Source organism: Zosterops lateralis (genome assembly GCF_965231275.1).
Source record: "Zosterops lateralis genome assembly, chromosome: 3".
Classification (NCBI taxonomy): Eukaryota; Metazoa; Chordata; class Aves; order Passeriformes; family Zosteropidae; genus Zosterops; species Zosterops lateralis.
In genome coordinates this window covers 19,944,530-20,207,433 of record NC_139764.1, presented here as the reverse complement: position 1 = coordinate 20,207,433, position 262,904 = coordinate 19,944,530, and the positions used below count along the sequence as shown (strand labels likewise).

General features: G+C 42.0%; 11 protein-coding genes across 13 annotated transcripts; 4 read left to right on the top strand and 7 right to left on the bottom strand.

Moving 5' to 3' along the window:
* Positions 1-43,371: 43,371 nt before the first annotated feature.
* Positions 43,372-52,434, bottom strand: LOC310906750 (acrosin-like; the record flags this gene model as incomplete). The annotated part of the gene is made up of 6 exons (XM_083856206.1): positions 43,372-43,383; positions 44,112-44,128; positions 50,568-50,778; positions 51,245-51,390; positions 51,664-51,929; positions 52,241-52,434. The coding sequence occupies 6 exons, from the start codon at positions 52,432-52,434 to the stop codon at positions 43,372-43,374; spliced, it is 846 nt and encodes a 281-aa protein (XP_083712332.1).
* A 5,277-nt stretch (positions 52,435-57,711) lies between these two features.
* LOC310906749 (acrosin-like) lies at positions 57,712-59,941 on the bottom strand (the record flags this gene model as incomplete). The annotated part of the gene is made up of 4 exons (XM_083856205.1): positions 57,712-57,741; positions 58,779-58,924; positions 59,198-59,463; positions 59,748-59,941. The coding sequence occupies 4 exons, from the start codon at positions 59,939-59,941 to the stop codon at positions 57,712-57,714; spliced, it is 636 nt and encodes a 211-aa protein (XP_083712331.1).
* A 4,981-nt stretch (positions 59,942-64,922) lies between these two features.
* LOC310906748 (acrosin-like) lies at positions 64,923-67,049 on the bottom strand (the record flags this gene model as incomplete). The annotated part of the gene is made up of 5 exons (XM_083856204.1): positions 64,923-65,111; positions 65,492-65,637; positions 65,896-66,161; positions 66,476-66,718; positions 66,979-67,049. The coding sequence occupies 5 exons, from the start codon at positions 67,047-67,049 to the stop codon at positions 64,923-64,925; spliced, it is 915 nt and encodes a 304-aa protein (XP_083712330.1).
* A 2,447-nt stretch (positions 67,050-69,496) lies between these two features.
* On the bottom strand, positions 69,497-71,612 carry LOC310906747 (acrosin-like; the record flags this gene model as incomplete). Its single annotated transcript, XM_083856203.1, has 5 exons — positions 69,497-69,670; positions 70,105-70,250; positions 70,522-70,793; positions 71,108-71,323; positions 71,584-71,612. 5 exons carry the CDS (start codon positions 71,610-71,612, stop codon positions 69,497-69,499), a joined length of 837 nt encoding a protein of 278 aa, XP_083712329.1.
* Positions 71,613-74,529: 2,917 nt separating this feature from the next.
* On the bottom strand, positions 74,530-76,365 carry LOC310906746 (acrosin-like; the record flags this gene model as incomplete). Its single annotated transcript, XM_083856202.1, has 4 exons — positions 74,530-74,715; positions 75,177-75,322; positions 75,589-75,854; positions 76,166-76,365. The coding sequence occupies 4 exons, from the start codon at positions 76,363-76,365 to the stop codon at positions 74,530-74,532; spliced, it is 798 nt and encodes a 265-aa protein (XP_083712328.1).
* Positions 76,366-79,013: 2,648 nt separating this feature from the next.
* On the bottom strand, positions 79,014-81,165 carry LOC310906744 (acrosin-like; the record flags this gene model as incomplete). Its single annotated transcript, XM_083856200.1, has 5 exons — positions 79,014-79,199; positions 79,670-79,815; positions 80,091-80,356; positions 80,671-80,886; positions 81,095-81,165. The coding sequence occupies 5 exons, from the start codon at positions 81,163-81,165 to the stop codon at positions 79,014-79,016; spliced, it is 885 nt and encodes a 294-aa protein (XP_083712326.1).
* Positions 81,166-84,473: 3,308 nt separating this feature from the next.
* RAB3GAP2 (RAB3 GTPase activating non-catalytic protein subunit 2) lies at positions 84,474-128,331 on the top strand. Of its 2 annotated transcripts, none has more exons than XM_083858388.1 (35): positions 84,474-84,597; positions 93,388-93,452; positions 96,698-96,821; positions 98,374-98,455; positions 100,346-100,393; positions 100,490-100,565; positions 100,710-100,811; positions 101,883-101,982; positions 103,595-103,693; positions 104,515-104,663; positions 105,595-105,674; positions 105,787-105,876; positions 106,351-106,490; positions 107,125-107,341; positions 107,642-107,785; positions 108,039-108,121; positions 108,429-108,493; positions 108,928-109,018; positions 111,074-111,201; positions 111,910-112,123; positions 114,397-114,494; positions 115,048-115,153; positions 116,061-116,221; positions 117,987-118,203; positions 118,566-118,739; positions 118,858-118,964; positions 119,955-120,021; positions 120,656-120,726; positions 122,051-122,086; positions 122,656-122,730; positions 122,961-123,179; positions 125,038-125,127; positions 125,212-125,430; positions 126,054-126,212; positions 126,475-128,331. In XM_083858388.1, the coding sequence occupies exons 1-35, from the start codon at positions 84,489-84,491 to the stop codon at positions 126,619-126,621; spliced, it is 4,152 nt and encodes a 1,383-aa protein (XP_083714514.1). In that variant the 5' UTR covers positions 84,474-84,488; the 3' UTR covers positions 126,622-128,331. The 2 variants fall into 2 exon arrangements, with proteins under 2 accessions (XP_083714514.1, XP_083714513.1); XM_083858387.1 differs by having other exon boundaries at positions 93,385-93,452.
* A 237-nt stretch (positions 128,332-128,568) lies between these two features.
* On the bottom strand, positions 128,569-155,083 carry IARS2 (isoleucyl-tRNA synthetase 2, mitochondrial; the record flags this gene model as incomplete). The annotated part of the gene is made up of 23 exons (XM_083856696.1): positions 128,569-128,915; positions 129,027-129,171; positions 129,646-129,836; positions 129,987-130,132; positions 130,945-131,051; positions 131,639-131,770; positions 132,142-132,267; positions 133,217-133,319; positions 134,133-134,241; positions 139,517-139,610; positions 140,222-140,324; positions 147,600-147,760; positions 148,676-148,827; positions 149,030-149,120; positions 149,937-150,106; positions 151,171-151,286; positions 151,677-151,767; positions 151,853-151,962; positions 152,062-152,111; positions 152,201-152,349; positions 153,328-153,484; positions 154,312-154,434; positions 154,880-155,083. The coding sequence occupies 23 exons, from the start codon at positions 155,081-155,083 to the stop codon at positions 128,761-128,763; spliced, it is 2,985 nt and encodes a 994-aa protein (XP_083712822.1). The 3' UTR covers positions 128,569-128,760.
* Positions 155,084-155,269: 186 nt separating this feature from the next.
* BPNT1 (3'(2'), 5'-bisphosphate nucleotidase 1) lies at positions 155,270-166,645 on the top strand. Its single transcript, XM_083856104.1, has 9 exons — positions 155,270-155,338; positions 158,478-158,602; positions 160,646-160,750; positions 161,009-161,116; positions 161,655-161,703; positions 162,690-162,781; positions 163,756-163,953; positions 164,802-164,907; positions 166,073-166,645. The coding sequence occupies exons 2-9, from the start codon at positions 158,486-158,488 to the stop codon at positions 166,219-166,221; spliced, it is 924 nt and encodes a 307-aa protein (XP_083712230.1). The 5' UTR covers positions 155,270-155,338; positions 158,478-158,485; the 3' UTR covers positions 166,222-166,645.
* A 3,146-nt stretch (positions 166,646-169,791) lies between these two features.
* On the top strand, positions 169,792-207,782 carry EPRS1 (glutamyl-prolyl-tRNA synthetase 1). Of its 2 annotated transcripts, XM_083856359.1 has the most exons (34): positions 169,792-169,861; positions 172,063-172,147; positions 176,594-176,693; positions 178,498-178,654; positions 179,774-179,913; positions 180,557-180,657; positions 181,910-182,036; positions 182,236-182,428; positions 182,824-182,995; positions 183,509-183,742; positions 184,766-184,850; positions 185,191-185,250; positions 187,657-187,767; positions 189,308-189,444; positions 190,171-190,378; positions 190,821-190,933; positions 191,563-191,680; positions 191,789-192,160; positions 193,043-193,273; positions 193,943-194,191; positions 194,761-194,991; positions 195,333-195,598; positions 196,611-196,662; positions 197,524-197,733; positions 197,876-197,948; positions 198,717-198,796; positions 199,123-199,224; positions 199,894-200,049; positions 200,170-200,367; positions 200,725-200,898; positions 203,102-203,262; positions 204,708-204,786; positions 207,067-207,131; positions 207,409-207,782. In XM_083856359.1, exons 1-34 carry the CDS (start codon positions 169,816-169,818, stop codon positions 207,557-207,559), a joined length of 5,037 nt encoding a protein of 1,678 aa, XP_083712485.1. In that variant the 5' UTR covers positions 169,792-169,815; the 3' UTR covers positions 207,560-207,782. The 2 variants fall into 2 exon arrangements, with proteins under 2 accessions (XP_083712485.1, XP_083712484.1); XM_083856358.1 differs by lacking the exons at positions 193,043-193,273; positions 193,943-194,191.
* Positions 207,783-225,330: 17,548 nt separating this feature from the next.
* On the top strand, positions 225,331-235,659 carry SLC30A10 (solute carrier family 30 member 10). The gene is made up of 4 exons (XM_083858083.1): positions 225,331-225,934; positions 226,358-226,441; positions 229,825-230,061; positions 230,801-235,659. The coding sequence occupies exons 1-4, from the start codon at positions 225,427-225,429 to the stop codon at positions 231,274-231,276; spliced, it is 1,305 nt and encodes a 434-aa protein (XP_083714209.1). The 5' UTR covers positions 225,331-225,426; the 3' UTR covers positions 231,277-235,659.
* Positions 235,660-262,904: the final 27,245 nt, after the last annotated feature.

The window sequence follows — 262,904 nt, the reverse complement described above, 5'->3', positions numbered from 1 at the left end:
ATTCATTACTTCCACAAGAGAAAGTAAATTTTATCCCTCCCAGAATCTGCATGCAGAACAAAATGGCCAACAGCTGCTGACTGCCATGAGTCGTCCTGACCATGTCTTACAGTGGACTGAAAGCTAAGCTGAAATCCATCCCACCTTCTCCGAGGTTATCAGGAGCAAAGGAAGGCCATCTGGGCCTCCTGTAACAGCTGCTAAGCCAGAGCAGGCAGTAACCTTGACTGCAATCGCTTCAGCCATGGATTTAAAAGAGAACAGATTCTACAAGTCTCCTCTCAAAATCCCAAGAGGGTGTAAAACAACCAGATGAGAGTGACAGGCAGCAGGGTTCACTTTGAATTGGCTAAATCTCTGCACAAAACCAGCACCCCACGGTGCACCCTGGTCAGGTGCAGGGAGAGGGAAGGTAACCTTACTCTGAATTCCCAGGCCACTCCTGAGATGGGATAACTGACTGTACAGGGCCTTAGTCTGCCACTAGAACCATCCCCTTGCAAAACCACATCATCTTGCTTTCCCAGCTGGGAAAGGAGGGTGCCTGGAAACAGCAGGGAGAACACAGCAAACAAGAAAAGAAGCATGTTGTCAGATTCTACTTTTTAAGTTAGCCAGAGAAGTAAGAAACAATGTGAACCTGATTTCCAAAATGATATAAAAATAAACCAGAGGGGTTATTTTTAGATGTACCAAGCTATCCAATAACAATTCAGCTTTACGGCATATAAAATAGGATCCAGATTCTGATTTTGGTCATATTGCTGGAAGTTTTCCATCAGTTTCAAAGATAATTAGTAGTTTCACCAAAGTAATTTGATCAGAATTTGGCCATAGATCTGTTGTTCCTTGATGTGATGCACTTACTCAATAAGTTTTAGAGGAAAAATAATGATTAAAAAAATAAAAAGAAGCAACACACTGCTCTACCTCACAGTTTTATTGAGGTTTAAATGATTGTAAGTGTTTTGAGAATGAACAGTGCTCTATGTCTGCTAAGCATTATTATGCATTATATAAATGCATAGTATCAGGAGTGCTATTTTCATCTTTGCCCACAGCATGATAATGACGTCTCTGCAGTGGGATGAAACGCAACACTATATTTAATAAAGGTTATGGATTTTGTTTCTGTTTCATGTTGTTAGGTGCTGTGATGCTTCTGGTATCTAGGTCACTGTTCAAATCTGTCAGGGGTTAACCGTGGCCAGTCATTCCTATCTGGCCCTCTGCTGCTACAGGGAAAGTTGTTCCCCTCTGTAACTCATCGGCTTCGTTTAAAGTTAGCAAAAGTGCTCTGTGATGGGGCCAGCGCTTTCAGGGATGGGAGAAAATGCCAGACTTTATTCTGGGATATTCATAATTCAGCTATGCAGTGTTGTTGATAGTGATGTGAAAAAAATTAAGAACATTTAGCTGAAACACTGAAGTCCAGCATCTTTTAGGAGTACTAAAAATCTAAGTAAAATATCCAAGAACAAGTTTAGTAAGCTAATGGTTTTCTTAAGAGAACAATTTCATTTTTTAACATGGATCTGACACGGTTGCAATGAAGTATAGGACAGAAGATCTCACTGGGGTCCCAGAACACTTTCCAGTATGGTTTGCAAGTCCATCTTTGATAACAACAAAGTTTATTTCCATTGCAAAACTAAATATACATATATATAAATTCTTTAGTTTAGATTTGTGTCTCAAGCCTCACTTTTGACACTGCTCCTGTATTGCCACTATTTACCCTGAAGAAGTGTATAGACATCCACAGGAACAAATCTTAAGGTCTTCTGGTCAGTTTTTATTGAGCTTTTACTAGAAAAGAACTCGCAGTAGTTCAAATCCTGATGGATAAAAAACAGCTGAGCCCACACCCTTCCCTCTGATTTCCATAGCAGTTGTTGCTGAGTAAGAACTGGATGCATCTCTTGCTCCTGCGTCAGGACTGCTGACATGAACAAGTGGGAGGAAGATCAAGCTCCGGCAAGGACGGACTTCAGGAGCTGCTTCGTTCTTCTTTCACACGGATGGGAGTGTCACAGCACGCTTTCCTGTCTAATCAGCCTCAACACAGCCTTGCACAACTCAGCCTGCTTTAAGCTTTTAACCAGGGTGTAGGAGTTCAGAAAAAAAAAAAAAAAAAAAAAAAAAACAACCAAACAAAACCTCCCTTCCCCCAAGAAAAATGTAATTGTAAAGATTTGTTTTGATGTAGCATGTACAGTAAACTTGAATCACTGAAAGGGAACCACACATTTGTGCGAGTGTTTTTTCTTTCCCTCATTTTCATTCCTAGTTAGTTATTCATTTTATCTACCTCCTAGAGAAAATGCACTAGAGACTGAGTCTGACTTCCAGTGAGGCTCGTGGTGGAGCTGCCAGGGCCATAATCCCCGGGGCTCTAAGACAGCTCCTCTCTGGTGACCCCGCTGGGGCTCTCCCAGCATATACCAGCAGACAAGCTGGTCCCCACCATCATTAATGCAGACAGTGACTCATCTTGTGGGCCAAAGCAATGTTAGCTCTCAGTAATTATATCAAAATAGGGCATGGGGATAGATTCCACTCTCATTGTAATTGTGTTACTAATTACAAGTGCTACTTACTCTTTGTAAGACTCATTTGTTTTAGTACTCTGAGAGAAATCATGAGGTTAGTGAATTTAAGTCTTCATACAAAAGCCTTGATGTTACAACATGATCTGCACCAAAAGCAATGCATATATGTGCAATTTTAGTGTAAAGATCATGGTGCTTGCAAGCTGTCTAGACCTCTGGTGAAGCCTACACAGAAGTTTCAAATTTATTCTTTCATTAATAAGCTCAGAATATGAATCTTGGTTATTATTATTACCAGTATGTAGCATGCTGAGATGTGGAGGACAAATGGCAGAGCAGACTAAAATTCAAATTAAGCAATAAATGAGCATAGTAAATAGCAGGGTAAGAATGGAATATCAAGGGACAAAGCCAATAAAATATTGTTCTGTTTAGGGAAGATGATCCCACAAAATGAACTAATATTTAACAATCACTGTAGAGTAATTTACTGTGACAGCAATAAGAAAACCACTAATGAATGGGTACAGAAATGTACAGATTGGGACACTGAATATAGATCTAAACCAATGCCATCAATGAAATTGGGAATTCCCTGAAAAGACAAAAAGACAGGCTGGGAATTGAGGCTGTTCAGCCTGGAGAAGAGAAGGCTCTGAGGACACCTTCCAGTACCTAAAGGAGGCCTGCAGGAAAGTTGAAGAGGGGCTTTTCACAAGGGTGTGTAGTGATTGGACAAGGGGGAATGGCTTCAAACTGACAGAGGGTAGGTTTAGATGAGATATTAGGAAGAAATTCTTGACTGTGAGGGCCATGGGGAATTGACAAGGTCAGGTTTGATGGAGCTCTGAGCAACCTGGTCTAGAGGAAGGTGTGTCCCTGCCCATGATAGGGGGGTTGGAATGACATGATTTTTAAGGTCCCTTCCAACCCAAACTATTCTATGATTCTGTGATATTTCCACTTCTGTTACGTATAAAATTTGTTTTACCATGGCATCTGAGCATCCTTCTCATTACAATCCCTATATCCCCTGCAACTGTGAAGCTTTGGAGCAGGCCCTCAGCAGCTGGCAGCCCTGGGAGGTTGGCAGGCTTCCAGGGATGGCACAGCCTGCATGGATTGTCCCAGCCTGGGTACCTGAGCCCTACCTCCTGATGGCACAGCTGCTGGCACCACCACCTAGCAATAGCTCTCCAAGCCTTCCCTATCCCATCCTTCTCTTCACCCTTGCTCTTGGTTCCCCTGCACCATTACTGTGCCACTATGTCAATCTTTTCCCCCTCTGTTCCCAGCAACCTGTGAGAACACAGGAGAGAAGGTTGGGGCTGCTGCTTCTCAGAAAAGGAGAGAGCTGTTGCTTTTGGGAGAGGGAAAAATAGTAAATTATTACTCTTCCTCTCTCCATCTATATTTCATGGATCTTACCAGTCTTCCTCCCTTCAGACTTATTCAGTGTAACTACAAAATCCACTTTTACCCATCTATCCTGAGATTCTTGGGGAATCTTATGCCCTCCATGCTAATGGGAACAGAAGCAGGGGAAGAATAAATTAGTCTATCCAGAAAGTCTACAGCAGGGAGAAAATTAATTTCACATGCAGTCTGTTACCCTGGCTAGTTTCTTTATGTGGAACCATATTTTTTACCTGTTAATCCACGCTTCTCTTCTTTTTCTCACATTTTTGGTCCTTCTGAATTCAATAAAAATGCAGTTTTGCTTCCTCTGACAATGCTGATAAACAAAATTTTCCTTGCAATCATATCTAGGTAGCAAGAAATTCTTGCAAATATTTGTGAAAGTGTTCACCTAATTCATAAACTGCATGAATTAACCATGCTGAAATCTTCCTGTGGGTTGGAGAGCTGCACAGGCAGGGGTCAGAAATCGTGCCATCAAGCAAACCAGGCCAAGCTTTAGGCAGCTGGTCTAAGCAGTTGTCCTACTGCATAGTTCATGAACGAGCCATTGGCTGCAATATGTTGGTGTTGGTCATGTATCAAATAAAAATGAGCTCTGAAGAGTAGATTCTGCAAATGAATGGATGGGGCTGACTCCCTTACCTTAGTATGAGGAATGTGTCTTGAGGCCTGTGTTTATGGAGCTACAAATTTGGTCTTTGATCTCTTCCCAATAATAAGGCTAAAGGAATGCAATTTTTGTTGTTAATATTTTGCTTAACGTTAGTCTAGGGAAAGGTCGTTAATATTCTGTAGCTATCTCGTCAGTCTCAAGGGATGTGTCATATACATTAAAGGAAACATATCAATAATTAACATAAACTCCTTCTAATCCAAAAGTCAAATATTAACATCCTCCCTTACTTCTATTTTTTTTTCAATTTTTTTTTTTGGCTTCTGGCAAATTCCTAAAGAACCCAAGGCTAAGAATGGTAGAATTTTGCCCAGAGATGATAAAAATAATGAGACAGCCATGTGCCTGCCTGTCTGTGGCAGATTTCAGGCATGTAAGTCTGCAGTAATCTCAAAAGTTAAGTATGCATAGAAGTGTTTTATAATGTGTCATAATCTTGCAGTTAGCTCTAATCAAGAGAAGCTTCAGTACCTATAAAACAATAAATTTGGGGGACAAAAGGTATTCTTCTCTGGATTGCAGCTGCTTCTTTCTAAAAGTCTATTAAAAACTAATTGCTATAAAACAATACTTTTAAATATGCACATTTAGTTATTTTCAAAACTAAATATAGTTAGATGTTTCTAAAACTGACTTATGAGCCTGTACATAAATCCTTGTATTACGAGCTCCGTCTTCATCCTGTAGCATTAGCATTTAGGGCATTTAAAAAGGTGTAATAGTGCCACATGTTTAAAGCAATTGCAAATTCCAGTTGAAGAGTGACATCATGCTAAACAACTATAAAGTTAAACATATGTGAATAATTTATTAGGTATAGGCATAAAGATTTTTTTCAAATGTCTATGTACATCCAAAAATGGTGTCTATCCCTACATATATTTATACCTGTATGCATAATAAATATTGCAGACCCATAGAATCATTAGGTAGAGGGACATAGATAGTTCAAATACATTCCCAAGGCATCTTAAATCACTAACTTTTTTGTCAGTGGAAAGCAACATGATCTTTCATAACAATGAAGTAATTGTTTGTTTTCTCCTTGCCATTTTCTTCCAAGAATTAAACATTTTGGGTTACTTATTACCATGAGATAATTCCTGCCGTTCTGCTGAAGGCTCAAGCATGGCAAAGTGTTTCCTAATTCCCAGAAGGCATGTGTTATCTCGTGGCAACACACACACACATTGCAGTGTGACATTTCTCCTTGATACAGGTAAATGGACCGTACTGTATCCAGGATACAGCTTTTTGCTTCCATTAAAATCTCACTTGTATTTTCCTGCTTCTGAAATACTTTGTCAAGATGTATAATACAGAATATAAATTTCACTGAGCTTTTTCACCACCATGATTTTTTAATAAAACACAGAGAAAGGCTAAACAGAAACATCCAGCTGCTAAAAACCTACAGGACTGGCATTTAGGTGGAAGTTGCTGTCTCTGCTCTTGTACATGTGGGAAAGGATATTCATATTCTCATGCTCCCAATGGCCAACAGTGTGTGGATAGATGTCTTAGAATATTTTGTGAATATAATGGGGATATTATTGTTCAGTGTTTTCAGGATGTTGCTGTTGAGGTCTGACAAGATTTCCTAACTTCAGTCAGCAAACCAGGTGATGAGCCTTCTGCCAGTCTTCCCCTCTCTGGCTGCCTGCATTTCTTAACATTTTCAGTCAGGAATGCGTCCAGGATACATTCCAGATTCCAGACTGTTCCTTGTGCTGTCAGTTCTGCAGTTAGTCACTTAGAAAGATGGACAAGTCTGTGCAGTGGGCAGCCACCTCACGTCACCTCAACCACCCTCAGGGCCAGCTCTGGCTTATTTTTCCACACATCAGATGCCCTGAGGCAGATACTCTCCATGCTGGTAATGTCAGCTCAGGGGAGACATAAAAACTCCCTTGTACAGGAGGGAGGGGAAGGAAATAGAGCAAGGCAAGCCCCCAAATCCAATATTAGTTTCTGATTGCAGCATGTTTTTCTCCTTTCCCCATGGCAGAGTGTCATCATGCCACTCTCAGTTCTTTGAGTTTGAAGTCCACTGAGATCAATATCCAATGAATGTGGCCATGAGAGGACACAGTCATGGTAGGACAGGGAGAGGACAGTGAAAACAGCCTATTAACTGTTGCACTTGGGGATTTGCCTCCAGAAACTAAGGGCCTTCCAGATTCTAGAAAGGAATTTGCAGCCACTGGGCACATACTCTTTCTGTCAGTAATTTATTGCATATTGCCAATGAGGCATTGCAGCCCTTTCTTCATGTACAATGGGCTACTACCCTGGCAGATAAAGCCACACATGGCATATTGTAAATGGGATCTTTAAACCCCAAGTTCTTCTGTGTTACAGGATCACCAACAGAGGAATCTTTCTTCTCTTGAAGGGGGACTTGGATATGGGAAAATTACTTATGGGGAACTCCCATATGCCATAAATAACTACCATATGCCGTAAAATGATAATGAACCTGGTTATCTTCTAAATAGATCATAAATAATATTTTCTGTTTTGTTAGTAATAATCCACCTGTTTCGTTTGGGACATTAACAGGTAAAATTTTCCAATAGCTTTTCATGCTTCAAGAGAAAGGGCAAAAAAATCCTGGGCTTGAAAGGCACATTGACTGAACACAGCTGCAGTAGCTAGACCAACATGAAAACCAGATTTTTTGGGGTTTGGTTTTCTTTTTTCACAAAATTGTCTGTGGGGCTAGCTCCTCTGCAGATGCATTTCTGAAGACAACAGCTTCTGCTTTGCATCTGTTACACACAGAGCTGAACATGGGCTCTGCAGTTTGAAACTGGATTTCCAGTTCATCAGAGTTCAAGGAACGCTTGGGATTCTGTTGGCTTGGTTTCATAGCTCATTACATGGGGCAAAATCCTAGCTGTCTTGGAGTCAATGGCACAAATCCCGCTGGTTTCAGTGGGGCAAGAATGTCACCCCTTGTATTTTAGAGGTCAACTACAGGAAAAACACCCCACAACAGCTCCAATTCTGACCATACAGTGATTTTATCATCTTTATTTATGTGCATGTTTGTCATGCTTTTAGTCTACTGGATCTATCTATTTCCCCTCACTACATATTTATAAATGTTTCCCTGCTTGCCTTTCTGCAGTTCTCTGATCTTGCCAAGGGGTGTGATCTTCAAACCTAAGAGACAGAAAGACCCCTAGGAAGTTCATAAGCATAAAATGCTGATAGCTTTCTGGCACTTAAATTCCAGTTCCCAATGGGGTCACAAAACAGATTCCATTTATTTTAATTGTCTCTACATCAGTTCTTTTTAGTGCCTGAGAAGTACTGGACACCATCAGATGAGACATGCCAAAACTGTTTGTCAGAACAAATTGGCAATAATCTTCTGTTTAGCTATAATTATTTTTTTTAATAATTAGGATATCTTTCTCAAATATTCCTAGCCATATATGGTATGAATTTCTTGCCTTTATTCAGGAATTTCCTTTTCAATTTCTCTCTCCCCCTTTTTTTTTTTTTTTTTTTTTTTAGGCTGCTTATACTGGGAAAACATGAAAAATTTCTGGAGTGTGATCCAGTCTCTTGCATTCATATCTGACAAGCTGATGGCTCTCTGAGCCTCAGGCACTGGGAGGACATCATCACGTTTATAGGGTTTTAATAATAGCTCCTATAGTTACTCCAAACATAGTATGTTACACCGATATTTTGCTCTGAGTCCTGCCAAGGCTCCTGGGTGTGCTTTCTCCCAGCTGTGCTGCTGTCAGCCCGAAGACAATGCCTGCAGTGAGGAGCCCAGCATTCCCGCAGATTCTCAGCTGACTCCGGGCTGGACCTCAGCCAAAAGGCTCCTGAGCCATTTCCATGGGCTATGTTCTAATGTATGTTGCCTGTGCGTTCACACAGTTCTTCCTAATGGGAGGATGATTTGTAGGAGAGCTGCTGGGCTGGCTCACAGTCTCCTCTGGAAGCACATAAGGCAGAGAGATCCCCTCTGCAGGACTAACATTGTATTATTTTCTGTGACAGCTGTGAGTTCACACATAGACATTGTCTTTTGTTACTTTGTTTGCCAAAACATCATCAGCTATGTGGCATTTAAATACACCAAGCCATGCTGGTTTCTAGTACCCTCCTTGTTGACTGCTGTGTTGATGTAACTATGACCTTGTGTGATGGGATGGTGTGGTGTTTTGGGAAGACAGCCCCTCTTGAGATGCTGTGCCCCTTTGTTCTGCACCTGGTGGTTTCTGTGGGAGTACACCTTGGGATGGCCACCACGACATAAAGGGGGCTTGGAAATCAGTGTCCCTGCTTCTTCTTGGGCTGTTGATGATGATGATGAGGAAACTGAGTGAGTACTTCAGCAGGACCTTTACCTGTCACAGCTCTGCTCAGTGCAGCAGCACATTGAGTGCAGTGGTGGGTGCAGCAGGGAACAGATGTCATCCTGGGGCCACCAACCTCTGTTGCCAGAGGTTCCACTCCTGTCTGCATCAGCAACAGGGTCATACACAGAGCTTCTCTCCAGATCCAGTTTTGCAATGACTGTTCAGCTGTGGAGGTTGCTGTGCCACAGGCATTTGTGATTTTTGTGATGCTGCTGTATCACTTAATATGACACAGCAATGCAAAGGGATTTATTAGTTGTATTTCAAACAGTTTAGAAAAGGTCCCTTCTGACAATTGGACTTTTTCAGGTATCTGCACCAGCTGATACATGAATGCTTTGATTACTTACAATAACATAAAAAATAAGATGACCACACAAAGTCAAATCACGTGCCCCACGTCACAGGTTCCTGCTTTGGTGCAGAGGTAATTTATGCAAACCTAAATTCCTTTCATGCCCTTCATGCAAGGACATCACTAATGAGAACCAGGCTACTCTGAGTGGATTTTGACATACGTCAGTTCAGTGCTTCATACTATGAAGCAAACACCTTCCTGATGCCTCTCTGCTTTCTAAAACCTTTCATCATGTTGGTTTTACAGAGGAAAACTGCGGTCTAATTCTGAACTACGGATTTGCAGAGTGCTAAGAATATTATCCAGAATAGCTGAACACAGTAGCAATGGCTGTGTAAAAGCTGATGGTTCTTAGCATCATGGGTTTTTCATGCCAAGTGTCTGATGGCTTTTGCACATTTGTGAGTGCACGAGAAAGATGCTGAAGGACTGTGGAGATCAGGAGGTCAAGAGATCCTCTGGACACGTGTAAGCCAAAGAGGATACACTGGCAGGCTGCCTTGTGTGCTCAGGGATACAGGATCAGGGAGGCATTATGCTCCCATTTAGAGACCACAATATAGTTGGAGAGAAGGAATGTCGTGTAACCAAGAATATGTGTTTGCATTTACTCACACTAGGAGTTAACAGCATGGAAGGATATTGTGCTTTCAATAGGTGGTACTCCAATGAAATTTACCAGCTGAGTGGCATCAGAATTAGTTTATTTTGTGATAAGCAATAACAGAAAACAGAAAACAGAGATATCACATTGTTTCTTGACTAGCAAGACCCTGGTGAACTGGCCTTTCAGTAATGAGGTAGGTAAGTAACAAAGCAAGCAGTCTGGAAGTTAATTGGGTACAAATCAGGACTTCCACTGGAAAAGTGCTAGGGATCTCCAGAGCCACACCATAGCTTAAGAGTGACCAGTGCAAGTAATGCCTTTGTTCTCACCCATCCTCAGGTGATGGGATTGCACACTGTGTGCTGTGGGGTGGCCCTCCCATCACCCCTGAATGTGTATCTTCTCCAGAGGGCAGCGCTCCACGTGCAGTCATTAGAGCCAATCACAAAGGAAGTTAATCCATGACATTTCTCCCTGCAATGCCTGTGTCAGGGCTCTTTCCAGGGCAATGAGCTCCGTTTCAATCCTCTGAGGATTCTCCAGGAAATGCTTTAGGGCCTTCTCTTGGATTGGGTCCAGTGGTTGCTGGAACAGATCCCTCTCTTGCTCCTTTTTCTTTTTGAACTACATGTTGGTCATTCTATCTGCATCCACCACTTACTGCTTCAGGGGAGTTGTGGAACCAGAAAGTCTAAAACAGATTTAAGAAAAGAGGAAAGGGTTTAAAGTTATACTTTCTTAAAATCAGTCCTCATGCTCAATGAAACAAAACTGTTCCCTTAACACTGCCCCATTTCAGTTCATGCTCTGGAGTCTAGGTGAGGCAGCAGAGTGTAATCCAAATTGCTTTTGTTTGCTGTCAGTCTTCATGCAGCACTTGTGAGATGCTCTGGAGCATGGCAAGGCAGGGGGAAATTAGCTGGAGGAGGTGGGGGGGCTGTGGTGGCACATGTAAATAGAGCATATCAGTTAGGAGGTTGGCAATCCCCCTGTTCCCCAGTTCTGTTTGCACAGGAGGGTATTACAGCCTCAGGGATCAGAAAGAGCTTTGTAAGAGTCCTGTGCAAGAGAAAGGACTTTGTCACAACAGTGGCCCAGTGGGTTCTTCCGTATTCCTCTCTGTGCTGGGTTCTTGTGCAATTTTCAGCCCTGCTGGTTTGTGCAGCACTGGCTGCTCTCATAAATCTCCTGACTGAATCCTAATTCATACACAAGATCAAAGGAGCTTGCAGAGGGGTTTGTGCTGTTTGTTTGGTTGTCTTCAGTGCCTGCCTGTGCTGCAGCCTTGGGCGCTTTGCAAACACACAACCACCCTGGAACATTCTGAGCCTCTGTCTGCAATTCCTGCAATAAGGTGGTCCAGCTGCTCCTTTGCTAATTAATTCACCTGGAGCTCTCCAGCTTTGCCTTGGTAGGGAGACCAGTGTGGTTGCGCTTGTTATTCCCCATTTGTCTTGAAAGTGTTCTCTAAAGTTGTCTGCATTCTGGTGCTTCTTCTGGGAGAGACTGCATGAGTGCCAGTGAAACTTTCTCTCTCAGAAAAAGCACACAGTGCAGGTAGCTACTCTTCTTTAAAATTTTGAGTAGGAGCAAGTTCATGCATAATGTTCCAGCCTGGGGTCTTCATAGACCCCAAAACTCGCCTCATATGAAGTGCTGACCCCAGACTTTCTGGCTCCTAATCTACACCTGCTTGCTACTCTACTGGTTTTCATTTTACTTCTGAAAATTGATTTCAAACTCAAAGACATCATGACACAGTTCAGCTTTGCTCCTTAGCTCCATTGCAGGACTGCAACCTAAGAAATGAAGACAAATATAAGCAGCTACTGATAGAGGTGAGCAACATATCAGTCTTTTAAATATACCACTGGCTGACTTCACATTCCAGAGAGTCCACACAGATCATTCCCTGGATAGTGTGGTGAATCATTTGCCCATCCCAATGTTTTGTTAGAACAACAACTCTACCAGTCATCTGATTTGTCAGACAACTGGATGATGTCAGATTTCTCCTCTGTGTCTCACTTTGTGCCCCCAAGGCTGAGAAAATGGATTGATTTTAAATGGGACCTATCGTGCCAAATTTCCTAAGAACTTCAAATGAATGCTCTCATTCAGTCATGACAAATGCCTTCTCAGATTCCAAGAACACGTCCATGGTCTGCGTGCTCCTCTTTGGGTTGAATAACAAAGAACCTCCACTCATAAAGGGATCTTTCAAGAAACTTCTTGTAAATCAATCACTGACAACTGCACAGTCGGTCTTCTTGGTCTTGTCAGTTTTTAATTAAAAAGTTGCGCCAACAAGTGATGACAGACACCAGCAGCACAGCCTTCTTCAGAAAGTCCAAATATGCCTAAAGGTGAGTGTGCAATAACAGCTGAAAATGACCTGCCACATAGAAACAAAAAACAAACTTTAGAAGATAGGTTTTTGATTTGTGTATGCCCAAAATGTGCTCTTTAGCGTTTTGCCCTAATCCAGGCCTGGATGTAGCCCCAGAATAAAGAAGGTGACTGGGTTTACCCTGGCATCCTTTGATGGCATGACATCATTCACTCACCAGTGATAGCTTACAAGGAGTCAGGAAATGATAGCTCTGTGTTTCCATCCATATATTCTCCTAAAAAAGCACTCGGCTGTTTGGATTTTAAATTAATTAATGTGCTGGAAGAAGGAAAACTCTGTTCCAAAGCTGTCCAGCACTAAGTGTCTTTCCCTTCACTTCACCACCTCCTGGTGATTTTAACCAGTGCCTGAGACATATTGACACATCTTTACAGGATGCCAGCAGATGTTCATGCAAAAACAGTGAAGACCCAGAACTGGCAATCCAGATGATGTGAGGTGAAAAGAAAGCAAGGCAATATTTTTTAGAGTTTTTTTTCTACTCAGGATGACTTTCAACATCATAGGGAGGGCAAGAGAAAGAACAACCCAGTTTAAAAGTATTTCTTTCAAGACAAATAACCTTAAAAATACAGAGAAGAAGCCTGCTGGTTTGGGCTTGCGAAATCTTCTGTTCACAGATTTGTATGTAACCTTTGTAGTTTTCTTCTTGGTCAGGAAGCAGAGATTAAGAAAATTGGACCTGATTCACAAGAAAACTTGAGGCTCATTTAGAGACTTCTTTATCTTTGACCCCAAATATGAAAGTTTGCATTTTTATCATTCAATCAGTCAACTGTGGATTGCCTAAGATACAGGAACTTACTCAGGATTTGTAGAAGTTTTTTCAAAAGACTTTTGTTTCTACACTATCAAGTAATTCTGGCAGCAACTTCAGATTTCCCCACTGGTTTTGTTTTTGTTTTATGTAGCATGGTCTGGGAATAAAGTAACAGAAAGAGTGTAGAACAACAACAAAAAAAGGATTGTTTCTCTTACCTTTGTCTCAGCACATTACATAGCTTTTTGTTTCTCACTTTTTATGGTACTTCACCATTTCTACTTAGGGCTCATTTCTGCCTATGGGTCCAGCAGTATTGACTACTGCAGTTATGTGGCATTTTATTCTCTGAGCCCTGTTTTCCTCACATTCTGAGTAAACAAGGCAGATCATGGGTAAAACATTGTCCCCTCCTCCCAATGAAATATTTCTCCCCTCTTTAAAGAGCCAGTACCTTCCCATACATTCTTTTCCTGAGGCTTGCATTACTGCTTAAAAAACCCAAAAGAAACACTTCAGCTTGACTGTAACTTCTAGACTTTTCTGTAACTTCTATAATTAAGAGTAAAGGATAGTACTGTGGTTAAGGTATTGCATTTGTACTCAAAATGGAAGGAGAAAATCCCCTAAAAGTTATTCCAGTTCTCCTTTGGCAGAGAGCTGTGGGGCTTCTTTTCAAAACTGGCTTCTGATTTTTGTTGTGTTGGGTTTTGCTTGTCCAGTTGGAGGCCTGGTCTTTAATGCCTCCAGCTCAATGAGAAGTCAGTGGGACCTGCAGTTTTTGCCATGTGTTAATCAAGGTCAAGGTGCTCCCAGAACAACCAGGAGTGCTATATTCCCAAATTAGAAGCCATGCTTGAAAGTGAGGTTTTTAATCTCTTGTGATAATTCAGAATTCCTAATTTAGGTGACAAAGGACTTATCTGACTCTATAAGGAGCCTAAGGCTCCTGTGTGCCAAGCCAGAAGCTTAAAGGTTGGCAGAGTGAATATGTAATGCCCTGTGAATTGGGATACTGTCCTATCACCCCAGGGAAGTGTTCAGAGAGTCTCAGGAGTCCATCAAAGACAATGTATGGAAAAAGCAGAGTAGGTCACTGATGAGCCTTCAGTAATACTGACTGCAGGCACAGAGCTATCAATTTCCCCCTCAGACAGCCCTTCAGTAGGGTCCTGAAATATATCCAGAAATCACACCAGCATCCATGTCTTTACAGCAGGGATAAGAAATGATGGTGGGTAGCCAAGCAGAAGGTTAATATATTAATATTAGGAGCCTGATTCTCCTCTTTTTTTAAATACTCATTCAAACTAAGAGCATCTTTTCTAAAACTGATGGATTTGCCTCTGTGAAATTCCTTCAGTGGAAATGAAAAACGGGCTCTGACTGACAGAGACTCCTCAGTTTCAGGTGCCTTTAGGTAGGCAATACATATTGACTGCAAGAAAGAGCTTAAGCTCTTTTTAATCCTCTTAATCACTTATTGTATGTTCTAGTGAGTTTGATGTCACTTTGGGATATAATCCAAGACTAATAATAATTATGGCACTATCACATGAAGGCTGGCTTTTACTCTTACCCAGCATAGCAGCATGGAGGAAAGAGAAGATAGAGGAGACAAACACCCGTAGCTTTTCCATGTCCATGCTTTGCACAGGCACTCCAGAAAGAACTCACTGTCTTCTGCAACAAAAACATGCTTTGGATGATGGACAAAGAAAAGAATAGTGGCAACACCAGCAGCTATAACTCTGCCAAATCCCTTCCTGATGTGGGATTTACAAAGGCTATCGTGGACTGGGGAATAATTTCAAAGGACTTCTTTATTGCTATGGCCTGGGGCCAGGGGAATAAACCTTCTGAAGCAGAGGAGGATTCCCTTTACCTCAGGCTATTTGTTCTAACTGTGAACACAGTGCAGAATTGGACTTACCAGTCTGTCCCCTCCAGAGGATCCCCAAAGTCTCTTCTTACAGCACCTAAAGAAAATCAGCTGCTTCTGGAGAAGAAAAGATTAGAGATGAATTTGCCACTACCCAAAGCACATTGTGTAACACTGTGAAGGGAAAAGGAGGGGCCAGTGTGTGGGGAAATTTGTGCTCCTATAGAAGCTGCACCAGGAGGGAGAAGCCAGAAACTGATTTCCAAAGCTTCATGTGAAACTCTGAGACAAGATTAGAGTTTTTCAAAACTTAACAGATAAACTGAGCAGTTAAAAAGGGGGATTTTTTTTTTTGTTTCTCTGAAGTCTCTGGTCTGAGGCAAGCACCCCATCTGTTCTTTTGAAAGTCCCAGCCTTCCTTTTTAAAATGATTTATATTTCTTTGTAGATGGTTATTACTTTCTCTAACTCAGACATCACCTCAAGATCAGGCAGGGGAGTTAAACACCAAACTTTCCTCTTCCTAAAATGAAGGTATGGGTGCTCCAGGGTACATGAAGTTGTATTGAGGCAAAAAATGGGAAATTCTTCAAGATGGTGTTCTATGTGGGGACACTACCATTGCCATCAGAACCTCTTCAAGGGGTCCAGCCTCAATAGAGCATCTCTATTGCTTTTTTATCTCTGGTCCCTCATTTCCTTGAATGCTGGAGGCTGCTGGATCCCCAAGGCTGGTAGAACTCAGTGCATGCCTTTTTTTGCTTTCTAATGAAGATGCTTTGAGCTTGTACAATCTCTGTGTCCCAGGCAGGTTGACACAGTTGTGGTTTGCAAATGAAAGAAGGATAGAAACTTTCATTCTTTGCTGTTGGTAGTCATGAGTCTACAGCAGAGTCACCCTGTTTTGATTGTGCCCTGTAGTGTGACAGAGGTGCTCAGACACTGATTGCTGGTTTACTGTGGAATATTTACTGTGGAATGTACTGAAGCTCATTTTTTTTTTCTCCTCCTTTATTCATTTTCCCAGCCTCTTCTTTCTACAACAATCAGAGCTGCCATTACTCTTTGCCTAAAGAGAAATCCCCAGCCAGTCATGAAGCAGACTGAAATTCTGGGAGTGTCTGTATGCTCCTGTCAGCTTTAGTGCACATCCCTTCCATTGGCATTAAAGCTTGGGATCATGTGGAGCTGATCATAACTGACTAAAGGCAGGGTATGAATGTGGATGTGCAATCATAGGACTTACCCCTCAGTCAGTGGGAGCACAAAGCCCATCCCCAGGCCATTATTCATTCAACGTCCTGCCTTTGGATCAGTTAATTAGGACCTAGTTTTGGATGATTCTGAGTACATCTAAACTCCAGGTAACTTCAAGGAGGCTAAGAGCGAGGTTTCCAAGCACTGAGCATAAATGAATAACAGGAAGACTTACCCCTGACCAGGTCTCATTGCTGGGTGGGTTTCTTGTTCAGAAGTGAGCCTCAGAGCTAGTTGTCTTCTTGTCTTACATGGTAAGGCCAATGCTGAAGAAGGTTTTTGCTGCAGATTCCACCCTGAGCAGCTCCTTCCTGGAATCACTCCTGAAAATGAATTTACAGCTTCAAGACTACACCTGCACAGGAGATGCCTGTGGCAGTCAGTGGGGAATGTGCCTAATTAAATACGAACAGATTTTCAAAGATTGCTTCATCCAAGAAGCAAAAGCTAAATAATTATATGGAACAAGATGATTACCTGTAACAAGATGATAAAACTCCTAATGTTCCTGTTTATGATGTGACTGTGAAGCTTCTCTGTTCAAGCTGGGATGCAATGTATTATAGCTTATTGCTTAATAATGCAAGAAATAATGCTGCCAGTATTCTGTGAGAATTGTGCTTTTCTTCCAATAAAATTCCACCTGGAACCAACCCGTCCAAATAACTCCCACAATTTCCCCTGGTTTATCCTCACCTGGGAGGAAGGAAGGCTTAGGAAGGGTGAATTATGGTTTTGCATCATATATCAGATACATCTGTGAACTTTGGTAGATGTTGAAGGAGTGGTCGCATCTTTACAGGAAGGAAAAAACCCCCAAAGCACAGAGATGGTAAATTGCAGTGAGAGGGTAGATCTGTGACCCTGTGCCACTTCTTTTGTGTGATGAAAATGTGCTGATGCCATGGCCCCGGCCACCCCTCTCTCCTGGATTTTGTTATAAAAAGGAGAGCTTTGCCACTGTGTGTGCCTGGTCAAAAGCTACTGGAGATCTTTTGTTCCCTGTCAGCTGGCGGTGTGATTGCAGGGTGTGCCCAGTCCATTCAGCCAGCCACTACACAAGCAAACCCAGCAGTTCAAATGTTGATATTCGTGATGATTTAACTTCTCTGACCTCTCTGTGGCTGAGTTCCAAGCTCTGTGCAGGCTCCACTCTGCTCTCCACCCTGCCTCTACACATTTTTATTTATACCCACTTTTTTCCCACCTTTTTTATTTCTTTTAAAGAAACTTGGAATTCTGGAGAATAAAATAGCAGCTCATGAGAGGCGCCAATGTGTTATGCCATGAACATGGCTCAGTACAAGTGCTGTCTAAACTCAGCCTCAGTACTCACTGTATTTCACCAATGACCCTCTACAAGACATTAAATTACTGCTCGTCTCAAAAGCAACACTTCCTCCTTTTTTACTGTCTCTCACATCTCCCCTAAACACATTTATAATGACCTCTGCCTCTTGGCTTCAAAAATTTCAAAGTATTTTGGCATCTGCTGCTGTAAGTGGTCTTCATGCTGTAGCTCCACACCCCTGTGAAATCCTCCCTGAAATGAATCTTGACAATGGAGACCAGCTCCACTGGGGTTTTAATGCACCACTTAATTCTTTGAAAAATTTAAATTTCTATTAGACTGTTCACCTCTTTACAGCTAAGTATGAGTTGAAAAGTCTTCTTGGGTCAGGACTTCTGGTTTCACCTGGGATGGTATCTCAGAATTGGGACCTACATTTCTACATGGCCTTTCATGTGTCTACCTAAAATTTCCTACAGACAGAGATCCTGAGTCTCTGTGTTATAGGGCTGAGCAACCCATTTCAAGTTAAAAAAACCCCTTTGATTAACAACATCTCTGTTTTTGTTGCTGTTTGTTTTTAACCATTTCTGCAATACCTCAAGCCAATTGGCAGGATTAATTGGTTTACAATACTATATTAATTAATACCATAAAATCATTTTGAAGGAAGGAAGAACTAATTAACTACAAAGCATTAATACTCCAACTGGGAGAGAACCCAAGGGAAAAAGTCTACAGTGTAATTAATACAGAATACATTTTTTCTTCTTGCCCTACAATCTCCCCATAGTCTCAGGCACTAATGACTTTCACTTGGATTTCTGAAAGGTTTTCTGCTCTCCATCAACCTATTCCATGCTCAAAAATATCCAGAGGTAATTTGTATTTTTTTTTTCTTTCTTGACCTTTTCTTTCTGGCAATTCCCTCAATGCAAGGTATGAACTCAACTCTTGCCCTTGCTCCTGTGAAGTGCTTGTGAGGCAGGTTCTTTCTGATATGGAACAAGATTCAACCTCCAGCAGTCAGTAACACAGGCACGGCAGGAGAACAGGGCATGCCACAGCAACCCTTTCCATTCTATACTTTCCCTTCCTACTGCACATCCCACATTTTTCCTGTGAATGTCAGATGAGTCACTGATTTTTTACAGCCTTTTTTAAAAACCTAGTTGGCACTCAACCTGCTTCAAACCATACTACATTTTATTTGTTTGGTGTTCTCTAGTAACAATCTTAAAAAAAAAAAGCTAAACAAAATTACAAATTATAGACAATTAAGGGGGGAAAAAATAACAAATATGTGCTTGTTTCTGTAAAATTCTGACTGAAAGCATACTGCCCTGCTTTTTGTGCCTGGGCTTCATCCACTTGCACAGAAATGCTTGTGAAGGTGCCCCCAAGTGAGGAGTTGGGCAAGGGCACATGGAGAATTGTCAGAATAAACACATATAGTGAAAATACCTACCTTCTCCCTATAAAAATATCTCCCTGCTAGACCTTGGGCTGAGTTAACTGATGGCATCCAGGAAATAAATGTTTACAAATGTCAAACCCAGAATTTATAAACATGCGATAGCAGCTTCAGTGAACCAGCCATCAACTCCTAAAACCTCTGTCCATATGAAAATGCTTCAACTATTTTGGTAAAACTGAAAGAGTAGCACAAACAAAGCAATAAAAAAAACAACTGTAATACTGAAGAATTTCCACAGCATATTGCTTATTCCCTGGTAAGAAGCATCTGCAGCAGTGATTATGCCTAATTATTCAGTTTAAAGAAAAAAAAACCCAGAAAAACAAAACCCTAAAAAAAAGCCCAGGACTCCAATTTACAGAGTTCTTAGGAGTTATGACACAGTTAGCACAACCCATACACCCCAGTCAGGTCTAAGTCCAACATGAAAAATACATCTGTGTGGTATTGCCAGGAAAGCGCTGTGTCGTTAAGGAGCCTGCTCCTTCAAAGGAAAGGTTAAATCAAGCACCCTAATCTCTGGATGAATAATCTCATTATTTTCCTGAGAAAACATCTCACCTAGCAAATACAGTGGAGTCTTGCCCAGACATGTTTTCTATAGGTGGGAATTGGTAATACGTGGATGAGGGCGTGGAATGGCCCTTCTTGGTGAAGTCTCTCTCCATTAATCATTGCATGTCTCATACCCGACAAAAAGTGTTGATGGAACGGCTTTAGACACACTTTTGAGTTAGAACAAAACCCATGTCATACCAGCTCAGCTAACATTGGGTATTGTGTTTGTAGCTGCCTGGTGTGATGCAATGGAAAATTGCAAATAAAATTCTGATGCGCTGTCAGCTCCCGTGAGCTTTATCTGTAGGCAAGAGGGTGTCACAGAAACAGAGCAGCTCCCCAGGTCTTGCCACACACACCTCCCTGGGACAGCAGGAGGAGGCTGAGATTACTTGAGATCATTTGGGTGATTTTTCTCACAAAAGGGAGTTTGATTTTGAGAGATTTGCATCTTTATTTTGTTTATCCAGGGTTGAATTTCCTTTATCACCTTCTGTAAATCTGTTTAATCCACACGGGCTGAATTCACCTGCCAGTTTATAGAGCTAGACAATGCACTGTAAAGCCTTTCACTGGCACTTCACATAGTGAAACGTTCCTGCCACCTCTTTTGAGAAGTTCTAACACCTTTATTAATTGTTTCATGTTTATTAATTGTTTCATGGTTGTTAATTATTTCACCCTCATTCTTTTGGTAATTGTTTTCATGCTGAGAATAAAAATCTGGCAGCTCTGAAATCTGGCAGGAAGCAAGTGATCAGCACACAAAGTACCTCATTTTTCTTCTGTGAATTTCTCTTCAGGTGTTGCCATAATAGAAATGATTGAAAATTTACCATTTCCCCACTCCTGGAGGGATTGCTGAAAGAAAAAGTATTGGCAGCACATCACATTGTAGCTGATTGCAAATATTCTTAAGAGAGGGATTCATGTACCACCAGGGCAGCTGTGAAAACCAGTGTGGCCCTGGCAGTGCTTGGAAACTGCTGGAGCAGATGGAGCAGCAGGTCTGGGAAGCAGGAGCAAGTCCAAGCTTCTCTGGCCATCAGCTGGTGGTGTTCCCTGTCTGAACAGGGACAGACACACAGGATCCTCCCCATCCTCTCCCCACATTATTCCTTCCCACATTCCTTGGTTGACCTGGAATAGGGTTTTCCTGGGTATGCCCTACAAGCTGAAAAATCTCCTGCCTGATAACACGTCCTTATTCCTTTTCACAGGTTCTAGCCTATTCTGTGATTAAAAAAAAAAGCAACAAAAACCCCAACCACCTCCAGCCCAGCCTGAAGCTTCTCACCCGTTTTACTCAGGGTTGACTAGTTGTTGCCTGAGGGAAAAGCATTGCAATCTGGCACTTACCACTTCTCCTGGCTGTCAGCCCAACCAGCAGGTCACCCACAGCAGCCTGGGGAGAGAGCTAGGATAAGTTTGGGACTGGTGCCAGCTCTCCCAGATAGGGCCAGGGAGGTGGAAATGTTTGTTGAAGTAGCCGAAGGTGGAGCTGAGGGTCCCCTCCACTGGTCTGAACAAGTGTCTGTGCAAGATAAGGGGTGTCCACAGCTCCCTGGGTTGTTTGCATCTCCCATCTCAAGCTGCCTTCACACAAAGCTCACGAGGTGCTGTTCTGCTCTCAGGCAGGAAGAGAGTAGCTCTTGGAAATGCCTTTGCAATGTACACCCTCAGGGGAGCAGCTTCAAAAACCAAACATTGGACAAATCCTTACAATACCATTATTGCCACACGCCATCACCAGTAAACTATTTTACTGGAGTCCTGTAAGTGGAAATACAAAATGGGTATAAACACATTCAAAGCAAAGTGAACAAGTTGGGTAACTGGGTTCATCTGGACCTTTGGTGGTGGAAATAGAGGAGAGCCCATGCTCAGGTAGGAGTGGTACAAAAGCCACTGCTCACTTTTCCTTCACAACTCACCTCCTGGGCTTCTCCAGCTTGTCAGGTTTAGTGCAGGTGCATGCTCAGCAGCTGTGCCTGGAGCATGTTCAGTTAAACATTCAAACTGGGAAATATTTATGCAAAAACTTCCAGGGCTGTTTTTCTATATTTATTACTGGGGAACAAAACCAGGTAGAAACCCCTGTTGTGTATAATGTTCAATATAGTTTTTAAAACGTGGGGTTTGAACCTAATGGAGCAAGTGACATCTTCTGCTTCTCTTGCATTTTTGTAGGGTCTGTATGAGTCAAGTTTGAATGTACAGCCAAAAAAATAATGCAGATCCATGAGCCAAAGGTAATCCCTGACTTACTGGCACAAAGCACCTTTTCCCTGTAGATAGTCTACACTGCTTCAGTCATTTGGCTCTTTCTTTTTTAGCAGCTTCCAAGAGTGATAAAATGTGTATTGCTACAATATACATTTTGGATGTACATTTTCAAGGCCTTAAGACCATGAAGTCATGGCTGTGTGTGTCATTCTTTCCATTAGTGATGAGCCTGAGGTGCTGAGTTTATTCCTGAAACCAGATGGATATTTGGGGCCTGTTTTTTCATCTGAATATATGATCAGATGCCTTTCCTGACTAAACACATCTCTATATATCTATTGTTTGAGTATTCAGAGAAAAATATAGTCAGCTTTGTGTTATTGCTGAATGTGACAATCAGTGTTTCTTCTCACGCTGAGGATAAAATAAGGTGGAACTGTAGTGACTGAACAATGGGTGGAATCCTCACGATCTTCTGAAAATTTTAGTCTGTTATACATCTGTCTGGATTCAGAATCTTTTCACAGTTTTTTTTATTTTTAGCTTGGGAAAGAAAGAGAAAGTGTTGTCTAGACTCATCCCTATAGATGATTAACTGTTCAAGGGGAAATACACAGCAGGCTCGGATACAAAGGTTTGGATGGGAACATTGCTGTATGTTTGCACACTGTATCCTGCTGGATAATCCTTTGCTTTGGGGATATGCCTATACAGACTGCTGTTTGTGCTACAAAGTCACAATGAAGTTGATATTTAGGTGTGTTGAGACTGCCCAGGCTCTGCAAGAGTCTGGGCAGTCTCTTGGGGTTTGCCCTTGAGGAAAAAGTTGCTGTTCCTGAAGGCAAGAAAATGAATCCATGAGGTATTTTCTCTGTTTGCTGTATACAGGCCAGCTAAGCTTCCTTTGCCTTGAGCCTCAAGGTTTGTTCCTTGTGCAGAGTGCTAGTTTTGATGGCTATCAGTTTCAGTGTCATGGTAAAGAGCAAATTGGGTGCCCAGAATGGACACAGTGGGTTTTACATGCACCCCTGGCAGGCAGCACACAGACCTTCCAGGGAACATGGCAACAACGTCTGTCAAATGGGCATAATAATCCTTAATTGTCTCCAGTGTAGGAAGCTTAATTAGGAATTTCAAATCATCTTGAGCTCCTCAGAGGGATGGCGCATATGCTGATACAGTGAGTAATTTGGCACAAATGTATTATCACACCTACAGCTTTATTACCATGTGGATATGCCAGGGCAAATAGAGCAGTGAATGTCCCAAATGCTGTGGAGACAAACAGCTCTGGAACTGCCTGAAGACCTCTTGCAGAAGAGAAGGATACACCTTCTGTGCAGAGGCTTTATTATAACCTGTACTGATGTATCAGCAGCCCACAACTTTTCATCCCTATAGACAAAGACATCCACAACCACATTCTTTCTGGCAGCACAGAGATACACCTACGGTTCAAAACCCTTCTGGGACCCCTTAGGGACAGAGTCACAGCCACAACTTACTGGCAGTGCACAAAAGATCTGTGTGTAGTGAGCAGACTTTCTGGCAACACAGCTGCATCCCCAGAGCCTGGCTCCCTAAGAGCAGTGATACACCAATCAGACCACATCCCTTAGGGCAGAGAGATGATACAGAAACACCTCATATTGCAAAGGGAGACGCCTTTGAAAAACACTTAAAAAACCCAAAAGAAACCCCACTAGATAATGGGCGTTATTGTTACTTAAGTGCCAACAATGTCAGAGCTATCTGTGCGTGAAGTGGATGCTCAATGTTAATAAAATATGTTCCAACTGAACAGTCTGTATGTTCTGCTGAGCTGTACAAACCACGAGAGCTCTCTGCTCTCGTGGTTTGTGTTTCCACCATGAACCCCTAATAATGAAAGCACTGACCCAGCAATCAGCTTTTTGAGTGCAGACCCTGAGATTACTCAGCTGGGTGTAGTTTCTCCCTCTAGAAGAGAGCATGTAATGCAATTAATCCAGCTAGTGGTACAGTGTGTTAGGGGCTGGCCACTCTGCTGTATGAACAGAACAGCTGGCATTCTAGTATTTCCTTATTTCTGAGCACTTGACTGTCAAAGCTTATGATGTTCTTTGACACAGGGAACACAAAAAGTAAGGGGGGAGTTATTTAATATTATACAGCAGACCCAGATTTGTTGTTATTTAGGATTATAGCTAGAATGAAATACTGTGGGATTTACTTTAATCTCCACAAGGGACTAGGCCTGTTTGGAAATGTCAGTGTGTATGCTCTAGCTGATCTACTGGGAACCACTTAGACCCAGAGCTGCTTTTGTGGTGGTTGTGCTCATGTTATGCTCAGGATCTACTCAAAATGGGGTCTCAGTTTCCATTTGTTTGCTGGCTGCAGCTGAGCAAGATGTTGGGAACATAGAGGAGTTTTCTGTTACCTTGTGGCTTCTGCTTTCAGCTGGGAGGGCAGCCAGGAGAGCTGGAGGCAAGTGGCTGCCAGACTGCTTTTTATCATCTTGCTCTCAGTCCAGGGCAGCCATGCCACTCCCCCAGCACCACGTCCTTCAAGGACTCCGGGGATGGACAGAGCAGGACATCTCTGCCACTTTCACACTGCCAGAGGAGGAGGAGACTAGAGCCAGCACTCTCAGTGCAAAGGAGAAAATTATCAGAACTAATTTTTAACAGCCTGATAAGTAATAAATCAATGTCACTTGTATTTTGTCTCTCATGCAGCAATAAAAGGTGCCCATTACCCTGTCGGATGTGATACGGGAGGGTCCTGGAGAAACCCAGGTTAGTATTTGGAGTTGCCTGCTCAGAGTTGTCTCCAGCAGACATAAGTCCCCCCGAGTGACTCTGCCCTTGCTCCAGCTCATGGCTATAGCCCAGTGGTCGGCAGGCTGCACTGCACGGGTTAGTGAGGAGCCACTCTGGCTGGAATCTGCCTTCGGGTGTGGGGCCGTGTGTAAGGATGCTGGGCACATCCAGTTGATGCTCATTCATTTTCCCCTGTGGATTGAAAGGCAGGAAAAAAGCCCAATCCATAGGCATTGAGTAGACGTAGTGGCAGAAGGATTGTCCCATGGAGCCCCCAGCATTGGAGACCAAGAATTATGAAGACCTCTGTGGGTCAGACTCAAAGCTGTTGCTTCCCTCAAGAGCCTGAGTCAACATACAAGGCTGGAAACATGAGATAAAGTCCTTCTGAGAATATCTGACAGGTCTGCAGGAGGGGACTTGGCAGAGCAGCTTGCAGCATTGTAAGCTTATAAGAGAGGTGCTACACAAAGGTGGAAATAGGGATGGATGAAAGGAGATGAACATTCTGATTCATTTACATCCCACCACCTTCTCTTGGGCCTTTACTCAGCTGTTTGCTGCACCATGGTTTGGTGGGGGAGCATTCTCCATGTGTAGAGGAGCTGGTAAACTGCACTCTTCTGCTGTATGATAAAGAACTATCAAAAGTGTTTACAAATAGAAAATATAGCCCATTTGTGCATGGAAAACTTGCAAAAGAAGTTGCCAGCACAGCTTGTACTTGATGGCAGTGAAAACCAAAATGGACAATAAAAATAATAATTTTAAAAAAACCCGACATTAAGGTTTATATCTTGGACAGGAAATTGAAAATGAAATAATTCCAGTTTGTTGGGTTATGCCTAAGTACAGTATGTCTTGCTAAGCTATGTCAGGCTCCATTCCTACTTCAAAGTTTACTTTGATCTTCCTTTATTTACATTAGCCTTTGCCACAGTATTCACAAAGAGTTTTCAATGACTGCTCCAAGTCATATATTGCACTCTGCTAAGACAAGTTTTAAGTCTTGTGATGGTGCACATTATCTGGTGTAACAAAAATACCCCCAGCACTATGAAGTATCACCTTTATTCCTTTACACACCACACACATCCCCCAGAATTTAAACAACCTCAGTGGTGGTTGCACATGTTTAGGAACAGGGTCTAATAAACCCTCCCCAAAGCCCTGTGAATGTTCCCTTATAGACCCAAACCCTGTTCTCAGCATGCTTTTTCACACAGTGTGCTCCCTGAGAATGGGACATTATGGTACATAATGGTTCCTGAGCAAACTCGCAAGGACACAAACAATTGCATGAGGACAACCAGCCCAGGAAAGATCAATCCAGGCAACAGGTGTGGTGGTAGGGGTTACTCTACATCTCTCCCATATGTAGCGGGTTTTTACCTGTTTTGCTTAGGTATAAGCAATTTGCATGTTTGAATACAACAGAAAATCCAGCCTAAAACATGGAGTCTCTTCTGCATCTCTTAGCACTCCCCTGCCTGATGTGACAGACCTGGGCAGGCAGGATGGTGGCTGGCTTGGTCATTCCCATGGAAATCACAAGGAGACATGGCTTCTCCATATTTCTAAGCATCCCAAGGATGAGGCAGGAAGGGTCACAGCATTAGTTCCTGATTATTTCATCATTTATAGTCAGGTCTGTTTAGGAAGTATTGTAACAGCTTTGAACAAGTGTCATGATCAATTCATTGGCTTGCTAAATCCTAGGTTTTCCCCCTTCCATTGGCTTTGGTTAGATAATTGGAGGGATGATGTAGGGGAGAGACTGGTGAGATGATCAAAGCATCAGGCCAAGAGTTTGATTTTCATTAAGGCCACCTAAGGCTCCTGTAGAGCCAGGGAATCCTAAACCAAGCAGATATTCCAGCAGTGACAGACAGTGTGAGAGCGCTGTGAATGACTTTGAATGCAGATTTTATTCTGTAATTTACACTAGTCAGAAGGCTACAATAACTATATCACTCACAGAGGGTGGGGAGCATGAATATTCCACCACGTTTTCCAGAAGCCAGACAGTTGGTACAGAAGACATTATGCAAACACCAAACTTCTCACTCCCATTAAGAATCTGTTACAATCCAAGTAATGTTCCAAACTTGAATGTGCTTAGGAAAACACATAATGCTCAAGATTAGAAATTTAGTTTTATTTATGTAGCAATCTACCATGTTTCCATCAGCTTTTAGAATAACAATAGGAAACCAAGTAATGCATTCTGCCATCCACACTGAGGGGTAAAGGGAGGAAAAAACAACCTCACACCCTGCAACACATGCACAGCAGAATGCCTGGGAAAAGATACTATTTATTTACCATAATGCCATTTTAGGAACATTTGTATTCTTACCAGTATTTCTGGTTGCAGTAAGTCTAACTGATACTGCATTTACATAATAGATCTTTTAAAACAACAAAAAAAAGTTGCATTAATTAGTGAAAAATTACCAAGTAGTCATAAGTCAGTAATAAGTAGCTCTGGCAAAATATTTCAATGATTGTATTTGAAAATAGATCTGGAATTTCTAGTTTGGGAGCTGCTGATTTTTCTGTTGACCGGTTGTTTAAAATGGAATGTTAAATACTAAGTAATTCTCATTTGACACCATGCAGTGTGTGGAAATTGTGAAAGGAATGGACAGACAATTAAAAGTCCAGGAATTCAGGTGTGACAGTGGACTCAGTTCTATTTTTTATGATTTTCTTGAATTTTCTATGTCCTAATTTCTCTCTCTTTCAGTCTGAGAAAAGAATGTGTTCTTATCTTAATGAAACATTCTGAGGCTGTCATATACAATTTTATTCACAAATATAGACCATTGTAACTTTGCATATAGAAAATACAGTCAGTGTTTGCATTGAATACTGACCACTGGGTTTTAATCTTCCCTCTGTAACATCACTAGCACTGTCCTGGGAACACTGGTGACCATAAACAAAAGGTCACACCCCTTCTGCTTTCATCATACACCTTAGTGGATGGCACGGAGTTTGGGGAAAGGCCATATGACAGTGAAGGGGTGTAAAACTGAAGTAGAGGAAGAGATGTTCCATATTCCAAAGTGGAGGTGAAAGTGGAACCGGACCACTTACTCTTTTTGCCACTGAAACCACTCATCTCCACCATTAAAGGAAAAAACCAAACAAATAAACAAAACAAGGGGAGATGTTGGGTATTAAAAGTCCATGTCTGCTGTTTTGTCCTGGGTCAACTGGTTATAAAATCAGCAGAGCAGCTGGAAATAGAGCCTGTAGGAGGTATTGTCTGTGGGAAAGAAGACTGCAAATTCTGTGGAGCACAGAGGCACCACAGATTAAAGATAGTCTGTGCTCCTCCAACTCAGATAGGAACATAAACACTCTGGACATCAAGACTCCAGATTTGGATGATTTCCATTATAAAATACAGAGTATTTTTTCAGAATACAAATCCAAACTCCATCAAGTTCATAAGTGTATGAATGAAATGGGTTTTGTACTTCAGGGTGTAATCTGCAGTCATGTTAAATCTTTGTAGACCCATTAATCTCACCAAGAATCTGACCTAAAAGTTGTAACATTCTCTCTATTTTTTCACTAAACATTTGTTTAGGAAATATTAACAGCACTCTCAGTCATGGACTAGAAACATCAGAAATGGTTCATTAAACCTCCCAATGCCAAAGATTTCATTTTAGAAATGCATTAGTGGAAAAAAATAATGACCATATTGCTCCATTCATGAGTGCATTATAACCATAACAGGCAGGTAATCTTTTTTCCAAGATGCCTGTTTTCCAGAGTTTTTATAAAATTATAAGAAATTCTATAGCTCCTGCTTGTATAATTTTTTTCTCTTTCAAAACAAAAAAGCATCATAATTGACATGAAAATTGCATTGTGCTGTCAGGTCATCATCCTGGGCTGCTGTGACCAACAGGGGGTTTTGGTAAACACTATTAATCTGGAAGGCTTTTCCACAGAAGGACAAAAGCTTTGCTGACCTGCCATGAAAACATCTTGGGATGCACGACTGCAAAGCAACAGCAGCAATATTTTTAGAAAAGTATAAAACAGGAATTATATAAAACACACATGCCTGTTATTCAGCATGTGTCAGATGCCAGCCTGTTTGTGTACCCCCATGCCACCAGCCAGTGCTGATTTTCAGAGTAAACTTCCAGCTGGGGAAAGGTTTAGTCAAGGAACGTACAAGGCAATAAATGAAAAACTTCAAGGACCTGTGTCAGTGAAATGTCCAGCACCATCTTGTGGCATTACCATTAATTCAACCAATTGGTCTTTTCTACTGTGGAAACTCCGTAACTCTTTTGCTTTTCTCACCTGAAGAGACTGATGACTATAAAACAAGAGTGAAGACACAACTTGGCTGACAAGAAGAGACGAGGACATGGACCTGTTGAAGTGGTTCCAGAGGAAACTACAAAAATGCACAGTGGGCTGAAGCACCTCTCCTATGAAGACAGGCCAAGAGAGTTGAGGTTGTTCAGCCTGGGGAAGAGAAGGCCCAGGGGAGACCCGAGGCTGCAAGAAAGTCGGGGACAAACTTTTAGTGGGGCCTGTTGTGATAGCACAGAAAGTAACAGTTTTAAATTGAAGGAGGGGTGATTAAGGTTACCTATAAGGAAGAAATTTTTTTTTATAATGAGAGTGCTAAAACATTGGAACAAGTTGCCCAGAGAGGTGGTAGATGCCCTGGACACATTCAAGCCCAGGCTGGACAGGGCTCTGGGCAACTTGTTCTATTTGAACATGTCCCTGCTCATTTCAGGATGACTTTTAAAGGTCCCATCCAACCCAAACCATTCCATGATTCTGTGACTAGAAACAGACTGGGGAATAATTCTCCCTCTGATGGCCTGGCCAACATTCCTTTCTTCGTAAGCTGAGATGAGCTTGGTGCCAGTTCTTGCTGAAATAGAGCTGCTGCCACATTTGCTTACATAGCTGGTGCATGATCAGGATCTAAGTCATTGTTTGTAGAGTGCTATGCAAGATGTTCTGCATAATTGTGTGTAGAAACCCACACCATGCTCTCAGATAAGTTTCTAAAATACTCCCATACAGCTTCACAGCTTCGGCCCTGAGTTAAATTGGGCCAAAAAATGGAGAGTCATTTCCAGGAAGTCTTCAATTTTTTGGACTGACCCTTCTTTGTCTTTGCTCAAACAACAAAATGACACAGCTGAATTGCTTCATGTTCTCCACATCTGTGTGTGAATTAAATTCCACTGTGAGGTGCTTGGATCATAGATGAGATTTTATCCAATTGAGAGGAATCTCTGGAAAATCATCTGATAATTTCTTGCAAGCTGAAGTTTCTCTGACTCTTCTAGTGCTTCTTAGCCTGGAATTTACAAGCCTGTACTTAGGAATAAGGTTTTAGTTCACTCATTCTTTGGCCTCTGCTGAGACTGATAAAAGATTCTAACATTAAACAGCACCTGGCAGGGGAGCTGTTTGTTTATTTTTAATATGGTTGCAGTATCATTACCAGATTAATTTCAGAAATCATTGGATTCTTTGGTCTCCATCCAAAAGCAATGTACACGGGTGTAGCTCCACAGACATAAAACCTCTTGAGGATCTGGCCAGAAATTTTTAGTAGTGGTCATAGTTCTGCTGTAAATATGCTAATGCATAAGGCACATGTGTGTAAGTATTTTTTGTAAATACTCACGTATTTTTTAAAGCTTAAGCTTTAAATTTTAAATCTCATACAATTCATTTTTATGAAACTTCAAGTGGAAAACCAAAAAAAAGAAACAACTAAGAACCAACAAAAAAATCTGCAAACAAATAAAAAAACCCAAACCAACAAGAACAACAAGAAGAAAAAAACAAACAAAAAAAGAATCCCCAAGACCCATAAACCACCAAGGCAAAAGGATATAGTGCATTCTTCAATTCTGTAATTACTAATTAATTAGAATGTCATGATCATGCCTTGAATTAAAATGATAGAGATCAAGTTTTTCTTATAATAATTCCCTGCTCACATTAACCCCTGACCACAGGAACTGTCCCTGCAGCTGGTCATACCCCTGCAGCCAGGTGCTGCACTCCTTGGTGTGCTCTCCCTCCAAAAACCAGGGATGCAATTTCCAAGGGAATTTAAACAGCTCATAGTCAGCTATTTCTGACAGTGTCCTTCTCCCCTTTAGACCACATCCAGAGGTGCAGAGGATGCTGTCCCCAGAGCCTGGGGACATGGAAATCAGGCAGCCTGCTTAAGAACTCAGTGTGACTTGCTTCTGTTCCCATCATGGCACTGGTAGATACTGGTTAGATACCTAAAAACTGCCTGTAAGTTTTATAATTATCTAGGATAATGTTTTATTGTAACAGCCCTTTCAAGCAGGGACCAAACACAGGTTCTCAAGGTTCACCTCAGCAGTGTTGGCACTTGTCTTCTGCAGCTGATTCTTAAAAAAAAAAAAAATAAATTAAAAATTGAGAAAAGCCCAACTGTTGATCAAAGGTAAATGTACACTTTATTTTTTTTTTAACAAAACAAAGTTATAGCTATTGAATATCAGATATAGCTGATATTTAGTTCAGCTCTCAGTTTACTAGCTATTTCAGTGAGACAAGGCTGTACTTTATTCAAGCCCATAGCTACAGTAATTCCTTCCTTGCCTTTCACAATAAATCAGGTAAAACAGAGCTCTGAAATAAGACACGTGTGATGCATGATTTGTAGTCAGTGACCACTGCAAGGTATTTTAAGTCACAGAGCAAGTGGGTAAATTACTTTACCAGAGAAATGGAAATTTAGTTGGGAATATATTTTAACCACATGGGTGCCAGGGAGACTTCACCATGCTTCTGTAAAAAATTGCTTAACAAACAGATGTCTGATCTCCAGCTGAAGGGATTACAGAATAAATAGCAGATTTGTCCTTCTAACCGCAGCTTAGTGAATCATAGGTAATATGTCAAACTTGATGCACATCAATAAATTGACCTAATGTGTAAGTTGATGGGCGAGTTGTTTAGGTTTGGTATTTGTCAAATGGAATTTCAATCTGTCAGTAATAAAGTACTGAAAACTACAGCAATTGATTTATGTGCATGGAAAAATAAGGAGAAATTATCAAAATTCAGCATGGACAAAAACAATGAACTACTTTGGGCTAAGAGAGCAGACTGTGGCACTATTAATTTATACAGGATAACTAAATGAATTCATACTCAGAAAAAATACTAAAACTATAAATTAAAATGTAATAGCGATAGATAACCTAAGTAAAGAAAAAAAGTAATCATTTTATTTGCAAGGAGGATCATTATTCAGTAGTCAATCATTGAGGAAATACCTCTGAATGCTTTGAATATGTTTTTAAAGAGAAAATTTCTCCCACTGTTGCCTGTCTGGAAATCTGACGAATGAAGACTTGACTTTTTAATGCAGGATATTTTTTTTTTGGTATAGTGCTACAGAGCAGCTACATTTGCCTTTATAAATGACAGTGAAGACATAGTATTGGCTTTGACAACAAATTTCTGTAATGCTGTTTCATATCCATCATCTGCCTGAGCCTGCAATTGTGCACTAAGGGAAGAGGATGTTTTCTTTGAGAGTAGAAATGCACTTTTTCTGTGGGGCAGTGATGTCTCGTGGCTCTTCCTGGGATCAACACTTGTCCCAGGATACTTTGGAAAGCGGGAATTATGTATAATTTTAAAAGGGACAGACCCACACAACCTTACAACCAGTCTTAATAGAAAATAGATATGTTTGCTTCCTGTGACATTGAAAGGATTAAGAGCTGAGATTGAATCCTACCCCATCCTATTAATCCACTGGGCAAGCAAAACATCTGTATGAGCACTGGTGGCTCACTCCAAAAATTATTCTGTCGCTGCCCTCTGTGCCTTAAATAATTTTCAGCATCAGTAACCATGGTATGTGGCATGTCCACACTTCTGCAGGACATCTCACTATGGGATGGGGCAGCTCCTGCCTTCACTGGGTGCAGAATTGGCATGGCTCACAGGGCTGGCCATGGCAGGCTGCAGCCAGCTTCATTTCCTTAGCCTGGGAAATAACAACTGTTTTAAAATGCTTTTCTTTTGGTTTTCACAGCCCTTATCTACCAGGGGGCAGCTTGAGGTGATGTAATGAAGGTGAGAGTTACTTTCTCCTCATCAGTGAGGGGACTTGAGCTCTCCAAACTCTGTTCCCTGGGAGCAGGAGAGGACCCTCAGCACCTCCTGGCAGTCTGGGCAGTGTGGCTCTCTTGTACTTGGGACGCTACAGAATCATTTCTTGATAGCATCTCATGGAAATCTTAGTGGTAACATAAATGTTCTCATGTAGGACCTTGCTGATGGTGGTGTGTTCTTGTGGAAATCTTCAAGTGGAAATTTGCTGATGGGGTAATTCTGTTGTTGCATTTTTCTTGTAGGAGTTTGTTGGTGGTGGAGGGCTTCTGTGGGAGTTTTCATGCAGGAATTTGCTGATGGTGGAGCACCACTGTAGAAGGACTTCTGGATTTATTTTGATGTGCAACGTTGGAGAGCACAACAGGGGTTTGGCATGAGTTAGTGGAAACAAGAATCCTGTGGATATGGTGCAGAGGGCACACCTGAGGTTTCCTGTGCAGTGCAGTGGAGGGGAGAGTGTTCTGGGTTGCAGTGTAGGATGTACACAAAGTATTTATTCTATCACCATCTTCATGAGCTGTTGAAACCAGGTGGGACAGTGTTTTCCCAAGCCCTCTTGCTTTGGGGTGTCTTCTGCTAATGGCCCATCAACACCTTGCCCATGAGTCACAGGTAACTCCCTCCAGGGGTTATCTCTGTTTAATGGGCCATCAAGGACCCACTTCACACTCCTCATTCCATTGTGAGATGCTCTGCCCAGGGGGAGGAGCCAAGCATTCTCACCTGGATATAAGCTGGGATTTGGGACAGTACAAGCAGCCCTTACCCACTGGATTCCCAGAGGACCAGAGCTACCAGACCTTTCTACAGGATCACTGCTTCAGGAAGAGCACCTCACCTGGACTGCTTCCACCATCCTGCTCAGGTTGTATTTTGACTCTGTCAGTGATCCTTTGTGTTATTGCATTTATTTTATTTTACTTTTTTACCTTTCTTCTTATTAAATTGTATCTCTGACTTGAAGCCTCTCGCTCATTTTGCTTTCAAACCCAGACAGAGAGCTAACAAAGGTTCTTCTCCAAAAGTGAGGAGAGGTGAAGCAAAGCTGTCTGCTTCAGTCCTTTCTGCCAGGGCTGGGAAAGGCCCCATGGAGCAGAAGCATTTCCCAAGTTTGAGGAAAAATCTGTTTCCAAGATATAACTTCTATTAACAGGCAATGAACTTCCCTCTGTATGGAGTAGACTTGGATAGAAGTGGCACTGTTTAACTTTATTTTTAAAAAAAATTCAAAACATATTGAAGTTTATTTCAAGAGAGGTCACTCTAAATTATCAAAAAAGATCACTTCCTATAGTGCTGTTATGATATAATTAAATAAAGTTCAGGAAGACTCTGGACTTAATTAAAGAAGAGGAAAGGCAACACAACTGTCAGCTTTGTAGTGAAAATTAAATAAAACCTACTTTTCATGGAGGAGGGTTTTTTATAGCAGTGCCTTGCCTACTAATTTACTTTGAATAATAGAGACTCAAAGTTCAAAGAAAATCTCACCTAAACCCAAAGAAATCAAACAAAGCTGGTGTTAAACCTAAGTTACACCCACCTGAGAGAAAGGTGGAGGCTTGAAACTGGGAGTGGAGAATGTTACAGTCAAGAGGTGAATTCTCTTTGGAAGAGGGAATTTTTTGGGAGGGATGAGGATGTGGTTTAAGTAATAAAAGAGCAACACTCAAGGCTTGCCTCCTCTTTAGGAGTGGAGGGCAGTGCAGTTGTAGAGGTGGTAAGAAAGAAGGAGGATAAGGGCTATCTCCTCTTTAGGAGAGGTAACATTTGTGGTTCAGAACAAGTCCAGGTGGATTGAAAATTATTGTTTAGAAAAAAGTAGAGGCATGTTTGTCAGTCCAGGGTCTGCTGAGCCAGCTGCCCACTCCCTTTGCACAGTGACCTGGTCTGGAACCAGGACAGAGTAAAACACTCTAACCATGCTGAGGAGTTTGCCTCATGAAGAGCAGAGGCCAATAAAATGAAAAAGATCTCATGCTTTTAGAAGCTGTTTGAGCAGGGACTTTCTTCCATGTGGCAGAAACAGTAAAACATCTCCAAAGCTAAAGGGGTTGCACAGTTATATTCCAGGTTCTCTTGTAGTTGAAGTGCCTGTTGACAACAGCTCGATTGTTAAGAGGCATGGGAGGCATTGAGGGCTCTAGAAAACTCCTATGTTTGCAGTCTTTGCAGGTAGCTGGGACATGGGCTACATGACTGTGTGGAGAACATGCAGGACTAGACATTTGGAGCAATTAAAAACCCCAAATCATAGGAAAAGTGCAGTTAGTTCAAAAGACATGTTCTGGATTCCAAAGGAAGACATTGCTCTCAACTGGAATACTGGTGCAAGTTTACTTCCCCGCTTGGCCAGGACACCTCTGATTTCCCTAAGTTAGTCTATTTGCACTGGGTTTCTTTTCCTCCCTTTTATTCATCCACCAAAAGAAACAGAGAAAGGAAATCTCCTCTGTAGGAGCTGGCAGTGGGTCGTGTTGGGGAAGCTCCTGTCTCGCTGGGAAGGGGAATAAGTGCAGCTGTATGATCTTAGTACACCTGCATTGAATCTTTTAATCTTCCCCTTGTGAAAATAGAAGTCCAGCCTGCCACCTCTAAGGATCATAAGTAAAACTGTCCTTGATTTCTGGAGGGATTATGGGGTAATACCTGGAACAGCCTTGTACTGAGGCAAAAGAGCCTTGCTGTTTCTGTTCCTTTTCTGACTCCAGATGAAAAGTGTTTTCCAGCCTTTGCTTGCAGGGGTTCAGCCTGCTCCCTGGGTTGAGGGAATGTGCTTCATCTATTGGTTTACATTTGTGTGGTGCAGGCTTTTATTCTGCTGGTGGTCTGTAAAACTCAGTGTTTCATTGTAATCTGGTGCAATGACTTGATATTTGAGTCACATTCCTCCCATCTGCAGTGGTGGAAGGCTCTTCCTGGCAGGCCAGGGTTAGCAGCAAAGTGCAAACAGGTTCATTCCCTTGGCTCCAAACTGTAGTCACCTAGGACAAAGTAGTTACAAAATGAAACAGTAAACTTTTAGAGGTCTCCTGTAACTAATTATTTCCAGCTACAGCCTGCTCCTAGGGTGACACTGGAGGAAGTTAAAGTTAATTAGTGGGTATTTTGGCTGTCCGCTCAAATTATATTTCTACATTCAGCTAGGCCAGGGTATCCAAACAATAAAAATACCTTCTAAAAGTCATGATGAACTGCTCTTTTATCCTCATTGCATCCATTTTTCAGAAATTACTTGAGCACATTTTGTGGTGAGAGGTGTAGGTGGACAACTCTGGAGAGGGCAGCCAGGCCAGGGAGCAGCCCGGGTCAGGACCCACTCCTGCTCCTGAATCCATGTGCTCCTGCATACCCCAAGAGCCATTGGATGTTCCAGGCCTTCGTATCTGTGATGCACAACCAAGCCTAAAGCACCTCACAGAAAGTTTTGCCTGGGGAAGAATCATCCCTATGTCTGCTGCAGCTCCCCCATGCTTGCAACAGCTTAGATTGCATGGAGTAAGGGGTCCTCTGGAGGAAGATCAACCACAGAGCAATGGAGGTTTCTCTCTTTTCTGTTTATTTAATATTTTTCTTTATTTACTATTATTCTTTTATTCCTATCATTCTGAAAATGAAGTGCCCATGCTGTTTTGCATGATTCTGCTTCCTGAAGGTCTGCTGCATTATACAAATGCCCACAGGCACCTGCACATCTCCAAAGCTTTTGTTTGTGTGTTCACTGTCTAAAAAGCATTAAAGCAAATTGTTTCTATCTACTCTATTCAGATTTAAGCTTCATTTCCACAGGAGGTAAGTACCAGCAGTGATACTCACATCTGGGTGCAGCTCTGTACACTATGAAAATCCAAGGGTATTTGTATCTGTATTGCAAGTCAAAGCTTTTATTTGAGAAAGCATCACTGTTAATTCCCCATCTGCAGGCTGGTCTCAGTGAACCTTCTATAGAATTATTCCAAGACAGGCTCAGACTCTATAGAGAAACTGGTCCAAAGAAGCCTCTTTTTTCCTTTTCCTTTCCTTTCCAGTTCTTTCAGTTTAAAAAAAGCCAAAATAAACCAACCAACCAAAGAAGGCCCCAAAAACACCAAACCAGTCAGCACATTGACATTTTCTTTTCTGCTTGCAGATGAAACAAATTACTCCTGCTATTAATTGTTTCTGCAGTCATGAACTAACTTCTTTAATAACACTATATGTGTACCAAAAATACAGCTCAGCTGTTGCTGTCACTGACCTTGGTGTAATACCTGTGCATCAGGAAAAAAAGAAGTGGATTAGGAAAGGACTTGAAAAATAGGAGGCTGGGAAAAAGGAATGAGTTCTTAAATTACCAGGTCAGGCAGAAATGCTTAAGAAAAAAGTAACATACTTAGTGAAGTAATAAATAATTCCTTTAACTGGTTAGAATAAAACTGATACAGGGGCCTGGCTCTTCAGATGTTTGCATATTTAACTATATCATATTCAGTTTAAATAGGCTGTCCTATTAACCATGTGCAAAAATGTCAGGAAATGAATGAGGACAGCACTAAATTACAATTCACAGAGCCTGAGCATTACCTTCATTCCACAGGAGAGCAGATAATTTCACTGTCCTGGCCAATGTTCACCCCATATTACTTTTCCCACTAGAAAACTTCTCATGGCCCATTCTCTTTACAGATCATGCTTTCCTTTGGCAGCCCCTTTGCAGACTCACTCCAACTGCAGCTCTAGGCTTACACTCAACCCAAACCTGAATCCTACCCCTAAAAATAACCATAATCTGAGGATTATCCTTCCACACATGGCAATGGTAATGGCAACTAGTCATTACCCAGGAAAAAGGCTTTTACAACCCAGGTGTCTCCATGGCCCACACTTCCCTTTGGGTGCTCATTTCTAGCCCCACTGGAGCTGCAACTCTCCAGGCTCTCTCTTTCTCTCAACCCCAAACCTAACCTTTATTTAGGCTGAGCCTGTAAGAAAGGCCCCCAGTTATGGTACTGATGAAAAATTTCTCAAGGCACAATCCTCTCTGCTGACTACACTTCAGTAACATCCTTTGTGACAGGATTTTATTAAATATTGGCTTTGTGAGTTGGGTGATGCACCTCTTCTTTCTTAATTTTCTTTCTTTATAAGGAAACATTTATATTCAGTATGTATAATCAGGCTGATATGTTTGTGCAGGATTTCCAAGAGAAGCAGTCCAAAACGAGGTAACTGTAGGTTTCTTTTTTTAGGCAGATCACAAATTATTTGTATAGCAGAAAGCTTCTGAATAATTCCTCCAAAGCAATAACAATCCATGAAGTGCAAAATGACAGGAAGAAACAATACCTGTTTCAAAATAGATTCACCAGGAAAGAGAAGAAAGAAGAAATGACTCTTGAACACACACATTTCTATTGAATGTTTAATGATGATGCCGAACTTCTGGGCAGTGCTTGCATTAGTAAAACAAACAAAAATACCCCAAAATCAGATGAGGTAAGATTCTGAACTTAAAGGGCTAAACATGGAATAATGAAGGCATTCATTACCTTATCTTAGTTCTTTTACGTTGGCCTGGCTGTGCAGATCAGCAGAAACTCTCTCCTTTGTGTGAAAGCCCATGAGTTGGAATAACCTGTGGAGCACAGCAAAATCAGCTGAGGTGCTGGAACTACTCCCCATGGCCTCGAGTTGCAAGTGCCCACATGAGGTTATCAAATACCCACATGAGGTTATCAGATACCCACCTGTATTACAATGGATTACTCCTTTGCCATAGTTGCTTTGCTTAACTAATGGTGCTGGGCACAGATTTTCAAAGGGTTTGCATCTGCTTTCTCCAAATTAAAAGCATGGCCTGCATAAAGCAAAGTATTCTATCAATTCATTGCTGAATTTTCTTCCTCTTCCACAAAAACAAGGAAAAATAGTCCAACAGCATTCCTTTTATATAAATTTTCCATCAGCAAGATGCCCAATATCTCACAAGAGGTACTAATTTATTTATTTAAATAAATTCAGCAATGAGTTATGGGGGTGGGGGGGGGTAGGTGAAGTCCTTCTGAAGGGAAATGTTCTTTAGCTGAAAACTGGAATTTCTATAGAAACTACACTGAAGCAAGACATCTTATTTCATCAGTCAACTTAATTAGATTTATTTATGCACATGTCTTTCAAAATTTTAATGAGACCTAAACTTTTAAACCTCTGCACTGCTAAAAGGGCTTTTATCTTCACTGTCTGGAATAATTAAAAAAATAATTTATTAAAATAGCGAGTTAGAGCTTGTCTTTTCTGCTATTTTATGTTGAGTGTTTACCACTAGGAAATTATTGTGCAATAACAAATCCCTTGAGTTTTTAATACAACTCAGACTTATTTAAACTCTCACTGTAAGCTGTTCAGTGAGACTTTCTAGAGGACAAGAAGCCAAAAGGAATAAAACTTCTGTGGTTTTTATATGCATGATTTTGGCTGCGATACCAGTGACTCCTTCCATTTTTTAAGAGACAGGGTAGATGCTGCTGCCCTTGCCATCAAAGTACTGCTGTGGCCAGAGGAGAATCTATGAGGGCTGTGACTTCCCCACCAGCTTTGAGAAGCAGGCCAAGGCACTCTGTTATTTTCATGCAGGCTTGGTCCTGCTTCTCCTAAAATCAGTGGGAATTTCTGAAGTCTATTGAAAAGGAATCAGGACCTGTGAGGTTTTGGGTCAATGCAGGTTCAACAAGGTGATGTGTTTTTTAAAACAATGTGAAATTCGAGCAGTTTAAAATTTAAACAGCTGGATTCAGAAATGTCAAAATTAAAGTTCTGTACACAGCTTCCATTCTCCTTTACACGTGTGCATTGCAATATGGCCTATACAATGATGTTCTGCTTTCTCCAAAGATGTACAGGACAGATGGAGAATACGGCAGGAATGTACTTGGGATGACTTGATTTCTGTAGAATCTTTCTTATCTCACACATAAAAGTTGGTTGGCAGAGGATCAGTTGTGAGATATGGGGAGAAATGTGCTTGCAGTTCTTGGCTATGATCTTAATTGTGGCACTTCCAGGTATCTTATGTTTGCTGATTTAGGTAAAGTAATAACAAATAAACACAGATTGATCTTGATGCTGGTGCCTGCATAATTTTTGAAAGCACCTTTGCCCCATGATGCTGGTGTGGAATGACAGCAGTGACTACTGGATTCATTTATTAGATTTCTTGGGTTGCTGAGTTCAAGCAGTCAGTAAACAATTAAGCTGTTCCCTTTTTTCTGCATGCCATCTTTAAAGGGAGAGCTTACACTTTCCCAGACAGTTTCTATTTTGACAACTTGGGTCTGAACTTTCTGCTGCTTATACTAAAAATCCAGAGGAACCAATTAAATGCCTTTTTTCTAGAGTGATATTTATAGGTATCGGAGTTAAGCATACAGACAATTTTCCTTTGGAAATCGCTGTAGTTAAATGGAAAAAAAAAAGAAAAAAAAAAAAAAAAAAAAGAAAAAAAAAAAAAAAAGAAAAAAAAAATTTCCCATACTGTAGAACTGAATCTGCAGGACTTAGCTGCCACAGGATCCTAGGTCAGGATATCAGGATATCTAGGTTTGATTAATATTTTAATTAGCTGTTCTATTTCCACCATTGAAAGAGTTGAAAATTTAAAAGGCTTCCAGAAACTTAAGCCAATTTTTTGATTGTTTTCTTGCTTTCCCCCCACTCCTAAGGTAACAGATGTATGACGAGAGCTGAAGGAGGAGAAGGTCATGGAGGTATCCTGGTAAAGAGAGTAAAAACACAGTATTGATGGAATACCTGCAAGTTTTAAAAGCACATATTCAGTAAGCTTAAGTAGTTTTATCAGAATTTTATCACAGAATTCAGTGGCAACAGGACAAGGAGCAGTGGCCATAAACAAAAGCACAAAAAGTTCTACCTAAGCATGAGGAAGAACTTCTTTACATTGATAGTGGCAGAGCACTGGAACAGGCTGCCTGAGGGGATTGTGGAGTGTCCCTCTCTGGGGACATTCAGACCCCACCTGGACACATTCCTTTGTTACCTGCTCCAGATGCATTGCCCCTCTGCCTTGACAGGGGGGTTGGACTGGATGATCTCCAGAAGTCCCTTCCAACTCTAGGGATTCTGTGATTCTATGATTATTCGGTATGTTTCCAAAACTTAAAACAGGTCTAGAGTCCAGCACTATATTTTTCTAAATATGTCACTTCCAAATGTTAGAAACATCATGTGATTTGAGGACATGTTTGTAGGACTATTGCTGATATTTCATAGAGTGATCAATTTTAGATTAATTGCCATCCCGAGGATGGTTGAAAAACTGTTCAAATTCTGACAAAAGCCTGAGCTGAGAAAGACAGGACATGGAAAATATTAACCTGAAACATGAAAACTTTGAACATTCCGAGCTGGCCAGACCCAGAGATTGAAAGGAGTGTTGGCAACATCTCTTGGCCATGGCAGATGCCACAGAGCCCTGGCAGAACTAGGTCATACTGTCCACAGATCTAACTTCGGATATCTGCTGCCCTCTAACAGCAAAATATAGGAATCACAAACTGGTTTTGCTAGTGAACTGGAAAATACAGGAACTGGAAAACACTGGAATTCACAGCTCCTGCTCCAAGCTGCACCCCGTCCTGTCTCCTGTACTCGCAGAAGTGTGTGCTGCTTCTGTTTTGCTACAGCTTTAGTGACAACCTGTACATGGCTTTCCCCTGCCACACACACTCCTCTGGTTTTAATCAGCCCTCAGGAACATATAAGGACTATCTGTAGATGCACGGCTTGGAGTCTTCTCCCCAACACCATGTTTTAAACCAAAACCAGCCATGCCAGGGAACAAAAGGCCTTTTGAGTTGGTTTTTTGTATCCCCTCCCTCAGTAGTTCTGCCTCCTGCACACAAAGTCTGACTGCTACTGAGTGAGTTGCAAATGCACTTGATACAAAAAAACCCCAAAACCTCCAAACTGAAATTCAAAGGCATATTATCTTCCTGAACTTGTGAAAAACAGTGTAGAGGCTAAGGTAGTAAGGCTAATGTCTGTGCTACAGAACTCAGGATATCTTCTCCCTAGAATGGTGTGGATGATGTATAAAAAGAACTTACACCATTTCTGAGATGAGCTTATGAAGAGGTGGCTGTATTAGCTACTAAATTTGCTTCCACTTTATGATTGTAATACTCTGATTGACTCTTGAAAGGGTGAGAGCATAAAGAGAAACACAGGAAACCAAATTTTCTTCCTGAAACCTATACAAGTACAGTACCATAAAAAGGGGGTTAATATTTTTTTATGGTTTGAAATTAGTATAATAGGTGTATTCAAGCAGGATCCTCTTGAAATATTTGTTTAAAATGCCAATTTAGAAAGCCATTTATGTAAGTACTGTAATTGCACTCTCGTTCTGCATGGTAAACACACTGTTCTGTGCGGGCAGTTTCAACGGGTGAAGAGAAACTCTTTCCCTGCCAACCTAATTTCTTTTGAGAATCTATTTTCATGCTGTGTAGTTTTTCAGATCTGAAGGAGAAGTCTAGCTAAAATAATGAAGCTGAGCAAGACTGTCATCCAGTATTTGGGTTCCAGTTTTAGAAAGTAAGCAGCTAATGCTAATGGGATTAACTGTTAGCCCACTGGCACACTTGGTGACTGTGACACTGGCCAACCTAATGAGCCCATGGCACTCTGAAGGTAAATAAATTACATAGAGCTTAAAGCTAGCAGCTGCTCTGTCCTCCTCCTTTATCTAGACATTGTTTATTCCTCTCAGGAGATACAAGTCATACCATTTTCATAGTGATAGCTGAGATCTGGACCCCTAACCATGTCATCTAGCTCAGCATTATACAGCTGCTTGCTTTGTGCATGCAGTGCATTGTGTCTAAGGCATTTATGGATGTTCCCTTTCCTTGTGTCTTCTAACAATGAGAGAACGACTCTGGTCTCTCTGCTTCTCTGGAGTTACACATAGAAATAAGAAAAGTTAGTAAAATCATGCAGAAATTAACAGATGAGTAATATCTTAACTGATATATTATAATTGGGGATTTAGAAGACAAATTACTATTTGCTTTGAATTTGAGAAAAAACATATTCCCAAATCTTTAGGTACACCTTAATAAATGGCACTCTGATTTTGGTAAGATTCATTACTTTGGTTAGGTGGGAAGGTGATAGAGAAAGCACTTCAGCAGAAATACTATGCCTGAAGGTTTAATCCAATTTGCAAGTCCGGTCACACTGACCACCTCCACAGTATTTAAAATAATAGGTAGTGCCAATTGCATTTCTGCTCTGGCCATGAACAATCACTGCTGTGGGTTAAAGAGCCAAGAGGACTAGGAAAACCTTTTCCTTTCTAAAATATCTATCATTTCATGAAAGGAAATGAAATCTCAATATTTCATCTAATTATTAATCCTTCCCTTTCATTTCATTTTTTGATATTTCATTTCCTTCCATGAAATCCTTTCATGATTTTCCAGGAGCTTCAGATTTCTAACTTTCTCTGCATGTGTGGATAAGCCTCTTGCTACCTGAATAACTGTTAGAAAAACAAAAACAAAAACAAAAACAAAAAACAAAAAAAAAAAAAAAAAAAAAAAAAAAAAAAAAACAAAACAAAACAAAACAAAACAAAAAAAAAAAACAAAAAAAAAAAAAAAAAACAACAAAACAAAACAAAAAAACCAACCTTCTGAGCGGGAGAAAATCAGTTGTTTCCTTCTTTGGGGTTTTTCCTCATATGAAAAAAAGGAAATAATTTAGAGATTGATGCAGAAACATGAAAGACGAATCACAGACAACCTTGTGTATCTGTGTATATCTCTAGGATTTACTTCTCTTAGTTTTACTTGTGATCTCCTCCCTTTTCCTACCCCTGAATGTGTGAAATAATAAATTGAATCTGCCAAGGAAAGAATAGTAGTTCATAAGCTGCAGTTTTGTACAAAGGTTTCAGGTAATACCACTTTCCTCCGCTGGAAAGGGCAGCGTGGTTTGTGAACAAATTTTGTGGTTCTCAAAAAATCACTGAGGTGCCCTGCTGAGGTGCTGTGCTGAGGTCGTCTGTTCTTAAGCTATGGACAAAAACAAAACATAGTGCCTGGCTGTGCAATTTTCTCTGGCACAGATGAAATGGGGATTTCTCTGTGTGTGTAAAAAAAAATTGTCTAATGATTGTTAAACATTTATTTCAGACAAGAATATGAAAAGGCACTATATAAAAGGATTTGTACAGGATCTGCTTCTTACTCTGTCACCTCTACTTACCTCTGTGTAGAGTGGATCTGCAATCACAAGTATTTTCATGTACTGTTCAGTTCACGTGAAAGTTACTGCAGAAATTAACTATATTCAGCTCTTCCAGGTCTTTAACTAGAGTCACCTTTTAGGCTGATAGTTGATGGGGAATTCCATTTTTATCATGATCACAGAAAACTGGCCATGTCAAGCTGTCTTGCACACCCCTGTGGTTTGGCAGCTCTGTCCCCCTTGCTGCTTTGCACTCCAGCATAGATTTCCCTACAAGCCTTTGTGGGTGGCAATTCTCTCTCTAGCCAGCTGTTACATTAGAGGTTTTTTGCTACATTGTTCATAAAACTGTTGCACAAAGCCAATAATGTACACACAAACTTTAGGGAAGCATTTCCCTGACTTCTTATGAATGCCTGGGTAGAGATTGGGTAGAGACTGGTCCTCTTTTTTTCTGGTGACCATCATGGACAGGTGATATGACCTATATGACCATATTAACTATGATATCCACTCTTTACCATTCAGCATACTTTACTTTCATCTTTAAAAAGAAACCAAGGGAAAAAAAAAAAACCACCCAATCAAAGTTGAGCAAAAACTCTCATGTCAAGTCAGAAACATATTGAAGAGACGTTAGAGAAAAAATTCTACATCAAAAATTATTCATACAAACAGTCCTGCAAGTATCAGAAATTAGGCCAGGTTTGCAAATAATTTGTGAACTGAACAACTAAGTAAAAATGTAACTGGATAAGATTTTTGCAGGGGATGTTCTGACTACTGGAAGGTATCCCATTAAATCCATTACACATGCTGAATTTCTCATCCCTAATCCCCCAGATGGCAGTCTGAACTCATTCTCTGAGATGGCAGATTTGCTCTGCTGACATTCAGGTTTTCTCTCATTAAGGATCATGAAGATCAGGCATCCTTTCTTTTCTATAACTCTCCCTGATATTTCACTCAGATCAGTGACATCAAAGTCTTACTGAAATGAATAAAGAATTTGAAAAGATGAACTTCAAATACAGAAAATAAGTATTGTTTTGCTTGATCGATAGCATGGTAGCAAAGCAGGAATGATACCAGATCCATGGATATGTCAGCTGCATTTCTAACCAAAACCAAAACAGAGGTCTCTAAATTTTAAACATCTCTCTAGAGAGATCTAGCTTACATGCTGAAAATCTGTATTTATTGAAACAACCACTTATTTTTTCAGGAATTATTTCAGAGATATGAATTATGTAAGAAATCCACCCAGTTGGACTCTGTCACTGAATAAGCCTATGAGATTTATATATATTTCATTACTTAAATATGCAAAATATATAAACACTCTAGGTAGTATTTGAGAGTTGTCTGAAGATATATTTATGAAATAAGATTTCTAGAACTCTATTGTAGACCTCTAAAAGCAGGGAAGAAACAGAACAAATGATTGACTGATACCCACTATAAGCAAAGCTGCACTGGTGCAAAGCAATCACACTTACTTATTTCTCTCAGCTTTTGTTTCAGTGCTCTGAACACCAGGAGACAGTGATAAGTTTGTTCAAATTCACTTGTGTTTTAATTGCAACAAACAGTTCTTGGCCTGTAAATTTTCCAGTCTAAATATACAATATTTGAATTCTCATCTCTATTGATTTTTCATAACTAGCCCAAAAGTTCAGTGGGGTACACATATGCTGCATGACTGGTGGGGCTGTAACCAGTAGAATCACATTTATAGTACAGGGGGTTTTTCAACAATGTTCTTCAATATTTGCATGCTTTCATTTCCTGAGGCTACTTCAGCATGTGAAACATGTTTCTGAAATATTCATGGAAAGTGAACTTAGGTGGGAATAAATACTATTGCAATGAATTAAGGGCAAAACATTAATATGGTCAGAAAAACTTGTATAGTTTTTGCTAGGCCTTCATATCTCTAGAATAATAATGGAAGATATCAAGCCAAAGAGCCAACATGCTTTTTCATGGAATGCTAGGACTCAGATTCTCAGGCCTGGGAATTCAGGCAATACAAAAGAATGAGATTTGGCCATGCTTAATTAGTCTTATTGGAAGAAAAATTCTCTATGAGCTATGCATGAATGCTGAGTGACATTGTTAAGGTAACAAAAAATGTATGCTGAGTCCTCAGTCACTACACAGTCACCTGAAGTGGCTGCAACCTTGATGTCACTCAAACCAACATGGCTAAAAGAGTCAATGGAGGTAAAAATTTCCCAGCACAAAAAATCGAACTATTAATTTCCAGCCCTTTTGCTTTTATGTTCTTTATCTCCCACTAAAGGTGATTGTGAGGCTGTGTTTAAGTCAGGACCAGTGAGAGATTGAGGTGACAGGTTTGTGGCAGCACTTTTTGTTCCTTTGGTTCTATTATGTTATTGTCCTTGAAGACCCCTGAATTGGTGCTTTGCAGTGTTAGGTGACATATAAGCATAGAGACAGCACTTGCCCTGAAGAACACCTCATTCTCTACGTATTTCTTTCATTTAGGCCACATACATCATTGCCTCTTTGTTTCCAAAATTCCCTCTTCTGTTTGGACACCCTCTGTTCTCTAGTGCAAATCAGAGGTGCTTCTTATTTTACTTTTTTTTTTTTTTCCTTTCTCCTGCCTGTTCTTCAGCTGTACTTTGTCTTCATCAAAACTAATCTAGTTAATTCTTCATTTTCAAACCAGGCTGTAGTGCATGGTCCACAGCTGCTTAGCAACAGCTCCCCTCTGTCTGCAGGGATAAAGGCAGGGAGGGATGCCAGCCTAGAACTCTGATCCACCAAAGTGAGAAAAAACAGGAGCAAGACAGGTTGTCTCCCTCTGGGCTTTAGTGCTGCACGTCCTTCTGCTACACACTGGCAGAAATGTCAGAAGGGCAGTGTTTGCTTTCATTACCAGAAATGGCTTTTCAAATAAAAAAATCCTGTCTCAGCACGTGATAGGAACCAAGTATGCACAGCTCTGGTATGTTCTGGATGCGTGTATGGGTGATCTAAACCATTCCTTTATTAAGCATTAGGCACAGTTTACAATTACTCAAATCCCAACACTCACGACTTCACACAGGCCTGAAATGTACCATGGAGGAATGTGGGTAGCTTTATTACACAGAATTTAGGGGACTAAGTGTTGCAATCTCAAACTGGGAGGTCTGGCACTTTCAAGATGTATATGCGTGATTTATGGAACAGATCTTTCTCCAGACAGACTTCAAAAAATGCAGAGGACACTGTAGAAAACAAAATGTTGTGGGCTTTTACTATCCTCTAAAAGTATGTGTATGTGGGAATGTACCTTGTCTCTCTGTTAAAACTCTGTTTACATCACATCCTTGGGTGAAAATCATGAAATGCAAATGATAGGGCTCTTTGGGAACAGCATTAACAGCAAATATTCAATAATTTTAAAAGATCCAGGTTATCTTAAAAATCTTATTACTTCAAAAACATAAACCTCTAAGATCACTTTAGGATTCAGGTTATCTAGGGATTGGGTTAAAATAACCCTCTTGTAACTGAAGGCCAGGATAGTAGACACTCCAGAGGGCTTTGTGAAAATCTCAAGAATAGTCAGATTGAGACACTAGTCTTCATGCCTTCCACATTACCTCAAGTTGCAAAGAATGAATTTGGAGCAAGGCACAGCCAGAATTTTGTTAAGCCTTACAGGCTGTTGCAGATTAATTTCAGCTGGAGATGCCTGCAGTGGCCCTACGTATGTAGAGAGGAGGAAAGGTTGCTTAAATCCAGACTTAATTCAACCCAGAATGACCAGATGAGACATGCTGTCTGGCCCATCCCATCTTCACCCCTATCCTGCTTTTGCTGTGAGTCAGAACACCCAGTCTAGGTACAAAATGGAAGGAATTTCTGCAGTATGTTGTTTTTTCTCCAAAATAAAGGCTTAGAATTATTTTTTTTCTCTATGCAAGAACTGCAATATATGGGAAAAGATAACTACCAGGTGCACTTTTCCATCCCCTGTTCTTCAAATACAACCTTTACTAAATCTCATGAACTGTCTGTGACAGCAGTAAGGAATCCTCATGCTCCTGGTCCTGCCCCTACTCTGCCCCCTCCTCATGTAGGAGCTCACTATAAAGAATTCAGTGCCTTGCCAGCTAAGTCTGTCACAGATACACCTAGAGAGAATTCTTTGTGACAGCTATTTTTATATTTTTAGATATATATTTATATTTTGTATACAATACTTGCTCTCTCCCCATGAGTACTAGCCACATTACTCAGAAGGCACTAATGCATGCATTTGATAAGGTGATTGTTGTATCAATTTGGCATTATGGTGTAGATGTATCTGATGTGACTACTACTAAATTGCTGGTTTAATTTTCACTTATTACCAAAGACCAAATGTGAAACTCTGCACATGACAGCATATTCACACTCATTTATGCTAATTAACATGAAAGAATGACAGATGGAGATCATCAGTGCTGCTGAAGAAGGCAGAGTTTTGCTCAATGTACTCCACAGATCTTAGAATCATAGGGTAGTTTGGATTGGAAGGGAAGTTAAGGATCATCTTGTTCCTATAGACAGGAACCTTGCACTAGACCCAGTTACTCAGAGCCTGGTTCAAAACCTGTCATTGAACTCTTCAAGGAATGGGGCATCCACAGCTGCTCTAGGCAACCCATGCCAGTGCCTCAGCACTGGAATCAAGAATTCCTTCCCAATATTTCATCTAAAGCTACCCTCTGTCAATGTAAAGCCATTAGCCCTTGTACTATCAGTATCTGCTCTCATAAGAAGGCTCCCTACAGCTTTCTTTAGGCCTCTCTTCTTGCAGGATGAGATTGTGCAGGCCCTGGGGAATTTCACTGGTACCCTGCTCTCTGCAGCCTTTTTTCCCACAAGATTCTTCCCAAAACAGAATCTCTCTGGAACAGGGCTCATGTAGGAAGCATGTATGTATTGGGTCAGGAGCCAATCCAGTCACACCTGGAATAGGTGAGCACTGAAGTACTCAACCTGCATCAATCCTCCTACAGAAGGAGCAGTGAAACACAGGTACAGCTCAGTCCTGTACACATCAGCTATAGAAATGCCCTCTGGCAGACTCCAGGCCCTTACTGCATGTGAGTTTTATTGCTGTTCCGGGCTCAAATTAATGAGGACTCTTGTGGAACCCTCATGCCAGGGAGGCCAGTGGCATAGGGCAATTGAATTTTGTAGACAAAGTAGGATGCTCCTTTAAACCACAAACCATTGTCCATGCCATCTGCTGTGGGAAATTAAAGCCAAAACAGTTTCTTTCCCATCTTGTGGTGATTATGGGCAGCACTCAGACAGCACAGCAACCTGCAGTTTCTGTCCGTGCAGCTGGATCTTTGGCTGCTCCTTCTCTCCACTAGCCAGACTTGTACAGACCACTCATCTTCCTCCCATCTTTCGCTGTCTCTGCCCTTGTTTCCTCCCAAATATGGAGCCAAGACAATATGGAGCCAAATAAGAAGCTTTTCCCCATGGCTCCCAGGTTGGCCCTGCCTGTGAACAGCCTTGGCGTAGCAGCTGCTGTTGGCCCACTCACCTTGGCCTTCCATGGTATTCCTGGTGTGCTCTCCTACTGTTCCAGCCAGGTTCCTCTCCCCACAACTCCCCCAGCTCTTCCTTTGACTTTCTGTGAAGTGTGACCACCTGGCACATCAATCCCCCTTTTCCTGGCTGTGAACTCTGGCTCTGCCTTAGGGCACTGCCACTCCAGTCAGGAGCCAGGAGTTTCCCTTGCCATGACTGGGACTTTCCCGGATCTGTTCCCTTAGGCCAGGCTGACACCAGGCCCTAAATCATCAGCCCATGGGTATTTGAGCACTGCCCCCAAGGTGTCTGCTTTTGTCCTATCCCCTTCCTAGGCTTGGTGTACCAGGTTCCTCCAGCCCATGGTGGCTCAGAGCACTCTCCTCTCTGACCAGGCACTTTGGAGCCTTTTGGAGCCACTCTGTTTGTGCCTGCCAGATCTGCCCTCAGGCTCATTCTGCAGGTGCTGAGCATGGCAGTCTTTGCCTTGCCAAGGAATTGAAATTGGACCAAAATGATGGTTCCCTGTGACCACAAGCAACTTTACTTCAAGTATGTCAACTTCAGTGTCTGCCTGCACACAGGAGAGGAGTGTGGTCAGGACAGAGCAGGGTTTTGACACTGAGGCTGCCTTTGGATTAGCAGGCACTGCCCCAGCAGGAAACACTTGCTGTGCACTGCAGTGTGCCCTGGACTGTGGCTGTCCTGCTCCTCAAGATGTGTTTTGCCCAGAGATCAGCTGGAGAAGTTCCTTCACTCGAGTAAAGAATTCCACAAGAATCTTGATGGGAAATGGGCAGGAGTTAACTTCACCCAAAGTTGTTGCTTTCAGAGAGGGGATTGGTCCCGGCCATAGCTTCTGAGGGGGTTGTGAGATGGAAATAAAATGACTCCAGAGGTGTGAAGTGGTCAGAAAATGACTACATGCCCGCGATGTTGGAGGAACTTCCATTGGGGAATTTTCATCAGTGCTCAGGTTCATCAGGAAAAGGATCCAGTCATAGAAGTACTGAGTGGAGATGTAGACGCCAGGCCGCCTTGCTCTGGCACAGCCTCTTCCCCAGCTGGTTATTCCGACAACCCACCACTGGCCACTGTTTTTCTCTTGGCACATGAGAGGACCACCACTGTCACCCTGAAATAGAGCAGAGAGGATTATGGTTGGTGGCCCCTGCCAGCACTGAGGCTGTCTCCTCCTCTCTCACAGCCCCTGCCAGAGCTGCATTCCAGGCAGAGGAAGGCTCTGCTCAGGGGCTGGAGCCTCCAGAGGCTTGGCTGTGAATGTCTTGGGGTCCTGTAGGGTAGGGCTCTCTCTCTCCTCTCTGCACAAGGCTCCTGGATATGCAGAGGATGGACATTTGGCACCAGGATCTCTGCACTGCCAAGAGCACTAGCTGGGCTTTCTGGGCTTTCTGGCACAAGGGGGACACTGGGCAAGCAGGAGTGGATGGGGAGTGTGTGGGAAGCCCCACCCAGCAGTTGGAGGGAGCTGGGGCTGGGAGGGCAACTGAGTGGCCGGGCAAAGCAGGGCCCTGGGCTGTGTTGGGGTGGTGCTGCCAGGGCTGCTGGTGCTGCTGGGGCTGAGAGGCGCATGCTCCTACCTGGCAGGTATCAATGTTACCCTGTGGATAACCAGCACACACGTTGTGGGTGTGGATTTTCCCTGAGTACCAGAAGCTGCTGTTGCAGAGCTGGAGATCGATGAGGTAGACCTTGGCCTCCTGCAGGTGATCACTTGAATCTTGAGCTGTGAGCAGAGAAAGGAATGAGTGCCCAGCAGCTCCTTCCCAGTTCTCACCCAGAGGCTGTCTTGTTGAGGATCCCCTTCGCTAGGGTTTGGCTTTTCCTCTGCAGAGGCACTGGGGCACTGTGTCCCTGTTGCCTGCCTTTAGGGAGCAGGCCAGGCCCATCTCTGCACAGGGGTGCATCCTGCAGCCTTACTTTGGCCTCTGCCCTGAAGAAGCCCAAACCCTCTCCCCAGTGTGCTGAGATGGCTCAGGAGTCGTTCTTGGGAACTCACATCTTGCAGTGGTGGCACCCCAGCCAGCCACCCAGCAGTTCTGCAGCTCTGACAAGCTCAGTGTGGCATTGGGAACACAGGCCAGCTGGATGTAGGGACCGCACTGGACAGGATGGTCCAATTCCATCAGGGCAATATCATAGCTCAAGTCATCAGGATTGTAGTGCTGGTGCCTCAGCACCTGCTTGATATGACGCACTTGTGCCCCAGGGCCTGGCTGACTCAAGTGGGTGGCCCCAATCACCACGTACACCATACTGATTTTCCTAGAAGACATGGGGAGAGTGCTGAGAGGTACAGAGCCATGTGCCACAGCAGCCCAGCAGTTGCCACACCTCTGCTTGGCAAGGCAGAGAGGGAGCAGTGTTCTAGCAGGTGCCAGTGCCCTCACACACATTAGGCTGGGGGAATGTCAAGCTGGAGGCTGCTAGGAAGCCTTGGCACAATCCCAGGCTTCTCATGAGCAGTGTGGCAGCTGGGCTGCCTGAGAGGAAAGGAGATTGGAATAGTAGGTGGTGGTGGTGGCAAGGCACCTGCTGGTGTGTCAGGGATGTCCCCATTCTATGCTTCTCCTTACTTGATGTAGTCAAAGCAGTGGGCTGCTGTGAGGACCCAGTTAGTGCTGATGAGAGACCCTCCACACATATGCCTCAGGTATGGTATCCAGGGGTGCTGGATGCTGACGATCCAGGGCCAGGACCCTGGCTCGGCACCTGTGCCACCAACCACGCGTGTCATGCCATAAACCACGCTGCTGTAGGAATTAGTCATGGGGCGGTAGACAGATGGCACAGCTTGGAGGCCACACGTCCCTCTGCAAGCAGAAAGTCATTTCCATGCTGCTGCATGGCCTGCTGTGGCTCAGCCTGAAGTTCAGCCCTCTGCCCTCCCCACAAGGGCATGCACGCACAGCAGGCCAGGGAAGCCCATGGGGTTTATCTCTGTCCAAGGAACTGTGAGGGTTCCCCATGGTGGGTGGGAAGCTGTGGCCCAGCCATGGGGGACAGGTGGGCCCCCTCCAGGGAAGGCCCCAACTGTTGCTGTGTCTCCCTCCCAGGGCCTGGGACCACCCACCCACAATTCTCCCATATCCCGAGTGCCATCCCGGCCACGGTCAGCAGGATGAGGAGGCCGAGCCAATTCATGGCTGCCAGAGGCACGTGTCAGCTGCCAGCACTGAGGGCTCCGTGCAGCAGCACAGCCACAGCCGCAGTGCCCACAGCAGCAGCCCTGGGGCTGATGTCACTGAAGGGCAGATTCCGTGTTTGGGGCACTGTGGCCCGTGTCAAGGGGGCCCATGGCAGGAAGAGCTGCATTGAATCAAGGAGGCATAGAATGGTTTGGGTTGGAAGGGACCTTGAAGATCTCATAGCTCCAACCCCCTACCATAGGCAGGGAAGGATGTCTTGCACTTGACACAGCTGTCCACAGGGTGCACAGCTGGGCTCAGAAGCTGTCCTTGAACACTTTGAGGGATGGGGCAGTGAAGGACTAAGTCCTGATTAACAGGCCCTGACTGAGGCAGGAACAAGAGCTCTTGACCAAAAGTTGGCCTCTGCATGAAACTTCCAACCAAATGTTATCGATATCCACTCACTGGCAAAACATGGACTTGCCTTTCCCTATTTAGAGATGGGACAAGGCCACATCGGGCTTTCTTTTGGGGTGTAGGATCATGGACAACTCCCTTGGTTCCTCCTGGAGCCCTCCAAGGCCCTGGGAGCATCCCAAGAGAAGAACAAAACCAGATGATCATGCACTAGAAGTTCTGGTAGCTTGTTTATCCAACAGTATAAAGATGGGGCCCTCTCACAGTGCAGTCAGAAACCTCATTGCCTGTTGGGGAAGGCACCTGCAGGATTTCTCAGTTACTGGGAGTGGTTCTCCAGTCCACTTAATTTACAGACCTGAATGATGGTCAAGGATTAGGGTAACTTGTGATGTGTCTTTCTCCATCACTGTAGGCAGTCTTTTATAGTAATGATTAGATGCATTGCTTAGCTTATCCTTTTCCCATTCTTTGCAGTTTTGAATTACAGTAAATTACATTTATTCCTGAAGTTGGTGTCTGTATCTTTTGTGCTGACTCTGCCTACATGAAAGGCAGGCATCCACAGCTGCTCTAGGAAACCCATACCAGTATCTCTGTAAGCTCACAGTCAAGAATTCCTTCCTTCAATCTTACCTAAACTACCCTCTGTCATTGTAAAGCCATTGCCCCTTGTCCTTCAGGACCTGCCCTTGTAAGAAGGCTCTCTGCTGCTGTCTTTAGGCCCCTCTTCTTGCAGGATGAGGCTGTGCAGTCTCTGGGACAGGCCGTGGCTGAGGAATCCATTTAGGAAGGGAGCTGGGTGTGCAGCTGCAGTGCCAGCTGCAGACTGAGCTCTGGCTGGTGGGAGCCTGGGACCAGAGACTGCGCACCCTTTGCATGACAGAGGGCACAGGGAGCTGTGGCACAGGACAGGGGAATGGACACTTAATGGAGTTTGGGATTTCCATGCCACACTCCCACTTTTTTTTTCTCTCAGGGAATTTCCTCCTATTTGTTGCCCAAGAGATGAGAACAACAGATACTTCAGAGTGACAAAAGATGTAGTCAAGGAGGGAGAAGGGTGCAGTTTGCTTCTGTCTCTGTGCAGGCAGCTTCTCTTGGGAAGTGTAGAGATACTGTGAGTTTTTGGCTGGGGGGTGAGGGGCTGGACTCAGCTCCTCACTCTCTCACTCCTGGGGCTGGAGGGGAATTATTGGGTTTGCTGCTGCTGCTGTGAGATGAATCCTCTGCCACCCTGGAATTCTGTCCTGCACTGCTTTTCTCCTGTCTGTGGGGGAGCTGCTGCTCGCAAGAGCAGCTGTTGAACTGGGACCTTTCCAACACCCAACCTCACTGCCAAGGGGACCCTGATCCAACGGGTTTCGCTTGCCTTGAGGTGTTTGATGTGATGGGAAAAATCCCTGGTTTAGGTGAGGACATGTCCATGGCCAAGGTTGTACAGAACTGGGAGAAATTCTTGTGGGCAGCAGAATTTTGCCAAGATAGCACAATAAGGTTGTGCCAAGATGACTGGGCAGCTCTAAGCTGGTTTCCCACTGGGCAGGGTAGTGACCATCCCCAACCCGAGTGTCATTCTTGGACTCAGTGTCTTTAGTGAGGAGGCAGCCCCTGAAATTTACTTCAGCAAATATTTGAAGAAGCTTATGCCAGGGTGGCAGGGGCCAGTACAGATGTGGGGTGGTTGTTCTTAGCCCAGTCCATCTTGATTAATACAAAGGGAAGAGTGCCATGTGCCATGAGACAGGACTCCATTTGCCTGGTGATGCCAGATTGATTTCTGCCTTTTTTCTTTTATATATTCTCTGTATTCTTTACACATATATTTGTAGCTCTGTAGCCTGTTCTTGTATCTGTGGCTAGTTTTCCCAGTACTTTTCCCTAAGCAGAAAGAAAAAACAAATTTCAAGCTCCAAGCCATGGAGGGTGAAAGGTCCCAAATCCTACCTTGGTTCTTCTTGGGAACCAAGGCTGGCAACAGCTCTTTGAGATACATTTTCATAAACAAAGTTTAGTTTCCATTTGGGGACAGGGTGAGGGGGTAGGATTTAGAGACTATTGAACCAAGGGAGGAATTACTTCCCTGAAAAAAATGAAAATTAGAAGGCTCCTAAGTACATATATGTTGAAAATTTAGAGTGTTAAAACCCTTGGTTATTGTATAATAAGTGTATTAATATTTTAAATGTTTATAATTTTTAATTGTAATATAACAGTGGAGAGCCACCTCCGTGGTCCCCCTGGAAAGGTGGGAGGGGGGGCTGTTTGGTCACTAGAAGGTGTCCGCAGCCCCCCAGCCAATGTCAGAGCGGGCTCACCCACCGTGAGTGCCGGGGAGCCGGGGGGGGCAGGTGCTCGCCACCGCCGCAGCCACGCCGTGTGCCCCCGTGGGTGCTGCCTGTCCCCCCTCCTGAGGTGTCAGCCCGAAAGCCGGCCCAAACCATCGCCACTCCCTGTGCCCCACCACTGAGGCCACAAAAAAAGCCGCCGCTCCTCCACAGCAAGCGCCCCCGCGCCTGCCAGCGTGCAGCAACCCCCCTCAATGCCAGAGTAAACCCACGCGGCCGCCGCCGCTCCGGCGTGGCTCTGCCGACGAGGTGGCCCGCCACTGCTCCCAAAGCCTGTGTGGCCACTGCCCGCTGCTCCCAAAGCCTGTGTGGCCACTGCCCGCTGCTCCCAAAGCCTATGTGGCCGCTGCCCACCGCTCCCCCGCGTGCAGCCGCTCCTGCTCCCCCGCAGCACCGCCGCCACTGCAAGGCTGTCCCGCTGCTGCCGGACCCCGGCCCGACTCCCACCATGAAACTCCACCGGTGCCGGTGCCATCGAAAGCCCGCCCCACAGCTCCTGGAGCAGGCCACGCCAGACCCCAGCCCGACTCCCGCCATAAGGCTGCCCCCGCGCCGATTACGAAATAACCCCCCCCCAAGGGCGACCCCATGCCACCAACATGTAAATTAAAAACCCCAAGGTGACTTGGGACTCTTTTTAAAACCAAAAAAACCCTATAAAAACAAATCAATGTAAAATTTAAACCCACAAAAGACAGTACTAAACCATGTATACCTTAAAGTATTAAAGAACAATTTTTTTGCAACTCGCTGTAAGCTAAAATGTACCCAAGAAAAAGCAGGACCCCAAAGCAACCCAACAAAAACTAGAACTCCTCAGACCCCCGACGAGGAACGAGTTCCCAGCTCTGCAGGAACTTCAAACTGCAAAGCTGACCAAGATCCTCCTCCTCAGGGTGAAACCGGAAGAGCTCCTGGTCTCTCGAGCCACCCTTGTAAGAGCTGATTAATAAAGGCATTTTAAGGAGAAAAATATTATCTTCGCCCATTTTTAACATTCACCACTTGTGGTTCTAATTGGTGATTTCTCTCAAATCAGCTAATTCACTAAGCTCATAAAAATGTATTCACCCCATGTGAGTGAGGAATTCTGTGGACATTTTCCATATCTGCCCCTGGAAGCCTCTAATAAAGATCAGCTGTTTTATTATCTCCTATACTAATATTATGTCCAAAGTGTGTTGTTTAATTTCTAGGTTCATTAAGGCATCACTTGAAGCCAAGAAGAGTACCCAGAAGCACATGGAGTGACATCTTCATTGAAAAGAGTATAAATATTTGGGCAATTCTGTACAGTTTGTAGCTGCTTTGTTAATTAGTAAGTCAAGATAAGAAGGTTCTTCCCCATCCTGTGGTGATTATGGGCAGCACTCAGACAAAGAAGCACAGCAACCTGCAGTTTATGTCTGTGCAGCTGGATCTTTGGCTGCTCCTTCTCTCCACTAGCCAGACTTAGAAAGATCTCTCATCTTCCTCCCATTTTTCTCTGTCTAAGCCCTTGCCTCCTCCTAAATATAGAGCCAAGACAATATGGAGCCAAATAAGGAGCTTTTCCCTGTGGCTCCCAGGTTGGCCCTGCCTGTGAACGGCCTTGGTGTAGTAGCTGCAGTTGGCCCACTCACCTTGGCCTTCCATGGCATTCCTGGTGTGCTCTCCTACTGTTCCTGCCAGGTTCCTCTCCCCACAATGCCCCCAGCTCTTCCTTTGACCTTCTGTGAAGTGTGACCACCTGGCACATCAATCCCTCTTCACTACCTGTGAACTCTGGCTCTGCCTCAGGGCACTGCCACTCCAGTCAGGAGCCAGGAGTTTCCCTTGCCATGACTGGGGCTTTCCTGGATCTGTTCCCTTACGCCAGGCTGACACCAGGCCCTAAATCATCAGCCCATGGGCATTTGAGCACTGCCCCCAAGGTGTCTGCTTTTGTCCTATCCCCTTCCTAGGCTTGGTGTACCAGGTTCCTCCAGCCCATGGTGGCTCAGAGCACTCTCCTCTCTGACCAGGCACTTTGGAGCCCTTTGGAGCCACTCTATTTGTGCCTGCCAGATCTGCCCTCAGGCTCATTCTGCAGCTGCTGAGCATGGCAGTCTTTGCCTTGCCAAGGAATTGAAATTGGACCAAAATGATGGTTCCCTGTGACCACAAGCAACTTTACTTCAAGTATGTCACTTCAGTGTCTGCCTGCACACAGGAGAGGAGTGTGGTCAGGACAGAGCAGGGTTTTGACACTGAGGCTGCCTTTGGATTAGCAGGCACTGCCCCAGCAGGAAACACTTGCTGTGCACTGCAGTGTGCCCTGGACTGTGGCTGTCCTGCTCCTCAAGATGTGTTTTGCCCAGAGATCAGCTGGAGAAGTTCCTTCACTCGAGTAAAGAATTCCACAAGAATCTTGATGGGAAATGGGCAGGAGTTAACTTCACCCAAAGTTGTTGCTTTCAGAGAGGGGATTGGTCCCGGCCATAGCTTCTGAGGGGGTTGTGAGATGGAAATAAAATGACTCCAGAGGTGTGAAGTGGTCAGAAAATGACTACATGCCCGCGATGTTGGAGGAACTTCCATTGGGGAATTTTCATCAGTGCTCAGGTTCATCAGGAAAAGGATCCAGTCATAAAAGTACTGAGTGGAGATGTAGACTGCAGGCAGCCTTGCTCTGGCACAGCCTTTTCCCCAGCTGGTTATTCCGATAACCCACCACTGGCCACTGTTTTTCTCTTGGCACATGAGAGGACCACCACTGTCACCCTGAAATAGAGCAGAGAGGATTATGGTGGTGTTGGTGGCCCCTGCCAGCACTGAGGCTGTCTCCTCCTCTCTCACAGCCCCTGCCAGAGGTGCATTCCAGGCAGAGGAAGGCTCTGCTCAGGGGCTGGAGCCTCCAGAGACTTGGCTGTGAATGGCTTGGGGTCCTGTAGGGTAGGGCTCTCTCTGTCATCTCTGCATGAGGCTTCTGGATGTGCAGAGGATGGATGTTTATCACCAGGATCTCTACACTGCCAAGAACATTAGCTGGGCTTTCTGGGCTTTCTGGCAAAAGGGGGGACACTGGGCAAGCAGGAGTGGATGGAGAGTGTGTGGGAAGCCCATCCAGCAGTTGGAGGGAGCTGGGGCTGGGAGGATGACTGAGTGTCTGGGCAAAGCAGGTCCCTGGGCTGTGTTGGGGTGGTGCTGCCAGGGCTGCTGGTGCTGCTGGGGCTGAGAGGGTCGTGGCATGCTCCTACCTGGCACGAGCCAATGTTGCCTTCTGGATAACCAGCACACAAGTTGTGGGTGCGAATTTTCCCTGCATGCCAGTGGCTGCTGTTGCAGAGCTGGAGATCGATGAGGTGGACTTTGGCCTCCTGGAGGTGATCACTTGCACCTAGAGCTGTGAGCAGAGAAAGGAATGAGTGCCCAGCAGCTCCTTCCCAGTTATCCTCCAGAGGCTGTCTTGTGGGGGATCCCCTTCCCTAGGGTTTGGCTTTTCCTCTGCAGAGGCACTGGGGCACTGTGTCCCTGTTGCCTGCCTTTGGGGAGCAGGCCAGGCCCATCTCTGCACAGGGGTACATCCTGCAGCCTGGCTTTGCCCTCTACTGTGAGGAAGCCCAAACCCTCCCCCCAGTACAGTTAGCCAGTTTAGCAGTCGCTCTTTGGAACTCACATCTTGCAGTGGTGACACCCCAGCCAGCAATCCAGCAGTTGTTGAACTTTGAGACTTTTACAGTGCGGTCAGCCACACAGGCCAGCTGGATGTAGGGACCGCACTGGACAGGATGGTCCAATTCCATCAGGGCAATATCATTGCTTAAGTCATCAGAATTGTAGTACTGGTGAATCAGCACCTGCTTGATATGGCGCACTTGTGTCCTGGGGCTTGACTGAGTCAAGTGAGTGGCCCCAATCACCACGTACACCATGCTGATTTCCCTAGAAGGCATGGGGAGAGGGGTGAGAGGCAGCAGAGCCATGTACCAAGCAGCCTAGCAGTTGCCAGACCTCTACTTCGCTGGTGCCAGTGCCCTCACACACATTAGGCTGAGGGAATGTCAAGATGGAAGCTGCTACGAAGCCTTGGCACAATCCCAGGCTTCTCATGAGCAGTGTGGCAGCTGGGCTGCCTGAGAGGAAAGGGGATGGGAGTAGCAGGTGGTGCTGCTGACAGGGCACCTGCTGGTGTTGTGGGGATTTCCCCATTCCCTGCTCCTCCTTACTTGATCTGGTCAAAGCAGTGGGCTGCTGTGAGGACCCACTGCGTGCTGATGAGAGACCCTCCACATATATGCTTCAGGCCTGGCACCCAGGGGTGCTGGATGCTGACGAGCCAGGGCCAGGACCCTGGCCTGGAACCTGTGCCACCCACGATCCGTGTCATGCCATAAACCACGTTGCCGTAGGAATTCGTCATGGGGCGGTAGACAGATGGCACAGCTCGGAGGCCGCACGTCTCTCTGCAAGCAGAAAGTAATTTCCATGCTGCTGCTGTGGCTCAGCCTGAAGCTCAGCCCTCTACCCTCTCTACAAGGAGTTGCACACACAGCAGGCCAGAGAAGCCCATGGGGTGTTCATATGCCCTGCCAGCACCTGGCTTCTGGCAAGGAAATATGAGGGCTCCCCAGGTAGATGGGAAGCTGTGGCCCAGCAATGGGGGACAGGTGGGCCCCCTTCAGAGAAGGTCCCAGGTGTTGCTGTGTCTCCCTCCCAGGGCCTGGGACCACTTACCCACAGGTATCCTCTAGGCTGTGGGCCAGTCTGGCCATGGTCAGCAGGACGAGGAGGCCGAGCCAATTCATGGCTGCCAGAGGCACGTGTCAGCTGCCAGCACTGAGGGCTCCGTGCAGCAGCACAGCCACAGCCGCAGTGCCCGCAGCAGCAGCCCTGGGGCTGATGTCACTGAAGGGCAGATTCCATGTTTGGGGCACTGTGGCCCATGTCAAGGGGGCCCATGGCAGAAAGAGCTGCATTGAATCAAGGAGGCATAGAATGGTTTGGGTTGGAAGGCACCTTGAAGATCTCATAGCTCCGACCCCCTACCATAGGCAGGGAAGGCAGCTTGCACTTGACACAGCTGTCCACAGCTGGGCACAGCCTGGTTCAGAAGCTGTCCTTGAACACTTTGAGGGATGGGGCAGTGAAGGACTAAATCCTGATTAACAGGCCCTGACTGAGGCAGGAACAAGAGCTCTTGACCAAAAGTTGGCCTCTGCATGAAACTTCCAACCAAATGTCATTGATATCCGCTCACTGGCAAAACATGGACTTGCCTTTCCCTATTTAGAAATGGGACAAGGCCACATTGGGCCTTCTTTTGGGGTGTAGGGTCACGGACAACTCCCTTGGTTCCTCCTGGAGCCCTCCAAGGCCCTGGGAGCATCCCAAGAGGAGAATAAAACCAGATGATCCTGCACTAGAAATTCTGGTAGCTTGTTTATCCAACAGTATAAAGATGGGGCCCTCTCACAGGGCAGTCAGAAACCTCGTTGCCTGTTGGGGAAGGCACCTGCAGGATTTCCCAGTTACTGGGAGTGGTTCTCCGGTCCACTTAATTTACAGACCTGAATGATGGTCAAGGATTAGGGTAACTTCTGATGTGTTTTTCTTCATCACTGTAGGTAGTCTTTTATAGTAATGATTAGATGCATTGCTTAGCTTATCCTTTTCCCATTCTTTGCAGTTTTGAATTACAGTAAATTACATTTATTCCTGAAGTTGGTGTCTGTATCTTTTGTGCTGACCCTGCCTACATGAAAGGCAGGCATCCACAGCTGCTCTAGGAAACCCATGCCAGTATCTCTGCAGCCTCACAGTCAAGAGTTCCTGCCTTCAATCTTACCTAAACTACCCTCTGTCAGTGTAAAGCCATTGCCCCTTGTCCTTTAGGACCTGCCCTTGTAAGAAGGCTCTCTGCTGCTGTCTTTAGGCCCCTCTTCTTGCAGGATGAGGCTGTTTGCTGCTGCTGTGGGGTAAATCCTCTGCCACCCTGGAATTCTGCCCTGCACTGCTTTTCTCCTGTCTGTGGGGGAGCTGCTGCGCCCAAGAGCAGCTGTTGAACTGGGACCTTTCCAACACCCAACCCCACTGCCAAGGGGACCCTGAGTCCTTCCCCATTCCTGGAGGGTGTGTTTCCCAGCTGCTTGTGGCTGCTGTTTGCAGTAGCCTGGCAGCCACTGCCCAGCTCTGCTGTTTTCTGCTGCTGATTTGGGCTTTTTTGCTGCACATTAACCCGACGCTCTGCGCCTGCCCAAACACTCTGCGGCTTCTGGCACGGCTCCGGAATCTTTGCTACACTTTGTCTGTCACTCCGGGATGGCCCTGCCTCTGCTGTTCCAGCCTGTCGCTGCAAGATTCTTACTGCAGTCCATTCAGTTTTCCCAGTGGCACCGAGACCGGCTGCTTCCCGTGAGTTTCCAAAGGAAGCCCCTTCTCCATCTCCTCCTCCATTCCCGTGTGGGGAGCTCGCGCCACAGCGCCCCCTGCCGGTGCGGGGGAACCATCGCACCTGCCCTGCCCGGCCGGGAGCCACCAGCGCCCCTGGCGGCCGTGACCGGAACTGCACCGGGAGAAGGCTCCGCTCCTGCCGGGTTCCTGCTGCTCTTTGTTGGTGCTGCTCTTGTTGGTTTGCCTTCTTATACATACTAGTAAAGAACTGTTACTCTTGTTCTCACATCTGCCTGAAAACCTTGTAATTTCAAAGTTACAATAATTTGGGGAGAAGGGAGTCATATTTTCCATTCCAAGGGAGCTTCCCGCCTTCCTCGGCAGACACTTTTCAACCAGGACAACACCGAGAGCCACAGCAGGAGCCGGTGGCTCTTTATGGAATGTGGCATCTGTGAGACTGTTGATGGAACCCCAAGAATGGGTACAGAAACCTGCTCTGACTGGGTGAGAGTGGCACGGGTAGGGAATCAAAGAGGGCACCTGTCAGCTCACTGGAGGCACCTGTGCCTCTGGAATGGTCACACAGAGGAGATTCCTCAGCAATACAGCAGCCCAGATGGGACTGTAGAGAGGTACCTCTGGAGCCTCCCTCCTCCAGATATCCAACTGCTGGGATTTTCAGGGGAGGAAGGAACCAGAGGAGGAGTGTTACCATTCCATGTGCAGAGTCTGTGTAAATTATAAGCCTGGAATTGAGCCCCTCTATTGTTGTGACATTTACTGCGGATTTGGTGAAGTCATGGGTAGTGGGTGAAGAAGGTGTGCGCAACATGATCAGTGTAAGGTGGCCACAGAGGACTTGTGGAGGCCCCCATAAGTTGTGAGGTGGAGGGGCTCTAGTCTCTGCTTGTAGGCTTTTGCAGACAGGTAGAGGGAGAGCCTTGTGTCCCTCATGCCACACAATGGGTGCTACACACAGAAGGGGGTGGAAGTCCCTTCTTGGCATGCAAGAAGGGGTTTCACATGCCTCGAGGTGTTTGATGTGATGGGAAAAATCCCTGGTTTAGGTGAGGACATGTCCATGGCCAAGGTTGTACAGAAGTGGGAGAAATTCTTGTGGGCCTGTACAGATGTGGGGTGGTTGTTCTTAGCCCAGTCCATCTTGATTAATACAAAGGGAAGAGTGCCATGTGCCATGAGACAGGACTCCATTTGCCTGGTGATGCCAGATTGATTTCTGCCTTTTTTCTTTTATATATTCTCTGTATTCTTTACACATATATTTGTAGCTCTGTAGCCTATTGTTGTATCTGTGGCTAGTTTTCCCAGTACTTTTCCCTAAGCAGAAAGACAAAACAAATTTCAGAGCTCCAAGCCCTGGAGGGTGAAAGGTCTGAAATCCTATCTTGGTTCTTCTTGGGAACCAAGGCTGGAAACAGCTCTTTGAGACACATTTTCATAAACAAAGTTTAGTTTCCATCTGGGGGCAGGGTAGAGGGGTAGGGTTTAGAGACTGTTGAACCAAGGGAGGATTTACTTCACCACTTGTGGTTCTAATTGGTGATTTCTCTCAAATCAGCTAATTCACTAAGCTCATAAAACTGTATTCACCCCATGTGGGTGAGGAATTCTGTGGACATTTTCCATATCTGCCCCTGGAGGCCTCTAATAAAGATCAGCTGTTTTATTATCTCCTATACTAATATTATGTCCAAAGTGTGTTGTTTAATTTCTAGGTTCATTAAGGCATCACTTGAAGCCAAGAAGAGTATCCAGAAGTAGGTGGAGAGACACCTAGCCCATGGCACTTTGAAGCATTCTGTTAGATGAAGAAATCCAATATTCACTTGCCTTCACCTGGAAAGGCAGCAACTGCTTTCAACAAGTCTTCCTCATGGCATTCCAGAATCCTCTATCATTGTCTGCCCCTCCCCTACCCCCCAGCATCAAAGTTTGATGGAAAAGAGTATAAATTTTGGGGCAATTCTGTACAGTTTGTAGCTGCTTTGTTAATTAGTAAGTCAAGATAAGGTTCTTCCCCATCCTGTGGTGATTATGGGAAGCATTCAGACAAAGAAGCACAGCAACCTGCAGTTTGTGTCTGTGCAGCTGGATCTTTGACTGCTCCTTCTCTCCATTGGCCAGACTTGTACAGCCTTCTCATCTTCCTCCCATCTTTCCCTGTCTCTGCCCTTGTTTCCTCCCAAATATGGAGCCAAGGCTATATGGAGCCAAATAAGAAGCTTTTCCCTGTGGCTCCCAGGTTGGCCCTGCCTGTGAACAGCCTTGGCGTAGCAGCTGCTGTTGGCCCACTCACCTTGGCCTTCCATGGTATTCCTGGTGTGCTCTCCTACTGTTCCTGCCAGGTTCCTCTCCCCACAATGCCCCCAGCTCTTGCTTTGAGTATCTGTGAAGTGTGACCACCTGGCACATCAATCCCCCTTTACTACCTGTGAACTCTGGCTCTGCCTCAGGGCACTGCCACTCCAGTCAGGAGCCAGGAGTTTCCCTTGTCATGCCTGGGACTTTCCCGGATCTATTCCCTTAGGCCAGGCTGACACCAGGCCCTAAATCATCAGCCCATGGGCATTTGAGCACTGTCCCCAAGGTGTCTGTTTTTGTCCTATCCCCTTCCTAGGCTTGGTGTACCAGGTTCCTCCAGCCCATGGTGGCTCAGAGCACTCTCCTCTCTGACCAGGCACTTTGGAGCCCTTTGGAGCCATTCTGTCCCTTTGTGCCTCAGGCTCATTCTGCATATGCTGAATGTGGCACTTGTTGCCTTGCCCAGGAGTTGGAATTACACTGAAAAGATGGTTCCTTGTGAACAAAGACAACTTTATTTCAACAACTAAAACAACTCAAGTGTTTGTGTGCACACAGGAGAGGAGTGTGATCAGGACAGGGCAGGGTTTTGACACTGAGGCTGCCTTTGGTTCACTAGGCATTGCCCCAGCAGGAAATGGTTGTGGTGCACTGCAGTGTGCCCTGGATCCTGCCTGTCCTGCTGCTCAGGAAGCACTTTCAGCTGCGTGGTGTGCACGCATGTTGTAGTCAATCCAGTCATAAAAGTCCTGAGTGGAGATGTAGACTCCAGGCTGCTTTGGTCTGGCACACCCTTCTCCCCAGCTGGTTATTCCAACAACCCACCAGTAGTCAGCGTTGTTGTCCTGGCACATGAGAGGACCACCACTGTCACCCTGAAATAGAGCAGAGAGGATTTAAGGTGGTGTTGGTGGCCCCTGCCAGCGCTGAGGCTGTCTCCTCCTCTCTCACAGCCCCTGCCAGAGCTGCATTCCAGGCAGAGGAAGGCTCTGCTCAGGGGCTGGAGCCTCCAGAGACTTGGCTGTGAATGGCTTGGGGTCCTGTAGGGTAGGGCTCTCTCTGTCCTCTCTGCACAAGGCAGGAGTCCTTTCTGGCACAAGGGGGGCACTGGGCAAGCAGGAGTGGATGGGGAGTGGGAGGGAGCTGGGGCTGGGAGGGTGACTGAGTGTCTGGGCAAAGCAGGGCCCTGGGCTGTGTTGGGGTGGTGCTGCCAGGGCTGCTGGTGCTGCTGGGGCTGAGAGGCTCATGCTCCTACCTGGCAGGCATCAATGTTGCCCTGTGGGTAACCAGCACACAAGTTGTAGGGATGGACTTTCCCTGCATACCAGTCACTGCCGTTGCAGAGCGGGCCATTGATGAGCTGGACCTTGGCCTCCTGCAGGCGATCAGTTGGAGCTTGAGCTGTGAGCAGAGAAAGCAATAAGCCCCTGGCAGCACCATGTCAGTTGTTCCCTGTCTGGGGAGAATCTCTTTCCCTTGGGCATCCCTCTGCAGAGGCACTGGGGCACTGTGTCCCTGTTGCCTGCCTTTGGGGAGCAGGCCAGGCCCATCTCTGCACAGGGGTAGGTCCTGCAGCCTGGCTTTGGCCTCTGCCCTGAAGAAGCCCAAACCCTCTCCCCAGGGCACTTGGGTGACTCAGGTTTCACTCTTGGAACTCACCTCTTGCAGTGGTGGCACCCCAGCCAGCGATCCAGCAGTTGCTGAGCTTTGAGACTTTTAGGGTGGGGTCAGCCACACAGGCCAGCTGGATGTAGGTACTGCACTGGACAGGATTGTCTAATTGCAGCAGGGCAATATCATAGCGAAAGTCGACACGCTTGTAGTACGGGTGAGTCACCACCTGCTTCACATTGCGAACTACGGCCCCGGGGCCCGGCTGAGTGAACTGTGTGGCCCCAAGCACCACGTACAGCATGCTGATGTTACTGCAAAGGAGATGGAGAGAGGGCTGAGAGGGAGCAGAGCCGTGTGCCACAGCAGCCCAGCAGTTGCCAGACCTCTGCTTGGCAAGGCAGAGAGGGAGCAGTGTTCCGGCAGGTGCCAGTGCCCTCACACACATTAGGCTGGGGGAATGTCAAGCTGGAGGCTGCTAGAAAGCCTTGGCACAATCCCAGGCTTCTCATGAGCAGTGTGGCAGCTGGGCTGCCTGAGAGGAAAGGGGATGGGAGTAGCAGGTGGTGGTGCTGACAGGGCACCTGCTGGTTTGGCGAGGATATTCCTATTCCCTGCTCCTCCTTACTCAATTTTGTCGAAGCAGTGGGCTGCTGTGAGGACCCAATCTGCAGTGATGAGAGACCCTCCACACCAATGGCCCAGGTTTGGTGAAAGGGGATGCTGGATGCTGACGAGCCAGGGCCAGGATGCATGTGCTGCACCTACACCACCCACGATGCGTGTACTGCCGTAATCATAAGCCACATTGCCGTAGGAATAAGTCACGGAGCTGTAATCAGGTTGTGGAGCCCGGAGGCCGCAGGAACCTCTGCAAGCAGAAAGTCATTTCCATGCTGCTGCATGGCCTGCTGTGGCTCAGCCTGAAGCTCAGCCCTCTGCCCTCCCCACAGGGGCTTGCACACACAGCAGGCCAGGGAAGCCCATGGGGTTTATCTCTGTCCAAGGAACTGTGAGGCTTCCCCATGGTGGGTGGGAAGCTGTGGCCCAGCCATGGGGGACAGGTGGGCCCCCTCCAGGGAAGGCCCCAACTGTTGCCGTGGCTCCCTCCCAGGGCCTGGGGCCACTTACCCACAGGGGTACTGAAGGCTGTGGGCCAGTCTGGCCACGGTCAGCAGGACGAGGAGGCCGAGCCAATTCATGGCTGCCAGAGGCACGTGTCAGCTGCCAGCACTGAGGGCTCCGTGCAGCAGCACAGCCACAGCCGCAGTGCCCGCAGCAGCCGCGCTGCCCGTGGTGCCCTCGGCCCTGGGGCTGATGTCACAGAGGGGGGGGTTCCGTGTCCGGGGCACTCTGGGGGCCTGTGCAACCGGGGCCACTGCGGGAGGGCCAGCATTGAATCCATGGGCCAGAGAATGGTTTGGGGTGGAAGGCAGCTTGGAAATCACAGAGCTCTGACTTTCTGCCATTGGCAGGGATGTGTAGTTTGTACTGGAGAAGGTTGTTCAGAGCCCAGCTCAGAAGCTCTCCTTGAACACTTTGAGGGATGGGGCAGTGAAGGACTAAGTCCTGATTAACAGGCCCTGACTGAGGCAGGAACAAGAGCTCTTGACCAAAAGTTGGCCTCTGCATGAAACTTCCAACCAAATGTCATTGATATCCGCTCACTGGCAAAACATGGACTTGCCTTTCCCTATTTAGAAATGGGACAAGGCCACATTGGGCCTTCTTTTGGGAGTATAGGGTCACGGACAACTCCCTTGGTTCCTCCTGGAGCCCTCCAAGGCCCTGGGAGCATCCCAGTAAGAGGCTGAGACCATGTTACTGCACTAGAAGTTCTGGTAGCTTGTTTATCCAACAGTATAAAGATGGGGCCCTCTCACAGTGCAGTCAGAAATCTCGTTGCCTGTAGGGGAGGGCACCTGCAGGATTTCCAAGTTACTGGGGTGGTTCTCCAGTCCTTCACTGGAGAAGAAGGACAAGTGGCTTCCTCCCCTTGATAGGTAGACCTGCATGATGGTCAAGGGTTAGAGTAACTTGTAATATGTCTTTCTACATCACTGTAGGCAGTCTTTTATAGTAATGATTAGATGCACTGTTTACTTAGCCTTTTTCCATTCTTTGCTAATGATTTGATGTCCTGCTTACTTATCCTTTTGCAATTCTTCACAGTTTTCAATATAGGAAATTACATGTATTCCCGAAGTTGGTGTCTGTGTCTTCTGTGCCACCCCTGACTGTGGGAAAAGCAGGGTTCCACACTGCTCTGGGCAACCTGTGCCTGTGCCTCAGAGCCTTGGAGTTATTTATTATGACAGTGTATTCGGATATCCTGTGCTCACTTTCCAGAAATTGTTATTGTATCTTTAAGATCCTGCTACCCCAGGAGCTGGTGTGTGTGAGGTCGCGGGGAAAAGAGTATTTCCTTTTGTGTGGGTGTTTTTTAAAAACTCCCCACCCAGATTTCTCAGGGCATTGTGCAGTGTGATTTTATCTCAACTGGCTTGGTTTTTTTGTGAAGTGTGACCACCTGCCACATCAATCCCCCTTTCCTACCTGTGAACTCTGGCTCTGTCTCAGGGCACTGCCACTGCAATCAGGAGCCAGGAGTTTCCCTTGTCGTGCCTGGGACTTTCCCAGGCCTGTTCCTGAAACTTCCTGAGGTCTGGCCCAGACTATCAGACCCCTTTGAGTTTCCTTGAGACTCAACCCCTTGGCGATTTGAATGGAGAGAGGCAGCTTCGATCCAGTTGTCTGAAAAGTACTTTTAATAATACAAAATTTACAAACAATAAGGTGTCCACTGTGTTGGACCAAACCAGACAAAGGAGTACAAGGGGCAAAAGGCACGAGGCCAAAGGTGGAGTCCAGGGGCACAGAGGGGTAGTTAAACACCCCGGTGTGGGTAGGGAATTAAGGCGTGATCTGAGGGAAGGGTCCAATAGGTGACAATGATTAGGAATATTACAATTCTTGCACTAAAAATCAGCGTATATTAACACAGAGAGCTGAAGAGAACTTTCTAGTAACAATTTGCTCTCTCAGCAATTGACAGCATGTCAATCAGCCTTCTGCTTATGGCACTAACAATGGGGTTTCTCAAGGCATTTTTCCAGGGTTTTATTTTTTCCTGGGGAAACTGCTCTCTACATGTTCCCTTAGCCCAAGCTGACACCAGGCCCTAAATCATCAGTCCATGCACATTTGAATACTGCCCCCAAGGTGTCTGCTTTTCTCCTATATCGTTCCTAGGCTTGATGTACCAGGTTCCTCCAGCCCATGGTGGCTCAGAGCACTCTCCTCTGTGACCAGGCACTTTGGAGCCCTTTGGAGCCACTTTATTTGTGCTTGGGAGGTCTGCCCTCAGGCTCATTTTGCAGGGGCTATCTGTGGTAGTCCTTGCTTTGCCCAGGAGTCGGAATTGCGCTGAAAAGATGGCTCCCCTGTGATGACAGGCAACTTTATTTCAATTACTAAATCAACTCAAGTGTTTGTGTGCACAGAGGAGCAAAATGTGGTCAGGACAGAGCAGGCTTTTGACCCTGAGGCTACCTTTGGATCATCAGGCATTCCCCCAGCAGGAAACACTTGCTGTGCACTGCATCACACCATTGATGCTGCCCATCCTGGAGCTCAAGAATAAGCCACTTTAAATATTCTTTCTGCCCATGTGGACCAGGATCCAGTCATAGAAGTACTGAGTAGAGGTGTAGATTCCAGGCCGCCTTGCTTTGCCACAGCTTTTTCCCCAGCTGGTCACTCCAACAACCCACCAGGAGTCACTATGGTTGTCCTGGCACATGAGAGGACCACCACTGTCACCCTGAAATAGAGCAGAGATAATTAAGGTGGTGTTGCCAGCAATGGGGTTGTTTCCTCTCTCACAGCCAGAGTTGCATTCAGGTGCTTGAGTCTCCAGAGGCTTGGCTGTGAATGGCTTGGGGTCCTGTAGGGTAGGGCTCTCTCTGCCCTCTCTGCACAAGGCTCCTGGATGTGCAGAGGATGGATGTTTGGCACCTGGACCTCGGCACTGCCAAGAGCATCAGCTGGGCTTTCTGGGCTTTCTGGCACAAGGGGGGCACTGGGCAAGCAGGAGTGGATGGGGAGTGTGTGGGAAGCCCCCCCAGCAGTTGGAGGGAGCTGGGGCTGGGAGGGTGACTGAGTGGCCGGGCAAAGCAGGGCCCTGGGCTGTGTTGGGGTGGTGCTGCCAGGGCTGCTGGTGCTGCTGGGGCTGAGAGGCTCCTGACATGCTCTTACCTGGCAGGTGTCGATGCTGCCCTCTGGGTAACCAGCACACAAGTTGTAGGGGTGGACTTTCCCTGAGTACCAGAAGCTGCTGTTGCAGAGCTGGAGATTAATGATGCGCACCTTAGCCTCCTGCAGGCGATCACTCGGGCTTTTATCTACGAGCAGAGAGAGAAAAAGCCCCCAGCAGCTCTTCCCAGTTCTCCTTCCTTTTCTGGGGGAAATCCCTTTCCCTGCAATTTGGCTTTCCCTTTGCAGAGGCACTGGGGCACTGTGTCCCTGTTGCCTGCCTTTGGGGAGCAGGCCAGGCCCATCTCTGCACAGGGGTGCATCCTGCAGCCTGGCTTTGACTTCTGCTGTGGGGAAGCCCAAACCCTCTCCCCAGTGCACATAGCTGACTCCCAAAAGGAGTCCTGCTTGGGAACTCACTTTTTGCAGAGGTGGCACCCCAGCCAGCCACCCAGCAGGTGTGCTTCTCTGACACTGACACTCCTAGGATAGGGTCAGCCACACAGGCCAGCTGGATGTAGGGGCTGCACTCGACAGGCTTGCTCAGTTGCAGCAAGGCAATGTCATAGCTCATGTCACGTCTCTCATAGTTTTTGTGACGCAGTAACTTCTTAATCCGGCGCACTTGTGCCCCAGGGCCCGGCTGAGTCAATTGTGTGGCCCCAATCACTACGTACAGCATGCTGGTGTTACTGGAAGTCAAATGGAGAGAGGGCTGAGAGGTACAGAGCCATGTGCCACAGCAGCCCAGCAGTTGCCACACCTCTGCTTGGCAAGGCAGAGAGGGAGCAGTGCTCTGGCAGGTGCCAGTGCCCTCACACACATTAGGCTGAGGGAATGTCAAGCTGGAAGCTGCTAGAAAGCCTTGGCACAATCCCAGGCTTCTCATGAGCAGTGTGGCAGTTGGGGCTGCCTGAGAGGAAAGGGGATGGGAGTAGCAGGTGGTGGTGCTGACAGGGCACTTGCTGGTGTGGCAAGGATGTCCCTATTTCCTGCCCCCTCTTACAAAAGGACGTCGAAGCAGTGGGCTGCTGTGAGGACCCAGTCTGCCCTGATGAGAGACCCTCCGCAGAAATGATTTGTGCCTGGTATCCTGGGATGCTGGATGCTGACCATCCATGGCCAGGCCCCTGGCTTGGCATCTGTACCACCAACAATGCGTGTCATGCTGTAGTCAGGAGTTATGGAGTCAGACACCATGGGTCGGAGGCCGCAAGTCCATCTGCAAGCAGAAAGTCATTTTCATGCTGCTGCATGGCCTGCTGTGGCTCAGCCTGAAGTTCAGCCCTCTGCCCTCCCCACAAGGGCTTGCATGCACAGCAGGCCAGGGAAGCCCATGGGGTTTATCTCTGTCCAAGGAACTGTGAGGCTTCCCCATGGTGGGTAGGAAGCTGTGGCCCAGCCATGGGGGACAGGTGGGCCCCCTCCAGGGAAGGCCCCAACTGTTGCCGTGGCTCCCTCCCAGGGCCTGGGGCCACTTACCCACAGTTGTCCCATATCCCAAGTGCCATCCCGGCCACAGTCAACAGGACAAGGAGGCTGAGCCAATTCATGGCTGCCAGAGGCACGTGTCAGCTGCCAGCACTGAGGGCTCCGTGCAGCAGCACAGCCACAGCCGCAGTGCCCGCAGCAGCCGTGCTGCCCTCGGCCCCAGGGCTGATGTCATGGAGGGGTGGGTTCTGTGTTCTGGGCACTGTAGCCTGTGTCAAGGGGGCCCACTTGGGCAAGGGCAAGTCAAGGAGGCATAGAATGGTTTGGGTTGGAAGGCAGCTTGGAGATCATCTAGCTCCATCCCCCTGCCATTGGCAGGGAGGGTTAGCACTAGGGATGCCAGGGAGGTATAGGGAGGGTCTTGTATTAGATCCAGTTTTCCAGAGTGTCCTGAGCATGGCTTGAGAGAAATTCTTGCATGAAGCCAGGCCAGTTCCTCAAGACCACCACAGTCCAGAATTCCTTCCAATAATCTCATCTAAAGCTACCCTCTGTCAATCTAAAGCCATTGCTCTTGTCCTTTAGGACCTGCCCTTGTAAGAAAGCTCTCTGCTGCTGTCTTTAGGCCCCTCTTCTTGCAGGATGAGGCTGTGCAGTCTCTGGGACAGGCAGTGGCTGAGGAATCCATTTGGGGCAGGGAGCTGGGTGTGCAGCTGCAGTGCCAGCTGCAGCTTGAGCTCTGGCTGGTGGGAGCCTGGGACCAGAGACTGCACACCCTTTGCATAACAGAGGGCACAGGGAGCTGTGGCACAGGCCAGGGATTTGCATGGACAGTGAGTGCTGCAGCAGGGGCCAGTGGCTTATTATGGAATGAGACATCTGCAATTCTGCTGGGGAAACCATGGGGGCTGAACAGGTATGGAAACCTGCTCCAACTGGGTGAGAGTGGCATAGGTAGGGAATCAAACAGGGCACCTCTCAGCTTGCTGGAGTCACCCTTACCTCTGGAATGGTCACACAGGGGAGTTTCCTCAGCACTATGGCAGCCCAGATACCATAGAGCAGTATCCTTGGAGCCTCCTTCCTCCAAACATGCAACAATTGGCAGCAGGTGAGTTCACCTGGAATCTTTACAGTAGGAAGAAGCCAAAGGATGACTGTTACAATTCCATGTGCAGAGTCTGTGTAAATTATAAGCCTGGAATTGAGCCTCTCTATTGTTGTGACATTTGCTGCAGGTTTGGTGAAGTCATGGGTAGTGGGTGGAGAAGGTGTGTGCAGCATGATCAGTGTAAGGTGGCCACAGAGGACTTGTGGAGGCCCCCATAAGGCAGAAGGTGGGGGCCTTGCTAGGATGCTCGAGTCTCTGCTCAAAGGGCTTTGGAGACAGGCACAGGTAGAACCCTGTGTCCCTCATGCAACACAACGGGTGTGAGAGGACACACAGAAGGGGGTGGAAGTCCCTCCCTGGCATGCAAGAAGGGGTTTCACATCCCTTATGGTTTTTGATATGATGGGAAATATCCTTATCATAGTTCAGAGGATGCCTGTGTTTGAGGTTGTGCAACACTGACAGAAATTCTTAAGGGTAGCAGAATTTTGCAAAGATAGAGCAATAAGATTGTGCCAGAGTGATTGGGTGACACTAAGCTGGTCTGCTCACTAGCCAGGGTAATGGCTATTCCCAGCCCTGAGTGACACTTTTGGTCTCAGTGTCCTTAGTGAGCAAGCAGCCCCTGACTTAAGCCAGGGTGGCAGGGGCCAGTACAGATGACAGATGTGGAGTGGTTGTTCTCAGCACAGCCCATCTTGATTAACACAAAGGGAAGAGTGCCATGTGCCATGAGACAGGACTCCATTGGCCCGGAACACAAGAGAATGTTCTTGGCACATGGCTTCCCCAAGGCAATCCAGGGTCCTATACAATTTCCCTCTGCTCCCAGTATCAAAGTTTGATTGAAAGGGTATAAAATTAGGGAGAGTATTTGTACAGTTTGTATATAATTTGTAAATTAGTGAGTTGAGAAAAGAAGTTTCTTACTATCCTGTGGTGATTATGTGCAGCACTCAGACAAAGAAGCACAGCAACCTGTAATTTGTGTCTGTGCAGCTGGATTTTTGACTGCTCCTTCTCTCCACTAGCCAGACTTATACAGCCCTCTTATCTTCCTTTGCTCCTCCCTGTCTCTGCCCTTGTCTACTTCCAAATATGGACCCAAGCCCAGGGATCTTTTCCCTGTGGCTCCCAGGTTGGCCCTGCCTGTGAACAGCCTTGGTGTAGCAGCTGCAGTTGGCCCACTCACCTTGGCCTTCCATGGCATTCCTGGTGTGCTCTCCTACTGTTCCTGCCAGGTTCCTCTCCCCACAATGCCCCCAGCTCTTGCTTTGAGTTTCTATGAAGTGTGACCACTTGGCACATTAATCCCCCTTTTCCTGGCTGTGAACTCTGGCTCTGCCTCAGGGCACTGCCACTCCAGTCAGGAGCCAAGAGTTTCCCTTGTCATGACTGGGACTTTCCCGGATCTGTTCCCTTAGGCCAGGCTGACACCAGGCCCTAAAATCATCAGCCCATGGGCATTTGAGCACTGCCCCCAAGGTGTCTGCTTTTGTCGTATCCCCTTCCAAGGCTTGGTGTACCAGGTTCCTCCAGCCCATGGTGGCTCAGAGCACTCTCCTCTCTGACCAGGCACTTTGCAGCCCTTTGGAGCCACTCTGTCCCTTTGTGCCTCAGGCTCATTCTGCATGTGCTGAATGTGGCACTTGTTGCCTTTCCTGAAAGTTGGAACTACACTGAAAAGATGGTTCCCTGTGAACAAAGACAACTTTATTTCAACAACTAAATCAATTTGAGTGTCTCCCTGCACACAGGAGAGAAGTGTGGTCAGGACAGAGCAGGGTTTTGACACTGAGGCTGCCTCTGGATCAGCAGGCATTGCCCTAGCAGAAAAACACTTGCTGTGCACTGCAGTGTGCCCTTGATGCTCCTCATGCTGGTGCTCAAGAAGCACTTTCAATTGTCTTCAGGCCAATGTGGACCCCAATCCAGTCATAGAAGTATTGAGTGGAGGTGTAGACTCCAGGCAGCCTTGCTCTGGCACAGCCTCTTCCCCAGCTGGTCACTCCAACAATCCAGAAGTAGTCACTGTCTTTCTCTTGGCACATGAGAGGACCACCACTGTCACCCTGAAATAGAGCAGAGAGGATTTAAGGTGGTGTTGGTGGCCCCTGCCAGCACTGAGGCTGTCTCCTCCTCTCTCACAGCCCCTGCCAGAGGTGCATTCCAGGCAGAGGAAGGCTCTGCTCAGGGGCTGGAGCCTCCAGAGACTTGGCTGTGAATGGCTTGGGGTCCTACAGGGTAGGGCTCTCTCTGTCCTCCCTGCACAAGACTCCTGGATGTGCAGAGATGGACATTTGTCACCAGGATCTCTGCACTGCCAAGAACATTAGCTGGGCTTTCTGGCACAAGGGGGGCACTGGGCAAGCAGGAGTGGATGGGGAGTGTGTGGGAAGCCCCCCCAGCAGTTGGAGGGAGCTGGGGCTGGGAGGGTGACTGAGTGGCCGGGCAAAGCAGGGCCCTGGGCTGTGTTGGGGTGGTGCTGCCAGGGCTGCTGGTGCTGCTGGGGCTGAGAGGCTCATGCTCCTACCTGGCAGGTGTCGATGTTGCCCTGTGGGTAACCAGCACACACGTTGTGGGTGTGGATTTTCCCTGCATACCAGTGGCTGCTGTTGCAGAGCTTGAGATCGATGAGCTGGACCTTGGCCTCCTGGAGGACATCACTTGAGTTTTGAGCTGTGAGTAGAGAAAGGAATGAGCCCCCTTAGCTTCTTGCCAATTATGCTCCACTGCTTGGTGGGATCCCCTTCCCTAGGATTTGGCTTTCCCTCTGCAGAGGCACTGGGGCACTGTGTCCCTGCTGCCTGCATTTGGGGAGCAGGCCAGGCCCATCTCTGCACAGGGGTACATCCTGCAGCCTGGCTTTGGCCTCTGCTCTGAAAAAGCCCAAACCCTCTCCCCAGGGTGCTGAGATGGCTCAGGAGTCACCCTTGGGAACTCACCTCTTGCAGTGGTGGCACCCCAGCCAGCCACCCAGCAATTCTCCAACTCTGACAAGCTTATTGTGGGGTCAGCCACACAGGCCAGCTGTGTGTAGGGGCTACAGTCAACAGGCTTGCTCAGTTGCAGCAAGGCAATATCATTACTTTTGTCTGTCTTATTATAGTGTTCATGACGCACTAACTTCTTAATCCTGCGCAGTTGTGCTCCAGGTCCCGGCTTAGTCAACTGAGTGGCCCCAATCACCAGATACACCATGCTAGTTTTCCTGGAAGGCAGATGGAGAGAGGGCTGAGAGGGAGCACAGCCATGTGCCACAGCAGCCCAGCAGTTGCCAGACCTCTGTTTGGCAAGGCAGAGAGGGAGCAGTGCTCTGGCAGGTGCCAGTACCCTCACACACATTAGGCTGGGGGAATGTTAAGCTGGAGGCTGCTGGAAAGCCTTGGCACAAGCTCAGGCTTCTCATGAGCAGTGTGGCAGTGGGGCTGCCTGAGAGGAAAGGGGATGGGAGTAGCAGGTGGTGCTGCTGACAGGGCACCTGCTGGTGTTGTGGGGATGTCCCCATTTCCATCATCTTACTTGACAGGGTCGAAGCAGTGGGCTGCTGTGAGAACCCAATCAGCAGTGATGAGAGAACCTCCACACAGATGTCTTGTGCCTGGTATCCCAGGATGCTTAAGGCTGACGATCCAGGGCCAGGCCCCTGGCTTGGCATCTGCACCACCCACAACACGTGTTATGTTTTCATCATCATCCAGGAATTCATACTCATACACCATGGGTCGGAGCCCACATATCTCTCTGCAAGCAGAAAGTCATTTCCATGCTGCTGCATGGCCTGCTGTGGCTCAGCCTGAAGCTCAGCCCTCTGCCCTCCCCACAGGGGCTTGCACACACAGCAGGCCAGGGGAGCCCATGGGATGGGCCAGCACCTGGCTGCTGACAAGGTGGGAAGCTGTGGCCGGGCCACGGGGGACAGGGAAGGCTCCAAATGTTGCCGTGTCTCCCTCCCAGGGCCTGGGGCCACTTACCCGCAGTTTTCCCCTATGACATGTGCCATCCCGGCCACGGTCAGCAGGACGAGGAGGCCGAGCCAATTCATGGCTGCCAGAGGCACGTGTCAGCTGCCAGCACTGAGGGCTCCGTGCAGCAGCACAGCCACAGCCGCAGTGCCCGCAGCAGCCGCGCTGCCCGTGGTGCCCTCGGCCCCGGGGCTGATGTCACAGAGGGGGGCGTTCCGTGTCCGGGGCACTCTGGGGGCCTGTGCAACCGGGGCCACTGCGGGAGGGCCAGCATTGAATCCATGGGCCAGAGAATGGTTTGGGGTGGAAGGCAGCTTGGAGATCATCTAGCACTGACCCCCTTGCCTTGGGCATGGAGAGATGGCTTGCACTAGACCCACTTGTCCAGAGCCTGGCTCAGAAACTGTCCTTGAACACTCTGAGGAATGAGGCATCCACAGCTTCTCTGGACAACCCATGCCTTTGCCTCAGTACCATCACAGTCAAGAATTCCTTCCAATCATCTCATCTAAAGCTACTGTTATAAATGCAATGGCAAATATCGGGTTAATAAATGACAATTTATTAACAACAGAATATCGAACACCAGAAAAATGAGAAAACCACAAAATAGGACAATATCAGCACCGCGCTGGGTGGATAGGGGTCCACACACCAGGGTGCAAGACGCCCAAATCCATGCCGGTGCAGCTTTCAGTCCACCGTTTTATCGGATTTTTCTGCCCTTAGGCAGTCCAGGTGTCCAGGGTGGGCTGAATAGTCCAAATTTCTTTTCAATGGCCTTCCCGGATCTTGTCGAGTCCCGTTGTTCCATTCCGGGAAAGTTCTTTTCTTATGTCAATTTCACAGGTCAGTCTTATGTTGATTTCAGTTTGCATGTTGTGCCAGGGAGTTGATGAAATCTGCATCGTCGTCAAGAAGGAATTTCTCCTTGCATTGGCGAGGAAGTGATTCTTATCAAGGTTGGCCAGAGTCTTTGTCTAGTCTGATGATTCTTATCCTGTTTCACAACTGAAGCCGTGCAGGCTGAGGGGGGGAACGCTTTGCTTTACACTTTATTAACATTGCTCTTATTATACATCGGATTATTATTTCATACACGAATTTTTACCCCAAATTTATTACACTACCCTCTGTCAATCTAAAGCCATTGCTCTTGTCCTTTAGGACCTGCCCTTGTAAGAAAGCTCTCTGCTGCTGTCTTTAGGCCCCTCTTCTTGCAGGATGAGGCTGTGCAGTCTCTGGGGCAGGCAATGCTGAGTAATCCATTTGGGGCAGGGAGCTGGGTGTGCAGCTGCAGTGCCAGCTGCAGCTTGAGCTCTGGCTGGTGGGAGCCTGGGACCAGAGACTGCACACCCTTTGCATGACAGAGGGCACAGGGAGCTGTGGCACAGGCCAGGGATTTGCATGGACAGTGAGTGCTGCAGTAGGAGCCGGTGGCTTATTATGGAATGTGACATCTGCGAGTCTGCTGGGGGAATCCTGAGGTTGAATGGGTATGGATACCTGCTCTGACTGGGTGAGAGAGGTGTGGGTAGCCAATCAAACAGGGCACCCATCAGCTTCCTGGCACCACCATCTGTGCCTACTGAATGGTCACAGAGGGGTTTCCCCAGCATTTTGGCAGTCCAGATGGGACCTTAGGGCACCACTGCTGGAGCATTTGAACAACCTTGGTGTTGCAGCTGCTGTTGGCCCACTCACCTTGGCCTTCCATGGTATTCCTGGTGTGCTCTCCTACTGTTCCTGCCAGGTTCCTCTCCCCACAATGCCCCCAGCTCTTGATTTGAGTGTCTGTGAAGTGTGACCACCTGGCACATCAATCCCTCTTCACTACCTGTGAACTCTGGCTCTGCCTCAGGGCACTGCCACTCCAGTCAGGAGCCAGGAGTTTCCCTTGTCATGACTGGGACTTTCCCAGATCTGTTCCCTTAGGCCAGGCTGACACCAGGCCCTAAATCATCAGCCCATGGGCATTTGAGCACTGCCCCCAAGGTGTCTGCTTTTGTCCTATCCCCTTCCTAGGCTTGGTGTACCAGGTTCCTCCAGCCCATGGTGGCTCAGAGCACTCTCCTCTCTGACCAGGCACACTGGTGCTCTTTGGAGCCACTCTGTCCCTTTGTGCCTGGCAGGTCTGCCCTCAGGCTCATTCTGCAGCTGCCAATTCTGGTAGTCGTTGCTTTGCCCAGGAGTTGGAACTACACTGAAAAGATGGTTCTCTGTGACCACAGGAAGCTTTACTTCAAACACTAAGTCATCTCCAGTGCCTGCCTGCACACGGGAGAGGATTATGGGCAGGGCAAAGCAGGGTTTTGACACTGAGGCTTTGGATCAGCAGGCATTGCCCCATCAGGAAACACTTGCTGTGCACTGCAGTGTGCCCTGGATCCTGTCCACCTTGGAGCTCAAGAAGCACTTCCAAATGGGCTCAGCCCCATCTGTGTCAGCATCCAGTCATAGAAGTATTGAGTGGAGGTGTAGACTCCAGGCAGCCTTGCTCTGGCACAGCCTCTTCCCCAGCTGGTCACTCCAATAACCCACCAGGAGTCAGAATTGTTGTCCTGGCACATGAGAGGACCACCACTGTCACCCTGAAATAGAGCAGGGAGGATTTAAGGTGGTGTTGGTGGCCCCTGCCAGCACTGAGGCTGTCTCCTCTTCTCTCACAGCCCCTGCCAGAGGTGCATTCCAGGCAGAGGAAGGCTCTGCTCAGGGGCTGGAGCCTCCAGATGCTTGGCTGTGAATGGCTTGGGGTCCTGTAGGGTAGGGCTCTCTCTGTCCTCCCTGCACAAGTCTCCTGGATGTGCAGAGGATGGACATTTGTCACCAGGATCTCTGCACTGCCAAGAACATTAGCTGGGCTTTCTGGGCTTTCTGGCACAAGGGGGACACTGGACAAGCAGGAGTGGATGGGGAGTGTGTGGTAAGCCCCCCAGCAGTTGGAGGGAGCTGGGGCTGGGAGGGTGACTGAGTGGCCGGGCAAAGCAGGACCCTGGGCTGTGTTGGGGTGGTGCTGCCAGGGCTGCTGGTGCTGCTGGGGCTGAGAGGCTCATGCTCCTACCTGGCAGGTGTCGATGTTGCCCTCTGGGTAACCAGCACACAAGTTGTGGGTGCGAATTTTCCCTGCATACCAGTGGCTGCTGTTGCAGAGCTTGAGATCGATGAGCTGGACCTTGGCCTCCTGGAGGTGATCACTTGTGTCTTCACCTGTGAGCAGAGAAAGGAACGAATCCCTCACCAGCTCCTTGCCAGTTCTCCCCCTGCCCAGTCTGAAGGGGATATCCTACCCTAGGTGGCATTCCCTCTGCAGAGGCACTGGGGCACTGTGTCCCTGCTGCCTGCCTTTGGGGAGCATGCCAGGCCCATCTCTTCAGAGGGTACATCCTGCAGTCTGACTTTGGCCTCTGATGTAACGAAGTTCAAGCCATCTCTCCAGTGCACTGAGCTTGCTCTGCAGGCAGGAGTCCCTCTTGGAAACTCACCTCCTTCTGTGATTGCTCCCCAGCCAGCAATCCAGCAGTTTTGCAGCTCCGAGGTTCTTATAGTGGGGTCAGCCACACAGGCCAGCTGGATGTAGGGGCTGCAGTCGACAGGCTCGTTCAGCTCCAGTAGGGCAATATCATTAATTATAGCACTTCTCTCATAGTTTTCGTGAAGAAATAGGTTCTTAATCTTACGCACTTGTGCCTCAGGGCCCGGCTGAGTCAACTGAGTGGCCCCAATCACCACCTTCAGTATGCCGATTTTCCTTGAAGGCAGATGGAGAGAGGGCTGAGAGGGAGCAGAGCTGTGTGCCACAGCAGCCCAGCAGCTGCCAGACCTCTGTTTGGCAAGGCAGAGAGGGAGCAGTGCTCTGGCAGGTGCCGGTGCCCTCACACACATTAGTCTGAGGGAATGTCAAGCTGGAGGCTGCTAGAAAGCCTTGGCACAATCTCAGGCTTCTCATGAGCAGTGTGGCAGCTGGGCTGCCTGAGAGGAAAGGGGATGGGAGTAGCAGGTGGTGCTGCTGACAGGGCACCTGCTGGTGTTGTGGGGATTTCCCCATTCCCTGCTCCTCCTTACTTGATCTGGTCAAAGCAGTGGGCTGCTGTGAGGACCCACTGCGTGCTGATGAGAGACCCTCCACACCAATGCCCCGTCTCTGCTACCCAGGGGTGCTGGATGCTGACAATCCAAGGCCAGGCCCCTGGCTTGGCACCTGTGCCACCAACAATGCGTGTCATGCCATAGTCTGGAGTTATGGAGTCAGACACCATGGGTCGGAGGCCACAAGTCCATCTGGAAGCAGAAAGTCATTTCCATGCTGCTGCATGGCCTGCTGTGGCTCAGCCTGAAGCTCAGCCCTCTGCCCACACACAGCAGACCAGGGAAGCCCATGGGGTGTGTGTCTGTCCAAGGAACTGTGAGGGTTCCCCATGGTGGATGGGAAGCTGTGGCCCAGCCATGGGGGACAGGTGTCTCCCTCCCAGGGCCTGGGGCCACTTACCCACAGGTGTTCTGTATGCTGTGGGCCAGGCTGGCCACGGTCAGCAGGACGAGGAGGCCGAGCCAATTCATGGCTGCCAGAGGCACGTGTCAGCTGCCAGCACTGAGGGCTCTGTGCAGCTGCTCAGCCACAGCCCCAGTGCCCAGGGCCAAGGGCAGCAGGGCTGATGTCACAGAGGGGTGGGTTCCATGTTCTGGGCTTTGTGGAGATATGTGGCATGGGAGCCCATGGAGGGAGGAACAACCCTGAATCAAGAAACCATAGAATGGTTTGCGGTGCAAGGGACCTTGGAGGTCCTTGGACACCCCTGCTGTTGGGAGAGAGGGAGAGCTGGCAGTAGACCTCGTTGCTCAGAGCCTGGCTCAGAAACTTGTTCCTCAAACACTTTAAGGATTGGGCACCCACAGCTGCTCTGGGCAACCTATGTTGGTGCCTCAGCAACCTCACAGTTCAAGAATTTCTCCCTAATATCTAATATAAACCTCCTCTCTCTCATTTGAAGCCTTTCCCTCAATATCTAATATAAACCTCCTCTCTCTCATTTGAAGCCTTTCTCTCTTGTCATTTCTTTGTTGACCCCAAACAAATCATTACCTGCATTTCATAAAGTGGAAATCTGTATGTAGCCTGACTATGCAATTTTGTAAACTGCAGTAAGCCCTTTTTTTTTGGCAGGATGTATGCCAATGCAAATTATTGTTCTTACTGGAAATGTATTGTTAATTTTGGCTATTAAGTGTTTATCTGAATGTCTTTAGGAACTTTGCTTAAAATTAAGGCAGATGGTTTTCAAAGTAGTTTTTTTTTTTCTGTAGCCATCCACATATGTATAATGAATCATTAAAATTAGGAACTATTGAAGTTATAACAAACACATGAAGGTTTTTTCTGTGCCCAAAGTGTTAATATGAGTTTATCTGTACTCAAGACTGTCTTGAAATATCAGATTATTTGTTGAGTATTCATTGCCTTATTTTATGCTTTCATTGGTATCTTGGTAGTTCTTAACTTGATTTCTTCACGTACAGCAAACCAGGCTGGGATGTGACAGTCTAACACTGTTCACTGTTCTTTAATAAGGAAAATCTTCATAATGTGCTGAAAGCTTCATTAAAGAATGACAAACCGTATTGCTAATTTCATTTCTTGCATACTCTTTATTAATTCAGTTGACATTACTAATGACTGTGCATGTTATAATTCTAAAGTGTCACTAAAAAGTTTTCTTTACAGGCTTTACAAGTTTAGTTAGAGGATCTGCAAATCCAGCAGCTTCTTGTCTCAGCTTTTCCCACACCGGGGGGAAAACACTGTGACCTTGTTTTTGAAGAGTATCCTTCCTATTGCTCCACATCATGTAATTCTACACTGTTCATAAAAACAGGATTGAACAACTCCGTATTGAATAATCACAGGATTATTCATCTGCTAAAATTCAAGTCTAAGCTGTGTACTACCTGAGGAGCCACGGATTTGAAATGTAAACACAAATTGTTCCTGTAGTCACCAAGGGCAAAATTTCTGCACCCTGATTACTTGTTCTGGGTACAGAGGAAAAGAGATGGACTTTCTAGCGCTCTTTAATTCAATACCACCTACCTCATTGTGGGGCTGTGGTTTCAGCAGGAAATCTGCAGTGCTGGAAGAAAGCTCCTCATCTTTTTGCCAGGCTTGTGGAAGAGGTTGGGACTGTGTGGCTGCTCAGCACCCAGATAAAGCTGCCATGGCAACTGTAGAGCCCCATGGCTGCCACCTCAGGTGTATTTATATAGAATGAATTATTCACCATGACACATTATTAGAGGAAATATCTTAACTAGTATAAAAGTTAAAACTACCAGTAGTGTATGGTACAGGATAGCATAGTGCACTATATCAAAGCAATTATATTAAAGCTAGCAAAAAGAAACAATGCCAGGCTCTCTTTCTTTGGGGAGTGTTTGTTCCATGCTGAATACCCTCTTGTGGGTATTGCCTCTTTTGTCCCCTTTTTTATTGGTACTGTGTTTCTTACAAGTTTTTCAGTAAAATTGTAATTTCTGCCTGTGGTCTGGCCAAGTGTTTTGTCACTTGTTGGAAGAGAGTGGAGGAGGAGGTGCCGTTCAGTGGGGTTAACTTTCCTGCTGGGTTTTGAACTGGTACATCACTACAACAAAAAGAACAGCTGAAGACATTAAAAAGTTGTCAGAGTAAATTAAAGCCAGTTTCTCTGCAAATCTCACAGGGGAATTTCTGGAGTTTATAACCTGTTACAGCCTGTGCCTTTAGGACAATCCAACTGGAGCCCACTTTGGCATGAACCTTCTCTTAGTAAAAACTTGTTTAATCTTAGAAGGTATTTAAAGACCATGTAGAAGACTTAGACCACCAACTAAACTTGCAGAATAACTTGGACTTTCTCACTTATTTCTGTCTTTAGCTACATAAGACACACATTGTTATCTATCACATAAAAGAGCCTGTGAGAAAACAAGAAACAGAAATCTTATATACATATATATATGTGTGTGTGTGTGTGTACATATAAAGGCTAGTCAAGTAAGATCCATTAAAAGATTCATCAGGTCTAATGCGCAGGGGAATTTGTGTTTCCTGGGGGCCCAGAAAACATCCCTTGGTGTTCTTCCCACACATTCTTGTCTCTCCTTACCCAAAAAGGAGGTTTTGGGGGCGGCAGGTCAGCTGTCAGCATTGTACCAATGTCACTACACAGCAAATCTCAATCATCAAAATCGCTGCTGTCACTCACATGCCGCCACTGTGTCCAGAGGAGGAATAGAAACGGGTTGACATGAAATCTAAATAAAAGCTTTGTATTTACAAGAGCAATAAAAGAACAATTGCAAGAGCAATAAAGACTGAATGAAACCCTATTCTCACTAACCGTGAAGGGTGTTTTCTATTCATCAAAGTAACATGGGGCGTGCTGGTTCATCTTTATGCCTGGATGGTGAAATCGAGCTGAGGGAGTTGGGGTTGTTTAGCCTAGAAAAAAGGAGGTTTAGGGGTGACCTCACAGCTCTTACATCTACCTGAGAGGAGCCTGTGGGAAGGTGGGCTATGACCTCTTTTCCCAGGCAGCCAGCGACAGGGCAAGAGTAAATGACCTCAAGGTGCAGCAGGGAAGGATACGTCGGGAAGAATTCTGCACAGAATGTGTGATTGAACATAGTGAACATTGGAATGGGCCGCTCGGGATGACGGCACGTCCAACATTCCCTATTCCCTCCTCCCTCCCTCCTTCCCTCCTCCCTCAGCGCCGCCCCCGGCCCCGCCCGGCCCCGCCCTCCCCGGTGGCGCGGGAGCGGCGCATGCGCGGTGCGCGGGGCCGCGCCGGGCCTGGGGGAAGTGCCCGAGCGTTTCCGGGTTGGGCGGCGGCGGCGGCACCGGGAGCATGTCCTGCGCCCTCGTCCCCTTCGCCCACTTCCAGGACCTGGACTTGGCCCGCGACTTCCTGAGCCCGCACCGCCGCCAGAGCAGCGCCGCGGCCGGCAAGGAGAGCGGTGAGTGCGGGGCGCGGGGCCCGCCCGGCTCGGGGGTGTCGGTGCGGCCCCGCCAGCCCCGGGATGGGGCCGCTCTTGTGGCCGCGGCTGCCACATATTCAGCCGCCAAGTCGGGCTTTGCCGGTGCCCAGCTGTTCGCTGATGTCGCTCCTTAGCCCGTACTGTGGAGGTGAAGTTCTTCGGCCGCTGACCCTGCCTGCCCCAAACTTTACAAGTTTGTAGGTTTCTTGCTGGGGGTGCGGCCGTGTGAGGACGCTCGCATAGAGACAGAACACGTTGTGCATGCAGGGTTAGGTAGGAATGCAGAGCGTGCGCTAAAGGTTTAGCTTGGCAGCTTAAATTAAAAGACAGCGAATCTTAAAGCAGTGACTGTATGGAGTTGTGGAGCAGGTCTCTGCTGTGTGAGGCAGCGCACAGTGCAGGCGGAGCTGCCTAACACACAGGCTGCCTTCTCAACAGATCCGTGCCCGGGATAGAAACCACAGGGAATTGAAACACTATTTAGTGTATTGGTTACTGCATACTGTGTTAACTGTGCACTCTGTGTGTGGGTGAATATAAAAATATAACCCCCCCAATATATACAAATTATGTCTGGCCGATGTGTTTTGGTTTCTGGCAACAATAGGGAAGGAAAGTGTTTGAGGAGGTTAATGAGGATGCTTGTAAAAATCCTCACAGCTGTGGACAGAGCTTTAAGAGAAATCATCGAGGTGCTTATTTTAAAAGCTTAAAATGCCTGTGGGGGAATTAGAAGAGGGGAGATCATAGGATGGTTTGTGTTTGAAGTGACCTTTGAAGTTAAACTACTCCAACCCCCTGCCATGAGCAGGGACACTTCTCACCAGACCAGGCTGGTCAAAGCCCCATCCAGCCTGTCTTAGAACACTCCCTGAGATTGGCATTCACAGCTTCTCTGAGCAACCTGTTCTAGTGCCTCATCTTCTTTGTTATAAAAATATTTTCTTCCTAATATACGATATAAACCCATTCCCCATTTAAAACCATTAGTCCTTATCTTGTAGCTACAAGTCCTGTTAAAAGATGACACAACAATGGTTAAAAACTTTTAAAAGTACATTATATGTTCAGCTAGTTAATTTTGCCACTAAAACTCTGCAAAACTTCTGGTAAAAAAGTTTTCTGCTGCTGCTTGTTCTGTAACTTTAATAGATTTTGAAAAATGCATAATGAGTTCCATATGGCTTTTCTTTGGTATCATCTGTGTCTAAAAGAGGGATTCTCTTAGTAGCTCTAGGATAGTTAATAAGTGTAATAGTTAGATGTTAGTATCTCTGTAATTCTGAAGATAAAAACAAAGGATTGGAATGTGTTTGTGTTTCTAAAAGTAGGTGTTGAAAGAAGTTAAAATATTTTTCTCTTATTTGATGGTACATGAAAGGCGTCCATGTAAAATAACTTAGATTTTTTTATTGGGCTGGATTTATCAAATGGCAGCCATGAAGGGAAAGTGTTTAGTATGTTGTAAAACTACCAAAATAATAGAAGCAAAGAAGATGAATGTTCCAAAATGTGCTGCTGTTCCATTTTAATGAGTGGGTTGTCTTCTGGACTATTTTTATATTTGCTTATTCAGTCATTGAGGCAGAAGTGAGTGTTTTTCAAAATAATGCTCATTTAGATTCATTGAGATCTTTTGGAGTTGTGCCTGTAATTTTTTGCTCCACAGCTGTTTTCATGGATCAGGGTACATAAATATAAATGTCAGCAAGTGAGAGTTCCCAAATTGGTTTAGACATAAGATTGTAACTTAGTGATTTTGAAGCAGAATTTCTTGGTGCATTTTTGTTTGACAAGGGAGAAGTGCTGCTACGACTTGAGGAAGTGTCTTAAATTAGAAGTGAGTGAATTGTGCTTTTTATCAGGGATTGCTTTGCTAAAAACTCTTCTGTTGACAGAATGTACTGCTTTAAAACAGTAGTTTAATAAGGTTGCATGTTTAAAAACATGGATTTTAGTCTCGTTTTGTATTTTTACTCTGTAGGGAAAAAATAAAGTCTAGGGTTTCTTGGCTAATAAGTTTAATAGGGAAGATGTTAATTTGCTCTCAAATCAAACTTTAGTTCTAAACTTAAACTGTGTTCATTTTTATGCAAACATAGAGCAGGAAACGTGTCAAAATTCTTAAGTATTTTTTTTTACCTGGGGGTGAGAACCTTCCATTTACTTTCTCTTTTTTTAAAGCTATGCTTCAATTGTGTAAAAACTCTTATTAGTATTTAAAGGTTGTAGTTAAAAATAATGGCTGCCTTAGGGAAATATATATAATAAATATTTTCATTTAACAAAGCACGTTTGAATTAACGAATTATTTTAGTAATGACCTACTGTTTCAAGTGTTTAGTAGAATTTTCAAGAATTCCTTGAAACCTGTCAGGTTTTGGATAACAAATGTATTTTAAAAGGTGCCTCTGGCATCTTCAATGTGTGGGGTTTAGGGTTTTTAGTGGAGGTTGTAGGCCTTGTCTTTTTTTGTTTCTTGGTTATAGAGCAAAGAAGTTTTTAATGCTGTTTTAACTTTGGCCATATTTTAATTCTAACAGAACTAACCAAAATATTTTCTGAGTTTATTTGCTGCAGTAAAATGTAGGGTTATTATTGTAGAAGCATTTTAGCAGTAACATTTTAAATGAAGAGAATTTGCTTGCTTCAGAAAATGCAAGCAGTGTGCATTTTAAAATCATGACGTGATGCTGTGACTTTAATCCAGTTTTGAAGTTAGATGTCTTTAAGTATAAAACCTGTAACTTGTCACGTTGTATTTAAAATAGTATATTTCATTTATATAAAAGTTAATCTAGGTTGTCAATTTCAAATTTAACTTGAAAAGACTTAGCAAAGTGTTGCATAGATTAAAAATACAGGTGTAGGTAAACTAAAAAAAAAAAAAAAAAAAAAAAGAATCTGGATTTTTATTCCAGTCCTTACCCATTATTGTGCTTATACCTCCAGAATCCTCACTTGCCTGATTGCTTCCTTTTTGTCTACACAGACTTGATTTTTTTCCCCTTTCTTTGTCCAGGTAAGCATTTAAACACATTCAACAGCAGAACAAGATCAAGGAAAGCCTCCTATCAACTACAACTTCATTTAAGTTTTTGCTGTAGCCCAACAGATTGTCTAGTTTGTGCACAGGATACACTGGTCTGGCAAAGTGGGGAGGAAGAGAAAGCTCCTCCTCCTCCTCTGAGCCTTGTGTGGAGTCACTTGTGCAGGTGCCTGTTTCCTGCTGGCTCAGTAAACACTGGAAGGAAGGGCTCCTGTGCTTCGTGCTCCTGTTATGCAATCATCTGTTAAAATTGCCACTGATGCCATGCTGGAATCATTTAAGAAATGTTCTCAGACTGAGCTGACCATTGATCTGCCATGAAGCAAAATAGGGCTGTTTTTTATTGTCCATGTTGGGATAGAATAGCAGGCGTTGGGCTGGATCTTGGCTCATGTGCTTTAAGTAAATAAACCTGGTGTTACAGAATGAGCTGCTTAAAGATGCTTCATATGGAGTTCCTATATCTTTATTCTTTAGGGAAAAAAAAAAGGTTTGAGTGCTTTTTCATATTTTCATGAGGAGGACTTAAACAAGCATGAGAATTTAAGAATCTTGGGAAAAGTAATGCTGCTAATGAGGCACAAATCCTCTGTGGTGCCTGAGCCTAGTGGTGTCTGTCTAAGTGGCTCTGAAAACTGCTGTTCTAACTGTGCAAATACTGGGAATAGGAAGTGTTTGCATCACATTTAATTTGACATCTCGCTGTGTTGAAGAGGTTTTGGGCTGCTGTTGGCTGGATCAGGAAACAGCTGTAACAGTCAACAGTTCTCTTACAAAGCTGTCTGAAATAAAGGCATGCACATGAGGGAAAAATCCATCTCATTTGCAATACATGATAAAGCTTTGCAGGCATGATAGCATTTTAGCATTCAGAAATTAATTAATGGATGTTTTCCTGAACAGAGTAGAAAGTAGAGCAAGACAGATAACATTTTCTATAATCTTTATAAATGGAAGAATTTAACTGCAATTTATTTAGAGGACTTATTTGTGTCTCTGTTCTTCTAGCACACTCACAGCTTGAAGTGTGTTTTAAAACATTTTATAGGCTTGATGACAGCAATTCAGCCAGGTAGGACTGCTGCTAGATAAACTGTGGGGGTGTTAAGGTGAAGATGTGCAGATATTTTTAATTCCCAGGTGTGTTTATCTCCCCTTACCTAATGAAATTAATAAGGAAAAAAGGCAGCAACCCCAAACTTGACCTGGAGAGTTCCCAGGCAGTGATATCTCCATTTATGATTGTGGGTTTGTTCTTATTCAAGAGAAGAAAAAAATTGATCCCCTGACCTGAGGGCTTCTTTGGAGCTACGAGGTGTCACTTTGCTGCGTCTTCTTGCATTACAAGTGATGGCTTAAGCCCGTCAGAGAAACTCCTTTCCTAAATCCTGCCTCGTTACATTAACAGCAGCCTGAAAAGTGCTCTTCAGCCCAGTTCCTCCAAACAACATCTTTGGACTTGTACATTTTGCTTTATCTGGATCAGCTGATTTAGTTCAGAAATACAGAAGGCCAGGCTTTTTATTTCAGAGTTGCCAACAAGGTTACAAAGAAAAAAATCCATTATAAAATTAAATTCTAGATAGCATTTAGCATTGGGGTTGTTGTTAACTGCTTCTCTATCAATCTTATTGAATCAGTTATATTGTTATTGAATACTCTTCTGACAAGCTCTTTTTCATTGCCTCTTTAATCAGATCCTCCCTTCCCACATTGTAGTATTTACATTTAGTATTCCTTGCTTTCAGTTTTTCTCTAAAGTGCCATTAAAATACGTGCTCTGCCTGAACTGGGTTACACCTGTACCAGTTAATACATCTCGGATATGGGGAGCAGTAAATGACAGGCTCTCAGCATGTGACAGAATGCTGTCACAGTACTTCATCCAAGTTATCTTCTCACCTGAGGTTCTTGCTGCTTTAACAGCTCCTTTACAGCATAGCCTTCATTCTTTCTTGCTCTAACTTAAGGCATCACTTGAATCTTAGAAAAACTTGGAATACTATGTTGTGTATGTAATCTGTTTCATTTGTTTCCTATGGGCTTTGGTTTTTTTTCCCTGTGGTATTTCAAATTTTGGTTTTGGAGTTAAGTTATAACTGTAACTTTGCACTATTACTTTAAAAAAAAAAATCTATGTAGTACCTGGATTATTTTCAAATTAGTAATTTTTTACTTTGTTGACAGCTATTGTGACCTCTATAAGGAAGAAAAAATGCTCAAGTGGTTGATTTTGTGATTAGGAGGCTAACTTAGTTGTGCTTTTAGGGCTTTTTTCCCCACTTAAGGATGCCTGAAGTGAGAAGAGAGAACAAATATAAAACTAGTCTCAGGAGAGGCTTCCTAGTAATGTTTGTAAAATAGGCTTATGTATTTGTCAGTCCTCTTGTAGAGGAGCTTTGGGAATAAATGCCCTTTGATTCCTGAATAGCAAGAAGATTCTAAGCTGTTTCTAAAATTCCTTGGCCTGAAGAGAAAAGAAACTGCTTCTATTTCTTTTGTAATTATGCAATCCAGTGGTGTCAGAACTGCAGTAAACATGCATGGAAGAAAATCTGCAACTCTCACACTTAAGCAATCATTTCTGGCACTGTTACCTAGTAATGTTTTATATTCATAAAGCCTGGATGGGACTTCATTGTTTGTGTCCAAGTGCCTCTTCCAAAAACCTCCTGCACAGATTTGGAACGTAAATGTGAGGGCAGGAAGGAAAGGCTTCAGCTGCCTGCCCCAGGTCATGGCACTGGCAGTTCTTTGTGCTCAGATGTCTATTCTGTAATTTGGGAAGTGACTAAAAACATCCTTTATATTGAATTTGACCTTTTAAATGCCAGTTAGACCTCAGTGGTCTAGATCTGTTGCTGTTTTTTCTCTCTCCTCTGTTCTTGTCTTTTAAACAAAACATGCTTATAGGTAGAAATTGTTCTTGTGGATATTATGTTTAATGATAAATGTGCTTAAATGAATTTTCTTATGCATTAACACCAGTGTTGCACATGTGCAGCATTTAAACCAGCTCTAAAGTTTCAAATGTGCTGATGCTATATGCTTGAAATTTAAGAATTAAGTGGTTTGTGTAAATCCAGTAGATGAACTTTTATTTTTGCAGTCTGCATAGTAAAGCAAAATCTGGAATGTTACTGCTGCTTTTTCCAAGTAAGGAGGACTGTTTATAAGACATCTGCTACTAGTCATAGATAGAGTTGAATGGAAATAGAGATTTGTGCAGGAAACTTTGATTTTTTTTTTTTTTTTTTTTTTTTTTTTTTCCTGAAGAAGAACTGGAAAAAATTATCATGTTGTAACTGTTTAGGGCTTTCTTAGGCATTGGTTACTAGGTAGTGTGTTATGTTCCACAGTTGCTAGTTTTGATCTGTAATGTTACTGAAGGAAATGGTGGGGGATTTCTTAAACTCTTCATTGGACCCTGTGGACTTGGACTCTCACTTGACCAATCTTATCAAGTGCTGGTGGGTGGGAAAGGCTGTGCAAGCTGGCAGCCTCCATGGAATACTTCATAATTCTTTGGTGAATAACTGGTGCTTTGAGTTACTTTATGACAGTGTCTCCTCTGTCCAGTGTCCCAGGGGTTGCTGTCTATTGTTGAATGTCTTGCTTCACTCTTCATTGCACAGGTGAAATGTCTGAATAATGAGAATGATGTGAATAAGAAAACAATTTAAATTTCATTTCTTCTTAAAAAAAGAACAATGTGTGGAAGAAAGGCAAGATGGATGCAGCCCTTGATAAATAGATATGATGGCACATCCTGGGATGATCTATCCAATGTGGAGGATGGATATGAAGGAGCAGGCTTTGTAAACCCTTGTAAGTGGAAAAGGTTCTGGCTTTGCAGAGCAGGCCACAGTTCCAAAAAATCTCTGCATTTTCGTCAGTGGAATGGTGACTCACCATTACATCATGTACCCATCTTTTTTCATTTGTCTAGTATCATCTCAGCATGATGACAAGTACCATGAAATTGTGGCTATTCACAGAGGCAGCAAGCAGCCTCACAGCTGCAGTTTTATGTTGTGGGTGTTCAGTCTCAGAACTGAAGTGGCTGAGGTTTCTTGGGGAGGTTGGTCTGCTCTGTGCTGCAGGGAAGGCATTGGCCCCACCTGTATTTCTTACAGTTCTGTTTCTCTCTGGGCCGGGGCACATGGAGAGATTTCTTTCCTCCATGAATTTTATAGGAAGGAGAGGTTTTTTTATCTTTTGAGATAATAAAATGCAAGCAGAAGTAGAGTTTTATAAGCTATCTTAATCTAAAAATAATATATCGTGATGTATAACAATAATAAACCTTAATTTAAATATTGAAGTTAGCCACTGTTTTATTCTTGTGGTTACTGTATTCAGCAGTATTTGCTGTAATTTTCCTTGATATGTTTGTGCACTGCAAAAATTTTCCACCTCAAATACAAGATGAGACTGTGGCCCTTGGAAACTTGTTGCTTGTATAGTGATGTCTGAAATGACTGTGCAGTTGTATCTGCATTGATGATGATGCAGTAAAACTGCTTGACTTGCCCATTTTGCAGATGGTGTAGACCTTTTCATTTTACAGAGGTAAAGTGGAGTGGGCATTTTGTTTTCTCATTCTCCTAAAATACCTTTTCGACAGCATTGGGGAAAAGTTTGTCTTAAATGAAAAAAAAAAAAAAATAATTAAGGTTTTTGTCTTTATTAGCCATACAGAAGATTTTAAATCTAACTAAACAGTGATTAGGGATTTCTGGATTTTTGTTCAGCCTTTCCTTGCTTGTTGGTAAAAGAACTACGAGTTTTCAGACCAAATGATATTGTTCTTGATATAAAACTTCTTGTCTGTACTATTTGACCATCCAAAATGACAGAATCTTACTTGCTTAAAACTAAATTTAAACTCATTTGAGACATTATGTTTAAACTTCTTAAGGTCAAATTTGACATGACAGCAGTTAATGGAAAAAACTTGAAAGAAATCCTTGGAAAACTCTTCAGGTCTTACTGATGTTACTACTTCAGATTTCACTCCAGTGCATGCTTGGATGGAAGTCAGTCCTTGGCTTTTCTACTGAACTGCAATGATGTTTATTGATTTACTGAGAGTGCCAATGGTGGTAGTGCCTGAGAACTGTACATCTGCTACTACTAAATACCTGTGACTTTTCAGTTTCTATCTAGTTATGTATTTTTAGGTGAAAAAAAGAACTTGCACATTCACTCTTACAACTAAAGAACTAGGCCTGTCTCTGTGAATCTCTGTTTTCTCAGGTGTTTGAGGTATTTTGGGAGCTTGTGGTTGCTCTGAGGTTTCTAAATGACATAATTGAAACCGATCAGTGTCTCATTAATTTTCCTCTCTGTTGTCTTGCAAAGATGTGAATGACCAAGGTCCTTGTGCTCATTTTCTCCTCAGAGGCCAAACCTTCAGCTTTTGCTTTGCTGGTGGGATCGGCATTATTCTGGGCTCAGATGTTTTGTGGTCACAGATGAATTTCCATGTACCATTGTTACCTTTTGTGTGTAGGTACATCTTATGTTAATACCCTTCTGTAGTGTCAGAAATGGAAGTAAATAAAATGCAGAAAAATAAGACACTTCAGGCTTCTTTCAGTAGAACTCCTTTAGTATCTGTCATAGAAAAAGCTGTAACACGTTAGTGGGGAAAGGAGAATGCTTATTTTGCTGTCTGTGATGTATTCCTGTGACAAGTCTTTTTTCACTTAAAGCAGGCAAATCAACAAGCTGGGAAGATGGTGGCTGGGGAGCCTGGGATGAAGCAGAGTTACAAGAACCTGTAAGTTCATATATGTCTGTCTGTCTGTCTGTTTATCTATCTATCTATCTATCTATCTATCTATCTATCTATCTCTAACTTACCTATTACAGAAGACATTTCCACTAGTTTGTGTGTGTGGTGTTTTGGTTTTTTCCCTCCTGTATAACTGTCACCTGGGCAAGAAAGGTCTTGACCTGTGTTTTAAATGTGACTGCTTATTTGTCCCTTGCTCCTGTAGTTTTCTCTAAATATAACTTGGATGTTACCTATTGTGATAATTGTTCATATTCTTGTGTTCTGTAAGGGTTTTCTCAACAAAATATACACACATCTTCCTGTGTGCACCTGGAGGCATCCTTTTTGTCCTGTAGCTACTCAGAAACAGCAGGGCATGGCAGTGAAGTTATAATTATCATGAATTAATATAAATCAAAAAATCCTGAATAATGAATTACTGGCATAGACATCTTCCTAAGGATCACTAGTGCTCCTTTTATGTTGTGATGTGTGGATGGTGTTACAGGAGGGTTTAAACTGCCTGTGTGGGATGGAACAGCACAGTTGCTCTTTAGAGGGGGAAAAACATTCCTGAGAGTAGCAGGGCTGCTCTGTTAATTGTTTGAAAGGCTGAGCTTGCCAGCTGACTTGATGAGATGTCAGTGAGGCTGCTTGTGGAAATCCTTTGCACTTGGATGAATCATTTCAATAGAATTACTTGATTACTTTCCTTTAAGAGCTCTGAGGAATCCAGACCTCACCTGGCTAACAAACCCCTTATCTGCCATCTTTTTCTCAGTGTGTAGGAAGGATGCCCAAGTTGTTGGACAGTATCCTTGTGACTGTTCAGCAGAGAAACAGCTTTTTCAGCTGAGGTGACAGACAAATTGAAATGAGCTTGGTGTCTCCCAGGGATGAATCATTGATGCTGTCAGGAGTGATGACGGGGTATAAAACCCTTTAAATAGGATGGTTATGCTCAGCTCCACTATAATTGTCATGAAATGAGTCTCTGTCTCAGGCCATAGCTGTGTTAGATGTGCTGTAATGTTTATGACTTCCTGAATGAGTGGAACACATACTTGGTTTTCTACTTTTGTTGTAATTTGATAGAACCAGCAGGCATTTCTAAATTGAAATATTTTCACTCCCTTCCTTAAAATGTCACCCTTTTCCGCCTGGTGGTTCACATCCTTCTTGGATCCTCTACTTGCGTATTTTCCTCTAAAGTTACCAGTGATTCCAGGCCAAACCTCAGAAAGGCTTTGCTGTCATACACAGCAAAGAGGTTCTGTGTAGGAGCATATAAGTACAGGAGTCTGCGTGTCTGAATACAGCAAAATGAGTGTGTGAGCCTAGGACAGAGATGAGAATTATTAGCAAAACTCAACAATCAATTCCCTTGTTAAAGCTTTTAACTCTTGATTTGCATTATAGTTGGTGAAAAATTAATTGCTTCTTGGAATTATTTGTGCCCTGGACAAGTGTCTATTTCATGGAACATAGTAATTTCTGAGAAGGCATTGAAAATGAAAGAGAAGTTCTGCGTTTTTTATTAGGTGTTCCTTTCATGGATATGATTAGAGTTGTTTTGTAGGAACCATGATGCCTCTTCTTAAATGCAGATTTTAATGATTCTGTCTTTCACCTTTAAGGTTGTTTTGACAGGTTCAGTGCTTTTCCTGGTTTAACCCTTAGCTTACTTTTGTAGCTAATATGAGATGATCATGTTTTATGTCTTCATATTTTGAGTTCTTTTTTCATGTTTACAGATAATTTTAAATTTTCTGTCTGAAATACTGTTGTAATTCCTTTTAATCTTTTGACAAGCCTTTAATTTCTCTTTCTTTTTCCTCAGTCTGAAAATCATGACATTAAAAATTAGTACAAGGCTTTTCTTTGGCTTCTGCTAATGTGTTTTTGTACATGACACATTTATCTCTGTCATGAGGAGTTAAAATTGTCACAAGCATGTCACAACTTCATTGCCTTTTGTGAAGTCTTGAAAAATGCCAGTAAATAGGGGAAAACTGTTGCTAAAGAATTTGGCATCCATCAATAGACATGAAAATCACATGAAAATAGGTTCTCTTACACAAATTGGGGGGTTGTGTGGACCACAGTACTTAACAATGTTTGTAGTGTGCTAATGTAGACTTTATCATGGATAAACAGCATATTTCTATGTGCACAGCGACCATTTTTTTCTGGTACAAGCTTATGCAAAGAAATAAATACAATGGATTGCTGATTAAGAACATGATATGCAAAATCTTCCTACAGTTTGGTAGGAATTTATTTTTCTGTTGGGAGCAAATGGGCAGATTTTCAAGTGCATGCAACTTTACTGTCACAGAATAAATAGAATGGATCAGAAAATGATCACACTGAAGTTGTTGGGTTATTTGTGCATAGCTGCTTTGAGATATTAGAGGAGGGAGTAGTATTCTGGAGAGCTAAGAGGAGGTAGGCTTGGATATGGAAGTGGAAATGGAGTCCGTGGACAAGGGAAAGTGTGTCACTGTGATTGGATAAGAGCATGGATTTAACTAAGCTGGAATATCAACTCTGAGACTTTGCAGCTCTTCACTCCAAGGCTGTTACTTCCTGACTTTGAACTACGATTAGCAGGAGCTACTTTGTGTCACAATAAAATATTTGGCTTGTTGCCCCAAGGGAAAAAGATGTAGTTTCTTTGCTCTTATACATGAGGATGGTATCTAAGTTTTTACTTACCCTTCTTTTATACCCTTAAAACTTGGCACCGTTTAGTTTGAAATTGTTTCATTGTGAAGTTACTTTGTGGAAAGGCACCTGATACTGTTGCCATGTGAATACCAGCTTAGTTGCCTTCTTCATATGTGCATGTGTTTGTTTAATGTTGGTCAATGTATGAGCTTGGGTAAATTCTTCATTTTGGATATGGATTGTAATGAGAATAACTAAAGAGATTCTCTCCACTCTCTAATCAGTGTTTTTAAAACTTTAAATCTCATTCTCCTAGTCAGTCTTTAAAAGGAGATGATTTTGAGTCAAGCTAGTGATGAGTACTTCTTTGTTTTCTGTTTTGTAAACACACAGAATTAGTGCAAGGCTGATGCATTTCTCAGGGCTTTTCATGCAAGTTGGAGCTGAAGTGATGTGGTCAGTAATAAAAAGCCCATTCAGTGCTGCTGTGGAGGGCAAGCAACATTGTTCTCATCAGTCTTTCAAGTTCTGCCGTGTCTAAAAATCGTTGCACACATTGACTAAAGCTTTACCTGTAGGAAGAAGAGGAATCTAATTCCAAGAACCAGCGAAATTACTGGCTTCAGGAGTGTGTGTTGTCCTTGTCACCAACCAATGACCTGATGGTGATAGCTAATGAGCAGAAAGCAGTTTTCTTAGTGCGTGAGTATCCATTCACTGGCTGTTGGTGCCAGGACACTTTACAGTAACCAAAACAAGACTTGTTTGCCCCACTCCCTTCTATTTATCCCCCAAGTCATACCTTCAAGAATTTTGAAGTGTTTTAGAGTACACATCATGCATTTTCTAGGTGCTGCTTGTCAAGTAAGTTGGTTTGTCTTTACTTCTCAGCTGTGTTTTGACCTGTGGAAACTATTTTGTCACATAAAATGCATACACTTGTTTTAAAATGCTCAGAGATATTGACATTAATTTTTCTCAGTAAGAAAATTAGAAGTTTTTTATTGGTTTTAGCCATTAAGAAATGCTTGATCTTAGTTTTCTTTTCCTTTAAAAATTACCTGAGCCTGTATCACTCTGGGAAAGGAGTAGTAGTGTGAATTTTTCTGGGAATTCCACCTTTGATAGAAAATTCTTGAATAATGGGTGAATACCATCTTGAACAATGAGTGGCTTTGTATTTTACTCTAAAGTAGGGCTCTGAGAACTTTTAAAGGTATCACTAGTAACATATGAGCACTGATCAGCCAGTTGATGTTTATGGATGTGCTGTTGTTTGGGGTTCTGGTCTTTTGATGGCTACAGTGGGCAACATGTGAGGAAGATGAAGGGAAACATCCTGATATGGGATTTTAAACCAAAAAATCAGTGTTGAAACTCAGATTTTCATGACTGGGCAGATTGTATTGAGTTCTTGTACTGCTTTGTCATTCCCTGTAAAGCTGTGTGTTCCAAACCAGCTCTAGACCAGACTCTTGCTAATTTGCCATCAAAACTGGAAAACCAGCAGTATTCCTCATAAAGTTCTTATTGGATCGAGCATAAAGAAGTGATTTAAATCACTTGCTGGAGAACTGCCTCTGATGAACTGCACAGTGACAACTGTCCCACACTAGGCAGAAGTGTCCCTCTGCCTCAGGTTTTAGGTGCCAGACAAATGGCACACAACATTAACTTAGTTTTGGTTATCCATTGACACCTGGGAGATGATTCAACAATCAAATGCTGGCTGTAACAGCACCCTGTGAATAACAAGATATGGTGCCTTCTAACCTTGAATTATGATGAAATGATTAAAGATTGTCAGACTTAATGTGGGGTACTTAGGTTCTCCTTGGCAGTTAAAATTAAAATTTTTTATTCATTATAGCTCCTGTTCAGTGGTGTTCCCAGAAGTTTTTCCTTGCTTAGTACTTGCTTTCCTTGCTTACTGCTTCTTTCCTAAGGATCCCTGTTTCCTGAATTGAACCTTTTAAAATTCAATGGATTACTGTATAAATATTTTTAAACAAAACTAGGTATTTAAAAATTTTAGTGTTTTATTCCATGTAAATTTCTAGGAAAAGGTATGAGTCCTTTAGAAAAGCCACTAACAATATCTTTTTATTTTTATGATCTTCAAGGTTTGTAATTGGCACTTAATCTAAGTGTGGTAGGATTTATTGTACCAAAGAGAAAAATGAAAACTAGAACTACATTTGTGAGATGCAAAACACTGGAGTTTTATAGATGATGTCTTTATTGTTCATGGCAGCTAAATGGAAGCACAGTGACAAGGGAAAGGAGGAAATGCAGTATGCTGTTGGCTGGAGTGGCTCTCTGAATGTTGAAGAAGGGTAGGTGTTGAAATGCAGCTGTGATTTAAGATGTTGTTTTCATGCTTAGCAATTAATAATTACCTGCTTTTTACTTGTGCTTTTTCCTTTCATCTGAATGTATTTGTGGTTTTATGTATATTATTGTTGGAAACAAATAGAGTAATGTGGATGATGAGAAACAGTATCTGCAAAGCTCAGTCCTGTGCATTGTGTGGTATCACAGAACAAGTTCTTACAAATTAAAAGAATAGTTCTCTGCAAATCAGTGTATTTGGGTGTAATTTAGACATGCTCTTTATAAGTTCTGGTTCTAGAAGGGAAAAAAAAAAGTACTCTTTTGAAAAATCTTTTAGAGTAGAGATGAGATTTTCTTAGGGAATGTTGTAATTGGAAATATATGAAGTTGTTCTAGAAATACTCTTCATTTTCAAAACCTCATTCAAATAAGCATAAACTCATCTCTCTGATCAAAATACGGTTTTGGGCTCTAAGTCACTTGGGGACTTGGAAAAATTGCTTTGGTCATACATTTGGTATTTATACAATATTTTTTGCTTCATCTGTCTTCAAATAACCAGACAGATGCTTTTTTGAATCTCCCATATGGAATAAAATTTTGCACTTTGCTGTTACATTTGCAGCCTTGAGTCGCTGTCTGCCTTTGAACATGCTCCCTGTTGCCTTCAACCTTCTGTTTGCTGCAGGAGATGTTGGCTTCATCAGCTTCTCTGCAATCTGTAGAAGTCATAATCCTTTTATAAAACTGCTGTTGCCATGCATTTGAAATTACCCTGACATCTTTTTTGTTAAAAAAAAGAGGGAATTCTGTTTGAGGGTTTATTTCTTGCTAGTGTTACAGCCCAGAGGGATGCTATCCTATGAAACAGGTAGCTCTGTTTAGATAGGGGCACTTTTGATATTTTGCTTTATTTTGATTTATTATTCTGTGGAGGTGTTAATAAGTTAATTACTGTTAGGTTGTCAAAAGACTTGACTGTTTTTGGTTGGTTTTTGTTTTATTTTTTTTTTTCTTTCCCCAAAATTGCCTTCAACTGAGAATGTTCTGTGGTGGCTAAGCTTTGCTATTGGAAGATGAGATATTACTGAGATATTTAATGTTGCTTTAAGGATCTAATGAAGCTGTAACTCATCTCAACCTTGCATTTAGAAAGCTTTCCTTCTCTAATTGTCTACCCTGGGAAATGGAGGTGACCTGAAATGTAAATAATAAACAGTACAGCTGGCATTTATGCTTTCAGTGCTGTTTGGGATGTCATCTTGGATTCTGTGCTGTTTCATGAAACCTTTGCACTGCGTCTGTTTCCCCAGACAGTGTAAAACTTCGTATCATGGTAACAGTTAAATAACTTCTGATTTGAGATATTGAGGCCGGTTCATCTGCTTGCCTTCTGTATGCTTTGCCTGTCACTGAGCATGCTCAGTTATTGCATTAATTGGGAAGACCATATTCAAATGCTCTCAAATTATAAGGCACTGAAAGGCAGTGGATATAAAGTCTACCTAATTGCATATTTCAGAAATTTATTTTGATATGTATGGTTCAAAAAAAAAGTGGTTGTTCATGGCATATCATTATAGATCAGAAGAAGTAATTTACCTTTAGGCACAGGAAATTTAACTGCTGAACAGTACTGACAGAATAATCAGTCTGTGATTTATGAAAGAATTAACAAGGTACAAAAAGTCAGTTTGGGCACTCTTGAACTTGTAATGGAAAATGTCTTTAAAATGAAGGGACTTTCTTTGATTCTTACTGTGAATTTGATATATGGTGTACTGCATTAATAAATAATTAAAACTTTCGAAGTGCTGACATGGCAAAGTCTCTTGCATGGAGTAGAATTTCACAGCTGGGGAAACCCACTAATTCTGTGTTTCTGTTTCTAGTGAATGTGTGAGCAGCGTATTGTGTATTCCACTGGCAAGTCAGAAGAGGTAAGGATGTGTATGATCACGGATGTCCTTCCATGACACTTGTCTCTGTCTTGGAATGGGATTTGTTTTTAACTTGAGTGTATCTTTGTGGAACAGGAGCTCCACAGGCCGCCCTGACTGGACGTGCATCGTGGTTGGCTTCACGTCTGGCTACGTTCGGTTTTACACCGAGGTGCGTTTCTCAGCAGGGCAGGACAAGGGAGCTCTTGCCATGAACATCTGGGTGCTTTAAACTTTGCTCTCTGCAGATGGTGCTTTTTGCCTTCCCTAAGAAAAGGGGCAGAAATGGTCATGCTTCTTATCTTTTCTCTTCTAGAGTGGAGTACTGCTTCTTGCACAGCTTTTGAATGAAGATCCTGTCCTCCAGCTAAAGTGCAGAACCTATGAAATTCCCAGGCATCCTGGTGTCACAGAACAGGTTTTGTCAGATTATTTCAAAAGCGAAGTGCCAGTGTTATGGGGTATGGAAGGGAGTCTTCTCTGTGAATCCTCTGTGTCCTTTACCAGTTTTTGATGGGATGGACAATTCCTTAGAACAAGAGACCCTTGATTTCTTGTTCTAGATGTATTCATGCCTGTATAGCTTGAGGATTCAGAATGTCTTTTGGAATATTAGCTCTATAGATTTGTTCTGTTTTCCTCTGTTTGCTAATGAATACTTCATTCATTTTCTGTTTATTCATTTACGTGGAAAAACCATAATGCATTGATGAAGGGAGAAAATGTAACTTGGCACATGCCAAGAGCTATTCATACTCATGCATAAGAACTTATCTTAATTATTTCACAGAGAAGGTAGCTGGAAATTAAAAGAATATTTACAAGGCTAGGAACCTGCATGTCATTATGAGTATTTCCTGCAGAACTCAGGGCTCTGCAGAACTCGGACTATTTAGTAAAGAAGACAGCTTCCCTTGCTTTTGGCTGAGTTGGCAAGCTTTATCTGAAAAACAAACAAAATCACAGAAATTTCCAAGTTTTCTTTGTACAAATACTCGTGATTTAGTATGACATTTTTGGGATCAGTTTTGAAATACAGAAGCATTAAGGAATTTGAGTCTTGAATTTGTATCACCAGATTAGCATTTATGTGCCCAAGTGGTAATTCAGGCAGGCATTAATCCAGTTTCAGAATTTGGCTTCCTAAAGCCGTGACATTTACATTCTAGATAAACCTGTTTTTCTGTCACCTTCAAAAGCTGCTGTAACTTATGTATTTTCTTCCTAAGCCATAAGATATATTAAGCAAACAAAGAAGTAATTTAAAGAAGATAAAAATATAAAACTATGTGTCTAAAATAATTTTTAGGACAGCTTAGTACTGATTTTTTGTAAGTTTGCCTTAATCTGTTGCCTGTGGCATGTTTGATATTAACTCTCTGGATGTAATCCTCATCTTTGTGTAGTTAATAGTATAAAAGCTAGAAAATAAACTGTTCTAACAGTAGCAGTGATCTATTTTTTGTCTTCTTTTCATTTTTTTCCCCAGAATGAGGAACTAAGTATCTTGTACCCAGCAGCAATTGTGACAATTGATGGCTTCAGCCTCTTCCAGTCCCTTCGTGCGTGTCGCAATCAGGTAGCAAGAGGTATGTGTGAGGGGGAATGTTTATTTTTCAATCTGTTAATAGTTCTTTATTTTTTAGGACATTTACTTAGATTAAGGTGGGATTTAGATCTTCCTTGCTTGTTCATCAGTACATTGACACCTACTTCCTTCAGGGACGTTTCTTTCTTTACAGAAAATGTTCTCAGAGCCCAAATTGTCCCAGTAGTATTGACTGTCTTCTATATGCTCACCCTAATATTGTACACGGGTTTTGGTTTTTTTTCTAGTAGCTAGTATGGGTTTGTGTTTTGGATTTGTGATGAAAACAGCACTGATAGCATGCTGATGTTTTAGCTGCTGTGGAACAGTGCTTACTCAGTTTGTTTTTCACATTGCCCTGACAGTGAGCAGGCTGGGGGTTCCCAGAAGTTGGGAGGGACACAGCTGAGGCAGCTGACCCCAACTGACCAAAGAGATATCCTGTGCCATATGATGATACTCCTGGAAATAAAAGCTGGGAAGAGAAAAGGAGGAAGGGGGGGATCTTCGGAGTTATGGCATTTGACTTCTCAAGTAACTGTTACATGTGATAAAGCCCTGCATTCCTGGAAGTAGCTAAATATCTGCCTGCTGATGTGAAGTAGTGAAGAGAATTCATTATTTTGCTTTGTTTGCATGCTGTCTTTACCTCAGCCCACAAGTGTTCTCAGTTTTACTCTTCTGACTCTCTTCCCCATCCCACTAGGAGTGAGTAAGTGAGTTGGTGTGTGGTGGTCAGCTGCCCACTGGCATTAAGCCACTGCATACTGCTGAGGTGCTTCTTAGCATGTCACTGTCAGTGGAATGTTCTTCTTCCCAATAAAGACTTTATGGGAAGTGATAATGCTGTGATGATGGCAGTGGTGGTCACTGCTCTTTGTGTTCATGTCTAAGAGCTTTTCATACCTTGTTTGATTGTGCAGACTTTGATCCTGTTCCTTTAGTACAGTGCCTGTTCATACTCTAATTTGGAAACAAGCTCAGTTTCCAGTTTGGAAACAAGTTTCAGTTTCCAGGGGGTAGAGGAGAATTATGTGACAGTACTGTGTGATAGATGGGCACAAGGATGGTGCTAAGAAGGACTCAAAGCCTATTGCAGTATCAGCAGCTGGAGTTCTGTATCTTCCTTCGTTTTTAATCATCTATATTTGGGGTAATAGATATTTTGAAAGTGTCATTCACTGGTTTAGTGTTACCACAGTTCTTACCTCCCAGTGTTACATATCTAGTGAGGGTACTGACTTAGCAAGTACTTGGGTGCAGAAGTTTCCACTTAAACATACCCAAACAAAGAAATCAATTGCTGTAGCTTTTTAAATTGTACAGAATATTATACCACAATAGCTAGTGAATACACTGTCTGCAAGTACAAAATATATTTATGATGGAATATCATGTACAGTTCTAGTCAGTTAATTTTTTAAAGTGTTTTAATTTGATGATGTTAAGTATTTCAAAAGGTGATTTTAACATATATTTCAATCCATGTTACTTAAAACTAGGTTATTTTGTGGCTTCAGATTGCATCAGGTGTTTTTTTTTTTTCCCTCTCTGTTATGCTATTCCTTTGTCTTTGACTCAGAATTTTTTTGTGCTTTGTTGACTTTTGTCAGCTGCAGCATCTGGCAATGAGAATGTTCAGCCTCCACCATTAGCTTATAAGAAATGGGGTTTGCAAGATGTGGATACGATTGTTGACCATGCTAGTATTGGTAAGTATTTCTGTTTAATTTCAAGGTTTTTTTTAAAATGAAATTAATGTTTTTGTGCAGTTAATTTCAGGTTGAGAGCACTTAGTGATACTGGCTGGATAGAAATACATAGTGAAAGAAGGCTCTTATAGTGAATGATCTCATTAACCACTATCAAAAATATATTTTACTTTCTTCTCTAGTCTGACTGAGTCTTCCCTCTTACAGCTGTAACTGCCTTGTTCTTTGTTGTTTGGTAAGAAACAGCTGAGAGAGGCCAGATCAGATGCAGTTATTTCCATTTCTGTCAGGTGAAAGAACTGTCTGGCAGGCAGCTTAAGGCTAGTGTGGGCCTTTCCTGAGTCTAGCACATAAGGAGAATTAAATTTGAGATGGTCCCTTTCCAAAAAGGACAAATTGACTCATAGGCTGTCAAAGACTTTTACCCTTCAGGAATTTGCAGAAACCTCAGTTCTTGTCAGAGAGGCGTATCTGAGGGACAGTAAGCTTAGTTGCTCTTCTACTCTTTCTACAAAAGCAGCTGAGAGGTCAGAAGGCTGCTCTCAAGGCAGGTGAAGTGAGTTTGGTATGTGCATTTTTGCTGGGTTTTGCTGCTGATTATTTTTCTTCTGCACAAACCAGATGTGCTTTATAATTAACCCAACTCCATTAGGTTATTTCTACCATGTTGTTTGGCATTTCTGTGGTTAAAGCTGTTCCTCTTCCCTTCCCCCTGAGTGCTGGCTGGTCAGTCAAGAAGGCAGGAATATATTTATGTTTTTAGAGCAATTGCATGCCTCTGTTCTGAATGTGTAAGACATTCACTTTAATGTTTTTGTTAGGCATCATGACACTGTGTCCTTTTGATCAAATGAAGACTGCCTCCAATATAGGAGGATATAACGCAGCTATAAAAAACAGTCCACCTGCCATGTCCCAGTATGTTACTGTTGGAGCCAATCCTTTCACTGGGTTCTTTTTTGCCCTGGAGGTATGTACTACAAAGATGAAATTTTGAATAATTAATCTTTTTTTTTTCTGCATGAATATTCCTGAAGTGTTCTTGTCGTTTTATGTTGATATTTCCCCTTCTTGATCTTCTGGAACTGGAATGATTCGGAGTGCATAGTAATAGTGATAGTAATGTCTGGCATGGGTTCCTGCTAATGAGAAATTTTATTTTCTTTCTTAAATTGAATGTCATAAGTAATTTTTTTCCAATATGTTAATTTTTTGCCAACTAATGTTTTTGAAAAATTACATTGGTATTGTGTAAACATGCTTTTTTAGGGATTTTTTGGAAGTCTTTGGCCTTTCATTGTGTACACATGACCTGAGTACATTATAGTGATTTCTTGTAGGAGAAAACTGCAATTTATGCTTAACTGTAGCATATTTACATCATTATTTCTGTTGTATGGGAGGAAAAATATGTGTCTGTACATTCAGACCCTACGTGTATGCTGTCCTTACCAGGATCAAAGGTTAATTGAAAATGCTAGAATTGGAATTTTGGTTTTTGCACTTGCTTTCCAATAGGTTTGTGAAAAAACTGCTTATGTTGCTATTTGCAAGGATGCCAACACCACACAGCAGCCAGCTCTCTGTGATAGATCATACACAGGGTTTTTGTAACTTCTGTTGCAGACAAACATACTGAGCTACCAGTGACTTACAGGAGGATTTTGAAATGGTAAAGAGATGTCAGAATGGCTTTTCTGGGGGCAGTGAATTAAAATTTTGCAGTCTTAAAGCTATGCTTTCTGAACTGGAAGTCCATAGGAGGCCTGAAAAACTATTCTGCAGTTGAGTTCAGTGTAAGAACTATTTCTTGGCTTTCTAAAGGCTTTGTTCCTTCATTTCATGGTGTTACACAGCTGACTATTTCTAGACTTTCTAAATACTTTATTCCTGTATTTTAGGGTAGCTCACAGCCACTATTGTCTCATGTTGCCTTAGCAGTTGCAAGCAAACTGACTTCAGCATTATTTAATGCTGCCAGGTAATACATTTTTTTAAAAATTATTTTTTTTTTTTTTTAGTAGTAGCTGCATAATATTTTGAATATTTTTAGGACCATTAGTGTAATTCTTGTTATGTTCTTGTGTTGCAAGTGGCTGGCTTGGCTGGAAGAGTAAACATGAAGAAGAACCTGTCCAAAAACAGAAACCAAAAGTGGAACCTGCAACCCCATTGGCAGTGAGGTAAGTTGTTTTTTTTTCCACTGTCAGTTGCTTTGGATGTCTTGTGTTTTTAATTATTTAAATTATTTTGAAAAGTGTATAATTGATGAACATGTAGCTTTAAGCAATAATGGTAGTTTGTAGGTAATTTGTTTTAAGCTTTGTTTCATTTCAGTTTATCATTCTGGACAAATAATTATTCGTCTTTCCCTTCCAGTGTGTGGGTTCATTGTTAGTGTACAGTCATTGCCTGACAGTGCATGACAAGGCAATCACTTACCCTGCTTTCTGAATTCTGCTTTTTCAGTAAGACTTAGGCAGAGCTATGATATATCTTGGTAGACAGAACAAGAACTTTTTTCATGATTTGCTCTTAATTTTACCCATTACCTTCTGTTACCTTAAAAAAAGAAATCTTAATCCTTAGAAGAAAACCTCACTATTTCGGAAGAAAAGGATGTGTCTGATGGCTTTGCTTCATTATTATTTTTTTAGGTTTGGACTTCCCGACTCCCGGCGCCATGGCGAAAGGATTTGTCTTTCTCCATGTAACACCTTGGCAGCAGTGACAGATGAATTTGGAAGGGTCATTTTGCTGGATGTTACAAGAGGACTCGCAGTTCGCATGTGGAAAGGTGTGGTAGTGATATTAGTATAGCAAATAATATTCTTCAAAACACTGGGGCCTCTTATGTTCAGATTTAAAATTCCAGGAATTTTAGTACATTGCTTCATTACAAACCAATAATATAAAGTCCCTAAGGGTATTGTTGTAAATCCCTGGAATATTTATATGGCCTACAGTTATAATTTGGTCTATTTGGTATGCATTTTTTTGGAAGAGCTTTAGCTCTATTCTCCAAGATTCTTTCTCTTGATAAGCTCTAGTAGCCTCTTTAATTCTGTTGAGAAGATAAACTTTGAAAAATCAGTTAGAAGACATACAGCTTGTTAGATTCTCATTGCATGATGATGGCTGCTCAACAAGGGAGTCCTCAATTTCTTGCTTTGGTGTAATGTCCAGAGTACTGACCTGATGGGTTTGGGGGTTTTTGTATATCTTCTTCAGAAGAATTTGTTCCTCCCCAGAGCTTTGCCAAAGGCTGCATTTAGCCACTCTCTGATGGGCCCTGTTCAAGTCAATGGACCAGAGTTCTTTACAGCAGTCAGGAGTTGCACAATTTGAAACAAAGCTTAAGATTACAGCTTGATGCATTAATCCTGTATTAATTTCTGCACACTAATGACCTTCTGTCTTCTCTTACAAAGGATACCGTGACGCAGAAGTTGGCTGGATACAGACTGTAGAGGACCTTCAGGAGAGGGAAACTGAGAAGATGGATTCTTCTCCTTTTGGAAATGCACAGGGTCCAAGCAGGGTAGCTCAGTTCCTTGTGATCTATGCTCCAAGAAGAGGCATTCTGGAAGTGTGGAGCACACAGCAAGGACCTCGGGTTGGAGCTTTCAATGTGGGGAAATACTGCAGGTAAGAAACAGGTGGCAGGTAGGCGTGATGGCTGTGCTGCTGCAGGAAAGTGGTATGTGGCTGTGCCAGGGCTACAAGTGCCAGTGGTGCTGGCAAGCACTTCCTCTGCTGCCCAGTGTTTCCACTGAATGCAGCTTGTTTTTCTAGAGATGGGGCTTTGTCATATTTCATCACTCTACAGTCTTCTCTCATAAAGGTGTTTAGCAGTTCTTAAACCTTAGCTTCATAAAGCTTGTTGCCTCTTTGTTTTGTTTGTGGACAAGGAAGGTTGCTAATTTTGGCAATTGTTTTAAATTTCAGGTTGTTGTATCCCGGTTATAAAATAATGGGTCTAAACAATGTGACCAGTCAGGGATGGCAGCCCCAGACTTACCAGATCTGCCTTGTCGATCCAGTCTCTGGAAGTGTAAAAACTGTCCACGTACCTTTCCATTTATCACTGAGGTAAGGACTTTTAATGCTCTATATAAGTAAATAAATTTCATTACTGTTTTTGGAAACAGTTAGAGACAGCAATTCTGGTGTTCCCTTTGAAGCTAGACAGTACTAATAGTCTCATTGGTTTGTGTGGATAAACATGATATTTATTATTGGGATGTTACCTTAAAGTAGCATAAATAATTTTAAAAATACAGTGTTATTGAATCATTACTTCTGGTTCTCTTCATTCATACAATTAAAAATTCTTTTCCTTCAGTGATAAAAAGAGTGAACGAGCCAAGGATATGCATCTTGTGAAGAAGTTAAATGCTTTACTCAAAGCTAAAACCTCAGATCCAGGTAGGTTCTCTTGTATCATTTCCAAAGACTGTGGTATCAAAGAGTTCTTGGATTATCTATGTTTTAAATGTGCATCCATAAGTATGATTGTGGTGCATTCTGACAGCTGTGTGTGCTATGAGCTATGATCTTTTAAGTAGCTCGGGGTTTCTGTTATTTTGTTTCATTTTTCTCAAGCTTATTTTGGCAGCTTCTGCAACATCTTTGTCATGAACTCATATGCACCTTAACTGTGGTGCAGGTTGACTTGCTCTTCAGAAGGTATTTGAGAAATACGAATTGAAATTGTGATTGTCTTTATTTGCAGATTTAATTGAAGCTGAAGCAAAGGAATTAATACTTGATATCAAATACCCTGCTACAAAAAAACAGGTGAACATTTACAGTATATTCAGTATTAGAAAAAAAGTACTGCATTATCTGAGTGCTAAATCTTTCAAAATAAGTGGTTTTTTGTTGGTTTTTTTGTTTTGTTTTGTTTTGGTTTTGGTTTTTTTTTTTTTTCCTAGAATTACTTGAAGCAAGTAGTTTAGCTATTTAGGGTTTCTGTGTGGTTTTTTCTGGGTAGTTTTTTTACAACATATTGACTAGAATTAACTTTGGCTTGTGACTTCCCCAAGGCATTGTCTATGAATAATAAAAAGAGAGAGAACCTTTCTGTAGGAACAAATTGTGCCACAAGTATATGTGAAGGTGAAATACAGATGAAAAATCATGGTCAAAGTTGTGCTATTGTTGGCTAAAGTTGCATGATTTTACAATGAGATTAAGTGAATGTTTAATTCTCTTAAATATCTGCTCAACAGGCTTTGGAAAGTATATTGACATGTGAACGTGTGCCACTTGCATCTCTCACAAACATCACTCAGACATTAATGGATAATTTAAAAAAACAGGGTAAGTGGATATTTATTTTCCAAATATGGAGAGGCATTTACACTTTGCAGTGCTATAAGACTGTTGTAGAAATGTTCTGTTCCACAGGAAGACCACACTTGGTCTGCTTAGCTTTGGTGCTAGATATCACAGGATATTGCTTTTCTGTGTCTTTCTTTATTGCAGACTGCAAATAGCTTGCTAGTATGCTTTGCTATGCCTGCTGTGTGCCTAGTAACTTGTCATTTTATTTTTTAAAAAAAACCCAACAAACCAAACCACAACTGGTCTGGGTACTTGTGTGCTGAAAAGCTTCCTTTGGAAAGAAGGTTCATAGGCTTTTGCCTGTAGATGTTTTATTTCATTCTTTCTCCAAAGAAGGCAATGAGGATGTGGTATGATCCGTGAAATTTAATGTTCTTGAAGCATAAAATCTTTATCACTGAGAATCTGAGTTGTGACCACATCTAGTTTCTCTTTTTTTTTTTTTTTTTTTTTTTAAACTTTGCTGGAGTTTAGCAAATACTTTATGTTTTGGTAGAGATTTCAGAGCTTATGTCAGGAAATGTCATTGCCAATTCAAAATCTTGTCGATGAAAGTGTGCAAGATTGTTTCTTTGAAGTTACACATTTGTATCTTTCTAAATTGTGCAAAATTTGCTTGTGCTTGACCCATTTTAGAGACCCAGTTGGGTGTTGAGAATTAGAGTGAAGTATGTGCCTGCCACTTCCTTTGCATGTGCTGGAATTTCTCAGCAATAGAAGTCTGCTACTGTTTTTTTTGTTGTTGTTGCTCTCACTGGATTCATACTGCCCTGTTAGAAGATGAGGCTTTAGCAGCTGAGAAGTCAGTACTGCTGTTTGCAAGTGCTGAATAAACCATTTGTCCAGTGGAAAGGCTGTGGTCCTTCTGCCTCAGTGAGAATGTGACAAGACATGAGACCTTCACACATGCAGTTCTCTACCTTATTTTGACTTGGTATTCTAAATCGGTAGTATTATCCATTTCTGTTAAAACTCTTAAAACATCCAAAAGAAAGCAGAAACATGACTTTTAATTCTGAAGAGAAATTAGCAGAGCAGCATATTTCCTAAGGTCTGTTTGTTGTGCATTTTTCATCATTAATCTCTTGTCAAACATAGCATTATTTCCCCACAGTCACAATATATAGCAAACTTGACTGATGTTCCAGCCTTCTAGTTTCACAGGAGGAGTGTTATATTCCTCCACTTCTGTCTAGTAGGTATAAGATAATATGAAGCAGACCCTGGGCTCTGTGAATGCTGTGGTTGAGAGTTCAAGATCAGGTGGTTCTGTGACATGCTGTGTTTTTCCCTTTTTTAGGTAGGATTTTAGTGGCAATGTATCAAAAGTATTTAAGGATTTGTAAGTGAAAATCATGTTTAGGAGCAGCTTCAGGTGAAAATGATGCATTTGTAGGAATCTTTTGTATAGAAAGGTTGTTTTAGGATCTCTCAAGAAAGCTTTCTTTAAAGACTAATAAGTTGGAATAAAAGTATATTTTTGGACATGTTGGTGTTAGTTTCCTATATTGTTTGCCTTAATTGTTACTGGAATTTAAATGTCAATAGATACATGAAATTTATGAGACCAAGTTTGCAAAATTCCAGAAGGCAATGTCTTGCTCAGGTGAAGTTTAATTCATGTCAATAGTTATCAAATGTTCTTCAGGTGAGAAGAATATGCTTAAAGTGTTGTCAGAATGAATAAAATATTATAGTTTGTTATTCTTGATGAAAGAAAATAGGAACTGTATTTCCATTTTTGACAGTCTCTGGTTTGGCCTTAAACCAGGAGAACACAATAGATTTGTCTTTGTTCAATTCCACACTGTCAACCTCCAGTTTTAAAACAAGCTTGATACCTTTCTTTAATATCTCTTGTAAAAATAATTCTTATTTTATGCTGCTCTGAATTGAATGTAATCATTGCAAACAGCAGTGCATCAAAAAATTACAGTGAGTTTCAGAAATCCTCCAGTTCTGTGTGTGTGTGTGTGTTTCACTATTCCAGACTACATATTCAAATTCAAATGCAGTTTTATTTTTCCTCAGAGCTGGAGTGTGTGGATGAAGGACTGCTGCAGTTCTGTGCAAACAAGTTAAAGCTGTTACATCTTTATGAACTGGTTAGCAAACTAAATTCCCAAAGCATACAGAAAGAGACTTCACCTTCAGATACTGTGAGTAAATCCAAAATTCAGCTGTCTTCTAAATTCAAGTGATGATTTAAGCATAAAAATATGTTTTCAAAGCTTCAGATAAAGTAAGTAGGTAAGCAAGTTACCCATTTTTGTGGCCTTCAGCTTTTAATGAATTAATTGTTTAAAATACCTTCCCTCCAGCCACATACAAATGTCTGGTAATTCATCTACCTAATATTCTTTAGGAGACACATAAATTTGAGATACAGGTGAAAAAAACCCCACAATCTCCTGTTTTCAGTCCTTTATTCAAAGTACCTAGCATGTTCTTAACTTTGGTTTTGGAGGGATATTTTGGGACCTGTAAAAGTTAAAAATCTTGATGCTTGCACAGCAGCATAATTTGCCTTGCTTTTGCTATAATTTGTAAAGCTGCTTATATTTTTACAAAACCATACTGGCATTTTATAGGCTTGTTTACTTGATGGACAATTGTTATGTCATGGGCAGAAGCTAAAAATGGGAAATGCACCTGTTCTGGTCCTTAAAAAGAAAGCTAGACAAGCTCTTCATGTGAGCAATGTGAATAACTGATTTGGAGATTATTTTGGCCCTTCTTAAAGACATTTTTAATGTTCAAAATGGAATATTTTGAATCTTCTGACTTTTTTTCATTTTTACAAAGCTTTGAAAACCATCTGCTTGTATAAGTCTTGTGAGATGAGATTTTTTTTTTTTGCTTTTAAGGACTTGGCTAAACTGCTTCGTCTTGAAGAAAAAGATTTTCATAGACTTGAAACTTTACTGGAGAATTACAAGAAAGAAAATACTGAAACTACCACTCAGTTGACTGATGAGAAGGATGACGTGTTGTCTGTGAAAATGTTCTTAGAATATCTGGAATATGAAAAGGATGTGATTACTGTAAAAAATATGGAAGATGAAGAATATGTGGCTTTAGGTAAGAGCTGTTGAGCTCGGTCACATTACTCAGACTAATTTTAATCTAAGATGGTATAAATATTTTAGCCTTAATTTGAGGGCCTTTGCAACAAGTCTTGCCTTGAAGTAGTGTGTAGCTGCTCCTTTTAGACTCTTACCTTTAGCTGGAAAACAAGTCTTCACACCTGAATGAATATTAGTACAAGTTAACTGCATCTGTGGATACAATTACCCTGAAGCCATGTGACCACTGCTCATTCATTTTATTAACACCAGTAAATTGGGCAGTGGTAACTGGACAACAGAGCAGCTGTACCCTGGTGTTTCTTTCATGGTCACAGCACCTTAAGAGTCGAGGTAATGGCAGGACTGACTTTAACCTCAGAAATGGGGGAGCTGACCACAGGCAGCACAAGGCCATTAGGTGAGGCAACAAGGATTTGTGGAGCTGAGATTTTCAACAAGGTCCCTCTAAAATGTCCATTGACTTCATTTAGTCCATGGTTGTGGGCTCCATCTGACATAGCAGTCCTCTAGGGCAGAAGTGGTGTGTGGTGTTGGGTTGTTGCATGCTGAAACCAGTTCTGGTTCCATCACTGCTGTACTTGTCACGTTACAGCATCGCTGCAGTTTGCCAGATTCATCAAAATTAAATTGTCAATGATCTGGGTAATTTTTATTGTAATACCATTGATATGGCACATAGCATCCGTAGTAGTGATGCCATACAATATTAAATAGCAGTTAATATACAATTCAAATCATTGGCTATTCTCACCCAAAATCAAATCCCCTTGACTTCCCCAAGGGCATCCAGGTCCCTTAGCAAAAGCAGTTCCACAAATGGGTTTGCTTTTTCCTCAGGCAGGAATAAAAACTCTATTCCCCAGCATATTTTTATCACTTTCTATTGTACAGTAGAGTTTTTGGGCAGGGGTAGTTGGATTGGCAAATCCCATAGTGCTGACCAAGTGACCTTAGCTGCCTCTGTATCCCAATGTTTGAATGTCCCAGCACCCACTGCATTCATTCCGTGTAGCCTTTGAAAGCCCATTGCATCTTTCAGTCTTTCCAAAGGCTGGCTTCACCCTATTCTCTTCAGTCTGGATCAGTCCACTTGCCTGGGTGACGTGTAATGTATTCCTTAAAGGGATTCCTTCCCTTCACACCTGGGAGGAGCTGTCTCTAGAGCCTGGGGATTTGTGCCCCTTTTCCAATTCTGTTGGCAATGCCCTCTTCCCTAGGAAAAGGGATCCCAGCTCTTTGGCTTCCTTACCCTCTCATTTCAGGCTACTGGCCCTGTTATCCCAGCATGTAAACAGCTGAATGACAGCCTCCTCACCTGGATTTTGGCTGAAATCTTCACGCATATCTCACAGCTCCCTCAGGGATAGGGATTTTGTGGTTACTGCCTTGTTTACAAATTCTTCCTCTTCTACCACCTCATTCTACTGCTCTCATGCTGGCTCTGCTTTGGAGTAGCCTGCCTCATCCACCTCCTTCTCCTGTTCCTCCTACTGAGTGAGCTGACTTTCACTTCCAGTAGTTCTGTGTAGAGTTGTCAGTGATGCAGTGTCAGGTTGGTTTTCTAGCTGAGCCACAGTGCCAGTTGCTGGGCTTGGGATATCCATAGTGCCTGTCACTTTGCCTTTAGGTCCAGAGGCCTTCTCTTTCCTTTGTCTGTACCGAGCAGTGTTGAGCAGAATGATTGTAATTCGGCTGGAGAAGCGGGAGGTGCAGGAAGGCATTTCCCTCTGGATGGGCCCTTGGAGGAGCAAAGGTGTAATAGCGAATCGTTCCCACTGCACGGCGCCCGAGGGCCGAGGCCAAACTCGGATCATGTCACGACAGACATCTGATCGTGCCATGGGCCAGCCTTACACAGCACAGGATACCCCGAAATAGACCCCCGGGGTGATAGAGCACAATAGGGAATGTTTGCAGCAATTTACACCTCACTTTACACAGCTCTGGCAGCAAATCCATCAGCACTGTGGCCACCGACTATTAAAGTAATCTAATGAATGCTTATGACAAATGACAAATTTGTTTTAACGTACTCTGGTCAGATCTGTCATTATCTCAACCCTCTGTGCCCCTTGTTGGGCATCAGAAAAGTCTCTTGTGGTGTAACCTGGCAGGCAGGTGAACACCAGGTGATCCTGAATGTAACTTGTTCTTTTTGTATTGCACTCACTGGGACCTGATCAATAGATTGCCTTTTGTCTAAGTGTAAGGAGAGGGATTGTGGTTTTAGATACCATTCATAATGTCTACTAATTCTTGTTTCAGGCAGCTTTTTCTTCTGGAAGTGTTTGTGTGGGGAGAGTTCCACAGAGGAAATGTGCCATGCATTGGAATCAGCAGGTTTTAGCCCACAAACCTTGTTGGTAAGATGTTTATTACAGACTTCAAAACTTTGATTTTGTATTTTGAAAACAAAACATTGAAAGGAAAATTTCTGGATCTTGACTTTTGGATTACTGCTGTTTTCAGGCTGTGTTCAAATACCCCCATAATCAGTTCTTTAGTTGCTCATATTTGCATTTCCCATGTAAGAGATATCAAAGAAAAAAAAAGAAGAAAAAAATCTAGTAGAAAATGGGGGTATTCTAGTGGGAATGTCTAGAATATTCATTAAGGACTACAAGTATTGTAGAATTTTCAACTATAATATTAACTCCTAATGTTTGCCCAGTTGAGCCTTCAAAAGGGAGTTTTCTAGAATATCTTCCTAATTAAGTGTACTGATTGTATTACTTAATTTCAATATCTGTCATTGAATGCATTGTGTGTATATTTTTAAGTTGTTATGTTAGCATAATGGTTCATGGATATTACATTTTTACTTTGTGACACAAAACTTGTTTGAGGAACTGTTTGCTTTAGGTGTGTTGCAGTATTAGACTTCCGTTTTCAATTCCATATTCTCTTTTTTTACAGTCACTCCTTCTCAATTTATGGCTTTCCAAGGAAAAAGATATTCTAGACAAACCAGATTCTGTCAGTTGCCTTCACACTATGCTGTCACTTTTGAGCAAAATGAAAGGTGAGAGGTGCATTTAAAATACTTGAAGACAACTGTTGTTTTTATTAGAAATTTGCTACTCTGACTAGCCTCTATTATCACTTTGGGTTTTCCCCCTTCACAAATTATGCAGCAAAACTTAATGCTGCATGTTCATGGACTAACTAATCGTGCCATGTTTTCACTCTCACTCTACACTAAGTTGACAGCTCCCATTTGGCACCAGCACGTGGCTGTCCAGCTTACTTTTCTCACATTTTTTGAATGTATAGTCTCATCTCTTTAATTTGTGCTGACTGTCTCTCAGACATGCTTTACTTTACTGTTGCTTTAGCAGCATTTGTAACTTGAGTACTCTATAAAGTCAGTTTGCCATGGTTTGGGGTAGGTTGTATGTATGAATAAATGCTGACTCTCCTACCTCACATACAGCTGCTGTGGATAAATCTGTGCCAGGTTCCTTTATTGTCTGCTTCACCACAGAGCAGCATTATCAGCTTGAAACAGGAAGCATGAATAAGCTACTGCTGCTGTCTGAGTAAATTAATGCTGCTGAGCACTAGGTAGCCTGAAGGGACACAGCTTGAGTGCATTGAATACGTGTGGCATCTTGAAATCACAAATGAATCTGTCTGCATTGTGAAGTGTAACATCCCTTAGATCTTTTAAGTGTGCAGCAGATTTGCTACCCAGTGATTCAGAGCTATTGTCTGTTTGCTACAAATGAGTTTTGAGAATGAGTAATTCCCGTTCTGTTTGAAACTTGAGTTACAATCCAGAACCTGTGTGCTAAATTTGGAAAATGATCCTGTAGAGTGGTCAGGAATTGCTCTTCACAGACAAGCCGTGTTCACAAGTGCTGGTTGCGGGGTTGGTCGGTCCCGCTCGGTGACCCAGGCTGAGTGTCCCTCTGTCCCTGTGCCCTCAGTGGCTATAGACGAGTCATGGGACACGCAGTCCGTGTCCCCCTGGTGGCAGCAGATGCGCTCGGCCTGTGTCCAGTCGGAGAACAACGCGGCCGCCCTGCTGTCGGCCCACGTGGGGCACTCCGTGACCGCGCACATCATCGACAGCGTCACCCAGAAAAAGGTAACTCACCTCGCACCTCTCCCCTTCTCTCCTGGTCACTGACTGTATCACTTCCCTGCAGCTCTCCTGGTGACAGTAACATCCTCAGCGTTTGTCCTCATTCCAGCCTGGGCACAAGCAGGACGTCCTGCAGGCCTGAACATTTGCACTCAGATTTGAAGAACATTATGCTGAGATGAATTAATGATATGTCAGCATTATTTACTGAACATGGAATGAATTTAAATGTGGATACATTGATAGCAAATGATGTTGACAGACTTAAAGCCTACACATTTTCCACATAAATTTGATAAATCCACTAAACTTTGGATGGTAAACCTGTTTTAACACAGTTGCAATAATTTTTTTTTAAGTATACCATTTAATTTTTGTAGTACCTATGTTACTATCCCCTCTTAACATGATGGATGCTTGGTTTTCTTGGCAATAAATACCATTACCAAGTTGTGATTATGGCTGTGAAGCTGCATACAGCATTGCAATTCAACATGGAAAACATCATTCCACCTCCAAATAGCCCCAGACGGATGTGTCTGAACAGATTAGATGGGATATAGGTGATGTTCAGTCTTGTGAATAGAACCAGAACATGGTTTGGCTTGGAAGGCACTTTAGAGATGGTCCGATTTCAGCCCCTGTTGCCATGAGCAGGGACACCTACCACCAGACCAGGTTGTTCAAGAGCATCATTATCCTGGCCTTGAAGACTTCCCGGGAAGGGGCATCCACAACTTCCCTGGGCAACCTGTGCCAACCACCCTCACAGTAAAGAATTTCTTCCTAATAGCCAATCTAAAGCTCATTATTTATCTTTGAAGCCATTCCCCCTTGTCCTATCACTACCTGCCCTTGTGAAAAGTCTCTTTCCCATAGACCCCTTTTAGGTACTGGAAGACTGCAGTAAGGGCACCTGGAGCCTTTTCTCCTTCTGGCTGAGCAATCCCAACTCTATCAGCCTGTCTTCATAGGAGAGGTGATCCAGCCCCCTAATCATGTCTGCCTTATAAATTTTAACTAGAGCACCAGGAAGTGTTTTAGTATTTTTGCACACTCAACTATTGCAATTCTGTTTATCAAAATTGTCAGTGTTGCAAAATAGAGATGTTGATATGTTGCAACATGCTCTCCTTTACCTACATTGCCCTCTTTGTCCTTTTTTTTTTCTATTCTGCTTTAAAAAAAAAGAACAGATTTATTTCCTTCAGAATTCCCCTTCCATAAATCCATGTATCTTCCCCCCAGTTTTTTTCCCCTACCAATCTGGACAGGTTCTTGGGCTTCCTGGCAAAGCATTTGCTGATAGACATGGGAATTATCAAAATAATGCACAAAACTACAGTGTGGTGTGATCCAGTATTTCTGAGTACATGATATATATATTTTTAATATGATAAGAAACGAAAATGTAGGTGGATTAATGATATATTTGGGAAAGATGTGGAGGATTTAAAATTAAATATTTTTAAGGGATTCTAACCCACTTTTTAGCTAAATATGAACTTTAAAATGGGACTGTAAGATGATCCTTCAGGTCCTTTTATTTCCTTTAGGTTTTTATTTAAAGGTCTGTGAGACTTGTGAGCAGTGTGGGATATTAATTGATCTTTGCATAATAGTTAATGCATACTTTGAAGTAAATTATTCTTTAAAATGCAGTAGCTCTTGGGATGTAGCTTTGAATTTTAATGCTATGCATTTTTTATGAACTAAATTGTGGTGCTTTAAAATGAACAGACTTAAACCAGTTCATATTTTCTGTTAGTTTTCCCAAATAAGTGTAGGTTCAGACACAGAATCCTGGGAGGCACTTTCCCTTGATACTGAATATTGGAAACTTCTGCTAAAACAGTTAGAGGATTGCTTGATACTTCAAACACTACTGCACAGCAAAGTGACCAAAAGGACAAAAAGAGTTTCATCACTCCAGACTGAGCCTTTGGGCAGACTGTCTGTTAAGAAATTGCTTGAAGCTGGAAAAGGTACTTTTTTTTTTTCTTGGAGGGGTTGTTGATTTTCTTTCTAATAGACTTCTGAGCCATCATTACCTATTTAATGATGTACTCTGCACTGGAAATTGTTTTGCTGGACACCATGCTTAATTTAAAAACCAATGCAAATCATGTAGAAGAGTGCTTTAAAATTGTTAAAAGCTATTACTGTAAAGACTGCATTGTAAGCTTCTGATCAGTTGATTAGGAAGTTTTTTAATTGGTAGGGTTACCCATATATAATTAAAGGTAGTCATTAAAACCCCGGTATTGTCTCTTGTCCTTAGATTGTGAACCATAAATAATCTGCAGTACATTGACTCTACCTCATACTTTTCTTTTCTTCATCCTAGGAGGTATTGCTGACACTGTGGCAAAGTGGGTTTTTAGGCAAGGCTTCAGTCCAATTATACTGAATGTGGCCCAGTACAAAAACAATACAGACAGTATGGAAGAATCTGTAGAAATGCATAATAATCTCTTTCTTGAGGAAACAGAAGCAGCTACAGGCTTGGAAAGAATCTTAGGTAAGAAACTGATGGGAATTTTTAAGATTATAAAAGTCTGCAGAGACTGTTGTTGTGAAGTAATAGAAATTTTAGTGGGATGAGATCTGTCTTCTAATTTCAGATTTTTGTTTTCTAGAGCTGCTGCAAGTAACATATCAGCAATTTCCATGTAGTCTTGAAGTGGATGTACTCCATGCACATTGCTCTTGGGAATGTGTAGTGCAGTGGAATAAGGACACAGAGGTAAGAAAATTTCTTTTGCAGGGAATAATGGTTAAGACCAACTTGATGGAAGCAGCTTCACAAGTTTCTGGTAGTTCATCAAAACCTCAATTAATAAGACTGACTTTGAAAGCAGTTAATAGGTACAATTTTTCTGTGATAAGTGGCAAGTGGAAATTGAATTGAGAAAATGAAATTATGTCCTGAGGCTGAATGGCACCTCACAAGGCCAGGACATTTCAAAGCTATCAGGTTGTCAATACCAGCAGTGTGGAAACTGGGTTCAGTTTGGAAAAGGTTTTTGGCTGTTTGTACTGCAGATACAAAACAATTTCAGTACTCCAAAATAGAGACGTGTTTTTCTCTGGTGTAAATATGCTTAAACAAATCACAGAATACTAATTTTTTTAGATTGGAACCACTTCTGTTGTGGGAGGAAAGATTCTTAAATGTTCTCAGATTCCTTGGCCACTGCTGGGAGTTGTCATGAGAAGGAAAAAAGAAATTATTTTTTTCTCTCTCCTGTCCTATAGTTTCTCTAATGGAAAATATTGTCCTAAATTCAGATGATGCTGAAAGTTAAATTAGCACTCCTTAGAGCTGTGCCACATAACTTGATGTAGAATAGAGGGTTCTTCTGTTAAAAGCTTACTCTATCATAGCAAAATGGAGTTAAAATTACTCTTTCTATTAGAAATGGATTTTGTATTTGAAAAATGACTGTAGTCAGTGGAGGTGCCTTTCAGCAAAGAGCATGTTAGCCGTGCTTACACTAAAAAACCTCTGAAACTACAGTTGGTTTCATGATGGCTGAAACAAAGTTTGCTATGCACCTATGTGTTTGTCAGATACTGGTAGAGAAGATTGCAACAGCAGAATAACTTAAAAGTTTTATAACTGTCAAAGTAGAAGCTCCAGGATAATCTACCTGGGCCCTTTAAGAATTAGTAATTTACATTTAAAGCAAGTTTTGAATAATGTATTAACTTTCATTTCTTTTTTTTTCATAAGGAAGCATGTTTTCTCAATAGGTCTATAGATCATCTAAGATGCATCATTAATGCTCACATTCAGCATGGTAAGTACAAAGCTTTTAGTAAAAATTATCTTCATTGAAACTGGTAAAACAGAATGGATGTTCATTGACTAAAAGAAATGAGTGCTGTTCATAACAGTGATGGCCATTTTGTCTTAAAACCACCAAACCACCCCAAAACTTTCTGCTGCTATCCATGCTTCTCTCTTCTATGGTGAAATTGAGTTTCCATCACAACTGTGGTAATAAGTTAGATAAAGTTGATGAGTTTAACTAAAAGCATTTTAAAACAAAATTGTTCTGAAATGATTTTTACTTGTATTTAAATAGTGGAACATCAATTGCAGTCTCTTACTTTTCATGCATTTCTTGACACCCTGTTTCAGTGGAGGTGATGATGACCATTTTATTTTTTGTAGACTATTTATGTCTGCAAATAAAGTGCTCTCTTGATGTGTACTTAAAATGTTTAACCCAGTCTGCATAATATAATATTTTAACAAGTTTTAATTGCACTTATGACTGTATTTGATCACCAGTGTAGTCTTCTCCTGATAAATCTAAACTCCAAGTATAAAGCGGTGAGGATAACTCATAATTCCTTCTTGTTTCATTCATCATCTTGTAAGATCCCTTTTCTATTCACCTGGTGTTCACAAGTCTGTGATTGTTCTAGGTATTGCTCTGATGATGTGGAATACATTCATAGTAAAGAGGCTTTCTTCTGCCACATATCTTATGGACAAGGTGAGTGCAGTGTCTTGAGGCTGCTTTTGTTACTAACTGAAAAGTGAAACCAGTATTTATAAACAATTTCATTTTGGTGTTTTGTTTTAAAAAGTATGTGAGATATCTTTGATTTAACTATGCAAATCATCACTGTTTATTTGGCTTGTTATGTAGCTAACTTTTGGAAGTGATGATATTATAAAATATCAAATCTATTGAGTGATTAACTAGAGACAGCTGGTCAACACTGGGTGATGTGTTCTGAAGACTTAAGTGCAGTTTTAGCTTGTAATTGCTAGATAAGAGATATTTTTGAAATAGTTTGAAACTATCTATGTGTGCATATATAAAATTTTGTTAGAAAATGATGAATATCTTAAAGTGCCTGTGCTGTTTCCTGGTAAATTATTGCCAAGGATCTACCACAAGTCCAGATTTCATATACATGAACTTACTCTGCAAAACAGAGAAGATTTTGTGGATGATGTTGAGCACTTTTAACTGTTGCTACTATTGTAAATTAGCTTTTATTCTAGTAGGTAGCCTGTCTGTTTGAGTTTGAGCAGTCTTTTGTCCCTGCTAAGCTTCAGTTTTTTTCATGCTTAAAACTGTGCAGTGGGGCTGTTTACTGGAAGACAGTTTAGGAAGAATGCTCCTAGTAAGTGGATAGTGACTTAAAGAATAAAACTCCAACATAAAACCTGCAAGAACTTGCTTTTCTGTCTTCTCTTCCTTCTCCTTTGCTCCTCTCATTTTCTTGTTTAGCTCTCTAAGATCTATAGAGTATCCTCTGCCCCATTCCTTTCAGCAAATAGGCTCAGTGATGTACAGTTGTAGCAGGTGTTGCTTCTGCAAAAACCCTTTTCCAGTTTTCCTGCATGCATTTATGCAAATCCTTCACCCCAACTCTTCTACCTGACTTAACACTTGCAGGAGAAGAGAGTAAGGTTTTTATTAACTACCTGGTTTCTTCCTAATATCATGCTTGGTGTTGCAGCTTTAGTTCTGCATTCTAGAAGTACTGGGAATTTCTTATCTGCCTCTGAGATTTGAATGAGGACCTTGGGGCCTTATTTCTAATCCTAGGCTTTGCCAAGAAGGATGAACTTAAATATGGACATCATTGATGTTCATTCCTTTTACAACCTGTATCAAGTCTTTTGTTGAAAGCAAGATACGCAATGTGCTGCATCATGTAGCTGTAATTGAGCTGTTTTCTCATTTTATATTGCGAAAATAGTAATAAAATGTTAAAATGTGGGTAACAGATATCATAATGAAAATTACTTAGTTGTAACACATTTTACCTTTTTTTTTTTTTTTTTTTTTTTTGTAAAAACAGGTTGGAAAAGCTCCAAAGGACAGATTATGCAGAAGGGCAAGTAGTACTACTTTTGTCTGAGTGAGAAGAAATAATTAGAAATGCCTTAAATTTAATACTGGTTTGTGATTTATTTTTGCAAGTTTTTAAAAAAATTGAAAATGTAGCCCTACAGAAAATGTTACAAATTTTAAAATGTATAAATTAATTTCTGTCTGAAAAAGCAGATTAGAACAGTAGTATAGCTTCAAATATTATAGAAGATAGGCTTGAGACTATAAGATGACAAATTACTATTATTTTTCATGCATAATGTCATTAGTTAAAACGTTTTTGGAAGACAACTGATATGATCAGAAAATTAAATTTACTAGGTAGAATTACTTGATTCAGTCTTCATTGGAGATACTGTATTGTAAATGGCCACATTTACTTTATTCCAAATTTTCCTGTTAATTCTTTTTTGTACTTCTGTAAGTATTTGTTTATATTTAAATATAACAGGTTAAGAAGCTGAGCTGAACTGTGTATTTTATGTCAACAACTGTCTTCTCAAACATAAAGAGCTAATAAAAGCCTGTTTCAATTCCAGCTGAAACAATTTAAATCTTACTGTTTGTTACCAGGACGTGGGGATGAGTGACACAGCAATGACAGCTTTTCTTGGCTGCTGTTCAGAACTTCTGCAAACTTTGCTAGAGGTAAATTTCTATTTTTCCCATCGGAAGTAAGGAACTGCTGGGTTAAAACCTATTTTTGAAGACTGCGATTTGTACTAATTTCTGTACTATTCAGTTCAGACAAACATTAACCATATTCGGAACAACATGAAGTTTTGTTTTTAATTTCAGCTGTGTCTGAAGGCTCTGCAGAGCAGAGCAGGGCAGTGCAGGAGGTGCTCAGTGTGTGACTGCTGTGTGTTGCTTGGCAGGCAGACGTGAGCAGTGACGAGATGCAGGCCCCTGTGCTGGACACTGAGGACGCCTGGATGTCGGTGGAGGGCCCGGTGTCCATCGTGGAGCTGGCCTTGGAGCAGAAGCGCATCCACTACCCGCTGGTGGAGCACCAGTTCGTGCTCTGCACCCTCCTCTACACCATCATGAGGCTCTCCCTTAAGGGGGTCAAGCCACTGTCACTGTTTGACAGCAAGGTAGAGCTGTGAAAGCAGATCATGAAATTCTGCTTTAATTAATTGGCTTGGTTTGGGGATACGGGTGTCTGCCGGGGAAAACTGGAGTTTTCCTTGGAATGGAGAATGTAAACTCCTTCCCTCCAAATTATTATAATTTTGCAATTAAGGGCTTTCAGGCAAAGATGTGGGAATAGGAATAACAGTTCTTTACTAGGAATATTAAGAATACATATGTAGTAGTACAAAAAAACCTCAAAAACCAACCAACCAAACAGAAAAATCCTAGGAACCCTGACAGAGTCAGAAATATGACCTTGAGGCCCTGTTGGTCTGGGTGTTGGAAGTAGTCCAAAGTAAATCCTCCTGGAGTGGCAGATGTGGTTTTGTTGGAGTAGAGATGATCCTGTAAAAAAATGGGTCCAGTGATGGTGAGATGGGTCCAGTCTTCCTCCTGGAATCCAGTGGAAAACCAGGATACCTGGTGTTCCTGGGCCCCAGTTTTTATCTAGGTAGGAATGGCTGGCTCCCCCCGCTGGGGGGAGCATCTCATAATGGGATGATGTAATGTTATCAGTCATGTGGTGAGCCTTAATGGCCCATTACCAGCAGATATCCCCCTGGAGGGTGGACTTTCTGTGGAAGAGATAAGGAACATGGCCCCACCTGGTTTAACAGCTGGCCCATTAGCAGAAGGCATCCATCCCCTCCCCCTTGGAGTTATGAGGAATGGGTTATACAAGAGATAAAAAACCATCTCCATAACTGGTTTCAACAGATGGAAAAATAGAATAAACAATTTTTGGTTACATAACCCAAGACATTAATACTCCCTCCCTTCCTTTTGGTATCTGGGATATTTGCTGGCTTTCGCACTTTAAACTGTTCCTGCATGATTTTATGAAAGCCTTTAGTCCACTGTGGTGCATTAATGAAATTGTCACCAGAATTCAGGCAGAGACCCAAACTTGGTAAATTCCCTTATTAATAAAAGATTTATAATGACCTCATGCATGAATATCAGTTCTTTAATTATTAGCTGGCCTGAAAATACTGCATGGTCAGGACACTGGATGACAGGTTTTTCTGCTTGCTTTGAGAAGTGCCAGACCAGTGAAAAGATAAATATTTAAAGGTCAAAAATGTTGTGGCACTGTTGTATCCATTATTGCTGATGATTATTCCAGAATTCCCAGCATCTCAAAAAGAATAAACAATTTTTCATTTAATTAATATAAATCACTTTAAAAAGTCACTGTATTTAAAATGCAGTATGTTACAGAGCTTAATCCTGATATCAGAAATTGAGCTTTCCTCCTCCTCTCATAACCACACTTTGATTCTAAGAGAATTTAAACACCAAGTACTGGTGTAAAGTGTGGTTTAATTCCTGCTGTGGAGAAAACAATGCAGTGCTGTAATACTGTTCAGAGTTTTTCTAAATGGTTTACTGGAATTTTATAAATGCAGAATATTACTTTCCTTTTGATGTAGGCGCTTGTCTGCAAACTCTCATCAAGCATTTGAGTCTGATTTTAGCATTTTACCAGAGGTCAAATTCTATTGGTTTTGTATTTTTTTGTTTACCTGTTAGCAGAAAGCATTATACTACCTTTTGTCATTTAAGAGTGCATATGATGTCTTGAGTAAAATCAGATCCTATTCCTGTGCCTCCATTCTTTTACATACAACTCTTATTATTTATTAGACATTCTCTTTTTGCTTTCACTTACTCAAGGTCTCTATTTGCTCTGTGAGCAAAATAGAAGCTGCAGTATAAAATAATATAAAAAATAAGTGGGCTGCTTAGTATTGGATCAGAGGGGATTTGTTGTATTGCCCTGTTTCCCTGAGGCCTGTCTTTGGTTCACAATTTTAGGGCAAAAATGCATTTTTCAAAGACCTTACATCAATTCAGCTGCTCCCCAGCGGGGATATGGATCCAGAGGTGTTATCCATACGACAGCAGGTAGGCAGAAGTTTCGTACTCTAAGTTCTTGGACTTCTGAAGTTATAGATAATCCTAAGGTAACCTGTGATTTTTGCTTCAAAGTTCTTGCTCAAAGTTGTGAGTGCAGCGGTTCAAACACTGTGTTCATCACAGAAGGACAGAGAAGTCTCAGAAGAGGAATATTTCCCTTTTGAAAAGGGGAAGAATTGGCCAACTTTGGCTGCGGACTTGGCTCAGTATCTTCAGATCTCTGAGGATCTGGTCAGAAGGCATTATGTCTGTGAACTGTACAGTTATGGGATGGATCATCTTGGTGAAGAGGTAAGAATAGCGTTTAACATTTTACAACACTGTCATGTGTTCTGCTGAAAATACTTTTCACTTACTTAAGATGCTTGGAAGGGTTAGACAAGATTTATCAAGCTCAAAAAATCCCCAGGCTGAAAAGTCAGAGACTATAAAAGTGCCTTTTCAGGACTAATAATTACCTTCATTTTTCTATTTTCCCATTAAGAATCTGTCTATTGCAACTAGTGGAAACATGACAGGGAGTTACACTGCTGGTATAAGAAGCAAGGCCTTTTAAATTTAATTATATTTGATAATTCATGACTTGGCTTCTTTTGCCTGTAATGTCATTTAGGAAAAAAAGATACAGGACAAAAAAAACCCTTCCCTTCCTTGAGGGGGGATTATGTTGCTGGCCTGTAAGACAAATCTTGTGCTCTTCCTAATCACTGTCAAGTACAGAGTAATTCTTTGCCTTGTGGTGCTCTGAAGCTGCTAATACCGTGCATTGTTACAGTAACACAAGAAACAGTCCCAAAGACTATTTGTCCTTTTAGTATCAAGAACTTCCTTTTGTTACAGCTGTTCAGGCCTCTAGCCAAGTGAGCTGTGTCGCACTGAAGCTGTTTCTATCCCTTCTGTTTCTCTGCTTTCAGGCCTTCCTGCAGGTGGCTGACAAAGAAGTGCTGGCGTCCCAGCTGCTCATGCTGGCTGGGCAGAGGCTGGCCTTCGCCCTGCTCCACGGACAGATCAAGGATGGCATGGAATTCCTCACCAGGCTTCCTCCAACACTCAGCACTTGGCTCAAAGCTATAGTAAGTTAAGCTCCAGTTTGGAAAACAGGTTGATTTTCTGAGGCTTCTGTTCAGCAAGCCAGAGATTACATCTCAGTGGCCCTTTCTTACTCATGAAAATAGGATTTTTTTCCCCCCACATGGTTTCATGTAGGGTAAAGCAGTTTCATGGGTCAAGGCATCAGCTTGACTGTGTTTATACACATCAGCAATCTGTCTTATAAAGGTTCTGGAGGGCTCACCTGTGCAGTGGCTGAGATGCTGGGCTTATTGTTTCCCACAGGACCCCAAGGAAGTGCAGAACGTGGAAGTGCCGATCGCGACGACGGCCAGGCTGGTGAGCAAAGTGATCGAGCACCTGCCCGAGAACCACGGGCAGTACAGCCTGGCCCTCAACCTTATCGAGGCCGTCGAGGCCATCCCGGCCTGAGCACTGCACAGCAGGGCAGGCTCTGCTCTGGCACAGGGCCTCAGCTCAATGGGAATACAATGCCATGGGGCTCTGGTTAAGATACAGAAAGAACAATGCTTCCCATCTCAGAATTTCAGAAGGCAATTTTAAATTGGAGGATATTTTAAATTCTGCACTAGTAAGAATATGTTTAGTTTCTAGTACACTTGTCAGTATCTGAACTGCTTTGTTATTTATTTCTGAAATGAGTGCTTTATGCAGTTGTTTAAATTGGGTATATTTGACAGCAGTTTTAGTCTCTAAACACAATCACATCTTGTGAAATTCTGTATTTCATGCTGGCATTAACTGCTGCACTTTCAATGTTCCATGTATGATTTGTTTTCCAAAAGCAACTTTAGAATTAGACCCAAGAAGAACTTCAGTCTCTGAAGTTACCATGTAAAGCCAATCCTGCTTTTTCTGAAGCTCAAGCTGGTGTTGGGCTCATGCCTTGTTAACTGCATTTTGTGACAATGACAATGGCACTCGATGTAGGATGAAATGTGCTGGGGTCTTATGCAGTGGGAGAACAGCCTGGGAAGGAGAACCAAGCTCTCCCAACCTGAGTATGGACTTTAGTCCAGCTCTCCCCATGCTGGGCTTCAGCTACAACTGGATTTACATCCCTCTCCATTATTATTAAGCTCTGCTGAGTTTAAGTAGGTCAAGGAATGTCTTACTGTAAGATTGTTCCTCCATCTTATCACTGTAGAAGATATAGTATGCTGTGAATCTCTGCACATGTTAACTTGTAGTCAAAAATGCTCAAAAAGTTGATCCAACTTCTCTGAAGATTGATAGTACTGAGTACTTTAGCCTTAAAACCCCCACTTCATTGATGGTACCTACAGGGAATTCCTATAGTGAGTATCTTCACTATTGGAATGGTGTTGAATATGTTTATCTGGCATTGGTGACTCCTGTTCACTCCTTGTCTGAAGGAAGCCAGCAGAGAAAAATTAAATTGGTGTAAACTTGTTGTCTTTGTCAGCTGAAATTACCAGCTCCATCCTGTAACCTGCTCCTCCTGCATTATATGTAAGAAACATTTGTAATATTCTGCTTTGCTGGAGACAGAATTTAGAATTGAGTCTTATCTTTCTGAAGTATGTGCTGCTGTCATTGAAGGGTTTGACTTCCCCCAAAAAAGGCAATGCAGTGACTTGCTCCACACAGCCTCCTTCATCTGTTCTGCAGCCCCAGTTCCTGGCCACTGCATTCCAAGGCAGCTGGTAAAGATTCTTGCTTTGATACTGAATGTTTGACTTCCTACAGATGGAGCAAAGAATAGTCAGAATTCCTGTACAATTCCCTGGTTTATGTTCTGTGGTACTTCTCTACTGACTTCCATAACCAAGGCTAAAACAGCTGTAAAGGAGAAATGGAAGAGGCAATATTGTACAGGTGCCATGACCACCTTGCCAGACAGCACCTCACACTTCTGCAGAAATGAGTGAGCTTGAGATTTGGTCATCATGGAACCCGAGGAAAGCTGAGTGTTCCTTAGCTGCATTACATTCCTCTATCATGGTACAGCTGTGTAAAGGAATTTACTGTAACTGAGTATCATGTCAGAGCTGACACACTACACCAATCAAACCTGTAATGTATTGTAAGTAATACTCTGTATATAGTGCTATTTTGTGTTTAATTTGCTGTGGATTTGTGTAAATTGATTAAATAAAATTTGAAGTTTCATTGTGCCTTTTCCTTCCTTTTAGGGAATGGTGGTGGTGGTCACTCTTTCTCTTCTGTTTTGTAGAGAGGATTGGTTCTCTGGGGTTATGCTGAACTACCAGCTGCCAGTATAAAAATTAAACAAGAGCTGCTTCACTGGGGATTTTCTCTTAAATGGAAGTGAACTTCCACAGAACACAGGTTGCTAAGAACAAGGACATCAGTCAGTTATTTTTAACTACTCTTTTTATTAAGCTGAAAAGTGATATAGACAAGTAGTGTATATATATATATATATATACACACACACACATGGTTCCCCCAAATGCATGATACTCCTGCTCAGGCTGGGGCTTAAGCATCTGCTTCTACAGGTTCCAGTATGCAGACCTGCTGCTTCAGCCACTTTGGAGCAGCTTTTGCATAGGCATTTTGTGTTCACGTGCTCCCCTTTCCAGCAGCAAGGACTTGGAGGCACCGTGGGCAGGGAGTGCTTGAGGACTCGGCTGTGTATCTCCTGCAGCGAGGGCACTTTGCTTTGGCAATGGGTCGGGCTATAACTTTGTATGAAGACTGTTCACAGATGTCACCACCTGTCAAAGAAAATGTCATTGCTGAGAGAGAGGCTGGAGCTGTTAGAAAGACTCAAGCCATGAACAACCCTGTGTTGTAGTGCAGGAGCCTGTCTGGAATGGTTCTCTTACCTTCCAAGTTAATCAGAAAGGTCCCTTTTATGATGTTTGCATCTGAAGGTGTTTCCTTGGGGAGCTCGCTCAGCAGGGTTGTCTGGGAAGCCATCATTATCTCATTTAGCTGGGAAACACTGGAAGTTTCTTCAGCCTGCAGTGCCTGGGGGACAGAGAACTTTCAGACTTGGAACTTGCTTTTGTTTCTCAGCACCATCCATTCTATAAAACACATATTGAGTTCCTAATCAGAGTGGATGCTTTGAACCAAGAGTCTGATTTGCTCCTGCCAGGAGCACAGACTCAAACTGCAGTGTCCAAGAGAAAGGGGCCTGATGGTCAAGCAGCTGCCCATGTGCCGGCATTCTGCTCTCCCAAGGGACACCTTAGGATGCTGGATTAGAGCACTGGCACAGGGAGCCCGGAGAGCTGGTAGGGTCTCCATCCTCAGAAGCACCCAAAAACCAACTGGACAGAGGCCTGGGCACCCTGTTCTAACTCTGCCTGCCTGAGCAAGGGGCTGTGCTGCACAGGCTCCAGCAGTGCCTTCCACCCACAACCTCTTTGTCATTCTGGTGAGTACAAAGCAGAAGGAAGTTTTCACCCAGACAGCACTACTCTTAGTTGCATTTTTTACCTCCATTAATTCAAACAGCAATCCAGGCTCAATGACAATGATGACTTCATATTCCAAAGAATTCTTGCCAGAGATTGACCCAAGGAAGGAGTCTCTCATTGCACATGCACCTTCTATTGCTTCTTCCATGCCAGGCTTCTTCCATGCTGAGCTTGCATTAATCCAGCCAGTACGAAACACACCCTCTGAGTCTTGAAAGCAAAACAAAAGCAATTCTTATTTTAGTCTATTTGAATGTTTATGAATAATGAAGAATGGCACATTTCTGTAATTGCATTCCTTGTAACTGTGCAATTAAATAGTGCACTAAAGGAATTGCTCAGCAGTGCTATGTGCTTTACCTTTCTTGTAAGGGATGTACTGGAAAACCTCCTCTGCCAAGTGGGGCAGGATGGGTGCAAAGGAGCGGACGACAATGTCCAGAGCCTCTGCCAACACGGTTTGACACGAACGACGCTTGGGATCCTTTGCTTCTTCGCAGTAGAGCCTGCAAGGCAGCAGGGAGAGCTGGGAACTATTCCTGGGTTCAGGTTTCTGCTCAGGAGCCACACTTTTGGGACTGCCACTGGACATACAGAAGTCTGACCCAGCCAGCCTTTCTAAGGAAAGCTTTTCTGGAGTGCCCTGCCCTAGGCAAGCACAGTGGGCTACAAACAGGACCATCTGCATCTGCAGTCACAGGAAAGGAGTTTGGCACAGGAAAGGAGATTCTCTACATGTTAATTTGGGGAGAGAGAATCTGTCCTCAGGGAGCTGAGCCTGCAGCTGTCAGCCCTTTGCTCTGGTTCATCTGTAAATCTCAGCATTAGGGCTTCCTTCTCTTCCCCCCACTCCTCCTTTACTCACATTCTGGCTACTGAAGATCAGTATAACTACCCCCCCACCACCCCATGAAACAGCCCTTGCACATTTACACAGGGATCTGTCACAGCCTTAGGATTCTTTTACTGATCTAAAAAAGCAGATAAATACATTCCGTTGTACAGCTAACTGCTCAAAGCCCTTCCTCCTGTCTTCCCAAATTCAGATGCGCAACCTTTCTGGATAGAAATATATATCCAAGACTCTGTCTTTAAGTACGTATTTGGTTTTAAATGTGCTCTTTGATGACCTTTTAAAGTGTTCAGTGCCACCAGTGGACAGAAGAGAGCACAACAATGACAACTACTCAGCTGAATACACCGAGAGGTCCTCTGAGATACCTGTGTTCACTCAGCATTCACCTGGAACCTTATTACCTCCATCTCAGACCCATTCCTTTCTTTTTTTCCCCTTTAAAGGCAGCAGGAAGGAACTCACCTGTCCTTGATCATGCTGAAATAGAAGTTAGACAAGCTTTTGGAACAGAATGCTTGCAGCAGTCGAACAACTTTGCTATAATCATACTGTTTGTAGGCTTCTGTAACCTGGGAGAGGGAGGTAAGAGCAGTGCATCACACAGCATGTAGTGACAGCCCCTGATAAACTAAACTTACAGAAAATGGAACGAGTGGCATAAAGTCTGGAAGAAACTTTAAAAGGTTGTTGGAGGGGAAAAAAGTTAAGTCAGTTAATAGTTGAGCCAAATAAATAATTTCTATTCAAGTTTGAGTGGAAAGAAAAGGGGAAAGCCCAGAAACTATGCCCATAGTTTCAGCAGAATGGTTCTGAGTGACAGAAGTGACAAAGTTCTGTACAACAGCAAATTTCCAAAGCTCTAGTCTTTGGGTTTGTTTTTTTTTAAATATCTATCTTTAAGTATTTTTACACACTTATAATTTGAGGCCTTGGGCAGTGAGTGAGAAAATCTGGTTGATGTCCCAACCAAGTTAAGAATGTTAAAGTCCTCCTCAAAAATTGAGAGGGGCTTAAGGGAGTGCACATTGCATTGAAAGATCCTTTGTGGTTGTAATATGCCTGCTTGACACATGCACACTTTACTCACACACCTAAAGAAAACATAACCAGTGGAAAACATTACACACGTGTTCACCTAAACACAATTCCCCCCTACCTTGCTGCCATAGTCTTGCAGTAAGTGCAGCATGTATTGATCCACTATGTACATCTCTGCAGGGGGGATGGAATCTGTCTCTGGATTGAAGCCCTCCACATTTCCCAGCATGAAGCGTAGCGTGTTCCGGAGCTACAACAACCCAGAGCAATTAAACATGATTAGCCTTGGTAGATGAAACACAAAATGCTCATATTCCATCATTAACTAAAATTGATTGCTTTTCAAAATGACTGTTTGAACAGTTACAAAGGCATCATGAAGAACATGTGGCAAAAGGACCTACAGAAATATAAAGATTGGCTGCTACCAAAGCACAAAGCTGCAAAATGAGTCTTTTTCTCAGCACACTTTGCTATTTGACCCACAGCTGTAAAAAGCAGTAGTACCTCCCTAAATAAGCTTGGAAAAACTTTCTTTAGTCTGAAGTCTGGAAAGCTTTGCAGGCAATACAGAGAGGACCTGTTATTGGGATGAACAGTGCTGGCACTGGTGGCTCTTACCTTGTTGATGTCATCCCTGGCAGCATTGAGCACCACGGGCCCAATCAGCACCTCCGTGAAAACGTTGGATTCCGCCACCCACCAGCGGAGAACGTCAGCACCGTATGGAGGGTCCTTGGTGTGATCCTGGGACAGACAGGAGAGCACAGAGCCATAGAATATCTCCAGCTGGAAGGGATTTAGAGGGATCATCCAGCCCAACTCCCTGCTCCTCACAGGCCTACCTACAACTCCGTCCATGTGCCCAGAGGCTGCTGCGGTTGGAGGCTTCCCCATTTTTAGCAGGAGTTACTGTTGAGCAGGGCTACAACCCACACCTGCAGCACTCTGTACAGGCAGTGCTAGAACCCAGGTAAGCTGAGAGAAACTCATCTGCAGCCTTAAGCCCTTTGAATGCTTATCATTAAAACAGCAATGTTAATATCTAAGACTACATAGGCTTTTCTTCCCCTTCAGACTGTTTTCATCTCAGAAATGGCCTTTTTGAAAGAATAGGAACAATTGTGTGTTTTAATTAATCAGATAAGCAAGTCATGCAAGGATTGATTCTTTGTCTAGTGTGCTGCAAAATCTGCTCAACAGCCTCAGAAACAACAACAGCAGGACTGGGGAGGGAAGGAAATTCAAAGGATCACCAGCAGTGCAACCTTCCTGACCACAGTATGAAGTTTCCAGAGTCAATAACAGAGCAGAGAGATTGCTGAGGTGCAACTGTGACATCTGACTGCTCCACTGCCAGCCACACATGGTGGGCTTTAGTCAGTGTCACAGCAGAGGTTCAATATTTTGACTGTTTTTTTGGTTTTTATTATCCCTCTTCTCCATTTTTCCATCAACATGGGTAAAAAGGTACCATTCTACACCCTCTGCATGATTTTCTTTTCTCTTAGCAGAGAACAAAGGTGAGGGGTTTTCTTGCACTACAGCAGAAGCAACACAACTCAAGGTTTTCAGTGCAGCCAAATGCAGTATAGCCAAAGAAGAGCCTGACAGAGTTCTGCCACAAGACAGCTGCAGAATCTGTCAGTGAAAGGTTGTGAGTGGCAGCTCTGAGAAACTCAGGAGCTTGACCTACTTCGCCTCCATTGATGACAACATCAGGGTCCACCACGTTCCCAACGGATTTGGACATCTTCTCCCCTTTCTCGCCAAGAGTAAAGCCATGAACCACCAGAGTCCTGCAGGAAAGATTTTAGTGACAACAAAATCCCAGGGGAAAATCCATGCTAAGAACAAATTTCTAATGAGGCTATTCTTAAGTCAAAGCACACAGAAACCCTCTGTTTTGGTGAGGCTGAGGCTTCATCCCATGAATTCAACCAACCATGAATACAGCCTGTATATCTAAGGAGAGCAAACAACTTTATTTTCCTTATTTAATTTTGCTGTGCAAGCAACAGGTTGTTTAGATATCCACATGTATTTCATGTTAATTAAAGACTAAAATGTTATTTACTTTTTAAGCCAATACATTTCCCAAAACTGCACAGCCTCCTTGCAGCTGAGCCACATTCCCCTATGCTTTCCATCTTCCAGGAGATAAATGGTGTGCCACAGCTCCAGCAGAACACAAGCACACAGCTATTCCCAGTTTCCTACAGCCTAATGCTGAATTCACAAGTCAATGATCTTGGAAGATTTCCACACTGCACTTCCCAAAGAATTTCATTAATTATGGGAGTGGGAGAGATAGCAAAAAGCCAGACATGTATCTGATAATACAATTCCTAAATGATTAAGAATGAAAACATTATTAGAATTATGATAGAAAAAAGTTGAACAGTAAACAATTAATTACAATTTAATTTAATTTAACAATTAATTACAATTTAATATGAGAAAAACTTTATATTGAAAACGTAGAACATGAATCAGATACATGGTACATGGTACTGGTTTGATTTCTCTTGTTTATACACTACTGTGCACACTTCCAAAAGCTCAGTATTCAATAACTGGACTAGAAATGTGTTTGTAATCCACACACTTACTTGTATGGTGCCTTTTTCCTTGCTGCCACACTGGTTAAGAGAGAGGACTGAAACCAGCCTCCCAGCTGGTCTTTTCCTTCAAGGTATGTATCTGCTCTTTGTTCTGCACCTTTAAAACCAGAGCATTTCATTTGAAATATCAGGCCTTGTATCTTAAAACAACACACAAAATCTCTGAAAGTGATTCGTAACATTTATTCTGCTTTTTAAACCCATTAGGTAAGTTACTTTTCTAAATGGTGTGTGGTTACTTAACCATGATACAAGGGATTCATTAGTATCATAGTTTGTAAAAGAATCCAAAACTTGCCACACTCCAGAATTTAACAAATAGATTTGATCTCTGAAACTAAATAATAAATTATGTAAAGAAGCTATCACGCTCAGATTGCTTCACAGAAGTTCTCAGAATACTTTCCAAGTACTCCTGAACAAACTGTAATACCCAAGAAAAGTTCAGATACTTTGGAATGAATAAAAATCTATGCCATGATCTGAAGCTTCCCCATTTGGAATTACTCAGGGCACAAGGCACAGAGCTAACGTGCCCAACCAATCCATGAAAGGCATTTACAGAGGAGAGCAGGAAACTTTGGCAGTGACCACAGCTCACCTGTGACAGAATTTACATTTTTGGTCACTGGTGTTCCAGGAAGATAAAAAAATTTTGGGGAAGAGTTAGGACAACATGGGAAACAAGAAAGCCTGTTGGGGATAGAGGCATCTGGAAAAGCCTGGCTTGTTTAGCTTATTCTTGTGAAGGCTGAGTAGAAATATTATTCCCTGTAAATACACACACACAGAAAAAAAGAAGAATGCTAGGGAAGAACAAGCAGAGCTGAGCAGTACTTTAGAGGAAATTGGGCTACAAGGCAGGCAGGGTATTAGCTGACTGCACATTAAAGGTAGAAGAGCAAACCCAGCTATTCCACAGGGTTGAGAGAGGACAGCACAGTTTAAATGGCTTTACTGGTGGAATTCAGTCACTGTACAAAAAAGTACAAAACTTGTTGACTCAAGAAGTCTCTCCTTGTCCTAAGCAATTCCAGACAGGTCACCAGAGTGAGAACAGAGAAATGTGGAACACAGCAGAACGTGCAAGTCAAAGCCTACAAAGGTGCAAAACCATAAATATATTTGTCAGGAATTTAGTTTTGTTTCTACAGGTTGATGGTAGTCAGACAATATTCGGACAGAAGTTTCTCTACTAAATTTTTGTTCACTATCTCCTTTTTTCCTCTTCCTAGGACCCCTGAGAAAATGCTTCTTTCTGCTGCTGACACACTTGATTTATTTGTCTAACTTAATGGAAGTTTCGATATTTAGATCCATCCTGCAATAAAGGGAAGTTCAACATTACAAAGGTCAAGGCCACACAGTTCCAGGTAGCACAGGAAAAATGTGTGGGTGGATATTACGGTTTTTACACATTTGCTTATTCATTCAAGGAAATCTACAAAGAGTATAGGGTTTAGAAGTACAGTAAGTAAGGAGCAGCCTTGGTATTAAAAGACTGCAAAAAATACTTGTGAGGAAAAGATAAAAAAAGAGTATTTGTGGTAAGGAAGACAGTAACATTAGAAAATCTGTAACAATCTGTTGTTACTTACAACTAGTTTACTAGCCACCGGTTTTAGAGAAGTGAACTTTTCATGGAAATACCAGTAGTTAGAACTTGGAGGAGAGAAGAATTACCACAAACAACTGATTACAAACAGCAGACTGCATTGGGCTTTTCTGACAGGAACTAGTACATCTGGCAAGCTGGATACTGATGCTTGCACAGTTAACAGAGGCCTGAGCATTTTATCTGTAAAATACAAACATGGGGCTTGCATATACAAAACCTGCCTTATAAGTAGCTCCCTTTCCTCAGTTTTGTTAAAGTTGTGATTGTCATGTATAAATTAATTACAACAGTGCTCACTTTCTTTTTTTTTTTTTTGTAAATGGAGAAGTATGTCCAACAACCCCAAAGAGACTTTTCTGCTGTTTATTTTAACTGAGGTATAGTACATAGGTCATTAAAGAGAATTACAATTTATGATCCTTCTAGTTTGGATTTCAAGATTCCATATCTTTGATCTTACAGACTTTGACTTTTAGATTAAACGTATTGTATTTTAATGCCAGGAATGAACCAGCTAAGATAAATTCAAGCCTCTCAGTCAGCACAAAAGTTTAAACACTTAGATAGGCAAGTTGTAAAATAATCACATCCATTCAGTTAAACATTAGCCAATAAGATAGGGAAAAGGAGCTATGATGTTGAAAACTACCATCATTGCAATACCTACAAAACTGTGGGTAAAAAGCTGTGTGACTGTTACCAGCAGCAAATCACAACACAATAAAGTCCAGTATGTATTTTTACATGAAATATTTTTAAAAAGAATCATCTCAAGGTTGTACTGAAGATGGCACTCTGCCAATGAGGAAAATGTAGGAGAATTTTAAGACATTAGAGTTCTCTTAAATGGATGCTCCAGAAAGAGCTACTGAAATGAGCTCTGTCAAAAGGTTGAACTTCAATGCAAAAGACCAACAAAAGAAAAAGTGTTGGGCACCACAGCATTAAGTATTTAAAATTAGCACATATTTTTGAACAAAATTTTGCTTTTACCACACTTTCCTTTTGGAAGCAGTGGATTAACACTCTTCTACCTCACAGCAGCTTTGTGAAAATGCAGTTATCCACGTATGAAGCATTTAAGCATTTGGACTTAAATTTTAATATTGCATAAAACAGTTCTTCAAAACAAAAAATATTTGAGGCATGTGTAGCAAGAAACCAACAGGATGAGAGGGCACAACAATAAACTGTTCAGTGAAAACGGCGTTAGGCAAACAGAGCATTAACAAAGCAAACAGCATCCCCAGGAAACTTTAGGGGCAGTGGGATTTCTGAGAATGTTGCACTTGTGGATCTGCTCTCCGTGATGCCAGTGAGTGGTGTTTATTTCACACACAGTTTACTTGTAGCTATACAGTTTGTGACTACAAATCTGGTAGCCAAATCTGATTTTAGTGTGTAAGTTGCCCCTTCCTACCTGCCACACTGCTGAGGTAGAATGGTTTGGTTAATCTGCCATTTAGCTACAAGTGGTACCTTAGGCACACCCAGGCTGGAAAAAGGAAGCCAACCATAATTTAATGGAACAAGAGTAACTTTAAGCCATGTCCAGCAGAAATAGGCCCAGTCCCTGGAAGGAGATGCAGCAGGGCAAATATTAGAAACAGGACTGTGCAAGGGCAAAAGGTAAAATGCAAACTATGATTTACACCACTGGCCTTGGCTGTCACTGAGCAATTCCTTTAACCTCATTCAGCAGAATCTCTCTTCTTGCCCCTCTTCACCCCCTTCCCAACCTGCTGCATTTTCTGACAGCAATCTGTGTGGCCATCAGCTAAAGGGATCAATTTTGTAACAACTGCATCTCCTCCAGTAAGGTGGGACACAGCTGGGTCAAATGCACTGAAAACTCAGGCCCAAGTTCCCTGAGTCACAGAGGTGCTGGAGAGAAGGAATTATTTTCACAAGACTGGAACTGACAGGGAAATCTGTAACATCTGTTATTCCTGCTGGTTACTAACAGATCATTGATTTAGAATTTTCAGTAACTTGAGTTCAGGGTAGAAACAAACATTAGTCTCAGTTTTATCCATCTTTTATATCCTGCAGTTGCCCTGAAAGTAACTTGTGCTGTGACAAAATCTCTGCCACCAACACTGAAATCAGAAGGCAGCAACAGCCTTGGCTATCACTCATCTCCTACCACAAAATTAGACCTTCCCATTATGACATTCTCTAAGCAATCTTGGATTTCTCCATGAATTTCATCTTTCTTTCTCCAAGAGTACTTTGGAAAACAATCCCACCCATCAGCCTGCCTGTAGGCCGTGCTGATTATCATCGATATTGGAAGAACTTCTGCAAAAAGCTTTTAAAACTGGAGCGTATTTAGGAAATAGATGACAAAACTCTTAATTCAACAACTTCTCTTGCAAAGTTTCATAAAAGGTGAGTTAAATCAGTAATTTGATACGAAACACAGACTGTACTTCACTTCTGGCAGTGGCTGGAAGCTGCAATTACACAGAAAAAGGTAATGCAATTTTTGTGTAATTTCTGAGAATAAACAGAGTTAGGAGGTTACACTGCTGGTTAGCCAGTCTTTTACAGCAGTGGGGCCACTCCAGTTGTGTCACACAGCAGAAGATGATGCCCCTTACACACACCAAGCTCCAGCAGATGTCATGAAAAGAGAGGACTAGGTAGAGAAGAGGAACTTGTAATGATTCTATGGAAGAAGTCTGTGCTGTGATAATCCCAATATTTATTAGACAGTACAGAATTCATATTGGAGCTTTGCACAAATTAACAATGAAACCAGTCCTGATTCTGCTATTCCTTATGGAAAGTTATCTCCTTTACACAGGATTAGAGGTAGCTTTTGCAGCCTGAGGTGTTCAGCCCTTTAACAGTGCAAGTTGGTAACTGCATAAAATACCACTACTTTGTTATACCTTTCAAAATCAAACCAGAAACATTTTTAAAGAGCATAAACCTCAATATATGTAGAAGTCTTCTAGAAAATTAATGTTTGCTGATGGTACTGGTGCCTGACCACGTTGCTAAGAAATAAAACTCTGGTACTAACGTGTTTTATAATTCCACAAGATTGTTATCATGCAATTGTGTACAGAGGGTTTAAAGTCCAACAGATTTGATGTATGGGACCAGACTCCTCCTTTAGAAAGGACTCCTGACTTTGCACTATCCTCCAGGCAAAGAGTGTATATTTTACATCTTTTTATACAAATATCTATCTGCTACCTGCTGAGTAGCAACTACTGGCAGTAGGAACCATAAATAGCATATAGCAAGTATAAATATTTTATACCACAATATACTGCTTTAGTCACTGAAAGTAACCAAAAGTGGAAAAGCACATCTGCACTTTTAAATTATAAAACTTATTTAGACTCAGCAGCTGATCTCAGTGTTATTCTGCTTCAAATAGCACAGACTGAAATTTGTTAACTAAAAACAATTTAAGAGTTACCAACTAGCAGCAAAGGACTTGTCTGTGCCATGACACTTCTCCACTCAAAACAAGTATGATCAGCAGTTACACAGTACAGCCACATGGCAGAATCATTAGAGCAGAATGTTAGAAAAACCTCAACTTTAATTATGCTGAAAATGAGTGTGCCAACATTAAATCCTTATCTTTACAAGCAAAAGCAGCTTTACAAGTCACAGCCAGCCTGCTGCTGGCATAAACTGCCTCAGTTTTGCTGACACCAACACTGTCACACAGAACATTTATATTTTGTTCTCCAAGTATTTTAAAAGAAGGATCAACACAGGAGTTCTTTACCTTCCAAAACATGAGCCCAAGAAGTTCCACTGTCAAACCAAATGTCCAGGACATCCTGTCCCTTGACATAATCTGAAACATCACGACCACCAGCCTATTGAGAGAACAATTATTAAATAATGCAAATAGAATACTCTATATCATCAATGCTTTTCAAAGCTAGAAATAAAGCAAATTTGGTTTCTGGACCAGTTTTGTACAGGTTATGTTACCAACTTTGTGAGTGAACACAGAATAACATGGATTATTTTTGACCAGAGTTTTCAGATAATTACTGATGGAAACTCAAAATAGGGCAAGGAAAAATCACAAAGAAAACCTCAGATGGCACAGTAACACTACAACTTAAGTACACAATTGTTAAAGAACAACAAAAAGTTAGGAAGAACTAAATAAAAATTCTAATACATTTTAATGACCAAGACCTAATACATATTTGGGCTCATAATTTGGTTAATTAGGATGTCATTTTCCTCCTGATATAAGAGGAGGAGGATGGAGATCTCTGCCCTGAATCAACAGCACAAATCTAATTGTGTGCATTCTGCCCCACTCAGATCTCACTTTTTGAATACTTCTTTCACAAGATACCTTCTCATGAGGGTACAAGACTGAAGGGGATCGTGGGGATAAACAAAGTTTTTCTATTATTTCCCATGACTCAACTGTCTTGAGCACCTGCTGTACCTGAAGTGAGCAGTTTACCTTTGCTACAGCCTCTTTTGACAGGAGTTGTTCTATAGGGAGGGCCCACCACGCATCTGTCCCTTGCTGCTCCACAATTTTGATGACATCGGTGATGGTTTCACTGGGTTAGAAGGAAGAAAATAGGGAGTTATGAATGGATGAGTTAACCACACCTTTCCACAAGTGTCCCAGACCCAAAGCAGTCAGAGATGCTGATACACAGACCAAGCTATTAGAACCTGTGATTTTCCAGCTTCTAATCCAGACAAGACTTCACAGAGCTTCCTGCCTGTATTAAAGACTTTCTATTTCCACCTTCCAAGATGGGAGGATTTGTACAACATACAGAAACCCACATGGATTTCAAACATCTTCTTCCGCAAATACTCCATAATTGGGGCACTCAGGAAAGATGTCAGCAGCTTGAAAACTTCTCAAATCCATTTTATTTGCTATTTATTGACCTTGAATTTAAAGAAACTGCACAACTATTTCCCGTCAAAATAGCAGCTCTTTTTGACAACAGGTTTATTTTTCCTACTGGATACAGAGACCTTGGGAGCTCATGTGGAAAGGAGTGAGAAAATAACAGCTTTTCAAGTAGCATACATATTTATATATATTAGGCTTCCAGTTGCTTGAATTCCCCCATTTTAGCAATATATTTTTAAAATTGTAATAAATATATTAATCCAAATAAGGTAAGAAACTGAAAACTGTGCACCCAGTAGAGGAGTGATACTAAACCATTCAATGTACATTCTGAAGGCAATCTATGAGTTCATATCATCTAGCACCAGAGAGGACAAAGTTCTGGTGCTATATAATAAACAGATATTACGGAAATAAGAAAAATTAAGAAGTTAACTAAGCATTTTTTTCTGACCTGAACAGATAAGGCAAGCTCAAGGTGTGCAGTTCTGTGCAATATTAATGACACATTCAATCCTTGGCCCCAGGAGGTAAGGCAATGGGGAATTGATTTTTAATATTGCTTAATGCAAAGTCTAGACATAAATTATGGTATCTTAAAAAACCAAAGAGTATCCCCACACACTTTGTCTTTCTGACCCACAGAGCATTTGCTAAAGAGGTGATTTTTAAGACATCTACTGTATTTAAGGAGATCATCATGACCTGCCAACTTCAAACTAAACCTGCTGTGTTACCCAGGCCACCAGAGATTTGTTTATAACTTGAGAAATGAAGATTTAAATCAGTTAACTAATTTCTTGACACAATATTCCAAAAGGGGAAAAAGTAAAATAACAATCTGGCATAATTATCTTGAAAACACAGAAGGCAGATGATCTTCTTCAGTCATCACTTGGTTTTTCGTTTGGTTTTCAGCATAGTATTTTACTGCACTGCTAATAAGCTGAGCTACATCACTAAAACACTTAAGGGACTCTTACACAGGGTTTAAGCATGAAAACATGTTCTCCAAGAAACTGTAGAATAAATTACTTCAGTTCATGACACAAGGTGCGATGGCAAGAAGAAAATCCAATTTTGTTCTTGACTGCTCAAATTGCAATGGCAGAACATCAATTTTGTATCAATCAGCCATCAATTAATCAATTTACTTCTCAAAATAAATTCCTGTAGAACATCCCAGCAGGTAAAGGCCATCAAGCAGCAACACTCACACAAGGACATCCAGATGACACCACCACCTTTCTGCCCCTTTCAAACCAGCATGAGCATTATCCACCTGCCACTTTAATGGTGGTAGGACACAACTTATGGCTTTGTAACGTATCTGCTAACATTTATCTTCATAAAACAACACCGAAGAGCTCCAGTTCTGAATGGAACCCCTTTTTTTCCAGAAATAGTTGCACAGAGGCCTGTTTGGCAATTATTTCCAATTGTTAGTGTTACTTCTCCAAGACAAAACCAAGCAACAACCCCAGTCTTGGTACAATTCTGGCAGATAGCTGACATGGAACCATTATGTCTTGCCTCCTTTACCCTAAATCTTCAAATTCAGAAAGTTGGCAGGAAAAACAAAACAGAAATTTGCCTCAGCCTAGACTGAATTATTCCACTGAATTTGTCTTTTGCATGGTCAGTACCTTCCACTGACAAAGCTGGATTTACACCCTGACCTTTAGTGATGATACTTGCAGGCCCCAGGAACATTTTAGAAAAAGCACTACGCAGTATTATTTTTCACTCTTTGCCAATACATTTTTCCACCTTGGATTCTTCTCAAATGCATTATATCAGGGTATATTTGAAGACAGTTATAGATAACCAGTTGTCTTCATGTGAGGATTTCAAGAGCTCTCTCCACAGTTTCAATGCCTTCCTCTCACTGGCCAAGTCTTACCCATGGAACTTACCAGCAGAAGACAAGAGTAGCTAAATTAAAAAGAGGATTATTTACCCTAAAACATGTTTATTACCATGTCAAATATTTGTGTATGTTGAGTGATTCATGCAAGAAGTAATTCAGTACTCAGCTAATGGCTCTGGCCTCAGCGAGAGCCAGAAAAATTCTCTGATCAGGAATCATACCCAAAATTAATACAGAAAAGCTACCAGTATATCCTGTAAAGAAAATTTAAACAGCAACTAAGCCTGTCTTCCACATTACTTTTTCATATTGCAAATTTGGAGCAGGATTTGCAATAGAGCAGGATTTTTGCAAATACACTTCAGTGGTGGGACAAACTTCAGTGATGAATTAATTTTCAACCTATACATTTTTAAAATATTCAACAGGTATTTCACAATATCAGTATTTGGAGAGATTTATAAATGTGATAAATCCAGCTATAGAACAAAATTAACATATAGAAATATACTCTTAAACTATTTTTCCCTTTCCATCAGAGGTGGGGGAGGGGAGCGACAAGAAGGAAATAAACCCTTGCTATTACTCTCCCTTGGGAAACCATAATAAAATGCCTGCCTTCATTTACAGTAAGTATTGCCAATGTCACACAAGATACACCATTGTAGATACACCATTCCCACAAAATATACTATGGGCTAACCTTTTATCACGTATATTGCTATGCAATGCAAAGATTACACTATTAATTTATGAAGAGCAGATTTTAAGACATTTTTGTTGCACAAGAACCAACAGGTACCATTATGCTACAGATAAAAGTTTTCAGATAAGTAAAAGGAGGTCAGATTTGTGTTATCAATCACTTACAAGAAATGAGGAGTCAAGGACTGTGAAGTCAACTTTTTATAGACCAATATTCTCAAAATTCTATCTAGTATCAAATCACGTTTTTTTTTTTTTTAAAAAGTATTTTAGCAGTGCAAGTTTTTTTTCCCTATACACTGTTTCCCTACAGAATATAAGTGAACATGAACATGCATTTTATAAGAGGAGGTAGTTTAGATTAAAAATTTCCAGGGTACCTTTTCAACAAATCTTTTTTCTTCCCACAGTTTAAAAAACACAAGACAAACAAACACGACCCCTGTACTTGTCTCTTGCTCTTCTCACAGGATCCAAGAGTGAAATAATTTTATTAAAGGTATCTGCATTGCAAGGAGCAGGATTTTTTGCAAAGTGCTTTTCTGTAAGGTGCAAGTGAAAACCACCTTGCTCAAATAACTACTCATCACTTTATAATCTGCAGCCTTCAAGGTGAGCATGATAATTCCCTGAGTGAGCCATAAAGGCCATTGTAAAACTTTGCCCTGTATTCAGAGGCTATCTGTAAGAACTTGCATTACGTGTCCCTGCTCCGCTCTGACACCCCTACGGCAATTCACGCTACCGCGGCTCCAGCCAATCACCCGGGAGCCAGATATTGATTATGCTGCACACTTATTTAATCTGTTAACAGAAATTAGGCAGCATTAAGATACAGTCAGGAGCAGAAGAATACAGAGCCTGATGTTCTCTCCATCTCCTTTCCAACGGCAGCAAAGAAGGAAAGTTATCTTCTGCTTTACAAGAACATCGATACTACGGCTGCAGTAAGTATTTAAGGGATGGTAAGCTGCTACTAATTGCAATTCACTGAAATGTCTTCTTATTTTAAAAAACAAATTAGAGCACAGGACAGACTTCCTTCAAAAACATGTTGTTTTTTTTCTTTTTCAGAAATTTGATTTACTTGTTAATCAAAGTCACAGGGAAGCGGAGAAAAGTTGTGAGGCATTAGAACAATCTTTGCAATACTACTATTTATTACCAATATGTGAACACTGAATTTGTAAAGCAGTTATTGCATGAAGTCAGATTAAAGTTTGTCTCTCACATTTATTACCTAGGCTGAGCTACTACTGGAAATACAATTCTCACATTTTAGTTTTGGAGCTCTTTCTTCTTTTCCATGAGTTACAGAGTTTGTTCTAGATGGAGAATGTTTTCTCTTGAAATCTATTAAATGTTAAAAGCTGTCAACCAGAATAAGCATCTATCTGTGAATGTACTCTAAATTATTTAAAATCCTTTTTCTCCATTTGTGCAGAAAAATCCCACAGAATCTCACCTCTATATTCTTGCTGAAAATGGCAATAACAAAGAAGTGCTCTCTCTTTTCTCTCTCTTTCCTACAAGGGGTTTCTAATAATAATTTTTACATTCCTGGTCACAGTATGATGCTGCATAAAAGAATTTAAACATCACTGGTATATTAAATTTCTATCCATAGATGATAATGTCACTGAAGCAAAAATCTTACAGGGTTATGGAGGGGGCACAGCAGCACGAAGACTCATGGAGATTCTGCAGCAAACATTACAAACTGCCTCTTGGTTTTTAAGTTAAAAAGACTGGATTGCTGGCATGGCAAAAACACTGTTAGAGAAAGCAGTTCCACCTTGAAAGAAGGGCTTTCAGCAGATTTTCATGTGACAAATTCAGGGATAACTCTCAGAGGGAAACAGCAGTTTATTTTAGGGGCTTTTTTGTCTTTTTACAAGTATTTTTACAGGTGATACATGAACAGGATCACTCAAGATCGACCACTGGTGCTCTCATATGTAACAGCAACTCCATGTGGACTACACTGACTTCCAGTGGAGATGCTGTTACTTTTGATAGTCACTCAAAAACTCTACAGCAGCTGCTACTGAAAGGTTGTTTATCCAGCACTCAAGTTATAAACAGCTCTTGTTTTGAAATAGAAGTTATTTATTGGTGTTTTAATTGTATTAATTATTCACATTGTCTAAGTATGAAACTTCTTTAAAAGTATATCAGCAACCTGATGTAATATGATTTTCAAAATGGTAATGCAAATGTAACAAAAGAATCAGGCTTAGCTGTTTTTTTCTGTAAGAACTGGTGTCCAGGAAAATGACCTATGAATTGACAGACTGTCTTCTGCATTTGCCTGTCACTTCTATAGGCCAACATTCTGTGCACTTCTACTCCAGTTACAGAAATCTCCTACAGTTAACTTCACAAATACTTAAGCTCAAGCTTTTTAGAATATTTAATGTTTGCTTTACACTTTCCTTTGAAAATTCCACTCAGAGTAAGTAAAGTAATAAGTAAAGAGTACTGGCTACAAATAAGTGACTGAAGCTGTGAGTCAAATGAAATAAATCTCTTTTTGAGCATATTGAGTATGTCTGGGTTTTTTTCCCAAATGTGCCTCTTTATTCCCCAGATCAATTCTACCCAAACATGCCATGCTGTCCCTTTGTTCACTCCCCTACAAATGTGACTGCTGGGCCAACACCTACACACAAAGGTGGAGGTGTTAAGCTATGGCAGAATTTACCACATCAAAATGCCGCGATTGCCTCATTTTTCACAATTCTGGGAATAATCTCACACAGCTCAAGCACTCACAAATGGCAGGGGGGCTTTAATACAGGTCACAGCCTTTCAAGGTGATTTTACTGCAACTTAAAGGAATTTCCACACAGCCTTCCTTTCAAATGCTTTCTGTCCCAGCTCCTCAGCGTGCAGAAGGGCTCTTGCTTCATGGTGCCCTTCACATTTGAGTGCCAACTGCTGGACTGGCTTGCATTACACCTTTTTTCTTGTTAAACTACATATTTAACAATTTTTGAGCAACACACACACAAGCCTCCTCTTCAACCAGAACACAAAAAGTATTCCTCAGAAATAGTTTTTTATAGAGATACACACATACTTTTTTGCAGGTAAAATGGTTTTACGCCCCACAAACCCCACACCCATTTACTTCCTGATGTGTGCCAGCATTATCCAGGCACTATAAATGACATTGTGGATATTGTGGTCTTTTCTCACAGTTATTGCCTACAGTGAGAGAGCCAAAGTACATCTCTCTTACCTACACACCCTGTCACACCAGGTGAAGCTAAGGACTACCTGTCTAAAGTCCATTCCCTGCCCTCCACACCCTGAGCCTCACCTACTACTGTCTACTATCTACTGCTTGTGTGCTCAGTACAGCCTCTGGAAAACATGCTGGACTCCTGCAGTACATTTATTCAACACCAGAATAAACAAAATGTTCTGCAACTGTATTCATCTCCAGCTGTGAAAACTTGCTAGGAATTTTCACAAAAGGTTGTAAGGTTAAGGTGTTCAAAACCAAGTTGCATCAGCGTGTCTCAAGGCAGAAAAAAATATGGAATTAATTCTATGAATGTGGAAGTCCACAATGCTCTTTTTATGAAATCACCTCTTAGAGGGCGTTCACAACTGAAAACCTCTGTTCCCCAAATAAGTAAAAGCAGAACTCTATTACTCCTTACAAGACAGAAAAGAATTATATTTGGTTGAGTTTCCTTGTTTTAAAGCATAGCTTGGATTTCCTCTGCATTATGTTATCTAGAATTCCTGAAATGCAGTGTTTGTAACATCTGGATACTCTTAACCAAAAGATGGCAGAATCAGGCTAGCATCTGAAGATCTGGATGTACCAAATCATATAGCTAAGGGTCAGTTATACTTGAGGCTGGTCTTCAAAACCTAACTTTGTTTTGAAACAAAATGCACTTATTTATTCTACAACCAATGTGGATAATTCCACTTCAGATCTCATTGTCACATAACTGCAGAAGGCTACTTTGACACAGTACCTGGACTGTTCAATGTACAGTGCTACAATTACAGCTGCCATCCAATCTAACCACAACTTGCATTTCACTGCTTGCTTAAATGGAAAGGCCAGTCATGACTGTCAGCTCACTGCAGATGAGGGATGAAAGCAGCAATTAATCTCAAGGGAAAGTTTTCAAGTAACTTAAGTATCTAAGTAAATTGATTCCTATTATTTATATACAAGTCACTTCCAGCAACAACTTTTTGCTTGTTCTAACTTACAGCTAAATTAGATCTGTGTATAAACAACTATAAGTAAAAGCATGTATTCCTATTTGAAATGATAAGAAGTTTTCTAATACCATTAACTGCAGCACAACAGACAGTGCTCCTTCTGCTACTCCTCAGTGCCTAAGGCCTGACAGGTACCTGTTTATCAAGCATTCTCCTGTGCTCTTCTGATAAAAAGCAGGAATGGGGACGCCCCAGCATCTTTGCCGTGATATGCACCAGAACGTCCTTCTGTCCAGCATCTCCAGCATCCTGTTCACTGCAGATGTGGGGATCACCTTCACTTTTTTCAGCACATCCTATAAAGGAGACAGTGAACTGTTGAACATGCTTCAAGCTTTCCCACAAATAATGTTTATGCTGCCAGTAAAATATGGGACAGATCTACTCTTCCATTCCCAGTATCAAACAACACATTCTCAGGCAACTGCCTGCTGCCCTTCAATAACTTAATCCCAGTTCTCTGATTCTCTAGCAGACACACCCTAAAAATAAGCTTAAAATGGCATCAGTGACTCAATCTGAAGTTTAAAAGCTGACTCTATCTTGTACTGTTGTCTACTTTGCAAAGCCACCTTGATACAAACTGTCTGTAGCTACCACTCACTCCCAGCCCTGCTGAGTAACCACCATGTCTTCACCCATTCTAAATAAAGATGGATATGGAATATACACCTCATGCCCTAATTAGGATAAAATCAGTTACCCTAAGGTGCTGGTCTGAATTTTCTGTGTGAATTTATATAACTTCAAAGAGCAAAAGACCCCAGGCTTTAAAGTTATTTAAAAGAGGACTGTGACAAAATAACAGGGCAGCAAACAAAGATGTCTGGCCACAGAAGGCTAGCCTAACAAAAAAGGTAATTTTAATAGTGATAAAATTGCGTCTTCTAATTTAATTCCTTGAAACATCATATTTAAAAAAATATTTTAGGGAAAAAAAATCAGCAGCTCCAAGAAACTTCTACATCTGTAAATACAATGAGCAAATATACCAGTCAGTGTAGCTACCCCAGATCATATCAACATTGACCAAAAAATTGATAATATTTCACTTCAACAAGTAATTAACACTTTTCAACTACTGTTCATAAACTCTAGAGAAGAACATATTCTGGAGAGAAGAACATATTCTGCAGCAAGATGTTTTTGCTGAATCCAAATAGCATCAGCTGTCTTCAAGTGTCTCATAAGAAAGCAAAAAAACTACATACCTGTGCTGCAGCTTTCACATCTGCTGTGTTTACAAACCACTGTTTGCTGGCACGAATAATCATTGGTTTTTTAGTCCTCCAGTCATAGGGGTAACTGTGCACGTATTTCTCCTCCTTTAACAAACTCCCAGCTGCTTGAAGCATCTTAATGACTGAGAGAAAAAATGAGGCAGGATTAAATTCAATTTGAACATATGGCTGCTGTTAACCTCAACTCAGTCCTTTCCATAATCAACACTTAGCAAGAAATGTCTCATCCATATCTAAAATACAGCCAGTTTATACGAACTTTCAAAATACACTTGCAGGACTGTAACTAATGAAATAACAAATAGTCAAACATCAAATACTAACCAGCTTCATTCCCTTCTTCAAGGACATTCTTGTTTTTAAGTTCAGGACCTGCTGCTTCCATGAAACACCCACTTTCATCCACAAGGCAATCCTGAAAAAAAATAATTAATCACTTCAATAAAACACCATGTGGCAATTAATTATCTTTTTGGTATTCAAGTGAGTTAATAGTTAGTGAGTTAAATACTCTACTGGGTGACTCCTTTTCTGATGAAAAACAAAATATTTAAGTACACTTCAGATGTAGTGAACTGCAGTTTAGTAATCAGGTAAAAATTTACCAGGCAGGTGAATTTTAGGTGTCAGAAGAAATGAGCACCACTGCATTTACACACATACCACAACTATCATACTGGTATCACTGGTATTTCAGTGACTTTTCAAACAAACAGTGCAAAATAAAAGCAAACCTAACCCTCCCCATGCCCCATATCCTGAATCTTCACTCCCATCAATCACAAACTGGCCATGCATAAATGAGCTGTATTTATGTTTGTATTTAAAACAAGCTTTGCTGAAAAAAAAGTAACAATGACCTACATAACTGGTGACTTGCTGATCTGCATGTAAAAGACAATTCTGAGTAGTGAGAGTCAGTATCTGAGAAACATTCTCTGTGTTCTCCTTTAAAAATAAAACCACACAAAAAGCAGAAAAATCTGATTCTAACACCCCCCTGTAAGTTTTAATTAGCAGAAGGAAACTTTTTTCTTTTATCCTGATACACATTTCTTTAAGATTAGTCTTGCATTTCTTTAAGATTAGTCTTGCATTAGTGATACTCACACTTCTGTGAATGCTTCAAAACATTTTCAAGTTTTATGCAGAAATTAAACCAAATCATTTTAGAGGCACACAGTCAATCAGTTGCAGGAAATCAAGAGCAGCAGGTGAAAAGATAAAGTACCGTGGGTAGCTGATGGTGGGAAGCTACGCTGTAATCTTCCATACCATGAGCTGGGGCAGTGTGAACTAATCCTGTCCCTTTTGTCATTGTCACATGATTTGCAGGTAACAGGGGAGAGACTCTGCCAGGAATGGTGGGATGAGCACAAGAACCATCTGCCAAATCTGCACCTGAAAAATGAAAACAGAAGATAAAATTGAGAAACACAATTCACGTGTTCAGCTTCTTTTATCAGAGAGCAGAAAAAACAAGTGGTTAAAAAAAAACACAGAAGAAATAATATTATTAAAGCCTTGCTGAAAATCATGAGTCACAGATCTTGAGGAATGTGCCGTATGACAAAATGGTGTTGACAGAATGATTTTCTCCTAAAAGGAACATGTTTAAAAACTGCCATCACATAGTTATGATCACAAATACAGAAAAGTAACAAATATAATTAATTACTGAATATATGGGAAGTTAAAAAGAACAGGTTCCAATATGAAATTTCTTTTTAAAAAGGTTCAACTCTATTCCTCCTAGATGTTATCTGTAAATCACATGATTCAAAAAGGTGGAAGCTGTGAGAATAAACACCCCCAGTAATTTCATCATTAGGTAAAAACAAGATTTCCACTGAAAGAGAAGGCATGGAAAGACACCAAAAAAAACAACAAAAACAAAACAAAGTCATAGAAATAGATTCTCACTGCCTTCACAAATGCCTATTTCCAGCACTGAATCACTGATAGAGGCAAATGAATAAATCTCACAAATGACACACTAAATCCCAGCTCATGACACTGAATCCCAAGCCTGTCTGTTAAGAAATGCCACTATGCAGTTTGTTAGGATGCCAACTCAACTGCTTTAACTTGTCCAGACAGACAACAGTCACATATGGTCATACACCTCAACAGTTATATTTGTAATTAGCCACCTCTTGTCATCAACAACGGATGGAAAGACAAACTGCACTCAGTGTAATTCAGATTTTGATACTGAACAGACTTGCACTCTACATTTCATTTTTCCAAGCATGATTCCAGATTTTAAAAAAATTCATTTGAAATCTATGGATGATAATTTGAGCTACAATACATCAACAGTAAATCTGACAGACTCTTTGTATTATTTAAGTGAAGCATATTCTCAAATCATAAACACATTTAATACGCCAAAACTGAAGCAGTTCGCAGACACCTACCAGCAGATTTCTGAGCAATTTAAGATTAACAATATTAAAGCCTACCTTTACATGTTGATAGAACCTCAAACTGTGTGTCCAGAACAGCAGCTGTAGATTCAACCCTATCTGAAGCAAGGATGAAGCGTTGTCCAGTTGTTGCACATTTTACAATTGAGTATCTGCAATGCAAATGTCAATTTGTGATATTAAGTAACTACAAACACCACAAAGCTACCAATCTGTGAAATGCTTCATTTCTAAAAGACAGACAAGTATGTTTTACATGTCCAATTCACTCATTAATCTAAAAAGTTTCAAGGTAACCATGCCCATTGAAGGAGAAATAATTTAATAAAAATTTAGGCAGAAATTAAAATATTAGTAGATCTATAACAAAGCTTACAATTGCATCACTTAAAAAAAAAAAAAACAAAAAAAAAAACAAAACACAAAAACCCCAGAAAAGATGCTTGAAGTAAACAGTAATGTCAGTCTAGAATGTTTTAATTCTGCTGCTAAATACCAGTAAGGACTGACCCAGACAACTGAAGCAAGTGAAAGACACCTACGCTGAGTCTGGCATGTAACAAACTGCTTGGTTGGCTGGCACAGTCCAAGGTTGCGTGGTCCAGACTAGCACACTAGCAGGAGATGATCCATCTACAGATGTAAATTAGAAGTACTTTACTCACAGTTTTAACAAAAACCAAAGCTATCAGTCTCTAAAGCTACAGAGAAGCTGTACCTATCACAGAAGCCAGCTTGGGCGGCGACTTCAGCAGTGGAAATTTCACGTACACGGAGCGACTGACGTGCTGCTCGTTGTACTCCAGCTCTGCCTCAGCCAAGGCTGTCCTGGTACACACCAAACACAAGTTATACACTGCAACATCAAAAGCTATTGGCATCCTGGCTAAAATTTTGGAGACAAAATAGTAAGTTGATTTTACTTACTTTGTTGAAGGGGACCAGAACACAGGTTTATAGTCCCGATAAATTAAACCCTATGGAGGACAGTGATGCGAAGAAAGAAAGTTATGAGGAGCAAAACTCATGAAAAATCAATACAGACTTATAGAGAAATTCAACATACCTTATCATGCATCTTGTGGAAGACTCTCAGCTGGTTTGCTTCATACTTTGGATCAAATGTAAGGTAGGAGTTGGCCCAATCTGCCATTACACCCCAACGAATGAAGGCAGATTTCTGTCTCTCAATTGCTTTTTCTGCAAATGCTCTGGCTGAAGGGAATGGTTCCATTAAGCACATGGTTTAGCACACTAAGATCAATAAAATACCACTTAAAATGCACTATTGTTTTTTTTTTTAGTAAAGACAGAGCTGAATGTAGTGAACCTATGCCCTAACTGTTATGGTTTGAAATACACACATTTCAGATTGGTTGTTACAAAGAATGACTGCAAAGAGTAAACAGATCCAGGAGTGGCACTTCACTTTTTCAGTAACACAGGAAGCACATGTCTTTAGACTACAAACTTTCTTTTTAAGAAAGTGGGGGGAAATATATTTTGTTAGGCAGAAAAAATTCTCAAAATCAGTTCTCAACATAAAACTAGTAAGAGTGAAAGTTAACTCCCTCTGTTGATGCTGATGCAAAATTTTCAAAGTAACATGCATCTGAAAATAAGTTAGTCCATTTCATTACCACAATTTCAAATTAAAGCAGTTTCAATTGCTTGTTACAGAAAGCTTTGCAGCTGAACAATGATGACTTCCAATCAATATTGTACTTGAAATTATTTCTTCAAAACAGTTTCCATCTAATGCAGACTTTCTCCAAAAGGATCCTCGCTATAGTTTTGTAAGATTGTTAAAAACAGTCAACAAATACATTCCTGCTTGTGATACTGAGCCAAGCTGTCCTGGAGCCTGACTTCTACATGCATCATTTCAGTTCCTAATCAAATGCAGCCTTCAAAAACCAAAAGGCTGCTGATCTGATAAACAGCAGCTTCCTGCCACTATACAGTTAACCAAAGCAGACATCCAAATCCCGTGCCCTCCTTTTGTTTATTTTAAACTGAGGGTCAATGCTCTGCATGCCCATTACAGCAACAAATGAAGCCTGTGTGAAATTATCCCATTTCATCAGATTCGAGCCTGCTCTGTCTGCCTGGCATATACCCCCAGTGATCACAGAAAATGTCACCAACAGCTCACAGAAAAGGCCACAGTGATGTCTAAGAGCCTTTATTTACCTCTCTGCCGAATTTCCATTGGTGAAAGATTTTCAGCTCCTTTGACTTCTGACAGTGCCATCAACTCAATGGGCAATCCATGGCAATCCCACCCTGGCACATAATGCACTTTATAACCTCTCATCACATGGAAGCGATTGGTGATGTCTTTCAAAATCTGAAAAGCCACAAGGGTCAGTTATCACTTTGGCTCCCCCATGTGGAACAGACACATTTGCAATTAAGCTCCTCCTGTCTAAAAAATACAAGTATCAAAAGATGCAGGATTAATTTATATTTAAGACCAGAGAAGCTCTGGGTACCCCATCCTTGGGAGTGTTCAAGGCCAGTCTGGATGAGGCTTTGAGCACCCTGGTCTAGTGGAAGGTGTCCCTGCCCATGGGAAGGGATTTGGAAGTAAATCATCTCTAACGTGCCCCTAACAACCCAAACCACTCTATGATCCAAAGACCCTGCATTTTTTATTTTTCTTGCCTATTATTTTGTACACTGGCAGAACCTTAGAGGACCTCTGATCCAAGGAGTTCAAAACCAGTGTAACTGACAGGTGCAGTTTATAAACTCACAAGACTTGAAGTGAACAAATCTGACTTGCTCTTATTTTTAGGCAGAAAAATTTCTGGACCTACAGCACATCACTGCAGCCCAAGCTCTGGCACTGGGACTGTGAGAAGCTGTGGGAGACAGCTCAAAATTTGAGTCCTTCTCACTTTGTGGCCAGTGTAATGCTGTGAATCTCAGGGCTGAATCAAAATGAACACTGAGCACTCAGTACATGGCATTTACACTGGGGTATGGTATCTATGCCAACATGGGAAAATGCGGCATCCAATACCCATACCATTGGTTTTTAGAAGCCCCAACTACTAAAACCACAAACATTTTCAAGTGTTACTGGTTTAAATGGGAACAGAGAACACACAGCACATGAAATCAAGTTATTACCATTTCACAAGAATAAAGTATGAACAAGTAAATATTTACTTTGTTTAATGCATGGCCAACATGAGGGTCTCCATTGGCATAGGGTGGTCCATCATGCAGACAAAATTCTTGTTTTGTTTTCCTTTGCCTTTGCCATGAGTACAGTTCTGAAAAACCACACTTCTGCAGAAACAACAAGAAAAAGACCAAAAACCATCACAAGTCTCTGTGCTTCCAAAAAGCCTGGATGTAAAATTTACAACAAAAGCAGAGAGGCAAAAAAATTACACTTTTCTAACTCTGCAAGAGAACACATTGGTGGGTTTTAAGTACGTAAAAGCCGAAAAACAGTGAAATATTCGGTCTGAGATTATTATCCTAGCACTACACTACCCGGACAGTCGAAACTCTCCTCCAAAACAAACTGTATCAAAGTCATGACTATCCAAACTACAAATACCTCAAGAATCTGAGCTTTTCTGAAAGAGAGCCTGGACGGCCGGGCCAGGGACAGCCCAGACTGGCCAGAAGTTCGCCCTGGGCTGCGGGACCGAACACAGACCCTGCCGGCCCGGGGCGGCCCCGCGCCCCTCCCGGGACCCGCACCCCGGCCCGGCCCACGCCGCACCTGCTGCGTCTTCAGCTCCGTCTCGGGCTGCAGCCGCCCCGGGAGCTGCGAGGGGAAGCGGCTGCGCGGCAGCAGCACCGTGTCCCGGTACCGGGAGTCCTCCCGGCTCTCGGCCGCGGCCTCGGAGGCGGCGGAGCGCGCCCAGCCCCGGGCGGCCCCAGCCCGGGCCCGCGCCAGCGGCGGCGCCCGCCAGGCCCGAAGCATCCTCAGCGCTGCGGCCGCGCTTCCGCCGGCGCGACGGGCCGCGGCAGGGGACACGCCACAGCGGCTGCTCGGCGCTCCCGGCGGGCCGGGCCAGAGCTGCAGCCCCGCCCGGAGCCGGAAGGGTTCGGGGCGTGCCGAGGTGCTTTAGTAAAGGTGGCGAGTCTTCCTTGAAGGAGCCGGCGCCGAGGCCTCGGTGAGCGGCGGGGCCGGGGCGGGGGGCCCGCGGGGATCCGGGGAAAAGCGAGGCTGGACACGGTGAGTTAGAGCTGCTGCTGCTGCCATCCCCCACCAGCCGTGGTGTGCCCTGGGGCGCTGCTCCTCACCCCGGCTGCCCTGCTCTGCAGGCACCTTCCCACAGGGAATGCTCAGGGCAAGGAATCAGCATCAGGTCAGGCTTCCCTTTTTTTTCTCTTTGGGGAAATGAGGTAGCGCAGCCCTTTCCCACTTGGAAGTCTGTGGAATTCCCACCCCGAGTCCTCGCCTGCTTTTTGCTGGGTAAATATTGTTCCCTTGCATAATGGAAAGTTTATCTTTTACTAGGCGCGGGCTGAAGTTTATTGTAAAGAAATAGGGAGAGCTGGTCGCTTAGGCATTGCAGAATTCCAAGAAAAAAGTCATGGCTTAGCATTTGGATTTAAGGACATGCTCTGTGTGATGTCCACTTTCTCCTTCCATCAGGCAAAAATCATAAATTTGGAAAATGGAAGTTTGCATAAAAGAGACTGGATGAGAGCCATCAACAAATCTGTCCTGTGTGCTTTGATACATTAATTGTTGTCAGCTTGTAATACTTACATACATCAGAATTAAAAAGTACAAGAACTGGAGAACTCATTAATTTTACTCGGTATCATAATAGGCCCATTTGTCAAGACCATTCAGCAATTTGGTTGCTGGGCTAGAAGAAAGGAGGGAAAATCTTCAGAGGACAAGGTGTGTTTTGAAAATTATGCCCAAATTTAACTTGAGGGATAATTGCTGTGCAGTATTTGTAAACTGCACAGTTTTCTAGGAGTCATACTATTTTTTTTCCAAAGCAAGCAATATGTTCTTAAGTGCCTTGTGGAAACATACTATAGACATTGCCTTCATCAGGAAGAATGTGCCATTAACCTATAAATAAGGCAATCTGAGATAAAAAAGTTACACAGGTGAAGAACTTAGAGGCAACTACTGATGGAGAAGGTACAACTGATACCGATGAAAGCATCAAGCATCAGCAACTTGTTATCTAAAAGTCTCTCACACTTTTTCTATGTAACCACCCGTGGGCAGCTCCACACAGCTCTGGCTCTTTCTCTCTTCCTTCTGCAGTTCAGTTCTCCTTCCTGTCCCTGGAAGGGGTGTTGAACCTCTCATTTCAGTTTATTTTAATTAACCTTATTTTTTCATAAAAATATTTTAAGTTGAAGGTTTGCCAGGAGATTCTGAGTTTACCGCAGAAAGTATATTTGTTTGCCAAGAAAAATGTACCCAAGAAACACCTTGGATCAAGCTTCAAGGATTCAAGATAGTATTTCTGTATTGTTTTCTGAGTATCTTGAAACTTTTTGCAAACATAAAGTAAGTCAAAACCTTAAAACAATTAAGTTTTCATCTCATTTTACGAAGCAGGATCAAATGTACAGTAAAAGGTCAAATGACTTTTATGAGAAGCTGAGCAAAAAACATTAATTATGTTCATTTGATAATTCACTTCAATTCTTTAGTTCAAACTTCCCATCTAATATGCTACTTTTTAAACTCTCTCTCAGAAATTCTCATATGCCAGATATTTTCATTATGGAATGAACTATTTTCCTTCCTGATAACTTGTTTCACATGATGGTATAGACTTAAAATAGTATATGGCTTTCCATCTGTTATTATATATATTTGCTCTACAACTTTCAATTTTTTGAGAGCTGCTTTTTGCCACAGCAATTGGCAAAATGATAGGATTTCCAGAATTTCCTCTGTAACCATTGCTAACTGTCCAGGGTTTCTTTGGGTGTGGACCTTGGCTATTCCACAGAACTCCAGAGCACTTTGCTCCCATCCATCAGCTGTAAATAATAATAATTAACATTAGCAACTGTGCTTTTTGAATGGGCTTGCACAGTCACTCTACTCTTTCAGCCTCAGAGTGCTTCTGACTTTACTGGTACAGGTATGGTGTTACTAAAATGCTCAAAAAGTTCTTAAATCTGCTAAATTTGGGATTCTGATACATCTGACATTGCTGTTTTGTGAAGAGTCATGAACTTGATTTGTCAAGGAAGGAAGGAAGGAAAGGTGCTGTATAATAATGTATTGCTACTTAAGCAGTACTTGCTGCAATTGCAATATTTATGATATGATTGTTATATTACACTTCCACCATAATATATCTTCTTTTATGTGGTGATCAGTGAGTTCTTCTGTATTTTGTTCTGGCTCTGTGCTTGAGTGTTACCTTGGAAATGTGTCACACATGTGAGGCCAAGCCAAAAAGTGTGTCATCTACACAGACAGAAACAGCTGATAGGAAAACATAAAAAGTAATTAGCTTTGCCTTTAAAAAAAATGCACTGTGGTTATCAATACTTCTTTTTCTTGAGCTAAGGAAAAGCTGGGAGGAATGCCAGCTTTTCCAAAGGTGATTGTTATTCTACTTGGTAACTGAAGGCCCAGTGAATTGCTCTGGTTTGTGCTGGGGAACAGATGAGGAAGACAATGCAATAGGAAGAATGACAAGACATGGAGTGGTGAGGGGAGGCAGGAAGATAGAAATTGATTTCCTTAAAGAAATTAGTTGAAGTTGAACAAATACAAAAAGAACAGTTCAATTGAGATGGTTAAATTCAACTTTTACATACAAGTTTGCAGTACCTGCATGTCATTAACCTACTTTGTGCACACAATTGGCCATCTACAAACCCTTATTTTATTGTTAAACAAAGGGGAATAGTAACTGAAGTTGCTATGTCATCCTGTCTGGCAGTCTTGTGCTTGAGTTCTGGGCATAAACCAACTGTAGGCTCAGTTCTGAAAAAAAATGTGATCTTATGTTCGCAGTGTGCAAAAAATGAGTACTCTGTGTAGGTTCTTTTCCTTAATATTTATGGTAAGAGTTTCTGCTGCTGCTGTTGTTCATTTTTAATGTCATTCTATTTTAGTGACAACCAGGTTCACTGTCAGACAGAACATGGGTATTTCCAAGATCTTGTCTACAATAGCTTTACATCCTTGTGTTCCTTAATTGTATTTTTTATAAAAAACCAAAGTTCACCTCATTACCACTTACTGGTAGCAACCCACTTTGCCCTCTCACTCAGTTTAAACTGTATCTGTTTGAAATGTTGGGTAAAATATTTTACCTTTTCTCTTCTCTTGAAGAGAGAAATGTTCAAGTTTGCTTTTTGTTTCTTTTCAGCATTCAGCATGGCTTCTCCAGCTCTTCTCATGCGTGTGGTGGCCTCAGCATATTCTGTGGCAGAAAAAGCTGCAACAATTGTTAGAAATGTGATGTCTGCAGGAGATCTGGGCATAGTGGAAAAGGTATTACCTGTTTCTTTGTTCCAGTTTAATTTCACTTGTTGATCTTGAGTTAGATACAAGTCAAAGTGGTTTTTTAAAAATCAGCAACTGTGGGATGAAATACAACCTCCTTCACTACCAGCTACAACAAATAGTCCATTTTAAAGGATTAAAACAGCACTAGAGAAGTGTGTACATTTAAAAGAAACACCATAGTTTTGTCCTGATTTCTCTCACAAAACACAAGGTTTGCATAGCACCTCAGAATTCATAATAAGGTATATTTCCTGTTAATTTCTATACCTATGTTCTAACACCCTTAGTACAGCTTAAAATACTGTGCCCTCAATGTATTTTGGATTAGAATAAATCAGTGTTTGATTTCCTAAAAAAAAAAAAAACCAAAGAAACAAAACAAACAAACAAACAAAACACCCTTCAGATTTTATTGTAAACCACAGCTTTCAAAATAAATTCAGAGCTTCAAATTTAATTCTAAAAGAAAACAAATATTAAATACTAAAAGAAAACAAATATTAAAATTCTTAATATGCTGTAACTTATTAAGTTGCACTGATGAGCCAGGATCTTTGTTTTGACTACAGTACTGGAATAGCTTTACAGATATGTAACAATATTATGAGCTTCATTAAATGTATATATTATTTTTGGTCTTTACCTTGAAGGTACTGCAGGTATTTATATTATTCAAAAATGATCAAAAGTAACAGGTGATATTGGTTCTAAATAAGACTGGTTATACATACTTCCAAACTTTTTGAGGAACGAATACTACAAACACAGAATATTAGATCAAAAGCAATGACCAACAGAAGAGGTTCCTGTTTGAGGGACTAAAGATCTTGAAGTTCCCGCAAGCTTCTTGCCAAAGATGGTTGCTGAAGGAAGAGGAAAAACGCAAAAGAACCTCTGCCTACCCCTCTGTTTTGCAATCTGAAGAGATATAGAACAGAAAGGAACAAAAGTGCTGCTTTTCATCACTCTTCCTCCTTCTGCAGCCAGCAAACACCAAGACCAATTGCAACTTGCCTTACTGAAAGCTTTAGGACATCTAGGGAGTCAATGTTCTACCTTTTCCCTCAACATAGTGACCTCCCATCCATTTATCCAGTTCAAGGACAGCTGAGTTTTTAGCCATCTCCTCTCCTCATCTCCAGAGGTTTTTTTCCCTCAGTCAACTCTAAGCTCTCCATTTATAATGCTTCTCTTTGTAGTACTTGTACTTTTTTCCCCCTGACTTGGTAGGTAGACACTTTTATCAACCCATTCTTACACTGAAGAACTGCTTATACTGTTTTATTGGGTTCATGTCCTGGAACAAAGGACATTCTCTGCAATAAACTTGGCCTTACTGAGTCTAAACTCGGAATCAATTTCAACCAAACTAATCAGGGGATGAGAGGGACGTTTCAAAGAAAAATATCAAGTTTCATAAAATTTGCACTTGGCTAAGGGACAGACTAGTTTTGAGCATGCAAAAATTAACCCCCAACGTGGTTCTAAATGGAATATCCCATTCCTATGGCTAATTTCTGTAGCTGGATAAAACACTTTTCATGCTGTCAGCAAATAAGATACAAGCAGATAAATTTTTTGTTTGATTCAACTACCATGCAAATCTTAGATGAACTGTCTTTCTAAATTCCAATGCTAACAGAATTATTTCTTACTGAAGAGTTTAAAAACTGTTAATAAGTTACCCACTTTCATATGTAGCAGGTTATTAACATTTAATTAATTAATGCAACACGTGTAGCAACATATTTTTGGCTACACAACTTTAGAAAGGCTTGCAGTCATTTTTTATGTGATCTTGGGGCACCAAATCCACTGTTCTAATGTCAGACCAGTCTGTCTTAGCTCTGGGGTGCACAGGAAAACTCTGCTGCTTGCAGTTTTCAGCCTGCCTCTTGCAAGGTCACTTACTGGGGTGAAGATTTACCAAATTAGACTTCTTTTCCATTACAAGCTATTCAGAGTGCTGTATGGGCCACTGTGCTGGTGTGTTTTTCAGTACACCAATTCCTCTCCACTCTTGGACAGGCTGGACCCAATGACTTGCAGACCAAAGCTGACCGGCTGGTACAAATGAGCATTTGTGCCTCCCTGGCACGGAAGTTTCCCAAGGTGACTATCATAGGAGAAGAAGTAAGTATCTGCTTTATTTCATACTAACAGTTTATCTTGGTGTAGCTTGCACTAGGATTTGCTTTGGCTAGGTTTAGGAAAACATTGGTTTTAATTAAAAACAAACAAACCCGAAAAGCAACAAACAAAAGTGTTTCCATTCAATTTTACGTTTCCATTTCATTAGTTTTATCAAGCTGCTGTCACACACACAGCTCTAAGGCAAAATAAAGTGAGTCCAAAACATTTTTCTAATAATTCTGAGAATTCTTTTGTTAGGAACTGCCCAATGGTGATGTAAGTGAGGATTTAATTGAAGATGGTCACTGTGAAGAAATACTGAAGAAACCTTGTCCTACTCAGTACACAGGAATTAAAGAGGAAGAGGTAATGTGGTAATGCTATGTCTGTGTCTTCATATTTTACATTATCTATAGTACTTTCTGACTTTAACTAAGAGTGTACAATGAAGAAAGGTTTTTTTTCAATACTGCCAATTTTTCTTTTTTGTTTGGAAACTGAAATGTAGTCATGAGAATCACACCTCCAGAGCTTCAAATGCTGCATGCTCCTGTGTGCAGTAATGGGAAATGGAAATTGGCTTCTTACAATTTGTGATTCAAATCAATTTGGCATGAATCTAATTTGGACATAAGAAAGTAATCTAATTTTCCAGTTCAGTTTAATCCTTCATACTTCTGTTAAGAGATTTGCTGAGACATTCTAGTCAATTTTTAAACTTTTTTTTTTTTTGGGTGCAAAATACTGTTATAGGCTTCAGTCATATAATAATGTTAAAACTTTGGATCTCTTTATTTCCTTACTACCAAAACGAAATAAAAACACTAAAGTAAAATATATACTTTGAGTGGTAATTTACATGATTTGTATTTGTTAATTTTCCTTAATCTTTTTATTCTTAAAGCTCGTAATATGGGTTGATCCCTTAGATGGAACCAAGGAGTACACTGAAGGTTAGATTTTCTTTTAATTCTGTTGATAAAAAAATAGCAATGTAATAAAGTAGAATATACATGTAGATAGTTTTATCATAGATGTTACTTACAGTATTGTTTCATAAGGCTGATGTTTCTCTACTTTTTGAGTGCTTGGAATGTATTTATTCATTCCTTTCAGATCTAACCAGTACTGAATATTCCTGATGGGCTACTGAGTACTGACCAGTTTTTATAATTTCAGAGTGCAAAGAGCTGCCTTTGTCTGCTGGCAGGTTGTCTTAAGTTTTTAGCTAAATTTACAATTTTAAATATCTTTGAACTGAAGGACTAAATCATCCTCCTCTCAAACAACCCAAATACACAGCTGTACTTGTAGCCCTTTCAAAATGAAACAAACATCCACCCACAAATCACGATTCTTCAGTCATGGGAAGAAAGTGTTTTCAGCAAAGTCTAATTTCCATCCATAGAAATAGATACTAAAATGAAAGAAAAGAAAAACAACAACAACAACAACACAAAACAAAACAAAACAAAAAAAAACTCTGAAAAACAATATGCTGAAACCTCACTTTTGCCTCCTAGTGCATCTTTTAGTTGATAAATGTAAAATCTTTTAGGCAGATTTTTCCCCTTTTGAGGGAAAGAGATGCACAACTGTCAGCAAACCAATATTTTGTGTAGTATTAAAGAACTCCCACCAGAATTACAGAAGAATGTCATTATGTACTGCTGTGTAATTGTATCTTTAAACTTCTTTCTTATTATGTGTTAATTATGACAGAGCTTTATTAAAAGAACTTTATCTGGGGCATTTTTTTAGAAGACCTCAAGGCTAAATGACTAAAAGATTATATCAACATCTGAAAATCCTGATTAGTATTTGTATTTTTAAGATAGCACCCTGCATATTGATCTGTGAACTTTTACTGAAGGTTTATGTTTTTATTAAGATCTTTCTCTTTTTCAAGCATAATCACATTCCTGCTTTTTCTGTCCAGGTCTCCTTGACCATGTAACGGTTCTTATTGGAATTGCCTATGGAGGCAAAGCAATAGCAGGAGTTATTAACCAGCCATATTACAACTATGAGGTATTAAATCACTGATTTACTTAGAAGCATTGTGTGATTTCTAAATGTTACTCCTAAGCTGTTTCAGTTGGCACACTTTCAACTGAAAAGTGGTGTGTAGTGGAGTTAATGTTGTAATGTAAGGTATTGGGGTTTTTAAATTAAATATATATAATGTTAAACATTGGTTTCCAGGAATTGAATGTCAGGAACTTACTAACAGCCATACTGAATCCTGAAGCTGGTGTAATGCACTAGTACAGGATATATTACATATATCCTGTGCAAATCACTACAGTCCTTAGAATGTACCTACTATAAAACAAGTACAGGTCAGTAGTATTGCAGTGTTTCTAGAAATTCTCTAGTAAATCCATGCAATGAGTGCATTTGCAGTGCATGGTAACTACCATAAATCTGCAGCCCTAAATAAATCAAACATAAACTGTCACTGACAGCTGGGTTAGGGTGTATCATGCCAGGCTTCAGGTGAAAGTCAGGATGGCCAACCTACAGGCATTTACACATTTGGAGATTATTTCAGTATTACTGGGGGGAGCTCATGATACAGCCTGATTAATTAAACTTAGTGGAGTTTAAATAAAAAGCCCTTGAGCTGATGTAATGCTATCATGTTCTGTGTGACATGTATCACAATATATTTCAAATTACTAGATACTTTCAATTACAGATTGTGCCCCAAGTACAGAAATATACAACTATTAATCTGCCAGTCACTGGAGGCAGAATGTAATGCACTACCACAATGTCACAGATAAGAAAAAGGTCAATGATGGCATTGCCTTAGAGGGAAAAGAGCCAATTTCTTACTCGGGGCTCTCGAGTAGTTCTTTTTAAGTGCCACTGTTTAAATGTACAGCCCAGCATGAATATAATACTCCCTGATATGCCAAGATTCATCTAGGTACCCCTTTCCCTTTGTGCTTTAATTGCTCATCAGTGTGATTAAGCATTGCTGTGTGCCTTTTCTGCAGGCAGGAGCTAATGCTGTGCTGGGCAGGACCATCTGGGGAGTGCTGGGCATGGGAGCCTTTGGCTTCCAGCTGACAGAAGCCCCTGCTGGCAAACACATCGTCGTGACCACGCGCTCCCACAGCAGTGCCCTGGTCAATGAGTGCATCACTGCCCTGAACCCAGACCATGTCATCAGAGTGGGAGGAGCAGGAAACAAGGTAGGAAAACCCCAGATCTTCTGTTTTTACTAGGAGGTGGCACCTTTGGGGAAAAAAATAAAAAGGCTTTTTAAAGAAATCATCTGCCTACTTGCGTGAATATACAGGAAAGACTTCCTCCACCTTCCCCAGCACAACTTCTCTTCCTAGCATTCAGTTTGCTGTGAGGCTGAGAGAATTTGGCACAGGAGTATTTGTACCTTGCTGGTCATGGCTGGAGTCTGTCTTCCTCAGTATTCTGTTTTTAGAGGTGAAAATAAAAAGTTGTAAGACCAGAATGACTACACGGGAATTCAATTTAATCTCAATTATTAGACATGTCCTCCTGTTTGTGTTAATACAGCTGCTGTTCCAACTATCCAGCAGCACATTTGAAAGGATAAAAATATAAACACACAGTGATATTTCCTTTGTGAACTTTCTCTGTGTACAGAGAACACTAATTTGGTACAGGTTTTAAAGCTTAGTTTTGTCATAGCTGTCAAAAACACACCCTCCCAACTCTTTTCTCCAACATATGCAAGGCCCAAAATGGCACTAACACAACATGCTTATAGCTTTCACTTTATTTTTTTAGTACTTGCACAAGAATTCTTGTTTCTGAAAGTGAGAGCAGATTTTCATCCTATAGACTGTATTTATAACAATCAAAAATATTGAATTGGGAATGGTGATAAAGTACAGCTTCTACATTTTAATACATTTCTTGTAATTTATTATTACACTATTACATTTCCTGCAATATCAGTACTTACATACCCAGATTTAATACCCATTTCCTGGTATTATTTCTACCCATTTCTAAATGCCTAGATCCTTTGCAATCATTGCAACTCTATTCTTAACAGATCATTCAACTCATAGAAGGCAAAGCATCTGCTTATGTATTTGCCAGTCCTGGGTGCAAGAAGTGGGATACATGTGCACCTGAAGCTATACTACATGCTGTGGGAGGTAAGTTCATAGCATTCAGAGTTCCAGGATAAGTGAAACTGCATTAATTTGAAGTTAGTTATGCTTTCCATTGAAAGGAAAATGGTAATACATGTGTTGATAACTGTCACATAATTAAAAAGACCAAATCCCCAAATTTGGGTTATATTCATTTTAATATTTTCAAAACAAATGCCCCTTTTTTTTTTTTCTGTTGGCTACTATCTCACAGTAAAATTTGCTGTCCTACTAACTGAGTGTAGTAGTTTATTATTAGTAACACATTATGTAATCTGTGGACATTGAATTCTTTAAACCAACAAAAATAGGTCAAATCACGCAGTTGTTCTCTGGATGTACAAACTCCAAAATTGAGTCATTCATGTAATTCAATAGAATTAGTGGTCTCCAGCCAACATGAGACACTTCACTTATCTAGGAGCTAAGGGGTTGAAAAGTTACAAAAAGACTCACTGCCAAGGATTTGAAGTAGTATTATTTTGTTTTAATTCTTCTTTTCACATTAATAGGCCTTTTACCACCAAATGCTAAAATTCTGGGGTTTGATTCCTAAAATCTGTCAAGCAAGGATAACAGGCTTCATAATGACACTATTGAACTCCTCTGCAGCCTGTAGTATTCATAAGTGGGATAATTTTAAACAGGGTTAGCTCAAGCACAAAGCAACCCAACCAATTTGGGGCAGCACAATGCTGTATTTAGCCTCTTTGGTATGTAGGAATCTCCTGGTTAAATTAGTTGGAATAAAGATCTGTGTTGCTCTTGCTAAGTGATTTCTAAAATCTCATTTAAAACCAGCTGGGGTTTTTCTACATTATGTTAGAGTTTGTGGTATACACTTACCCTGGTTTTTACTCGAACTGAGGATTTTTCTTTGCTGCTTGTCAACGGCCAATGTAAAAGCTACTCAGGGAGCATTTTAGGTAATCCATGAGAGAGAGAGAGATGTTTTCCTTTTTCTGAGACAAAAAGAATTGTTGAAAATATAAACCCACTAGCTATTTGATTTCAGTCAATATAAAACCTTTGTACTTAAACTGGAAGCAAAGATACTTCACATCTGAAGACAGGCATGTGTACCACAAAGACTGCTTTTAGTTATTTCACTTGAACTAATAGACTCAACTCCTTTTTGCTTGAATATTTTTTTTCTTTCTTTTTCCAGGCAAGATAACTGATATCCGTGGAAATTCATTTCAGTATAACAAGGAGGTGAAACACATGAATTCAGCTGGGGTCCTTGCCACTTTGAGAAATTATGACTACTATGCCAGTCGTATTCCAAACACTGTGAAAGAATCTCTTGTGCCTTAAAGCAGGGAATTGTCTTCACTTGGCCTGGAAGGCTGAGAAAATGAGCTTGGAAAAAAAAGAAAGGAAGAAGATGACGGAGCTTGAAATTCTGTTTCATAGAATCTGAACTGAATTCTTTCAGTAAGGTGTTCAATAATTTCAAAAATTATACAGAATCTTTAAGGATCTGTTGGATCAGATTATTTGGCTGTGTTGATCAGACAACATCAAAACAGTCTCATTTCTTCAGTGGTCATTTTCTATATTCTTTTGGAGTTTTCCTTCCTCATGACTGTGTGTAATATACTGCTAATCGTAACGCTGCAGACCAAAATCATCTTCATATTCTGAAGATGAAATCATGTTAAGTCATGTACCTGATCTTTCTCAATGGTTCTTGTTGTCAATAAGGGTTATTGTGTTAAATACAAATGGACTAAGGATTTGCCTGGATGGATGAGCCTATTTGTTATAAAGTTGACAATTTTGATTCTTAGAAGGGCATCTCAATTTTTTTCTGGTCTGCACTGAGTTTTGAGATGGCCAAGACTGCTATATGATGGTTGTCTGAGTTTTGCAGGAGGCAGGACACAATGCAGCTGGGCCTGGAAATCTCAAATAAGGGTTCATGGATCACTGGATTCGTTGAGGATCAGTGAAGTGCACATACAGCAGGGTTCAGGACAGCTCAGTTGGGAACCCAAGGAAGCGTGACAGGGGCAGGAGTTCCTAGCACCTCTGTGATGATTTGAAATGCCTTTGTCAGGGTTTATGCCACTGCAGTCTTGGAGCACTTTGGGCACCCAAAGTCAAGGTCATTTTGGCATATTTGGGAATAACAGAAATGCCAGACCTTGAAATTTTCCATGTCCAAATTCTGAGATAAACCAGGTGCTTTTCCAACAGCCCCAGAGTTGAGGAAATCGACAGTATCTTTCCCCTCTTGTGGAACACAGGCATGTTAGAGGAGGGGAAAGAACAGGGCCAAGATCACCTAAAATTAACTTTGAAATTGGAGATCTGTTTCAGTCAGCTTTCCCATAGGTGTGGCTGTTAGGAAAGCAGGATTCAACTGCCCAGTCCACTTGAACACAAAAGAAAACCAGTAGTAAATTACGTATTACTAGCTAAAATTGGAAACTTAGCCAAACTCTTTTGAAGTCTCTTCAAGCTGAAATTAGGATTTTGGAATTATGTTCTTGAACCAGTGAGGCATCTGTGCCCCTTCTTGTGTCCAGATGTTGTGACTCAAGTCCCCTATTCTCAAATGAAGGAGTCCTAGGGCCTCCTTTTCCCTAACAATGTCACACATACTGAGACATGCCATGGAGAGATGCCAGTTTCAACATACAACACAGAGATTTGGTTTTCTTTCTGTTCTCCATGTGGAGGAAACAGTGGTATACATCAGGTTCTCAGGCAGGTGCTGTCAGAGAGGGTATCTGAACACAGCTGCTTGCTTACATAAAGACTGAATCCCTAAATTCTCCCAAATTATTTTTTCCCCTTAACCTCTGCTGGCACCATGAACGCCAGAGTAGCCTGCAAGATGCACTGCACCCTTTCTCCCTTCCTCTCTGCTCACAAGATTAGATCTTCTGAACAACTACACCTTTCGTGCACACAAAACTGTCTTTAAATGAGTGCCTCAAGGTACAAAAAGTTGTTTTACCATACAGAAGAAAGTTTTGAAATTCAGTTTTCCACAGTGTGTCCAACTTACTACTTTCTCTCGTCATCACACAAGATATTCAGCAACTCCACTTAGAGTCCTTAGATTGGATCCTTTCCTCACAGTAGGGTAACACCTATATGACTTCACTTAAAGCTGACTCTACTTCCAACAAGCAGGAACATCTTGCCCCCAAAAGATATGAACAAGGCAACTCTTGCTGAAGTGTTCATATCTCTCCATGTGCACACATGAAACAGAATCTAAGGAATCTCTTCCTTAGTGAGGTCATCTTTGCCTAACATTTACAGATAAATTAGCAAGATTAGCCTTTACCTCATTCTATCATGACACTGGATTAGAGCTGCATATATAGGAACAATGTGTGCTTCTACTCCTTTGATCTAAAGCCTACCTTTCTTCTCTCCCCTCAATTGCATAACTCTTGTATGCAAGGCAGATTCACCCTGCTTTAATTAGAACCTTCTTCATATTTTGGCCCTGTGTATGTTTAGTCATTCCACATACTGACTGTGACTGAAGTTTGAACCACAGAGCAAGTACAGTGATTTCACTGCTTGTTGTACATATATTTCACCTTTATCTTGTACAGGATTCTTTGATATGCATGCTGTGGCATTCCCATCAAAATCTGCATGTGACTTTGCAAAACATGTTAAGATAAAATGTAGAACAACTCGGGCAACACAAAGGCTTGCCTTAATCGTTCTTTCCATGCAACCATTAAAATACAAGGGACAGAACCCACTGTTAGTAGTCTTCATCTACTGCCTCTATATCCTTATTTTCATCTGAAACTTGCAATAGGTTTGAAAATCTCTTCAGCATAAACCTCTTTCTAATTTTGCTGTAATTTCTGTCTGCTCATTTAGTTACCTGACTGGGAGTAGAACACACAGCATGTATCAGCTTCTGCATGGTGTGTAAAGATACTTATGTATGGAAACACGTGGAGATACTTTCCATGCTTACAGAGCCTGTACAACTGCTAACACAGGAGAAGAGTAAGGAAAGTCGGGATTAAATCCAGCAGGTAATGTGCAGTCATGCTCTGGCTATACCACTGCCCCCCCTGCATAGAAAGCGCTGGTTCACCAATCAAGCATTTGATGATGTCTCTTCTAGCACATTAGGTGCTACAGTAACAGCTATAAAATTGATGTGGGGGGAAAAAAGAAAACCACAGTGACACTGCATTGTCCTTGCAACAAAGTGAATTTGAGCCAGTCTCCAGTGAAAACCCGGGTGACGCAGCATTCTGTGATTCACTCCAAGGCTCCAGAAGGTGGCTGGGCACTGGGACAGGCTCTCCAGTGAAGTGCTCACAGTGCCAGGCCTGCCACAGTTCAAAAGCGTTTGGACCGCCTTGTGCAGGGCCGGGAGTCGGACTTAATGATCCCTGCGGGTCCCTTCCCACTCGGGATATTCCAGGACTCATCTGACCCCTTGTTTGTCAGGAGTTTAACAAGTGACATCCCACAAAACGAGGGGAGTGAAACGTGTCGGTGCGGGCTGCGCTGCTCCATTTGGATCATCACACACAGAAAAGGGGCTGGAGGCACCTCCACGGCTGCCGCCAGACACCCAGCTCAAGGCCTGGGCAGGCAGCCTGGGGAAGGCTCAGCCGGAGGAGGGAAGCAGCGGCACCGGGTTTGCTGAGGGGCAGGGCGGCCTCACCCGGCACCCCTCCCTCACCCCAGCGGGCTTCCCAGGGCTCCGGGCGGGCTCCGACGGCGAAGGGACACACGGGGTACCCTCACCACCCGCTCCGCCGCCTGCCCGGCTTCTCCCGGGAAGTGACGGCGCTGCCCCCGCCCCGGGGCGGGCCCTGCCGAGCCGGCCCTGCCGAGCCGGCCCTGCCGAGCTGGCGGCGCTGCGGCCCCGCCCCGCTGCCCCCCTCGGTTCCGGCGCTGGCGGCGGGAATGGCGGCGCTGAGCCTCACCGTGGACGCGGGCAGTCCCCCGCTGGGTAAGTGCGGGCCGGGCCTCGCCCCGACACCGCTCTGCCGGCGGGGCTCTGTCCCTCCCGGCCCCCCTCCCTCGCTCCCTCCTTCCCTCCCCTCCCGTGTTGCATCATGCGGCGCCGGCCGTGCCCGCATGTGGGGCCGGGCCAGGCGGCACCGGGGCCCGTGCCTGTCCTTCCCATTCCTCCCGTCCTTCCCATTCCTCCCGCCCTCCCCGGGGCCGTGTGCCCGCCGCGGGTCCCCCGGTCAGTGCTCCGGGCACGGGTGACTTGGCCCGCTGGGGCTGAGGGCTCAGGGCAGCCCCAGTTCACGCTGCCTGCTCCTGAGCTCTGCCTCAGCGGTGTTGCTGCCTTTCCTTTTCAGTTCTAATCTGCTGCTGAAATTCCCCCCCTCCGGGGAGCTGGGTCCAGGTTGCTCTGTGAAATCTTGTTTTCTCAGTTGCTCGCTGCCCTTCGATGTTGTTTTGCCTTTAAAAGTGTGAGAACCTTCCTCATTGCACTTCCACCCATCTGGAAACAATCTTTTCTATGTGTTCCATAAAATTTCTCCATTTCATTATAGCCATTCAAAATAAATTCTTTTCCTATTCTTCATCATCATCATTGTAGTTCATTGATTTCTTTTTCTTGCTGTTATTCCCAAATGCATTTCAGGGTTGAATACAACTTGCATGACTACTGATTCAAGGTATAAAAGCATATGTTTTAAATAAAAAATAAATTTCTCTCGATACTTGTTTATACTGATTTGCCGGAAAAGAAAATGATGCAATATGAATTATGGTTAACATCAGGTTTTAGGAGCTTTGGAGTCTTATTTTCTCAGACAGCTGGTGAGTGGCACTGGAGGTTTATTTCAGGAGGTTGCATGATTCTGTCAGAAATATTACATATGAAACGTTTATATCAAGGAGACAAGCACACTCATCTTACTCATCCCTACTTCATACTCTTCATCATGTCTGCTGTGCAGTGGGAAAAATGTAGTAGTTTTTAATGTCGTCAGTATTAATCACACAGCTTGCTGCAGGTAATACTTGTCATTTTCAAAGCAGTTCCATGCATGTTATTAAAATACTTACCTGTCTTACTAACGTGTTGTGTAAGGGATGTCACCCTGGGTTTCACAGATGGATAGCTGAGGGATGAGAAGAAGGACCTTGACTTACTCTTAATGCCAACAGAAGGGTTTTCAGCTGAGCAGAGGTGAGAGCTAGGGAATTCCTAGCTCCAGTGGTTTGTATTTAGGCCAGTGTATTAATAGCTTATGGTGCCATCTGCCTCGGTAGCTGCAGCGTTGTTCTGGGGACACTGGAGTCTGTAACAGGTTACCTGCCTTTCCAGACTAGACTACAGTCCTTTGGCTGGTTTGCCTATGCAAAAGCTTGCTGCCTTTGTACGTGCTTCTGAGCAAAGTTAAAGAGCACCAGCTCCTCTGCCTGTGCTCAGCAGGCTGACTCTGGAGCAGGGCCAGGGCAGAAGCGCAGCCAAGTGAGCTGGTGCTTTGTTTGAGCTGCTGTGTCGTGCTGTACAGCCTCGAGATCAGAGCAGGTTTGCATCAAGCCTCTTCCAGTGTGGGCAGAGCTGCCTTCCAGTCAATGGTGTAGCCTAAAAACTTCAATAATTCTTTTCTTTCTGGAGGCCATTTTTCACTGTCGCTGGTGAACTACTTTGAAAACCCAGTGTAAGCTTCCTGCACTTTTACGTGGATAAAGTTTATTGGTTTTGAGTGGCTAGTCATTTCATAAACTTTAAATCAGGTAGAAAATAGTCTCATCCTTGTTCAGAAAGTGCTGGTACATTCAGTAATTGATCTCCTTTGATGCATGTGTCAGGGCTGGGATGGAGTACATTAGTTCAATAATTAAGAGCTTTTGGACTGCATTCTTCTCATATACTGGGGGACAGGACTAGTTTTGACTTCCCCATACCCTTAGGAAGAAAGAATGCATTGCAGCTGATACTTCCTGAACCCACTGCAGATCACTGTGTGCTGGACATTATCAATTTGAAGCTGCAAGGATTGCCAAGAAGCCTCTTGCATATGAGACTGAACATTTTTTTTTGTTTCCCTGGTCATTCTTACTTGAAGGAGCCAGTTCAGTCACCTGGTCCTAGTGGACAGGAGATGTAACTGGTTGGCTGTATCTATGAAAGGTATCTCTCCCTGAAGGAAGTTCAGTGTCTTTTTGTCTTGTTTTTTCAAGGAGCTCTGCTGACGGTGGAGCATGTGAAGAATGATGTTGAAATTTCAGTGCAAGAAGGCAAAGAAACCATCCTCTCTGTGTCTGAGTAAGTGACTTTGCATCTCTCCTACCTTTGGGTCAGCAGTTTTAGAAATCACATGGTTGTAACATTGAAAGTAACCTTTCTAGGTAGGAGGAAGAGAAAAAAAATACAGTTTTATTAATCTCTGCATTACCAATGTCTCTGTAGGCAAAACATTTGCAGTATATTCTGAACTAGATCTTTATGGAAAAAACTCTTTTTATTTACATGTACTTATGTATAACCATTTTTTCTGTACCAGTCACTTTTTGTGGTGCCATGGATGACCAACAGCAAGGCAGTTTTATATTAGAGAGATTTGATATATTGGATTCCTTAGGCTTGTACATGTGTGATGGACTGAAATTTGGATGTTTAGATGACATTATTTTAGGCTCCCTCCTGTCTGTGTATAAGCAATGGCATTATGTTATCTCAGGAAAGTGCTAATTAACTGTGCTGTGCTATCCAGTGTATTCATCTGCACACTGTAGAAAGAATATTGGAAATTTCGGTAGTAATCTATTGTCTGTCCTTCTAAAAATACTCTGCCATTGGAATGGGTAATTTCAAGTTTGGGGCATGAAGATGGTTTTTTACAATCTGATTAAGATCAAATGCCTATCAGAAGTGCAAGACTAACACAGTTGTTTTGGCAAGCTGCATTGTCATCTTTGATTCCATATCAGTTAAGACACCTGGATATATCAAGAGGAGAGATCCTGCTGTCTGACAAATCAGTGGAAACTCTGGCATTTAGTATCTACAGTAAGGAGCATATTTGTACACATGAGTATTGCAGTTGTAACTTGAAGTATATTATTAACACCATGATGAATTTGGAATTACTGATTATAATGGTAGTTTTTGAACATTGGTTGTTTTTTTTTGAACATCAGGAGGAATCTGTTGTTCACAGACTTGCTGACAAGCTCTCATTTTGTGAGCTAATTCAGTAGAAGATGCTGTTAAAGCCACCAATGCATCATGAACTGGAATACCTGCTTGTCTGTGAAATGGCTATAGAAGCAACATATTTCATCTTGTATTGCAGTTACTGACTTGCTCCTCATAAATTAACACCAACTGAGCCTTTCCATGTCTTCTAACCTTAGGTAAAAAGCTTGTCACTCTGTACATATACTTGCAGAAAATTAAAGCACAGGAAGATTCACATTCTTCAGTCATGGTTGTTTTACTGGATAGAAATACTGTTTTCTGTTTAGGATGTTAAACCTGAACTCATATAGGAGTTCTTGCATTATCTGATATTGCATGTTGTCTTTTGCTGTGCCTGGTGATGGCATTGACTTCGGTTTGAATTAAAGCAAGAGAAATGTGACAGGTTGTATTGAGATTTAATTGGTACAGCTTTAAAAATCTTCAGCATGTGTTTTGCACATGTGGGATACAGCTTATATAACAGAAAGTTAATTGGATATTTTTTAGTTGCAGGAGAAAGTTCTCCCCTTAGGTAGCCTTGGTCAGGTTTAGATTTTGTTTTGCTTTGACAGTTTAGGCAGTGTATGGAGGTATATATTAAAATACCTGAATACACACTCCTATGACACATGGAAACAATCTTGGAATATTTTAAATGTATATAGTTGGCTTTGAAATAATATTTCTTTCATTAAATAATTTAGTGTTACCTTGCCTTCTTCCTACTGCATTGCAAACCTGCTCATTTTGGCTGTAATGGAACTTGTCAGAAACGTAAAGCAAACACTCTTCTTCTGCACTTTGACCCTGAGTGGATAATGTCTAGAATCATGGTCCCATCAGATGGAAATTTTTGTGTGTCAGTGTCCTCTCATCCCTGGCATTGGCTTATGTTCAAGAAGTTATTCCAAGCCTCAGTATTGCATTAATTTTCCCTTGCTTGGTTGTACAATCATTTTAAAAATTGATTCTCCACCTTAAAGTGTGTTAAAAGTATATCTGCAATGTGAGAGGCATCAGCTGAACTCACATCTCAACTAATGCTTTTGGTAAATGGATTTCATGGCATCAGTTCTGCTGAACCATCTTGTTTTGGCATGATGTGAAAATCACTTGGGATATTTCAGGTTTTGATTTTTTTTTTCAGGAATCCATTAGTTCTAATGACTTCACTTGAACAAGAAAGAACATTTTATTTGTGATTCTTCTAGGTTCTGTTTTGAAGCTCAGTTAAAATCTGGTGTCAGAATTTTCAGCTAACTAGCTGAAACTTAGCTGCCAGCTAAGATAAACCTGAAAGGTTTGTCACTCATTTGGGATGATGAGTTTTATTTTAAAGGTTATTTTTGAAGCCCTGTCTTCAAAACTTCACATAGTAATAGCTCCTAAGTAAACCACTCTGCTAGGTGCTGATGGCTTTATGGAGAGTTTTTGTGTACCTGTGTCTTGTCAGAAAACAAACTGCAGTACAACTTTTGTGTTTTGTGTGGTGAGCAAATGCGCATTTCAGAGTAGTTATTTCTCCTAGGAAGATCAGTCCAAGCATTCTGCAAAGCTTTTTACAAATCAATTCAATATTGATTTATTATGATTGAAAATAATTTGTGTTTTGGGGTTGTTTTTTTGGTTTTTTTTTTTGTATTTTGTGCCTTTTTTTTTTTTTTTTTTTTTTTTGTGTCCCTTTTTCCCATCTTGTCTTCTTGAATATTTACCCTGATGTTTAATTATGTGGCATTTCATGTCACTCTCAATAGCCACTCTTTGCACTGTCCCTGTTCATTCTTCCTTACTTAGCTCTAGAGTTAGCAAGCACTGGCTGCAAAGAGCCTTTTATAACTTTTCCTAAGAGGTCAGTTAGTGATGTTTGGGTGGGAGTATTTTGTTTTTCCTGAAGAAAATAACAACTTTTGAAGCATAATTAAGATTTTACTCAGAGTAACATGTTCCCATTTTATGCATGTATTCAGTTTTGCTTGAGTAATCAGGGGGTATTTGGTTTGGTATGAACTAATGAAAACAATAAAAGTGCATTTCACAGACTTGTCAAGTGAAAATGTATTGAAAATGTTTTGTTTTTCTCAATTTAAAAAAGCTTCCTGAAAATTGGATAGTGGGAAACTCGAATAGGACACACTTTGTGTAATTTAAACATCCTCCTGTGACTTTCGGTTTTAGTTATATTTTATGGATCTTCTATATATATACTGGATCCTAGATACTTGGAAAGCAAGCAGAATTAAAAACAAGCAAACAAAAAAACCCCTCCCAATGAACTATATTCCTTATGTTTTCCTGCAGTTAACCTAATAAGGCTGGCTGGTCCATCTGTACAAAAAATGGGACACATTCTAATTGTTAATGTATCAAGTACATTTTGTGTAATTTTCAGAACTTTTGTTGATTTTTGCAAGGCTTGAGGGCTGTCAGAATTCTTTTAATTTTATAAAGGACACAGCAGGTAAAAAAGGAAGTAGAGAACAATGACAGAACTGAAGTGGAACCTTGGCTGGACAAGTTGGAGTGTAGCATTCAGTCCATTAAATTGAGTAAGTGTTCAAAAGAGCACTTACAAGGACTCCTTTTGTTGATACCAATGCTTGATTTAGAAGCAATTGGAGCTCTGTTTTTGCAATTTGCATGTGCATGGGACTGTAGAGTAGAGAACACTCTGGAGAGCTTATGCTTCTGATGCATCTTTTTTCCAAAGCTCTTTAGTAAATGTTAATTTATCTTAGATGAACTGGAAGCTAGATTTCTGACAGTGTGCAGCTTTTTTTTTTTTTTTTTTTTTTTTTTTTTTTAATACTGTGTATGATGTAGAAAAGGGACATGAAAATAAGAAAAAGGGAAATACTCCCTTTGGAGAGCCTTTCTTCTCAGGTCAATTGAAAACTTTCATTAGCAGAATGGGGACAACAAATTCAAATTAGTCTGTTACGTGGAGAAGACTGGGTAGAAAAACCAATACAGGCAGGCAAGTTTGTTCACCAGGGGATGGTCTCTGTGAAGTGTGAATTGAGTAAAGTGAGTAACAAATGAACAGGGTTATTTCCCCTGATGCTAGCCCTTAAAACCATGATGAAGACCCCTCAATTCTTCTGTTGATTCACTAGGAATCCTCTTTTATGAAAATAAAAGATAAATCACAAATATTGATCAGGTCCTTATAATCTGGAAAATCTGTAGCTCAGGTTATAATTATGATTTCTGTCAGTTGTGGAGAGAGTTTTAGTATTTGAAAGAATAATCAGAGTCTTATTTTCTTATTTTTAGCCTAAACAAAATTCTTTCACATTTAGAAGCTTATTATCTCATCTGGTGGTAGAAAAGCACGGACCTATTTATTCTTAGGTGGTTTTTTTTTTCCCCCCTCTGGTGACTTAGGACCTGTTGGTTCACCTGGAATCTATTTTGTGTTGACTTTGCACATGTTTCAACTATGCGTGTGCAATTGAAGTTGAACTGACTGGAGGTAGTAATTTGCTATGTAATTTACTATGCCTTTGTCTTGCCTCTTTCTGTTTTCAGGCAAGTTTCATTTACCGATGTGAATTCAATAGCTCGGTACCTGGCTCGAGTTGCTGCCTCTGCTGGGTTGTATGGCTCAAATCTCTTGGAACACACTGAGGTGAGAAGGAATCACAGAATCGTAAAGTGGTTTGGGTTAAAAGAGACCTTAAAGACCATCTATTTCCAACCCCAAAGACTATCTATTTCCCATGAGTAGGGATACTTTCCACTAGACCAGGTTGCTCAAAGCCCCATCAGTCTTGGCCTTGAATCAGGCTCCTGTGACTTTTTTTTTCTTTTCCCTTTTTATCTTTTGGCCTGTTCTAAGTTTGGGGTGGGTGTTTTGGGGTTGGGGTTTTTTTGGACCTTGTGTCTTTTGTACTGCATTTTACTGTTAGACTGAGGTTCCAGCTATGTGGGATGCTGAGGGTTTTGTTTTGCTAAGCTTCCTCCTCCATATAAAGAAGACTAAAAAATCTGAGCTTTGAAAGGGTTGCCCTTGTCCATCCCTGCAACAGCAGCTCCTAAGCTGACAGCTCATTAATATAAAATAATTCAGGTTGGGAGGTGATAGGTACATGGGATTTTCCCTCCTCACTTTCCTCAGCTCTGTTGCTATCAGTTGCTATCTTGTAACAGTTTAGTGTAACACCAAGGAACACTGTGTGGCATTGAAATCCTGAGGTAGTTTTTGCTGTATATGATACACAAAGCCCTCACCCCGGTTTCTTCCTGGGTCTAGTTCAGAATAATCAATCATATGCTGAATTTTAAATTCATAACTGAAACTAGCAGACAAATTGAAATTTATTTCCTCTGAAATTTGAGGAGGGACTGAAGGACTTGATTCGGGTCTTTTCTTATTGAAGCCAGTGGTACTCAGTCTCCAGTCACTCTTCAGCCCTCATAGCTGGTCTCAAGGGAAGTGCTGTCTCAGTACTTTGCCTGTGAGGCATTAAAAAGTTGTAAGTTATCTTGTGGCTACTTAAAATTTCTGTCCAAATCCCTTGTTTCTAAATCAATGCCAGACCTCAGCAAACATATTTTCAGGGCTGGTATTTCTGGTACAATACTTCTTTTCACTTCTACCTCTTTCAGAAATAATTCTGTATTTGGAGAAGTACAGGGGCAGCTGCATTTGTGGTGCACATATTTTGGCGTGTAACTGCAAATGACTGAACTGAATTCTGTGGTGGTTGTAATTACATCTGTGCCTGCCACGTTGCCTTGAATGTTGGAAGGTTTCCCACTGCAGTTTGCAGAACACTTACACATGAAGTAAGACCAGGAGAGTAGAAGAGACACTTAGTCTCTTGCAGGGTTGAGGGATTCAGTTTATAGACAGAGCTACATTAGTAGTAACCAGCCTAATTCTTAACATTTTTTGTGCAAAGTTGCAGGAAGAAACTTTTGCAGGAGAGGGGAGTACGACTTACAAAAGGCAGGGGTTTGATTTCTTCAAATCTAAAAAGAGATGAGAAAGAGAAGATAGGGACTGGGGGGAAAATGGTAGAATAACCAGTAGCAGCATCAGGAAGAGGAAATAGGTCACAAATATGGTATCTAAATAGTTGAGGGATAATGATGATTATTATATGCATTGTGTGATAAGTGTCTAAGAACTGCTTATTATTTTACCAATGGGTAAATAACTTCAATAAGTTGGTGTTTTTCGCAGTTTGAAGTCTTGCTGAAAGAAGAAATTGAATTTCATCATTTAGTATAGTTCTGGGTGAATTTTTTAGTATGATTTATTTTAAACATTCTTTCATGATACATTATGATCTGATACATTTAATTCTAATCTTCCTGTTAATATTTTCTGTCCAGCTATTAGATTGATTGTGTATTATTCAGTTATTTAAAAAGCTTAATTCTCATTCCTTTAATAACTTTAATCATCTTTTGTCCCTTCAAACAAGATTGACCATTGGCTGGAGTTCAGTGCTACAAAGTTATCCACTGCCAGCCAGTTCCCTTCAGCCATCCAGGAGCTCAACCACTGTCTGTCTCTAAGGACTTACTTGGTGGGAAACTCTCTGAGTCTTGCAGACTTGTGTGTCTGGGCTGTACTAAAAGGTATTGGTTTATGTTCTTTGTCTCGTTGGCTTGCAATCAATATACAACAGGAATCCCCAATTTTTCCTTTTTGTGGATGCTGGTAGTGACTCCTAGCTATATGAGAGACTTTGTACTGTCGTGCACACTGCTGTGGCCTGTGCATCACTAGTGATGGCAGTAGTTTAGCTTAGGGAATCCTAGATTTTTTTTTTTAAAACTGTTGTTACATTTAGAAATTTATGAGCTGTAATCCCTAGGTGGAATTTTTCCTGACTTCTTTTGTATTAGTAATTGTAAGAACGTCTTTTATTACCTGTTGTCTCAATATGAAAATGTGCAACGTAAAATCATATGCAGAGACATTTCTGTGACGTTCTCTTAGCAGAGGAAATTTCTTCAGTGTTTACTTTGAACTATTAGGAGAGGTAATGTTACTCTGTAAAATACCCTTAAGAGGTTAAAGAAGCTTTGGTGATCTGTTTTTATGGATCTGGGTTTTATTTTCTCTTGGCTCTATATCTAAAGGTGATAGGTGACAATCTACCATTGAGCATAACCCAATTCCACTTGTAAGTAGAGGGCATGGTAAGATTAAAAACTAGCAGTTTTTGGTATTTTTTCAAGGTTGCTGCTCTCAAGAGCAATCTGAACAGGGAGTGGTTTTTTTTCTCGTTTTCCCCATCAGAATTCTTCTGGAGAAATGTGTTCCTTGGAAATTAGATTGTGGGAATACAACCCCTCAGAAATAAATATTGACACATGTTTCACGTATGATAAAGCTTAGAAAACATCGAATGGAAACACAATAAAAGGATATCCTATATTTCTGTCTTGAAATAATGTTACTAATATTTTTGAGGTGGATGATACAAGGAAAAATGTGTGTTGACTGTTCCCCCTCACCTTCTGCCTTGATCAATGCAAGAAGCAATGCAGTATGTTCTGGGTTTGAAGGGAACTTGTTTATTTAATTTGCTCTTGAGTGGCTTGTGTCCCCATGACTAAATCTCTTCAGAAGAGAGAGTGAGTAGATTTTTAAAATCACCTTTTCTTAGTCTTAAAAAGCTGCTGTTGATAAAAATAATTTTATTTTTATAATTTAATAGTTTGAAAACTTACTTCTTTGTTTTCTAACAGGTAATAGCACGTGGCAAGAGCAGTTAGAACAAAACAAAGCTCCTGTGCATGCAAAGAGATGGTACAGCTTCCTTGAGGTGCAACGTGCTTTCCAGTCAGTAGGAGCCAAGTGGGCTGCTGGTACACCAAAGGTTAAAATGGTGAGATTTACTCAGATTCTCTGGAAAAAATAGCTTTATTTTTGTGAATACACTACAAGAATTTTTTTTTTAAGTTAAAGAATTAAAAAACTAAAAATAAGCAGTCATACAGTGAGCTAAACTTTTGTAAACTCTTGTTAACAGCTAAAGCTGTTGTTTTCAAGTTTAGAAAGGCATGAGTTGTCTAGTCCAGTGCTTAAGTGGAGTCATGGGAATATGGCACCTCTTCTTTTAATCAGCACTGCTCTTTAGATATATTGTTTGCTTTTTCTAAAGAGAGTTTGAGATCCTAGACCTGCAAAGATTGCTCTCTTCCGTTGACTGAATTTGTTAATCACATTCAGGTTAAGAACACTAAGATAAAAAACCTTAACTAGCAATTGTTTTCTTCTGTGGAATAAATTAGACAACTTGGTGGGACTTTTCAGTCCTGGACCAGATTTGAAGACAAAATATTTAAAAACTCTAGAATTAATCTAGAGTTGGAGTGCCTTGAGTAATGTGAAAGTTGTGAAGAGATGAATTTGGGGTCCAGTATGGCAGCTTGTAGGTTTGAAAGGAGACTTTGATACAGCAGTTATTATCTACAGTTTTGTATCTGATTTTACAGCTAATACAATCTGTATTTATGTCTCTTTTCAAGGCAACAGAAAAAGAAAAGAAAGCAGATGTTGGGAAGTTTGTTGAACTTCCTGGAGCAGAGATGGGAAAGGTCATTGTGAGGTTTCCTCCTGAAGCAAGTGGGTAAGAAACATGAATACTTTGAGAAGGTTCTATTTATGTCTTGTCTTCTTAAAAAAATGTGCTTTGGTGAGGATGTTAATCAGCTTATCAGACAAGGCTGTTAAACCAAATGAGTGTTTAAAGCTTTGTCTCCACTACAGCTCTTTGTTCACTTCCCCTCTGTGCTTCATTGCACTGTTGCCTGAATTTAGAATAGGGAGTTTAGTTGTGAGGTGATGTTGTGCTGCTCAACAGTGGGATGAGGAGAAGCAGGAAGATGACATTTGCATGGATAATGGATGTGTGTGCCCTGCCAGGAGCTATGGTGTGGACGTCCAGTCCTTATGAACTGGGTTAAGGGACTTGGGGCTTCCCAAGGAAGCTTAGATTTGAGAAAGGAAAGATGAATGGGATAGCCTTCCTTGGGGAGCTTGACTACCAGATGTATAATGGAGGTCCAGGGGTCCAGACTGTGTGGAATATTAAAGCACAAAGTCCTTAAAGACCACACAGAGAAGATGTGATGAGGCAGTATAATAAACTCAATTTTCAGCCAGCTTTTCCTTTTCTGTTTCTTTTTGGAGTTGCCCGATGACCTATAAAGTTTCTACAATTGCATTTTTCATTGTACTGGCTGCTCAGCATCACATGACTTCTGTAGTTGTGCTTCTTACTCTATTTAGTCCAATATAAACTATTACTCAAATATTGTAAATTATGTGCATGTATGTCTATAACATATATTATTTTCAACTTTAGTAGTTTTTAGTGTCTTATTCCTGGTGTTTTAAAGCATGCTGTTCTTCAGGGACATGTTACTCTCTTTTTGTAAGAGATTTTAATTTTGAGAATTTAGGGATTTTGATTTAGTTCAGAATGTCAGTAGCTTTATAGCTTATATTGAAAAATACACAGCAGTCAGAAAATTCCACTCTTGTGAATGTGCTAGGTTCAGATTTTCTGGTAGCTGCTACAAGGCATCATCAACAGTTGGTTTAAATTAGTCTGTAAAAATGGAGATAATTGCAGTCTAATCTTTATATCCATAGCAACGCTCTAATTTACAGATTTAGGTATTTTTACCAGTTAACTACTGAATTTGTAGTAGAAGAAACATATTCTATTTTCACAAACTTATAGTATTTCAACAAATATCCTAGGTTTGTTTGTTACACTTGGGTATTGCTTTTCATTCTTTTTCCTTCCCTCACAAATAAAGAACTCTATCTGAAGTAGTTCTGGTGTATATATTTATTTTTAATTTCCTTTTTAGATATCTGCACATTGGTCATGCCAAAGCTGCTCTGTTAAATCAGCACTACCAAGTTAACTTTAAAGGAAAACTTATTATGAGATTTGATGACACAAATCCAGAAAAAGAGAAAGAAGACTTTGAAAAGGTATGATAAGATGATAGCGTGATTATAGGCTGTGAAAGAATGATAAGTGCATGCCTCTCTTTTCTTTCATGCTTATTTTTATGGCTCATCCTTCCTGGACAATGGGGCATTAAAAACACCACATCTGACATGAAGAGGATAAAGATGTAAGAAAACTACCTCTCCTGAATATTACAGTGTACATTTTCACACTTTACAGGTTATTCTTGAAGACGTTGCCATGCTGCACATCAAACCAGATCAATTTACATATACCTCAGACCACTTTGAAACAATAATGAAATATGCTGAAAAGCTTATTCAAGAAGGGAAGGCATATGTGGATGATACTCCTGCAGAGCAAATGAAGGCAGAGCGTGAGCAAAGAGTGGAGTCTAAACACAGAAATAACTGTAAGATGCTTTAAGCTTCAGTCTTGCTTTCTTACCTTTTTGATTTGGCATCAAAACTTGATCTTTATTAACAAATATGAATGAAATTACTAAATTGCATATCTTCAAGATCCTGGTCCTTATAGGGACTTAAAAGTGTTTAGTGCTTTCTTCTACAAGGCTGGATGGATTAAGTATACATTTAGACCAGGGCAGTAAACTTGTGTGTGTGTGTGAATTCATCGCCATTCATAACCACTTAAAAAATTCAAAATGTAAAATGCATGAAAATGAATTCCGGTGTCCTAAGAGGGGGGTGACACTGATTTTTTTTTTTTTTTAACTGCAGTAATAAAGCTTCATTCTAAATCAGCTTCATAATACCTTAGAAAATGGTTTATTTTTGTTGTTCTTAGGTGTTAATAAGAATCTACAAATGTGGGAAGAAATGAAAAAGGGAACAGAATACGGACAAACTTGTTGTCTACGAGCAAAAATAGATATGAGTAGTAATAATGGATGCATGAGGGATCCAACTCTTTATCGTTGTAAAAACCAGCCTCACCCTCGGACTGGCAGCACCTACAAGTATGTTCACTTTCTCCTTGTGTGCCCTGTAGCTTTTGCTCTTTTCAGTGCATTTACAATTCCTTAGTAAATTTCTTTTAATACTTGAAACCTGCTAGCATTTTTCAACCAGAATATGTGATGCGCCTCTTGACTTTCTGAAACTTGTGCAAAAGACTTTTTAAAAGCTGTGAGGTGGCCATCATGGTCAACAGTGAATGTTATTTCAGTTTTGGTCCTTCTGTATGTTTGAAAAAAACATTAGCGGTGTGGGGTTGTTTTTTTAGGCTTGAATATTAAGGCTGTGATCAGTTAATTTCTTGAAGGCTTTCTTTGTCTTAAAAATGAATTGTCCTTTATCTTTTTGTGGACAATTTGTTGTGTATGTGTTATTTCAGTCTTGGTCTGAAAGTTTTCAGGATCATAGGTTATAAATATTTATAATACATGAATATAAACTGTGCTGAGTTTAAATGTTTAGGTGGGAAGAAAGTGTTTTGTTCTGCCCTGCTAATTAAATATCTTTTTTGTCAGGGTTTATCCGACGTACGACTTTGCCTGCCCCATTGTTGACAGTATTGAAGGTGTCACACATGCACTGAGAACAACGGAATACCATGACAGAGATGAACAATTCTACTGGATTATTGAGGCTCTGGGCATAAGGAAACCATATATATGGGAGTATAGCAGGCTAAACCTCAACAACACTGTGCTCTCCAAGAGAAAGCTCACATGGTTTGTCAACGAAGGCCTTGTGGATGGATGGTATGTTCCATGGCTGTAGGTCAGCATTGTTCCCTAAGATCCTCATGACTAGCACATTCATTTTTGCTTTGGGACAGTTTGAATGAATATTTAAACAATATTAAAGAATATAGATTAATTACACTGGCTTCTGCATGTACAATGTGTCAGTTTCCTACTCTACAGTAGCTGTGTACATACATATTCATGTCCTGTAATAAATATGAGGCAGCTTATTTTTGGTTTCTGGCTCTTGCTGTGGGTGGCATTTACATGTTTTCCACTCTTGAGTCATTGGTTGTTGTCATTGGAGTCATTCCTAAACAATGCCAGAAGAGGGCCTGGATTGAAGTATTTCTGGTCCTGTCCATCTAGTCAAAGCCATCCCACTTCTCTCCCACCTGCCCTCACCCTCCTTCTTTCTGTTATTTTTTTCAGATTATTTGATTTCTGCAGACAGTGTTTGGTGGACTAGTTGTCTACTTGTCAATTGAATTGGAAGCTTAGATTCCTAGCTTATGCATGGAGCCACTTGGCTAGAGCCAAATTTATCCTTTTCTGCCCCTGCCTGTTTTTTTTTCCCTAGAAGTGTAGCTGGTCTTAAGGTGATTTTTCCTTCCCTGTGCCTCCCTGTTAGGTCCTCAGCAAGGTTTGATTCATGTTCCCACCAAACTCAGATGTTACATTGCAGATTAGGCCTTTTTATTTCTTCCATAACAGAAAAAAGCTCCAAAACACAGAATTCTATCACTTATACCAAGAGGTAGCATTGTCACTTCTTTCCAGTAACATTTTCTGGGTGCCCTTGGAAAGGAAATAATGGATAAGGACGTAACTTTTGCCTTGCTAGTTTTTGAGAGACCTGACCTTCACCATGTATTTTGTATGGATAAGAGCTCAGTCTTCTCAGGTTTTCTCACCTAAAATAGTGAAAATACACCGAGGCTGTGTCTTTCATGTGTGGCAGTATTAGTAAAGTTCTCGATTAGTGTAGAATTTAGAAAATTTAGGATATGGCACTAATGGAATACCTTTTTCCACTAGGGATGACCCAAGATTCCCCACTGTGCGTGGTGTCCTGAGAAGAGGCATGACAGTTGAAGGGCTAAAGCAGTTTATTGCTGCTCAGGTGGGTGTTTTCTTCTCATTCTCTGAATCTCCCTTGATAAGTTTCACAAGTTTTTGTGAAGCTTCAGTTAATATACTTGTCACTGTGAGGTTTCTTCTTTTGAAGCATTGCTACCTTGATGTGTATTGCTTCAACAATGGTAGCAGCTCTGAGTAGGTGTTGGCAAAATGGACTTGCAGGTTTCTTACTTAAAAAGGGTTTATTTTGCAAGCTCAAAAACACTTTTTGATGAAAGCAAACCACAGAGGGTTTTCAGTGTGAAGAACTTTGTTTTAAATTAGTCTAAGAGCTAGAATATTCATATTAATGTGGTGTTGGTTCATTTTTTTTTTTTTCCCAGGGCTCCTCTCGATCTGTGGTGAATATGGAGTGGGATAAAATCTGGTCCTTTAACAAAAAGGTATGTGCTTACTGGGATTTGATCCTACTCCTGGTATCCTCTTTCTAGGATATGTAGAGAATCCAGCCTTCATTGGAGTGCTTATCACAACCAGTAGCAGTTGCAGTATGCTGCATCATTTGGCACACTCTCAGGAAAATGGAATGTCCCCCCGTTCTAACCTGAAGAAGCACTAATCCTATTGATTCTCCTATACCAGTACTTACTTGCCTTCCTTAGTAGTACGGGAAAAGATAATGGTATTTGCTGTAAATCTGATCTGAAAACTGCATTTCATTTTTCTGCTTTCAAGCTGCGAGCTATCTGTAAGAAGGTATTACTTAATGCTTTTTACCTTAGCATATAGCTTACAGTGCTGTAAGCATACATAGCATAAGCTATCATTTTGCAGCTTCATAGACACTTGCTTGTATAACAGGAGCTCTACAAACCCACTGAAAATGCATTATTCCTAGTTTTCAAAGGCTGCCCACCTCTGGTTTGGCTGATTTTTCAACATAAACACAAATTTCTCCCAATTTGGTTCACGTTGGCCGCGCTTCCTTTCTGTGGCAAAAGGAGGAACGCACTGCGTGCTCTGCCTGGGAAGATCAAGCCAGCACTGCTGGAGTTTCTGACTGAGTGGCAAATCAGGAATATTGCATCTTGACACGATCAGTTGCTTTTTGGCAGCGGATGCTTGGACACTATAATAAGGCGATTTGTTTTCACGAGGATTGCATATTTTGTGTGATTGTGGAAACACCTGTTATTTTGCATTGGGATTCCTGCTTGGTTTTGCTTAGATAGTGCCCAGATCTGTTAATTTAAATAGTTTTTGCTTGTCTGGCATGTGTCTTGTATTTCTCCATGTATTTTGCATTTGATTTGCTACATACACATAGGTTTATGAATTGGTTCTTTCTGTTGCTGCATAAATCTATTTATGACTAATAACTGGTTTGAGGGGAAAAATCCACAATGGACTGTCAAGGCTCATTGTTTTTTTAATTGACTTTTAAACTGAGTTTCTTAGACCTCTGACTCAGCTCCTTGTACAGCACCATATTTATTAACCAATTTTATTTACATGTGGCTGTGCAGATTGTAAGCTGTCTGCAATATGAACAAAACCCATTGGCTGCTTACAGGTAGTTCTGAGCTCAAAGACTTTATCAGTATGGCAACTCATACTTTATATATGATCCTGTAATTTTTAGCTCTTGATGAAGGATTTTGAGTTTTAATGAATAAAATAAAGAGCCTGCTAATAACACCATAAAATCTGGTCATTAATTATCAAAATTATGATATTAAATCATATAATACCCCTACAATTTAAGATACATACACAAGTCCTTTTTCAAAGTGTATGTCTAACATTTAGAAGTCTGACCTCAGTGACTACTAACTTATAAGAATATGTCTTCTTAAAAGTATATCATCGTATCACTTTATTAGCTAATGTCAAGTAATTGGAACCTAAATACTTTTTTCCAAAACATAGAAAATATATAGCTGTGTAGCTTTTCACTTGAGCAGGAATAAACCAGGAGAGCAAAAATCATTTTATATTAATAAAAGCAGGTGTTTTCCTTTGTGTTAGTTTCCATTTAACCTGGTAGACCTCTGATATTCCTTTTGGCCTTAGATGACTGATTTACTTGAATTATGTATTCAAGTGTCTCTGAATAGTTTGACAAACCAATATTTCAGGTGTAAAAAAAAACTGTGAAAAACTACAGCAGTTTGATAATGGACAATAAAAATACGGAATACATCCTAGTGGTACCTTTTTCTTGCCAAACTCATATTGTAGAAATCCTAATAAAGTCAATGTTATGGTATTGCCTTATTATAGTATCTAATGTGTCTGTAGTAAAATTGCAGACTTGATTGGTGCCTCCTCTGCAGCCAGTTCTGTCACTGATTCTGCTGGAGTACTGGCCTGGAAAATGAGTATGAGATCAGGTCGTGTGTTGCTGGAAAAAGAACAAACTCCACTTAAAATTATTGCTTTAAGTTTAGTTAACCACAGAAAAAGCAGTTCAGATGCAATAGCTTATGTGCACAGTAAAACTGTATCAGAGTACGTTTTTGTATCTTCCCTATAAGGCGTTGGGTCATAATTTTGGTTACTTCTGCTGTCAGTAGTACCCAATCCAGTTTTTACTCAGAGTATTTTAGTAAAGATTGGAAATTGTAAAGTATTACCACTATTTTTCTCACTATTCTTTAGCTTTGGATGAAAGTGACATTAAAGCAAACTTTGAAAAAATGCAGTAACATAAAGAATACCAGTTAATATTCTTTTTGTTGTTGTTGTTGTTGTTGGGTTTTTTTTATTTTGTGGTTATTGTTCTGTAAAGTGTCTTATTTCTCTGTCAGTGGCATATATTCATGATCCACCTCCATTGTTTTCTGTAGGTTATAGACCCAGTAGCACCTCGGTACACTGCTTTACTGAAAGATGCAGTGGTCCCAGTAAATATTCCTGAAGCTCAAGAGGAGATGAAAGAAGTGGCTAAACATCCAAAGGTTCTTGCTTTACTCTCTTAATATTCTTGTACTACAGCTCAGTAAGGTTGGGAAGTACCTTGGCATGAAACATTCATGAAGGAGAGTCCTACTTTTAGGTTGCTCAGCATGAAATCTGAGATCTATCCAAGGAGTACTTTTTTTTTTTTGCCTCAGAATTGTCAGAAACTGAACAACTACTAAACATGTTTGTTCTTCTAAGAGGGAAATGTTTTTGTAAACATATAGAGTGCATATAAAAGATGTCCTGAAAGCCCTCTCGGAGAGTTTGAAGAAGAGGGGAGGCATTACAAGCCCGGAGTGCTGCTCAAGCTGGTTTTCTTATTGTTTGATGCAAACTTTGACAGAGAAGTTAAATATTAAATTTTATTCAAGCATTATGGCTATAATACAGTAGACACTCTTTATCATTTAACAGTGTAGACACTCTATCCATTAACAGTGAGGTGTTTTTAAAGTGGTTTATAAAATTAGGTTTTATGTGAAGAGGTAATATATTAACCTGTTGATTCTGTCAATCTTTGGATTTTTAATATGACTTTTAAATTTGTATAGCAAATCGTTCTTATCAAAAGCTAAGAACTTGCTGATTTGATACTCTTAGTATCCAGTAAACAGAGTAATAGCCCTTAAAAGGGGAGTGTGTTACTGATACAACTCTTTCTTGGTGCTGCAGTTAACAAAGAAGCTTTCCTTTGATGTCTAAAACTGTGCTTAAACTTCACTGAAAACATCCCTTAGTTATGCTTATATGCACTTACACTGAGAAATCAGTGAATGTTGTTGAGGCTTTCCTTCATTTCTTTGTTTTGATTTTGTTGCTCTGAGTATTCCTGTTGCCATTTCTTGTAACTGAGAGGAGGACATTGGGTTTCCTCTTTTTCCCATGGCTGATAACAAGGAAAGAGGTTTTGAGCAGATGCAAGTGAGAGTTGTGACTCTTCAAGGCTCAAAAAGTCTGAAGTTTGATCAGATACAAGCCAGCATATTAAAACATTGATAGTACCAGTAAATGCTGCCTTCAATATGTGATGAAATAAATACTGACCAGAATAGACAAGCTGAAAACTCCTGGCCAGCTGAAAAAATCTGAACTCACAACTGTTGGCCTTTTTTAGAAAATAAGCTTAACTCAATTGTCAAGATACTTTAAAGCTGAGTATTTGTAAGTGGTGTAGTTCTGGTTTCTGTCTTTACAAATCTATTCAGCTGAAAGAAGCTCCATATATATTTCCATAATAACTTTATTAAAAAACAAAAACGAGAGTTCTGAAATTAGTTTGAAGGGAATTTGCATAGCAAAATGGCAGCTTGAGAAAAACTTCAGGTTTACCTGTGAGATCTTAAAGATGTATGGGCCTTAAGGAAATGGAATATACTGTAAGTGGATTTTTTGAGTGTACTGTCAGGGGAAGGCAGGCAGCACCCGTGAAGAAGAAACTGGAGAGAGCTGTGGAAAAATATAGTAGCTTTGCATAACTATTATTGTCCATCTTCTGTGTCACTCTGTTGTCTTTGAAATGTAAACCATCATTCCCAGAATGCTGATGTTGGGTTGAAGCCTGTGTGGTACAGCTCCAGAGTCCTCATCGAGGGCGCAGATGCAGAGACCCTGGCGGAGGGAGAGGTGGTCACCTTCATAAATTGGGGCAATATCATCATCACCAAATTAAACAGGTAACTTGTTTACTGGCACATCAAGTTGAATTTTGCTTTTCAGCTTTTTGTTGCTTTTTGTTTAAACAGGAAGCTTATAACAGTAAAGAACTAATGGCTGGCCATATGTGTCTGTTCTATGGTTCTGTATTTATAAATCTACACTGAAATATGCCACAAAACTGCATTTTAGCATAAGGTGTATTTTACTGTAGATTCAGGTTTGAAATAATTTCTCAGTCTGATACTGCGTGTCCCTCTCATCCAGTGCTCTCCATGATTCTATTGCCACTGTAAAACAGCTGTATATTGCCACTGTAAATCAGCTTTTTCAGACAGAAAAAAATCACCTGGAATTTTAACAACTTTCACCCCATAACAAATACCGCTTTTTTATACTGAGAAACTAAACTTGTCACAGTTTCAGTTGCACAACTGTTGAGGTGGGGAAGGAGACAATTTAATGTCATCATAGTATCTTTGTGGTGGTTGTGTTGAGACAGTGCCAGAATGGGGTGGGCTCTGACAGAGAACATAAATATACAAAGATTTTTTTTTCCCCATGCATTTTACTCTTATTTTGATATTTAAGACAACAAAATTAATGGAGAGCTTCAGTGGGAGTGAATACACTCTTTCATTTCCTATGATTCACACTTGAAAAATGATCTCTGAACACTTGTTTTTGTAGTATTGAACAGAACTGATCATTTAGGCTGTACCATTATAATTTCTGCTTTCCTGTAGAAATTCAAGTGGAAAAATTGTGTCCATCAATGCCAAGTTGAACTTAGATAATAAGGACTTCAAAAAAACTACTAAGATCACTTGGTTGGCAGAAACTCCACGTGCACCCCTCATCCCAACTGTCTGTGTTAACTATGAGCATCTGATCACTAAGCCTGTTCTAGGTAAAGATGAAGACTTCAAGCAATATATCAACCGAAATAGCAAGGTGAGTTATATTTCTATCCCCTTTAATTCACAAAACTTAGTGTTGTTTGGTTTTTTGTTTGTTTATTTGTTTTAACATTCACTTTTTCTAGTTGCTCTTTTTGAAATTTGATTGGTTTTTTGTCAAACAGATAAATTGTGCTGTGTATCTAAATTCTGTGTTTCCATGTGACCTGTCATAATCTGAAAATTAAAATATGACTCTTGTTTATTCTCAGTTGTTACCAGGCTTTTACACATCTGAGACCAGTAGTTTGAGTTTTTGTTTTGATACATTCTTACGATATGGCATCTTTTCGCTAGTACTTGTTCTGCTGCTGCTGGTATTAAGTAACATTTTAACACTTTCAAAAAGAGAAAATTGCCACTATCCTTCTACATCTGTATTTCTTACTGTTCCTTTGCTCTGTAAGACGTGGACTGATTTCTTTTAACACTTACAGCAAGAAGAACTGATGCTGGGTGATCCGTGCCTTAAGGAGTTAAAAAAAGGAGATATCATACAACTTCAGAGGAGAGGATTCTTTATTTGTGATCAGCCCTATGAGCCAGTAAGGTAAGTTACCTGAGAATGGCCTTAACAGACTTCACAGAATTTGCTTTAGCTTGCTGTGTTTTAGTGTTTTCACACACACACATTGGCAAGAGTGATGTTGTCTGCAAATATTTTCCCCTTTACCATGATCTTTCTGAGGAATATCTCTGTGGACTGGCATGACTTTTATTTTACACATTCCTGCCTCTTCAAACTGTCTTAAGCCAAGTATGTGGCACTTGAGGTGCACCCCAGCTAACCTGGACTTGGTAATGAGGTCATGGTTTCATTGTGATTTGAAGTATAGAAATTAGGGAGTAGTGTTACAGAATAAAACAGGCATTTTTCCAATTTGAGTGTGCACATAACTACTTAATTATAACACTTCTTTAGCAAGCTATCAAAACATCTGCATGCAATTATAACATAAGCATATAAATATTATAAAAAAGGAAAACATGTAAGGGAAACATGTAAGAGGAATCATTGCAGATCCCTAATTATGTAAATTTAGGTAATTACAGCTGTGTACAAAGATAAACCTGCGGTTGTGTGAGAGCATCTTTTAGAGTAGCTCATTTGTTTCAAAAGATGTTTGATATTATCTTGTATTTCCTTTACTGTTGTGTTTTCTCTAAATCTTTTCACAGTCCATACAGCTGTAAAGATGCCCCATGCATTTTGATTTACATCCCTGATGGACACACTAAAGAAATGCCAACATCTGGGTCAAAAGAGAAGGCCAAAGCTGAAACTGCAAAGAAAGAGGTAAACTGGTGGTTTAGTAAAGTACCATAAAATATATTACTGTAGATATATTTCAGTACAAGATTACATGCTGAATACTTGGCTTTTTTTTTTTTTTTTTTTTAATAGGCTAGTTCAGCTGTGAAAGGAAAATCTGCTCCAGTTGTTGGTCAGGCCTCTGCTCCAGCCTGTGCTGCATCTGAAGATCACCTGGTCATCTACAATAAGGTGGCTGCACAGGGTGATGTAGTTCGTGATTTGAAGGCTAAGAAGGCAGCAAAAGAAGATATTGATAAAGCTGTGAAACAACTGCTGGCCTTGAAAGCAGAATACAAAGAGAAGACAGGCCAGGAGTATAAGCCAGGAAATCCTCCAGTATCTGGAACTGTACAGTCATCAAAGCTTGAGACCTCTGGTGGCCTGGACAGTAAAGCTCTGTATGATAAAGTGGCAGAACAAGGAGAAGTGGTCCGAAAACTGAAAGCTGAGAAAGCATCTAAGGTGATGATTGAAATAATCCTTTGGCTTTGTCTGGGTTTGCATAATGCATTGTTCTCTGTCTGTGGAGGTGAATGGGTGCTTATGGATCCAGGGTTTTTATAGTGGTCGTCATTTGGACTGGGCTCTGTTCTGTCAAGACTTGTGTTTTCCAATACTTCTTTGGTTAGATTTGTATGACCAAATTTCTATTGGTGAAGTCCCATATTTCTTAAGGCTGGTGCTCTGAAACAGGGACAGAATTTACCCAACAGCAAGACTTGATTAAGTATCTAAATCAAGTCCTTGAAATTAAAATGCTCTGGCAATTTCTTCATTTGTTTAACTCAGTACAGTCAAATTATGTGACTTCATAGGATTGAATTGTTGCTGTTTAGACCTTAAAACAAAACCCTGAAAGATCCAAATGCCACAGATGTTTTTGAAACATCTTCCTCTCTGTAACTGTACATAGCAAACATAGCTACTGTTAGCTGTGTTATTTCCTTTCTTTCTGATGCAGAACAAGAAGAGAGGGAAAATAACATCGTTTGCCTGGTGGTTAAATAATGTTGATAGTAGTAGTGTCTTGATGGCACCATAAAATCTAAATAAATGGGAAGATATAAATTAATTTATTAATTATAATTTTAGTATAATTTATATAATTTTATTTTGTAATTATATTTAGGACAGTTAGGGTTGAATATCCCTTAAGAGGAGTTACTTTGATAAAATAGGAAAGTAGTAGAGAAAACTTCTCTAAATAACTCTACTAGGTACTCAGGAAAATAGGTGCCCATAAACTGCAGGTCTTTTAATGAAAGTATTTCTGGTACTCTTGAGAGTCTTATGTCTCTATATCCTTGTTCCTCCCTCTTTCTGCCCCTTCCTTTCTTCTTTCAGGATGAGATAGGTGCTGCTGTTGAAGTCCTTTTATCCTTAAAGGCAGAATATAAGCGACAGACAGGCCAGGAGTACAAGCCTGGAAGCCCACCTGTGGTTCTTGTCCCTCCTCAGTGTTCTCCTGTTCCCTCTCCTCCATCCCCATGTGCAGTAGACAGCAAGGCTCTGTACAGCAAAGTAGCTCAACAAGGAGAAGTGGTCCGCAAGCTCAAATCGGAGAAAGCTTCAAAGGTGTTCTACCTCTGGATACTTCTGAGTGGAACAGTGTCTTCAGTTTAGGATAAAACTCAATGGCAGGTTTTGTGAAATTTGAGGACCAAAATATAAGCAAGTTCCATGGAGTGCTTTCTCAAATTCTCTTGAGCTGATGATATGGCTGACTGCATGAGTTCTGTGTTAGTGCATGGGAAATAAATAAGTTCTTTTTGTAGTCATACAAGATAAGTGAAGCAAAGTGTAGGCAGTAACTTGAAGGAAGAGCTGTAACTTGGAGCCAGAATGGCAGTAATAAATTTGGGAGTTACCTGATCATGACCAAAGAGCCATTATTTATTCAGAGTCTGTGTATTTGCTGGTATTCTCCAGCATGCAACTCATGGACTGCTATAACTGGAGTGGACTAAGCCACCAGAATGGGAGGGTTTTATGGCACAGAAATCAACTCTTACCTACACTGCCTGATTTGGTCCTTTGGTGTACAACTTGTAGGTATTCTGGCTAAAAAGTTTAACCAGAGAATGTAATAATAACAACTTATACTAACAGGATGACTCTAGAAGTTTAACTACAACAGCTGTGTTAATGCCAGTCTAGTAATACTTGTGTTATCTCAGCTATTGTGTTACACCTCTGTTATTTCTACTCTTATCTGCAACTGCTGTTTTCTCTCTCTTGCTTCAGGAACAAATAGATGAGGCTGTGAAAATTCTTTTAAGCCTAAAAGCAGAATATAAACAAAAGACAGGTCAAGAGTACAAGCCTGGAAATCCACCCTCAACCCCTCCTTGTGTATCTTCTACTGCACTTCCATCTCCTGTCTGCTGCAGTAACTTGGCAAGCTGTAGCTTAGTGGATGGCAAAGCACTTTATGATACTGTAGCTGAGCAAGGGGAGGTGGTACGCAGACTCAAGGCAGAGAAAGCTCCCAAGGTACAACAGGCATTAGAGTGAACAATTGTAATTCTGATCTCATTTTGCCACTGGGGGGAAATCTCTCACCAAGTAGTGATCAAACTCCCATATGTCCAGGTCATGCATGCTCTGATAATGCCAAGCAAAACTGTTCTGGTGCTGGACACTTTCTTGACTCAGATATAGGAAGTCAATCCTCACCTCTCGTGTCTGGGTGAATAGGCACGAGCATGGCAGATGTCAACCTTGCAGAAGTGTATTTTACTGTCTCTTGCTGTATTTGGGACAAGTGACTGTTTAAATATCCAGAGTGCTGCAGCAATAGCAAGACTTTTCTAAACTTCTAAACAGATTCAGTGATGGTTGTGGAAAAGAACACGAGACAAACCTGCAGCTTTTTAGGCACTTCTGGGTTGTTTTTTTTTTCTGCCTGTATTTCTACTTTGCAAAATTGGTTTTGGTGTTGTGTTGTTTGGGGGCTTTTTTGTTGGTTGGTTAGGTTGGTTTTGTAGCCTGATTATCAATGCTTCTGGCTAGTTCTCTCTGTAATTCTCACCAGTAAATCTTGCTGTTTGCCCTCCACACAGGATCAGATAGATGGAGCAGTAAAACTCCTCCTTTCTCTCAAAGCTGACTACAAGGAGAAGACTGGGCAGGAGTACAAGCCAGGACACCCACCAGCAGCTCAGGGGGCTTTGCCTCAGACATCAAACACAGCACCCAGTGGTCCAGATACTCCTGAAGCTAAAGCCCTGTTTAGCAAAGTAGCTCTTCAGGGAGATGAAGTTAGGAAATTAAAAGCAGAAAAAGCAGACAAGGTAACAACATATACATTGTAGTGTAAAAATGTAATATATGGATTAAATCTAAAAATCTCTTCAAAGTTCAATGTGATTATGGGAATTAGAAATGTACTTTTAGAATAGGCAGCATTTGAATTCTGAGATCTGAAACATACTTTTAAAATTAGGTACGCTGTCAGATACGGTCCTTTAAAATGTCAACACATTAAAGTTAAATACTGGCTTATGCAGATTTTTCTGCCAACAGTTTGGAATGTCCATAATGCCATATAGATTTTTTTTTTTTTTTTGATAGAGCCATATTACTCCAGTGATTTCTCTATAAATTTCTTTTTTTTTTCTTTTTGTTCTTCAAGGAAAAGATAGATGTGGCTGTTAAAGAACTTCTTCAGTTGAAGGCCCAGTATAAGTCTGTTGCAGGAGTTGATTATAAGCCAGTGTCTGCTAGTGGTGCAGATGACAAAGACAAAAAGAAGAAAGAGAAGGAGAACAAATCTGAAAAGCAGAGTAAGCAACAGAAGCAAAATGATGGCCCCAAAAAAGAACCTTTGCAAGGACAGAGTGGTAATGAGCGCTCCTCAAATGGATCAGGAGAGGGCCAAGGCCCTAAGAAGCAAACCAGGTAAAGATTCAGTCTTTAATCTTATTGGAGGGAAACATCAACTGTCTACCTCTGTTCAGATTTAGAGTTTGATATGTGTCTCATTTCACTTGAAAGTGTGGACATTTGCAAAATAAGTGTGTTGATTTTCATACTCAGGATTGAGCCAAAAGCAAGTTATTTAGTTTATTTAGTGTCAGTTGTACCTCAGTATCCTGTATTGTTACTGTCACTGAGAAGTTTTTGGGCTTATTATTTGCTTGTGCAAATCTGCTGCTATGTCTTGCATATGAAAGTTTAGAGCTCTTTTTACAGCATGTATGTAATTTATGAAATACAGCAAGATGTATTTCCTGTTTCATATACATAAATCATATATTTGAGACAGAGATGTGGTTATTTTGTATAGAAATGATGCCAGAAAAATGTATTTCCCACCTTTAAAACTTCTCTGTAGAGATACAGAACCTTTACTTTTGTGTTCCATCGTTTGAGTCTGGCGAGTTTAACCTTCTTTAGAATCTTGTAGTTTTATTGGTTACCTTTATTTTGAGGTAGGGTCAGTCTTCTGTCTCAAACAGTGTGACTGACATTCACATGAATGATAAATTCGAGTTGCGTATCTTTCCTGAAATTGTGTCTACTGCCTAGGTAGGAAATTTAAAATAACAAGTAGAACAGCTTACACACAGGTCTGATTAATCTTAGGTTTTTACTGGACTGGTTACTGGTGGCTGAGTTTTTTAATGTGTTGTTGTGAGGTTCTTTAATGCAGCCATAGTGAGAATTAGAAGAGTTCAAACCATACTAAAAATTTGGAGCTATTCTTACTAAATATTATTGTTAGGGTAAGGAAATACTAGCAACTCCCACCAGCCAAAACTTAGCCTTTTGATGTAAAACTAGATCATTCTCTTCCACCTTATTATGCCATACCTCCTGCCCCAAAATAAAAGACAAAAGAAAAAGGTTAGGGTAAGTTTCACTGCTAAATGCTGAACAGCACAAATCTGATTCTTTTGTCATACCATAGGCTGGGTCTAGAAGCTAAAAAAGAAGAAAATCTTTCAGAGTGGTTCTCTCAGGTAAGTGCGCATCAGTTTGATTTAATTGTTTTATTCCGTTATAAATCAATGTCTGTATGGGATTTACATCTTTCCATTTGAGTCTCTATTTTTTTAGTACAAAGCAAAGTATTTGCTCTTTTCTATGTCTTATGTTGTTATCATGGTCTTAAATAGAAGTGCCTTGGAGTAAAGAGCTGAGTAAATTTAGGAAGCTGTAAAATGCGTGACTGTCAACCATCCAACCTCATACATATATATGATTTTCTTGATTCATACCTGGATTCCTCTTTAGTTAAGAGTACAAAACTTAATTGAAATCATAGGAATTTCACATACTTGAGAGTCTTATTTCAGCTCAAGGTGATGCTTAAAAAAAGTTAATATCTGTTGATGCTGAACAATTCTGCCAGCTTATGAGATTGAAAACAACCTGAGTAGAGATGACTAGTTTAGATTAGTCTTGATAAGAGAGATGTAAGTAGCTGTCAGTGGTGTACATTTTCTGTCAGTAGTATAATTTTTGCTTGTCTTTTAAGGAATAAAAGTCTCTTCTGACATGAGCTAGAGACATTTCTTACGGAAATGCAATTTTTTTTTGTTTCTGGAACATAGCTATACTCTCTTACTTGGGTTCATGAAATTCAGTTTTTGTTAAGTGTTTACATTATTCAGATCTATTATGAAACTTAATGTTTCTGGTTAACCTTCTCTAGGTAACTCAAGTGACCCTAAAGTATATCTTAGCTGCTAACAATTTGAGTAACAATTTGAGCAGATTTAAGTAGGAGACTTCTCTTGAATTCCATGATACACACTTGAATTACTGAATGTTCTCTGTGTACAAATTGACACTTTAACATCTGATTAATCTTTTGCAAGGTGATCACAAAAGCAGAGATGATTGAGTACTATGATGTGAGTGGCTGTTACATTCTTCGTCCTTGGGCTCACGCTATTTGGGAAGCCATCAAAGACTTCTTTGATGCAGAGATCAAGAAACTTGGAGTGGAAAACTGCTACTTCCCCATGTTTGTGTCCCAGGCTGCCCTAGAGACAGAGAAGTCTCATATTGCTGACTTTGCTCCTGAGGTACACTTCAAAATTTAATTTTAATCTGATTGTAAGAAAACCAACCACCTAGTCTTTACCTGGGTATGAAACTAAGTTTGGGGTTAGAGGATTTTTTTTCATACTTGTTTTGTTTGATTTTTTTTTTTCTTATTTTTTTTAGGTTGCTTGGGTCACAAGATCTGGGAAAACAGAACTGGCTGAACCAATTGCTATACGTCCCACAAGTGAAACTGGTGGGTCTTTTTTCATGTAGTTTGTCTGTAAACTTACATGTGAACTTTTACATAGAGTGTAGCTGATAAACAGGAGTCCTTTCTGAAAAGTGGAATCCCCCATTTTTCAGAATGTTTTCTGTAACTCCTTAGGAAAATTTCCTAATTTTGCTGCTGCTCATAGCAAATCTCACATTACATGTTCCCTTAATTAGACACTTCTAGGAAATGCAGACTTTAGGAGTTTTTTTCATTAATATCCTGAAGACTGACTTACTTTGTCTGAAAAGACTTTTGATTATTTGGTTTATAGTGTTTATAAGAAAATTTTTTCAACTCATAATTCATTTCCGTTTTGCACATGTTTTGACTGTAACTGTTCTCTGAGTAATTTAAACAAGCATTTTCAGACCTAAGGCTGGACAAGTTTTTAACTGAGTCAGGTCTAGTATACATCCTGAAATCTTGAGGTCAGTGAATTCCTATATGTGAACCCAGGTGTATTTACCATACTGTAAGCCAGTGACTCAAACACACTGTCATTAAATAATAAGCTTTGGATTGTACTTTGACCAGCAGCAGCCAAGCTCTTTTGCAGAGACTTGAGATGAAGTGAAAGTACTCTGGTGAAAATATTATGTATTAAGACAAAGAATGTATTTTAAAGGAAATTAAACATAAAAGTATAATTCTCACAGCAGAGAATGTTAAGCTTGTATGTTGCAAAAGGAAACGTTTGACATAAATGTCTCTATTGGGTGGAGACTCAAAGCTGTTTTCTTTTTACAGTCATGTATCCTTCCTATGCAAAGTGGGTGCAGTCACACAGGGATCTTCCCATCAAGCTTAATCAGTGGTGCAGTGTTGTGGTAAGTGTACACCATTTCTGGGTAACTCTTCGTATCACAAGTGCAGTGTAGGACAGTTATTCTCTGTGGACTTGGCATGATCACACTGATCACACCAGATATTTCAAGGCAAAATTATTAGAATGGTTTATATGATATGTTTTCCTCAGTGTTTCTAATAAAACATTCTTTATCAGTGTATGTGGTTGATTATGTTAAGTAGAAATCTCTGAATAGTTGGCTTTTTTATCTTTATTGATAAGTTTCTAATACTTGCTCATAAACATTATTTTTAACAATAATTTGACACTTCATAGTGTTAAATTTTTTTTCTTCTGCCCCTCCAGCGCTGGGAGTTCAAACATCCCCAGCCTTTCCTTCGCACTCGTGAGTTCCTTTGGCAAGAAGGTCACACAGCATTTGCAACATATGAAGAAGCAGCAGAGGAGGTAAAAACAGATGCACTGGTGCTTCTCCTTTCAGGAATTGACCTTTCTCTATAGCAACACAAACAAATCTTTGTACTGAGACCTCACAGAAATCTTTTTTTTTGGGAGCCCTTGTGAAAAATGCCAAGTTTATTAGAACCCATTTTTTTTTCTCAGACGTAACCCATTTCTGAGGCTTCGGTCTCTACAAACAATATGGGGAGTTTGAAGAGTGTGATATATAGTGTGTGCTTTCCTTAAAATTATTTGTCTTAAAAATACTTAAAAATGAATTTTCCTTTAAAAGTTACATAATACATTCATGTGTTTACTGCTAGAAGTTTTAAAACTTTCTTTGCCCAAAAGACAGATATTTCATTGAGTTGTGGCATATCTTAATCTATGTAGCAGATGTTCAGACTTTTAGGTGGAAATTAGAAGTCAATATAACTCCTGGCCTGTCATTTCTGCCGTGAGTCTTCCTGTTGTCTGTCATGATTTACCATTGTTGCTTTTTGATTTGGGAAAATAACATCCAAAGTTTAAAGCCATTGAAGAAATCTTAGTTTCTAAAACAAGCCTTGAGAAAATGTTAAATTTTTAAATTTCAGATTCTGTCAGGTAAAAATATTTCATGATGTAACAAATGCAAAATACTGAGTAATTCTGAAGACAGTTTGTTCATCACAGGTGCTGCAGATACTTGATCTCTATGCTCGGGTGTATGAGGATCTCTTGGCAATACCTGTTGTGAAAGGAAGGAAGACTGAGAAGGAGAAGTTTGCTGGGGGGGATTATACAACCACTTTAGAAGCATTTATATCTGCCAGTGGAAGAGCTATCCAGGTATTTACCTGTTTAAAAGAATTCTTCTTTCATTAAATATAGGAAGATGGAATATTTAAACTGATGCTTGATAGACTTAACTTTCCACTGAATAGAATTTTATGTGTGCATCTATTTCAGGGAGCAACATCACATCATCTAGGGCAGAATTTCTCCAAGATGTTTGAAATTGTGTTTGAAGATCCCAAGAAGCCAGGAGAAAAACAGTTTGCTTATCAGAATTCCTGGGGCATTACAACTCGGACTATTGGTGTAATGACAATGATTCATGGAGATAACATGGGATTGGTACTCCCACCTCGTGTAGCCTGTATTCAGGTGTGTAAAAATGCCTTAAACTGCCTTAGTTTCCTTCCTTGTCTTGGAATTCAGGAGCATTTGGTATCAGGCAGCTGGAAGATTTAATACAGATGGAGCTGTCTAGTTATGGAATAGCTGTGTGAAGTTAATACAAATCATTAGGATACTTGTGGTGGACAAGTCCCCCTTGATAGTTGATCCATTTGAACTAATGTTATCTGTGCCATTGGTATGAAAAGGGAAATGTATCCTTAATTTCTGAGAGCATGAAAGAAATTACTGGCATATAAGGCCACAATATCGGTTTTAAGTTTTTTATAGCTATAAGCTGATCTTTTTGTAGCATAAAGTACATGTCTTGTGCATGTATTGCAGGTTGTAATTATTCCCTGTGGCATCACAAACTCCCTTTCTGAAGAGGACAGAGAGGCTCTGTTGAAGAAATGTAACGAGTACCGTAGCAGGCTGCTTGCTGTCAGCATCCGTGTCCGGGCAGATTTAAGAGACAACTACTCACCTGGCTGGAAGTTCAACCACTGGGAACTTAAGGTACTTTTCTTTCCAGGAGGTGTTTTGAAGCCTAGGTGAGGGGTATATATGAGGTATGCTATGTGTGCCCTGTGTTCTAGAGGCAAATGTGTTCTGTAAATTAAGAATTGGTGCCTGATAATCAGGGATTGCTTTTGTGAATAAATGAAGAAAAGGTCTTTTCCAAGACTTGTTCTGTTTGCAAGGATTTGCATGTCATTAGGGACTTCTAAACCTCCCGGGCTCTACTTGTATACCTAGAAATCTAAATTAGGAACATAAATTACTTGCATTTTAAAAAATGTGTTCCAATACTTCAGTGTGTCCTGACTCACAGCTGAGCCTTCTGTGCATACAGCAGACCAGAGAAGATAAACCTGCAGTGTCAGCAAAGAAAGGAGCAATTCTTTTGCTTCAAAATTGCCGTGTTCTCCTCATATAGCACTTGAGAGGAACAGTTCTGCTTCCTCTAATATAAGAGGCTTTTATAAAACAAAAATAGTGAGCAAAATGAAACAATGGTAATAATGGTAATTAAAAACTGAAAGATGTGTTGAGTGTTGTAACGGAATCATATTTTTATCCTGAATTTAAAATCAGTTTCAATATGTTAATCTTCAAAGTAACATGATAGAAGTGACCCAAATTGTTCAAAGTTTCCGTTGTCTCAAAGTTCTCTTCCTTTTGTGTAATCTTTTTTTTTAAATGGAACTCTAGTACCATGAAGTCATGTTGGAAAACTTTCTAGATAAAATTAGGTTTTTCAAGAAGGCACACAGCACGGGCTAAACTTACTGTTTGTCATAAAATCTACTAATGTGTCCACCATAATACCTAAACTACATTTTCAGGCTCATAGCAGAAACAATACACTCCTTTTATTGAGTGTATAAGGAATTTCATAGGGTAAAAGATACAAAAGTGCTGGAATAAGAGGTATGAGAATTAACTAGAAAATATTTTGCTTTATGTACTTTTCAGCTTAGCAGATTTCTGATGTGACTTCCTAAAAAAAAACAACTCACTGGTACTTCTTTTGTATTGTCTGGTGTTAGTTCCATTGCTTTCTTGGGAAATCTTCCTGGGGGACCATGAAGTATTCTTTCACTTATTAGTATTACAGTTAGAAGTACTGGATACTCTCTTCCAAGTTTTTATTATGGAGACAATGTTTTGTGGGCCATAAACTAGAATGTTCCTTTTGAATTGCTTGTTAATAACAGTTTTGAATAGCTTTTTATGTATCTTTGTAGCAGTAGTGGATAGATCATTAATCAGATGGATTTTACTCTATTATTCACCTTTTCAGCATAATTAAGGTAGTGGGGGCAGAGGAAGTCTGGGGAATCATTTGGAAGCTTGAGGAAATTCCAGAGCACACAGTGCACAGAAAGCTTGGGTACAGGTTTTGATTCTACTGTTCATCTCTTGAACACTGTGGAATGGTTTTAGCTTATAAACTTACTGATTCCATTTCCTTGGGGGTGGGAACAGTCCTTCAATAATGTATTTCCATTTGCTCTCTTCGTTTCCTGGGAAAGAACGCGTACACTCTGGGATACATGCTAGGATGCAGAGAAAATAAGTTATATGGTAGACTCTTAATTGACTTTTCAGTAACATGGAAAATCTTTTTGTCTGATGGTGCATGGGAAATGAGAAATTACATCTTATCACCAAAGTTTATAAAGCATAAAGCTTTGCTAAAGCAATTAGCTGTTTGTAGTCAAATATCCTGTGCAATTAGTGTTGATACTAGGGCTGTATTTAACAGAACTTCTGCGGTTTGCTTTTAAAACAATACCTGTTGAATGCTATTGAAAACATTCTCTGAAAACAGAATTAAATATATTATTGGGTGAACTAGAACATTATAATTGCTATAGAAGTCTTAATTGTTCTGACTTAAAAAAATCTGCAATATGTGGGATAACTTAGTGCAGTTTCAGTAGGGCTTTATTATTACTTGCATGTTGGCACCGATGCAGTCTCCAAGGTAGTGAAGCAAGTAGAATGCACATGTGAAGAGAATGTGGATGGGAAAGACAGAAATGTGTAAAAGCTATGGAATATATGGTGATATTTTTTTCCATAGAAACTTAAATGTATAAAGTCAGTCTATATTGAGACTGGGCTTAAAAACAAACAAAATGCTGCAAGAGAGAGAATGAGCTCTGCTGAGAATGATTTCTTCATCATAACTTCTAATTTTTTTTCCATGAAGGGTGTCCCAGTCAGAGTTGAAGTGGGACCACGAGACATGAAGAGCCAACAGTTTGTAGCTGTTAGAAGAGACACAGGGCAGAAGCTGACATTGTCTGAACATGAAGCAGAAGAGAAACTTAAGCAGATGTTGGAGGACATCCATGCAAACCTTTACAGCAGGTAAACTGAGTAAGAGTAAATGGCTCTGCTAATCACAGATGGCCTTTACCTGTCAGAAGAACTCACATTAATGGTTTATCTGTGGAGAAAGACAGGCTAGGCTCATCTTCCTGTTTGTGTCATGTAATTTTCTGCCTCTTAAACTTGTTCACATGCAGTGATAGAAGCTGCCTGTTGTTCTTATGAAACGGGAGATAAAAGGCTGTGAACTTATTTTAAAAAATGCTTCTGTGAGTTCAAATGTATTATTAATAAATAAATACACCATAAACACACCATAAATAGGTCCCAATTACCTTAACACTGCCCAAGGAAGGGCAGCAGAACTGGTGAAGGGTGTAGAGCACAAGTCCTGTGAGGAGTGGCTGAGGGAGCTGGGGGTGTTTATTCTGGAGAAAAGGAAGCTCAGAGGAGACCTTACCACTCTCTACAACTGCCTGAAAGGAGGATGAAGCCACGTGAGAATTGGTCTCTTTTCCCAGGAAACAAGTGACAGGATAAGAGGAAATGATCTCAGGTTGAGCCAGGGGAGGTTTAGATTGGCCATTGGAAAAAATTTCTTCACTGCAAGTGTGGTCAAGCATTGAAACGGGCTGCCCAGCACAGTAATGGAATACCCATCCATGGAAGTGTTCAGAAAACATAAATGTGCTTATGGACATGTCTAGTTTTGGGCCTGGCAGTGTTGGCTTAGTGGATGGACTCAACAATCTTAGAGGTATTTTCCAGCCTAAATAATTCCATGATCCTATGTACAGGACTCGTTTGTGAAAGATGCTTTTGGTGCAGAATTTTGAAGGACACAAAACTATCCACAAAACTTCAGTAGCTGAAGTTCTGTGTTCAGAAGTGTGTTTTAAGACTCTATTGACCTTCACGGTATTGTTTTCTTGTAGGCAATCAAATACTTTTGAAACTGGTTTTTGCCCTTACTGCAAATGCCAAAATCCCTCACAGGTCTGTCACTGCAGGTTGTTGCTCGTAAGTCCACCAAGAAGAGCAGGGTGCTGACACAGCACTGTGGCAGATGAGCTTTTCTATTTCCTTCTCTGGTGATCAAAATTGTTGGCAGGCAGAATATTTTTACCTAGTTCAAAAGCATCTTGTGATTTAGATTTAGAAGATAATTTAAAAAGAAAAAAACACATCTATAAGTAATTATTTCTATGTGCTTCGGGTCAGTGTTTAACTGATGGGCACAACAGTGGGAATGAACACAGTGAAATGTGCAGCAACCTGGAGAACACTCCCTCAGCAGTTAATCAAAATATTACCTCCTTTGAGGATCAGTGGTAGAAAGACATTAACTGATTAGGAAGATTCTAATGAATATATAGCTCTTTTTGTAACCTCTTGTTTGACTCACTCTGAAAACTCAGCTTGTTGGGCCAGTGAGTTTTTATGAATAAATCTGCCTTGACTGATTTTTTTTTTTCTTTTCTTAGAGCATCTGAGGACCTAAAAAGTCATATGGTCGTGGCCAGTAATATGGAGGACTTTCAAAAAGAGCTTGATTCAGGGAAGGTAAGAGAATTTACTACTTCTATTCTTGTGCTTCACACTCCTTTATCCCTTACAAATAATGGTTTTATCAGAATATGCTTTTAAGAGAGAGTAATGTAAACATTTCATTCAGGTTACAATAACCTCACTGTCATTATTCTAATGCAGACAGTGACAAAACACTTATTAAGTCTCTTATAAAGGTCCACGTAAGAGTTTAAAGTACAAGCTATTTACGTCAAGTAAGTTTTTTTACCTTTATGACCTGAGTAGAAGCCATCGGGTTCATTAGGGATTACTGCCAGTCAGAAACCTCCTTGCATTTATAGTAACAATAACTCATCATGTGGGTGAATGAGCTCCACTAAATGCTCTTTAGATGATCTAAACATCTGTGAAAAATTATTGAAATTTAGATGAAAGATTAGGCCTTCAGCAGAGAATGGAGCTGCTGTTTCTTTTACAAAGAATTGCTAACAGCATTTTTTAACCCTGAAATTCTGTCACAGATTAGGTTGGGAAATTATTTTTTGTGTTTGGGTTAGTCTGTTCAGGAGGTAGGATCCCCAACATTAGTCAATGAAGTTGTGTATTTTAAAAAGAGAGAGGATTGTGTACCAATTAGATTTGCTCTGAAAATTTCAAAATTCCTGATGAAAAATGTACAAGTGCCAAGAATCTATAAATACTCTGTTAAACTCCAAAAATAATTTTAAGTTATTTCTGGTTAGGTTTGACCTTCCATTATACAATTTTCTTGTATTTCTATTGCACTCAAATTCAATTTAGAACAAAGTTCAAAGGAATAATGATGAACTTCAGAGGAGGGGCTGATTTATCAATGTCCAGCGCTCACTGTTGTGTGCAGCTAGATTCTAGGTATGACAAAGAGAATTAAACTGTTTTTATAATGCTTGGAATTCTAATGTAATTGTAGTTAAGATTGGAAATATGAACAAATAATTTTACATTCCATGTTGGATGCTTCCAATGTTTTGGTACTCAGGTTATATGAATTTTTTATGAGCTGCAAATCTGAATTGAAAAAAAAAATGAGAACATATGCCATTTTGTGTTTGTTTCACTCTACCTATTTTTGTTGTATTACTATAATTTTATAGCATATGTATTCTGAATTACTTGAAATTACACTCTGTTAACACTGACTAACGTTAAAGGGGAAAATTTTTAAGATGAAGTAAGTGCTCCTGTTTAATTCCTGCTGCTGTTTTTACCTTAATGGAATTGCAGACTCTTAGCTCTTTAAAATGTGGACTGTTTTTCATTTCACTAACAAAAGATTAATGCTAGAAGAGTGTAGTAGAGTGGTAATAGTTCCTTTTTTCAGTTGCAAGAAAGTGAAGCTATAAAGTGAAGTCTAATAAAGGTGTGTTCCATTTAATGACAAACTGAGAATTTTGCAGTAAGAATGTAAATTAGGTGGAAGAAAGATGCACTGAGTAAACCTTATTCACAGCTTGGATAGAATTAAAATGAATGAAGGCTGAATTTAGTAGCTGAGGTTGCCCTCAGCTATCAGCATTTCACAAGTGTACAGATGTGTGTAGGGGTGTCTTTTTAACAGTAATGCTGCCTCTTGGTACCAAACTGAATTTTCTCTGTGGAAGTCCATTAAAAAAATGAAAAGTCAGTAATATTGAATATAAAACTGGGAGCAAGAGATCTGCTACAATAGCTAGGAGTACTACAGAGAGGAGTGTGTGACATTATCATTTCAGCGTTACTCTCTCAATTTTCTTCAGTTAATGTAAGTGAAGGAAACAGCAGGAAACTGCACACCCATCCCCACTCCCCCCAGAAAAATGTGCTGCTGCCAGTTCTCTTTTCTTAAAATAATATATGCTCAGAAAAAAAATGAAAATTCATAGCAATGGAATTAAAATGGGAACTCTTTTTAGGGCTCTGTCTTGCAGTGTAGAAGGCGAACATTTGCTCAGTAGTTTGAAAATTTAAAACTTTTCCGGAAAAACAGAATATATAATGAGAAAACTGTTTATACTTTGCACAGAAAAAATATGTTTTTGGTTAAAAGAAATTTATTTCAATTTAAATGGTGCTTTGGATTTGTGTAGGATTTTTTTGCACTGTGGAGTGATGACTGTGCTTATCTTTCTCTGATGAAAAAGAGCTATTAACATTCAATTGTAACAATTGGAACTTTTCCCAGTTTGAGATCTGTATATGAGATCTGAAGGTTTAGGAATCTTCCAAATACAAAGATGATTTTTTTAGATGTATAACTGTTGTGTTTTTCTCTCTCCCCTCATCTCTTCCCTTCAGATTGTACAAATCCCTTTCTGTGGGGAAATTGAGTGCGAGGACTGGATCAAGAAGACCACTGCCAGGTAAAATATAACTGAACTGGAGAGTATTTACCAAGATCAAAATCAAAATGTTTTGAATATGAAACGGGAATGCAGGAGGCCTTTGGGTACAACACTTATGTACAGACTCTTGCTGGCCTACATAATTCAGTATATTTACTTCCCTTAGCTCTGGGACTTTCAGAATAATTAATGCAGTTTTAAGATTTCATGTATACTATGCTTTATTGCACTTTTAATTTTTAATAGAAATATTTATTTATTAATATATTTATTTATTAATATCCTTTTATTTCAGGGATCAAGATCTTGAGCCTGGTGCCCCATCCATGGGAGCAAAAAGCCTCTGCATACCTTTCCAGCCTCTCCGTGAACTCCAGCCTGGAGCAAGATGTGTGTGTGGCAAAAACCCTGCCAAGTTCTACACCCTCTTTGGTCGTAGTTACTAAAGCACTAGTGAAAGAACCTTCTCCTTTATCTGTGAATTGAACTTTTTTTAATAAGACTGAAATAGCCCCTTAAACTACAATCAGTTTTGTGACCTTTTTAAATAATTCAAAGACAAAGCCATAAACCATAACCTGGCTCCCCAATGGTCAATCTTAGGCTAGCAGTAATTCACAGACTTTTCTGTAAACATCTCCAATAATAAAGATGTATTGTGAGCTGTAACACGCTGTGGTGGGCTTTTTCTGTGTTGCTCAGTAGGGAGGAATAGGTATCCTTTGCTCATGTCTTATTTTTGGGTTTGGTCATGTATTTCCTTGCACATTGAGAAAATGCCTGAAAGGTTGGAGGCATATGTCATAAAAACTACAGTACACTTTAGTGTGCTGACATCTGTTTTCTAGATGAAACACCTCCTTTTAATTTTGCTTTCAAAATTTTCAGTATAGACTTGCTGCTAACCTGTGGGCATAGTAATTACTACCTTTAGAAAACTCCCCTCTGAAGCCAGGTCTTTCAAGGAATAATTTCATAAAAACATAAAATCATAAATGGCTTGGAAACATTGGAAGGGACCTTAAATATCGTGTTGTTCCAACTCCCCTGCCATGACAAGGACACCTTCCACTAGACCAGGTTCCTCAGGGCCCCATCCAGGCCTGTCCTTGAACACTTCCAGGCATGGAGCATCCACAACTTCCCCTGGACAGCCTGTTCCAGTGCTTCGCCACACTCACATTCAAGAATTTCTTCCTAATATCTCACCTGAACCTGCCCTCTTTCAATTTAAAGCTATTCCCTCTTGTCGTTCTAAGTCCCTCTACAGGTTTCTTGTGGTCTCCTTTAGGTGCTGGAAGGTGCTCTAAGGTCCTCCTGAAGCCTTCCCTGCTCCAGGCTGAGCAACCCCAGCTCTCAGCCTGTCTGCACAGGAGAGGTGCTCCAGGCCTCTGAGCCTCTTTCTTACCTTTCTCTGGACTCCAGTAGCTCTACATTTTGTTCTGATGTTGGTGGCCCCACAGCCAGACCCAGCACTCCAGGTGGGGTCTCACAAGAGCAGAGGTAGAGAGAAAGAATCTCCTCCCAGATTTTCACCCCCTCCTAAAGCAAGTGAGAAAGATTAAATGCCACATTGTAGCAAGATGCAGGTGGAGGCCATTTCTTACAGATATTTTGCCAAGCTCTGTTTTCTTATTTTGCAAACTGGCCTTTGTGGCTGTCTGACAGTGATACTGCAATGAGTAATGCAAAGGCAATCTGAAGAGAGTTAAGTTCAGTGCTAGAGATTTTAGCCTGTGGTTATATCTGCAGCATGTTTCATAAAACATTTTTTGCTTTTCCTATACTTACCAAGTGTTGCTCTAGCAGAGGAGGCTGGATGTTACATAGTTGAGAAATCATTTTAAAAATAACATTACTTCCACTCTGAGCACAAGATCGGCTTTAACAAATAAAGAGGTGGCCCTGGCACAAAACAGTGATTAGATGACACACACTTGATTTATTACTTTTTTCTCTCCTGTATGTTTGAGGGCTGTCTACATGAACACCTTTCTCTGAAAAGAGTACAGTGAAAACTTGGCAATTGAAAAGTTGGACCAGTAAAATCCTCCCCAAACTCTTCCTGGGCCAGCACTATGTGGCTGCCTGTTTCCAAAAAACTGGATTTATGTAGCAGCCATAGTCTTAAGCATGCCAGAGACTTAGACTGCTATTGCCAGATCTCTGCTTTTCAAAGGCATGCAAAATCTTTGCTTTTCCCCAGATTGCTGTGGTCAGCCTTCCTACTCAAAATTTTGAGTATTAAAATTTGAACCCGGCCTGTTGAGTTTAGGATCATGTGCCTTGTGATAATGCCCCGGTTTTTCCACAGCAAAGTGCAAAAACTATTAAATATTTCAGACCAGCTTGATTGGAGTGCTTGAAACTTAGAAATTCTCTGTAATATTCTTTGGATTATGGTTAGCCCTGAAGGGTTTGCTTCAATTGCATCTCAAAATCATCTGTCTTGCATTTGTCTAGATATTTTCTCAGGTGTAGTAATGAGCAAAGGATTTAGGGAAGGATGTGTCTGTGCATGCATTTATCTTTGCATTCAGCTGACAAACCAGAAGAGTGGCCTAAGGTCTCTATCCTCTAATGCTGGCTGGGATTATATTTTGAGAAAGAGGCTGAGCAGTAACATCAGAGTGATGTTTTCACAGCCTGAAATGGTGGGTGACTAAGTGTAGCCTGGAGAGGAGTTGGCCATGGCACCTCTCTGGTGCTGGGGAGGGGGAAAACCAGCAACCAGCAGCTTCAATGTCCTCAGGTATAAGAGGCAGGAATGTGCCTAGATTTTTTGGCAGAGCAATCCAGATTTTTAAGAACAGATGAGCACTCTCAGCTCCCACTGAAATGCTCTACAACACCCATACTTTAAAAATGAGATGTGGAAGCTGTAACTCAGAACAAAGAAAAGGCAGAACCAAATGCAGCCTCTGACCTTACCAGTTTGAACAAACAGCCAACCTTCAACCAGTTGACTGGATCAAATCCTCGAGTAAACATGTTGACACACTCTTCTTAGAAATGAATTGCTCTGAGCCTACAAATGGGTTTGTTTGAAGACAGATTTCACAGAAGGCCAGCCTTTTTTTACTTTTTTTTTTTCCTCTTACTTTTCCTGAACATATTTCTTCCTGGTCTTAATAAGGCTTGAAGGGTCTGAAATGCTGGTACCTCACATGCAGCTTTCCCTATGATGATCTTCCACAAAGAGGCCAGTGTTTGCCTGAGAGAGAGAACATCCATGTCCAGTATCCTTTTGCCAAAAGCACAATCTGAGCTATCTCTGAAGCATTATAAAAAAATCATTTCAGACCCTGAGTAGATTCTATTAGAAAAATAGGTACATGAATTGCAATAATACACTGCTGTTGATTAAATGATACTGCTTTGTGTTTATAATAGAATTGCAGACTTCCTGGTGTTCTTTACTTCTTGTGTACTGATAAATTTGGGTTAAATTTGAAAGGAGGTGTAAGGGAAGTGCCTTAACATCGTGCCAGCGGCTCCTTATTGAAAATAGAGCACAGGTGAACGTTTTAGCTCTGCTGCAAAGAGGGTGCTTCATTCATCTCTTGTTTTGGTAACCAGAACTTTGTGTAAGGCAGGGCTTTTGAGACCACTGAAGTTTGACCTTGGTTTGTATCCATCAAAAGAAGAACAACTTGAAAAAAAAAATTCCACCTTTCATGCTCTGTAGTTCAGGAAATAAAACAAGTAGTTAAACAGCACTTTAATATCAGAAGGAACAAAAACGCCATAGAAATAACTGGGATAGAAGTGATGACACAGGTGTGAGAAGATGAAGGGGAAAATGAGTAAGTGCCAGTTTTCAATGTTGTAATTTGTTCTAGTAATCCATCCTTCCAGGCTTAATGGTGTTCTTAAAATGGCAGGAGGAGGTTGCAGCTGCAGTGTGTAGGTAGGCAAATGACCAAATGTTAAAGATTACGTATGTTGGCAGGCAAGGCTTCTAACAAACTGGACTTTAAACATAAATATTTTGGCTGTTGAAACCCTGAGAGCAAAAACCCAGATGAAAAGCGGGGGTGGGTGTTTGTTTTCAACCTAAAGTTAATTCACCTTGGGAAGCCTAAGGCCAGCAGGGACAATTGGTCAGCTCAGGTTATCAATGTTATCTTATCTCTCCATAGCTGTACTGCATGTAATTCATGTAATTTCCTTCCGTCCTATCTCAGAACTAAATTGTGTGCACACATGTACACAGATGGGCGTTTTAAATAAAAAGCTGCATCATAAATTTTTCAAGGAAGACACCTGGTCTTATGGCCCAAATTGCCTGGTGTGCCATTAGCAGGAGTTTGTGTGTTTGTGTTAATTATGGGGACACTCAGAGCTCAACAGGTACTGCAATGAGTGACAAAAAATGTTACTGCTTCAGGATCTATTTTCCAGAAATGGCACAAAGTACATGCTCAGACTTCAGCAGCTTGAACTTCTGGCTGTGGTTTCCCCAAATCTGACTTTTATGTGCAAGCATAAAAGAATTTGTGATTTTGAGACAGGGTTTTCAAAACGGGAAATAAACAAATGTGCTTTGTGTTTATTGTTAAGCCTACTGGCAGTTTGTTTAGAAAATGACCTCCTTTTCAAAATTCTCCAATATATTCTCTAAATTTTCTCTATATTCATGAGCAATGTTAAAATGTGCCAAAAGTACAAGAAGTTGTTGTATAGTTGTTGTATTAGGTTGCTAAAATGGAAGATTGATTCAGTTGTCTTTGAAGCTTGTTCTATGGACAGCATCTTCAGTGACTCTTACAAGAAGTTCCTGTTCATTGTGTTCTTAAAAATTATGTCCACCCAACATGGATTTCAAAAGTCTTTTTCCACAGGTGTACAGTAAGATTTTTTTCAGTACTAAAATTAGAGGCAAGAGAAATGGCAGGAACATGCACAAGAGGAGAGTTTTTTGCAAAAGTGAGGTCTTTTCTAACCACTTAAAATTCTGAGCAATCTTTTATGCTCTCCTGTCTGGGCCTTACTCAGTTTTTTAGGACACTGACACTGGGTAGAGTAGAAAGTGCTGGTGCTCCCAGTAGTCTTCCTCAGTTTATTTTTAGTTTTGTAGGAAAAAAATGTCTCCTGAGGGCGGGACGCCTGCAAGGACCGGAGCCCTCATGGTGTCTTTACATGACAAATCTCACTGAGCTGCCCTTTAAACTGATTTATTGTTTTACTGCTTCCTATAAAAGTGGCTCCCACATGTGAGCAGGGCTGACAACTGGAGGGCAGGGAGCTGCTCCTTGCTCAGGGCTGTCCCTGTGGATCCCGGGAGCCGCAGGAATGGGCCGCTACTCGGGGCGCAGCAGCCGCCTCGTCCTCATGTGCATGGTCAGCCTCGTCATCTTCGCCACCGAGATCTCCGTCGCCTACGTGGGCAATTCCCTCTCCTTGACCTCGGATGCCTTTGCTGTTCTCTCCCACCTGATCTCCATGATCATCGGGCTGTTTGGCGTCCGCTTCAGCCGCATCAAGTGGCACAAGGCCAGCACCTTCGGCTTCAGCCGCGCCGACGTGCTGGGGGCCTTCGGCAACTCCGTCTTCGCCACCGCGCTCATGTTCGGCATCCTGGTGGAGGCCATCAAGAGGTACATCAACCCCCAGAAGACTGAGCAAGCGCTGCTCGTCCTCATTATTGGGATTTCAGGTCTGTTCTTCAACTTGTTGAACTACGTTATCTTCATGGAGTGCTGCTATTGTCAAGCACCCCCCGGAGACGCCGAAACAGGTAAATAACCTCGTGCGGCTGCTCGGCCCCTCGGCACTTCTGCTTGGCTATGGAGACTGTTTACTGCTTCTCTGGGATGGGCGAGGAAAGTGCAGTTTTCCTCACTCTTTTGTTAGCAAGGGTGATGGATTTTATGCCTGAACCTGTGCATGTTTCCAGCTGTCGCCACATGTGTTTATCAGTAAGTCACAGGCAAGCAGTTTCAGTGTTGTTCTTTCCAAAGTGTACAGTGGTCTGCAAGGGAAATTTCCTCCCTAATCCACTGGCTGACCAACACACATGACAAAGTGTGCTACCACCCTAAGGAGATACTTGTTATGAAATACCTAATCCTGAAATACCAGTTATCTCCAATCTCGACCTCTCAATATTTTAGTAATTGTGCTGTAATTTTTCTCAGAGACATGGTTATCTTTAGAGCAGTGTTCACTGTTTACAGGAGACAAAATAATAGGTAAGTGCCCTTTCTTGATTTGGGAATATGTTGTGAAAATATTTGGATGCTGACTGAAAAAACCTGTGACTACAGTGCCGAGGATTCTTTTCTAGGGTTTGTTAACCCGTGCTTAGCAGAGCATGCAGAAGAGAAACAGCCATACTCAGCAGAGAAACATTTTGCAGGAAGTTCTCTTCAGTGCATACAGTTTTGGCCTTTCAGATTATTTCTCATAGCGTAGGATTTTAAATAATTCTACATTTGGGAGGAGAGATGGGGACTAATTTTTTTTATTCCTGGAGAAACTCTCTCAATTTATTTGATGTAAGATACATGTGAGTTCTTTTTCTCTCTCTGAATGTTTTTATATACACATACAAATACAAATGTATTTCTTAAAACTAGAAATGTTTCAGTTGAGATAGGAGCCAGATATTTGCAAAGTGTTAACTGGATGTATTGGGGGGAAGCTGAGATCTTGGCTGAAAAAGCAGCTGCTGTTACATACTGCTCTAGGTGAGGTAAGGTAAGTCTTATGTTTGACTTTCAGATTGGACAGGGCTTTGGAACTAGAAATTAAAAATTTGTTAGTTTGTGTTATAGTGTTTAATGTGTTTTCTGATGGACTTTTAAATTGGAAAATATTTCTGTTCATTATTAAAGGTATCTAAATATCATATTGAAGCTTTAACTACATTGCAGTTTAACATTAAAGCCAGATGCATAACTGATTTTGGTGCCCGCTTGTTTGTGTGCCCACCTGTTTAAAACTAAAGTTGCTCTTAGTCTAGATTTCTGGTGATACGTAATTTTCTGGGGGATTTGGTTGGCTTTCATGCTGGGAACTGTCATCAATTCCTGACAAAGTCTCTATTTATGGAATTTATCTCTATTTACTTATTTATCTGCTTCTTGGAAGGCAACTTCCGAAATTGTGCTTCTGAGTGAAGTCAGGGAGGAGGAATACATCAACACTAAGAAAGGAATTAACTGAAATTAATGGCAATTGTGTAGCTAAAGGATGATCTCACTGAATTTCCAGGATCCTGCTCCTAATAACTTTCTGGGACAACACATCCATCCTTCTTCCTCCAATAGACTCATGTGCAAAGACCCGGCATCTCAACTTAGTTTTCAACTGAATTTAAGTTGCATGAGCCAGAGATGAATTTTTTACTATTCACAAATATAGTGTGTAGATTTGCTAGTGGTTTTGCCTCTATGTTTCTGGTACAGTGAAACTTCTCTGCTGCCAGTAGTGCCTACAGGCAAGATAATGCTGTTTGATACAGTAGAGGGAATGCTCTTTTCTTCCAGACTTAATTTTGTAATTCCCACTTAGGTAAAATTTCCCATTTGTTTCCTCTAATCCTCTCTATATTGAATCTGAGTGGGACTTTTATTACATTTCCTTCAAAAGAAAGAACAGATAGCTGTAGTCTGAAAAGTATAGTAGCATGTTTTACATATATTTTAAGGATATATTAAAAAAAACATGAAAAAAGAGGGATTTCATCCCTCTGCCTCTTGTTATCCTGCATATGAGGAAAATATGCTCTTTCCTGGAGCTGGAAGGCAAGGTGAATTTTCTAGAGTGTCAGCACCAGTAGCAGAAATTCATTCAGATGGACATGGTCTCTGAATGCTGCTGGTGATGTCCAGCTGTCCACAGGCAACACCTTTGGAGACACCTGAGAGGGCTCCTGACATCAGTGATGGTTTACTGGAAGGTAAAGGTTTATAGAGTAGCTCTCTACCTGTTAAACATTCTAGGGAAAGGGGACAATTGCCTCCACATCTCTGTTCCCCAGGTAGGGAGTGGATTTAAACCACCTTCTCCTCTCTTGTTTGCACCACTTTGAAAAAACCAAAGCAAAACTTGAGGAGAGCAGGTCCATCCTCTAGTGCTGAACTATGTGTGCTGAGGGGAATGGGAGCATCTGAATCCACTGAAGCAAATTCTTCCATGTGTATTAGTGCCACAGTTTATCACCACAGGCAGCAGTTCTCATTGCTCTATTGCAAGGCCTACCATCAGGGATGGAAAAATTACCTGGTGGGACTCCTGGATGCTGCTGACAGCAGGGGCAGAGTGAGATGCGTCTATACTGAGACCTGTGGACTCTGGGGGAGGTGTTTACAGGTGCTAAATCAGCTCTCCATTTTTCCCCTTGTTCTACAGCTGTACTCATTTAACTCATTGCAACATCCACTTCCCAAGTTCTCATCTTAGTAGGAATATTCTTGTTGAGCAAGTATAAATGTGTTTTTCCGAGTTACCATTCCTGCTTACCCAGACAGAGCCCATTTCCTCCTTCACCCATTTTCTAGGTTTGTTTTGCTTCTCACCCCTAACTCTTCAATTCCTCACCCCTCATTTTTCTGGGTTTTGCTACCCTTTTGCTGTGTGCCCTATTCCCTAAGTCTTCATCTGCTGCCATTCCCATTTGCCCCTCTCTCAGTTGGTCAAATTACAGCTGTCCAGCTGCAAACACCTCTCTTCCCACCAGGCTGAATTAAGGCTCTCTGTCCTCTAGATCCATCCTTGCACTTGATTCAGACAAATGCAGTTCCCCACACTAAGTCAGGAGTAAGAGGAGAAGTCAGCAAGAGAACAGGGAGGACATGCCCCTGCTCTTTCTTTTGATGCTGGCCCAGACCAGCCACTACAGGTATAAAAGTATTTCTGTACTCTCTAAAGGACATGCTGTGTAGAGGAGCTTGAGCAAACTGGGCCATCCATAGCAAATGGCATCACAGACTAGTTAGTGTTTTGGCTTAAAATCCAGGAAATACTCGTTAAAACACAGAAATATTAAAGCTTCCCTAAGAAACTTTTCCCAGAAATTGAAATTCACAGAAGACTTTTCTTGCTGTTGCTGTTGGAAATGACAGAGCACCTTCAGCCAGGGTTTTCTGACACTTTTGAGGTCTTGTATCTTATGCAGGAAGTTTTGGCACAAAGATGAAAAACAGGGCTGAGTAGCAAACAGATGAAAATAAAAAACATCACGCTCTCATAATAAATACCAGACAATTTTAATACTGGCAATAGACCTTACAATAAAAATAAAGAAGCCTGTTTTACTGCACACAGAGACCCGATTACTCTTGTCCATGTAGGTCAGTACAATTGTCTCTTCTACTCATTTATATACAGTTTTAAACTGTAAGAGGAACCACAGTTTGAAAAGCACCCCATTGAGTCTGATCATAGTAATTCTCTTTTGTTTGCCTTGAGAAAATAAATAAAGGTTTAACCTGGACAAAACATTTTTCTGTTGTCTTGTGATCTGTACAGCGAGGAGGGGAGGGAAGTAGGAAATAAAGATGTCACCCAGTCCAACCCACCTGACACTGAGCCACCCATAAAATGTCTGACTGAGAGAAACAGTCTCTCATCTTCTCATGAGAGACCTTGTGGTGTTTGCAAAGCTTGTTAAATAAAACATGTTCTGTCTGTGTTAAGAACCAAGTGCCTTTTGCTTTTAACATCCGCTGTTTGTGCAACTGAGCAGGTATGTGAGCTTTTGGTGTGGCATCACTGCTGGATCTTGGTTCTCCTCTTTCAGGGTGCACCAGCAGCCTGCCTCTCAGATCAGAGCTGGAGAGCAAGCCAGCAGTCACACAAAAGGAAAACATACCTTTTTCTCCTTCTGGATATATGCAGAGTGAGTTTGTTTGTACTGAGGTTTGCTGCAAGGTAAATCTTTTTTCCAGGCTTTCTAAGTAGGAGACATTCGAGGGCAGACCTGTGAATGAAGAGTGGCACTCACCTTTACTGGCTGGGTGATTTGGAAAGACTTTGTTGCTGTAATATTCTGAACTAAATATTCACATCTGTGGGTGCAAATATGCTGATCCCAGGGGAAGTGAGAACATTTCTAGAACAAAATAAGTGAATAAATGGCTGCTTAACCTGTATCTTAATGTCACAGTGGAGGCCTGGTGGGCTAAAACGTGGAGGTATCAAAAAACAATTGTATTTTTAGCTATGCTCTCTGATTCAACAATCGCAAAAATGTGTACTGCAGGTGGCAAAAATGGCCTGGGAATTAAAGTTGCAGAACAAAGGATTTCAGTTTCTTAGGTTGTCAGTCTGAAGAATTTCATGATTACTTAATTTAACCTCATTTAAATGAGAAAATCAAGTTTCCTGGTTGGAATACTTTTCTTTCTCAAATGCACTGCTGAAAGTGTGACAGACTTTGCCAGGTGATGAGGACTCAGAGACCTTTTTAAGGAATTAGAAGGAACACTGAGTGTAACACCTGTAAGAACAAACCTCTGGTTTACTCTGCTTTTTGCTCCTGAAAAGCCAATAATCCTTTCCTCAAGATCAGCATCATTCTGTGCTTCCTCTCTTTTAAGTGCATTTTCAACAGGTTGATTTTATTTTTCCCTGAAAGCACCAATCCTTCACTAAACCCTTCACACCAATTCATGCCCTGGCTGCATTCATACAGATGATTGTAGAATGTACAGCACCAGAGTTTGCCAAAAGACATTTCTGTCACACAGTGCATCCTCATCCTCAGGATTTATGTTGCCTCTGTAGTGCCCTGTGACGTCCAACTCCTAAACATTATGCATAAATGCATAAATGAAGGAATATATGCTTTATGTATTTATTTCCATAAAGCCCAGAGAGGTTAATGTGTTGGCATGCAGGTAAACAGAGCCTAATGTAACAAAATATTTCAATTTTATGGCTTTGCTGGATGTAGTCCTCTCAGATGGAATAAAAAGGCCAAGGGACACTCTCAAAGTATTTTTAAGTGTTTATCAAATGCTTAAGACTGAACACATATTTATTTGAAGATCTTCTTTAGTTTAATAGTGTGGCAAATAGTCCTCACCAAAATTTTCCAAAGCTTTTCTGAGCAGCCACTGCAAAGGTAACCAGACTTGTATTAATTTATATTCGGTGGAGCTCTAATATTCAGTCTTTAAAAAGAACAGGGAAGAGACTGTGAAAGTTTATTTAGCAATGTCCTTCACTAAATTTTCTTCAGAATTTTGAGTGCTCTTCAAAGAAACTTCAGAAGATAAACTGAGGATTGGTTGTCAATGAGAAAAATGTGCATCAAAGAGAGTAAAAGCAAATGGTTTTGGGCTATGTTGTGTCCAAAATGGAAAGTGTAGAATGAAAAAGTGAAGTCCCTGAGTAAAGCATGCAAAGCATCCCTTGATGGTTTATGCAACAGCATAAAGGTGAGATTAAACTCTCTGAACCTAGATTCCAACAGTGCTAGTGCTGCTGAACTTTGTGTACCTGCATTTGCTCTCAGCCTTGAACCAATTTCTTAGTAAGGGTATTGACAGCCTCTGAATTACATCACCATATCTGGGGTGAGCTGTAAGGAAATAAAAGGACTCTAAGATAACTGAGTTCAAAGTCATAAATAGTTTCAATACAATAGGGTTTTTTAAGGCTGACATGTTGTATACGTTAACTGCAAGTGTTTTATTTGGATATTCTGCAGACTGTTTGATACAGGTGTAAGTCTGGTATCAGTTTCAGTCTAGAAATGCTACTGATAGAGGAAATGAAGCTTTTACAGTAGGACTCAATGCAATTTACAGTGACAAAATTAGTGGCTTTCTCTGTCAGGTTCTTTGCAATGCGCTGTGCTACCTGGAAAAGGTCATATGTAGATATAAATACACACACATTTATATGAAAAACATAAGAGAGCAACACTTAAAAAAAAGTGAAGTATTTGAAATATTTCAGGAAGTTTTATCCAGGTGATAGAGCAGAGACTGACTAGATATGTTCTAAAGTATGCAAAAAGCTTTTTTATGCTGGGTGTTAAGTGCAGAGAACAGTGATTTTTAACTTAAAAACTGAACAACCATCTTAAAATAGAAAAAAAATAAAACAAAAATTCTGTTCTAGGAATTAAATAATCCCACAGGCTCATTGTTCAGATCGACCCACCAGTATATTCAAGTGAAATTTAGGAGAGCATGAAAAATACGTTCTCAGGTGAAATTCCAGTACAGAGTTTCTCCCCAGGACAGTTTCAGGACTGTCTTGAGGAATCACAGCTGTGATTAAAAATGCAGGAACATTCACCTCTGTACTCTGCCAAGGACACTGATAAAGCTTTTCCCCAGACTACCAAAGTCTTGCTGGTCTAGGCTTCTGCTCCCTGAGTTGAAGCAGACCTAATGACTTCCCAGCCATTCTACCTTTTGGTCTATGCCAAGAAACTCCTTCTTCCTCTTCCAGGTGTAAGAGAGAGACACAAATAAAATGAGGAAAGAATGAGGACCAAACCACCTTCCACAACCAGGTCTGTTGGCTGGTGTTTATTTTATTTTTCATTTTGTGGTTGAATTTATCTGTGGCAGAAGCCAACCACATGGTTGCCATTTAGATTTGCTATGATTTTGGTCCATGATTCCTAATTTAGAGAAACGAACTTCACAGTCAAGGTTGCCACCAGGTCTTCTTGGAATGAAGATTAAAGGCCCTCTCACAGCCTCCTATTGCATTTCAGACTAGGGATGCTGCCTTTAAATGTCATGTGCCCAGAATCAGCCTCAGTTTTTTAGTACAAATGTAATATTTTCCTCCTCACTGCCTTAAAGAGGCATAACTCCTTCATTACATACAGCAGAGTGTGGGCGTTGGCTTCTTTAATTCTCCAGTTTCTTCCAGGTGATTCCTGAAGTGACATTTGTCAACAACTTTTTATGATGGGTTAAAAATTAAAATCTGACAGGACTTTGATAAGCAGCATGGAGAGTGATGTCTCTTACTAGTAATTCTAATAGTTCCTTATTTTCATGATTCTCTTTGCTATCCAAATTCTATGGAAGTACGAGACTATGAGTGACCTTAATTTTATTCAGCAGTAGGAGAAAATTAACATCATTACTGCAGTTATTGTTGTAATATTTCATAATTACAGGGATATCCTGTTTTCAATGGCTGGTGATGTCTTCTCTGGAAGTAATTAAGTAGATTTTTGCCTGCCACCTTGAAAATTAGTAATTTAAGGAGGACGTGGCACAAATCTGCTAAACCAAGAGTGGCACAGGGAAGGTCAGTATCCATTGAATGTTTGTCCTATCTTCTGAAACAAGAACATGTTAAGTGAAACTAGCAGGATTCAGGTTCAAAACAATGAGAAAAAAGCAATAGGGTGAGAGAGCTGAGGTTATTCAGCCTGGAGAAGGGAAGGCGCTGGGGAGACTTTAAGGGACCTTCCATTATCTAAAGGAGCCCCACAAGAGAGCAAGAGAGGGACTTTTTACAAGGGCAGGTAGTGACAGGACAAGGGGGAATGGCTTCAAACTGGCAGAGGGTAGGTTTAGATTAGATATTGGGAAGAAATCCTTTACTCTGAGGGTGGTGAGACACTGGAGTACATTGCTCAGAGAAGCTGTGACTGCCCCATCTTTGGAAGTGTTCCTGGCCAGGTGGGCCAGATGGGGCTTTGAGTAACCTGCCCATGTCTCTTCCTGTGGCAGGGAGGTTCCAAACTAAACTATCCAATGGTTCTTCACACCATGAGAGGTGATGTGTGGAGCTTGTTTCCAATTAATGTTAAAGTCTGCATTTCTGAGTGAGAGGATGGACCAGGGCATGAAGGAAAAATCCATTGGGGGCTACTAGATAGAGATATCTAGCTCAGAAACTCACTTGGGCTGAAAATACTTGAAGAATAAGAGTATTAAGGGAAAGTATAATACATACTTGCTCTGCTTTACTGTTACCTAAGCATTCCCTTAGGGGACAGTCTCTTGGCTGCCAATGGCTAAGTGTTAAAAATTGGTTTGTTGAGTACTTTGAAAGCCTGGTACACAGAGATCGTGAAGCTTACAGGAGTGCTTTGCATCTTTGGGGTTCAGAAGGTAAGTTTGTAATAATTTTAGAACTTCTGAAGAATTTTTCTAATTTCTGTTCCTGATTATGATGAGAAAACTGCAGCTTTTCTAGCAGTGTGGTAGCTGCAACTAAAGTTGGCACATCATTTAGAAAACTAAGGTGCTGGCCCTCCTTTTCTGTACCTCTTAAGAATCTGTTCAACTCAGCACAGCCAGAAATGGAGAGCCTGGGATATTCAGGCTGCTTTTTTGTTTAATAATATGTAGCTTGCTAAGGCCATCTCAGGACTGGATGAATAGGTGAAATTATAACATTCTACTGTTGGATGTCTACAGTCAGTGTAAAACTGACTGTAGATGCCAAGCACACTGCAGAGCAATCATACACGTGGTTCCTTTTTAAAAGGATTTGAGACCAAATGTTCTGATACTGTAGGTAGCTTTGTGCAGGCAGAATGGAAGTGCCAGAAAGGGGGAAGAGCCTGAGTGAAAACTGGTAATGGGGTCAGTGACTCCTATGTTCAGGATCATGGCTTTCTTCTGGACTGTGTAGAAGAAGATCAAAGTGTAAAAGAGCTACAGGGATAACACAAACTTTATTTTGAAGATTCACTTGAATTAATTATTCTTGTAATTGAAAGCAACAGGTTATTGAATGAGAATGATTAGGGTAACTTTGCTTACCTGGCAGTTTTAGGAGTTTGTTTTTAAGTGATTGTGGCACCTGGATAAAGAGGGACAGGGGGGTTTGGATGCATAATGGGGAAAGTTAAAGCTTGGATGTCCAAGTGGCTTCTAAGCAGCCTTAGTGGAAAGGGAAAGGCTCTTCCATGGATGAAGAGCTGGTCAGAAGATGTCCTGGTTTTGGCTGGGATAGTTCATTTTCTTCATAGAAACTGGTACAGCACTGTATTTTGGATTCAGCATGAGGAAAATATTGATAGTACTCTGATGTTTTAGTCGCTGCTGAGAAGGGCTTACTCCAAGTCAAAGACTTTTCAATTTTCCGTGCTCTGACAGTGAGGACCTGCACAAGAAGCTCAGAGGGAGCACAGCCAGAACAGGCAGGACCTGAATTGGTCAAAGGGATATTCCATATCACAGAGTCATTCTCAGAACATGAGCTGAGAGGAGTTGCCCAGGAGTCATTGATCACTGCTGGGAGATGAGCTGGGCATCGGTCAGAGGACGATGAGAAACTGTGCATCACTAGTTTCTTTGGTTTATTTTTGTTTTGGTTTGGTTTTGTGGGTTTGTTTGTTTGTTTTTACTTTGTTTCAATTGTTAAATGGTTCTTATCTCAACCCTTAAAGGTGTTTTTTTTTTTGTTTTTTTTTTTTTTTTTGTTTTTTTTTGTTTTTTTTTTATTCTCCTCCCTATCCTCCTGGAGGTGGGAGAGAGCAAGCTGCTGTGTGGCAGACCTGCCAGCTGGGCTTTAAGCTATGACAGAAGATGAGAAACAGAAAGCAGGAGTGAATGATCAGTTCCATAAAAATGTGTGCTAAATGTTCAGAAGAGAAAAGTGAATCAAATGTGAGACCATACAGGAAAAGGATAAAGGGGACAATCAGGACTTTTGCTGATCCTCTGTACCAGTGTATCTGTGTATCTCCTGTTCCTCTGTATCTGCCCAGTGTTTTGAAGACTCTGCAGGTTTGATTCCCTCATCTCCCAAAGGTGTAGATGGGAGCTGGAAACAGTCCAGACACGAATCTGTGGTCTGACCCAGGAGACACTGCTCTGTTCTTTGTTGGTGTGTGGCTGTTCTGTGACAAGCAGATGGAGATGTGTGAGCTTGACAGAAGGAATAATCAGTGGATCAGCAGATCCAGTGTCAGAGCTGAGGCTCTGAACACATAGAGTTTCTGAGACCTTCAGAGAGTCAGCTGTAATTGTGCTCCATGTCAGAGGACTTAGTCACAGCCTTATTTGCTGAAAACAATATTTCTAACATTATTTCTTCAAAATAACTGTGATGTTTTTATGTTTTGAAGCAAGTTCAGCGCTATGAAACTTCCTTTTTTTTTCCAAAGAGGGTTGATGTATATTTTTCATGGGAGGATTAATGATGTTTCAACTACTGTATTATGTCTTCCTAAAATAAAAGCCACTGGAAATTCCTTTCAGTTCTATGAAGGTGCAATTAACCAGGCTTCAGAGAGCTGTCTTTTGGTTCTTTTTTTTTTTTGATTGTCAGTGAAATGCCAGAGGCAGAGTTTTCTATCATTAATTATAGTACAGAAGATATGGTCTGTCATTTTAAAATTTATACCTGACTATTAAACCTTCTATAACTAATATTTTTCTTCTTATTGTTCTACCTTTGTGCTTTTGATTTGGCACAACCATTAAGCATCTCCTATCCTATGCTGGTAGTTGTAATTCTAGATCTGAAATGTGTGTTGACATATGTTATTCTATCCTCTCCCACAAATGTGTCTATTTTTATGGCAAAGTTCATTTCAATACATTTGTTTTTATGCATTTGTTAATTTGCATATTGCAGGATATTGAATGTGTGAATCTCTGCTTAATTGGGAGTTGAGTGTTAATTCCTTGCAGGGGAGACTATCCCCTGAAAGGCTACTCAAGTCCACTCCAGAGGTTACTACATATCTTGGGTTCTGTGCACAGAATTAGGTGAAATGGAGAGGCCTCATTTAAAAGATGTATTCAAGCAAGGGCTCAATCAACAGCAGTAACAATGCAATTGCCTCAGAGTTAGAACAAAGAGGAAATTCCTGAGGGCCTTAAGGAATTTCTGATTGTAGAGAACACTGCTTTAGGTAGGTGGGACAAGATAGCTTTGCCTGGCTTTGCTGGCTTAAAATCTGACAGCAATGGGTGCTTTGTCGAGCGTGATGAAACGTGTGATGTGGCATTTCAGTGTGAATTGTAGCTGCTGGAGTGGTACCTCAGCACTGGTTTGCCTCTGGCATTGCTGAAATCCTCCAAACTCTCACAAGATTGCATTTTAAGGACATAATTTTCTCTAGGTCTTGCGTAATTTATTTATTATTTTTGGGTCCACTTCTGATACTGAAAACCCCATAGTTGAGGATGACTTGATTTTACAGCAGCCCTTTTAGTTGTTTAATTTGAAGTGGCGCATCAGTAGTCCAGCTCTGTCCTTCTTCCATTTGCGAGCAGAGTTGTCATTTTTGCAAGAACCATCATAAGAACAGCAATAAAACATCTATGAATAAAAGCTAGAGGTTTGCTGCCTTAGCATGGTTCTTGTAGAGTATCCTGTAGGTTAAAAAGTGTATGCAATTATTTTTCTTGTAGTGATAGACTTGTGAACACTAAGGTACTACTTTCATAGACTCATAGAATGTTAAGGGCTGCAAATGGACCTTAAAGACCAAGTTCCAACCCCTTGCCACAGGCAGGGACACCTCTCACTAGACCAGGTTTCCCAGAGCCCCATCCAACCTGGCCTTGAACACTGACAGGGATGGGGCATCCACAACTTCCCTGGGCAGCTTGTGCCACTATCTTACCACCCTAAATTTGCCTCTTTCTGTTTGTAGCCATTACTCCTTGTTCTATAACTACCATTCCTGAGGAAGAGCCCCTCTCTGGCTTCCCTGTAGCCCCACTTCAGATACTGGAAGGCTGCTGTGAGGTCTCTCCACGATGAACAGCCCCAGCATTCTCAGCCTGTCTTCACAGATGAGGTGCCCCAGTCCTCCCATCAAATTTGTGGTCTCCTCTGGACTTGGTCCAACAGCTCCACGTTCTTCTTATGTTGGGGTCACCAGATGTGGATGCAGCACTGCAGGTGGGGTCTCACCAGAGCAGAGCAGAGGAGAACCACCTTCAGCCTTCTGGCCAGGCTGCTTTAGATGCAGCCCAGGACTCGCTCGGCTTTTTGACACACCTTTTTAAAGGTTGGTGGCTGGAAATCAGCTGGCTCAGTAGATGGCACTCTGTCCTTTGGTTTGGCACTTTCGCCGCCAATAAAGCACCAAAGGTCGGTAATTATTGGATCCTCACGGTGTCGGGCTGCAGGAGCGCAGGGAGCACAGCCTTGGGCACCTCTGCCCGCCCCACAGAGCCCTTCCCCGCCGCCGCCTCCCGCGCCCATCCATCTCCGCTCGATTCCAGCTCTGGTTCATTTCGCATCTCCCGCCGTGGCTGCCCGTGGCTGGGCGGGGCGGGGCGGTGCCCTGGGGCGGGCGGGGCTGTGCTGTGCTGTGCGGGCCGGGCCGGGCCGGGCTGGCCGCACTTATTGCGGGCGGGAGGGCGGCGGCGCTGGTGCGGAGCGTTAGCGGCCGGAGCGCACGGCCGCCATGGGGCGGTACTCGGGCAAGACCTGCCGCCTCATCCTCATGCTGGTGCTCACCGTCGGCTTCTTCGTGGCCGAGCTGGTGTCCGGCTACCTGGGCAACTCCATCGCGCTGGTCTCCGACTCCTTCAACATGCTCTCGGACCTCATCTCGCTCTGCGTGGGGCTCTCCACCGGGCGCATCGCCCGCCGCAGCAGCCGCGGCCCCCGCGCCACCTACGGCTACAGCCGCGCCGAGGCGGTGGGGGCGCTCAGCAACGCCGTCTTCCTCACCGCGCTCTGCTTCACCATCCTCGTGGACTCCATCCTGCGCCTGGCCCGCCCCGAGCCCATAGACGACGCGCAGCTGGTGCTCATCGTCGGCACCCTCGGCCTCGCCGTCAACGTGGTGGGGCTGCTGGTCTTCCAGGACTGGGGCGCCTGCTGCTGCTGCCGCCGGCGGCGCCGGGCCCCCCCTGCCCCCGCGCTGTCCCTGCCCGGGGACACCCCGGACGGACAGGAGGATGGAGCAGGTGCCTTTCGGCTGCGCTTCGCCTTCCCTTCCTGTCCCGCGTCTCTCCCTTCCCTCCCTTCAGCATCCCTCTCACCCTTCCCCATCCCCTCTCTCTCTCTCGTTTTCCCTCGGGACCCGCCGAGCTGTTGGCCCAATCCTCTGTGCCCTTTCAGAGCCCCCAGGCCACCCCTGGGCCCCAGGGGGTTTCTCTAAGCTCACTCAGGCACCCGCTGCCTCCTTCACCTTGTACTTTACCCCAGGCTGCTGGTGTCTCCTCGGGAGGGGGGCGGGAGGCCTTGCCCAGGGGAGCTGGACGGGAAATGTTTTGGTTTGTTTGTGTTTTTCTTCTTGTCATCTTTGAAGTAAGTTGTTTTTGAGAAGGTCGATGTTTTTTCTGTTTGTAGAACTTATACACAACACAGCGTTTCTTCTTTGAATGCAGGTGATGCACCAAATGACCAAAAGAGCCCTGAAGAGGGGTCTGAGAAGAAAAAAGAGAAAAAGTCTGAAGCCTTGAACATCAGAGGTATGACATAGGGAGTATACTGCTAGTTTTAAATTAACTTCACTTTATGATTTCCATTTCAGATTTACTTACACACCCACAAATACCAATAACAAAGGGACTCTTCTGTGTAATTGGATCCAGTTATCTCTAGCAGGAGTATTTTGATTTTATGGACTACCATGAGGAGTAACAAATTATTGTCATACTGATTTGGCTTTGAGTGTGCTCACATTTTGATTTTTATTCTTAGAAGAGTGCAGCTGAACATTTGGAAAGGACACAAACCCTGTTGCACTCAGCTCAAGGCATTAGAGGCTTTACAGGAAGGTAACACAGGTAGCTATGAGGTACATCTTTGAGTGTCACTGATGTAATAGTTGAGCAGTTTTCAAACTTAAAATGCTTTTGGGCGGAAAACAGAAATCCTTTTAAACCCCCAGGTTGAAAATAGTTTGTCAGCATCAGGAAAAGGATTCTGAAACTTGTGCTTTAGCATGGTGTTCTTGCAGGTGTGAACCCATCCTTGGGAGTGTGTGACAGGATCAGCCCTTCCTATGGTTGTAATTTGGCAGGTCTCTGGGAATCTGTGGAGTGGGACATAAAGCTACTCCTAGGAATAAATTACCCACGTCTCTCCCTGTCTGTGTAAGCATTCCTATGCATACACGTTTATGTACCTGCTCTGAGCAGAACCAAAAGCAAATGTCTTTGAGGATAGGAAATATTGAGTTTATCCCCAATGAAAGGACTCAGAGACCTCCATCAGAACAGTAGCTTCAGGTTTCTTATGGTCACAGATCAGCAGCTGATATTACCCCAAGTTTGTGTGAGTTTGCTTTGCATGAATTCAGCTTGAGAGCTCAATGTAGCAGTCAGGCCCTTGTGTTCACTGTGGGTTTTGTTTTATGTGTGTCTGTTTTTCAAAAGTGTTCGCAGAGCTACATAAGTGCATCTGTAGGGGAAGATGCTTTGGAAAATCAAACCATGTGCTAGAGCCACAACACTTGCTAGAATGTCTAGAAGTTGGTGTCACTGGGTATTATGGCATTATAGTGGTAAGATTGTTGGGTCTTACCACTGGATAAGCAAACTGTAACACTCACGGATGAAGGAGAGAAGAGTAAGGAACCAATTACTTTGGAAAAGGCCTTGCTTAGGTATAAAGATGCTGGAAGCTTTCAAAAAAATATCTGAAGGATAAGGAATTTTGTGACAGTTATTTTAAGGTACATGTCATTTTTGATTTTTAAAAAGAAAATTTTAAATGTTACTTTAGTATGTCACCATTGTGAAATCTATTTTATTGTCTTTATAAACATTCCTTGCTTCTGTAGTCATAAAGATATGTGTCTTCAAAATTCTGATTCAATCCATACTTTTCCTTTTAAGTTAGTTACATGCTGTACTTACTTCATAGTCACTTGGCAATAAATTCTTTTGTTGTGGAACTGGAGCCTCCCTGAAAAACATGGCTGGACAAAATTGATTGGTAGAGGAATGGCTTCCTTGATTTTATTACTGGTAGAAACAGGAATTCACAAATTCTGCCTGGCAGGATTAATTATTGTAGTGTGAAATTATTCCTTTTACTGCTTGAGCATATGCAGAATAGTTCAGTTAGACTTTGGAATGCAAGCTGTTGGAAAGCACTACCTATGGTCTTACCATACTGACTTCATTTAGTAAAAATTCACTTTTCATTCCACTTTATAATCATAGCTTTTGGGATTTGATGGGGAAATGGATACACTTCTGTCTGAGCCCTAATTCTGTGATGCATTACCAGGATTATGTATTAATGACATTAAGAATGTAAAGTAAACATATTTCCAAATTCTGTATTCTCAATTACTAATTCATCAAAATTCTGACATAGTTAGTTTTTTTCCTTAACTCTAAAGAAGGCTTCTGAAACATTTTCCTGTTCTTTATAAGCTGTGCCCTCTTGTTAGTTGCCTGGGCAATGCAACTGCATCCTGCCTGTCCCTCTCGTTAGTGCAACAGCTGATAGCCCATGCTGAATCAGAACTATTTGTAAATGAAAAGGAAACACTGCAACACTGTTAGGAGGAGTAAAACCCTGTGGTAGTCTGCCAAATAGGGCAGAACATGCCTGACTCCAGCATAAAGAGCTGGACTCACCAGGAGCTTGTACTTTCTTATCTGGCCCAAGTGATTTGGAGGAACTCCAGAGGTTGTGGCCTTCATTTCTCACACAGATCAAGGTGTGTGTACAGAGCTGGCAAGAAACAGCAGCAGAGCCAGAGTTCTAGGGCTAATCCAATATCCATCATCATCAAAACTCTTTGCTGTGTTGTTAGTGAGTTTTGGGGGAGCCTTTTACAGCTTCTCACTTGAAAGTGTATGTGATAGGATTGTTAAAAAGAGATGGTTCAGTTTCTTCTCTCACAGCCCCCAAACAAAGAGTATTGACAAAGAAGTTCTCTTCCTATAGAGAGAGATGTTCTGAATTCAGGCATGGGATTTATTTATTGGAATAAAATCTGATTCTGAGCAGTAAAAACTAACAAAACTGGAACATGTTTGAGCAGTGGTGGGAAGAGGGAAGTTTATGTAGAGTAGTAAAAAGAAGAAAAAGGCACTGCTTTGATTATTGCCACTCTAGACTGCTTTGGTTATTGTAGTTTAAAGAGCAGCTAAATGTGTTACTGAAAGAGCCTGTTTTGTGTCTTTACCTTTTGTACAAAACCATCTTCATAAAATGTAAAAAGAGGTACCCAGCATTCCTCTCAGAGTAGTCTAGGCACTAAACCATGGGACTGAATCTGGAACCAGATTCTGATTTTTGGCAGGTCTGAAGGCTAGTAGTATTGATGGAACAAGGTTTAATATGACTGGTAATCAAGTTTGAGCTAAAAATTGGAGTCTGAGGGTATTTTGAGCCAGCTTAGATTTCACTTAGGCCATTTTTCAGATTTCAGCAGTGTCACAGAAACTGGTGGGGGGAAGGTAATTGTTATTGGGGGTGGTCTTCAGCTCTCAACTTCCAGGGTAGAATGGATAGATTTAGTCATCAATTTTTAATTTAGATTTAATGTGCCAGGATCTGTTTATAATCTTCATGAATTTAAGCAAGCACATTCTGTGTTACCATGGCTTTGCAGTTGGATAGCAGTCACTAGCATATCCTACATGATTAATAATGCATCCCACTCAAACAGCAGTGCTTCAGAGTCAGTATTTCCCTTGCTGTTTTTTCCAAAAGCTGTTACTGAAAATTTTAGTTAGGATATTAATGGCTGGAATGTTGCATTCTTCATGTCAAATGGAACGTGCTTGAAAAACACAGCATTACACCTCCTCCTAGAAAAAAACAAAACAAAACAAAGCAAAAAACACCAACCCCACCCCACTAATGGAAATTGTGCCATTTGTTTCAGGTGTTCTTTTGCATGTTATGGGAGATGCACTTGGATCTGTGGTCGTGGTAATTACTGCTACTATCTTCTATGTACGTCCTCTGGGGAATGCTCCGTGTAACTGGCAGTGCTACATTGATCCAAGCCTGACAATAGTTATGGTGTTCATCATCTTGTCTTCTGCATTCCCACTTATGAAGGAGACCTCAATTATCTTGTTGCAGATGGTCCCCAAAGGGGTTGATATGCAAATACTGAGTAAGTCAAATTTGTTGTTGAAATGATGTTAATTTTAATGGTGTATTTCAATGTATATGTTATTTGTGGAATGACATATTTGGATTATTTACTTGTAATAGCTCTAAATCTCAAGAACTGTGAGAAATAGTCACATGCCTGTGTCTTAGCAACATGATTCAAATCTCTCTGGATTAGTTAAAGCATGCATTTTGAGAATGTGGTACTCCAACAATACATCAAAAATACCAGGTCTTGAGCTGTTAATGCTTTTGTGGGTTATTTGTGAAAGAAATGACTTTGAGTTACAATCTTTTCCAACCTTTCTGAAAGGGCTACTTCTGAAAAGCTTCCAAAACATCTTAGAAATTTCCATTAAGGGTGGTTAACTTTGTAGCTCTTAGGCACTGTTCACACTGGTTAATTGTGGGGTAACACTGGGTATTTCAGGAATTCCCTCATGCTCAGGGCTTAAAGGAACCAGAAGATGTGGGATCTTGATGGAGGAAGTGATGCTGTAATATTTCCTCTGTGAACAGCTGGTAAATTGCCATTAGGGAGCCTGAGGGACTGTGAATCCAAAAGGAAGGGTGCCATGTTCATCACCTGAAGGCAGCTGGGAGTAGACACATTGTATCAAGTATATCTCTTCTAAAATGATAGTTTTGACACCTCTGCTTTTGGATAGGGTGCCTAATGAGACAGCTGATAATTAGCCAGTGCACCAAAGCCCCTAATACCTTTCCCTTATGTCTTCCAGCTGACAGACTATCTCGTGTACCAGGGGTCAGCAGCCTCCACGAGGTGCACGTCTGGGAGCTTGCCAGCGGGAAGAACATTGCCACTCTCCATGTCAAGTGCCAAACCCCTTCTGATTACCAAGATGCTGCTCACAAAATGCGGAAGATTTTCCACGAGGCAGGAGTCCATTCTGTGACCATCCAGCCTGAGTATACTGACCAGAAGACCTCACATCTACTGTGCAACTCTCCCTGCATCTCAAAAGCCTGTGACTCTCATCTGTGCTGCAGCCAGAGGGAGCTGCCCCGGGCTGAAACAAATGGCTACATGGAGAAAAGTGGAAGCTCACCCTCTGCACAGGACAAAGACAATGGTTCAAAGAAAAGTGACGTTGAAATCCCTATGGAGGACCCAGTGGCAGAGGAGAGCGTGAAAAACGTGAAAAACTGTGACATGTCCGATGACAAATCCCTGTCGGGTAGTACACGATTTTAGGCAATTTGCTCTGCTCTGTGGCGTGTTCTCATGGAGCAAACATATCCTGGTTGGGAAGGGGGGCATCGGTGGTTGTAGCTGAAGTTGGTGTGGCAAAAAGACTTCTATGCTTTAGCTGTAAACCAAATACATCTAAAACCCCCTTGTACCTGAAATAAGGGTTAAGATTTCCACCAAGGCTGTTGCGTTTCTGTGACTTTTGTGATGCAGCCTTACCCAGTTCCTTGCCAAACTGAGGCTGAATTCCTGCTGTTAGAGTGGATGGGGTGTATCGCTCTCTGTCTGCACTGATGTTTGCAGTTCATGGCCAGTAGCACTGGGAAAGAACCTCTGGCCTTTCCTGTGGAAGTGAGCTGTTTCTTGAAAGCCCTGTGGCCAGTAAATGATTGTACTGGGCTGAAGTACTGTATATTTATAAAGGACTTCAGTAGAGATGCTTTACTGGTCCTTGAACCCCAATTTTGGACAGTTCATTTTTAACAGTAACAATTCTGGCCAGTGGAGTTTGTGAATGAAATTAAGAGTGTCTAAGGGGAAGCACTCAGGAATTTTGACTTGTGTTATTTTCTTGATTGACTCCTGTATTTAAGGACAGAGCAAAAGCTGGTCTTGCTTCTCCACATACTGGAGTCCCAGCCTAATCACAGATGAGTGTGCTAAGGAATAGACTGCTTGTCATGAAAGCAAATAAGTACCTACTAACGTTGTCTGTACTGATTCTAGAAAATGGAAATGCAGGCAGTCATCCAATTAACTTTTATCTTTTTCACTGTTATGATTGTACAACTCAGTCTTTTAAAATTCTTATTATCCTTTTCCTGACAACACAAGTTCCAAGAGTCATGGTCTTACTTCATCATTGTGCAGGATGATTGCATTATCTTTAACACAGTCTGTCATTATTCATGCTGAATAAATAAGCTACAGTTTATTACAAACAGTTGAAATTCTGCAATTCTATTATTAAGGCATAATTTAATATTGTATTAATTAAGGAAGCACCTTTAAAGTCTTTTATGCAGTATTATCACTTAGAGGGAGCTTTATAAAAATTAAACCAGGAATTTTTTCCTGGTTTAGTCTCAATCATTTCTTCTTGACTGGTTTTAAAGGTCATGATGCCTTGAACCCTACCCTCTGCCCTGGCCCTCTTCCCCCTGCCCAAAGGTGTATCTCAAAGTGTGTTTAGTGAGGCAGTTCACTATCTTTTGGCTGCTTGCTCTTTCTGAAGGTACGCAAGAGTGCTCTAAGGAAAACAAGGTGATGCACCTTGTCACCAGTGCTGGATTTCTGGAACATATGGATTTTCATATGTTCCACAGCTTTCTGGGAGGGGAAACCCACTACTCAATCCACACTGAGCCTAGTGCTTGGTCTCCCTGCTATGCAGATCAGATCCAGAAGATCCCAAATATATTTTGCTGGCAAAACCAGCCTTTCAATGGTCTGTGTGGCCTGGACAGGCTATTTTATCCATTTACTCACAGGGACACCTTTGTAGAATAGTGGTGTCTTTACCTCAGTGACACCTGAACAGAAAGGGCAAATTGATTTCCAGATTGGGCTGGAAAAATACCAGGACCTCCTTGTAAGGATGGCTTAAAAGCAGCCAACTCCTTATTAATAAAGATGATTGCAATAATTCGATGAATATTAAAACACACAGCAGGATATTTTACTGCTTGGAATGTAATATATACTGAAGCAGTGATTTCAATCTAAATAGAACATTTCTAGAATTATGATTACCCCTTTTAAATAGATTTTTTTATGAATTAAGATATTTTATACCATTTCATTGTAAGTTTGTATCATATAAATTTACCTCTTTGTTAATATAATTAAGAGCTTGATCCTCCAGGCGCTTTGATTCCATTGGCAGCAGCAGGCTCTCACTTGGCAATTATTGCATGAGTTAATGTAAATCAGAAAACATTGTAAGAATTGCTCTGTCTGTTAAAAGCATGTGCCATGAAGTAAGTCAGCCCTTTCTTCTGTTCTTTTTTTTTTCCTCTTTATTTTCATCTATGATGATGCGTAGATGTAAATAACAAATATATTTATCGTGTTTTTGAGAACTGGAATAGAAATCTCCCAAAATAACAACAAACTCTACGGGAGAGCTTTCTTCCCAGATATCCTGTAAAATGAGCACCCTTTCATGGTTAAGCATACTTATTTGTATCTTAAATCAGGTAATTTGATATATATATATATACACATACTTTATTAAATGGTTGAAAGCTGGAATGGCAGTACTTACTCTGGGATTAAAGAAAACTAGTATGTATGATGTTGGGGCATTTGTCAAAATGGACAGTTTTTATTCTTCCTGTGTTAAAACCGTGGCTATGTATTTTTTTAAAACTTTTTAAAAGTGTTGTAAATACAACATACAATACAATGAAATAACATTTTTAAACTTTATTTTCTCTTGTCTGGTTGAATGTACTGTAATTGTTGCCTGTGAATAAATGGGAAAATACCAGGGATTATAGAATCTTCATAGATTTTGAAGATAATAATGACAGATTTTAAATTTGCTTTAATACTTAAGCAAGCAAAACCAACAGAGCTATGTTATTTATGGGATAAGCCTTGCTCTTTTTTGGGGACTTTCAGGGTATTCAACTAAGGTTTCTGACCACCATCTTTGCCCTCATTTGAGTAACAAAATATTTTCCTCCTGTACTGTGTGTCCCCTCTCTACTTCTGCGGGAGACTTCATTCCAATCTGTGTGTATTTCGTATTGGCATATTTCCCTTCAGCTCTTGCCATTTTTCTTCTAATTCTGTTGAGGCAGGCTTCCCTCATTTTGAGATACAGTATATTTCCATGTTAGCCCTTATCTCTGGGCACTTGTTCTGAATTCTGTTTTGTAGCTTACTGCACTGTCATAGAAGCTCTGTTCTGGCCTCTTTAGCTGAATTACTTTGTTTCACTCTCTGACAAATGCAGGTTGATTGTGCTGCTCTGTCCTCTTCAAGCACTGCCTTACGATTGTCTCTCTTGGTTTTTGGGTTCTCTTTCAATGATTGTCCCTTCTGTCTGTTGCTGCTGGTGGCAAAGGAAGTGTGCTTAAATTATGTGTGACTTTCAACTGGTTGTCCAGCTCCTGTGGATGTGATCCATAGCCAGTCCTACATGTGACTTAGTAGGATGATGACAAAACCTTTGCTAGGCTGGCCAGATCATTCTGCAGTAAAAGTGAAACCTGGAATAACATGACACTGAAAGCAAAAGCAATTTAAGGGCCTTTGTCAGCTGTTTGCCTTTTCTTGAAGGGAATCAATTCTTTGTCACCTTTTCACACATGCCAAAAGTGCCAATTTGATTTTTTCCCTTCTTCTTCTGAAACCCTCTAAATGCAGGTGTTGCCTTTACTCTTCATTATTAAGAAAACTGCTACGGTTTTCAGGAGTATTGTCTTTGTTTTGCCAGTTTTCAGCTGATTTCCTTTCCCTTGTCTTCCTTACAATACTTACCTTGACTCATAGTGCAAGTGTGTTTTTTCCCTCTTAGTGTTTTTTCTCGTTGTTTCTTCAATAAAAGCAGGATGGTTTTGATAGCCTGGTCATGGTGATCTACCAATAATACAGTTTAGAAATACCTTTTTATGCACTGGTTTAATTTTTTGCACTCCATTCTACTAAAATACACCCACTTTCTGGTTTTGCTATGTGACATACCTTACTACTGCAAACCAGTGTTTGACCTTCTTTATTTTTTTTCTCTTCTTTCCCTCTCCCATTCCTTATTATAATGCTTACTGTCCTGAATACTCCCTTTTATTCTGAACTTTGAAGGGAATATGCCAGCACCTAGATTTTTCCCAAAGAGATGTTCACTACCCAAGTTCTATGGATGGCTTGATGTGATCTACTCCTAAGGACTATTTTGTGTCCTGTGGTCTGTGTAGAAGTGTAATCCAAGTAGTCATCCTGAGAATATGAACACATGTGTTTATGTATAATTAAATTCTTTATAAACGCTCTGCCTGAATTAACTTCTTAAGAAAGGTGGATTTCTAAACCTGGGAAGGTATAAAGAAATCAGGAGGGTTCATGGGTCATCCATTAACATCTTGGGGGAAAGCTTGGCAAAAGATAATTCAAAAGCTATGAACATTCCTATAAGTTCTACTACTTACTCTGCTGTACAGTGGAAGCACTTTCTATGTTAAATACTTTATTTGAACAGTGATACCTTGATGTGAAGATGTCACTGTAGAAGATTGTTACATTTATGGAGCCGTGTTGCTTAAAAGTTTCCTTCAGTTTTTCTGTTCCTTATGTGATTTAATGTGCCAAAATGTAATTTCCATGATTGCTGAATCTCACTGTGGTTTTATTACCCATTAGTGAGAAATGACTTAAGGTTTTAGGTACAGCTATATTTTTATCAAAATGAAGCTTGAATGTCTTGTAAATAAAGTGTATTTTTAAATAAAACTTTGTTCTGAGCCTGATGTATGCTAGCAATAGGGAGCTTGTGTCTCTGCATAATTTTAGAACTTTTGTATGAGTGAAATTTGTTCTCATCCTGTGAGACAGTTAATGTTGCAAATTTTGTATGTGTTTAGAAGAAAAGGGGATCAACACTCAAAAGCTTTTCTTCTGCAATCAGCCTTGTATTTTGCCACATGGAGAAAATTAAACATGTATGATTTTCACTACTGGGTTTCATGACCTGAATGTACATGCTGGAAATGGGATGAGGTCTAACACTACAAGTTTAGGTGCTGTTTTTGGAGCAGCAGTCCTGGAGATGCTTCTCTCTTCTTAGCATCAGTATCAGGTATCTTCCAACTGGTCCCTACCCTATTGTGTCCAGTTCTCCAGCTGTTTATGTCCCTACTTATTTAGTTAACAATAATCAATAAGGAGGCAGTGGTCATTGTGCTAGGCTTTGGGATTTTTTTATTCTTTGGTTCTGTCTGAGTGGCAGATGCTACATAAATGCTCCATAAGAAATTCAGTTCATGTTTGGCCAATATATTGCCTGTGCTTTTGTGTGTGGTTGGTGTCACTCAGCTTGTAGACGATGGACAACTAATGATTTGGAAGACAGAACTGAAAAATTTTTAAAGCAGTTCCTGACAAAATTAAAATTGTATGTAGATTCATAGGATATTAAGGGTTAAAATGGACCTTAAGCATTACTTAGTCCAACCCCTCCTGCCATGTGCAAGGATATTTCCCACTAAACCAGGTTGCTCAAAGTCTTACCTAACCTGATCTTGACCTCCAGGGTTGAGGCATCCACAAACTCCCTGGGCAACCTCTTCTAGTGTCTAATCACCCTCACAGAATTCTGAAGAATTTCTTCCTAATATCTAACCTAATTTTTCCCTCTTTCAATTTGTACTTATTATTCCTGGTCCTATCCCTGCAGTTCCTGAGGAAGAGTCTCTCTCTGGCTTCCCTATAGCCCCGCATCAGATACTGGAAGGCTGCTATTAGGTCTCTCCACAACCTTCTCCCCCATGATGAACAGCCCCAACATTCTCAGCCTGTCTTCCCAGGCAAGGTGGTCCAGTCACCCTTTTTGGCCTCCTCAGAGTTGCTCCAACAGCTCCATGTCTTTATGTTGGGGTCATCAGATCTGGATGCACCACTGCAGGTGGGGTCTCATCAGAGCAGAGCAGAGGGGGAGAATCACCACCTTTGACCTGCTGGCCACACTGCTTTGGATGCAGCCCAGGGTATCTTTTGCTCTCTGGGCTGCAAGCACACATTGCCAGCTCTTGTTGAATTTTTCATCCACCATCACCTCCAAGTCTTTCTCTACACAGCTGCTCTCAGCCACTTCTCTGCCCAAGCTGTGGCTGTGTCTGGGATTGCCATGACCCAGGCACAGGACCTTGCAAAGGAACAGTTTCCCTGCTGCACAGACTGACATGAAGCACCTGAAATTCCAGGACTTCTCTACACAGAGGGCCTTATTTTGTATCTTGGTCCTTTTGGAGCAGAAGGTGTTTTTCCACATTAGAGGGCTGCTACTGTTTTGGTACTTTTGTACTCTCCAAGAAGCCACAGAAACAGGATGAGTTTGGGCTGGATGTGGTAGATTGTGTTTTTAAAAATAGCTTCTAAAAAAGTCCACAATCTGTATAGCTTCTTATGCATTCAATATTAGTTTATGCAAAATATTTATGCATTCAAGTTATAATATATATTTGCAATTACAGTTTGTTGTTTTCCAAATGCGTGGCTTTAAATCCATACCTTTCTGCATGGACATTTTAGGTGGCTGCTATAGATTCCCCACAAATGGGTGCATGTCTATCTGCTGAGGGAAAATGCTTTCTGACCTGGTGGAAATCTCAATCTGACCCAAAGCTGTAGTAAGAACTGAGGAAATAGCAGTGATCACAAATGAGGGATGAAGGGTCAGTCAAATTCTCTGACAAATTTAGAATATATTTGGGGGGCAGATAGGGAAATTTCCAGTTAGGATAAGGTGGAGGTTCAGTAAAACAGAGTAGGAAGTGTGCAATGAAATGCCAATGGAACTTAACGAGGTATTCATCAAGAATGAGTAAGCCTCTATGTCTTCAAGGACACAAGCTTTGCCCTCTGATTCAAATATGGAATTTATTGTTGAGTCCTAGTCACCTTTTACAGGCAGAGAGTTACTTTGCTATAAAATGGTAGCTGGGAAAGCATGATTGCAATGCTTACCTTACCATCAGCTGTTTAGAGAGCCACTGGGGGTTTGTGGTTGAACTTGTCGCTGCTGAAGTGACATTTTGCTGTCTGATGAAAGAGGCACGTATCTTGGTCAATAGAGATAGCAGGCATTTGAACAACCATGAATTGTTATCAACTGCTTGTACATTAGTCAATTTATTGTACCTGGGGAAATTCCCAGGCACAGAGAGCAGCTGGAATAGAAAAGCTTGTATGTATGCTGGGGAGATACTCTGGGAGAGGATGGCTCCCTGCTGAGGGCCAGCTCAGATTAAATCCTTGACTCTGGACTGTGCCTGGGAATGGCTGGGAGAGCAGTAATTGGCATGGGCTGTGAAATGCTTGAACACCTTACTAATAGAGACAATCATGGTTCATTCCCAGATTTGGTTTAATTTGCCAATATTGATGAGGGCCTTGGTCCCTGAGCCTCCACTCTGTTTTGCAAGGTAGCAGAACCTGCAGGTGGAAAAGGAGATGAGGCTGCTGGTGGTTTCCTGGGCTCTAGGGTGGAAAGGTTTCCTGTCTTTCCTCTGCATCAGTGCACAGAGCAAGCTGGGTGGGGAGAGGCTGCCCTGATCAGCAGTGCAGTCAGCAGATAACGCTATCACCCCAGCTGCTTGCATGGCTCTGGAAATGAAAGGTGCAAGGCAAGTGGCACGTTTGATATGGCGCTGCCCTTTGCTTTACCTCCTTCCAGTACATTCTTATTTTATTTTTCAATGTTCAGAAAAGCTCTGTGTCTGTTTAACCATACATTGCTGACCACCCTGTGGTGAGGAGGTAGAAACAAAACAGTGGTAAGAGGCTTCTGGGTACGTGTGGGGAAATAATCCAGTGAATTTATATGAATCATCAACACGACACAGTAGGTCCACAGCCTAGAGTTCCGAAAATTTTGCAAGTATAGGATTGTATAATTCAAGAGGTAGAAAGCAAACCCTTTTTTAATAAACATCTTAAAAATCAGTCTTGTAAAAAGCGTCTGATGTAGATGAGATGATCCTTCAAGCTATAAACCAGGAAGTACAAGTGGCACTGGGAAATCCGCACACTGAATGCCATGACATCTTGCAGAGGAGCATTCTCTTTAATTAGCTGTTTCTTTTTAGAGTTCCCATATGAAGTACGGATGGTAGCCTTTTGCATACCCCAGTTTCCTTTGCCCAAATTGGTCACAGAAAGTGGTTTTTTAATGTCTGGGCTTTAAGTGCCCAGCAGTGTGCAGGGTCTACAAAACACCTACCAGCAGCACAATACCTGCAGCTCTTTGTGCTAGTTGGTGCACGTTTCAAACAATTTCCTCCAAATGATTTTGGTGACATTGCCACTTGAGAAACACCCTTCAACCCATGGACATCTCTGATGTGTAATTTCTAGGCAATGTAAGTGGATTTTAGTGAGATTTATATTCAGTGAGCCCAGTGTGGGTGTAGCTTGGTAACTCACGAGAGAGGGAGAGAATCACAGCCCTTGAGGCCTTTGCATGGTGCTCAAAGGAGCTTCTGCCCAGCCCTCACTGAGGAGCAAGAAGCTTCTCTCCCACAGGCAGGCCAGCTCTGGGGGAGAAGGCCTGTGGTGGATCACCTGCTCTGCACGTCTGTGCCTGTGCTGTGGCAAAGGGACGCCGTGCATCCCCCAGGACAGGCTGGGGATGGGGAAGGAGCAGCTATTGATGGGGAAGGATTTGCTGAGGCTTTCAGAAAAGGAAGAGTGGGAGCCTGGGGAGCTCCCTCAGCAGCCTCCACAAATCTTGTTCTCCGAGTGCTACCTGTGCTTTCCAGTATAGTTTCTGAGGCCATCTAGAAGTGGGCAGTGGTGTAGGCATCTTTCTGCCTCCTATTCCTGATGCCTTTTACTTGAAGGGAAGTGGCTTACTTGAAAATGTCTCGAGGCTTTTTTACAATTTCCCTTGATTCCCATTGTCTCCAGACATAGTTTTTTCTTTTGTTTGCAGTAGCTCCTCTTTGCCTTTTTCATATGAAATATGAAATCTGATCTTAACCAGCCAGCTCCTTATACTCACAATGACAGCAAGTCCATCTATCCATAAAAGTAACACTGGCACAACTTCTATGCTAATATGCTGGCACTGTGTGTGTGAAAAGAAAGAAAAAAGCAAAAGCAAACTCAAAGTATAGTTCTCCTAAGAGTTACGAAATTCTACAAATAATGAAATGGATTATACTTCCTCCTGCCTGTCAGGCGGGGTATTGCTCCTCCAAGAAGGAAACTGATCTTTTTGGGTTAGTGGTTGGGCTGACATGCAGGCTATTCCCAAAGCCTGCCTTTGGCAGACTGAGCATCAATGTCCTTCTGCTTCTTTGCCAGCTCAAGAAGAAAAAGATTTGGCTCCTGATGCAGGAATACAGGAGCAGACTGAGGAAGCAAGGATCTGCTGGTGAAAGTAAGTGGAAATGTGTTGGCTAGAAGGAAGTCCTGGCTATTTTCACCAGCTGAAAATCTGTCCCTGTGCTCTGCTCTTCTCCACGTGGCAGGGAACTGGGCTGCCAGCACAGCAAGGAGGAGTTACACAGTGACCCAGCTGTCACCTTAAGGGGATGAAAATTTATTTTTCTGGCTACAATGGGGATCTCCAGGGACCATGGAGCAGCAAGGCAATCACCCCCTACTCCGCCAGGTTCCTGTATAAGTATGTATGCATTATTTCTGGCAGATGTCAAAGGCTTCTGCAAGTTATTTTATATTTGCAGCCCCCAACTCACGTCGTTTCCTTCTGAAAGACAAACACTGTCTCTCCAAGCACTTTGTGTCCTGGCCAAAGAGTGATCATGTGAGGCAGCAGCAATGGGAGGCTGAGGGGAACAAAGAGGAGCCTGGCTCACAGAGCTCTTTCAAAGCAGTTGTTCACTTGGCCAAAGAGTTCGGCAGCATGCCTGTGCCTTCCTTGAATCCAGCATCTCTGTCCAGCCCCATGCCTGTGTTGTGTGGATCAGGGTAACCTTCTTCATATGGGACACACACAAAGCAAAAATCGTTCTGGGGAAATGAGCCTTCAGGACAAGGATTCCCAAGGAAGAGATGTATGGAGTCTCTTGTAGATGAAGGTTGTTTCCAAAGCAAGTGCCAGCAGCAGTGGGTCTGATGAAGTGGAGAAATGTCTCATATTTAGGGCACATTCACATATATGCATATATTTATTTTTGTATGCACACACATGTGCATGCACACACACATATTATACTGACCATATATGGCCATATTTATTATCATGTCTCAGCAAATTCCAGGTCTTGCTTCAGTCACAGTGCCATACAAATACCATTTACTGGGTATCCCTGATATCTTCTCTGTGGTATCTCCCTCCTGCTTATCATTTTGAAATTGGACCAATTCAGTATGTCAGGATTTTGCAGTTGCCCTTTGTATTGCCTTTTGTAGTTGCCCTTTCTGCCTGCAGAAACCCTAGAATCAGAGTTTTGTGTGTATTTGGTATATTTTCTGTAAAATTATTGCATACTGCCATGTGGATCCCAGCTGTGTGAGGCATCTTTCTGCTAGGTACTGAAGCTATGTCAAGGGCAGAGGCATAATAAGTGGACTTTCATTGTCCTGGGGTTCACACTGATTTTCCCTGCTGTGTTTGATCTGGGTAGAGAGGAGCACAAAGAGGGTGTTTAAAAGTTAGCGAGACATGCACAGGGAGAAAAGAAAATGGCATGGGTAGACAAATAGAGTCATTCCTCTTGGAAGAGTCCTCCTACTGCTTTGTTCAGTGGGTAGTTACTACTACAATATGTTTTTTTGGCTGGCAACAGCCACACTCTGACCAGCTCTTATCACCCCTCCACAAGTATGCTGGGCCCTGCTCCACCCTGCCTCTATCTGGGCACTCCAAACTTTGGGCGCTTCAATCCCTTTGATTATTTTCCTTCTGCTTGCTCTTCTCAGATGCTTTTTCCCTTGTCATTCAGGGAGCCCCCTAATCTTCTTTCTCCTTTGCTCATCTGTTCAGGACTGCCAATCTCTCCCTCCCCAGCATGCTGCTGGCCAATTTGCACCTGCTGTTTTTCTGCTTGGAGACCTCCTTAACATGGTCCTGCAAAAATATCTAAAAAGGAGTCATTCAAAGTGACCAGGTCTAGGGCTTGAAAGTGCAGCCAGCTTGAAAATTAACTTGCTCTTTACAGAACTGCTGCTCAGTTATGTATCTAGATGTGGACATTGAATATACATTGCTGGCCAATTTCCTCTTTTTTTTACTGAAAACTGCCCAGAGGTTAGAAAGTTTGAAGATAGAAAAACTCAGCTTAGTTACTGTGGCTAAGCTGAAGTGTTTTTTAACACTACTACTACCACCACCACTAACATGAAAATAAATGACTGTGGTGACTAGTTTCAAGCAATTTGGAGAAGAGCATCAATACAAAGATACTCTGCCATACTGCTACTTGTGAAGTACTTGTGAAGTACAAGGAAGTAACTGTGGGCCCTCAAAGATTTTGGGGGAAACCATGTAAAATCAGGGATATGGGAAGTGTTTGACTTGACCGTTTTCCACAGTCTTCCTTCAGGGTCACATAGTGACACCAAGACAAAGCTCCCTCCAGCTGCTGAGTGTTCTCTCTTCAGCAAACACCAGAGATAACTTCAAGATCATCCTTGAGGTCCTGCTCATCCACAGCACTGACAAACCACCTCTTTTTAAAATCTGTTTTTCATCTTATTTGAGACCAGGCTGGCTACACTCAGCCAGGTGTGTCTGCCAGGAGGCTGCCCTCTGCTCAACCCATTCCTGTCTTTGCCACTTTGATCCATCTGCCCCCAACAGGAGTGCTCAGAAAAACCCCAGAGCATCTTCTGAGGCATGATTTTTCTCAAGACACTGAGAGCGCTTTAGAGCACTTGATGTGAGCACAAGGTCAAGAAGAATGCACTTGCATGTATCTCTTGTTTTTGATTTGTTGTTTGGGGCGGGGAAGAAAAGAGGGTGTTTTGGGTTCAGTGACAATAGAGGTTTCTACGTGCTCTTTACTCAGCACTATGTGCTTTAGCATAAACCTCTTGACCCTTGGGAAACTGGCACTATATGATAACAAGCAGACATAATGAGTTAATGCCTTTAATAACCTTTCATATGGTAAAAAATTTCCAGGGTTTACAGCTTTGAACCTGTTATCCTATACCAGATTAATACAATTGTATTTACAAAGTGATTACAAGGGCACTTCTCTTGAGATAAGCAACTTTTATGAATGATTAAACAATTCTGACTAATTTGACTGCCGTTACACATTTAAAGAAAAGAAATCTAACAGATCCTGAGCAAAGATCCCAGGCACTTAACCTTTCAATCTGATTTTTTAAAAATTAAGTTCAGCTGATTTGAAGGACTGATGATTCCACTCTCACTGATATCATGGGCACTGTGGGGCTGAACCTCATGAACTTCCACAGTGGCACCCATCACAGTTGTTTGTTTTTCCTGGCTGAACCAATAGCTCTGCCCTCTCAATTATTTTGTTTTTCATCCCCCCTCTCCTTTTGGCTTTTGGAGATAAACCTATGTTAATAAGGCTGAATTTTGTTTGCCCAGCTGGGCATTGTAAAGGAACCCTCTGAAATCTTGTTTGATCACATACTAGGGGGTAAATGCTTAGAAATGTTTATATAGAAATATACTGAAGTTTATTGCTCTAAATATTACTAATTGTTCCTTTATTAGGAGAGCCCCTGAGAATGAAGGTTAGATCCCTGTTTTGCCAGATGTACTAGAAACATAAAATGGGTGGGACTTCTGAGCCTGAAGAGTTTAAAATGTAGACCAAATTCTCAAACTTCTGGTTGATTTGAGATTTTTTTTGATGTGAGTTTTGCCTTTTAGTGGTGTTTGACATGGTTAGCTATGATGAAAGGGATGTCAGGAGCATGTGTTACTGTTGTTTCTTGGTTGCTTTTTCTTGACTTCAGATTTGGTGATGCTGAGTCCAGTTATGAATTAGTACATCAGGATTTATGCATGTAGATCTATTTTAATCAGAAGACTCGTTGATTTCAGTGGTTCAATAAATAGCTTAGGCTTAATTAATAGGCTAAGAAGTTAGTGAGTCTACAGCTCTGAAAGGAATGTTCAGATTGCCTCCCAGTCCTGGTGCCCATATCAAGCTTTTTGTTTCACCTGTGGATTCAGAAAGGAAGTTTTTGGTCCTTGGTCACAGGCCTGTGGCAGTCAAGGGTCAATATCCTTTTGTAGGTCTTAGGCTGGTAATACAATTCAAGTAAATGCTTTCCAAGAAATATTTCATGAAGTCCGACATGAAAGGTAATGACCTTTACTTTTATGGAAATCGTGCTGAACTAGAGTTGTATGGGAGCAGAGGTCCATACTATCGGGAACTTTATTATATGCCTGAAGCAGTTCCTTTGTTTCTTATCTGCTTATCACACTGTGCAGCCAGAAATCTTCTTTGTGTAAGCTGTACACAGAACAACTTAAGCATTTATTTTAAACTATGTGAGTTTCTTAGCGAGCAAGTAATTAGCTACTTAGCCTGTTTTCTGAAAGCATGCACCTCTTCTTTTACTTTGCCCAGGGATCAGAAGCTGTCCAGTAGTAAAAGAACCACACATTTACATGGCAATTCCCTGGCACGTCTTGCATGATCCTTAAAAAGCATAACCCTTGATGAGCTGCCCTCCCCTACTTCTGCATTCCGACACTTGCATCTCAGAATGGAATAAGGCAATTTAACGTAAACTGAATCACACACTTCAGATTTCGTTCAACAGGAAAAATCCAAATGAGTGAATTGCTGTCATCTTTCTTAAAGAAGCCTTTGGCTGCATATACATCTGTCTGGGCCTGATGCAACTAAGCAAGGTCCAGTTCAGTGCTTGTTTGAGAGACATTAAAAGTGGCCTGCTTAGACTTTGGGTTTATTTCTGAGGAATGGAGAGTGATTGCTATCTCTCGTCCCCATCCCCCACCTATGCCCAAAATCCCCCAGAGGAAAGTGAGATGGCAGTAAAACAGAGAAATCGTATGGGAATTCATACAAAATAGTGGGAAGAAAGAGAGCTGAGTAAGACTTCACCTTTAGACTCGAAGATCAACATAATCTCTAGAGCCATTATGTAAGAACCTAGTTCTAAGTATTGCTCTTTATGCCTTGACATAAGTCAGAGATGTAAGCTTGATAAATATTGTACCTACTTAAGTAAGCCACTTGCCCTGGCTTCATATTGATGTTGCAAATGGAATTTGGTTCATGCTGGAATAAATCAAGGTAGAGTCTGTGCCATGGTATCTTGGATTCTCAGTAACAAGTCTAGTCTGAAGTGTAATAGATTTAAAATCCTAGTGAGATTATTAGGCACTGGATCATGGTCAAAGTTAAAGCTTTTGATAGCTCATGGAATTTTGGTATCAACAAAGGGTTCGTTCTTGGGTCAGTAATAATTAGTAATAATGATTCATAGAAGAGACAGAAAGCAGTGGTCAAAGGTGAGATGAATCATGCTGCCAGTGAAGCTCCATTTTGCTGCTGAGTCATGCCTTCCTAAGCCTGAAGAAAGCTGCTTTACAGAAAATCACTCTATGAGAGTGGCTTCAGGAAATCTACAATTTTTAAACTACCGATGTTTTACAAAAAAAAGCATCCCACTCTTGTTTAAAACCAGATTTTTCTCTGCTCGTTGCTACTCCTTGGTTCTCTATTCTTCTACACAAACTGCACACAGAGTGAGACTGGCAATGCTGCGCTGTTGATACCACGGCTGTTCCTCCAGCGCTGCCAGGAGGAGCTGCTGTGTGGAGCAGGTTGTGAGGTACCTGGAACTGTGCTAGCTCCTGTCCCTCTGCCAGGATGGGCATGGCCTCAGAGTATTTCCCCCTTGCTCTTCATTTTCATCTCCTTTTTGGAGGTGCTGCGGGCTAAGCTGTCACCTGTGTCACATTGCCATCTGCAGTTCTCCAGCTACAGAGGCAGAGTCAGGTCTTTGCTAACACTTATTGAATTCAGCCTGTTGAAGATCCAGATTCATTGATATCCTTACAGGGAGTCACACATTGCTGTCTCAGGGACAGGAAGGCAGCTTTATGGGTTTTTGGATGTGGGAGGAACCTGTTGCTGGACTTCTGACTCACCCTTACATTTAAGTCAACACTGCAGAGGGTACATTTGTTCAATTTCTCCAGGTTAATGTGTGTTAAGACCCCCTCCCAAAACAACAGCATTTATGTGTGCTCAGTGCAAACAGTCCCAAAGTAATAAGCCCAAATGTTTCAAGATGTTGTTAGATAAAAGAAGATGAAAGAGCAAAGGGATGGACACTGGTACTGGCTGTCTTAGGCTGGCTGGTGCATTGTGCCATAATATTCATCATACAAGGAAATGATAATGAATAAATTAGGGCCATTCTTCTGGTGAAGTATGAAGCAAGGCTTAAGGAAGTATGTAAGGGAAGATCTCTGCACAGTACTGATCTAATTTCCCTTTCCTCCAAAACATAATTTAAAAACCTAGTTAGTGAATTTTTCCTGCAGAAAAGGTATCCTTTAGGGTGTTAACTTGCAAACAGTATCTAGCCAGCAGAAGCCTACCATTCTGGTTATTAGTGGGCAATGCTGAAAATGAGTGATGTTAAAATAGTATTTACTGGAAGAAAACTAGTGCTGCAAGTACCTGAGATGAACACAACAAATTTCAGGTCTGAAAATCATAATAAACTGATCAGCTGAGGTGGTCTTTCTTAAATTAGATCTCTGTCTTGGAGAGGATTGCCTGAAAGAACACCTTTCCTCTTTTCTGTAGGGTAAAAGGGTTTTTTCAGATATCTGCCCATTTACCACTAAACTCTGGTGAGTATGGAGTTAAACCATTTTCAAGATACATTTCTGCATGATGTGATTAAAATCTGGGAGATGTAAATAGTTCCAGGAAGGCTATTTTATGTTTGATTGCTTCATTCTAATGATCACTAATGACCAGCACGCTAATGGAACATAGTGAAGATGGAATTAAGATCAGCGTGCAGGAAAGACAGGAAAAACAAACTTCCAGAGAAAGTTAGAGCTTTTCCACAGTAAAAGTGGTAAAATATTCCGAGTCATGGAATTATGGAATGTCTTGGGTTGGAAGGGATCCATATAGAGATCTTCCAGCTTCTGGCCCTGCACAAAAGAGCTCCTGCTAAATCCAAACACTTCTTGAACTCTGTCAGGATTAGTGCTGTGACCACTTCCATGGGGAGCCTGTTCCAGTGCCCAAACACTCTTTGGGTAAAGACCCCTTTTTTAATATCCAACCTGAACCTCCTCTGACACAACATCAGTCCATTCCCTCGGGTCCTGTCACTGGTCACCACAGAGGAGAGAGCAGTCCCTGCCCCTCTAAAGTATAGGTGTAAGTATTAGAAAACAGGATAGAGTAAAAAAAAAAGTATTTCAAAGTCCAGGAATTATTTAAGGAAGTGGCATAAGAAATATTAGCTAAAGGTGCTCTCATTTTCTTTCATCTGAAACCCTTCCTCCAAAAACTTTTTTGAAATTCTTTTTCTGAACATTCCTCTGCTTTTGGGCTGCCTGCCTCTGAGCTGGGAGAAAACTTGGCTGTTGCAAAGGCCAAACACAATTAAAAGTTGAAAAATAAACCAGACAACCTCCCCCTCACCCCAAACCCAGTTTATTTAATTATGGGTATTTCAAATATACTTTATTGCTGTGTGTTGAAATTAATTTTTAGCCTTTTCTTCCCTAATATGCATGAAATTAATATGCTTTCTTTCTGCTCTAGAAAATAGCAGATTAGTTATCCTTGTTGCATGCAGGCACAAAGGTAGCAATGCCTATGACACAGGTATTATAACGTTTGAGACATTTTTAATAAGAGGAAGTGACACGGAAACTAGAGAAGTTCACCCAGGATAATTAACAGTTTGAACCCAATAACTCTCATAACTGTAATACGCCAGAATTTTCCATTGCACTTTCTCCTCTACAATGGACGTATCTGATTTTCTTCATAGGTTATTGAAGTATCACTGGCCAGTCATAAAATATGACCTCTTTTCCCTGCAAGGAGTGGAAAGTCCTGGACACAAGTTACATGCATCTTCTGATTGCAGGACAAACCGATGTTTCTATGTCTTCCCTGGAGGCTCTTCTTTTGACCACTGCAGGACCATTCCCAGTGTTAAATTTATCTAGCACAGTATCAGGGCCAATCTGAAGTGGAAGTGATTTCTCTTGCAGAAAGCATTCCTTACTTGAGTAGATAAATGCTGAGAAAGGATGGAAAATTACTTTGCTGTAGGCAGGAGATGTAGGCAGGAGGTGCAGGGATTTACAACCAGAAGTCAACGCTTCAGAGCCTTTTTGTTAAAAAAAAAAAAAAAAAAAAAAAAGAAGTTACTCTTTACTGAAAAAGACAAAGCAGAGGAAGAATGAGGCATTTTCTACCAAACATCAAGACAAGACGTCATGACAAACCCTCTGCCTACACAGCAGTTCCATTTGGATCCATGACGCAGATCCTGGAACCCATTTGTGCAATTATTGGAGCAATCTGGGGACACTGAGTTTGCTGCTCTGCTATCAGCCTTTCCTGCTGGGCCGTTGGGTTCACCTCATGATTTGAGTTCACGTATGAGGTGGTTTAACAGCCCTTCAAGAATTTGCTCTCTGAATGTAAAGATGGATTGTATACCCTGAACTCTTTTAATCTCTGGATGCTATAAATGTTTGTACACCCTTGACATGAACAGTTTTTTTGCAAACAAGGCCCATTCAGTGCTCACCTTCAGCAAAGGCACCAACCTCTGGGCTATCCCTGTCCACAGGCTTGTTTTGTCTTCCTAGGCCAGAGATCACCTCTGAGGCACTGGCAACATCCATTTGACCCATTCCTGCCTCCTGTTTGTGCCATTCCTCAGTGCCCTGAACCAGATCAACCTCTCCCTTTATGGATAAACAAGAAATAATTTGTTTCCAGGGTCAATACCAGTTCTTGCAACTGGTCTTTTTGTCCCATTTTAGAGTTGCTTTTCACCAAAACTTCTGAGCACAGCACCTGAAAAATCAGTAACAATAACAAAGTTGCTAGTAGGTGTTTTAGGGTGCCTGGTATTTCACACCTTCCAGAGAAAAGCTATTATTGTTTTTATTTGCCTTCAACTTCTTTTTGTTCTTGTGTCCCTTTCATTGATCTAATTTTTTTAAAAAATTGTTTTTGTTTTGAGACTATACATGCTTTGCTAGCAGCTTGAGGTACTGCATGCTTGGGTACGTTGTGAGCACTGCAAGGCTGGATAGTCATAGTAAAGAGGGAAGGATCCCTTGGCCTCCCGGATATGTAGATGTGGCACTTAGGTTCAAGATTTAGTGGTGGACCTGGCAGTGTTAGGTTTACAGTTAACCTTGATGATCTTAAAGGTCTTTTCCAAGGTGAACAATTCTATAATTCTGTGATGTGATTACTTCAGCTTTTTCAGTTGGTTTTGTGCCACACCTGGAGCATTAGAAACCTCTTTTCTCCCAAATGAAAGCTGAAATCACCCATGAGTTTATTAGGTGGGCAACTTAATAAACCCCTGCAACAAGAGGAGACTTGCCATGATTTTGTGCTTGCTGCTGGCACTGAGGTTTGTACAAGCAAGGCTGTGAACTCCAAAGGCACAGTGCTGCCTGCATAGAGCTGGACAAGATCCTTAAGGACAGTTTAATCTCCAGACAGTAAAAGCTTTATACCATTGTGAAACTCTGAGAATATTTTTGCATTTTACACTTCTTGAAGGAGACTGGGAATTTTACAAGATGAAGAGCTACTATCTGTTCAGTGAGTTTTCTCTCAAGCCTTCCACTGATTTCAGTGGCCTGTAGATATTTATTTCTATCTTACCTCATTTAACTGTGTTTCAATACCAGTTTGTACCACTCTTATTCTGAGGTTAATTTTAGTTGCAGATGTAAAATAGCTTGAAGGACTCCATCAAATAATTTCCTCTCATAAACCAGGCAAATAAAATAAAATAGCTCAGTTACACATCAGATAACTGAGCTATTGCCGAACCATAACTACCCCTCAACAGCAAAAAGGCCCCCAAGGGTGTGGATGCTGATGAAGAGGTTTGTTTTCTGTGGCTCTGAGCCTTATGGAAATGATCCCTCTAGTGGGCACTTGGAAAATTAACTGGTGGTGCTTCTCGGCAGTGTGGGAAACCTAAGGAAGGAACAAATGAAAAAGTTGCCCAATGTTAGGGGAAAAAAACCCCCAACAATGAAAGAGACAGCATATTTTCCTAAAGTTTACCACTGAAATAAGATTTTAAGGTGGTTGTTATGACAAGTGGAAAACATCACCAAAATGTTAACTCAGTGACTTCTGCAAAAATCTTTAAAACAATTTTATTTAGATTTTTTCTTTGAAATAATAAGATTTTTTTAATGTGTTACCATCTCCTTGGGAGAGAAAAAGAATAAGCTATTTTTAAAGTACTTTCTGAATGATTGACAGACAAAAAAAATTGTTGTGATGTTGTGATGTCATGATGTCTTCCTTAAGGTGAAAGCATAAAGTCTTTTTATGGAAAGAAATTTTTAATTTTTCAAGAGATTTCAAAAATATTTCCAAGACATTCAAACAATTTCCAGCCAGGAATAAAAGCCAAGATCTGTGCTCTGATTGCAGGCACTACCTGCTTCTAGTCCATCATGTGCCTCTTGTTACTGTTATTACTCATAGCACCTCTTAAGAGCAGGGCATAAAACTTGCTGGCCCCCCTAACACAGAGTGTGTTCTGCCTGAGCACAGAATGTGCAACATGCCTGGACAGTCAGTATCCAGTGGAGGTCTCAGTGTCTGTTAACTGTACGTGCCTTGAAGAAATAACTTGTCATGAACATTTTGTTGCTGATGTTACTGAGACAAACCTTTGCAATACCGTGGCAGCAGCGAGCTCCTCCCTGTATGACTTTGGTGCATCACTCCATGCTTTCCTGAAAGATCAGCAGTGTAAGCCTGTGCTGCACCAAGTGTTCTAATGTGTAAGGATAAATCTGACAGCTTTTGGATAAACATCCCAGTGACCCTAATGCCACCACTGGATCACACCTCTTGTTGCAGCCTCTTGCTTGGCTCACTGGAAGAAGACATGGCTGTAGACAGAGTTATGATACCAAAATCTGGTTCCTTTTGGGTTTGCCCTCTATCTCCTTTCAACATCTCCTACGTCTAGGAGTCATACTTGAGTACTTCCCTTCCTGGGTCTTCCATCCCACAGCTGCTCTGTGCTTCCCACTTGCTGGGGTGTCCTGAGCAAACAGTGGAGCCTGCTCTGCCAGGCGAGCCACAACCCCCACCCTTTACCTGACCTGGTGCAAATTGCTGCCTCAAGCCACCTCAGTGCCTGCCCAAGGGCAGAACTCTTGAGTGGCTCTTGTCTGAGCCACATCGCTAACAGCTCTTTTCAAGTGAGAATTTAAAATGTTTTTGTTTTCAAATGTCTCTGCTTTCAGATTTGAGATGTGAGAAAGAGATGTTTGTGCACTAGTCAGGCAGCCAGTGGCAATTTCATTCCCCTGTGTGTGGCTACACAGAAGGTGTTTGCTGATACGTTGCGCCACTCATGAATCATGCTTGTCCCTGCTGGTGCTCCATGAAGCTTTGGTAGACAAGATCCATTCCTGTAGTTTTGGGGTTCTTAGAATGGAGGTGAATGGGGGGACAAGATGGAGGATTTAGGGTGGTGCCCTGGGTTCTTCTCCTTCTCCCTTGGCATCCATTTTCTGCAGTGACGGGGACACAAAGTAGTTCAAGAAGATTGGGTCAGAGTAGAGGTGATCCTTTTAGTATAGGTAGTAGGCATTGGCACAGAATTGTAAATAATAGACACATAATTTTCTGTATAAGAAGGTAGTGACCTCCCATCGGGGAGGGGGGACTTGTCCTGTGTCTGAGCAGCAGAACAGATCTCAGCTAGGCACAGAGAAAATTGTAAGATAAGAAACAATAAACACAGGAGAAACACTGAAAAACAAGACCTTGAAGACTCTGTTTCATTCTCATGTCTGGCTCAGGCCTCTCAGAGGGCAAAAGACTCTCTCAAACCACCACCTGAATCTCGGGTGAAAAGATACCAAACCTGAGACCTCTGTTGTATGTGGAGACTTTATTGTTTTGTTGCATATTGTTGTTCTGTTAATAAATGTGCAAGTTTAGTAGCGACTTTTTACTAGAAGGAACTGGATCAGGTTCTTACAGAATTCATTGGCACAAGTTGGGTTTTTTTTGGGGACTCAAATTCAGGGAAATTAAAGCCTAATGTCCTATCTTGAACAGGTAAAATGAAAACCAGTAAGTTTGCAATGCATTGCCTGCTTATCTGAAGACTTGTAAAATTGGCATCTATACAATCTGTTTTGCAAACCACAGTGGCCTTCCAATACCTTCCAGAAGGGAGCCTGCAAGAAGGATAGAGAGAGATCATTTACAAGAGAATGCAGTGACAGGACAAGGGGGAATGGTTACAAACTAAAAGAGAGTAGTTTTAGATTAGATACTAGGAAAAAATTATTTACTGTGAGGGTGGTGAGGCACTGGAACAGCTTTCTAAGAGAAGTTGTGGATGACCCATCCCTGGAAGTGTTCAAGACTAGGTTGGATGGGGCTCTGAACAACTTAATCTAGTGAAGGTGTCCCTGCTATGTCAGAGGTTGGAACAAGAAGATCTTGAAAGTTCTTTCAAACCCATACCATTACAGAATTAATTATTCTTACATGATATGCAGCCCTAAGTAATCAGCATTAATATGTTAATTAATACAATGACATGTTTGTGGTAAGGAATAGCTTATATGGGCTAATGATGCCCAAACTCTGTTCTTTGATTGTTTTGAGTTGTATATAGTGAACAGGAAGTGAAAGCAATTTATGCAATTATGTGGATGGTGTAAACAATCAGACCTGACAGACCATGGATTTCAGGGGAGTGATGTTATATGCCTCAAATGTACTCCTAGGCAGGCAGTTGACTCCAATGACCCAAAGAACCCACAGACCACCTCAAAATACACCACCACAGGGTTGCCCCATGGTTGAGAGTTTTTGTTGGGTTACTGTTTTTATTTTATTTTAATTATAGGTTATACCATGGCAGAACTAGGGGTGCAATGTAACCTTGTAATTGGCAATCACAAAACCCTGCCCTACTTTCTAAAATGTCAACAATGTACTCATCAAATGCTCTCAAGGTTGCCATGAAGTGGAGCTGATGTGTGGATTTTTGAAACACTGGTGAAGTTTTGGTTCCAAGCACAAAATTAGCTTAGTTCCACATTTTATATATATATAAATTCCTGGTAAATTTTCTCATTGAGCAAGATTGTTTCTTTGCAGGGTTGAGGATGAAAAGCTGCAATGCATTTCTGAGCACAGGTGACAATCCAGTCTTTGAAGGTTTCATTGCACTCAGATGACTGTAGTATTGGAAGAACCAGATTTGAAAATGTCAGGCTCAAGACAGGGCAGTTTGGCAGAGCAGCCATGTGGGTAGCTGGAAGAACTCCAGGGAACAGACTCAATTTGGGCTAAGTGTTAGCTGAATAAGGCATGACTAATAAGATTTTTTTACAAAGCATTTTTAGAGTCTGTTGAAACCATTTATTTCCCTTGAAGAAAATCAAATATTAGCAAGTTTTTCCACTATTTCAAAAATAAAGCTCATGGTCTCACATTTAGCTTGTGTGGTGGGAAACTGACTACAATTCACTTTGGAAACCTTTCACTTTGGAAACCTTTTTAGGATTTAATAATCATCAGTGGATTCAACTAAAGTCATTAAGCATTCAGCTGTTCTGCCATCTCAGTACAAATGGGTGCCTGCTTTTCATGTTAGCTGGGGTTAGAATGTTGGAGAGCAGAATACTGAATTAACTGAAGAATCAGCATAGATTGAATTACGCTTGTGCAAGACGTAAGTGATTTGGATGGGGAGGCTGGAATTGTTTACAGCAGTGTGGGGAGTGGGCATGGGCTTTAAATGCGTGGGAGCAGGAAAGTGCTTTGGATTGTGGTACTTCTTGAGATGGAGGACAGGTGGAATTTGTGCCATGGCATGAATAATAGGTGAATAATGAATAATGATAGTTTTTTTTTTCCTTTTCCTCCAGTGGCTTTGTGTTTTGGTGCTAGGCATAATTCAAATGGTAACTTTTGCTGAGTGCAAGTGTATTTCAGCAGGCTACTGATTAAGGGTGTAACAGTATTGGTTTACTTGGTTTAGACTTAGTAAGTTCTGTAAGTATAGAGCCTGGGAGAATTGTTTTAAAAAGAAACTGTTGATTTAGAGCAGATAAAAGGGAGAGATTCTTCACTATGAAAATGATGAGGCTCTGGAACAGGTTGCCCAGAGAAACTGTGGATGTGCCATCCCTGGCCGGGCAGGATGGAGAGAAGCACCAAGCCGGGCGGCAGAGGTGCCGGTACCGGGTGGGAAGGGCTGTCTGAGAAAAAGAGCCGGGGTTGTTACTTGTACTGGCTGCAACCAGCTTGGCTATGAGAGCCTATGGCTTCCCTCAGCACCGAACGACCATGAGATATGGAAATTCAGGTTTGCTTGTGTCACAGCTCAAGGTGTGCTCTGTGTGTGGAATTTTCAACTACCCTTCTAACTTTTCCTCTTCTATTAGGATTTTTAGAGAACAAAGCACATTTCAGGCACCAGTGAGATGTGAAAATTGGACCAGATAAATGAAAAAAACAAGCAATAGCACTGGTGTCTGCACTGCAAAGCACAATGCCTATTTTGTCACTGAGGAGAGGGAAATGACATAAGCAGTGTCAGTGTTGTAAAAAAGCAACACTCTTCTCGCAAATGGTTACTGTGTGAGGAATTTATCTTGAGTACAGTGAGGCATTAATATCTTCTAGGAGTTTTCAACAAATACTGGAGCCTTAACAAAAATATTTTCCTATCCTCTTCCTACGCTTGGTGTACTAGGTTCGTCCAGCCCATGGTGGCTCAGAGCACTTTCCTCTCTGACCAGGTGCTTTGGAGCACTTTGGATCCACTCTCTCACTTTATGCCCAATGGGTCTTGCCCAGGAGTTGAAATTGCACTGAAAAGCTGATTCACTTTGAGAATAGGTAATTTTATTTCAAATAACTTAGTCAACTCCAGTGTTTGCCTGCACACAGGAGAGGAGTGTGGGCAGGACAGAGCAAGTTTTTGACACTGAGGCTGCCTTTGGATCAGCAGGCATTGCCCCAGCTGGAAACAGTTGCGGTGCGCTGCAGTGTACTCTGGATCCTGTCTGTCCTGCTGCTCAAGCTGTATTTTGTCCAAGGACCTGATGAAGGAGCTTCTTCACCTTAGTAAAGAAGTCTATCAGCTTGTTAAGTGGATATGGGCAGGAGCTAACCTCGCCCAGTGGTGTTGGCTTAGGAGTGGGGGCCACCGTCGGCAAAGGCTTTTGAGAGGGAAATGCTGTTGGCAACGGCTTATGAGTGGGAAATGCTGTTGGCAATGGCTTATAAGTAGGGGGTTGAGTTGGCAACGGCTTATGAGTGGGAAATGCTGTTGGCAATGGCTTATAAGTAGGGGGTTGAGTTGGCAACGGCTTATGAGTGGGAAATGCTGTTGGCAATGGCTTATAAGTAGGGGGTTGAGTTGGCAATGGCTTATGAGTGGGAAATGCTGTTGGCAATGGCTTAAATGTAGGGGGTCGTGGTGGCCATGGCTTAAGAGTGGGAAGTACTGTTGGCAATGGCTTAAAAGTGGGGGGTCGTGGTGGCCATGGCTTAAGAGTGGGAAGTACTGTTGGCAATGGCTTAAAAGTAGGGGGTCGTGGTGGCCATGGCTTAAGAGTGGGAAGTACTGTTGGCAATGGCTTAAAAGTGGGGGGTCGTGGTGGCCATGGCTTAAGAGTTGTTAGGTGACTCCAGGCTTGTGATGTTGGAGAACCCCTTCCAGCTGTGTTTGTGCCTGTGTTGACCAGGATCCAGTCATAGAAGTGCTGACTAGATGTATAGACTCCAGGCTGCCTTGCTCTGGCACAGCCTCTTCCCCAGCTGGTTATTCCAACAACCCACCAGTAGTCAGCATTGTTGTCCTGGCACATGAGAGGACCACCACTGTCACCCTGAAATAGAGCAGGGAGGATTTAAGGTGGTGTTGGTGGCCCCTGCCAGCACTGAGGCTGTCTCCTCCTCTCTCACAGCCCCTGCCAGAGGTGCATTCCAGGCAGAGGAAGGCTCTGCTCAGGGGCTGGAGCCTCCAGATGCTTGGCTGTGAATGGCTTGGGGTCCTGTAGGGTAGGGCTCTCTCTGTCCTCCCTGCACAAGTCTCCTGGATGTGCAGAGGATGGATGTTTGTCAGCAGGATCTCTGCACTGCCAAGAACATTAGCTGGGCTTTCTGGGCTTTCTGGCACAAGGGGGACACTGGACAAGCAGGAGTGGATGGGGAGTGTGTGGGAAGCCCCCCCAGCAGTCGGAGGGAGCTGGGGCTGGGAGGGTGACTGAGTGGCCGGGCAAAGCAGAGCCCTGGGCTGTGTTGGGGTGGTGCTGCCAGGGCTGCTGGTGCTGCTGGGGCTGAGAGGCTCATGCTCCTACCTGGCAGGTGTCGATGCTGCCCTGTGGGTAACCAGCACACAAGTTGTGGGTGTGGATGTCCCCTGCATACCACCCACTGCTGTTGCAGAGCTTGAGATCAATGAGCTGGACCTTGGCCTCCTGCAGGTGATCACTTGAAACTTGAGCTGTGAGCAGAGAAAGGAATGAGTTCTGAGCACCACGTTGCCTATTCTCCTGTCCTGACTTGGGAAAGGCAATCTCTTCCAGAGGGTTTGGCTTTTGTTCTGCAGAGGCATTGGGGCACTGTTTCCCTGCTGCCTCCCTTTGGGGAGCAGGCCAGGCCCATCTCTGCACAGGGGTAGGTCCTGCAGCCTGACTCCAACTTCAGCCTCTGCTGTGGGGAAGCCCAAACCCTCTCCTCAGTTCCTGAGATGGCTCAGGAGTCACACTTGGGAACTTACCTCTTGCAGTGGTGGCACCCCAGCCAGCCACCCAGCAATTCTCCAGCTCTGACACTCTCAGTGTGGTGTCAGGAACACAGGCCAGCTGGATGTAGGGACTGCACTGGACAGGATGATCCAACTCCAGCAGGGCAATGTCGTAACTCATGTCAGCAGGATTGTAGTACGGGTGCATCACCACCTGTTTCACACTGCGCATTTGTGCCCCAGGGCCCGGCTGAGTCAACTGGGTGGCCCCAAGCACCACATACAGCATGCTGATGTTACTGCAAAGGAGATGGAGAGAGGGCTGAGAGGGAGCACAGCCATGTGCCACAGCAGCCCAGCAGTTGCCAGACCTCTGCTTGGCAAGGCAGAGAGGGAGCAGTGCTCTGGCAGGTGCCAGTGCCCTCACACACATTAGGCTGGGGGAACGTCAAGATGGAAGCTGCTAGGAAGCCTTGGCACAATCCCAGGCTTCTCATGAGCAGTGTGGCAGTGGGGCTGCCTGAGAGGAAAGGGGATGGGAGTAGCAGGTGGTGCTGCTGACAGGGCACCTGCTGGTGTGGCGGGGATGTCCCCATTCCCTGCTCCTCCTTACTCAAATTTCTCGAAGCAGTGGGCTGCTGTGAGGACCCATTTAGTGCTGATGAGAGACCCTCCACACCAGTGTCCCAGATCTGGTACCCAGGTGCGCTGGATGCTGACGAGCCAGGGCCAGGCCCCTGGCAGGGCACCTGTGCCACCAACAACGCGTGTCACGCTGTCATCATAAGCCAGGTTGCCGTAGTAGTAAGTTGTGAGGCCATAGTCAGACACCACAGCTCGGAGGCCGCATGTCCCTCTGCAAGAAGAAAGTCATTTCCATGCTGCTGCATGGCCTGCTGTGGCTCAGCCTGAAGCTCAGCCCCCTGCCCTCCCCACAGGGGCTTGCACACACAGCAGGCCAGGGAAGCCCATGGGATTTATCTCTGTCCAAGGAACTGTGAGGCTTCCCCATGGTGGGTGGGAAGCTGTGGCCCAGCCATGGGGGACAGGTGGGCCCCCTCCAGGGAAGGCCCCAACTGTTGCCGTGGCTCCCTCCCAGGGCCTGGGGCCACTTACCCACAGTTGTCCCATATCCCGAGTGCCATCCCGGCCACAGTCAGCAGGACGAGGAGGCCGAGCCAATTCATGGCTGCCAGAGGCACGTGTCAGCTGCCAGCACTGAGGGCTCCGTGCAGCAGCACAGCCACAGCCGCAGTGCCCGCAGCAGCCGCGCTGCCCGTGGTGCCCTCGGCCCCGGGGCTGATGTCACAGAGGGGGGGGTTCCGTGTCCGGGGCACTCTGGGGGCCTGTGCAATCGGGGCCACTGCGGGAGGGCCAACATTGAATCCATTGAATTCCATTGGAAATCACAGAGTTCTGACTTCCTGCCATTGGCAGGGATGTGTAGTTTGTACTGGAGAAGGTTGTTCAGAGCCCGGCTCAGAAGCTCTCCTTGAACACTTTGAGGGATGGGGCAGTGAAGTACTAAGTCCTGATTAACAGGCCCTGACTGAGGCAGGAACAAGAGCTCTTGACCAAAAGTTGGCCTCTGCATAAACCTTCCAACCACATGTTATCGATATCTGCTGCAGCTCTCTGCTGCTGTCTTTAGGCCCCTCTTCTTGCAGGATGAGGCTGTGCAGTCTCTGGGACAGGCCGTGGCTGAGGAATCCATTTGGGGCAGGGAGCTGGGTGTGCAGCTGCAGTGCCAGCTGCAGACTGAGCTCTGGCTGGTGGGAGCCTGGGACCAGAGACTGCACACCCTTTGCATGACAGAGGGCACAGGGAGCTGTGGCACAGGACACGGGAATGGACACTTATTGGAATTTGGGATTTCCACGCCACGCCCCTGCCTTTTTTTTTGTCTCAGGGAATTTTCTGCTATTTTTTGCCCAAGAGATGAGAACAACAGATACTTCAGAGAGAAAAGATGTAGTCAAGGAAGATGGGGAAGGGTCCAATTTGTTTCTGTCTCTGAGCAGGTGGCTTTTCTTGGGAAGTGTAGAGATACTGTGAGTTTTTGGCTGGGGTTTGAGGGGCTGGGCTCAGCTCCTCCCTCTCTCACTCCTGGGGCTGGAGGGGAACTATTGGGTTTGCTGCTGCTGCTGTGGGGTGAATCCTCTGCCACCCTGGAATTCTGCCCTGCACTGCTTTTCTCCTGTCTGTGGGGGAGCTGCTGCTCGCAAGAGCAGCTGTTGAACTGGGACCTTTCCAACACCCAACCCCACTGCCAAGGGGACCCTGACTCCTTCCCCATTCCTGGAGGGTGTGTTTCCCAGCTGCTTGTGGCTGCTGTTTGCAGTAGCCTGGCAGCCAGTGCCCAGCTCTGCTGTTTTCTGCTGCTGATTTGGGCTTTTTTGCTGCACATTAACCCGACGTTCCGTGCCTGCTCAAACACTCTGCGGCTTCTGGCACGGCTCCGGAATCTTTGCTACGCTTTGTCTGTCACACCGGGATGGCCCTGCCTCTGCTGTTCCAGCCTGTCGCTGCAAGATTCTTACTGCAGTCCATTCAGTTTTCCCAGTGGCACCGAGACCGGCTGCTTCCCGTGAGTTTCCAAAGGAAGCCCCTTCTCCATCTCCTCCGCCATTCCCATGTGGGGAGCTCGCGCCACAGCGCCCCCTGCCGGCGCGGGGGAACCATCGTACCTGCCCTGCCCGGCCGGGAGCCACCAGCGCCCCTGGCGGCCGTGACCGGAACTGCACCGGGAGAAGGCTCCGCTCCCGCTGGGTTCCTGCTACTCTTTGTTGGTGCTGCTCTTGTTGTTGGTTTGCCTTCTTATACATACTAGTAAAGAACTGTTACTCCTGTTCTCATATCTGCCTGAAAACCTTGTAATTTCAAAGTTACAATAATTTGGAGAGAAGGGAGTAATATTTTCCATTCCAAGGGATCTTCCCGCCTTCCTTGGCAGACACTTTTAAACCAGGACAACACCGAGAGCCACAGCAGGAGCCGGTGGCTCTTTATGGAACATGACATCTATGAGACTGTTGATGGAACCCCAAGAATGGGTACAGAAACCTGCTCTGACTGGGTGAGAGTGGCATGGGTAGGGAATCAAACAGGGCACCTGTCAGCTCACTGGAGACACCTGTGCCTCTGGAATGGTCACACAGAGGAGATTCCTCAGCAATACAGCAGCCCAGATGGGACTGTAGAGAGGTATCTCTGGAGCCTCCCTCCTCCAGATATCCAACTGCTGGGATTTTCAGGGGAGGAAGGAGCCAGAGGAGGAGTGTTACAATTCCATGTGCAGAGTCTGTGTAAATTATAAGCCTGGAATTGAGCCTCTCTATTGTTGTGACATTTACTGCAGATTTGGTGAAGGCATGGGTAGTGGGTGAAGAAGGTGTGTGCAGCATGATCAGTGTAAGGTGGCCACAGAGGACTTGTGGAGGCCCCCATAAGTTGTGAGGTGGAGGGGCTCTAGTCTCTGCTTGTAGGCTTTTGCAGACAGGTACAGGGAGAGCCTTGTGTCCCTCATGCCACACAATGGGTGCTACACACAGAAGGGGGTGGAAGTCCCTTCTTGGCATGCAAGAAGGGGTTTCACATGCCTCGAGGTGTTTGATGTGATGGGAAAAATCCCTGGTTTAGGTGAGGACATGTCCATGGCCAAGGTTGTACAGAACTGGGAGAAATTCTTGTGGGCAGCAGAATTTTGCCAAGACAGCATAATTAGGTTGTGCCAAGATGATTGGGCAGCTCTAAACTGGTCTTCCACTGGGCAGGGTAGTGACCATCCCCAACCCGAGTGTCATTCTTGGACTCAGTGTCTTTAGTGAGGAGGCAGCCCCTGAAATTTACTTGAGCAAATATTTGAAGAAGCTTATGCCAGGGTGGCAGGGGCCAGTACAGATGTGGGGTGGTTTTTCTTATCCCAGTCCATCTTGATTAATACAAAGGGAAGAGTGCCATGTGCCATGGGACAGGACTCCATTTGCCTGGTGATGCCAGATTGATTTCTGCCTTTTTTCTTTTATATATTCTCTGTATTCTTTACACATATATTTGTAGCTCTGTAGCCTATTGTTGTATCTGTGGCTAGTTTTCCCGGTACTTTTCCCTAAGCAGAAAGACAAAACAAATTTCAGAGATCTACGCCCGAGAGGGTGAAAGGTCCAAAATCCTATCTTGGTTCTTCTTGGGAACCAAGGCTGGAAACAGCTCTTTGAGACACATTTTCATGAACAAAGTTTAGTTTCCATCTGGGGGCAGGGTAGAGGGGTAGGATTTAGAGACTGTTGAACCAAGGGAGGATTTACTTCACCACTTGTGGTTCTAATTGATGATTTCTCTCAAATCAGCTAATTCACTAAGCTCATAAAACTGTATTCACCCCATGTGGGTGAGGAATTCTGTGGACATTTTCCATATCTGCCCCTGGAGGCCTCTAATAAAGATCAGCTGTTTTATTACCTCCTATACTAATATAATGTCCAAAGTATGTTGTTTAATTTCTAGGTTCTTTAAGGCATCACTTGAAGCCAAGAAGAGTATCCAGAAGTAGATGGAGAGACACCTAGCCCAAGGCATTTTGAAGCATTCTGTTAGATGAAGAAATCCAATATTCATTTGCCTTTACCTGGAAAAGACAGCAAGTGCCTTCAACAAGTCTTCCTCATGGCATTCCAGAATTCTCTATCATTGCCTGCTCCCCCCCACCCCCCAGCATCAAAGTTTGATTGAAAAAGTATAAATTTTGGCGCAATTCTGTACAGTTTGTAGCTGCTTTGTTAATTAGTGAGTCAAGATAAGAAAGTTCTTGCACATCCTGTGGTGATTATGTGCAGCACTCAGACAAAGAAGCACAGCAACCTGCAGTTTGTGTCTGTGCAGCTGGATCTTTGATTACTTCTTCTCTCCATTGGCCAGACTTGTAAAGCTTTCTCATTTTCTTTGACTTTCTCCCTGTCTCTGCCCTTGTCTCCTCCCAAATATGGAGCCAGGCCCAGGGATCTTTTCCCCCTGGCTCCCAGGCTGGCCCTGCCTGTGAACAGCCTTGATGTAGCAGCTGCAGTTGGCATGTTGGGAAAGATGGGACAGGAAGGGCTTGCGAATATGATTGCCTAGTAAGAAATACTAGAGATGTAAAACCTGTGAGTGAAATAGAAATGAAGGCCAGCTTTAAGATGTGATCATGGCAGGCAAGAAGACGGTGATCCGCTGGAGATAGGTTGAAGGACAGAAAACAAAAGGACCCAAGAATGTAGCCCCTCTCCACCCTGCCAAGCCATCAGGGAAAAAGTAGATTTAAAAAGTAGTCTTTAGAGATTAGAATATAGGATGATATGGTAATACAGTAGTTCTCATATCTCGGGTTGGTTTTCTCACTCGAGTTTCAGGTTGTTTAAAGTCCTTGCCCTCTAAAAGCCCCAAGTCACTTTGGTACAAAGAAGCGGAGTCTTCAAGGCCTTGTTTTCTGGTTTCTTGAGTTGTTTATTATTTGCTATCAGAGAGTTTTTCTCCCCTCCCAGCCGAGGTCCGGACAGCCGCTGCCCACCGATGGGACGTCACCTTACATTTATACAGATAATTACGTGTAGGTTATTTACTATTTTGTACCAATGCCTAGTGCTTACACTAAGAGGGTCACTTCTGCTTTGACCCAATCCACTCTAACTACCTTATATCATCACCACCCCAGAAGATGGAGGACGAGGAAGAAGGAGAGGGACACGTAGTACCGCCCAAATTCCACCATCTTGTCCCCCATTTACCTCTATTCTAAGAATCCTAAAACTACTGAATTTTGCATGTTCTACTGTGCTAAACTACTATTTTCACTTCCTGGTGATTTACAATTCCTCTCCTTGTGCTGGAAGTTTCTCCCATGGGCTAATATCAAACTCAGTGTCTTCCTGGGCTCTGTGCCAAGGTCTCCAACCCCCCTGGACCGGCTCCACACCCCCCTGTCCAGGGCTCAAATTCCCTTT

Coding starts and splice junctions, on each gene's coding strand:
- RAB3GAP2 (XM_083858387.1), top strand. CDS start 84,489: ATGTCCTGCGCCCTCGTCCCCTTCGCCCACTTCCAGGACCTGGACTTG. Junction 98,456..100,345: donor TCTCTGAATGTTGAAGAAGG/GTAGGTGTTGAA, acceptor TTCTGTTTCTAG/TGAATGTGTGAGCAGCGTAT. Junction 101,983..103,594: donor TCGCAATCAGGTAGCAAGAG/GTATGTGTGAGG, acceptor GACTTTTGTCAG/CTGCAGCATCTGGCAATGAG.
- BPNT1 (XM_083856104.1), top strand. CDS start 158,486: ATGGCTTCTCCAGCTCTTCTCATGCGTGTGGTGGCCTCAGCATATTCT. Junction 161,117..161,654: donor CAGGAATTAAAGAGGAAGAG/GTAATGTGGTAA, acceptor TTATTCTTAAAG/CTCGTAATATGGGTTGATCC. Junction 164,908..166,072: donor TATACTACATGCTGTGGGAG/GTAAGTTCATAG, acceptor TTCTTTTTCCAG/GCAAGATAACTGATATCCGT.
- EPRS1 (XM_083856359.1), top strand. CDS start 169,816: ATGGCGGCGCTGAGCCTCACCGTGGACGCGGGCAGTCCCCCGCTGG. Junction 190,379..190,820: donor ATATCAACCGAAATAGCAAG/GTGAGTTATATT, acceptor TAACACTTACAG/CAAGAAGAACTGATGCTGGG. Junction 192,161..193,042: donor AAGCTGAGAAAGCATCTAAG/GTGATGATTGAA, acceptor TTCTTCTTTCAG/GATGAGATAGGTGCTGCTGT.
- SLC30A10 (XM_083858083.1), top strand. CDS start 225,427: ATGGGGCGGTACTCGGGCAAGACCTGCCGCCTCATCCTCATGCTGGTG. Junction 225,935..226,357: donor CGGACAGGAGGATGGAGCAG/GTGCCTTTCGGC, acceptor CTTTGAATGCAG/GTGATGCACCAAATGACCAA. Junction 226,442..229,824: donor TGAAGCCTTGAACATCAGAG/GTATGACATAGG, acceptor CATTTGTTTCAG/GTGTTCTTTTGCATGTTATG.